At 46.1% G+C, this 243,793-nt stretch overlaps 2 protein-coding genes across 6 annotated transcripts; one reads left to right on the top strand and one right to left on the bottom strand.

Annotated features, from left to right (window-relative positions):
- Positions 1 to 1,343: 1,343 nt before the first annotated feature.
- LOC142584565 (guanine nucleotide-binding protein G(i) subunit alpha-like) lies at positions 1,344 to 147,703 on the bottom strand. Of its 5 annotated transcripts, none has more exons than XM_075694670.1 (8): positions 147,631 to 147,703; positions 126,749 to 126,791; positions 103,640 to 103,781; positions 95,483 to 95,646; positions 40,018 to 40,146; positions 32,444 to 32,573; positions 7,105 to 7,258; positions 1,344 to 3,024 (listed from the first exon to the last, which is right to left on the bottom strand). In XM_075694670.1, the coding sequence occupies exons 2-8, from the start codon at positions 126,751 to 126,753 to the stop codon at positions 2,834 to 2,836; spliced, it is 915 nt and encodes a 304-aa protein (XP_075550785.1). In that variant the 5' UTR covers positions 126,754 to 126,791; positions 147,631 to 147,703; the 3' UTR covers positions 1,344 to 2,833. The 5 variants fall into 5 exon arrangements, with proteins under 5 accessions (XP_075550785.1, XP_075550782.1, XP_075550783.1 ...); XM_075694667.1 differs by lacking the exon at positions 147,631 to 147,703 and adding an exon at positions 145,273 to 145,712; XM_075694668.1 differs by lacking the exons at positions 1,344 to 3,024; positions 7,105 to 7,258; positions 147,631 to 147,703 and adding exons at positions 12,967 to 13,177; positions 18,747 to 18,880; positions 145,273 to 145,733.
- Positions 147,704 to 154,984: 7,281 nt separating this feature from the next.
- LOC142584564 (NADH dehydrogenase [ubiquinone] 1 beta subcomplex subunit 4-like) lies at positions 154,985 to 197,690 on the top strand. The gene is made up of 3 exons (XM_075694666.1): positions 154,985 to 155,215; positions 176,840 to 176,989; positions 197,562 to 197,690. The coding sequence occupies exons 1-3, from the start codon at positions 155,057 to 155,059 to the stop codon at positions 197,628 to 197,630; spliced, it is 378 nt and encodes a 125-aa protein (XP_075550781.1). The 5' UTR covers positions 154,985 to 155,056; the 3' UTR covers positions 197,631 to 197,690.
- Positions 197,691 to 243,793: the final 46,103 nt, after the last annotated feature.

Genomic DNA, 243,793 nt, shown 5'->3' with positions numbered 1-243,793 from the left:
TTTACTACTACAGCCAGTGCAATTATAGTTTGGCACGCAGCTATTCATAGCATAAACAAAAGAGGTGGCTCATATATTGGTGTTGTCATATTAAACATAATCGTGTTCCAATACAACGTAGGGCACAAAGTGGCAAAGGTGAGATGCTTGTTAGCAAAGTTTGGTGCCAAGAAAAATGGCAAGTATAGTCACAAAGTAACAATTGCTTCCTTACTGTTAATGACGAAAAGACTGAACACTTCAAAATTTACAGTAAAGTTTGATGTCACAATAGCCAGATAAAAATGTGCCCAAAGCCCACTGCATACGGAAAACCGACCATGGCCAAAAAACAAGGCCTGTAGGCTCGCAACAACTGGGTTACAACGTCTGCACTTTGTAAAAATTGACCATTACTTTGCAAGTGCAAATGACTAATGTAATTAAAGCAGGGTCTTTGCCCACAAACAATGCCTGGCAAGTAGTGGAGAACATTGTCACACACACACGCACACAAACACACGCACAACCTCTCAAGAAGCTCAGTCAGGAAAGGCACTGTTTGTTTCAAAGGGTTCAACAGACAGATGGAAAGTTACTGTCTTTGCAATCTAATACAACAATACACTGCATACCTGCCAAGTTCCAGACATCAGAATTAGAGAGAGTTGAACAGCGAGTGAGAGGCAATTAAAAGCACGGAAAAAGAAAGCAATACCATTCATCATTTGAACAACCTGATTAATTTAGTTGACCCTTATCACGGTGAACTGTCCCTGTGTACTATAAAAAGTGACAATTACAATCACAAATAATGAGGCAGGTAAGAAAGAACATAGACGGTCATCATTAAATTGTGCTGCTGCCAGTCTTAAAACAGCAGTGAGCCCTAGAGAACAGAAAGCGCTGAGCCGCCTCGAAATGAGGTGCCTCAATGCCAGCACGACAGTTTAAGAGGAAGCAATTAAAAACGGCCAAGCACAGCCACACAATACTCAAGTGACGGAGTGGTGGCACACAGAAGTACAAGGGAACCACACGAACACCTCGTCATGAAAAGCAGCAACAATGAATTTCCACTGTTGCCCAGTTAAATACAATCGTACAGTCGCACAAAATTGCAAACATCCAGTGAAATCAATATTTTAATGTGAGTGCACTAAATCTACTGTAATCTTGCAGTGGAAAAGTGTTCTGCATGACCAACGTTAAATGCTGTCATGCCATCTGCTAGGTAGAAATCAAAGTACTTTCGCTGTTCAGTGCTACCTTAGGCCTAGCAAGGTCAAAACATACAGGAGATATGAAAAATAACATCAAATGATAGCCAATACCTTGTCATCAGCATAGAATTTGACCAAGCATAGGATGATTTTACAATTTATTTTGTGCCGTCACGATAGAGAGCAAGTAGCAAGGACGAATGTGGATAGAAGCAAGCGGTCCGAGCATTGTCATGTAGTTACGCAATCGAGGCAACCAGTGGAGGCCACTGCAAGAACTTCCCGGCGACAGCGAGTAAAATGTTCTTGCAGGTAAAAAGCTGGCGGCACGACAAACAATAGCAACCGACCACGATCTACAATGGTCAAACATGTCGCTTGAAAATCACATACACATAGTTACGCCTTTAAAAGCAGGCCTCCGACATTGTCAACACAGTATGCGCCAGTGCAGACATTGTGCAGTGGCGACAATCCCAGAGTCCACATTCAGTCAAACCTTGATGTACCCAAACCCATGCATAATGATATATCAGGTATTTGAAAGTAAATAGATACTTTTTCAAGCTGGCATCAGAATGTAACAAATATATGCTTGTAGTGAATATTGAATATAGTGAAGGCATTTTCATATTGGACAGAACTTGATTAGAAAGTTCATATAATGTTATATAATAGTTTAACTGAATCAGGCGACCTATCTACAACATTGCATTTGGTGAGGTGTGCTTTGGCAGCAGCAGCAGCAAGGCACACAGAAATTCTCTTTGCCATGTCGCTGAAATAGCAGCGGTACAATCACATTATGATTTGGTGATAGCCATGACAGTTTGGGCAGCTGCACCCTTTCTTGTACGTGGCTATACCAATGGCACTCTTAGTGCACGAGAATCTGAAAGTCTGATTTGGAGGACAAGCTTTCACAAGATGGCCGAAATCTGTATACTGTAAGGCTAATATGGAACTCTTGGCAGGTATGACACTGACTGCCAGCATTACAGGGGACAGGTCATCACACACCACGAGGAATGCACAAAGCAAACGACTTCCTCGTCGTGTGTCATAACAGCACACTTGCAGAGAGGAAGGTAGCGAAACCAATGTGAAGGCTAAGCATTTTCCTCGCAACTAAAAAAAAGAAAAAACCACAGTGTGGCAAAGCACGACCACTTACAAAAAATAACCAAAACAATGGTAAAATAAGTGCCACGCCACAGTGAAATATTGCCACAAGAGAACCAGGTCTTGTATGTTTTTTTTTTTTGCATGGCAAGCTTGAAAGCAAGAAAAAAAGAATGGTCTAGAAGAAAGATGTGTGGCTGTGACTACTGAACATAAGACATAAATGCAAATATCGGCCAAGTGACAGCATTGCACAGGGCCTAGACTCAAGTTACGTGCCAAGCGTGCAACCCTGCCATGGTTACAGTTGGTCTCTCCTCTGGCGGCATTTGCCACCCACCTGTTCTGCCAAACGGCAGTCCACTTTCCTGACGAGAACACCTGGTGCACGACATGTGCAGAGCAGGTCACCATCCAGTTTTGGCAAGGGTACAATAGGCCGGCTCGCGCCTCCTGTCAACGAGGTGCACCACTGACACGATGCTTTTTTTTGTGGAGTTAGAAGGCATTCAAAAGAGACCACAGTCCTTCAGGTTGTTCTTGATGATGACATCTGTCACAGCGTCAAACACAAATTGAATGTTGTTGGTGTCAGTGGCACATGTGAAATGCGTGTAGATCTCCTTGGTATCCCGGCGCTTGTTCAGTGACTCAAATTTCATTTGTATGTAGGCGGCCGCTTCTTCGTAAGTGTTGCTGCCTGCAAGGAGGAAAGCAAAACTGTACACTGCATTCCCACATAAAAGAGCAGTCAAGGTCAAACTTTGCTGCAGCTATGCTCGAGCTCTACAGCAATGGCGGGCACTGCCACCAATGTGAAGGAAAGATACAGTATTTATTTGGATATAAGGAGTGGCCAGAATACTTAGCCTCAATGTTACCCACCGCCTTATCTGTGAGGCTGATAGAATCACTGTTTCGATATGGCAACGGCGGCAGCATATTTCCGGCAATCCCCATTTTACATGGCAGTCCAAATTTTAGCAACTAGAGGTGGGCAAATATCAATTTTTTCAGATACGAATAGAATACGAAGAGTGAAGTGCAGACATACATGTATACATATTTGCAGCAGGAATACTTATTCCGAAATACCTGGGCACCAGGCTAGTTCCAACTAGTGAAAATATATAGTTAATTATCAGGAAAAATTGGGACCAGCTTTAAACACAAGGTCACTAATCGTCATTAAAAAAATTGCATGAAAAGCTCCTCAACATCTTTATAGTGTGGCTACAAACAAGCTTTGCAAACATGCTAAATAAATTGTTGACAAATTATAGTACAAAGTTGTGAAAAAAGAAAAGAAAAAGTAGCTGAAGGACTTGTAGGCTGTAGACACATGAAATAGGGACCGTTAAAAGGAAATTATCACTGGCTGTAGCGTAAACGATTTAACTGCTACATTAGCAGACTACAAAACAATCTCAGTGCCCTTCCACTCGGTGAAGAAGGATGACCAGCGAAGCTGTGTACGTGGGCCCCTTAATGGCAAGCTGGAACTCCCCCGCGGGTCGGCCTGGTCTCGCACTATCTTCGGCATCGGCCCACGTATGGGAAGTGCTTAACGCCTGCTTCACCTCTGCCGCGGGTCAGCTCAGCATTACACTATCTTCAGGATCGGCTCATGTATAGGGAGTGCTTAACGCCTGCTTCACCTCCAGCGGGGGTAGGGCCGGTATTGCACTATCTTCGGGATCGGCCCACGTATGAGAAGTGTTTAACGCCTGCTTCACCTCTGCCGCGGGTCAGCTCAGCATTACACTATCTTCGGGATCGGCCCACATGGTGTTGTCCCGCATGGCTGTGTCGCGAGAAAAGTGTCGTGCTCGAAACTATACTGCACCAGCACTTCAATTTAGTGACGAGGACTCGAGTGATGATTCTGAAGATGACAGCAAAACAAATTCAAGCTCTAACGGCGACAATGTTTTGAGTCGGCATGGGACAGCCGCAGCTGTTCACCGGCGAGTTTCCTTTACAGGCTTGAGCGGTCTCCTTCCTTGTGTGCGCTTATCTATCTATCTTTTTGCATGACCCGAGAGCCCTACTGATTATCTTCAGGGTGCATACTTCGCTTGGTTACGATGTGCTGCCATCGGCAGCAAAGAAACTTCCGTTCACGCCAAGGCTGCCCATAGCAAATCTCGGCCCAGCACTACGGATCAGCGCAAAGCAGTTTACAACGGGATGGGATTTCTTTCTACTCTTTTTCTCTCCAGAGGTGATAGAGACAATATGCGAAAATGCAAACAGGTATGCTTGGATACATAATATTGTAGTTGCCCAACTACGCTGAGAAATCGATCCTGAAAGAGGTGCATGACTCTTAGACGAACTGGTGAAGTACGTTCCTTGGACTTCTCATCGGACCAACCTCAGAGGATGCCAAAAAGGCGGAACTGCAGAATGTGTTACGAGGATGGCAAAGTTGAACAAAAGCCCGACATTTTCTGGTAGAAGTGCCGAGTGCACCTATGCTTCACACAATTCAGGAACTGCTTCACCACATGGCATGAGCGATGAACTGGTCTCTTTATTGTATCCGAAGAACGGCAGTGTACCGAGCATTCATTTTTTCAGACTATTCCTGGGTTATTTATCTTTGAAATGTGTATTATGAATTTCATTCGATATTAATGTTTTTGTAGGTATGTTTTTTATTGTTTTTATGAACTGGAAGAAAAAATGGTGCTTTATAGAATTTTTAACTTTTACCTAATAAATTTTTTCATTTGGCAACGCATGTTTTTGGAAAGAGCATTTTATTATGTACAATATGCTATGTTGCAATATGTCCTGGAATATTATTTGTAGTGGTCAATAATATTTTCCCAGAGACGTATAAAAAACTACCATTTTCTCGCGGTAACGAAAGGGTTAAGGAGCGAAGTGAATAAAGGTAATACAAAACAGGATTGTATCAACGAGGGCGTACTGTGAATGCACAATCCTTTTGCCGTCACATGCTGTATAAGGTCCAAGGGTGATGAGATCCTATTTTGCCCCGTGCGCTGTGTGTGAGGGAAAGTGTGCGAGGTAACCCGAGAAAGATGACAGCTTAATGTGTGCACAAGGTGGGGGGGTTCTGTAATGTGATCATGCCCCACAAGTACGGGGGAAGGTTGCTCAGGCTTTCTCAGTTAATGGTTGCGAGGGCCGATGCAGCAGCATAGTGGACGACCATGCGAGCCGAAGCGAGTGTCAAAAGAGCTGCGGTGTCTTGTTCCCACATGCAGTGCCATGAGATCACAATACAGCAGAAACGGAAATTGGCTGTAAAAGAGCTGCTATACAGGCCTTATCCGCAAAGTAATGAAACTGCCTGCTGCGCGGCACTGCAGTCGCCAATAGCGTGCTCTCCCCGGAGCGTCAGTTGTGGCGGAGGTTCTAAGCTAAGTGACGCACTGGGCAGCAGTTGTGCCTAAGCTCTGACGCAGCGAGGATCTGAAGTGACGCAAAGGCTGTTTTCGAGTTTGTCATCATGGCAGAAAACAGAAAAAATTGAGCGTTCACCGGAGCAGCTGTATGCGATAAAATTTTGCTCTCGGCTGGCCGAAACTGGTTCCGAGATGCTTGCCTTCATTAGGAGGCTTACAAACACAATGCCCTGTCAAGGGCTCAGGTTTTCCGGTGGTTCAGTGAGTTTGGGAATGAACGAGAGACTGTTGAAGACATGGAGCAATCTGGACGCCCCTCAATGAGTGGTTTGGACAAAAAAGTGGCCAAAGTGAAAAATCTCCTGGACTTCGACCATCATTTCAATATCGGATTAATCACCAAAGACCTCAACACATGCAACACAACGGTTCACAAAATTATTTCTGAAAATTTGAACATGCTGAAGGTTTGTTCGAAATTGGCGCCAAAAATGTTGAGTGATAAACAAAAACAAGAACGAGTTGACGTTTGCCATGAACTGTTGGTGCAGTTAGAAAGTGAACAGAATTTTTCTGACGGCATAACAACAGGCGACTAACCACAGGTGTTCCAGTACGAACCCGAAACCGAACGTTAAAGTTCGGAGTGGCACTCTGCGAGCTCCCCGTGCCCCAAGAATGCGAGAATGTCGAAGTCGAAGGTAAAGACAATGTTCGTTGTCTTTTTTGACAAGCTTGGGGTGGTGCACAAAAAATTTGTACATCCGGGACGAACTGTCAATGGTGTGTTACAGTTTTACAAAGAAATCCTCGAGCGCCTTCACAGAGCCGTTAAATGGAAACAACCGGAGATCGCTGGAAGCTCCACCACGACAATGCTCCAGCTTACACCACCTCGGTTGTGGCCGCCTGCCTGGCTAGGACACGGGTTGCAGCCTTGCTGCAGCCACTATACAGCCCCGATGTAAGCCTGTAAGCCTGGCAGACTTTTTCCTGTTCCCAAAGCTGAAGAGAAGCCCGAAAGGTCACCATTTTGACATTGTTCCTGCCGTCCTAGAGCCTCCAACAAAGGTTATAGCAGCTGACTTCCAGAGAACCTTTGTAGCATGGGGATTGTGATGGCAGCAGTGTATCGACACCCAAGGAGACTATTCTGAAGAATTTTAATAATGTGTACCGATCGGATCAATAAATTATTTTTACCAGACCCAGTCTCATTACTTTACGGAGAAACTCTGTATTAAATTATTTAGAACACTTTGAGGCCTGCAACTATTTTTTCTCAGGTTAAGAGGCCTGGGACCTTCACTTAAGGCAAGGCTCGAAAATACTGTGTGTGGGTGCCCCTTGAAAAACTCGCACAGGCGGTTGCATGCCAGGCCCCGTCTGCCAGTGCTCACCTGTGTACTCGGGGAAGCAGATGGTGAGTGGTGAGCGGCTGATCTTCTCCTCAAAGAGGTCTTTCTTGTTGAGGAAGAGGATGATGGAAGTCTCCACAAACCACTTATTGTTGCAGATGGAGTCAAACAACTTCATGCTCTCGATCATCCGGTTCTGAAGAAAGAAAGACCACCAACAATGACTGCCAGAAAGCTACTTGTTTCACTGAAAGAGGCTTCAAGACATAGTATTTGTCACAGTGAGCACTTTCAGGCAGTGTTCGTTGTGTCATTCCATAGACCCATTAACCAGCAGGTGGCTGTACCCACCAATGCAAGCACTGGTGTGGACTCTTCTCTCACACGTGTTGCCCTTCCTGAGGATGTCAGCCCAGCACATGTGTGTCCCAAAGAGTAACAGTGTGCACAACTCGGCGGAAAGTAGAGGAGACTTTCGCACCAGTACCTTTGTGTTAGCAGGGAAAGTCTAATCACCACGAGAATGGGCAAAAAAGTCTGCCATGTGCTTCACAACCTGCAGTGGGCCTCTGACCACACTTGCTGCAGAGGCTAGAGCAACTTTTCCCATTGCCTGCATTGGCAATATACAGTAAAACATAGTTAATTCCAAGTCCTCCGCACTGCGATTCAGTCTGCAATTTAGTCTTTTAATGATGGCACACATATATATATACCCCCCAAAATATTTGCTTTCTATCTAAATGTACAAAAGACATCAAGAATAAGCATAATCACATACAAGAAGATAAACTTTTTCAGGAAAAGGTCAGAAACAGTACACAGAAAACTGCTAGTGGCCTTCACCCCAAGCTACCTATGGCTTTGTTTGGAATTTGTGCAGACAGCTCTTGGCAAATCTTGCCATATGTGAACATATAATTTTAGAAGCAAACAATTTGGGGCCAGTTGGTGATGCACATTTGACTATGACAAAGCAAAATGTATGTGACCAAAGGAAGGAGAGACAGAGGCAACTGTAAATGTTTATAGAGAAATTTTTCACTGCAGCAGGACAAGGCGCTCAACCAGCAACAGGAAGAGCAGATGCAAAAAAAATAAAAATAAAAGAAAGGCAAGAAGACAAAAATTGGATACGTGTGCACAATCTCATCATAAACATGATAATCGGGAAGCATGTGTACATTGTCAACTGCACATAACTGGCACAAGTGGCATAAAAAAACAAAAAAAGATGTGAATGAACCAGCTTATTTGTAGCTACCCATGAAATTTACTTTTGTTTGCAAAAGTGCCACCAAAGCCACGCTAACGCACATATCGAAACCACAATTTTCTTTAACACTACTTACAAAAGCTCCCATTTCAACTTAGTTTTGCCATGGCCGACAACCTACCGTTCTTCAACAGTGGATAGCAAATGCAACTTCTGCAGTAAAGCTCCTGATTTCAAAGACCTGAAGTGCTGTCGCAGCCTGTCGTTAAGGAACTGGCCTGTTTGCTCCAAGTAAACCCGTCCACAGAGCGGCAGACATACGCTGGCCGCTAATTCCTCCGTTTAATTTTCTTGTGCAGTTTCTCCCGCTTGGCACATGGCTTCCTTCGACACCTGGCGCTTTGACGACCGTGCAGTCGCCACTGGACCTGATGTTCTCAGCGCCGATGGTGGATGAGTGGTGTCTTCGTTACAGATGGAGCCAGGGCACCATCTACAGTTTTTCTTTGGGCGAACCAGCGGCATCGACAACGACAGTACCATTACCGGCCTACTTAAGCGACTGGCATCACCCCGCTGCCTTCAGTGGGCACGGGAGAGCGGCAGACATGCGCTGGCCGCTAATTCCTCCATTCAATTTTCTTGTGCAGGTTGGTGAAGCACCATCCCTTTATGCTAAGCGTTCTAGTAATGCATGCTTGCTGCTCCTCCTGTGCCCAAGTGTTCTTTATGCTATGTTACAACAATGCGTTTTTGTGTTTAAACTGTTAATGATGTGTGGTGACGTTGACTTAAACCCTGGGCCTGATGGAAGAGTGCTTGCTGCCATAGCCGCGCTTTCATCAAAATTTGAATCCCGTCATGCAGAGGTAATGCACGCATTTGGTGACTTTAAACGAAGTCAAGACACACTTGCTCTGAAGATTTCAGACCTATAAACCAGACTACAAACTCTTGAAACAATTGTTGAATCTCTTGAGGGTGCACAACCCTCAGAAGATATTAGTAGCATGGGTTCTGCGGCTATTCAATGTGAGAACGCCGCGCCCAAATCAAGGTTAGATAATCTTGAAGATCAGTCACAGAGGCACAACCCGATCTTTTATGGAATCCCCGAAAAGCCGTCCGAGACCTGGGAAGACTCAGACGCTCACATTTGTGACCTTCGCCTATGACCTTTCACGCCATCTTCAATTAAACATTTCTGCCATCTTCAATTAAACATTTCTGAAGATAACATTTCTAGAGCACACCGACTGGGACAGTTTGTGGCTTCCATGACTCGTGCTCTAATTGTCAAGTTCGCTTCATATAAAACATGAGAAAGCATTTTATCACAGAGAAAAAAAATACTAAAAAAATGGTGTTTTTTATAACTGAAGACTTTTGCCGAGAAACACGGCAATCGCAGAAAAAGTTAATCGAGTTTGGCAAGGCTGCAGACCAATCTTTCTGTATGCTCGAATAAGCTTCTAATGAATAAAGAGAGGTACATGTACTGTGCAGCCACTGATACGGTGTGCGAACTTGGGACAGTTCGAGAGTCGCGTGCGCCCGAAAGAACTCTGGCCCGAAGCCCACCAACACCGCCTCTGTAGCTATCTTCAGCTCAACCCCCTTACAGCAATCTATCAGTACTTTTTACAAACAAACGTAGTATCTTGAACAAGTGTGCTCAGCTTTCTTCTATCATTGATTCTTGCAGGGCAGATATTATCATTCTTACTGAAACGTGGTTGTCAGCAAAAACAAATTATGAAATATTTGATTGTGAAAAAGCATACAATATTTATCGGAACAAACGCGACATTCGCTCGGGCGGAGGCATTTTAATTGGCATCGCCGATGTGCTCAACTCTTCAGTTATTAGTGTTGCCTCTTCTTTGGAACCGATTTGTGTACGCGTAAATTTTTCCTCCCGCGGCTTCATTTTTTTTCGCATGCTGTACGTCGCCTACTGCCTCACCCTCTTTTTGTTTCGACCTTCACGATATCCTTAACACATTATGTGTAAGATATCTGAATTCACCTTTTTTCCTTCTGGGTGACTTTTACTTCCCGAACATAAAATGGCAATCCAAACTTGTTTCTTTAGAGCACTACTCGTCTCAGTGTACTCAATTCATAAACCTATTTTCTGATTTCAACCTCACTCAGCTCGTCCACCAACCAACACGCACTACTCCTAATTGTTCTAACCCCCTAGATTTGTTCCTCACTACCTCACCTGACCTTGTTTCTGCAATAAATTATATGCCAGGAATAAGTGATCAGTTAGTGTTGCATTTTGATATCCAAGCTTGTGCTTGTATAAAAAAAAGTGTAAAGCATATCCGTGATTTTTCTAGAGCCGATGTTCTGGCTATGACGGTAGAAATGGAACGCTTTGTTGATGAATTTATGGCTGAGTTTGATCAGCGCTAGGTAAACTAAAACTGGTTGGTGTATAAAAGCAAATTACTGTATCTGATTGATTGTTATGTACCCAAAAGAATTGTTCAATCTAACCAACGTTCCCAGTGGTTCAATACAACATTACGCCACCTACGCAACAAAAAGAGGCGTTTGTTTCGATGCGGGAAACGTTCGAACCTCGTTATAAGTTGGTCAGATTTTTAAGCCACTAACGCTGCTTATGTTCAGGCGGTTGCTGAAGCAAAACACGTTTTCTTTACTGTTACGCTTCCTTCGTACTTGCGCAGTAACCTTCGTAAATTTTGGAGCGTTGTTGGCAGCAAAACTAACAGGCAAATACATTTAGAAGATTCCGACATCCCTGTTCCTGCTAATGAATGCTGCATTATGCTGAATAATGCATTTGCATCAGTTTTTCATAAAGTGTCACCTGTTTATAACCCTCTGATTGCGGTTCGAAATTTCCCACCTACGGATCCCACTGTAATCGATTGGGACGGTGTAACAGATCTAATTAGCGGCTTAAAAATATCTTCATCTGCAGGACCCGATTAAATCACGTCGAAAATTCCAAAATGTACTGGCGTGTATTCATCCATTATTCCCTCTAAAATTTTTGAACAGTCCTTACAGTGCTCAATTCTACCCGACGATTGGAAAGATGGGAAGGTGGTTCCTGTTCACAAGTCAGGTACTGCACATTCACCCAAGAACTATCGCCCTATCTCATTAACCAGTATTCCTTGCAAAATTCTAGAACATATTATTCATTCACAACTAGTTAATTTCCTAGAAACAAATTAATTTTTTAACCCTTGTCAGCATGGCTATAGGAAGCACTTTTCATGCGAAATTCAGCTAATATCATTTACCAATGACCTGTTCTTTAATGCTGACCTAGGTATTGATACTGACTGCATTTTCCTGGATTTTGCTAAGAGATTTGATATGGTCCCACATAATTTGCTGATCCTTAAGCTCAGTAAACTTAATATTGATCCTAATGCCTTATCTTGAATTAAAGACTTCCAGACTAACAGAACACACTATGTAACAGCTAATGAGTACTCTTCTTCCTCTGCTGTAACATGGGGAGTGCCACAAGGATTGGTGCTGGGTCCATTGCTTTTCCTCGTCTATATTAATGACCTCCCTGACTGCATTACTTCCTCTATTAAGCTCTTCACTGACTTCTGTGTACTTTACCATAAAATTACTAATCCAGCTGATGCATGCAAACTGCAGAACGGTCTGAATAATGTGTCACTCTGGTGCAGTAAATGGCAGTAAATGGCTAATGCAACTTTGCATAGCTAAATGTAAAGCTATGCAAATTTCCCGCTGTTCAAAATGCAGTGACACATGCTTATACTTTCTTAACAGTAATCAGCTAACACCTGTTGACTCATACATGTATCTCGGTTTTCATATCACTAACAACCTCTCATGGCACACCCACATTGAGTATGTCGGTAATAATGCTAACCGCATGCTTGCATACCTGCATCATAATTTTGCATCTGCACCTTCATCCCTTAAAATAATTCTTTACCGAACATTGCTACGATCAAAGCTCGAATACGCATGCGCCATATGGGTTCCCGCTCAAACCACTAACTCTTGCCCTCGAATCAATCCAAAACCGTGCAGCTAGATTCATTTTATCAAATTACTCGCGTCATTTTAGCGTTAGAGCAATGAAAAATACCATAGAAATATCATATAATCCTGCAGAAAATGTGCTCACATTTCACTATTTTATAAAAATTTTCCACTTCAACCCTATATTAAAAGAGCAGCTTCTCACACAGCCGTTTTATGTTTCATCTCGTTCAGATCATTGCTATAAAGTGGGTGTGCCGTCATGTAAGACTAATCTTTACAGTGATTCTTTCATTCTTCGAACAAGCACGGAGTGGAACCATCTTCCCACTGCCACCGCTGCCATCACGGCCACTACTAACTTCAAGAACGCCATTCAACATATATCATCATATGCCTGGCCACGCCCACTGCAGGGCAAAGGCCTCTCCCGTACTTCTCCAACTACCCCGGTCATGTCCAGGGATTCTTAGCACCATCTGCTGCGTCGCAGGTCTGACCGCCGCCGTGGTCAGTTGCTTCGCAGCTGCTGGGGACTGAGGGCCGGGGTTTGATTGTTGTACTCATATAGGAGGTTGTGGCCAAGTACTACACTAGGGTGGCCAATCCTGCTCTGGTGAGGGAGTGCGTTACCAGTTCTGGTCAACGGGATCAGGCTGCACTCCACGCCTGTTTATGCAATTTTATCAACACAATGATTTTTTTTTAATTCCATGGAAAATTGCGCAGCACCGGGATTGAAACCACGGTCCTCTTGCACATGAGGCGGATGCTCTACCTCTATGCCACCGCTGCACATTCAACATGCCTTTGCTTAAATCCAATGTTATTTGCACAAATTGTTTATGTTTCCCCCACTCCTTTCTGTAGTGCCTCCGGGCCCTGAAAGTAAGTAAGTAAGTAAGTAAGTAAGTAAATAAATAAATAAATAAATAAATAAATAAATAAAGGAATTCTGTACATGACAAGTAGCGAATGGGACATATTGACAAGTGTTTCATCGTACTTGCATTGTGCGGAAAAAATTATCCACAGCACCCTTCCCAGCAACATTATTTAAGTTGCGAGGAAACTTATGCACATATGGCACAACCTTCAACAAATGCCTCTTACAGAGATTTCACTTTTCAGCAAGTACTTTTGGCACAAGGTACAATGCAAGTGTGCTTACCGTATACAGTAAAACCTCGTTATAACCAAGTTGAAGGGGGGATTCTAATTACTTTGTTGTAACTATTAGTTTGTTATAGCCACTATCCATTTCTATCCATGATTAGCATGCAAGAGAGGATGTATTCACCACCAAACCTCACAGCAGCCCACCACGCGAAAAAAAGAAAAAATGGCCGTCGCACAGAAAAAAAGTGAAAAAAAAAAAAAAAAGAACAGCAAGGAATTGATACTTTATTGACGCCAAACAGCTCATCACTGATCGATGAACCAACCAGTGGCTCACTTACTAGAAAAAGTCCTTGATACATTTTTGCCGTGTCTTCTACAAGTAAATGATAGCTTTGTCAGCTGCAGCCGCTATTTCGAGTCTGTCCTCACCGTTATCGTGAGCGCCAAAGAAGCGGCGCGGCAGGTCTACTGCATTCAGTACTTGTACAGGCGTCAGTACGTCTGGTTCACCAATATTAGGCTGTGGGCTGTCGTCGACACACTCGTCACTGTCGTCATTAAGCACTCCTATCACCGCGCGCAGAAGTTACCGTATTTCCTCGAATTTAGGCCGACCCCGATTCTAAGCCGACCTCCTAAAGTCCGAAGTCAACAAAAAAATATATATATATATATATATTACCTCGAATGTAGGCCGAACAAAAGAAGTGAGGACAGCATTCACAAAATGCAAAGAGCATTTATTGAATCTGAACGTGCAGAGCTCATTGAACGTCGTCGTCGCTGTGTTCCTTGTCACTGTCACCTTCAAACAGTGCACTATCTTCAGTACCGTCAATGCATTAGATATGCTGCACTTTTTAAAGGCGCGCACGATCAAAGTACCTGGGATGTCGTTTCACATCGCAGCTAGCCAGCCTGCCAGCTGCGATAGTGATGCATGTTTCATGTGGCCCATTGCCATTAGCATGTGGTCTTCGTCAGTCAACCAGTCCGTATAATATTTCCGCAGACGATCCTTGAAAGGTTTGTCGATGCAGACATCAAGTGGCTGCAACTGGCCCATCATGCCGCCCGGTATGACAGCGAGGTCCGTGTTCGCTTGGGCAAGCACAGCCTTCGCATAGTCGGTCAAGTGCCCACGGTAAGATTCGACGACAAGGAGAGAGTTCTTTGTCAAAAGCGCTCCTGGACGCTATCGCCACACAATCTTAACCCACTCTTCCCCCATCGCACCCGTCATCCACCCGTTCTCATTTGCCCGCACAATGACATTTCTTGGGAAAGTTTCTCGAGCAGGCAGTGTCTTCCTTTTAACTATCATATAAGGAGTGAGTTTATGTCCATCAGCTGTGCAGCACAGCATCACAGTTGCGCGCTGCTTCTCGTAGCCCGCAGAGCGCACCTTCACGTCAAAATACACAGTCGTCTGGTCGGCATTGCCGATTTGCCCAAGGTTGTGTGACGGCCTGCCGCTTCTCTCTTTCGCAGCACGTAGCGCTGAAAAGCTATCAGCTTTTCTTCGAAATCGCTTGGCAGCTTCTGGGTGATTGAAGTGCGACGTCGGAGGCTGAAGCCGAGGTGCTTCATGAATTTCTGAAGCCCGCCCCGGCTGGCTTTGAAATCATTTGGCGTTAGGCCTCGCTCCCTCGAAAGTTCCCTAGCTTTCACTTGGAGCACTTCTGTTGTCACTGGAAAGGGAGCTGCTCTCTGCGTCCGAACAAAGTCGGCCAAAACTGTCTCCACTTTGTGGTGACGGCCTTTCTTTGGTCCGCTAAATGCCATCCTTGTTGCGGCGCACGCAAAAAGCTGCTGTCGGTGTCCCCTCCAACGAAGGACGTCTTTCTCGTTGATGCCGAAGTCCCGCCTGGCTTGAAGGTCCGACGATGCCTCTGCGACTATCAACTTTTCGCTTGAAAGCGGCACTGTAGTGGCATCTCTTGCTTGGTGCCATCATGATAACACCGTGCCACATACCGATACGGCCGACACGACACAGGTCAAAATGGCGACCTCGCTTGTGTACAGCTGGCTACTGGCACGGCTAGTAGCGGCTGCGATACTGACTTTTCTAGATGGCACTAGCTATGCACCATATTTAGCAGTTTCAATGAAAAACTGGCGCGTTTTTTTAAATCCTCGAACCTAAGCCGACCCTAGAGTTTGGAATACGATTATTTGAAAAAAACTATCGGCCTAGATTCAAATAAATATGGTACGCCTCTGTTAGCTCATCAGTCGTCACCGCATCAGAATCGGCACTGACGTACGTGCAGAGGTGTTGCAGTCGGGCACAACGCCAGCGTCAAGGAGAGCGTCCCACGATGCTAGGGCTAGGTCGCCCATGGCATCCTAACGGGCAGCAGCACCGATATCTTCACTGCAACCGCCGCTGCTGATGTCAAATGAGGCATGCATGAAATAACCGGCGATTGTGCTTGCCGCTACAGCCATCCAAGCAGCCTGAAGCTTCTCGATCGCCATGTACAAGTCGATTGTGGACTCATGCTTCATGCTCATATTGAGCAGAACCCAGTCGATCACACGCTTGCAGTAGCACGACTTAAAGTTCATGATAACTCCTTCGTCGAGGGGTTGTACAACTGCAGTGCAGTTTGGTGGCAAGAAGCATAGCTCTATGTTCTTGAGCACAGCGGCAGTGTGGTGGGCTGTGCAGTTGTCCAGTACGAGGCATATCTTCCGGTTCTACTTGCCCAGCCGCTCGTCCCACTCCCGCAGTCATTGTGCAAAAATTTCTCTCGTCATCCCAGCCTTACGGTTGGACACAACTCACTTGCAGCTTCGTTTGCCTTTAAAGCATCGTGGTGACATACTTTTGCTGACCATGAGGGCCGACACCTTTTGCAGCCCATCCATGTTGGCACAAAGCAACACTGTCACGTGGACCTTGCTTTGCATACCACCCTCGCAGCGTTCAATTCTGAGGGCCAAGGTTTTTTGCGGCAGCACCTGGTAGAACAGGGCGGTCTCATCCGAGTTGAACAAATCCTTGGTACTGTAATTTTCTAGCAGCTGTCCAATGTTTGTCTGCACCGATGCCACTGCAGCGCGGTTGACAGACTGCGCTTCCCCGCCGACAGCCCCGCCGACAATGTCGTGGCACTCCTTGAAACGCTGCAGCAAGCCGACACTCACCACAAAATCATCGTGCCCCATGATGGACGCGAAGTCCCTCGCTTTGCTCTGTAACAGTGCTCCACTCACAGGAGTGCTGTTTGCTCTTGCGTCTAAAAACTATTTGAAGACCGCCTTCTCTACAGCTTCGAAAGCGGGAGCTCACAGCTTCTTTCTGTCGCCTTTTACGCCACGTGCAACAGCACCGGTGACAGCTTCTTTGCTGCTCAAAATCGTCAACAGCGTGCTCAACGTTATGCCGAAATCTTTGGCCACTTTCTTCTTCACGCCGGACTAGATGGCTTTCAGCATAGCCACCTTCTGCTCGATTGATATCGTTTTGTGCTTCTGTTTGCAGTCGTCAATATCCTTTTGGCGGCAGGAACTCGCACGAACGAGCCGCTAGAAACACTGATATGGTTGATGCACACAGAGGCAACGGCAAGCAATAAGGAAACCGCAGTCGGCGCCACCCTACGCACACAGCGGAAGAGCAGGCGGGTCCACCAGTTCCACAGGAAAGGGGAGGTCAGGAGACGCGCATGAGATGCAAACGTCGCACGCTGTAAGACACTGACCTGACAGGCACCAAAATGGTCAGTCTCAGGCTCATTGTGGAATGAAAAATTGACGACGATTATGTTATTTCCTAATACGAAACTTGAGCGCAGCTCTTCAGCTGTTTCTGCTTTTCTATATACTGAGCCAAATAATTCGAGCAAGACACGTATGTACAGTTACAACTTTTTATTTTTCCCTTCTTCAAGAAACACTCCACTCCTAGTTCTTGATTGCCATGAAGGTATATCATATTGACCGCAAAAAAGACTGGGACAGAGGGAGAGAACACATAAACAGCACGGGCGGTAACTTTCAACTGTTTTATTCACAGCAGCCCGTGGGGATATATAGGCAAAAAGAACATGCGCAGATCGCAGCAAACAAGAATACACATCAGCTTAGCGTGGCAACCAATTATCAAAAAAATCTTCTGGAGCCATGAAGGTAGCTTTGTGGTAGGAGAAATAGATGGATATATGCTAGACTTGCTGCACCAATGCCTGATTCGGCATAGCACACCTCTGGATTCTGGTGGTGACGACGCTGGGCCTCTGCTCGGGCAGCTCATTTAGCATCAGAGGCAAACTAAGGAGTTCCACCGGTTGCCTCGGTCATGGCTCAGAAAGAACAGCCGGAGAATAAGCTACTTATATAGGCAGACGGATATTATAATATTGCTACAGAATAGTATTTCCAATGATGAAGAGGCGAGCAGTAAGAAGACGACGAAGATTGGAGGCTAGCGCGGGCTGTTGCCTGTGTATTACGTTGTAAATATACCTGTATATAGTTTTTCATCTGGGTCTTCTTACGTAACAATATAAACCTTATGTGAGCGTCAGACAATCCATCTGGCGTGGAACATTTCGCATCAGCTGCCGCAAACGGAGTGCAGCTTGGTGCAGCTGCCTCGCTTATCGGGAGGTTACGGGAGGCAGCGCGTAGGCACATAGGAACGTTGCACGGAGAAGAGATGGCAGCAACTGATTGATGCCGCTGATGCTGTCACCGAGTCAACTGAAGTTTGTTTGCGTTTCGGCATGGGAAGCGCACACTGTGATCTGCTGATACCGAGCTGGTGCTTTGGCAACCAGAGAGCGGTCGCTGCCATGGAGGAGAGGAGGGGGGGAGGGGGTACACGTAGTGGTGAACGGCAGCGGCTATGCGTTTTGGCTTGGGCAGCAGCGCATCATCGAGATCAGCCGCCACCGAGCCGGCACTCTGATTGCCGCCGCACATGGGGGGGCATTTGGAGGAGGAGTGAAGAGAGCAAGGCTTGCACTGTGCGCGGGAGTGGTGCCAGGAGCGCACGCAGCTAGAGCAGCGTGCTGGCCTCGGCTACGGAGCTGGTTATGCGGCGAGGCACGACGGCACCGTGAAACACAGGAATGGCCGCCAAAGAGCTGCGCTCTAAAAAAAAGTTCGCTACACCCATTGTGAGGAAATTTTAGCTTCGTTAAACGAGGTTTTCAATACATGGGCATCTATTAGAAATTCAAGGGGAATCAAGATTGCTTCCTTTTATCCATTTGTTCGTTATAACCTGTTTCATTATAACAAAGTTTTACTGTACCATGCAATTAATAACTGATATAGTCTACATGTAGTGGAGACTGGCTTGTGTGAGGCTTACCCTGCATGTGCAATCGGGAAAGGACGCAATGCTTCTCCATACCGTGATGCACAATGGGCGCTACGGCTGGGTTCGTTGATATGGTGCAGAGAAGGCATCACAGACAGATCGTCGACAAACAAGGGTTTATTATCCTAGGATGCAACACAATGCTACAGTCATGGCTTGTGGGCAAAAGCTTGCTGCAAGACTGATCGAGTATGTGTGCCTGCACTGAACATGACATTATGCAATATACTCATGACTTAAACATTAGGAAATGTTTCTTCATTTTTTTTTCATTTAATTTTTATTTGGGCAACACAAATACAAGGTTTGCCCGCAAGGCAAGGCAAAAGGAGGGTGTAATCCTACTGACCAAGGCCTTTACCTCGCTGGAGCAGCAGAAGTAGCAGTCTACTGATAAAACAAAGTACACCTAATAAGACACAAAACTTCAAAACTATTTACAGCAAAATTTTAAACACATTGAAAAGCATCAACTGTTTGCCAAATAGCAAGTAACTAAATAAATACAGCACAGCAAAAATAAGAACATTCTGGTATTAACAAAAGTTATACATTCAGAATGTAACGTTAATAACATTACTATTGACATTAAACAAAGAAACTTTATTAACATTCGTTAAACACACTGATCAAGAAATGTGTTTTGTATTGCATGTTTAAATTTGTGAATTGTTCTAGAATTTATAGCTTCAGTCAACAATGTTAGGGTACGTATTACATAAACACATGGTTTCATATTCGATCGTTTGTGTGCCATATTTTGTCCTTTGTTTCGTTATTACTATTGATGTGTGACGTAGGTTGTACCCTGTGTCTCTACTCAGGTAATGAGTTGAAAATAGTTCCCTGTCGCTGAAGATCTCTTTAAATAGCCGCATGCAGATCTTTGCTTTGTAAGAGTCTCTGATATTACGAACGTTGTAGTGCATCATTAGTATAGAGGATCCTATGTGTTGTTTCGAGAAGTACAGCAACCGAACAGCTCGCCGTTGCAGTACTGACAATTTTTCTATATCTGTTTTATTACCGTTTCTCCTTACTAAGAAGCAGTGCCTAAGACGCGAGTGCACAAACGAAAAGTACAATTGCATGAGAAGCCTGATAGGCACAAAGCATCGGATTTGTTGCAACAAGCCAACAGATCGTGCAACCTTAGTGCATACCTTATTTATGTGCTCTGTCCAGCTTAGGTTTTTGCGAAATGTAACACCCAGAAACGAATGGCTTGAGACATGTTCAAGTTGCGATCCAGAATAAAAAAGTTTTACGTCGTAATCTGTTTGCTTATTCTTGTAATAAGAAACTGTAAATTTCGTTTATTTATTATTATTTTTTTTTTTGCATTTAGGCCAAGTTCATTTAAATAGAGCCACTCACTAAGTTCTTGTAACCAATGGGTTGCGGTAACTTCTAGTTCGTGAAGGTCTGCTCCGGAAAAAAAGATAGTGTCATCAGCGTACAGTATGATTTCCTCTTGTCAGTGGAATGTTAGTTAGGTCATTTATATAAATAATAAATAATAACGGCCCTAAAATGGAGCCTTGTGGTACCCCATATTTAATCATGCTCTTTTCAGAACTGTACCCTTTCAAGGAAGTACACTGAAATCTAGATTCAAGGTAGCTATGCATAAGTTTTATGCAATCAAAAGCCTTGCGAAAGTCTAGGAATATACCAATGGTAAAGTTTCTTTCTTTGATGTTATCTGAGATGTTGTATCTGGGACTCTTAATCATGCCATTTCGGTCGATTTATTCTTCTGAAAAACATAATGCTTATCCGAGATAATGCCTTTATCCAGAAAAAAACTATTTAGACGCTTATATATAATATATTCAGCCACTTTGGAAAATACCGGCAATACCGAAATTGGTCTATAATTATTCAAGTCATTGTGTTTTCCACCGTTAAAGATTACAGCAACACGAGCTATTTTCATTGTCTTGGGAAAAATTCCGCTTGATAATATACTGTTACAAATGTGTACCATGGGGCCACAGATTATGTAAGCAACTGCTTTAATAGGCTGGGCTTTAATGTCATCCTCGCCAGCAGCTGATTTGTTACTCAAGGAATTAAGAACAGAAAAAAATCTGTTTCATACGTAGGCATAAGAAATATAGTCTCGTTGACGCGATGTTTTATATAAGTTCGAATATTACGTTCAGCGCAAAAAGCAGATGTAGAAGTTGAAGCACCAGCATTAACAAAATGATTATTAAATAAATTAGCTGCACCGTTACCACAGTATGTGTCTCCCTTTACAACAATTTCATGTGGCACATTCGGTGAAGATGACCCTATTAGTTCGCGGTATATGTTCCCCGTTTTTTTACCATGACTCAGAGAGGCTTCAAATCAATGCGCCTAATATTGCAATTTAGCTTTCTTGAAATCGCTGCTCAGCTTGTTTCTAACTTGTTTAAACTCTTTAAGCATGTCAGGGTCGCGAGCCTTCAAGAAGTTATTGAATAATTTGTCTGTGTTATATGCACTTGTATAGTTGTTGATTTACCCATTCCTTTCTAGCTTTTTTTATGCTTGACCACAGGGACGGAAGGAAATGCTACATTGTATATTTGTTTCACTTTGGACACAAATGCATTGTATGATGCTGCAGGATTTTCTTCAGCATAAAGATTAGACCAATTTACACTGGAAAGTAGAGTTTGAAATACCCCTGTAGTGCGATTATTTATGAACCGCTTGAAGTAATGTTTGTTATCTGTGCGCACACGAAATGGCAATGCGGCAAAAAATGGCAGATGATCACTTATGTCCAACCTGAGCACTCCAGAACATGTCTCATCTTTTGCGATAGAAGTAAAGCATAAATCAATGTTCTTGAGTTCAAAGTTATCTACGTAGGAAGTTCAATAAGGTTTTCACAGCCATTTGCTAGCATAGTTTCAATAAGTTGAATCCTGTCATTTAAAAAAAGAAATAAGTCAACGTTGAAGTCACCAACAATTACCGATTGTAATTTCTTCGTGCTAGCAAGTTCAAGTACCGAATCCATATAATGAAGCAGTTTCGTTAGAGCACCTTGAGGTGGGCGGTAGACAGCAACAATCATAATATTTCGAGAAACTTCTGCAACACATTCGAAATCATCAGTCACACATGTAAATTCAGCCAAGATTTCGCAACAATGACAGTCACGAATATAAAGAGATACGCCACCACCTCGTTTTTTTGATCGATAAATTGGAACGTGCTTGTAGCCTGGGAAATGTATGACGTCATACTCGCTCGCATACCAAGTTTCCGAAAAAGCTAAGAAATCATAACAGCAGTTCAGCTGATGTCTCAATAGGCCTATTCGATTCAGCCAAGTTTCTCTGCACCCCCGTGCTCGATCGAACCAAGGCAAGGTGCCGCTGCGGTGCACTGCATCCTTGAACCTTGCAGCAAGCCGGTGCAGCCCGGCACCCGCTGCACTTTTTCGTTTGAGGTGCCGTGCACCTTTTTCTGATCGAAGAAACCTAATATCAACCTGTTCGTTCCTTAAACTTTGTGCATTTATATGAAACAGCTTAAGCCCATTTTCATGGAAGCAAGTATTTTTAGTTACTAAACTGCTGAAGGACGTAACACTGTGATAAGGTTCCATGTTTGTGGTAGTTTGTGGTCTTTGATCCTTAGACGATTTTGCTTAGATCGCTTTCTATGGCGAGCCTTATCGCTCGAGCATTTGGCTGCTTGCGTACAAAGATAGTTCCCTGTGAACTCCAAACGAATTGATAGTTCAATTCTCTTGCCTTGTTTTTTGCAAGCCAAAGCAACTGCTTGTTTGTTGCAGTCAAGTTATAAAAAAATTTAATGGCCTGCGTTTTGTTCCTGAGGATTTTTTTCTTTTCGAACCAAGTAGTCTTCAGTGTTCTGCTAGCAAAACGAACAAGAACGACAGAGTCCGTTTTCTTTTGCACGTAGACGGTGCATTCCGTCAATATCTTTTTCAGATAGTGGCGGCAGGTGAAGCTGTGTAGCAATCTTATTTCAGTTAACAGATTCTCATCATCTTGTTGAGGCAAGCCATGAATTTCCATGATCTGTTTTCGGCTGTACTGCTCTAGAGAGTTTATTTCTTCCTTTAACTTTGAGAGCATTGTTGCGTCTTGCGACTGCTCAACGGTCTCCATTCGGTGGCACAATTCACTGATACCATGTTCCTGCCGATTTATAGAGTCTTTTAAGTTATTGTACAAGACAAATGTTGTACTGACCTTTCTATGCTCTGCACAGTGTCTTGTAAGCCTATCAACTTATCTCTAGGGTTTGCATGTGCACCAATTTTTTGTTTATTTCAGCAAGATCAGTTTGAAGGCTCGTAGATTGGCCCGCTGTGTCGGTGTTCACTACAGCCAGTTTACATGTAGGGCATCTACCGTATAGTGTGGAATATAGGTCGAGGTTTCTTCCAAAAAATATTACTAAAAGGTCACCCCTCGACTTATATACCGGCCCCTGGCACAACATGAATAGTCGTCTGGCAACATGTAGGAGCGCAGACCTTTCGGCATCCGCATCGTTTTCGCCCCCTTGGTGACTGATGCAGCCCAACGTTAACGCGGCTTACGCAGTTGGACCGACGCCATCTTGCCTTTTTGTGCAGCGATCGTTCCTGGCGTTGCTAATTTCCCGACAACCCGCAAAATGAGTACGAGTACTCAATGTCAGTTCACCGCGGCATTTAAAAAGAAGGTTATCGAATATGCTGAAATGCGTGGGAACATGTCTGCCCAGTGGCAATTTGGCATGTCGGAAAAAAAGTGTCCAGTACTGGCGAACGCAGAAAGTCAAGCTGCCTGCCTGCAACGCGCGGAAGACGTCATTTCGCGGGCGCCGCACGGTGCACCCGGAGCTCAAAGACAAAGTGGCGGATTTTGTCCGCGAGCATCGTGCCAGATCTTTGTCAGTGATAGCAGAACTCATCCGCATCAAAGCTACTGAGATCCGGACTGCCCTACTGATCCGGACTGCCCAAGGATCAATTCAAGGGCTCCATTTATTGAGTTCGTCGCTTCATGCAACGCAAGGGATTCGCACTTCGACGGCGCACGTCAATCTGTCAGAAGCTGCCAGAGGTATACGAGGCCAAGCTGGTCGAATTCCAGTGCTATGTTATCCGTCTCCGGCAGCAGCATGGCTACATGTTGGGACAGATCGGCAACGCTGATGATACGCCAGTGTGGTTCGACATGCCGTCGCCCACCACAGTGTGCGAACACTGGGCAAAAAAAGTCAAGCTTCTTTCTACGGGGAACGAGCATTCGTGCTTTACAGTGATGCTCGCGTGTACTGCAAACGGCAGAAAGTTGCCCCATACGTAATCTTCAAGAGGGTTTCCCGCGAGATGTTGTCGTTCGCGTGAATGAAAATGGCTATATGAACGAGGCCCTCATGCTCAATTGGATTAAGACCGTCTGGAATCGGCGACCTGGTGCACTCCTGCGGTGTCCGAGCATGCTCGTCTTAAAAGCCTTTCGCGGGCATTTGACCGCAGGTGCGAAGCAGGCACTCCGGGACGGGAGGACGGAACTCACCGTCATTCCGGGAGGCATGACGTCAACACTTCAGACACTGGAATTCGTTCTCAACAAGCCCTTTAAAGACAGTGTCCGTGAACAACATAATCAGTGGATGGCCGGCGACAACCCGACGACCCCAACTGGCCGGCTGCGCAGGCCGCCTCTCTCCACTGTGGCCACATGGGTGTCGCAGGCTTGGTGCTCGCTGCCCGACGATATGGTGGTGCAGGCATTCAAGAAGTGTTGCATTAGTAACTCCGTGGACGGCACCGAGGATGACCTGTTGTGGGACGCAGCCAGTGATAAGCAGTCGTCTTCGGACGATAGTTCAGACAGCTCAAATGAATGATCAGGTGATGAGTCTGGCGGCACCACTGAATAAAACGAAGTTTTGTGCCTTATAATTTTTATGTTGAATTCTTTGCTTCAATGTAAGGGGGTCAACCTATACTCCGCCTCGACCTATATTCTGCATTATACGGCAAGTGACTTCTTCGTGGAATCTTATCATCCTAAAGGAATTTTCGAATAAGAGCCACAAAAGTTTTGCAGCCGCGAAAAAAAAAAAAGCACCAGAGCAATTGCATGCGCAAGATACTAATAAGGTTTTGCACTTGCGTTGACGATGCTCGATGCAAAAGTCATGCGTCAACGAACATGGTGGCACCCATCGAAGTGCTGGCTCCCCCTGTGTACCACATTCACTGATCCCCTTCTTAAGTATGCACCACGTGCGATTCTGATTGCAGCGGCTCTTTTGCAAAGCCCCGCTATCACCAATAAACATAGAAAAAGCTTACTTTTAATCCTAGATCATGACATCCTCCTTTGGCAAACTATGTGGCACGACACTGTTTCGATGAGCATCGAAATAAAGTGCCAGCAAAATGTACAGCGGCACTACATTGTAGATCTGTCAGAGAAAAATGCACGAACGACAAACCGGACAACTCCGACAGGGCCATAGAGTTTCCCCCTATTGGTAACTCCAGAATCCGCTACTTGTGTTAGCAACACGTGAACCTGGATGGTGTAGCCGTCTTTGCTTATATGGACCAAATAAAGATGGCTACAACATCCAGGTTCATGGCGGCTCTTTTGCTTGATGCTCTGCTAGCATGTTTCTCGTTCGTGGTGTCGAAATGAGATATTTCAAGGAAGCCAATTATAGTCACCGATCGATAATCCGGACATGCTCGATAATTCGGACAGGTTCCGGCACTACAAATGGCCCCATAGACAATGCGTAAAGATGACCAGTTTCTCAGACAGCCCTTATTAAGTCTCAGACAGACCCTTCTTAAGTGTGCACCACGTGCGATTCTGATTGCAGCGGCTCTTTTGCAAAGCCCCGCTATCACCAATAAACATAGAAAAAGCTTACTTTTAATCCTAGATCGTGACATCCTCCTTTGGCAAACTATGTGGCACGACACGGTTTCGATGAGCATCGAAATAAAGTGCCAGCAAGACGTACAGCGGCACTACATTGTAGATCCGTCAGAGAAAAATGCACGAACGACAAACCGGACAACTCCGACAGGGCCATAGAGTTTCCCCCTATTGGTAACTCCAGAATCCGCTACTTGTGTTAGCAACACGTGAACCTGGATGGTGTAGCCGTCTTTGCTTATATGGACCAAATAAAGATGGCTACAACATCCAGGTTCATGGCGGCTCTTTTGCTTGATGCTCTGCTAGCATGTTTCTCGTTCGTGGTGTCGAAATGAGATATTTCAAGGAAGCCAATTATAGTCACCGATCGATAATCCGGACATGCTCGATAATTCGGACAGGTTCCGGCACTACAAATGGCCCCATAGACAATGCGTAAAGATGACCAGTTTCTCAGACAGCCCTTCTTAAGTCTCAGACAGACCCTTCTTAAGTGTGCACCACGTGCGATTCTGATTGCAGCGGCTCTTTTGCAAAGCCCCGCTATCACCAATAAACATAGAAAAAGCTTACTTTTAATCCTAGATCGTGACATCCTCCTTTGGCAAACTATGTGGCACGACACGGTTTCGATGAGCATCGAAATAAAGTGCCAGCAAGACGTACAGCGGCACTACATTGTAGATCCGTCAGAGAAAAATGCACGAACGACAAACCAGACAACTCCGACAGGGCCATAGAGTTTCTGCCTATTGGCAACTCCAGAATCTGCTACTTGTGTTAGCAACACGTGAACCTGGATGGTGTAGCAGTCTTTGTTTATTTGGACCAAATAAACAAAGATGGCTACAACATCCAGGTTCAGGGCGGCCCTTTCGCTTGATGCTCTGCTAGCACGTTTCTCGTTTGTGGTGTCGAAATGAGATATTTCAAGGAAGCCAATTATAGTCGCCGATCGATAATCCGGACATGCTCGATAATTCGGACAGGTTCCGGCCCTACAAATGGCCCCATAGACAATGCGTAAAGATGACCAGTTTCTCAGACAGCCCTTCTTAAGTCTCAGACAGACCCTTCTTAAGTGTGCACCACGTGCGATTCTGATTGCAGCGGCTCTTTTGCAAAGCCCCGCTATCACCAATAAACATAGAAAAAGCTTACTTTTAATCCTAGATCGTGACATCCTCCTTTGGCAAACTATGTGGCACGACACGGTTTCGATGAGCATCGAAATAAAGTGCCAGCAAGACGTACAGCGGCACTACATTGTAGATCCGTCAGAGAAAAATGCACGAACGACAAACCAGACAACTCCGACAGGGCCATAGAGTTTCTGCCTATTGGCAACTCCAGAATCTGCTACTTGTGTTAGCAACACGTGAACCTGGATGGTGTAGCAGTCTTTGTTTATTTGGACCAAATAAACAAAGATGGCTACAACATCCAGGTTCACGGCGGCTCTTTCGCTTGATGCTCTGCTAGCACGTTTCTCGTTTGTGGTGTCGAAATGAGATATTTCAAGGAAGCCAATTATAGTCGCCGATCGATAATCCGGACATGCTCGATAATTCGGACAGGTTCGCGGCACTACCAATGGCCCCATAGACAATGTGTAAAGATGACCAGTTTCTCAGACAGCCGCCAGCTCTACATTCGATTATCCGGACTCCGTCCATGGTTGTAGCGCACACCGACTCTGCCGACATTACCTCCTCTGGCAACCTCGACAAGACATCAAGCATGGCCTCAGAGATTACACGTTTGACGGTCATCCCCCAGGCCCCGCCTTGATCGCAGCACTACGCCTCAGAGATTTAACTGCTTTGAGTTTCTAAATGATGGAATCACATGGCACAGCTCCTCATTTTCTGGCACCAGCTCCTCATTTTCTGGCATCAGCTATGGCTTCCTTGCAGGGTCCACAAATGTAATTCTCAAAAACTTTATGAAGGGAATGACACATCACATACTGCTTTGGAGGCAGTCTAGCAACATTACGTGCCATTTAGCACACACACTCCTGGCTTGCGTGTAATCTGCTACACGATAGACGGTAGTACGCACCGGGGCTCTTCCAGCGCCCAAGCTTTCCCATTACATGCTGGCAAACACTGCTTTCGAAAATTGACTTTCAGATAAGTGAATGTAACGGTGGCAGAACAATTTTCTACGCGTTGAATTCCAAATGGCGTGCACTCTCGTATCAGCGCAGCAGACGACTGCGAACGCATCGAACAGCAATAGCCACGAAGGACACATGCCTCTAAAATGGGCTGGTTGCCCAGAGCGACAAGTGCTTCAGGGTTCGCGTTTACAGAAATTTTGATTGTACTTGAAACAACACGAATACGGTCGAAAGCTCAACCATTTAACAGCTGCGAATACAGTCACGCCCTGCGACGATTATCCTACTCCGGTGTTCCAAGTAGAACAACACACAGAGGATAGTATCGAAACTTCTAAACAATGAAACCTAACGTACAGCTGATCTTTTAGCAAGAAAAATGGGCAAAGCTCTAATAAGCGTTACAGATTAGCAGCTGGTTTCCTAGTCAGCTTCACCACACGATAGTGTTATGCAGTAAAGCATACGAATGCCATGAAGGGAGGAGGAGGAAAAACGTTTAATCAGCTCTAGAAAACTTGATAAATTTGATGCTAACATGGTGTCTTCCATCTTCTTAGCAATGGCCGTCTGCCCCTAGTCCAGGGCTCCGCTGGATGCCGCTGTCAGCTGGACCCGTCGGATCAGCCCTAGTTGGACGTCCTGACAGTCGCTGGAGAGCATTCCTTCCCTTTGCTCCGCACTCGGGTTTGGTATTATTGGTGCCGCATTTGTTTTCTGGCAGGCCCACATTATATGGTAGAGCGTGGGTGTTTCCTGGCACCACGGGCATTTGTCAGTGTACTGTGTTGGTTGTATTTTACTGAGTGTGTTTAAGTTCGGATATGCACCCGTGTGTAGCAGCCTCCAAGCTACGGAGTCCTCTCTAGTGAGAGAGCTATGTGGCGGGGGGTACCGCTTCCTGCTGCCCATATAGTGGTTTAGTATAGCCTAGTATTCTCTGGGGACTGGCTCGGCTTCCTCGAGGTCATTGGCGGAGGGTGCTCGGTATGCAGTGTATCCTCGAGCTACCCTGTCGACCTCACGGTTGCCTTCCACGTCCGTGTGACCCGGCGTCCACACTATCGTGTGTCCAATTGGTTGTTCTTTTTCTGGGTCTTGTGTGTGGTGATCTTCAGAGCGGAGTATGCGGAACGCTCTGTGGACCTATTCTACTTAACATGTAGTTTCGGCATGCTGTTTGGGAGTCGGTTAGTATTGTTAAGGACCGCCTAGTTCGATAGCCCTCCGCTGCCGCTAGAGCAACGGCCGCTTCTTCAGCCTCGACTACCGTGCAGTCCCATAGAGATGCGCTGACAATTTCTTGCATGTCCGAGTTTATCACCACCGCTACTGCGTTGGGGTTGGTCTGTCTCGCCCTTTTGGTGTATGTGGCTGCGTCCACGTATACCGTTGTTGCCTGGGAAGCTAGTGACTTTTGGGTGTATTCGGCTCTCGCCTTCCTGCATTCTTCGTGTAGGTTGGGGTCCATGTTCTTGGGAATGGGAGCCACCTTGAGTGTGTTTCGTATTTTGTCTGGGATAGTCGCGGTTCTTTAGGTTTCTTGCATCTGTTCGCTGCATCCCAACTTCTGCAGAAGCTCCCTGCCAGATGGAGTCTCTTGTAGTCTGTGCAGCTGAGCAACATGTGCCTCTCTAAGTTCTTCGAAAGTGTTATGAAGTACTAGTGCCAAGAGCTTCTCCGTGGATGTGTGTTGTGGTAGGTGGAGCACGGTTTTGTATGCCTTGCGTGTGATTGCGTCTATCTGCTGAACCTCGCTCTTGATTGGGTTGTAGTACGGGAGACTGTAGGTAACCCGGCTGATCACTAGACTCCTAACCAGCTTTAGTGTGTCTTCCTCTCGCATGCCTGAGCGCCTGTGGGAGATTCGCATTATCATGCGAGCGACTTGTAGAGTTGATGTCTTGAGTAGAGCGAGGATGTGTGAGCAGCGTTGATTCGACTGTATCCACATGCCCAAAATTCTTATGAGTGTTTTCTCCGGTATTAGTTTTCCCTCGAGGTAGACGCCAAGCTTGAGCTCGTCGCTAGTTGGGACCGTGCGATTCTGTTTCCCTCTCCAGACTCTGAGCAGCTCAGATTTCTCGGTGGAGCAGGCTAGCCCTCTTGCCCTCACGTAGTTCTCTACGCAGGTCGCAGCTTCTTGTAGCCTTACTTCTTTTTCTTTGAGTGATCCTGTGTTGGCCCAAATGGTTATGTCATCGGCGTACATGGCATGGTGTATGCCCTCGACCTCTTTGAGTTATTTCGATAGGCCGATCATTGCTATGTAGAATAGCATTGGTGAAATGACCAATTTCTGGGGGGTTCCTTTGTTGGGGGTATGGAACTTCTCTGAGCGCAGTTCTCCTAGCCCTATCGTAGCTGTTCTGTTGGAGAGGAAAGCTTTGACGTAGCCGAAAACCCTCCTGACGCAGTTTAGGTCATCCAGGCCCGCTAGGATGGCTTAGTGGCTCACGTTGTCAAAGGCTCCTTTAATGTCCAATGCCATTATCATGTTCTCTCCGTTCCTGGGAACGTTGCTTAAGACTTCTTCCTTGATCTGTAATAGTATGTCTTGGGTCAACAACTTAGCCCTGAATCCAAACATACTGTGCGGGTATAATTCGTGATCCTCTATGTATTGTTGTAGCCTTATCATGACCACTCTCTCGTACAACTTGCCAAGGCATGATGTGAGGGAGATGGGTCTTAGGTTTCCGATTTGTAGCTTTTTGCCCGGTTATGGTATCATACTACCTCTGCATGTTTCCAATCATTGAGGACGGTCTCCGCTGCCCAGTGCTTATTGAGAAGTCGGTTAGTTCTGCGACTAGCTCGTCACTGAGATTGCGGATGAGTGCGTTGTTAATTTTGTCCGCACCCGCTGCCGTGTTTCTAGTTGTGCTTCTGATTGCTTCATAGACCTCTTTATGAGTGATGGGTCTGTCTAAGCTTGGATTTTCTTTTCCCCGGTAATCCCCTGTATATGCCACCGGGTTCGTGTCCCCGAAGCATTTGACACGCACTTTGTCCAAGAGTTCCTCGTCGGTTCCCTCGAATTGGTGGATTAGCCGGTATATTGCTTTGTTATTCTCTGCCTTGGTTTTAGTCGGATCGATGAGCGCTTTCAGGATGTGCCACGTCCTAGCTGTGCTCAGGGTTCCGTTCAGGGAGTCGCTGAAGTGTTGCGAGTTCGTTCTCGCCAATTGTGCTGCGTACTCCTCTGCTTTTGTTGTAATTTCTGCTATTTTAAGTCTGAGCTTCCTGTCGTGTTTCTGCCTTTTCCACCTCTTGGTTAAGCCGCGTCTGGCTTCCCATAGCCTAAGAAGCCTGGCATCCACCTCGGGTGTCTGCGTTGTTCTTTTGACCTCTTTGGTGTGTTCGCATTGTCTCTGCTTGAGTATGTTTCCCCATTCTTCAATCGATTGGATCCCTCCCTCGCTGAGGTGTCCGTCACATGCTTCTCTATATGCGTTCCGTTCCAATCAGTGATTTTGACTGTTCCTAGCTGCCGTTTAAGTCTGCCTGAAGTCACTTGCGTTTTGAGTATGTAGTGGTCGCTCCCCAGATTTTCCATCGAGGTTTTGCCATTGCGCCTGCCTTGGTCCTTTGATGAAGGTGAGGTCCGGACAAGTGTCGGTACTGACGCTGTTGCCTCTTCTGGTCGGAGTTTCCGGGTCTGTGAGGAGGATGTAGCCTGCATTCTCTGCCGCTTCTGCTAGTGTCTTTCCTTTAACGTTGAAATTCTTGTATCCCCAGCTCTTGTCCCTGGCATTAAAATCGTCTAAGACGACTAGTGTGTTGCCCTTTGCCAGTTTTCTGGTGCCTTGGAAGAGGTCCTGGAATTTGGCTTTCTTTTTTTTCGGCGGGCTGTAGGTATTTACGATGAAGATGCTGCCCCCTTTCTTCTTTTTCTTTGGGATAATTTCTACGATCACGTGCTCTATGTCTGTTTCGGCTATCCTATTTGGACAGGAAATTGTCGATGCACGGTGCAGTCGGATGCAAAACCAAAACTCCCTTCGTGGCTAGGAAAAGGACAGCAATTTTAGTCAACAAAGCGATCAAAGCCACAAAGGGAGTTTTGGTTTTGCATCCGACTGCACCGTGCGCGGACAATTTCCTGTCCAAATAAAAAAATTAATAGAAAGGAGCAGGCGTGCATTAGAATTGAGTGGATACCGTATTCAGACATTGTGAACTACAATTATTGCTTTAAAATCCTCGTAGGACATGCTGAGGAATAGGCATTTTTTGATGGAAGATGATGTGCGTTCATTGTCCCCTAAGCTTCACCGAGACAGACGCTGCCACTAAAGGGGTTACCATAGGGGTCAGGCACATGCGTGCTGACTGATCAAGTTCCAATTATCTGGCGAAGGCCAACTTTAGGATTGAATTAATGAACGTTTGGGAGCATCGAAATGCATGGCCACAGGCCAGGACTTTCGGTCGAGGTTGAATTAACCAAAAAATAAAAATAAAGTCTAACTAACAGAAGGGTACTGTATTATTGTTAGTAAAAAAAAAATACGACAGATACTATCGACAGTCAATTCACTGATAGTTTTGTATCGTTACGGAAACGTTCATCAGCACGAAATAGAAGGCAGCCAGTACCGCAGCACGGGAGCCTGCAATGCACAAACACCCACCATTTCCTCATCCTCAGCGAGTACAAGGTCGTAGCCACTCAGGGCCACACAGAAGATGATGGCTGTCACCCCTTCAAAGCAGTGGATCCACTTCTTTCGTTCAGACCGCTGGCCGCCCACATCAAACATCCTGCAATGTACAAGAAAGACTTGGGACATGCACCTAAGCGGCAATGCCATGCGCAATACTGCCATGTGTACATGAGTACAGCCAAACCTAATTATGCCTAACTGGTTCATGCACTTCTTGTCTGACATATCAAGTAACATCATGCATTCAAACATGAGTATAATGAATGTTTACGAACATATGTGATGAGTCTCGTTATACAAACAGCACATATCTGTGTGTGCCACTGCCTACACACTTTGTGGCAACCTATCACAGCAGCATGTGTGAGGAAAGCAACAACCCAGTAGCATTTGTCTCTGTGCCAATGTGTCTGTCATGTGTCCCACGCTACCCATTTACATCCAAACATGCTATCACGCATGCTTAGCAACATGATGGAGGGGAGAATATAAAAGAAGGTGCAAACACTGCAGCCTGTTGCATGGCACATGTTGTAGGCATTCACAAAGTTCAGTACATCCAATGTCCAGTTAATTTACAAGATTCATTATTACACAATTATCTCTAGATAAGTTTTGCATGTAGAGCATAATTTGCCGTACCCGGGTTTGTTGCACAGTTAAACATTGATACAGTCGATTTCCATTAATTACACCATCACGGGACCGATGAAATTGATTCAATTATCTGGCGGGTTGAATAAAAAAAGATGCAGGAAGAATGTCAAAACACAGAGCTGACTCATGAGGCAGTATTTGCCTAATTGAAAGATGCCCTCGAATCAAATGTATGCACGCTTTCTACAAGTCCAAAATAGAAAATTAGTCTAGAGGTAACATTAAAGCTCCTAAACAAAGAAATCTAACATGAACCTGATTTTCTAGCAAGAAAAATGAGCGAAGGTCTAACATGTGTTGCACCTTGGCAGCTGGTTTCCTGAGAGCTTCACTGCAATATAGGCATCTTATGCAGAAAAGCATACGAATGCCGTGACAGCGGCTTTGTGCCCAACTCTCAGAAAAAAGTTTGTGAGGCAGCAACATTCATATGGGGACGGATTACCAGCAAAGCTGCTTAGGCTGCATACATGCACTTGTAGTACTCTTTCGGCTAGAAATCTTTCTTACTAACCGTTCCCAGTTTGTGTCTGCAAATAACATTAATTCAGAGCATACCGCTGTTCCATCTGGGGTCCCTCAAGGAACAGTACTAGGCCCTTTGCTCTTTCTTATTTACACTAATGACTTGCCTTCCTGTGTTTCCTCGTACATTAATCTATTTGCCGATGATTATGTTGTCTATCGAGAAATAACCTGCGCTGATGATACCAAGACCCTTCAATCTGACCATGACGCTATTAACAAATGGTGCAACATATGGTTGATGGAACTTAAGAAAATTAAAACATTTGCAAATATATACAACATCATTTGTTCCCCAACGATCCCTACACTGCGCGCCACTTTGAACACTTTGAACAGCTATCTGCAACAGTCGGCAAAGTGGCATGGGCACCTTTTATTGCAATAGAAATTATATGGAGACACCAGGCGCATTTCTGCTGTCGGCGTCGCCGTGAGGTTCTGTATGAAGTCCAAGGGCGAGAAAATCGTTGCTATGCACCGTATGCTTTATGTGCGAGTGAAAGCTTGCGAGGGTGAGCTGGCGAAAGCAGCTCTATCTCGTGTGCATGAGCGAGGAAGGCGAGGCAAAAGGGTGCCCTTTCCTGTTGCGCGCAAGGCACAGGAGTGAGAAGAGACGAGATGGGGGGGTGTACGACAATGTTCTTCTCCGACGACTGCTGCTTACAGCGCGGCCATGTGGGCGCCATATCTTGAAAGTGATCTGCTATATTTGCAGAGTTCGCATAGTGCCGGTAGCTTCCTATGCGATGTGCTTTCTACATTCTGTTCGCATTGAAGCAAGAGATGTAGAAAGGTCGCCGCTGCAGCCGCGATTCCTCACTCCAGCGTCTTCACAGCGAGTTTCCGTAGTCATTGAGCGAGATGTGTTCATGTTTACCTGTGCACGCGTGACACCATGATTGTTTGTCTAGTTATTAAGCGAATGAGCTTGTACAGCCGATAAAACTCGCGATGCCCTTCATGGCTTTCGTTATCAACATGCAGACAGGAAACACCACGCGGTAATGGCGGCAGATGCAAACTTGCATAGGTAAACTTTTCGACTGTGGGGATCGAAGTGCCTTCTTGTGCCTCATCCCTCGCTCAATGTGCTAAGCTCAATCTCCCAGAATTGCCACCGTAACGGCAACATGGCGAATACGGCTGGTGCTAATTTCCTACGCAAACCATGCTTGTCCCTTCCAGAGTCAACCCACAGCGTAAGTAAACATGACGTGCCCTGATTGGCCTCCAAGCGCCCTCTTCACCTAAGCTTTTTTCTGCCGACCGCTTCATCGCCGCGGCAGATGCTCACAGGCAAACGAGTTGGTTACGTCCGATCTTTGCTCCTACAACTTTTCATTCTCATACTTGGTGGACCGCTACCCAGTTAGCGCTAGCACAGTGGGCGCGCATACTCAATTGGTCTTGCGGTGAGCCTTTGCCCGTAAGTGCCGTGGCTGTTGCAGTGTGCTGTATCATGGGTGAATAAATCCATGACCGCTGGTGATCTGACTCCGGAGTCTTTTCTTCTTAGGTGATGGCATAAACTCGCTCGCTGGCCTCTGTCCCTGGTGCAGTTCAGTGCCCAAGGTGTCAAAAGAAACACAAAAGCGACACTAGAAAAACAATTTCTCTTTTAGGTGCTGCACAGAGCTAGCTGTCTGAAAGCACTTAGAGCGCAGCAAGATTCGAAGTTGAAATCATCAATAGCAGGTTATCGATGGGTACAGGTGGTGGACAGGAAAGTGTCAATTAAGGCGAGTCAAATAAGGCATTCGAGCCCACAACCCAACATGGAGATATCTCCAAGTTGAATTTCAACTGACATTGTGGAGGATGGGATTTGCACCCGCTACCTTAGGTGTTAAGACGAAGTTAATTATGACACACTCAATTAAGGCACTAGAACCCACGACCTTTAGCGGGAGTAGGACCTGTGACCACTGATGTTAATTAGGGTGAAGTTAACTGGAACACAGTTGATTAAGGTAGAGTTAATTGAGGCCCTTGAAACCACAACCTTTGGTGGGAAAAAACAAGTAATAGGAAGTAACAATGCATTGGGATGAAAATGTGAAGTAATGTAATGAATGTCTCGTGAGCACGCAGGCTTTCACCTTCTTCCTCTTCAGCGCATGCTAAAGCGACTGCGACTTTTTTGGCTCAGGCTTGGTGGAATTTTCCACCAAGATGCCATTTTGGAGCAGGTTGGGGCAAAGAATTGCTTTTGGCACAACATAGTGCAATTGGTGTAGCTGTTCTACCACTGTACACACAGGGCAAATGGCTGGCTGAGAGGGCACAAACCAATATCGGAACAGGCATTGGTCAGTGCACTTGAATTGTGCTTTAGTGAAGCAATGAAAAGGACTAGTTGGTGAACGTTCATGATTATATTGCGCTTAGTGTTACACTGACAATTTTAAGTGAAAGACAGGACGTGGACATACGTAGCACCACGTACGTCCACGTCCTGTCCTTCACTTAAAATCATCAGTGTAACACTAAGTGCAACATAATCAATAATCGTGGTTGTAAATAACTTTTTACGGAATGCATACAAATTTTTACTACGCTTGCCACGGAAGTGCTTTCTCCGAAGGAGCGGCTGTACACAATCCTGTTTCCTGTTTTAAAGTGATCCAGCCACCCGTTCGATGCCTGAAAGTCGTCTATGCCCCGACGCAATGCCACAAAGTCAGCCTTTTCTTTTAGAATGGTGCCGTCAACGTTGATCGCAGAGCTCCGAGCTTGATGCAACCACTTGACAAGAACTTTTTTTTAACTTCTCATGGTGTCCTTTTGCCGCTTTCCGCTTGAGCCCGAACTTGTTGGCATTCTGTAATATCGCCGGGTAGTTTGCCAGGATAGTCTTAAGCAAAGATTCGGGTATCCTTTAAGGTCTCGGGCAATGCTGGCTTTCGTGGCTTCATTGTGCTTTTCCACTTCCTCAATAACATTCAGCTTATCGCGGAGCAACAGAACTGTCTGCTTTCGGGACATCGTGCATCGCGTTGCTCCACACAACTCAAAACCTCCGCTGAACGCTAGTCGCTAGGATTACGACGAAGAACACGTGCGATAAACCTAGGCCTCTTCGCGCTACCTTGTCAGCGATCTGCTTCCCCAATGCGACGAGAGGCGACGCCGTCGAGAAGAGAGGGAGAAAGTGATTGTGGAGAAGAAAAGGCGCTATTTCCGCACAGCGGGCGGCTGCTGGTGTGGGGGGACAGAAACGCTTCTCCAACGCGACGAAGTTGAGAAGAGAGGGAGAAAGTGATTGTGGAGAAGAAAAGGCGCTATTTCCGCACAGCGGGCGGCTGCTGGTGTGGGGGGACAGAAACGCTTCTCCAACGCGACGAAGTTGAGAAGAGAGGGAGAAAGTGATTGTGGAGAAGAAAAGGCGCTATTTCAGCACAGCGGGCGTTGCAGGCAGCTGCTGGTGCGGGGGGAGAGAAACACTTCCCCAATGCGACGAGAGGCGACGAAGTTGAGAAGAGAGGGAGAAAGTGATTGTGGAGAAGACAACGCGCTATTTCAGCACAGCGGGCGGCTGCTGGTGTCGGGGGAAACGCTTCCCCAACGCGACGAAGTTGAGAAGAGAGGGAAAAAGTGATTGTGGAGAAGAAAAGGCGCTATTTCAGCATAGCGGGCGTTGCGGGCAGCTGCTGGTGGGGGGGGGGGGAGAGAAGTGCTTCCCCAACGCGACGAGAGATGACGCTACCGAGAACAGAGGGAGGTAGTGATTGCGGAGAAGAAGAGGCGCTATTTCAGCACAGCAAGCGTCGCAGGCCGCTGCTGGGGGAGAGAGAAAACGAGGGTCGTCGTACAATGCGGGTCAGGCATAAAATTGCGTCGGATAACCGGGGTTTTTAATGCAGTGTTTCTATGGGGACTTCGCCGGGACTGCACTAACCCGTCGTAAAATGCAGGTCGTCACAAAACCGTTGGATGTATAACCGGGGTTCCACTGTATTTTGAACCTGAACATAACGAAGTGTGTTCCATACACACCTTCAATATAACGAAAATTGAGAGGTGCGAGCGCACCTCTCAAATAGTGCATTGTGCAACAGAGAGTGGCTGCTTAAGTGAGGCAGCTCGCTGTTGTATTCTATATAAAGCCCAAGCGTGATAAGACTATTGTGTGCCATATGTTGTGGGTGCAAGGCAAAGCATTAGAGGGTGAGCTGGGAAGGATAGTGCTTGCCTTCCCATGCAAGCGAGGGAAGAGGGCGGGGAAAGTAAGCACACGTCTCATCCTATAGCACAGTCATGGCTGTGCTATAGGATGAGCACAGCTATCACATGCTAAGTCAGGGTGAGCCGATATGGCTATGGTTTCATGCGGAACGTCCTTCCAGGCGTTTAGTGCCTGGAGGTCGCATAATCTCGAGTTTCGAACACCCACCGAAGTGACAGGCAGCTAAAGCAAAGCGTTCACTCTCCTCTGCCTGATAGCATTGCTTTATTGCAGGCAACACTATCAGCCGCGGCCAGCAGAGTGGACACAAAAGCTTCACTTCAGAACACCGGTGTGAAGATACAGTATTGCCAACACAGCATGAAACTATCTTTGGTCGCTGACTCTCAAGTACAACGAAACCACATTTCTTTCTCATTAAAAATCGTATTTTTTTTTATTGCCTATATATTCACAAAAAATTTTTTTATTGTGCAATTGCATGACAAGGTGACATATGTGAAGGCCTTCCTGCTATTAAACAGTTGTGCACTTGCCTGTCTTTTTTTTCTGGCGTGCATTGTCATTGTTGCGCTAATTTTCCTCGTCAGAAATGCAAGACCAACTAGCCCAACAACCCATTCATCTGAAGTCAAACCTCGTTATAACAAAAGGGGATATAACTGAGCAAGCAAAATTCCCTTTGAAATGCTCATGGTGCAGCAGATGCAATAATAGATTTAAAGAAGTAATTATGGCTCTCTATTAAACTTTGTTGCAATGTAATGACTTTTACTGTGTTGGTAAAATAATGAGCATTTCTAATTCTAGAAAAATTGAGCACAAACACCCCTGCAGATGCCTGCCTCTTGGTTTCGGGGATAAAAAAAAGATGATGCCATTGCACACTCTCTCGTTTCCAGGATGTGGTGCTTAGACCGATGCCTCGTGCCCAGCAAAAAATTTAGCAAGGAAATCATTTCCTCAATCAAAGCTCAACTCAAGTTCATGGACAACCCACACATTTCGGCTCTTCTGTGAGCAACTGCAGCATCCACTTTGCCAACGCCGCTTGAAACCAGAGCACACCACAAACAGTTTGACATGCTCATTTGTGCCTATTTGCCCGTCACCAATCAATTGTCCCTTACTACTGCTTCAACAGCTGCAATGAGCTGTGGCACCAGAACTCAATGAGCTTGCCTTGGTCAACGAGCATCTTGCAGGTGTCGCACACATAGTGCGTTTCTTTTGCACTCCCACATCTGCTGTGGCAAAACATGTGTCATCAAGCTTAGCGTTCATTCATCGGTGTGTTAAGAGATCGGGCTAGTTCGTATCTCATGGTCAACCTTCACAGCATGGAAACAAAGGATGTGACCAAACAATATACACTATGTTTCATTCATTGATGAGTAGCAATAAATTTTACTACTTCACTTATCAAAAGTTTAACAGAATGTTGTTCTTTTGTGCATGTCTGAAGTGGAGAGGCAATCTTTACACCAAGACTGACGTCTGATAAGGTGCACATTCCTTCCATGCACTGAACATTTTTTACTCTACTTGCAACAATGCAACAATGCTGTCGACTTAAAGGTCAGCACTAAAAAATGTTTGAATTTCATTATACTAGATTTATCTGACCAACATGCATCTAATTTTCATGGGTTCAACGTAAGAGAATAAAAGAGCATTTAAATGTAATGTGCACCCGATTTATAAAAGAAAAAATATGGCATGCTCTTAATGTTCGTGATCAGGAAAAAAACAAGACGAAGAATTTACCTTTACAGAAGGGAAACTTCTTTTAAAATAAAGTTTCATAATGAAAGCAGTGCATTTTTGTCACCATTTGCACTTCACTTGCCACAGAGAACAAGCCCACATATGGCGGTTGACAACAAAATGAATTCACAGCAACTTTCACAAAAATGTGCTGTCGGCTAGATGCTGCAAATGCCATGAACCCAGTTTTGGTTTTGTATATAACTGTAAGACGCAGACTTGTAACACTTGTTGGGCCCATGTTCTTCAAAAAAAGATGTGTGTTAGATTTGAGTAATTACTGTCAATTTACAGCTTTCACTTAACTGATCAACAATTCTTTCTTGTGTTATCATCACTTCCACCACAAGCAATGCAACAAAAACATTGTGCACCATACAAAGCCACCACAGGTCTCACTCACTTGAAGTGCAACTCTTTGAAGACAAAGTGCGTCTCAACGATGCCCGTTGTTTTGACTCTCGTTCGTAGCACATCTTGCTGTGTTGGTGTGTAGCTTGGCATTGAGATGCGGTCCAAAGCGTTCAGGTAGCTGTAGGTAGGAAGGAGATTGTAGTCAGTCATGCCACACTGCAGATCAAAGGCTTCTCTCCAATCGTGCTGTCTTTGCCATGCCATAGTTACGCAAATGAATCAGTAAATTGACTATCGAGTATCAATACATCTTTTCAAGCTAGTGATAATGTAAAAAAGACAATCAATAGTATTACTACTGACACCATTACAATATTTCGCATTGAAACTATTGGTAGTTTTGCAATTCTTGGCTAGTGATATCGTCAGAAATTTTGCACTGACTGTAGTAAATATGTCGCAGAGTTTGCTATGGTGTTTACATATGGTACATCACATGATTTTACATTATCAATAGTGCACTATCAATAGGCAGTTCAAAGTATTGTTGATATCAACAGAGCACTGTCAATAGTTGTTGCACTGAAGGTACTTCAACAATTATCGATATTACTATAGATAGCTTTGCATCACTAGTCGGCCGACTCTTGGCACTAATTTTGCCAGGCTAATACAGTCAATGTCAAATTTTTAAAAACTGGGCAGTCCGAAAAAGTGAATGCACGCCTTACACTGAACCCAAAGGCTCAAATCAATACAGGCATGTCCAAAATAGTTCCAAAGGCCTACTAGTACACTTATTAGCTGTATCAGCACTCGCACTGTGACAGGAGATGGCGGGTGCACATGCATATGATCAAGGAACACAGTGACTCGTGACAATGGCCCCTTTCCAACCTTGGTATGCATCACCAACGTGTCACGCATGTTTCACTGCATAACATTACTCCGTTGTGGCAAGCTGACTTTTGGGAAGCAGCCTTATGCAACGCTCAACCCTTGCCATACTTTCCATGCTTCAAAGCCATTTGGCGCATTGTGCATTAAGTTACCGCACTAAAAACTGCAAAGCCATGTACTTGAGTGCGTTTGGGCACGACGCCTTTGGAGCACAGCTTATTGACAATTTTAGGCAGCGCAGGAACACCAATGCGCCGCCTGACGAGTGTTATGTCGTATCCACATCTGTCATCACATTTTGCATGACTTGTGAAGATGGCACCGCTGACACACTGCTGCAGTTCCTGATCAATGATGACGAAATCGAGGAACTCGATGCTCGTAGGCAGCAACAGCGATTTATGTTTGTGATGCAAGCTGTTCGTGCTGCTATCGTAACTAGCCCACCAAACCAACTGTTCCTGCTCTGCAGTATGCCGACTGTACTAATCACTGCAGATCGCAGGAGGAAGGAGGGCGTTATGATTCGAGGCATTCTGAATTCAGTGTCAACCCACAGTCGCCAAAAATCAAACTCATTTATAATGAACATGACAGTTCAGTAGTTTGTTATGTGGACTTGCCTTTCAAAACATGAAAAAATTAACAACACTGTAGCTGGCATCTGCAGTTATGATTAGACATCACTTTGATGTGAAAATAGGATTTTCAGTACCTTAATTTTTGTTCCCGGCACTCGGAAGAGTGCCAGGAACTAGAATGGTGAACTCCATGCTAGTGTTCCGCCGTCACTGCCTCCGAGATAGGTGAACACGGGCGGAGTATGCTGTACTGCTTTGCCCTGATGAACGCTGGAGACTTGCCTTAAGAGCATGGCAGTTAGATGCAGAAGCATCTACTGCAAGTTTACATTAAAAGAGTCATCTAAAGAAGGAAATGTGACGACCTAGCCCTTTCGAAACAGAGCCTGGCCAGTCCTTGCCATTTTGAAACTATGACTGCATCCTTCGTAATTTTCTCTTCAAGAGTTTGGGATGCATTTTACTATCAGTGGGACATGAGTGGACTCTGCATACGATAGCAAAGCGTTCTCGCTGACTGGAAGTGCAAAGTACGTGGCATGCTGGCACATTGCAAAGATCTTTGCACAGATCCTCATTATTCCATTATAGCGTTTGGATCAAGACAACGTTAAGTAATCGCAGTGTTTTTACCGGAGGCGTATACAGAGCACCAAATACGACAACAGAGCAAATTCTTCAACTTTATGAATTCATGGATTTCAATTTTAAACAGGGTGACAATATTGTGCTTTTGGGTGATTTCAATCTTCCAGATATTGATTGGAACTCATATTTACCTGGTCAAACAAACGTGGCACCCAGTGAACAATTATTAGAATTAATATTCTGTTACAACGTTGTACAAGTCGTAAATGATTATACGTGGATTTGTGCATCAAGGTCTTCCATTCTAGACCTTTTTGTGTCTGATTGTCTAACTAGCTATATAAATGAATGTGAAGTTGGTGAAGGTTTAGCTGATCATAAAATGGTTATGCTTCCTTTTAACCTGTCTCCGCTCCCTTTGGATAAGGAATCACCGAAGGATATATTGAATTTGCATGCCACGGATGATGTTAGCATACTGGACTACCTTGAACATTCCTTTGATGAGTTCTCCACAATATACGAATCCAAGGCTAGTACGAGCTGCTTGTGGGGACACTTTTCGTCAGTGGTGGCTCATTGCATTGAACATTTTATTCCTAAATCAAACAAAAAAAGAAAGCATAAGAATCCACGGATAAACAGAAAAATAGTTCATTCAAAACGAAGAATCCAGAGGAAAAGGAAAGCATGTTCCAAAAATTCAAGCCCAGAAATGTTGAATACCTTACGACAAATGACGAAAGAACTTAACTGTCTTGTTCGGGATTCGAGGCATAAGTTCTATAACATAACACTGAAAAAGTTTATCTCAGATGAAGTTCTGGCGATATGTCAACCCATCAACTAAATCTTATTTACATGATCAAAATGTCACAAAGGAGTGCACAGAAGCTTCTAATTCTTTTTTTCTCTTCCGTATTCACCCGTGACGACGGATTGGTACCGATTTTGCCTGTTTATCCTGCCCATCCTTCGGCTGACAATGTGGTGAAGCAGGCGTCCTACACCTTCTTTTGCATATTAATGTTAAATAAAGTGTCGGTACAGACGGCATTCCCAATGAGTTTTTATACCGGCACGCTGAGAGGAAGGCTAAATACTAAACAATCATCTTTCAATCATCCATTAACCAAAGTTCGTTCCTAGAGCTTGGAAACACGCCAAAATTGTACCTATTTATAAAGGTGGCATCACGACAGACGTAGGAAACTACAGGCCCATTTCCCTTACAAGCACCAGCTCTCAGTTACTGGAGCACATTACTAGTGAACACCTTTCAAATTATCTGGAAACACATAATTTATTGTCACCAACTCAACATGGATTCCACAAGGGTCCGTCTACAATAACGCAACTTGTTGAATTAGTTCATAACCTCTCTGAAAAAATCAATGACCATGCACACATAATCTTATTTCTTTAGATTTCTCCGAAGCATTTGATAAAGTAACCACCAAAAATTGTTGAAAATTGATGCTTTCTTTAAAAATTCTAATATCACTAGCTGGTTCAAATCTTATCTTCAGTCACGAGAACAATACATCGAAATAGGTGGCTGTAAATCAAGTCTCCTACCAGTACTGTCAGGGGTACCTCAGGGCAGTGCAACTAGGGCCCCTCTTACTCCTAATAGTTATTAATGACCTTGCAAATCGTACAACTGTTCCACCACAATTATTTGTGGACAATTGTATGTTATACAATAGGATAATATCACTAAATGATCAACAGCAATTACAGGCTAGTTTACAAAAATTACGGAATGGTGTGGCCAATGGCAAATGATGCTGAACCGAGATAAACCTGTCTATGACCGTAACGAGAAAAAAGCTTATTCATGCTAACATCTACAAAATTCACAACACAGAAATGAAATTGGTAACTCAACATAAATACTTCGGTGTACTAATTACCGAAGGCCTCAAGTGGAACGCACACATAGATATGGTATGCAATAAAGTCAGTAGAGTGTTAAGGAGTCTCAGACAACTTACGCAGTGGTACACCTGAAATAAAAAAAAAACTGGCATTTAAGACCTTAATAAGGCCCATTATAAAATATGCAAAAATAGTAAGGGACCCACACACAGAAATAAATCGTCACAAATTAGATTGAGTACAGCTACATTCATATTACACAAATATCGCTATTATCACTTTCCTAGCGAATTGTACTGGAACGCAAATCATCCTGCTTTAGAAGTTAGGACAGCAGTGGACGGATTAAAATTTCTCTTCATCGCTCATAATAACCTTAAAATTAACGGGTCCGGCTTCTTCAAATTATCGCCCAACGCACACTTCTGACATAGACATAGCATGTATATCGCACCACCATTAACACGAAATGACACTTTTAAATATAGCTATTTACCTGGAGTAATTAAGGAATGGAACATGCTGCCTGATTCACTGGTTTCCTTTTTTTAAGTACCTTTCTAGACGAGCTGCAGACTTTGTTTGTTCAGGTTAAGAAGTGTTCTGATCCGCTAAATCAATAACACCTTGCTGTGGTCTCGATGAGTGCAATTGTGCTCGGATTATTACTTCTGTGAATATATGTGAAAAAGCAGTGCCTTTATTTGTATTATCATTATCTTCATTGTTGTGCATGTGATTCTTCATTGTATTGTAAATATTGTCTATCTCCATTCCTGGAATAACCCTTCGGGGGTTAACAGTATTGACACGTGTACTTGTCTTTATCAGGCGACACGTTTCACCGCCTAACAAATGTTATCGGACAGCGCAGGACGCGCTTGCATGTGTCGGAAGTTTCTGGAATGTTATCGATGGTTCCATCCGCTGTCTGTTGTCGGCAAACCTTGTGTGATTTGATTGCATGTATGCGCGACACGAATGGTGTAGAATTTTGTGGAAGGCATGCGGGTCCCAGCGATTACTCTGGAACATTCGACGACTGATGTATAAAAGCCGACGCGCTTGACCCGTTGATCAGGTTTTCGACGACCGCCGACCGTGTTCGCCGCTATCGTAGTGCTATCAGTGTAGCCTGTTTTGTGGGCACAGGTTCGCCCAATAAAAGTTAGTTTTGTCGTTCACAAAATTGCTACTGTGTTCTTCAATGTCACCACCACGTGACATCTGGTGGAGGTGCTTTACGTTCATGTACCGGACGCCCCCAGCAAGCCATAATCCAAGCCCGGATCGCAAAGACAACACGAACGTCGTCCCGAACACCGAGAAAGCCGCCGGCTACAGCAGCTGCCCCTAGAACACGGTGTTCTACCAGATACAACCAAGAAGACAGTCCAAGAAGATCGTCCAGAAATGACCAAAAGGACATCACCAATGGCAGCCGCAGCGGCCCCAATAATTCTTCAGCAGCCCAGGGAACCACAGACATTCCGCGGTTCCATATTTGAGGACCCGGAAAGCTGGGAAAGCGACCTCAAGCTGCGACATGTCTATTTCGCATTGGAAGATGCCGCCAGGATGTGGTTCGAGAATCGAGAAGCCACCTTGACAACATGGTACCTGTTCCGAAGCGGCTTCCTGCAAACATTTACAAGCGCCGTGTGAAAAGAGCGAGCCCAAGCTCTACTGGAGACCAGAGCACAACTGCCGAATGAGAGGATCGCGATCTTCACTGAGGAAATGAGCCGTCTGTTTCGCCACGCCGTCCCGCAAATGTCCGAGGAGAAGAAAGACCGCTTACTGCTGCGTGGTGTAAAGGAAGAACTTTTCGCCGGAATGGTAAGAAGCCCACCGAAGACCGTCGATGAGTTTCTTCGTGAGGCGACGAGCATCGAGAAGACACTGGATTTGCAGAACCGGCAATTCGGCCGCCGCACCAAGCCAATAAGCTACGCCGGAGTTCAATCAATGGCCACCGACGACCTGCGCAAGACCATCAGGGCAGTCGTATGAGAGGAGCTTCAAAGAATCTTCCCTTCATCGCCACCTCAAGTGGCCTCAATCGCCGAAATTGTCAAAGAAAAAGGCCAGCGATCGCTCAGAGTTCCCGAGGTGCAACCACAATCATCGCAGCCCCAGCCAGAAGCGATGACCTACGCCGCCGTCGCCCGCCGTCAAGGTCCCCCTCCACGACCGCGCCAGGGCCCTGTAACGTTGCAATTCCGTCGACCACCACGCCGCCGCCGCCAGCACGCCCACCCGTCGCCCAGTGCAGCTACCCGAGGAAGACAGACGTTTGGCGCGCTCCTGACCACCGCCCGCTGTGCTACCACTGCGGCGAAGCCGGCCATGTGTACCGCCAATGCCCATAACCCGACCTGGGATTGCGAGGGTTCGCCGTCAATGCACCGCGCTCTCGGGAAGGTGAACGCCCTCGTGACATCGCCGACTACCTCGCCGCTACTCAGTGGAGCCCTCGACGGCTGTCCCGGTCGCCGTCACCAGGCCGCTACCTGTCGCTGCAGGGCCGTCCATACACTGGCCCAGCACGGAGCCGCTCTGCGAGCCCATATCCGGAAAACTAAAAGCAGCAACCGATGGAGGTGCGGTTGCTGTTCGTCGAACTGACGAAGAGCCTCCGTCGCCGCTGAATACGCTGAAAATCCCGTCTAGACAACACGTCAACGAGACGCCGCTATCCTGACGTAGTCTGGAAGCAAAGAATACGCCGACGAAAGACAACGTCACGTATCAGCCACAGGCCAACGCGACGCAGCAGTGATCCGACGCCAAGACCTAACTGCAACGCAAGACAAAGAACCACCGACCTCGACGTGCTTCTCAACGGCCACGCAGTCACCGCCTCAGTAGGCACAGGAGCCAATTACTCCGTCATGAGTGGACCCATCGCCGACCAGTTGAAGAAAGTTAAGACTGCATGGGAAGGCCCTCAAATTCGGACCGCTGGAGGACACCTCATCACGCCAACTGGAATCTGCACGGCAAGAACTACCATTCATGACCGGACTTACCCTGCCCCCTTCGTTATCCTCCAACAGTCTTCACGAGACGTCATCCTCGGTATGGACTTCCTTAACCAACATGGCACAATCATCGACCTGAAGTCGAAGTCAATAACGCTGTCAGAAGATAAAGTGATACCGCCGGAGAGCCCTCGTAGTCACCACGCCTTGAGTGTGCTCGAAGATCAAGTGAGCATCCCGCCTCGCTCCAGCGTTGTTATTTCGGTCGGCACCGAAACACCCGCTAACGTAGAAGGCGTCATCAAAGGCGACCAACGTCTACTGCTTGATCACAAAATTTGCGTCGCAAGAGGAATCGTTCGACTGCACGGAGGAAACACGAAATTGTTGCTGACAAACTTCAGCCAGGAGTTCAAGCACATCAACAAGGACACGACGATCGCATACATCGAGGAAATTCTGGAAACCAGCAGTGCATTTGTCTTCTCGAATTCTGTTGCATCTACCCCGACGGCCGTAGTTCCCGAGCCACACCTTGACATAAATCCAAGTCTCCCCATGATTGAACAAGAACAGCTCAGAAGTCTACTTCGACGAAACAAAGAGTGCTTTTCGACGTTGTCAAGGATTCGACAACCAGTTTCAAAGCATCGCATAATAACCGAAGAGTGTGCTCAACCACTCCGCCAGAGCCCTTATCGACTCTCTACGCGAGAATGTGAAGCTATAAGGCACCAAGTCGTCGAAATGCTGCGTGACGACATCATTCAGCCGTCAAAAAGCCCGTGGGCATGTGCTGTAGTCTTTGTGAAGAAAAATGAGGGAACCTTACGTTTCTGCATCGATTAGCGTCGTCTGAATAAGATCACGAAGAAGGACGTATAACCCCTCCCACAGATATAGGACGCATTGGATCGACTGCAACGCTAAATACTTCTCGTCGATGGACCTCTGTGATGTGTGGTGCGCGACGTGGTGCGGGGCTCGGGACGGTCGAGAGCAGACGACGCGGAGTGCACGCGCGCCGAGCTGGAAGGAGGAAGAACGACGACGCCGAAGAGCGCCCGGCACGTGAACGCGCGGCGCAGGAAAGACAACAAAAGGGAAAAAGCAACCAATTAGAAAAGACCACGGGGCGTCGGGCAGCCAATCAGGAAATGCCAAATCGGCCAGACCACGACCAAAAGCGTGGTGCGCTGGCAGAACGGGGGCGACACGCAAGAGGACACGCAGGGAGACGCCGGGGAGACGCCAGGAGAGTCCCAGGAAACGACGGCAGGAGGAGGCCAACCACCGGAGCGGGTGTTGAAGACTGGCCGTCCGGTTCCGGACCCGAGCCCACCAGGACTTCACCCGCCCGGGGCCTCCTGCCAACCTGTTCCTGTGCGTCGCCCGTCTACCTGAGCGTGCCGTCGGCTCCTCAAGGCCGGTGAGCTTTTGCGCCAGTGGGCAGGACGGGAACAGTCTGGCTTCGGGCCCGAGTTCTACGCCAGCTGCCCGGCCAGAACGCCACCCCCGTCTGCCGTGCCGCCTGCTGCCCGAGGCCGGCGTTCGAGCTTCGGTGCCCGTGGGCGAGAGGGGAGCAGTCGGGCTACGGGCCCGAGCTCTCTGCCCGGCCAGAACGCCGCCGCCGTCCACTCCTGCCACAAGCCGCCAGCGTTACCTCGCCTCGCCAGAGCTGGCGCGCTCCCGGAGCCCGGTCGGTCAACCTACGCCGCGACCTTTGGTGAGACCGGCGCCACTCCTTCTGCCAGCTTGTCGCCGCGTTGCTGCGTCGAGACTGCGACGCGTCCCCGCCCTCGTGGCAAGCCCGGACTCGCGCCCTCGTTAACCTCGTGCAAGCCCTATCTATGTGTTCTTTACCGCAATGTCCGCTTGAGTGTGTATTTTGAAGCATGCTTTCTATTTTCTTTCTGTTTGCTTTATTCTTTTTTGTTTGATTAAAAGTCTGTGTGTGCGTCCAAACCAACGGCTTTGTCCTCAATTGGGTTCTCGGAGGCTCCGCCTAAGAGAACCAACCGAACCATTGAGAACACGAACCTTTGCCCATAAGTGGGTCATCACAACCTCAAGTCTGGCTATTGGCAAATAGAAGTCGACGAAAGAGACCGCGAAAAGACCGCCTTCATCACTCCAGATGGCTTCTACAAGTTCAAGGTTATGCCATTTCGACTGTGCTCGGCGCCTGCAACGTTCCAGCGCGTGATGGACACGGTTTCAGCAGGATTGAAGTGGCAGACCTGTGTTGTTTACTTGGATGACGACGTTGTCTTCGCCGGTAATTTCGACAATCTGCTTAGGCAGCTTGCAACAGTACCAGAGGCCATCAGGTCTTACTCTGAAGCCGGAAAAGTGCCGCTTCACTTACGGCGAGCTTCTGTTTCTAGGCCACGTCATCAGCAAATCTGGAGTCCGCACAGACCCGCAGAAGACAGCTGCCATCGCAAAGTTCCCGCAGCCCACCGACAAGAAGGCAGTGCGTAGATTCCTTGGCATGCATGCCTACTACAGGCGTTTTGTCAAGGACTTCTCACGCATCGTGGAGCTGCTAACGCATCTAACCAAATGTGATGTCGATTTCAAGTGGGAAACGCTGCAGGCCGATGCATTTCAAGAATTCAAAGGACGCATGCAGTCGCCGCCGGTACTTGCACACTTCAACGAGAACGCCGATACCAAAATATACACTGACGCCAGTAGCCTAGGCCTAGGTGCAGTCCTAGTCCTGAGGAAAGACGGACTTGAACAGGTGATATCTTATGCTAGCCGGTCGCTGTCAAAAGTGGAAGGCAATTATTCTATGATTGAAAAGGAATGCCTCGCCATCATTTGGACTACAGCAAAATTCCGCCCTTACCTATATGGGAGGCCATTCAAAGTGGTCAGTGATTACTTTGAATGGCCTCGAAGTCTTCCGCCTGGTTCGGCGGAAGACTTCGCCGAACAGCAATGAGGAGACCCGGAGCTAAAATCCCTAGTCGAGCATTTGGAAGGGCACACTGACGTTGTCCCTAGGGCATTTAAGCGTGGATTGTCTTCGTTCACGCTTCAAAACCACCTACTCGTGAAGAAGAACTTCTTACCAGTCCGCGCCAACTACCTTCTTGTTGTTCCATCGGCGCTGCGTCCAGAAGTACTGCATGCCCTACATGACGATCCGACCGCTGGGCACCTTGGTTTCTCCCGGACACTATCGTGGATACAAGAAAGGTATTACTGGCCTCGTCTGACCGCCGACGTCAGCCGTTACGTCAAGACATGCCGAGACTGTCAGCGACGCAAGATTACCCAGCGGGATTACTATAGCCGATCAAGCCTCCTTACCGACCTTTTCAGCAGATCGGGATGGACTTGTTAGGACCGTTTCCGACATCAACTTTCGGCAATAAGTGGATCATCGTGGCGACGGACTATCTCACCCACTTCACTGAAACTAAAGCTCTACCAAGAGGCAGCGCAGCCGAAGTGGCGAAATTTTTCGTCGAGAACATCCTGCTGCGACATGGTGCTCTAAATGTCCTCATCACAGACAGAGGAACGGCTTTTAAAGCAGAGCTCACCCAAGCCATTCTGCAATACAGCCAGACAAGCCACAGGAGGACAACTGCCTACCATCCGCAGACAAATGGTCTCACGGAGCGCCTGAGCAAGACCCTCGCCGACATGCTAGCAATGTACGTTGACGTCGAGCACAAGACATGGGATGTGGTCCTGCCGTACGTAACATTCACTTTCAACACAGCAGTGCAAGAAACAACACAGATCATGCCATTTAAGCTGGTTTACGGCAGGAACCCAACTACGATGCTCGACACCATGCTGCCGCACATCACTGACAAGGAAAATCTTGACGTCGCTACCTATCTCCAGCGCGCTGAAGAAGCTCGACAGCTCGCCCGCCTACGGATCAAGAACCAGCAGCGTATCGACAGCCAACACTACAACTTCCGACGACGCTTCGTCGAGTACCAGCCCGGCAACCATGTTTGGGTATGGACCCCGATACGAGGACTGAGTGAGAAACTATTGCGATGCTATTTCAGACCTTACAAAGCAATGTCATCTGACGTATTGGCGCACTGAATTATGAGGTCATGCCAGACGGCATTTCGCATTCACAGCGGCGCCGCGCACGATCTGAAGTGGTCCACGTGGTGCACCTTAAACCCTTTTACGGATGCTGACAAACTTCCTTATTTTGTTGTTTTCTTTCCTATGAGTGCTTTCCTTTATTACTTTCGTTTGTTTGCAGCATCGGGTCGATGCTTTTTAAGAGGGGGGCATTGACACGTGTACTTGTCTTTATCGGGCGACACGTTTTACCGCCTAACAAATGTTAGCGGACAGCGCGGACGCGCTTGCATGTAGCGGAAGTTTCTGGAATGTTATCGATGGTTCCGTCCGGTCTGTTGTCGCTGAACCTTGTGTAATTTGATTGCATGCATGCACAACGCGAATGGCGTAGAACTTTGTGGAAGGCATGCGGGTCCCAGCGATTACTCTGGAACATTCGACGACTGATGTATAAAAGCTGACGCGCTTGACCCGTTGATCAGGTTTTCGACGATCGCCAACCGTGTTCACCGCTTTCGTTGTGCTATAAGTGTCGCCTGTTTTGTGGGCACAGGTTCGCCCAATAAAAGTTAGTTTTGTCGTTCACAGTATTGCTACTGTGTTCTTCAACGTCACCACCACGTGACAGTATCAACAAACAAACAAACAAATCTTGCTGTTGTGGCTGCAGCATCGGCCAGACGCGCGCTGAGAGCTAGTTTCTTTTACCTTGTTTCAGCCGAAAAAGTGTGAATTATGAAAGGTAGAATGCCATTGTGAACTATTATCAGCAACAAGGCAAGCAAAGGTTGATGAATCGTAACTGCCGACTCTGTAACTTTGCAGGGCAGTGGCATGTCACGGGACATTCCAGTCAACTCGGACCCTGTGAATAGCGACAGCAACGCTTGAGCGGCAGTTGGTTCAAATTTGACCAAAGTGTACAAATAGCGCAGGTAACATAATGAGCGCGGTGCTGCATGGAGAACAGTGCAAGAATGAGAGTGCTGCCTCTGTAGCTGCCGAGATTGTGTGCATGCATAATGAACTCCATGCTATTATGCCGCCGTCATTGCCTCCAAGATTGGAGGCCACAGCCGCAGTATGCTGTACTGCTTCGCCCTGAAGCACACTGGAGACATGCCTTAAGAGAACGGTTACCCTAGCATGGTTTCAAGCGAGCAACTTCCCTCTCCGCTTCTGGAACCCACACACAGCCCTCGCTCATCCCGAACCTTCGTTGCGATCAGACTGAAGTGGGGGAGGGTGTGTGTGTGCCCAGTTCCGTTGCGCTTCTGTCGTGCTTCGAAACTGTTTGTGCACCCTCCTTTTACAAGACTGTTTGAAGTGTTTGTTGTAACAGTATGGCATTTTTGAAAATGTTTGTCATATCTGGACACAGTTTCAATAGGCAGGGTCGAAAAATCGTACATGCCGTCAAATTGTGTCATCACCGATACGCAGTTAGAACTGGGATCATTATAAGCGGGTTCGACTATATATTTGTTTACACACTAGTGCCTCTGACAACCAGAGATTGCGCAGCCATGCCACGTTTCATGCTAAGGAGTGCGAATGCGAAATCAAACGGCACACACAATGCGTCAACTGTGTGCCTTGAAAGTGCAAGGAAACACGTTACCTTGCCAGTAGCCATAGCCCATATGAGCTCCCGCACATCATCTCCTAGGCTGAAGCGTGCAGAGCGCACTCTCTCATTGTGTACACGAAGTCCCTTTTGGTTATTAAGGTGCTGCTTCTTGTGCATTGGAACTGTGCCAGTCTTGCATGTCATTTACTTGAGCTGTCGCCTTTGTTATGCAATGTGTCCGGGCCAAATTGGCCCTGTCAGAGGCTAGCTTTCCAAGTTCCAGTTCAATTACTAGTTATGCCGCACATGGAAACTAAAGTATTCCGACATTTCCAAACAAAAGCACCATGCTATATATCGCACACGAAATACCATCGTTCGTGCTGCCAGTTCAAGACCTTCACAGCAGTGCATTGGAGGCCACTGCTGTACAAATGTGGTTGGGAAACCGAAGCCTCTGCAGGGAATCCGTATATGTGAGCTTTGTAGGAAGGTCTCGATGGGAGGAATTGTAAGAGACCTCTGCAGCCACTGCCCCACTCTGAAGACTCGAGGCCTTCATTTGCAAGCTTTGTGCCTTCCGAATAACATGATCAAACTAACTCATAGCTCAAACTAGCTCATAGCTACGACAATCATGGAACAGTTCTCGAACAAGTTCATCATCATCATCAGCCTGGTTACGCCCACTGCAGGGCAAAGGCCTCTCCCATACTTCTCCAACAACCCCGGTCATGTACTAATTGTGGCCATGCCATGCCTGCAAACTTCTTAATCTCATCCGCCCGCCTAACTTTCTGTCGCCCCCTGCTACGCTTCCCTTCCCTTGGGATCCAGTCCGTAACCCTTAATGACTATCGGTTATCTTCTCTCCTCATTACATGTCCTGCCCATGTCCATTTCTTTTTCTTGATTTCAACTAAGATGTAATTAACTCGCGTTTGTTCCCTCACCCAATCTGCTCTTTTCTTATGTTGACGAGCGTACTTAGGTGTCATGATAACCTCACGACGAATGGTCAAAACATGTCTGCTCAAATGGCAAAAAAAAAAAAAAAAAAAAACTGGGACACTTAAAACACACGTTACGCAGTTCCTTCACTACATTACATTTAAAGGCCTACAAATTTATAGTTAGAGCTTCTTTGGAATATACCAGTACTGTATGGGACTGGCACACAGTAGTCAATGTAGATGAAATTCAAGTGAAAGGACAGGCTGCTCAGTTTAGTTATAACCATTTTAAATGACGAGATTCCCCAACCTCTATGTTGGCATTGCCAAATCTTGAGTTCTTGTTGGAGCTTAGAAATGCTGCCAGGGTAAAATTATTTCATTCCCTTTATTTTTCAAAATTAGATATTCATCTAGAGGATTTGATGGTTAAAGACTCGAATAGGCTGCGCAGTCATGACTTGTTTGGATGCCCAAACATGCACAAATTCTCCCTTTTTCCACGGACATAGCCGATTGGAATTCCTTGCTTCCCAATTCACTCTCACTCAGATCTGATGTTTAAGTTGTTTGGCCTAACTTAATTCCATTTATTGCGTATTACCTGCCATTGTTAACCCCCATTAATTTGTGTTTTACTATCCTCTTACTGTATGCATTAATGCCATATACAATTTTTTTTACTGTATTTGTGTATTCCTCAACGCTCTGTAATCCCTCCTGCTCGTGGAAAGCAAATTGTTAGTCCTTTAAACAATACAGGAGTCAGTGACTTGACACAACACTCAGTGGGCAACCTAGTGTCATCAATGACAAGTAATGATAGAATGGGCACCGACCATCCTCCCGTCTTTGTCAACATTGCTGGATTTCGAACCACTGGATGAGGATCCTGGCAAGTGTCGCATTAGGATATGTACAGGGACAGTCCAAGCGAATCTACGACACCCATTTCCGGATATGCTGCATAGCAAAATAATGGCCAAGCTGTCCTACTTCCCCACCCTGAACGCAAAACTTAAATATATGTGCTGCCCGCAGAAAAGTAGAATGAAGGCTGATAAGGACGAAGGGCGACACACCAATGAAGGCTATATACAGTTTACTTTTGTTAATTCAACCTTGACAGGATTAGTCAGTATTTGTCCAATTCTAACACCCCGAAATCAAATATGTGCCATCTTACAATTTGTTCAAGGTAGAAAGCTAGTGTAGAGATAACATTGATGCAGAAATACCAGGAATTTCAGAGAACACTTTCATAACTGCTTGAAGGTTGCCTGTGGCAGATAGCACAATTCTATTTCATGAGGTGGTCTGCTCGAAGCGGCGGACACACTTGAAAAAAAATTCATAATTGACTCATTAACAAAGATTCACTAATTAACTTTTTAATTACCTCATGGCCCACATTGTAGATTACAAATTCTAGCTATATAGTCCTCAAGGCGGATCTACTTGGAACAAATTCTCAGGATGACACTAGTTTCGAGATGCTAATTCCCATGCATTTCTCTGCAAAGTTTGGGAATTAGCTCGGAACTGGTGTCATCTTGAAAATTAATTCCAAGTGGATCCACCTTGAGAACTCCACAGCTAGTATTTGTAAACTGCAATATGGGCCATAAGGTAATTAGTTAAAAAGTTTGTAGGAACAGAAGGCCCACAAAGAATTGCCGTTTATTAAATAGATGACTGCGCAAATGTTGCGGCTGCCATCGCCGAGCCTATATGCTAGTCCAGTCTCTTCTTTCACCGCTGGGCTCTGTGAGTACTGTCTACTCTATGGCTCCCCCCTAGCGATGAAGGCACTGCCATTGAGTGGTTTAAGTTGTGGAGATGGCACTGCCAGAGTGTAGATAAGCTGGCTTCAAGCGGTCGATGGAAACTGTCTCTTCGCGTCTGTTGACAAGAAGTGTGAAAAACTTGGAGTCACACTTGAGGACTTTGAAGGGACCATTGTAAGGAGCTTGTAAAGGAGCGCAAGTAGCGTTGTGATGGATAAATACGTGACTGCTATGAAGTAAAGATGGGCTCGTGTAAACATTTCTGCGGTGGTTACGAAGCGGCGGTGGAATAACAGAGGCCACTGCAATGCGAAGGCGGTCGGCGTAGGACTGTAAGTCAGCAGATGACGGTTCCGAGGCAAAGGACTCACTACGTATGCAAAGTGCCGTGCCAAAAACAGGTTCTGTTGAGGAACACTTTGCATATGCTTTCAGAGCTGTGCAAAGACCTAGTAGAACCAAAGGCAGGCGCGTTCTGTCCATGGAATCATGGAGTCATGGGCACGAAGTGCTGCTTTTAGTTGATTATGGGAGCATTCTACCATGTCACTGGAACTTGGGTGATAAGCTGTCATTCGTATGTGCGTTACACCCAGAAGATGGGAGAGAGCTTGAAAGAGGGACGAGTCAGCTTGTCTTCCTCAGTCTGTCGTTATGGTGTGTGGCACGCGGCAACAAGAAATCCAGGTACTTAAGTTGGCCTTGGCTACAAACTCTGCAGTAATGTGAAAGAGTGGCATTACTTCAGGCCAGTGTGTGAAGCCGTCGATGCAAGTGAGTATGTATCATTGGTTTGAGGACGGTGGCAGCGGACAGCGGCGTAGCCAGAAATGTCGTTTGGGGACACCGTTCGGGGGGGGGGGGGCTCACATTGCAGCTCGGCCTCCTCCTCATAGAATTTGTCAAAGGATCAAATGCATGAATAATAGCTGCATTGCCACTGCGAAAGATGCTGCAAATGAACTCTTGAACGCTACGCACTGTGAAGACAAGTAAAATACATATTTTTTTTTTTCATAAAACAATACACTCATGTGTCTGAAAAATTGTGTCTAAAATAACTAGTATAACTGCTTCCATGTTTTTTGCCATTTTAATAAGTAAAGAAAATATCACACGAACTTTAGAAATATATCAGCTCGAAAGCAGCAAAGCAGTGCATGCCACTGATATGAAAAACATAAAGGCCCTGAAATGAACAAATGGAGGACAAATATTTTAATGAAACTTTGTAAGTCAAGAACCCTGTTTATATTTTTGTACATATGCAAGGGGCCAGGGGAAATCTCAATGACGCCGTTCTTTGTTCCACTGTATTGCGCAGGAGCAGCTCTCACCGCGTACTGTAACTGCACCGAAATTATAGTCGCAAAACAGCACATATAAAAAGCAGGAGTTTTTCAAAACATACGAGGGCGAGTCAAATGAAAGTGAGCCAATATGAATATATGACAAACGGGGTACTTTATTTAAAAGTAGTCTCCACGACCATTTAGACATTTGTCGCACTGACTAGAGTTGCGTCATTGCAGTCTCATAAAACTCCTTGGGCTGCTGCTTCAAAAAGTCTGTAACTGACTCTTTTACGTCAATGTCCAAAACTAATCTGGTTCCCTTGAGATGTTTTTTTCAATTGTCCCAAAATGAGGAAGTCGCAAGGCGACAGGTCTGGGCTATATGGCGGAGTTGCAGCATTTCCAACTTGAACTTCGCCAGTTTTGTATTAACCACATCGGCAACACAGGCACGGGCGTTGTCGTGGAGCAAGGTGACTCCATTCGTCAATTTTCCATGTAGTTTGTTCTTGACTGCAATGTGCAACCGATAGCCGATCCGGTGTTTCACAATATCGGAAACAATTGATCGTCTCTCCAGGTTTAGCAAATTCTATCAGTAATGGCCCTTGACGATAGGAAAAAAAAATCAACACCTTTCCGGCGAAAATGACGGCCTTTGCTTTTTTAGGGGGTGGGGGGGGGGGTGAATTCAAATGTTTCTATTGTAAGCTTTCCCGTCGTGTAGTAGTGCCACCATGATTCATTCCCGGTCACAAGTGAAGACAAGAAGTCACCCTAATTGTGATACCGGATAAGATGAGTCAAATTTAACAGGGATAAGCGGGCTAGTTGGTGGTCGTTATTGGAATGCATCATGTAACCGCACAAAAACAAGGGACAAAGAAGGAACACACAAGACAGGCGCATGTCTTGTGTGTTCCTTCTTTGTCCCTTGTTTTTGTGCGGTAACATGATGCATTCCAAGATGAGCCAAAGCAGTCCCGAAATTCTCCGTTTTCTGACGGAGGTTCAAAATCTTGGACGTCCATTGCACACACAAGAGCCGATAACTGAGATGTTAATGAATTATGGTGTGAAGCAAACCGTGACTGATGTTCACATGCTATGCCAGTTCATCGATGCTTGTCCTCCGTTCTTGTCCAATCAGCTTATCAACCTTTGCAATTGTGTTGGAGGTGATTGCATGATTGGAGGCTTTGGTCCAGTCTTGGATCGTCTTCGCAACTTCCACGTCCTCCTTTGAATAATTTGCTCCAACGCTTCGCCGTGGCCAGTGAAATGTAATATTCAACGTACACGGCAGCCATACGGCGGTGACCAATTTCTTTTTGGGAAACACATTCAGCTGTCAAGAACCTCATGACACCGCATTGTTCAACTTTTGGAGCATCCATAATGTCACGCAATCATGTTCAACCTAGTGTATGAGAGCATTAAAGAACCTTTATCCTCACACTTGTGTGTCACTTTTGTAAATGAGAGATGCCTGTGTTCTATGCGCATGATTCACAGATAATGAACAGAACCATTAGTTCGCGGGGTTGGTTGGCTCACTTTCATTTGACTCGCCCTCGTACATTAGAAATGCGAAGATACAATGGAATATACAAATCCAAAGATACAGCTTGATAAAGGGCAAAAAAGTGTCACTGGAAACAAAGTTCACTGCACGCACAAACAAAACCTTGCAATAAGGTATTGGAAGTAAGGTATCACTGCCAAAGTGACGCCATTGCCGTCACTTTGGCAGTGACGGAGACGGCGTGCAGACGCTGAATACTCAAGCGCATTTATTTTTGCAGTTGGCAGCCTGGCTTCTTTCTGGAGTGCTGGAAAAGGCCTTCTGTCACGCCAACGACACATCCTCGATTTCCTGGCCTGTGAGGCAACACTGCATTCGCACCACTTCCAGCATCGTCAGTGACGCCATCTGATACAAGAGTTAAGAAACTTGGGATTTCCGCGAGGAGTGGGCGTTGTTTTCGTGCAGCGAGCATCACTTCGGCAGTGACGGCGATGGCGTGTGGACGCTGAATACTCAAGCGCATTTATTTTTGCAGGTTAGTAGTTATTTCTTTGTCTCTTGTAAACGGCGTCATCGCATTGCTGTCGCTGTTGCTGCCGAGTGAGTTGTGGTTTGTTGGTTGTAGTTGGAATCAGGCTGTCGTTCGATTGTCCTGGCTGAGTTACTAAGCACTAAAATGGGGGACCGTAACACAGGACCACTAAATGAGGTCACTAGGGCTCTTGCAGAGAAACCTTCGAGTAGCATCAAAGAAGTTGTGAAAGTATTAAATGAACAAGTAGCTAAGCTGGATGTGTTTGCCTCTGGTATGATGACTAATGTAGAAAAAATGGGGAGCTCCAATACAGAAATTTGCGCTGATCTCACGGGCATAAGGCAATCAATCGATTTCATGAATGAATATAATAATAATAATAATATTTGGGGTTTTACGTGCCAAAACCACTTTCTGATTATGAGGCACGCCGTAGTGGAGGACTCCGGAAATTTTGACCACCTGGGGTTCTTTAACGTGCACCTAAATCTAAGCACACGGGTGTTTTCGCATTTCGCCCCCATCGAAATGCGGCCGCCGTGGCCGGGATTCGATCCCGCGACCTCGTGCTCAGCAGCCCAATTGCATGAATGAAGGGTACGAGTGTTTTCAGGTTGATGTTGAAACCTTTCGTCGTGAGCTCGCCGAGGTGAAACCGCAAAATGTTCAGTGTCAAAACACAAATGAACTGCTCCGTACAGAACTGCAGGAAGCTAAGAAAGAGATCCTGGAATTAAAACAGTTCAGTCGGAACTCAAACCTCGAGATAAGGGGGCTCCCAGTTGTTCAGGGTGAGAACTTTTTAAATGTTGTACAGAAAGTGGCTACTTCCCTGGGCGTTGAGATTGCCAAATCCGATACTGACATTGTGCATAGAGAATTTGTTTGGGTGACGCGACGCAAGGGAAGGTTTTGATGCGCAGAACAGAAAATTCCACTATATTATACGTCACATGTGAGGATGATCTGATGATTGTTGTGTGCGTCTGCTTTTCCGATTTTGTGCGATATCGAATTTGCTTGTCCTTCACCATGGCTTTTTCATTTTCTGAAGTTGAAGATTGATGCGCGATAAAGTTTTTTTTCAGTTTTTCATTGCAACGTATGCAGTGTTAGAAAAAAGCAGAAATGATTTGGTTGTGCATTTGTCAAGGTACGAATCCTCTTTTGATGTCGTTGCAATGAGTGAAACGTGGCTCAAGGATGACGAATCAATCTGTCTTCCGGATTATAAATTCTTGTCTCGACCTCGTGAATCACATACGAGAGGAGGCGGGGTTGGACTCTTTGTGAAAGATAACCTTGCCTACCAAGCGTTGACTGTGGCATCTCCTTGTGATAATTGCACTGAAACACTTTTTATAAAGCTTTCCAGTGGACTTATAGTTGGGGTATTATACCGGCAACCTAACCCATCAAAACGGTCTTTCTTGAAAAAGTTGAAACTATCCTTGTAGAAATATGTGGTGCGAAATGCAATGTAATCATTGTGGGAGATGTTAATATTGATCTATCATCTGGCACACAGAATAAATATACCCTTCCCCTCGAACCGTTCGCATTGTGTAATCTCATCTCAGAACCAACCCATATAACGAGTACCTCATGCACTTTAATAGATCACGTCCTATGCAATATTGACACAGGTGTGAAAGCTGATACTTGGGCTGATATGATTGCTGACCACCTGCCGCTTTTTGTCTTATTTGAAACAGAGCTACATAAGCAAAAACAGACATCACTCAGCAAAATGCGTACTAAAATCAATTACGTTTTACTGTGCAAAATGCTTAAACAAACCACTTTTACTTCTGCCTATGACAAGGATGTTAATGTTGAGTACGCACAATTCATAGCTCTTCTGAAAACTGCTATTACCCGGAGCTCTAAAGTGGCCACTAAAAAATACAGCCAGCCAACATGTCCCTGGATTACAACTGAGATCTTAAACATACTGAAGGAAAAGGACAAATGGTACCATAAATGGAAGCAACTAATAACTAACGACTATTATCTAAGCCAGTTTAAACGCTACTGCAACCTATCTGTGTCTCTCATGAGGAAGAGGAAAAAAGAATATTTTTCGTCACTTGTAGAGGAGACTCGGGGTAATACGAAAAAAATGTGCGACATAGTTAATGATGCAATTAGCCTTCGTTCAAGAGTGGATGTTGTGCCTGAATCAGCTAACGAAGACACGGCTGAATTATTTAATGCCCATTTTGCCTCCATAGGACCTTCGCTGGCCTCGCGGATAAATATTGATGTAGCCTCGTTAAGAATGCCTGAGCATGTTGACAATACTTTCGCATTGCCTGACTTATCAATAGAGGAAGTGACAGTGGCAGTCAACAGACTCTCGATAGGCAAAGCAGCAGGCCTAGACGCAATACCTGTGAGACTTATAAAAAACAATATTGATATTCTAGGTAGCTATTTGTTGCATCTTTTTAATAATTCCCTGAGTAGTGGAGTGTATCCTCATGAGCTCAAAGCCGCTAAGGTCACGCCTGTCTTTAAAGGTGGTGAACGGTCCATTCTATCAAACTACAGGCCAATTTCGGTATTAAGTGTAAGCAAGACCTTCAACAAATCAATAACTGGTGCAATAAATGGCTAATGAGTTTAAATACCACAAAATGCAAAGTAATGTCTTTTACCCGAAAGTCGGCAACCTCACAGTGTCCCTACCATATTAACAATTACACTATTACAACAGCTACACGATATAAGTATCTAGGGGTTCTATTCACATAGAATCTTTCTTGGACAGAGCATATCACGTCCATTTCAGCTAATGCCTCCCAATCGTTGGGGTACTTGCGACGCAACTTGAGAGTGGGCACGTGAGCAGCGTCGCAGCGAAAATGACTAACAGACCGCCTATGTTTGCCATCCAGGTGCTGCTTCCACTTGTGGCGCACAGCATCTACAGTATCTGCCATCCTGCCCGTAACAGTGCTTCTTTACACCAAGTGACGCAGTTTGCCTCCTGTCAATTGCCTCCGTTCGTTCATCAGGCGGCGCCCTCAAGATTTGTGAACAGTCCTTACCACTCCAAAGATGCGGCATGGTCATTGACAGCAAGTTCAATGCCAGTATTTAAGCGCTGGTATCCGTGGGACCGCTTCAGTGGGCACGTGAGCAGCGTCGCAGCGACAATGACTAACAGACCGCCTTTGTTTGCCATCCAGGTGCTGCTTCCACTTGTGGCGCACAGCATCTACAGTATCTGCCATTCTGCCCGTGACAGTGCTTCTTTGCACCAAGTGACGCAGTTTGCCTCCTGTCAATTGCCTCCGTTCGTTCATCAGGCGGCGCCCTCAAGATTTGTGAACAGTCCTTTCCACTCCAGAGATGCGGCATGGTCATCGACAGCAAGTTCAACGCCAGTATTTAAGCGCTGGTATCCGTGGGACCGCTTCAGTGGGCACGTGAGCAGCGTCGCAGCGACAATGACTAACAGACCGCCTTTGTTTGCCATCCAGGTGCGTAACCACATTCCTTTGAATGCTAAGAAAAGTGACAATCGATGCTTACTGCTGCTCCCGTGCCCACGGGTGTTTTTGAGCGTGTTGACTGAATGCTTCAACAGCTGTCTTCTTTTGCTGTTGTCAGGAGATGTGGAAGTAAATCCAGGTCCTTCTCACACGCGTACCAAAATTATCGGCGGTGCTTCGAGCACAGACACCTCGAGCGAGGAAAGCAACAGTGCTGCTAATGTCATATTAAAACAATCGGAGCAAAACATGGAAATACTTCGTATCTTGAAGGAATTGCAGGCACAGTCAGTCACGCTTTCAGCAAGTAACGGAGATATAAAGAAAACCATGGAAGAACTACGGAGCGGACAGCAGAGTATTAATTCAGCTCTCGCAAATATGAATTCCAGGCTTACGACAGTTGAACACTCACTTGAAGCAATTGACGAAGTAAAGCAGCACCTCGAATGCACTGCTCTTCATATTTGCAAACAAAATCAACTGCTGCAGGCACGAATTCATGAACTGGAAGACCAGAGTCGTAGAAATAATTTAATTTTTCATGGTATCGCTGATAAGAATGCCCATGAAACATGGGATGAAACGGAACAAAAACTTCCAAATGTCCTGTCAAAATACGTTGACCCCAAACTCTCGCCGAATGACATAGATAGGGCTCATCGATTAGGACGGTACAGTCAAGCCCACTTATAACAATACCGCTTTTAACAATATATCGGATATAGCAATGGACAGCCGCGGCACTGTCACCTTTGCAATGTGTTCTATGGAAAAATAAACCGCTTATAACAATGCTATCATACTAGATTGTCGGTTATAACAATTAATTGTAGTCATTTGGAGCCAACCCTCACAGAAAAAAAACGCGCAAACGCAGCGACCACGCCGGCCAAACTACTCCGCCAAAAGCGCATGCGTGTATGCGGAGCCGCCCGCACAGGGGCGGCGTAAAAAAATGCGTTTCAAAATAACTTCAAAACCAGAGAAAGAATTCTGAAGTGTAAAAAAGACATAAAAGAAAAAGACATTCAAGTGACAGAAGATTACTCGTTTGCCACACGCCAAGCATGCAAAAAACTTATTGGCTTCGCCAAATCACATCCCGGCTCCCCATCTTTTAAACTAAGATACAATAAGTTGGTCGTAAACGACAGATCCTACATGTATGACCCTGTAAACGGTAAAACATTTGAGATTACCGCAGAACGCACCAAGCCGGTAACCCAGCGCACGCCTTCGCCTCTCCCCGCTGCATCTAGCTCTTGTAAATCTGCCTAACGGTTACCGAGGGGCAGTGACCGTTGTTTAAGCGCAGCTCAAACATCAGTTTTATTTACTAATATCCGAAGTGTCATCAAAAGACGTACTGAACTCTCCTCTGCCATAAGTGCGTGTTCCGCTGACATCGTCGTCCTAACTGAAACTTGGCTCCACGAATACATACGTGATTCTGAGATATTCGATTCATCAAATCAGTTCCACTTCTATCGTTGTGACAGGAAAGAACGGCAAGGTGGTGGCGTACTAATAGCATTCAGTAAAAAAATAGAGTCATATTCTCTTCACATAACGTCAAGCATCGAAATTATAAGGGTATCTCTTTAACTAGGCTACCGCAGAATAATCCTAGGCGCATGCTACCGACCGCTAATACCTCTGCTACATTTGTTGCAGATCTTCATGATAGCATTAATGTCATAGTAACGCGTTACCCCTCGTCATCTATCTTTCTATTGGGTGGTTTTAACTTCCCGGGCATCAATTTGTCCTTGGTGCAACCATTCTCCTCTTCGGCGCTATGCAAGGAATTCACTAATTTATGTTCACTGTTCAATCTTACCCAAATTGTTACTCAGCCTACAAGAATTACTGAAGTTACAACAAGTACATTAGACCTCGTACTATCAACATGCCCAGAACTGTGTTCGGAAATAACCTACATGCCCCAGTTAAGCGACCATTCTTTGCTAAATTTTTCTGTAAACATTCCCATACAAAAATCTGCTAGTCATACTAAAATAATACGCATGTATCATCGTGCCGACTTCAACAAAGTTAATAATGAACTAGGCTCTTTCCTGGCCACCTTTTTCGACGAATTCGACTCACGATCGGTGAACGCAAACTGGCTCTTATTCAAGAACAAAATCTTAGATCTCACCAGCCGCTTCATACCCACTCGCGTAATATCTTATCACCTACATGCGCCATGGTATAACGCGCATCTTAAGTGCTTGTCTAACCGTAAGAAACGCTTCTTCCGTTCAGCTAAAGAATCACGCACTGAGCATCATTGGTCCCGTTATCGGTCTGCAGCTTACACTTACAATTCTGCGGTCATGAACGCTAAAGCAAATTACCAGAATAGCACTCTACCAGGTATGTTGCTCAATAACCCAAGAAAATTTTGGAGAGTCATTAACCCTTCTGAAACGTCTAGAATAATACTAACGAATTCAAGTGACGAACCTATATCCGATACTGCCTGTGCAAATGTACTGAACGATGTTTTTTCGAGCTTTTTTTCAAATGGTGAAACTACGGATTTCCCTCAATTGGATCGTAACAACTTCCTCCCAATGTACCCTGTAGTCATCCATCCTGATGGTATAGCTAAAATAATTGACAATCTTAGGATATCTTCCAGTGCTGGTGTCGATTGCATTACTACAAAGTTCCTGAAAAGTACTAAATTGTATTCATCACTTGCCTTAACTAAAATATTTCAGCAATCATTGGAAAACGGTGAACTACCGGCCGATTGGAAGAAAGGTAAGGTGGTTCCTGTACATAAATCTGGTAATAAACACTCGCCTTTTAACTACCGGCCCATATCTATTACCAGCATTCCATGCAAAATCTTAGAGCACATACTCTTTTCACATATTGTCACTTTCCTTGAATCAAACTCGTTTTTTCATTCTTGTCAGCACGGTTTTAGGAAGTCCTATTCATGCGAAACACAGCTACTCTTATTCACGCACAAACTTCACGCAATTTTAGACTGCCGCTCTATCGCAGACTGCATCTTTCTAGATTTTGCGAAGGCATTCGATAAGATTTCCCATCATCTTTTGTTGCTAAAGCTTCGCATGGTAGGATTAGACACTAATATTCTAAAATGGCTTGAAGTGTTCCTTACCCATCGTCAGCAATTTGTTTTCGTCAACAATGTTAATTCCACCGTTCACCCTGTTCTTACCGGTGTGCCCCAAGGCACCGTCTTGGGGCCCCTGCTTTTTCTTATATTTATCAACGACTTACCCAGTAACCTTTCTTCTTCTGTGCATCTTTTCGCCGATGACTGCATCCTTTTTCAGCAAATAACAAATGATAGTGATAAGCACATCATTCAGTCTGACCTTAACGCTATCTCAACATGGTGCAAAACATGGAATATGACTTTAAATGCTGAAAAGTGCAAACTTATGCGCATCTCTCATGTTAATAATGAATTGCCAGTATATACTCTTAATGGTGTGTTACTTGATCCTGTTACAAGATACAAGTACCTCGGAATTCATATTACGTCTAACCTTAGCTGGCATGCGCACATTGAGCACATCACTAACAAAGCTAATCGCATGCTTGGATATCTGAAACGCAACTTTCACGCAGCCCCAACTAACATCAAACTTCTACTCTATACCACACTCGTACGTTCACAACTGGAATATGCTTCATCAATCTGGGACCCTGGTGTTAAGAGTTTGATCGACCTACTGGAGATGGTACAACACAAATCAGCGCGGTTTATTCTTTCTAACTTTCGGCGTACATCAAGCGTAACCACTATGAAGACTACCCTGGGCCTAACTTCACTTGCATCACGACGCAAAATTGCACGCCTGTGCCTTATTCACAATATATTTCATCATGAGTCTATTGGCTACGAGTTACTTCTTCGCCCTTCATATGTTTCACACCGCACAGATCACATACATAAGGTAGGCATTTCTACATGCAAAACTAAAACATTCTCGGATTCTTTTATTCCTCGCACGTCATATGACTGGAACCACCTTCCTTCCTCAATTGCCACAATTCCTGACCCTGTATTGTTTCGGCCTGCTGTTACCGCTTCTATTGAATGATATATTGTGTTGATCACTTATTCTAACTTATCTATGTCTTGGTATTTGTTCTCTGCTGTTGCTTGTATTTTCAGTGTTATGCATTACCCACTCCCCTCTGTAATGCTTTGCCCTGAGGGTAAAATAAATAAATAAATAAAATGTTCCTTCAAATGTTCGCAAGCTAGCTTACCTAACTCTCGTTTGTCCCAAGCTCGAGTATGCATCTCCCATTTGGTCCCCTCGCCAGAAATACCTCATTGAAACGCTAGAACGGATCCAGAATAGAGCAAGCCACTTCATCATAAACGATTACAGCTACCAGTCTAGTGTTACACAAATAAAACTTCAGCTTTCATTACAATCCTTAAGCACTCCCCGAGACATTGCCCTTTTATCACTATTCCACAAATTCCTTCACTCCACTCGAACACACGCATGCTTGAAACGACCCTACTCCACGTCACATAGGCTTCACAATCATTTCAGCTATGCCCGCCTTTACGGGTCTACAAAAGCATTCCATTACTCTGCTCTTCCTCGTGCTATCAGAATATGGAATTCGCTCCCAGACAGCATTGCAAGCCAGTCCAACTACGATTCATTCCGTGATGCCTTGACTGAATGCATGACTAAAGAAAAGTGAAGTTTTACATTTGTCGCACAATGCTTTCTATACTTGCACTGTCTTTTACGGCTTATTGTCGCATTATTACCGTTATGTCGCTGTGTTTACCGTTTCGTTGGAATGTCGCATCCGTAATTTTTCTGTCAATGTTTTTCATTATTACTGTTTAACACTCTGATTTTATTAATTACACGACTTCACTGAAAACAATCTGTGTGATTTATTCCTTGTTATTATGTTATGTTTTTATGTTTCTTCTTTTCCCTAGTGAATCGTGAACTAAATAATTCTTTTTTTCATCTCAGTTGTACTTGCGGTTGTAGGTTGTAAACAGATATAGATGTCTTGTATTCTATGTATTTTCTATGTACTGCCCCCCCGTACTCAATGCCTCACTTTGAGGCCTGTAAGGTATTTTTAAATAAATAAATAAAAATACAGTGTTCGAAAAGGTGCTTTGCAAGCGAATACAGAGCTTTTTAACTACGCACAATGTCCTCTGTCCAAATCAGCACGGTTTCCGACCCCAAAGATCCACTTCCTCGGCAGTTCCGGTCCTTACACAGCTGAATAGCAACAAACTGGCCGTAGTTGTTTACTTAGACATATCAAAAGCCGCCTTTGACACGGTTGACCATTCGATATTACTACAGAAAATAGAGACTTATGGTTTAAGGGGGAAAATTTATGATTTAATTAAGAGTTACTTTTCTGGTCGAGAGCACTGCATTGTTACCAGAGACTATATCTCCGCTCCTCAAAAAATCACACTTGGTGTGCCGCAGGGCTCTGTACTCGGGCCCCTCCTTTTTTCTATATACATCAATGACTTTCCATTGTTTCTGAACTACTCTGAAGCTGTTATATACGCTGATGACACTGCGCTATTTTTTTATAGGAGATACATTGGAGGATCTGGAGGGCAATATTAAAGAGGAACTTAGTAAAATTTCACAGTGGTTCGTAAACAATCGGCTCACATTTAACACCGAGAAAACAAAGTATACTTTATTTCACTCAAGAAAAAAGAATATTAGCTGTGGTAATTTATTTTAACCTTAAACGGTATGTATTTGCTTAATGTCTCCCCCACCAAGTACTTGGGTGTAGTCTTTGAATCGGACATGCATTGGAAGCAACAAATTAAAAATGTTTGCTCTAAATTAGCTTATGGCTGTCATATTTTATTAAGGGCGAGGGAATGTTTTCGTGCACTGATTTTATGCATATTATACTTCGCATTTGTCCATAGTCACTTATGTTACTGCCTAGAGACATGGGGGAATACTTATAAAATGTATTTAGAATAAATTTTATGCTTGCAGAAACGTGCTGTTCATACCATAACCTTCGCAAAGACAACCGACCCTAGTCGACCACTCTGTCAAGAACTGCGAATATTACCGGTATCAGTTGCATACAAACTAAAGACAGCTCAAATAATAAACACAGTAATAAGAACTAATGATCCATTTCCTCTTACACTGTTTAGATCGCCGCTAAGACAAACAAGAGCCGCCACTAATAATAGATTTCACCTACCGCCTTGTTATAACACTTACGGTCAAAGGCTATTTATTAGAGTGCAATGGTGCTCAGATATGGAATGAGATTCCTGATGACATCAAACTCAAACATAATTTTTCGGCCTTGCTGAAAAAAATTTTTCTTGTCTGTCCAGGACTATGGGACCTTCAGCTTGGTTTCGTATATTTATAAACCTATTTTTTTTTTTTCAGAATATGTGTGCACTTTACATATTTGCAATACTGCTATTGTAGTATCACATGTCTTTTTGTACATGTAGTTTTCCCCACATTTACATGTACTTTCCCCCACATGACTTGTGGATCCAAGCACCATCTGGTGGTAGTACAAGGAACCTAGTAGCGATAACGTCGCCTGCATCCTTCATGTGATTAGTTGGCCTATTCGGCATGAGAACAGCCACGCAGCACCAACGGTCACGAAAACCTGGCGAGGTTCACAAAGAAAAGCTTCGCTTTTCAAAGTGCTCTATGAAGCTGAATCACTCCCCCTGCAGCTGTAAGCGTCCAAAACTCTTCTGGCCCAGATACTACATTTAAGCAAGTCTTCGCCTGGCAATGCCCTCTTAGATGTATAGGTAACAAGCAACTACAGTAAAACCTCGTCAAACCGTACCCGCTTAAACAGTAGTTTCGTTTTAAAAGTAGTAAAGTCAAATCCCCGACTCAGCTGCCATTGAACGTAATGTGTTTTGTATCCGCATAAACCGTACCAGCTTATTGCGTACGCATCGGTTAAAACATAGCGTTTCCACTTTTCATCGCTCAAACACGGCGGTGCGTCATCTCCATCGGGCGGCGCGGCAGAACAAGCTACATAGATCGAAACAACGGCCTCCAAGCACCCTGTGCGTTTGTGTGTGAAGCCACATCAACATCATTTCGACGCCGTGCCAGAGACCGTTGTGGCATCGTGCTAGCGAGGACTCGCGTCATGCCGAAGCTCGGATAAAGAAAGATGCCGGGTACTCAGCATAGAAGAAAAATTAGACATCGTCCGTGCTATCGAACATGACACGAAGAAGTCGGCACTGGCACGCAACAGAGATCTGCTATTGACTACGGTGTGTGGCATTTGGAATGCGAAGAAGTTGCTCAGCAGCACTGCTGCGACCGCGAAGAGATGTCGGCTACGAGGTTCAACTTTTCCCCATCGTTGCCTCTGTTGTTGCCGAAGTGTTGACTAGCGACAGTGATGAGGACAACACGGAAAGCGACAGCACGGACGATTCAGGCCTGACAGTGGCAGAAACTGCACGTTACATCAGCTTCATGAATGCAATCGTCGCGAGGAGTACAGTGACGCGATAACGTAACTATATATTTAACGAAAAGTATTCCAAACTCCGGCACCCAACAATAAAAAAGGCACTCCGGGACTTCTGCAGCACTACTGCGCGCATGCACGGAGAATACATAACGCCAACGAGGAATCTACCATGCGAGTGTTTGCCAAGAAGAGGGGGCTGGCTGAAAAGCTGACACGCAGCTTCAGTAAGTTTGAGGCCGCTGTCTTTGTGCTGGGCCGCCGCGGCATCAAACGAAAATAACACTTTTGTTGCGCGAAGTGAAGAAATACTGCATGCTTTTTTCCCCTTTCATCACACTCTCTCCGAGTTCTGTTTTCAACATGTAAGTGGGCAATCTCATGCTATTTCGGTTAAGCAGTCCTAACGTTTAGTACATACTTTTTCCGAGCTCCGGCCAACTATGGTTTAACGAGGTTTCACTGTATCACATTTTTATGCAGCCCTAAACACGGTTTGAGTCTTAGGATTGCACTGCTCAAGACAGAGAGAAAAGGTATTTATAATAACCAGACAATAACCCCCTTTGAAGTACCATTTTCATCATGCCACACAGACACACGAGGACACAATTGAACAGAAATTTCCATAAACCACTTCTTAGCAACTTGTACGGTAGGCACAGGTTAACATACATTGAAACGAAAATATGGAATAACCTTGCAGTGTCACTGAGCAGAAATACGGGTTGGTAGAAACAAAGTGGAGAGGACAGACGCTTTTTGAGCGTCCGTCCTGTCCACCCGGTTTCTTTCCGCCCGTATTTCCGCTCAACGACACTACATAATGCACTAACTAGCCAAACAGTATATGCTTCTGGAATAGCCTTTCATAAGAGATTCCAAGATTTTCTTATGTTCTGTGGGGATGCGCGACTCATGCGTCCCCTAATATGTTGTTTTCTCGCATAGCTCCAGTCTCCTGTAATCTGGCTTCGCCGCGTGGCTTTACTGTGCAGTCGGTATGATTGCAGGGTAGTACGAGAGATGGCGAGAATGTTGCTCTGCCAATGCCACCTAACGGCAAGGTTACTTGGGCGCAAAAAGGAGAAGGCTCTTCCTCTTTGGCTCAGGGTTGGCAAGCAGCTTGGACATTCTGCGCATGTGCCGATCCATGCTTCTGCGAGACCATCTCACGAGGCTTACCCCGGAATGGATGAACACAATCGTTCAAACGCACCACCATTCGCGTGACCGTACGCGCGAACGACCAGGCGTTGGTGTCCAGCATGGGGGCGAACATATTCGCTTGTTAACCGGTCACGGTGAGTTGGACTTCCACGATTTGTCGTGCGCCTATCGGCATGTTTTGTGGATAGCAACTCGGCTAGCACGCATAGATCTGTGAAAGGTGCAATAAATGCTCGTGTGATTGTTTGCCCTACTGTGTTGTCGTTCCTTTGTTCTAAGAGCACGGGTGAGGACCCCACAGTTCTTAAGCTATAATTCATAATGAGTATGTTTCAACAGGGTAACATTAGCTGATTTTGCTATTGTTGGTTTTACTTTCATGCTATAACAAATTTATTAATATTATGTGAACAACAATGTTAGAACCTGCACTTACAAATCATTTACCTGAGTTGCAATGGTGTTTTGTATTTATTTGCATGGGCTCAGAACTAGCAGAATTGCTAATGGCGCAGATGATTTTCAGCAACATTTTTAACCACGTATACAAATAAACTAATGATGCAGACCCACCCTCAACATTCAAAGTTCTTTCATGCAACTTAAGTGTACCGCGATTGCAGTAAAGGGCTTACTTAATGAAAAAAGAGAGCGCTACGAAAACAAGGACGAAAGAACAACGTGTACGACAGACAAGGCGCTGCATTCCGTCCCCAGAAGCCAAGTCACTAGTTCTGGAACATTTGACCATGACTCACCTGAATCACCTACAAATATACACAGATGGGTCTGTCAAAGTAGACGAAGACCACTGTGCACCTGCGTTCTATATTCCCTCTCTGAGATACAGGTGGTCTGGCCACCTGGACTGTATGCCTCATCGGCAGTTGTGGAAGGCATGGCAATAGCTGCTGCTCCACACAAACTAAAGACTGCCTGCACAGAATGTGGTTCTTCTTATGGACTCAAAGACTGCGCTGCAACAACTGTGTCGTGGTCTAGCATCCATTAAGTTTGCATGCAAATCACTAGCCCTCGTGAAAGAATGTTGCAACAAAAGCTTAACGGTAAAGTTTCAGAGGATTCCTTCCCACCCTCACACTCCTGGTAATGAAAAAGCTGATGCTCTCGCATACATAGCGCCCTATAATTTTCCGAAAGGCAAGGCCCCAAAGAGTAATGAAGTTAACGGGGGAAGCGGGTCTTTGAAGCTGAAAATAAAAAAAAATGTCTTTAGATGCCTTTTTTGGATTCTGCCACTGCTGATGCATAACCTCGCCAATTTTGATGCGTCCCAGATCATTATTTTAGCCCTAGCAGCATGTTATATCACATCAGAAAGCTGAATTTTTACTAATGGAAGCGAAAAAATATGGGCTTTCTCAGTGTCGCACTGCTGCCGTTCTATATTCAATGCAGCCGTTCTGCTCTCATTCAAAAGAGCTGCACTTTTTCTCAATACGTAGCAGCACTTGCGTCCACCCACTACGAATTCACATAGAAAATCAACACCGAAAGAAGGTCCAACGCCGTGTGCACCTATTTGCGGAGTGAGCGCACATGCACATGGCTGAATTATGCCTTCCAATTCATGGAGCCTCCCACGTTGCCTGCTGAGCATGCTAAACGGCAAGTTGACATCGCCATCTTCTTAGTTCATTTCTTTTCCGTCGGATTATGCTCGGAAGATCGCAATGCCGGATACTAGTTCGGCAAAAACTGAAGGAGCAGATTTTGAACATCCAAAACAAGGTCTGCACACTGCGGCAGCATATTGGCACAGTGCCAGGCTAGCTAGACGGAAGTGTGCTGCAGCTACCGGGAGCGAATTGGGCCTGGGCACTCGGCGCCACTTTGAAACTGATCGTGGCGAGGCTATATAAAAAATTCCGCAGTGTACATAAATTCGGGAAGAAGTGCAAAGAAACTAGCGGAAAACGAGATCATGGCTCGGGTTCATCACAAGTGATCCCGGCACAGGACAGCGTGGCGGCGAAACGCAATTCATTGGTCAAAATGCCGATTTCTGCACTTCTTTTGGCGGCCGCCTCGATGATCGGCCACGTGGCACAACCGACCCAACATTCTTGACTGAAGATAACACCTGCAGCTTTTCATCAACTTCCGCAAGCGAGAGCAAAATGCGGACACTTGTAACGGCGTGTGAGGGCTCTGACCCGCAGTTTTTTTTATTTTTAGCTATTTTCTCAGTTTCGTTTTTTCATAACCTTACAATCTTCTGACAAGCTTTTACTCTGCTTTTTTTTTTACACTCAATTTTGATCATTTTTGTTTTGCTGGCTGGCTTCAGAGGCAACCATTGAAGTGGGAGGCAAGACACCAAGGCAACCAGTAGGCAAGCTCTTCCAAGTAACAAAGGACCTAATAAAGAAATGACAAAGAATGACAGTGTCCAACTCAAGAGATAAGATAGAACTCGCGGAACTGTCAAAACTTATCAACAAGGTGAAAAGAAGTGATATTCGAAACTATAACGTGAGACAGACTGAAGAAGCCGTAAGAAATGGATGCAGCCAGAAATCAGTGAGAAGGAAACTTGGCATAAAACAAATTAAGATGTATGCACTGAAAGATAAGCAGAGTAATATCGTCAGCAATCTCGAAGGTATAGTAGAAACAGCGGAAGAATTCTATACTGACCTGTACAGTGCCCAGAGGAGCCACAATACCTCCATTCGAAGCAGTAATGAACAGGTTGAAGAGACTCTTCCTATAACTAGCGATGAGGTCAGAAGGGCCTTGCAAGACATGAAACTGGGAAAATCAGCACAAGAAGATGGAACAACAGTATATTTAATAAAAGATGGAGGAGGCATAATGCTTCGAAAACTGGCGGCTCTTTATACCAAGTGTCTATCGACTACAAGGGTCATATAAATCTGGAAGAATGCAAGCATTATACTAATCCACAAAAAAAGGAGATGTTAAAGACTGGAAAAATTATAGGCCCATTAGCCTACTCCCTGTATCATATAAAATATTCACCAAAATAATCTCAAATAGAGTAAGGGCAACACTGGATTTTAGTGAACCAATGGAACAGGCTGGCTTCAGGAAGGAATACCCTACAGTGGATTACATCCATGTCATTAATAAGGTTATCGAGAAATCCGCAGAGTACAATAAGCTGAGTATACGGAGTACAATATATGGCTTTCATGAATTACGAAAAGGCATTTGATCCAGTAGAGAAACCAGCAGTCATAGAGGCATTACGTAACCAAGAAATACAAACCATTTACGTAAATACCTTGGAAAATATCTACAGATTCCACAGCTACGTTAATTCTACACAAGTAGGAAGATACCTATAAAGAAAGTGGTCAGACAGGGAGACACAATCTCTCCAATGCTATTCACTGCGTGCTTGGAAGAAGTATTCAAGCTATTACACTGGGAAGGCTTAGGAGTAAGGATTGACAGCAAATATCTCAGCAACCTTCGGTTTTCCGATGACATTGTTCTCTTCAGCAACACTGCCGACGAGTTGAAACAAATGATTGAGGAACTTAACAGAGAGAGTGTACAAACGGGGTCGAAGATTAGTATACAAGACAAAGATAATTATGAATAACCAGGCAAAGGAACAAGAGTTCAGGTTTGCCAGTCAGCTTCTAGAGTCTGTGAAGGAGTACGTTTACCTAGGTCAATTAATCACAGGGAACCCTGATCATGAGAAGGCAATTCATAGAAGAATAAAATGGGTTAGATCACATACTGCAGACACTGTCCGCTCCTGACCGGAAGCTTACCATTATCATCGAAAAGGAAGGTGTACAATCAGTGCATTTTACTGGTGCTGACATATGGAGTACAGACTTGGTGACACAAAAGCTTGAGAACAAGTTAAGGACCACGCACAGAGCAATGGAACGAAGAATGCTAGGCATAACTTTAGGAGACAGAAAGAGAGCGGTTTGGATCAGAGAGCAAATGGCTATAGCCGATATTCTAATTGACATTAAGAGAAAAAAATGGCGCTGGGCCGGTCATGTAATGCACAGGTTAGATAACTGTCAGACCATTAGGGTTACAGAATGGGTACCAAGAGAAGGGAAGCGCAGTAGACAACGGCAGAAGACTAGGTGGTGCGAAGAAATTAGGAAATTCGCGGGTACTAGTTGAAATTGGTTGGCGCTGGACAAGGATAATGGGAGATTGCAGAAAGAGGCCTTCGTCCTGCAGTGGAGATAAAATAGGCTGATGATGATGATGATGAATGTTTTGCTGAAAAGTTTAACGTTAAGTGAGTGCAAAAGGGTGACAAACGTTAATTTGGCAAGTTTTAAAGTTTTAGAAAGGGTGAAATAAGTATTTCTTATCAGTCATTCAAATGAGAATTTTGAAGCTTCATAACTTTTTTTTCAGGATAGCTAGAACCATAAAATTACTCTTGTACTCTTTGATATCTGTAGAATGCAATGACATTTAAGAACTTGACAGTCATAACCACTACGGGTCACTTTGGGTTCCATCACAGATGCCCAGCATAAACTAGGGATTTCAGGAAGCATCACTTCTATATTGAATAAATGCAGGACCTGTATGTATGCCAGCATGGTTATTTCAGACGGGACATACAGATTCTTCAAACTGGACGGAATATGACGAGAGACGAGACATTAAGCACTTTTTGTCATAGTGTCCAAAATACCGAGGGGATAGAAACGGGCTTTTGGAGAACCTGCAAAAGAAGGACCTTCAGCATGCGTGCCTGCAACATGTGTTCCAATAAGGATCAGTCATAGCCTGGAAAGAAGCTTCGCATCTTCTTATTACATTCTAAAGAGCTCGGTTTGATGGACACGTGGTGAAATGCCGCAGTGATATAGATGTTCAAGTGAAACAACTGCCGGCCTTGATCCCCAGGCTAGACCGACCTGTTGCCACAACGAACACTTGAAAACCAGTCGCCGTAAAAGGAAGGTGCACACAAAGTTCTGACACACACAAAGTTCAGAAGCACAGAAGCACAACCAAACTGATCAATCCTATTTTCAGACCAAAGTGGTGCCAAATTATAACTGCCGACTCCAACTACACACACACGTATGTATAGTGCAACTGATGGTTGGCTGCTCCAAATCGTCAGTTGCACTTCACTCCTCCAAGAGGCAGGACATGTGTCGAGTGAGCTTATGAACAACACTTTGCAAGGTGGTGAGCGCAATTTAAATCATGGAATCGGGATCTCAAAGCAGTGTGACAATGATAAAACATTTCTCTAGCATTTAACATTAAATAATGTTTTTTTTAACTGGACATACAATATTTCCTCATTTTCAAACAAACTGGACTTTCAAGGTTGTGTGAAATCTGCTTGAAATTGAGAAAATTCTAAGCTTATTTACGTCATACAATACATGCAATGGAATTCAGAACTGAGCACCTGTTCTTCACTGAGGAAAGTGGGTAACAAATGAAGAGTGACCATATCTGGTGCACCTTTACAAAGAAAGTAATTAATCATGGGAACAGCACATCACCAGATGCATGTAGAGTGCAGTGTTTGTCGTAGGAGCAAAGCACAACAATACTGCACTGCGCATAATTTTAAAGGTAAGCAAACATGGTGAGAACGTCCACATAACAAAGTGGTTTGAATAAATCAAGGAAACAAATTCATCAGCCACCTAAAGGTGAAGCCTCCTTCCTGAATGGCTAGGAATTAAAGAGAAAATGCTAACAACCCAGTGTACTCGTTTAGCAACTGCCACTGCACGGCAAGCGTGGCTCTCGTACAGCAGAAATATTCAGAATACCAGTCACCACTTGCGTCAGTATTGCTCTTAAGGACACTCATCAAGTATTGTTGTAACATATGTTCGAGTAGAAAAAAAAATTCAACAACTTTGAACAGTAAATTCTTAACACTTTCGTGACTGTGGGAAAATTGGTAGTTTTCAGCTGGGCTAGGAAATACTTTTTTTTCTACCACAGGAAATGCTTGATGTTAAAATGTATGTACAGTCCAGCCTACTTATAACAGCCGCAGATATAACGAACGCTCGCTTAGTACGAACGAGGGCGGTGCTACCGTCAAAATATATATTGGGGCAATGGCACAGTGTCTCACATAGAACGAACTGTTGTGGCCTCAACACTCGGTTAGAGCGAACGCGAAGCTGTCGGGCCACTGTAGTTGACCGAGCCGGCGGTGTCTGGTGCGGTTTCGCTGGACTGCGAACCCGCGGCAGGCGAATTTCACGCACTTTGTTCCCCTGACACGATGCGAACACAGAGCGCACAAAGCGTCCCCCGGCGCTCCTTTGCGGGTAAAATAAAGTAAAAAAAGAAAAAGCGCGCGTTGAAAAATGAAAACGAAAAAGTGCGCGCGCGCGCGGTGACGAAAGAGAAAGTGGCGCCGCCCGCGTCGCTGTGATGCATCCACGTGATCTGCGTCGGCCAATCCGAAAAGTCAGGCGTCTGCTCTACCGGCTCAAACCGGTTCTCCATTTGTTGCTCCGTTGCCACCCCGCGCTGAGGGAATTGCGCCGTCGATCCTTTCTGTGCGATGGCACTGCATTGACATCGTTGCCGCATCCGTGCCTTTCCCAGATCGGGGAGTTGAAGGCTGCCTCAGCGCGCGAGCCCAAGGGCTTGACTTACGCCTGGTGCGATGGAGGACTGTATGCCGACCTCTTCAGGTGCTAAAAGGAAAGCTGTCGACATCGCAACGAAGATGGCCATTGTTAATGAACTTGCTCAAGGTGCAAAAAACTGCGAACTGGTCGAGAAGTACGGACTGTCGAAATCGACCATTTCAACCATTGCTAAGGGCAAGGAAAAGATTCTTGGTGCTACCCTGAATGCCGACCCAACGACTAGAAAGCGCCTTCGGAAGGCGACTTACGCGGACGTTGAGGACGCACTGCTGAAGTGGTTCGCTGACGCGCGGTATCGTAACGTTCCGATCAGTGGACCGCTGATGCTCTCCAAGGCTAAAGACTTCGCCTTCCTTTTGGACTTTCTCGATTTCAGCCCAGGCAATGGATGGCTCCACCGGTTTAAGGCTCGCCACGGAATTGTTTTCAAGGCGGTCGTCGGCGAGGCCACGTCTGTGAACAACGAGGACGTCGCTGCGTGGCTTTCCGACAACCTCCCAACAATCACGAGCTATGCTCCACGGGACGTTTACAATGCCGACGAGACTGCATTGTTTTATCAGATGTTGCCATCTAAAACGCATGCCTTGAAAGGCGACAAGTGCGCAGGAGGGAAGAACAGCAAGTTGCGCATAACCGTTCTTCTGTGTGTCAATATGGACGGCGGTGACCGGCGGCTGCCTTTTGTCATTGGCAAGTCACGTAAGCCGCGATGCTTTGGAAGCTACGTGCCCGTACGCTACAGGAGCAATACAAAAGCCTGGATGAGTCGTGACTTATTTGCCGAGTGGCTTGTTGAGTTCGACCACGACATGGCACGAAAAAACAGGAAGGTCCTGCTCGTGCTGGATAACTGTGCAGCGCACCATGTGCAGCCTTCCTTGAGTGCGGTGACAGTGCTCTTCTTGCTTCCCAATGCAACCTGCAAAATTCAGCCGCTGGATATGGGCATCATTCATGCGTTCAAGGTGTGCTACTGGCGGCGCGTCATCCAACGCTTGTTGATCGCGATTGATGCTGCCATGCCAGTTCGCATCAGCTTGCTTGCCGCCGTGGACATGTTGAAAGCGGCGTGGATGGAACTCACCGCGGAGTGCATAGAAAATTGCTTCCGCAAGGCGGGTTTTGTGGGACCAGGCACCGAGGACGCCATAGATCACCCACCGGAAGGTCGGTCGCACGAGGACTTGTGGCAGCGCGTCGTTGACACGCAGCTGGCCGGACCTGACGTTGCCTGGGACGATTTCGTTTCTGCTGATGACGACGCCGACATTGCGGAGCCATGCATTGACGAAGCTATTGTGCGTGAAGTGCGAGCCCTTCCTGACTGCCCAGAGACCGACGAGGACGATGACGAGGATACTGCTCTACCGCCGGTTGCTGTGAACGCTTCAACCGCGATCGGTTACATCACGTCGCTTAAGGAACTCGTGTGCAGCAGAGGCCTTGGCGATGAACATATTACCGCGCTGGAAAAATTAGAAACGGCAGTAATGCGATCAGCTTTGAAGAAGCAGACATGCATCACGGACTTTTTTCAAAAATAAAGTGAACTTTCGTCTCGCTTGCTTTTTTTTCCCGTATTATAGGTGGTCCGCTTAGTACGAACTTTGGATACAACGAACAAATGCCACGTGACGATCAAGTTCGTTATATGTGGGCTGGACTGTAAATATCAAATTGGGAAGGAAGGAATTACTTTCCAAGGGTTTTAACTTCAAACAATATATTTTATTAAGAATAGTATGAAAAAACTATGAAAACAAGAACATTTTAACAAAAATGGAAAAGATTGATAAAAGCATCAATGCTGTTTTGCACAAAATAAAGATAATTCAAAATATACTTTTTGAATATAAGGGCCCTATGAAATAATCCTGAAAATATAAGCTCTGTATGTGCAAAATTTCTTCATACAAGTTGGACATTAGCCCTAGTGAACCGCCGAGCGGCACTCCAGAGTGCGAGTCCAAGGTGCGCTCCCGGCTGTCTTTATGCACAAAACTACTCTGCGCAGCTGCCAGTCATTAGTTCCATTCTGCCCCGAACGATGTTGACACCCTGCAGATAAGAACTGCGACCTTTATAGCATGTCGGATATATTTGACCAAGGAGCAGCAGTGATGAAATGGTGCGACAAGAAAGCAAATATCACCGGCGGATGCTCGTTGACATTCTGGGGCGGCTTTTTACACTTTCACCGTTCATACTAAAAAGTGACAAATCGAGGACTTCTTCCAAGTCTGTACTGCTACCACCATCTGGAAATTCAAGCCCACACGCATCGGAATCGACCGAAATTCATCCTTTCCATAGAGCAGCGGCGCGCCAACGTCCGCACCATCTTCAAAACTATGAACGCTCGTCACTCCGACTACTACAGCACTTTAAATATCCCCACGCAGTGGAAAAGATAAAAAAAACTAATAAATTAGTTTTTCTTTAACCTGTTATATGGCGTTAGCTGCACAGAAGAACTCGGAGAGTGTAAAATTTGCATTTGTCACCATCGATAACATGCTATCGATGGGAATTGGCGCGGTCACGGAAGTGACAATTAGGAACTACGGACTCTTCAATTCACACTAATTAGTTGGATATCGCACACCCCTAATAATTTTTCGTTACAATTTGGTTACTACAAACACCCCCACAGTGCCTGCACCAAGTTTGATGTGGGCACTTTCATTTACACTAGGGTGTTTCAGAGAATGTCAACAGGATTAAATTTGAAGTTCTGGAAGCAGACCGCCACAGCCAAATAAGGCAGTGTTCTTCTGATCAACCTTTGTCGCCAACAAGTGAGTGGAATTTTAAACGGACGGCCGGCACGTTTCTGCATGATATGCAATTTATGCACCCTGGAACAGCAGAGTTTCCACGAGGGTTCATTTTCACAAAGCACCCGTTTGCACCTTGACAGCAATAAAATCCAGTGAGGTGCACCGAAGCAGTGTAATGTAAGGTTTTAGGGTTCCAGTAATCTTTTGGCCTTCAAAGGCACAAAACAAGGGCACTTACAAAGATGTTCTTGATGCACAGTAGCTGTACGGTTGGTGCAAAACTTTCATTGCGACATGTTGCACTCGCACCCACTTCTTTTTCTGGGCACTACAGTAAAATGTCGTTAATTTGTATTTGACGGGACCAAAAAAAAAGATATCCTAATTAATCGAATTATAAGGGTATCCAGAAAGCAAACAAATGCTTCCTACGTCAACATTTCTTTATTCACTGGACTGAATTAATCAGCAAATCCTGTTTATATAATGACCAAAAGTAGGGCGGAAGCTGCAATTCTCGTCATTTCATTACTTATTAGCACTCACAGCCACGAAGTCCTCGCGACTTCGTACACAGCATAACAGGGGCGCGCATCTTCATCAGAGGCAAGCTCTTTAACCATGCATACATCGCAATTATTTTTTTTACCAGTGAGCCAGTCGCCAATAGATCACCCATCCATTGCAACCACTGGTCTTCATTCTTGACTGATTGGCCGTTTCAATTAACCAAACGAAACTGCCATTTGCAGCAAGAGCTGCAGTCGAAACCGTTATCGCTAGACGCGATGACGGACGGCGACCACGCAGTTCGGAAGGCACATGGGCAACGCATGCACAGAGATAAAACTTAACTACCGTTTGTCGCAAAAGCTGCAGTCGAAACCGACATTGCTACGGATGCAATCATGGCCAGTGACTATGCGGTGGGCCTCTTAAGGGGGAACACGGGTTTTAGGGACCAAAACATCGCGAAAAAAATCAATATGTTGAAAACGGCATTTTTGAAATTTCCAACTACTTTTCTACCACGCTATGTCGGACTGTATTCAGCCTGCCCGCTCCCACAGTCGAGCGATGCCAGAGATCCCGATGGCGTATCAGGACTAGTCCCCCGAAGGGCTCCTGACAACGGCCGCATTTCATCAACGTTTCAGCACGACGCTACTATTCTGTAGCCTGAACTTTTGTGGCGTATACAGTGAAGTTCGCAGTGAATTTTAAGGAAAGCTTTAAGCATTAGCGCCGACTCCTGCTACTGACCGAAAATCGGAACTACTAGATCGCGTTGACACTGTTGCCGGGACAAACAAGATAGTTCAGCACAATGCGTTGGCAGGCTAGTTGGTGTGAATCCATGAATACTTTGTTAAGCGCAAAAAGACAGACACAAGAAAGACGACAGGACAAGCGCCTTGTCCTGTCGTCTTTCTTGTGTCTGTCTTTTTGCGCTTAACAAAGTATTCATGGACAAACAAGATGCTGGCTACATCTGCTGAGCATGCATATGCTGAAAACTTGCAGCGGTTGCTCAGAGGGCATCACCGTAGTGACACTAGCCTAACAGACTACCTTCCTGGAGGCTACTAATGCAATAGCACTTCTATATATTCAAAAATTTTGTGGTGTTTTTTTATAAAAATAAGCTCACTTTGTTTTTCAAGTTCTCTCATAATCTCATTTTTGGCGTTTTTTAAACTTGCCGAAGCACTACCTCGGTCTTCAGGGCTCGTAGAACCATATTTTTAACGACGCCATGTAGCCACATGTTTCACTACATGTTTAGCTACAATTTTGCTTTTGTAAATTTTAAAATCCGGCTACTAATTGGACCACATCGCTGCCATGTATGGAGATCCAACTTCAAATTGCTGTAAAATTGGTAATACCTGCAATATAAAAAAGTTGTCCTACAGTTGTGTTGGTTACACTTTGTAGTTTATAAACATTCTGGCTGATACACTTCTTACAACTGTTCAGATAAACAATAGATGATTAATTTTAATTATATCTGGAGCCACTCAGTCAACTTAAAAAGTAATTATACTTTTGAAATCAACTTGAAAAACTGAGGGTGATAATTTTTTTAAATTTATTCAAAAAAATTTTTTTTTAAACCCCTCTTCCCCCCTTGGGAGACACGGCTCTGAGGCAAAAAAAATCGAGGAAAGATCGACTTTTTTAAAATGACATTTTCAATGCCTACAGCTACTACTCCTTTAATTCACCAAGTTTCCCATCTCGCGGAATATTATTCTGCCTGCAAAATCAATTTATAACATCACTGTGAGCTGAATCCTGTGCAAAAACAACCCCTTTTATCAACTCACACGCGCCACGCGCATGAGGTATCACGCAAGAAGAAAGAAGACGATGGTTCGAGGTCAGTTTTAGAACGCGACTGCCAGGGATTTCTTCACGCCCGCAATGAATTTTAGTTGTGGGCACAGGTTTGCCCTTAATAAATACCGTTGTTTTGTTAACCTGTATTCCTCAACATCATTACATTTCTAGTGGAGGTGCGGTGTATGAGTCGAAGCCCCACGAACGAAAGTCAACGAAGCCCAAACCACCAGCAAGTTCATCCCATGGAAGTGACACCTGTGCACCAGCGGCCCAGCTGCAGTCTTCGAGATGACTAGCCCGAATTCGGCCCTCTCGTCTTCACGCCAAGGGAAACTCTGACAATGGACACCGCCACAATGACTAGCCAGCTAACACCGGCACAGCTGGTCGTAAGCCAACCTCGCAAGCCGCCAACATTCCACGGCGATTAGTTCGAAAACGTGGAAAACTGGTTGGAACTGTTCGAGAGAGTGGCGAGCTTTAATGAATGGAATGAGAGACAGAAGCTCCATAACGTATATTTCGCTTTGGAGGACTCGCAAAAGCGTGGTATGAAAACCACGAACCCTCTTTGTCCTATTGGGAGGAATTTCGACGACAACTGCTAGCAACATACGCCAGCACGGATCGTAAGGAAAAGGCGGAAATTGCGATTCAAGCTAGGAACCAGCTCAAACGAGAACGCGGCGATGTACATCGAGGACATGTCCCGCCTGTTCAAGCGTGCTGATCCAAACATGAGTGAAGATAAGAAGCTGCACCATCTGATGCGTAAAGCAAAGTAAAGCAAGAACTCTTCGTAGTTCTCGTCCGCAACCCACCGCACACGGTCGCCGAGTTCAGTTCAGATACGAAGCAATGACCATCGAAAAGAAGCTGGAACAGCGGGCTCGGCAATACAACTGCGAGGCAAGCTGTGCACTTGCCCATGTCTTCTTGACAGGCATGCCGAACTATCTTGAAGCCCTGCAGGAGCTCATCAGTGATCAGGGAAGAGCTTAAGTTGCAGACACCTCAGACTCCAACAGCACTATCTATCATCGACGTTGTCCGGGACGAACTGGGGCAGGTCATACAGGATCCAGAGCGGCGCACCCCAAGAAACGCCGACGTACTCAAGCAACCTGCAGTACACAATAGTGAAGCAGTTGCGACGACCGTTCCTTGACGACTGTTCCCTAGCCGCTGACTGTAGACAGTGCACCTTGTCTGCTGGAACCACCAGCTGCCTATCTGCCTCCAGCACATAGTGCACCTCGTTTTGTGGAACAAAGGCCCCGGAAAAGTTATGCCTGGCGTGACCACAAGCGCAGGCCCCTGTTTTCATTGTGGAGAAGCGGGTCACCTGTATAGGTTCTGCCCGTACCGTCACGCTGGATTAAGGGGTTTTTCCCTTAAGGTGGGAGGTGGGGCTCAGAGCTAACTTTTTTGTTCTTTGATCTAGAGCCACGAAATTAGGCAGCCACACTTAAAAGTGTCTGAAATAAAGAAATATGCAGTTTCATTAGGATACCTTAACTAGTTTTCAAGTTACAGAATGTTACATGTGTTTTGCTTGTGGAAAACCTGGCACTGTAACGAAACATGCCAGGGAGCTGCCTCTAGCTTTAATGTTTGCCCAAAAGAGCACTACAGGGTACAACAGTCCCAAAAATTCTTAAACTGCTTGACGTGTCAGAAGCGTCAAAGGCACAAGGCTCCATCCGTAAAACCGGCAGGCCTCCTCCAGCCAATAGAGCCACCAAAAGCTGCATTCCAACAAGTCGGTATGGACCTCCTTGGAACCTTCCCAACATCATCTTTGACTATCTGACCCATTATGCAGAAACTGATTCCCTGTACAGTGAAACGGCTGTAGAAGTTGTAAAATTCTTTGTCAACAATATCGTGCTCAGGCATGGTTCTCCCACAGTTGTTATTACTGATCATGGAACAGCCTTTAATGTGGACCTAATGAAATGCTCGTTGCAAATGACCCATACTGATCACAGGAGAACTACGGCTTACCACCCTGAGACAAACGGTTTAAGGGGAGACGCGGGTCTTGAAAAAGTGCATTTTCGCTACGTTTATACATACAAGAATCCCTCCGCGAAATCTAGAACCTAAATTTAATCAGAAAATAATTTTTCAAAAACACTTATACAGGCCAGGGTGGCCGCGGAATTAGCAAAAAATTGCTTAAAATGTTCGAACTTCGCACCGTCGTCATTTGCGAACGCAGTGGCTGGTGGGCGCCATTTTGAGCTTGTTTGGAAGCTGCTTTCATTGTGCGTATTTTGTGCCGGTTCAAAATGGCTTAGGTGAGGAGGAACCGACACTATCGCGTCATTTCTGAAGGATGCGCCCGTGTAGCTGATTGGCCAAAGCACGTACGCCCCCCGCGCGCTTCGCTCCTATTGGTGTGGCACCATTTGGGTGTCGATTCTCATGTGCCCGACAAGGCTGGTCGCTCTCGTGTGCGCCTGTGCGCTGCGTGTTTCTCTCTGTGGTTTTATTGCGCCGCTGTGAACGTTTGTTCAGCAGTTCGCTTCTCGACAACATTCGATAAGGTGTCTTTTTCGCCGCCCGAATGGCTGGAGGAAATCGTCGTCTGAAGACTACTATGCGTCAAGTGTTTGGCAAGGCACGAAGGTGGCTGTGGAATGCGTGACATAATAAGGATAGGCCTGTCATGCACCCGGAGTTGCCGGTTGCTGGTCTGCCTGAAGATTCTGCCAGATCGAGTTCCAAGCTGCAACTCGGTACATCTAGCACCCACACTTTATCCACCCACGCCTCGCGCGTTGGCCCGACCGTGTAGATACCATTTTCTTCACGACCGAAGAAAGTAGCAAACGCTCAGCGATCGCCGATAAGGCGAAAACGCGCCTGGCGTTGGAGTCCACTACGGAGCGAAAGTTTGAGCTGGGGGGTGTTGACACGAAAGAGGACGTCAATGACAGTTGAATGGAATTTGCGATCGCGGTTTCATCCGTGGTACAAGACTTTTTTGGACTTATGCCGTGTCTCGTGTGCGGCAAGAAAACGCTGATGCTTTCGAAGGACCCCGCCAAGGAGTACGGGCTCTGTGCCAAGCTTGTGCTGGAGTGCTCCACATGTGGCATGCACGAAAGGATCGCCGGAGGCTTCACATGTCCAACAAGGATCACAGAAACAGAAATGCTTTGACAAACAAGCTTGCAAAGAGGCACAAGCCAGCAACAAACTCTGCCTGCAGTCCTGGGCTTCTATAGGTCTAAGTGTGAACTGTGCTGAATGCACAATTGTGTGAGCATGCAAGAGATATAAGATTTTCTAATTTGAATTCTGGGATCTGATGTTCCAAAACCATGATACGATTCTGGATAAATTTTGACCATTTGGAAAGCACAACAACACAAGCACATGAACTTTTTTGGATTTCGGCTCCACTGAAATGTGACGACCACCACTGGGATTTGATCCAGATTTTTTGTTGTAGCCATAAACTTTGTGGAAAGGACATATTTTGTTGTGGCCATGAACTCTGTGCAATTTTATTTGCATAGGGATGCCATTGGTGTGCCTTCTGCTCAACAAAGAACTAAAATAGAATTGTGACGCTCATGGTGCTAGCTTTTTGGCATTGCTTTCAATGAGCATGCATGATGTCGCAACCAATATCTCAGTGTTATTTTTGCACAATGGCCATATATATGTCATGAGCTTGTTGCTGAAAGACAGGGCTACATAGTGACGCAATCTATATTGCCATATTGTTAGGACATTCAAAGTTACAGTGAAACGAAAGTTCAAATTTGTTTTTCTCGGCGTAATTTTTTTGGAAACCACACTGCCTTACGGGGGTCTTCATATGTTCTTTCCAAGTACCAGCAAAATGTTTGGTATTAATACATTTGTGTCGAATGGGTCTAGCTGGTGATGCCATTTTATTTCTAAAGTTGTCGGCTAAATTTTAATTGACACTAAATACAAATGAAAATTAGCAAAAATATTGCAATTATGTTTACATCAGTTTTTTTTTTTGCATTATAAGTGCACTGAGAACAATAAAAATAGCATCACCGGCTAGAGCTACTCTCTGGCGTTCTGGCTGTATACTTTGTTTTTGATTTTGACAAAGGGGGGAGGCTACACTTGAAACACTACTTTTTTATTTGTGGACAGATCTGAACAAAATTTTCACACTTGGTGTATTTCAATAGGCAGATTCTAAAAATATAATTAATTTTGCCATAGGATAAGTAGTTTCTGATGTACTCTAAAAGCATTGTATAAGCTGGGTCCTTTGTTCGGAGGAAAATTAGCATCTAAATGGAAAACCCTAACACAGTAATTGAGTATAAAGGCTATCTAGAATGTTCAAGGAGTGTCATAAGGTATTAATCAATGTTCTAGGCTAATCTGAGCAAGAGTTAGAGCTCATCAAGGTTGTGAGAAAAATGCCATCTTGACTTGTCAAGCAGGTGACCCATTTCAAAAACTTTTTGAGAAGAGTACTGCTTTGAAAAGGTGCATATTGCTTACTGCATACATTTCTCTTTCTGGCAAAAAAAAAAAATATGCCGATAGCTGAAATAGGACAGAAGCTATTTTACCTCCAAATTGGAAGTCTGTCAGAATTGTTGTTTTGAGAAATCAAGGAAAAACATTCTGCAACATCTTTATTCAGAACATACCAATAAAATCTCAAGGAAATTCACCAGGGGCATAAACTGGATGCATCCTACCTTTATGCCGCTTTTTGGCCAGCTTCCTTGCGCTCATAGAGGCTTCTTGCTGGAGTTAGCAATTCGATGGCCGTCTTTCTACTTTGCTCGCTGAGATGCAGTGCCAGGAATATTGATGTGAAGCTGCTGTAGAATTGCAGTGGATGCAAGCAGGTTCCCAGTGTTGAAGTGTAGGACAGCTTCCCCAACAGCAGCTTGCACGGCAAAGAGAGATGCATGCTGTTCCTTTGAGACTCCAAATCACCGAGTGAAGGCTCTCATTCGAATTCTGTGTCTTACCTCGCTGTTATCTCTGAAGCAGGGTTTTTTCAGTTAGCCGCGTATATACAGGCAGCATTGCTTCTGCCACATGTTCTGGCAAGTTGTAGTGGTGCCTAGGTTCAGGCTCTATACCCGCCGTGGTTGCTCAGTGGCTATGGTGTTGGGCTGCTGAGCACGAGGTCGCGGGATCGAATCCCGGCCACGGCGGCCGCATTTCGATGGGGGCGAAATGCGAAAACACCCGTGTGCTTAGATTTAGGTGCACGTTAAAGAACCCCAGGTGGTCAAAATTTCCGGAGTCCTCCACTACGGCGTGCATCATAATCAGAAAGTGGTTTGGGCACGGAAAACCCCAAATATTATTATTATTAGGTTCAGGCTCTCCCTTTGCTCTCGCAGCATTGTGACGACAGAACATTGTCAGAACATTGCTGAGAGCCCGTACTCCTTGGCGGGGTCCTTGAAAGCATCACTTTCTAGTCACACCCGGGACAGAGCATGAGTCCAAGGAACTCTTGTACAACGGATAAATCCACGATTGCAAATTCAGTTCCGCTGTCGTTGACGTCCTCTCTCGTGTCGACACCCAGCAGCTTGAACTTCATTCCATTGCAGACTGCGAAGCCAGGCACGTTTTCCGGCGATCACTGCACGCTCGCTACTTTCTTCAGTCGTGAAGGAAACGGTGCCTGCATGATCTGTGCCAACACGCGTGGCATGGGCGACAAAGTGTTGATGCTAGACGTGCCGGTTTGCAGCTCAGAACTCGATCCGGTAGAATGTCCAGGCAGACCAGCAACTCCGCGAGTATGACAGGCCTAGCCGCCTTCCGTCGCGCAATCCACAGCCACTTGACGTGTATTAGCCTTGAGACGACGATATTTTCCAGCCATCCGCGCAGCGAAATGAGCACCTTATCAAACGTCGCGAAACGTAGACAGTGGCGCGATGAAACCAGAGATAAACAAGCGTAGCGAAACACGAGAGCGGTCGAGCGCGCATCAAAGAGCGCCAGACCAATAGGAGCGAGGCGCGCTTTGGCCAATTGGCGGCACGGACGCATCCTTCAAAAATGACGCGATAGCGTCCGTTTCCCTTCACCGACGCCATTTTGAACTGGCGCAATATGTGCACAAAAAAAAAAAAGATCTTCAAAACAAGCGCAAAGGAGGCGGCCATCGGCCGCCGCATTCGCAAATGGCGACGGCGAAGTTTGAACATTTTTGACCAAATTTTGCTGATTTCACGTTCACCCTGGCCCCTTTAAGCGCGATTTTTTATGATTTTCCAATTAAATTTCGCTTCTAGATTTCACGGAGGGATTCTTGAATGTAGAAACATAGCGAAAATGCACTTTTCCGAAAATCGACCTTGCGATTTCTTGCTGTTTCAAGACCCGCGTCCCCCCTTAAGTTTTTGAAAAGTCCCGTAGGAAATTGACTGAATTTCTGTATTAAAGGGCCCTTGAAACGGTTCGGACAAATTTTGTAGACGCGTAGGGTACAGCTTAAGTAGAACATTCGCACCATAATTTAAGTGAAGCGTTACATATTAATGGAGCTACAAGCGATTACAAGTTACCCTCCTCCCTAGCCATGCTTTTCTTCAACTCGTTCACCGAGCGATCGGCGCTAAGCTACGCCTTCACTGGTTTTGCGTCACGGTGCGACGTCACATCGTCCACTTCTGGTTGTTTTGGAGCCCGCCCGCGAGAAACGTCTCCGCTAGCGGCTTGGCCGTCAACCCCAAGCGAGAGCTATCAAAGCAGCGTGCGTTGCAAGCATTCTGTCGTAGCACCAAACGTGTCTGGTATTTCGGTAATCACACACTAGCAGAACGTTTCGACGGAACGGTGGAGGCATAAACTCAAGCTGATGAAGGAACTTTAGCATAGATGTACGTGAGCTGCCTGATCGGTCTCCACGGTCCAGCCACCCGTTGGCGCAGAGCTTAAGGGGGGACGTGGTGATTAGAAGTTATCATTACTTATTTATGAACCAAACTTGATAAAAATTGGCATGCTTATATAGTTGCTTATCCTGATTCTAAAAACGCAGTTATTTTTTCTGTAGGTTCATTATTTTGTTACATAACTAAGAAAACAATGTCTTTTACAATGTCTTTTGTTCTTACTACAATAGACAAATAACCGCTGCACAAAAATAGACAAATGACACATGGACCAACAGCAGAAAGCACAAGCTTCCCAACATAGGAAGAACTTTTATGATTGGGTCAATATTTCTTACTTTATAGTGCACTGAACTCCATTGTTTTGAACATAGCCATGCATTAGTCACACAAAAGACAAATTTAAAAAACTTTAAACAAAGGAACTTGAAAAACTGCTTCCTATGTTGGGTGCTCCAAACATCTAGCTTCATACTACAAAAAAAATTAATATTATATCTATGATAGTTACGGATATGTCACAGTAAATGTCTTGCTGGGCGTGCAAAATTAGTATTTTAAGAAAATCAAAAAAACAAACAAATGTCACATTTAATTGTGAAGAGTCACAAATGTGTGCACATACACATTCCCAAAACATTAGTAGGCTCCTGGGGCATAGTCAGTTTGGGCATTAGTACCTCTGTGGCGCTTTTTGAATAAGTACTGCACATTTTCTGCCAATGCACGCTTGTGTTCAGATGCAACTGATCGGCGCCGGTCTTTTTCCTCCATGCGCTGCATACACTTTTGGCCAGAGTTCATCGAGAGTTCTTGCAAAATGCTTGCCGAGGTTCTTCTGCAGCCAGCATTGAATTTCATTACTGCTTCCGCCACTGCAGCCTCAATGCTGAAAAGTGATGTGTGCCGCTCCTTCGGTGCGAGCGCCCGAATGTGCTTAGTCACGCAGTTCAAGGTGCCAACGCGTGAAGTACCTAGCCGCGCAGTCCGAGGTGCCGACGCACGAAATACCTAGTTGTGGGCTCGAGGAGTCGACACTCGAAGCGCTTATTCAGGCAGTCCGACGTGCCGACATGTGAAATTCCTAGCCGCGGGTTTGAGGAGTCGACACTCAATGCGCTTATTCATGCAGTCGGCGCCGATGCACGAAATGCTTAGGTGAGGGTACGAGAAGTCCGCGCGCGATGTGCATGGTCTCCAAGTCGGAGACTCCCTATGAGCGAAATGTTTAGCCGCGTGCCCGAGGAATGCGTGTGCGATGTGCTATGTGACGAATTCCGAAACACCAAGTGCTTACAAGGCCTAGCCGCATGTCCGAGGATTCCGTGCGTGAATTTTGGTTGCGAAGTCTGCGTCGCCGATGCTCGGAATGCTTAGCCGCGAGTCTGAAACGTGCACAAGCGTAGGGATTGGCCACGGTACTGCGATGTCTGCGTAGCGCCCGTTTTGACACGTCGAGACTACGGCGAGTGAAGATGTCCAGACTCGCGAGGTGCAAAGAGCCGAGCAGCGATGCGAGTGCCGGGCCAATGGCGAACCGCGCTGGAGTCACGTGGCGGGCGCGGCCAATCTCAGGCTCCGGCACGACCTTCAATCATTTGCTTTTTGTGAGCTTATATTTCTGTATGGAGAAGATTGCTGAACCGCAAATTTGAAGAGGGAGAAATGCGCTTTCCAACGAGACCAAGATGGTGGCGCTCGGTAGCGCCATTCAGGAGATACTGCGGCTTGAAAAACACTGTTCTTTCTTTATTTCCGTGACATTTTTCGCCACCTTGGCTGATAAAACGAATTTTTTTAGAGCACTTCTAAGTGGTTTACAGTGATGATAATTGGATAACAGATAGAAAAAGGGTTATAGAAACTGAAAATGTGATTTTCTAAAAATCGATTTTTTGGCAATTTTTCGCGATGCGAAAGCCGTGTCCCCCCTTAACCAGCCAAAGAAGGAGCTAATATCACTCTAACCAAGTGTAAAACGTTTTAAACATTTACAAAAATGTGTTAACAATCACACTCCTGCGAAAAATTTACACCAGCAGCAAAGAAGAATATATTTTGTTACTGCTACTGTGTGGTTCAGCTCTATGCCACCAGGTGGCTGCACCGTGCAGACCATTTACATTTGCGCTTCTGTTCATCCCCTGAAATGACAGGCAAGGGGACACGGCCAGGCCCTGTGCCCTTGTGCTTGCGGTTACCCTAATACCGGACTCGCGAAACGCTATTGCATTAGTGACGACTGCAATCGCGCAAATCCTGGCGCCCATCGGATAGCGGCGGTCCAATGCGCTGCAGCCAGTCCACTTGTCTACTGGCTTGCAGAGGGACACAATGTCGCAGCTTGACATATTGCCAGTCGCTACCTTTGCAGTCCACAAGGCAACAAAGTCGAATCATAGTGCTCGCGAAAGGACTGAGACAGACTCTGACCGCGGAGCTCTAGTCAAAATGGAGTACGTTGTAACACAAGCAGACACTAGCTGTGTGCCGGAAGTGCTTAATTGTACTGAAAAATTGTTCTTGTGCATTCTCTTTATGTTACTTTCTTTTTATAAAAACAAATGAACATTACAACTATTATGAAGATCATTTGTTTACCATAAAGTTGGAAAAATTATCGATCACGTGCTCTGGTCAGCCAATCGGATAGCTCACCCCACTGACGTCATATGGGTGATTTCTGCCATATGGGTAGGGGCGGCTTAAAATTCCGACGAGCAGTGTGCTGCGATCGGCAGTGATGTGAATTTTTAAAACCTTCTAATAAATTACGCACTTTACGTGGAGCACTTAGATGTGTCAATTAATGATCAGAAGGACCTAGTCTAACGACTCAGTACGTTTGTAGGAAATCGTAAAAATCATTTCAGGGTCCCTTTAAAAACTTTGCATCATTTGTTCTAATGCAGATGTACAAAATCTAATTAGATATTTGCAATCAGCAGAAAAATACTGAATGCTATTAACTATCATCCAGTTCAGACTAAAATTAACAAAGTTGGTTTTGGAACCCACGTCTCCCCTTAACTGAACACCTCAACAGAACACTGGCTGACGTGCTTTCAATGTAAGTCGATGTTCAGCATAGGCTGTGGGACAAAATTTTTCCACACATCACCTTCACATATAATATGGCCGTTTAAGAAACAACACGAGTCCCCGTTTGAACTTATATTCGGCCAAGCAGTAACCACAACTTCGGATGCTGTGTTGCCGTTAACAATAACTCATCTTACCTAGATGATTTCTTGCAAAGAGCCGAAAAGGCACGACAGATGACAAGGTACCGAATACGCCACCAACAATGCATCGACTCCAGCTGGTACAACCAGCGATGTAGTGAAGCTCATTATCAGCCCGGTGACAAGGTGTGGGTATAGACCCCGGTGCGACGCCGTGGACTGACTGAAAAGTTTCTCTGCCAATACTTCGGCCCTTGCAAAATACTTCGCTGTAGAAGCAACATCACTTACGAAGTACATGAGAGCTCAAGACAGCACAACTCCACGGAAGCTGCACATGTTGTCCGCATGAAGCCCTACCACGAGAGGTCATGAAAAAAAAAGCACAAAAAAAAGTGAGAGCCCACAGGAACCCCTACTTCCTGTTCACGCATCAGGCCAATGAGGTAAGGAGGGGGATAATGCTGCAACAACTTGTGTGCCCTACGTATTGGACACTGTGCACGCCGCACCGTGGCGTTGTTCAGCAACAACAGGCAGTGATCTTCGTGGCACGGGTAGCCGGTTGGACCCGGCTCGCATGCGCCACGCGCACGAGGTATCACGCGAGAAGAAAGAAGACTCGAGGCCAGTTTTAGAATGCAACTGCCAGGGATTTCTAGTTGTGGGCACAGGTTCGCCCTTAATAAATATCGTTTTGTTAACCTGTGTTCCTCAACATTGTTACAATATCAACTAGCACTAGGAGAGAGCAAAGTAAGGCTACCCTGCATTAAAGCGCCTACATCCACGCGCCACCGCCGCTTTCTTAAGTAGCGACAACCTTTGTTGTGCGCCGCCTTTTTCCCTCACACCAAATCCAGTTCCGGTATTTCCGGTTCCGGCATTTCCGGTTCCGGTGTTTCCGCTTCCTGGAGTTGCGCTGCGGGAATTTCTGCGTTGACTGCTGTTGGACGATGGTGAGACGCCCGCGCGTGCTTAGCAGAGCTGTGGCAGTCACCGTAAGAAGAATGCAAAGGGGACAAGCTGTGTATTCCGCTGAAGTAGTAGTTCGCGGTCGCTGTTTTCCAAATGCACGAAAAATGGCAGTGGTCTCCAAGCGCCTAGGCACTACATTCCTCTGTATGTTGTCGCTCGTGCCACAAACCGTCGCAGGTTGACGCGAAGCAGTGAACACGAGCAGATCGCTGGTTACAGTAGGCGGTGGTTCTTGGATGGAATCGCATTCACAGTTTCAACCGCAGCTCGTGCAATTAAAGCCTTTCAGCGACGCAAAAGTAAACAACGCTAAAGAACAAAGCGTTACTTCCACTCCGAACAGGGAGCTGCAGCTACGTAAGTTCCGCTTGCCACCGGAAGCTAAGGGGGCGAGTGGGAGAGGGCGTGGAGGAGGAGGGCAGGTTGGCGGTACTTAAAGGGACACTAAAGGTTACTATTAAGTCAACGTGGACTGTTGAAATGCCATCACAGAAACGTCGAAACGCTTGTTTCGTGCCAAGGAGAGACTTATTTTAAGAGAAAATGCGTTCTGAAGCGTCCGCGTACCTCTAGCGCAGTTCAAATCGCCCGCCCTCCGATCGAGGAGTACTGACATCATGGTCTCATAGTGACGTTGCGCCATCGGTGAGTAGAACGGCGTCCGCAGACGGCGTTACGGCTTTTCTGCGCAAAACGCGAACGCGTGGCCAGAAACAGAGCCAAGACAGAGCCGACAGCAGAGCGAAAGCGAGAGTATGGTGGCTAGCGGAAGGAGAAACGAATTACGTCCCACATTACGTCCCACGGCACACAGAGAGTCCGTTTTCGTTAAACTATAGGCTGCGGCGAGCTCGCAGCGTGGTCGGCGTGGTCTATGAGAAGCGACGAGCCTTTTCGCACTCGCAACAGGGCATAAAAATGTGCGAATCGACGCAAAACTCGGCCTAGAAACGTGCTTCGCCACAGCCAGGGCTCCATACGACCCAAGCTGGCACGACCCAGATGTCGTTTCCCGCACCGCCACCAGGCGCCGCTACTATACCTCAAACTCCAGCGCAAGACGCCCATAAGCTGGTACTTCATTCTATGACACTAACTTCGACGCTCGTCGCAATGGACCCTGACACCGACAGATTGGCTCGCGATGGTGGGCTCAACTTCAGCGATTTGAGCACCGACGAGCGCGACCTGCTGCTGAGGGCTCGCACTGCCGGCGTCGTTGCGTACTACGACGGCGGCCTCGACACCGGCTCTTCGGAGCGGGAAAGCAACGAGGGCTTCCCACGACATCACATGGACGTGGCATTCTCGCTGCTTGTTCCAAATGAAAGTTTCGCGAGCCAGCAGAACCCTCACAGCACGACGCGATAACGAAACTACTGAAACTCCAAAGCGTGCGCGGCGCAGAGTCGAGCGCGCAGACTCGAGCGAAAACGAAACCTTTCGAACACCCATATTACTGAAGGGCAACGTCAAAATGTTATTTTTTCTTAGAATCGAATAGACGTAGACAAATAGCATTTTTTTCCGTCTTATAATCGAATGAAATGATATTTTTAATACGAGTAGTTGAGTATTAGTAACACAAATTATGAGGAGTCCTTTCGTCATCGGGTTAGTACCGGAATGTCGCTGGGGGGTCTCAAATCGTGTTATGCATTTACCTCAATTTCTCGGTTACTAAAGCTCTGTTCGCGATTATATTGACGTCTTAGACGTTCTAGAACATTGCTCTACCACTTTAACTTGAGTTTCTGGCAACCTTTAGTGTCCCTTTAACCTGGTCGGCGGAAATGTGTAAGCAGGGGCTTTACCCTGCATGAGAGAGGAAAGAAGTGCCACACTCACTATGAGGCCGAGTCATTGAGCTGGTACTCGCGCGAGCGGGCAAAACAGTGCTGGACCCCTGGGTCCTGCCAGAGGCGCTTCATCAGAGAGGCCAGCTCGGTTGTAATCTCGCACTCCTGCGACGATGTCGCTCCTGCCACCGTGAAGAACTGGCGGGCATCATCCTGCAGCCACACATATTGGTCGTGTTTTCAGTCACATTCCATCCTTCATGTGATAAGTGTGTGTCAGGACAAGGGTGCACATTTTCTAATTCCCTCTTTCTCTTCAAAACATATTGAGGTGAAATATGCACATTATGTTAAGTTAACCCAACACTCTAAACAATGCCAAGTTGGCACAATGATCAGCTAACCTGTAATGATACATCAAGAAAGTAAAAATATTGGTCTTGAGGGCACTTCTGGCATCCTCAGTGTTAAAAAAAAAATTCATCTTTAGAACTTAACGCAGAATTCAGACGAAGCTTAAATTATTTATACACATGTACAGTGTGCAGCAAGAAATTAATCTGCTGGCTCAACAGTGACAATGTATGTATATATATATATATCCTTGCTTGCATACTGTTCCACTGAATTATTATGTACAAATAGTTTATAAAATTGACTGATCGCGTTAAGTATGAAAGCAGGCACCAACAAGAAGAATGCATTGCCCCCGGCTAGATTATGTGATGTATATGCAACTGAAATGATGATTGACTTGACTGGAATGTGACATATACGCTACTTAGGTGATAACAGATTTGGTTGATTGGTTGTGTACCTTCACTGGCACTCTGTAATAATGAGGTAAGTTAGTAATGAGTTATCTGATTGAAAGAGTATCTGTTTAAGGATGTGCTTCTGTAATGAAGGTTATGCATTGGTGGCATCTTTGGCAGTTGCCAGCTTTTTTTCAAGCATGTCGCTTAACAGAGACAGGGAAGTTGCTAAATTGTGCTAAATTGTGCTGCAATGCTGCTAAAATTATCAGTAAGACTGTCTGGAGAATTAAACATAGGCAGTTCGGAACCCTAAAATACGCAAACATGGCGTAATGCACCTACCAAAATGTTTTACATTTGGTAGGTGTTCGTGCAGGTGAGGAATAAACATTAAAATAACAAGCAGGATGCAGAGGGATCCAGCTTTACTAATACATTTACAAAGCAATAAATGATGGCAGGGGAACTTTCTTGTTTACCTTCAGACTTTAAGGTTGCAAATAAAGGACAGTTCATGCAGCATGGATAAATCAATTTTCTTAGCACTACAGCGCACTTGGTCCAGTGTTGGCCACAAATTTTCAAGTGTTCAGTGCACTTGTGACAGGAACAAAATTCTGCGGCGCATGCTTGTTCATGTTGCCATCAACGCGATGACAATTATGTGACCTCATGGGGTCTCACCCGTGCTGCTGTTAGGTGGGCGTTGGCAGCGCAACACTTGCACCATCTCTCGCAATATACTGCTTAGCTATGCAGAGAAGCCGGATTACAGGAGACGCGAGAGCCATGCAAGGACAAAATCAGGGGACACGTGCGAGTCCCCGCAACCTTTGTACTGTTAAACACTGCTGGACTACCGTCCCTTGTTGCACTACTCGTACTACTATTCAGCTGCTGCAATCCATATGGCATCCCAAAATTCATTACAAATGATAAGTTACTTTACTGCTACACTTGCTAACGTCCAGCGTTCGAACAAATCTAGGGAAACTACAGCAACCACTTGAAAGAGTTGTTCGAATGGGTTTCGCAATTAAAAAACATTCATTTTGCAAGCACAATGTCGAAACTCTTGCGAACTGTCACATACGGCCTCCATCGAGTGCAGAGCACATTTGCTTCAGCAGGATTACACAGCCCAGGCGCCATAACATCTCGGCCGTCCACTTGCAGCTCTAGAATAACCAAGCGAGACCTATAAAGCAAACCCTTTAACTTTGAAATCAATAAAAAGGCCATAGCCTTTAACAATGGGCATGCAAATTTAATGCTGCTGTAATAGAGCCTCGATCCTTCCATCAGTGATCCCCTCACAACATCACACATGCCAATCTGTGAACCATAAAATTTTTAAAATTCTACTATAGCACAACGAATGGAAATAGGATGGGGGGGTGGCCTGAAGGAATAGGACGTGTATCTTTTGCTTACCACGAGCACACATCTTGAGAATTACAGTACAATCTCGGCAAATGCCACTTAAACAAAATTGCCACCTGGACGGAAAATCAGCTTCTAATTGCTAGGTTAAGTAGCTTTTCTAACGCAATAAATCTTTTGTTAACTGGAACAAAGGCTTTTGCAGCCCCCTGTAAATGGAAACAATGAGGCTGTTACCCTTCAAGAAGCAGAACTGGCAGTGCAAGTGCTAAAGGTCCTAATGGGATTGGCATTCTCAGGGTATTTGGTGCACTTTCCGGGGGCTGCCCGTCTGTCTCTAACCACTTTCTTGCCAACCTGGAATACTGGGCAGTCCGTGGTTGAACGAGTGTCACATCAGATTGCTGTGCCGAGGGGACAGGGTTCGAAACCAACTGTTGGACAAACCTGAGTCACCGAATGTGTGTACGCCTCAGTGGACCTCTCCCGAGGCCGACTTGGGACACTGGGTGTGTGCCACTGAATGCGGGCCGCTCTACCGTGACAACAGTGAATGTCTCCAATGCTTGGCGAAATCCAACCCGTGCCACGCAAAGGCAGCGTATCTAAGCGGTGCAGCACGTGCAGAGGAGCTCGGCTGCCCACGTGTTGCAGCGGGGGCCACACAGCGTGTGGTGCTGCACTGCTTCACTGCTAATTGCATTAACGTCGGCATCCATTGCAAGACTGGTTCTGCTGGATTTTTTTCGTCCAGAGAAGTAGAACGTGAAACTCTTGCAATGCCTGTCCTCTATGAAAAAAGTCATCCGAAAAACTGTTGCAAAGACTTGTTCCCAAAATAATTTACCCCCAGTTACTAATCAATATTTCAAGCATACGCGATTATTTGTGGATCTTGGAGCGTGACCAAGTTTAGCAAATAGAGCTACATTCTTGCTTTATAAGTCACCAACGCCTCCTCAAAGCCAAGAGTAGCAAGCCTAGTCAACTTAATCGTTGCTGATCACTTAACAACCACGACACAGGCAAGCCAAACCACTAAGCTGCCAAAGGTGCATTAGCGGTTTGCTGTGTGGCTGCACATCAAGCATTTCCCTCTGCGTGTTAAAAAGTGACATCGTCTTGGGTGACTTTTCTGGCTGCTGTTACGAATTTTAGACACTCAGATTCATCAAGAAGCTCCACAGAACTCCAGGCTTGGATGCAGCACAGATAAAGCCCCGGAAACTACTTGAAAAATGACTGCTGCAAAGAAATCCGATTATGATTTCGTTATTGGAACACGATTGGCATTAGTTGAGGTTGACAGGGGATGCAGATTTGGTGTGCACACTGACCAATCTAGTGACAGCATAAAGATGCTTGAAATACAGACGCACTGGATCACGTGCATGTGTAATAGCATGCACGTGCCACAACGCACTTGCCGAGTCTCTCTCTCTCTGTTCTGGCGAAGCTACCAATTATTCGAACTTTCAGGCAGTCTTTGTGGAGTGCAACTACATTCACTACATTATGCTTACAAGTGTTAAGAGGGTGATGACATGCCCACAGTGCAGCATTGCTACACATTTTTCTCAGTAAAGAAAAGTGCTGTTCAGTAGAAATTATTTCTCCAGTACCTTGAGGTATTGGTTAATTGACATTCTACTGTACACATGCCTTTTACTAAAGATGATTTAACTTTATACAAGGCACGCAACAGCACCAAACTCGGAAGAGCAGAGATTTACAAGCAACACATTGTTTTTAGACCACAGTCACTTTTTCAGCAGCATAGCAGTTGTAATTTCAAGTGCTTCAGCAATTTGGTTGCAAAACATTCGTTAAGCAAGAACCCCTCTGGCAACCTTTCACCACCAGACTTCCAACTGATGGTTTGGAGAACAAACTTTTTTGCAAACAGGAATTCAAATTTGCAAACAGGAAAGAATCCCAAATTTGTTAACTCCACAGAATAATCAGGAGAGCTGCCAAGTACGCAAAAACTTTTTTTTTAATGTTGTTTCGTAATGTGATTGGCCTAAGCCATTTTGAAGCACCTTTTGGAGCAGCTATAACCTCACTCTGAAGCAGGAAATCAACTTTTTGGAGCTGTTACTAGGCGCATTTTCACAAGCAAAAATTTAATGTAGCTAGAGCCACTGATGGAATCAAAGGACGGAGGCCTGCCACTCCAGCGAGTGGAATTCTTGAGGAAGACTTCCACACCGTAATGATTAAACCAAACTAGCGTTGTGGGCACTACTTGGAAAAAATACTGACACGGATTTGTAGTGGGGTGAAAAAAGCGGTATGCATATGAACATGTACACACCTTACTGCTAGCTCTCAACGTACTGTAATCAAATCTCAAGTTAAAGGGCCCCTCACCTGGCCACATAGAAGACTTATGTTATACGATGGATCGATCATTGGAAGTTATGAGCGTCCCCTTTGGAACGGGGCAGTGGGTTGCGCCACCAAGCTCTTGCTATTACACTGCCTAGGTTAAACAATTAAAAAAAAAAAAGCCCTATGAACTCCCACAACCAAATTTTCTGATCCCCTATTGCGAACTTTACTTTTGTACGTCTCCATCTTTTGTCGTTTCCCTACTTTTCTTCCATCAATCTTCCAATCGTGTCTTACTAATCTCTATTGTGGACATGTTTACTTTTCCACTGCTCTCGCTGAACCCAAGGGCCTCAAAGAGACCACCGGTGCCTAAATCGACCGCTGGGCTGACGTCGTCACATTCTAATAAAACATACTCCATCGTTTCCCAAGCTTTACCGCAGCAAGCACATGCTTCTTCCTTCTTATATCTCGCTTATAGGTGCGTGTTCTAAGGTATCCCGATCTCACTTCGAAAAGTAATGAGCTTCTCTTTGAGTTATCACAAATTGTTTCTCTCCCGATTCAGTTTTTTCCTCCATTGCCGCCACCCATGAGATTATTTCAGCCTCTCCGACTTTCCGCGTGACGTTCCTTGTTGTTGTGTTGCCCGCCCTACAGGCCGCATACTTGCTGGTAACCTTCCTGGTTCTTTTCCTCCACTGGGAATCAATGTTTTTCGTGTAAGATACCTCAACACTTTCACAGCCCATTTACTTTCTTCCATATTCCTCAGTCGTTCTTCATAATCAATTTTACTGCGAGCTTCCCGCACTTCAAAACTAGTCCAGCACATATCACCCTGCACAGCTTCATTTGTAGTTTTCCCGTGAGCACCCAATGCGAGACGTCCCACTGAACTTTGGTTCCCATCGAGTCCTGATTGTACCCCTGATTTCAAGCAAACAACCGCATTTCCAAGAGTAAGTCCTGGAACCATTACACCTTTCAACATACCCCATAGCACCTCGTACCTATTGTATCCCCATAACGCTCTGTGCTTCATTATGGCTCCATTTCTCTTCCCCTTCACTGTTAGTTTTTTTCCTGTGTTTCCACATATCTATTGCCTTCATTTATCCATATACCAAGGTATTTATATTCTTTTACCCGAGGCATTTCCTGGCCCTGTACTGCCACTGTTTTCATTGAATACCATAACACCTGATTTTCTAACACTAAATTTCAAACCTAAATTGTTGCCTTCCTGTCCACAAATATTAGCCAGACGTTGCAAATCACTTTGCTTGTGAGCTAGCAATGCAATGTCGTCCCCATAAAATGAACCTGGAAGCTGCTGCTCTACTACTGTACCCGCCTGTTTGTATGAGAGATTAAACCCAATATTACTTCGTTCTAGCGCCCTCTCCATCCTCACCATGTACATCATAAACAGCAATGGGGATAAAGGGCACACCTGCCTAGTCCCTTGTTGATATTAACTTTCTCCTCACTACTCATCCCTTTCCATTCACTACAAATGGTATTTTCTAGGTAAATCTCTCTCAAAAGCTGTTGACGATCGTCACCTAAGCCTTCCCCTTCCAGAGTAATCCACAATATGTTGCGGTCTATGTTGTCATAGGCTCCCGTAATGTCTAAAAAGGCCACATATAGCGGTCTGCTTTCTACTTTTGATATTTCAATACACTGAGTAAGGACAAATAAGTTATCATCCAAACGCCTACCTATTCTGAAGCCATTCTGAAGTTCTCCCAAAATGCCATAATTCTCTGCCCATGCTTGCAGCTTCAACTCGACTGCCTGCATTGCTAGCCTGTATAATACAGATGTAATGGTCAACGGTTTATACAAGTGAATTCTATCTTTCTCCCCCTTGCCTTTATAAATTAAATTAATTCTACTTTGTCGCCAACTGTCTGGCATTCGTCTATCTTTTAAAGTTTTTTCCACTGCTTTCACCACAGCTTTCTTACTTTTTGGCCCAGTTCATTATTCAGCCTAACAGGAACCTCATCTAGCCCTGTGGCTGTGTGCTTAGGAATTTTCTCTTCGGCTTTCTTCTAGTTGAAATTTGTCAGCACCAGCTCCTTTTCCCACCTGGGTCTCTTTCATGCTCTTTTTTTCTTCAAGTACCGCCTCGTCATTGCCTGGGAAAGATTCGGCTGTTATTTTTCGGATGCAATTCATTGCCGCTTCCCCTTCCAGTTTGTTTCCATCTTCGTCTAGGATATGTTGTTGTATTGTTGACTTCCTGCCTAATAATTTTATGTGGTTCCAAAATATTCTAGGTGCAGCCTTCTTTTTCTTGCGTATTTCTGACAACATTCGTTCACTTTCACCTTTTATCTTTGCTTGCACCAGTATTTGAACCATAGACCTTTTGTCCCACTATATTTCCCATTTACTGGCTACTTCATTCTGCAGCAACTTGCCTGCCTGTGCTCTTGGGATGCTTTCTGTCGTTCGGCGATCGCTTCTCGTATCTCCCTGTTCCACCTGCTTTTCACGCTTTTTTCTTTCCAACGAACATGTTGTTTCTCTTTCCGTATTTCTGTCGTTATTACACTGAGAAGCTTAATGTATTCTCACTCTTGGTCATTTGCCAAGTTCTTCCTGGACTCTAGTGACTACATTTGTTATTTGTTCAGCGTTCAAATTTGGACAGGCCATTTTGCACTCCTTGCTCTTTTTCCCAACTACATATCGTATTTTCACATGATGCACTGGAACACAGTAAAAAATGACAGTTTCGTTGTCTGCACGCACGCACAAGGAACAAGCAGAGAAAATGGAACTACATCTCTTGCGCTGTGGTGCGAAGTAAAACAAATGTACGGAGACATTTGGCTTGTGTGTTTTATTATTTCTCTAAACTTTTATTGTCTATTGAAGCAACTGATTACGCAAATAACAGGTGTTGCCTTGAATAATTCTCGACATCATTCACCACTATGAGCAGCGTCACAGCACTGCCATGTACGTAGGCGCACTTGTGCGATATGTACTGACTCTCCGGCTGGGAGCGCAGGCGTGGGCGGCCACAAGGATAAGGGCAAAGGGCGTTCGGTTTGAAATTTAGGCTCTTTCTACAGCGCGCAGCGATGCAATACTTATCAGACACGACCGTTAGCGTGCATTGCATGCACGGAGCGCTCAAGATGGCCAAACCTGGTGAGAGGCCCTTTAATGAACTTCTGTCTTACAAAACCTTTATTTTACCAGGTATTCTTATTTTCCATACTTCCATATCATTTAAAAATCTACTCTTTCCTCGACTTGTTAAAATCTCGCAGCACATTTGCCACATTTTAATAAAAAAAAAGAAGCAATTTCCCAGATGCATATTATTCACAGCGTACACAAGCTGCAAAACTAACACAGTGGAGTAGCCATTTGCACTCCCCGTATTTTCCTGCCTCCGGTGAGTTCTCCATGGAATGAGCATTTGTTGATTTTGAGGTATTTTGCCGTACACCTAATCAGGTTGAGCCCTGCGGGATCAGGGATCTCCACCAATTGTAAAGGTGCAACTCAAGAACACACTTATTATGTAGTCAACACAACTTATTTAAAAATAATAACAATAAACTCTGCTATGGGCACTGTGGGTCCTTTTCTATTTATTGAAGTCTCATTTAGCAGCCTGCAAGGGACCCACAAATGCTAACCCCGATTAGGTTTCTTTGACCAAGACAAACAGTCGTTGTGAGCCAGTGTTTGCTCACCGCTCGACTGGGGTCCTTGAAGTCGATCTTGAGCTGCCCCATGGCGCGGATGATGGCCAGCAGGCTCTGGATGGTGTTGCTGTGAACTACGGGCCGGTAGAGCTTGCACTCGTCCGCCGTGTAGCCAGACTCATGGATTATCCTGCGAGGAGGAGGCCACCAATCTGAGCCACTTGGCCAAGGTCACTGACCCCCTTTTGAACTCATTATGCTCGGGAACAACAGGCAGCAGAAAGCGCACTGTGAAAACAAATGCGCAGTATTTGGCAAAACTTCCTGTATTCCCAAGGCTCTTGTATGGTGCACAGTTTTTCAGTTGCCGTCACACTGTCGTTGATCAGTACAGAAACAACTAACTAGGGTCCTCATTGTCACTTTCTCCTTCTGGACTCTTGTCCAAGAATATTTGGCGGTTGTCCAAAAGTGGGCCAGCGATCGTTAGCACTAAGATAAGATCGTCTTCACATTCGCTAAACTCACACGAGTTCTTTCCATAAAATGCCCAGAAAAAAAAACACTGCCATTTCTTCAGTGCTTTGCACCACAAAATGCGTGCACCAATTTCTCTATGTACGTTGATAAAATGCAGCCCTCAATCGTATGCTTGAAAGGTGCTGCCAGAAAATAAAAAAGTACATGCACACACGCTGAGCCCTTCCCAACATCTGACGAACAAATATTTTCGTGTGTCGGCAGGGGCCCAGCACATGACTGCAAGGATTAAGGCCGACTGATTTATCTAACTGCAGTGGCAGCCAGGCAAACAGCCGGGTTGCTGCTGCCAGTGGGGCTTGCCGTGCCCACATCACACCAACCACAGCAACTTCTCATCTTATAGGGCGAACATTCAAAACTTTCATTGAAAATTTCATTCAAAAAGAAAACAGAAGGACGGGGCATCTCGGCGTAAGCCAACACTGTTTTTTGAGCTCAAGCTCCTTCAAAGAAGCCGTGGCACACTTCCTTTCCCGTTCTTTCCTCAATGCATAGGTCGTTTCTGTTCCCGTCCTCCTTCCACCGCGCATTCGCCCCAAGGACCATTTGAAGCATCCTCTTGGTTAGTTGTACAGTAAACGTCCGAAAAATCGGGCAGTTCAAAAAAATTAATGCATGTCTTTTGCTGCCCTTAAAGGGCCCCTCACCAGGCCACATAGCAAATTTTGGTTATACTTTGGAAGTTGTTACGTGCCCTCTAGGGATGTGCTGCAAGAATTTTTCAAATTGGTCCATGAAAAGCCGAGATAGAAATATTTCAGTGCCGAAAACCCATAATTCCAGGAGGCAAGGGCCACTGCCAAGAGAGACTCCTTTCCACTCTTTCCCTGCGTTCTCCCGTACTGGAGCTCGAGGATCGCATGATGCATACATCACGGGCCCACCTTCATATTTTTCCCTTGCTTTTTTTGGTGTGTGGTGCACTTCTGATGGCGTTGCGTGTGAGCTGTTGCATTTGTCTCGTTTTGTGCAGCACACGATTTTGCGTGCTGTGCACAAGAACGCCTGATTAGCGAAGCCAGTGCTACACATATACTGAGGAAGACACAAGTAGATCATAGAGCATGATCGCATGCTCAAACATTGTAGAAAATGACATACTTTCGTTGTCTGCACACATGATGTGGGAACATGCAGACAAAACGAAAGTACATCTCTCTTGCAGCAGTGCAAAATAAAACAAGTCTTATTTTGTTATAGCGCAAGCTTGACATGGACAACTGAAGGCACATCTGACACACACAGCACTGTGTGTGTCAGATGTGCCTTCCGTTGTCCGTGTCAAGCTTGCGCTATAACAAAATATGATATGCCGTACCAACAAGCCCCTATTGCTATCCTCAAGTAAAACAAGAACCCACAGACATTCGGTTTGCGTTTTATTATTTCTCTTCGTCTACTGAAGCAACAGATTACACAAATAACACATGTTGCCTTGAATAATCCTCAAAGTCACATGTCACTAAGAGCGACGTCACAACAGTGCAGCGTGCACCCGTGAGCAAAAGTAAATGGACGTCGTGCAGGAATTTGCGCGATAAAGCAGATTTCTTCTTCAGCCTGTGAATGCAACTTGAAACTGAGGACTGCAGTGTGAACTTAGTATTGGGAACTCTCCAGTATACTCGTCAATTTCAGTTTATGCATGCTAATTGCAAAGAAATTTAGTTTGTTCGGAGACCCTGTAGTCTGTATACTTTTGCTCATGTGTGTACGTAGGTGTACCTGTGCTTTCCGAATGGAAGCACGGTGCCCGCGAGGAGAAGGGCAGAGGGCATTTGGTTTGAAATTTCAGCTTTCTGCGGGACGTAGCGATGTCATACTTAACAGACACAATCATACACGATCATTAGTAAGCCTAGTATGCACGGCGCTTGTAAGCTCAAAATGGCCAGACCTGGTGAGGGGCCCTTTAAGGGCTCAAATCGCCGCAGGCACATCCGAAAAAGCTTGGAAGGCCTTCCAGTAAACTAAGTAGGCATATCGATGCTCATACTGTGACAGATGGTGGGTGCACATAATACACATGGAATACATTCATAAGGAATACATACATTCCAAGGGAAGGGAAGCGTAGCAGGGGGCGGCTGAAAGTTAGGTGGGCAGATGAGATTAAGAAGTTTGCAGGGACAGCATGGCCACAATTAGTACATGACTGGGGTAGTTGAATAAATACGGGAGAGGCCTTCGCCCTGCAGTGGGCGTAACCAGGCTGATGATGATGATGACTTTAAAGGGCCCCTCACCAGGCCCCACAGCAAATTTTGGTAATACGCTGGAGGTTATGTGTCCTCTAGAGAGTGGTCTGCGACAAAAATTTTTCAATTTTTCAAATCTGCTCATTAATAGCAGAAATAGAAATATTTCAGTGCCGCGAACCCATGATTTCAGGAGGTGAGCTCCACTGCATAGCGAGACTCTCCACTCGCCCAATCTAGCCTCCACAAGCGAAATTCCTTCCCTGCGTTCTTCCATACCAATCCTCGAGGATTGCATGTCGCATACGTCACAGGCCTTGCCTTCACTTTCTTTTTTTTTGTCATTTTTTGAGGCGCTGCGCACTTTTGCTTATGGCGTTGCGCACGAGCTGTTGAGATTGTCTGGTTTCGCGCAGCACACAATTTTGTGTGCTGTGCACAAGGACACATGATCAGCGGTATAATTCAGTGCTGCACGAATACTGAGGCAGAACAAGCGGATCACAGGGCATGATCACGCACTGGAACAGGGTTGAAAATGGCATAGTTTCGGTACCTGCACATGTGACTGCACGACCGTAGGAACAAGCAGACGATGTGGAAGTACATCTCTCTTGCTTCGGTGCAAAGGAAAACAAAGAACACGCAGACATTCCGCTTGTGTGTTCTATTATTTCTCTAAACTTAAATTCGTCAGTTCAAGCAACAGATCAAACAAACAACAGATGTTGCCTTGAATTATTCTCGAAGTCGTGTGTCACTACGAGCAATGTCACACTGCGGACACAAGTAGGTAGGCGCAGGGACCCGAATACTACGTCACCATCCGGCTTGGAGCACGGTCGCCGCAAGAAAAAGGGAAAACTGCATTCGTGTTGAAATTTCAGACCCTTCTGCGGCACACATCAAAGTAATTCTTTGCAAACACAATTGCTAGCACGCATTGTATGCTCTGCGCTTGTCAGCTCAAAATGGCCAGACCTGGCGAGGGGCTTCCTTTAAGGAATGCATTAAGGAATACTTACTATGTTTCATGACAATTGGCCCCTTACCATGCTTATGCTTCACCACATAACATAGCTGTATTGATGCGAAGCTGACTTTCGGGAATCAACATTATGCAATGCACTGTGCTTTCCAAGTTTCGAAACAAATTGCGAGGACCACAAAGGCGGAGTAAGTGCTGTTGCTGATAGCGGCGAATTCTTTCAATGAAAAACACGGCACAGAAAGGCAAGAAGCTAAATAGCGAATGTCAAAGCAGCTAGGCCTAGTGTTGCCGCGGTGGTGGGTACAGCTGCCAGCAGATCTGCATGCAAGAGCGCCGGTTCGAGGCGGCAAGGTAATCAAAATGTTGGCGGTAGTGGTGGCTTTGATTAATGCTTTTTCAGACTGGCGGTCACGGCAAAATGTCCAAAAACTCGGACGGCGAAGGGTTCTCACGTCCGAAACTCCCGACCTTCTGATACATTGACTATCGGGGGATGTGGCACCGCCGCGAAGCCGTCCGAAATATCAGGCGTCCAGAAAGTTGGTCGTTGACAGCACACTGGCAACTCCTCCAGCAGACAACAAGGTGTCAAATAGGATTCATTACGATTTTTCTCTGTTACTCGAGCCAGCACTAGCGCAACTTTCGTTCCCTTTCAACAAAATTGCTGCTCATTTTCCCTGATAGAAGCACAAATTCCCTGAGTATTTCCAAACTATTCAACATCCTTGAGAATTCCTGATTTTCCCAATTAGTAGACACCCTGGTATTTGTGTGTCTGTACTTAAATGTGCTCATCCAAGGATTGACAAATAAAAAATTCTGAAAAAGTCAGTGTGTATCCTTTCCAACATTTCTTACAACATTACTTAGAAGAAAACAGTTGCTGTGCTGCCACAAAAATGTAGGGATGAGAGTCTGCAAGGGTTGTCTCAAACATGGTTTGGCTTAAAACAATGATTTCCACATAGTAATTGCACAAGTAAATATTTTTTTAAACGATATCATATGAAATCTTTGTCCTTAGTACATATTACATTATTGCTAACTCATATTTAATACAATTAATAGCTGAAGGAAGCAAAATTTGATGTGAACGTAGACCTTGTGTTTCTCTGAGAGTACCACCTCTGCTTCTACTAATAAACTCATTAACTGCCTACTTAAGCTGACAGTGTCCTACTTAGGAATTGAGGCACAGCATGGCTATTCTGTTTATTAAACTCAAGGATGCTTTGAGGAGAAGTTCAGCAAAAGCTTGGATGATTTTTGACAGTACTGAAAATGGGTGCTGTTGCGATTACGCAATTAGTGAGTGCACCTGTAACACTTGCAACCGAAAGCAAAGTAATCGTCCACCTGGTGAAGGATCTCGAGGACATGATTATCAACGGAGCAGTATGAACCACAATCAACCTTGCTTAAGTATCTGCCTTTCTTTCTTTCTTAAGGAGAGGGGCCACCACAGAATCAATACGAGTTCTTGATTTGTGTATAAACATCCTGTGTTTCTCTCTCACTAGCATAAACTTTAAATATGTGGACATTTCCAGGATAAGCCCCTGCAGGCGCACACTTGTCAATGAAAACTGGTTCCTGAACTTATGATAGACTCTTTGACAACACTGCAGCAGCAGTCTGTCACAAGGCAGGGAGCATGTGCCATTCTCTTGTGCCATATTTTGCACACCTGCTTCTTCTAACCAGGGATAATGTAAAGGAACACTAAAGATAACGAATCAGTTCAGATTGCTAGAGTATCCTTGATGAACTTCAGCTACATTGACTTCGTGGTAACAGGTTTATTACTGGCAGAAAAAATTTTAGGCAAGGTTTCATTTTTCAATTTCACGCTAACTTCATGCCAGCATGTCAGTGCGACGTCACGGATGACAAAGTATATTCTCATGTTTCGGCCGTTGTCGTTCTGCTAAAGCTTTTGAAACTTTCTAGGTTTCATCTTTGGCTGTTTTAGAATACAATGCAAGTAATTTTTACTGATAGAAGTTCCGCTAGGCGCAAGGAAACAGCATCAAAAACAATGACATCATGGTTGGCTGGTGCAGGAAGTTCAAGACTGTGTCACCACTTAACTTTCATTTTTGCGCCTTTTATGGCTTACCAAAGGTCGTCTCACAGTAACAGTGGCTGTTTTCATATCGTGGAAGGTTAAAGACAGCTCAGATCATTTTTCCCTTTAGTGTCCCTTGAACCAAGGGTGTCACAGTTGTTTGCCAATAGTACAGCAGTTCACCAAGTGGCGTCTTAGGAGACAGTATTTGTTGGATCAGTGCACAGTTTCCACTGTGCCTGTGTCACAGTCATCACTGATCTTATGATAGCCACAGGTCAGCCCAAAGAGTGCAGAAGAAGTGAAGGTGAGTGAGCGGTAGTGTGAGTGAACACGACTTATGAGCAAGTGCATTGTGAGACATGCGAGTGAGTGTGCACAAATTGTTGACCTATGGTGATAGCAGGCACGAGAGGTCAACATGTGTGCAGCTAGTTCTTCTCAATTCAGGAAGTATAGCAGCAGAAACAACCAGAGTGCTCTTTCAGGCTTCAACTCAGCCAAACATTTTTACATGGTTTTCTCTACTAAAACACGTTAACATGTCAACTGGCAACCAACTGCAAGTTAACTATTGTTACACTAGTTAACACTCACAAAAATTTCAAAGTTAGGCTTTCGCTGCGAACCCTTGCACTTCCCTTGCACTTCCCTTTTCTGCGAACCCTTCCAGACCGTGGCTGCTATATGCCACTGCATGCTGTCTTGCCGAAAAGTGGACACGTCATTGCATGCACGCTAGTGGTATTGAAACTCTGTCCCCCAAAGCCTTAAGCGTACAGCCACAATCACACGCGCCAACCCCAACTGGCTCTTCGGGATGATCGCCCTGTGTGTCCGCATGGATGCACATGCGACAGTTGCATTTACGTCAAAGATGCAGAAATTAAATGTGTAAATGTATAGCATTTGATTAACCATAGTCAATCATTGTGTAACAATAAATGAGCAGGAAGCAATGATGAATTTCTGGTGCTCATGTCAACAGAAGAACATTTGATGAAATAAATCATTAATGCTGGCGTTCTCCAAGAGAAGCGCAGGAAACAAGCATTTTTTAATCCAAAAATGTCACCACATTTGGTGTCTGATAACACTAGTGGCCAGATTTACTAACATGACTAGCTTCTTCCAAATCAAGCATGAATGTCTGCTTTTCTTCCGAAGAAGAAAACAGCAATAAACAGCTCCCGGAAGATGCTGCAGATAGAACGGAACCAAGATACATTTCAAGTAAACATACTTACCCTACAACACAAAGCACTTCTGCATTAATTATGACCACATTCGCAGTGCAATATCCTTCTGCCTTTCTATTACGCCCAAAACATGTCATGCCTTTAGAATGAGGGAAATCATAGCATAGATCAAAATAAGCTTAAAAAGCAAATTTTATAGCAGAATGGTCAGTCAACAGGTTCAGGAGCATGGTCAGCAGATTAAAGTGATAGTGAAACCTGTACAAAATGAATGCTTGTGACCGTAAACTCTCTATGTAATGCTTTGTAACAATGCTCACAGAAGAGACAGCTGGTAAAAAATATGTTTGAACATGCGATATCACACATGGCAAAAAGTACATTCTGATTTTATACACAATTGTTGAGCAAATGATGCGTGAAGCTTTGCAATTTTACTTGGATCAACATTTCCCCTTCAAGGTCACTGCGTCGTTAAGGAGACTTGCATTCCTACAGCAGCTGCTTCAGGTGAGAAGCACTCCTATAGATGGCAAGAACTTCTGCCTTGCCGTTGGATTCTGTGAAGTGTGCTTTCAAAGCACCACTTTTCAACATACCAAACTGAAGGCGTCTATCCTCTCTGCAGCACCTACACTGCGTGCAATGCTGCAAAGCACGCGGCCCTGCTTCGTGTTGGCAAACACACTCTTCATCGTCCTCCTCAAAGGAATCAACAATCGACATTTACAGCACCTGGTTTTCATTTTCTTTTGCACAGTTTAAGAATGACCACAACATATCCTTTATAAAAATGCTTGTTTGTAGTCACAATCACGTTCATATATTGCTCCGCCCGGGAAAAAAGAAAAGAAGAAACTGACAAGTGGGCACAATAGTCTTTGTATATATATAGGGTTTTGATAAGTGCAGCTCCAGCTGTGCGAAAATTATGATCTTTTGGTTAAGCGAATCCTCATGCGACTCACGCTTTTTGAAGCAGTATATGAAGATTCTGCCAATCTTAAAATTTGAACAGTACGACAGCCATAGCCCAAAAATACAAAAATTTGGTGAAATACAGTAAAAACTGATTACACAAGATGTCAACTATTCATGAAAGATTCACAGGCTTTGTTCTGTAGCGACGCTGTTAACAGGCATTCTGCCCCCTGTATTCACACAGCAGCAATGATATGTATTTATTATTTATACGTATCTTGCTTCTTGTGCAGTTTATCGCTCGGTCTGGCACATGTGGCTACAACCTGCAGATCCAACAACTACCGGCTGTCCATCACCAGCGTTGCTGACGGCCCCAATCTTCAATAATGCGTCTTCATGTCATCAGTCCTGCTTTAATGGGGACATCCCTTCCATGGTCAGCAGGTCGACAACACTGCTGGCGACTGCAGCGACACAGGAGGATATAAGAGCACTGGAAATCCTATGCCCCTTCAGTGGGCACGGTGGAGCGGCAGCCATGCAGTCGCTTAAAAACCCGATCTTGCTTTTTGCGCAGGTTAGTAAAACCCCCTCGCTCTATTGTAAGTGGACTAGCAACGTCTGCCTGCTGCTTCTACCATGCCCAAGTGTGCTCTTTCAGTGCTTGTGTGAATGCGTATTTGTTACAAAGCTCTTAATGTGTTGCAGTGACGTTGAACTAAACCATGGTCCTACTAACAAAGAAATACTTGATGCTATCACTAAACTTTTTGAGAACGTGGACTACGGTCACGTTGAACTCATAGAAGCGCTCTATGACCTAAAGACAAAGCAGGAAGCCTTAGTACAGACCGTCACTAACCTAACAGTAAGATTATCCGCGGTTGAATCCTTTGTTGAATCATTCGACGGTTCTGCAGCTCTTAATGATGCACCATGTCTAATCACCGAAGCTGTCAGAATGGAAGGCCAGGCACTCAATTCTCGACTGGACGATCTTGAAGACAGGTCGAGACGAGATAACCTATTGTTCTTTGGAATATCGGACTGCCCGACTGAGACAAGGGCCCAATCAGAAGGCCATGTTCAAGATGTTTTGTCTCGTCGCCTTAAAATGCAAATTTCAGACTCAGAATTTTCTCAAGGGTTAGGATCCTACACCGATAAAAAAACTTGACCAATTATCATCAAGTTTTCGTTGTCTAAAGTAGGGGAAGCAGTCTGAAGAAAGAAATATAAGCTCAAGGGGACTGATGTATCAGCTAGCGAAGATTATTGCAGAGCTACGCGAAACTCAAGGAGGAAACAAACAGAATTTGAAAAGGTAGGCGGGAAGCCGCACTCACTTTACATGAATAAACTGATCATGGATAAAAACATGTACGTTTACTGCTAAGTAAGTGACAGCGTACGCGAAATCGCTTCAGCACGATCAGTAGATGCACACGATAGCGTTGACACTGTAACTGCACGTGCCGGCACTTCCAGTGCATCATAGCTGTGTCCGCCCAGATCCTGGCCAAAAGACGCCTCTATTTTTCTTTCCAATATACGGAGTATTCTGAATAAACGCGTGGAATTGTCTGTCGCTATTGATTCTTGCTTTGCTGATATTGTTGGTCTGACTGAGACTTGGCTTTCTGCAAAAGTTAAAAATTAAGAAATTTTGGACTGTGAAAAGTGCTGCAAAGTTTATCGATGTGATCGTGATTACCGGTCTGGTGGTGGTGTTCTGTTGGCGGTTGCCGATAGTCTTGCTTCCCATGCGATTCCAATTGTATCCTCGCTTGAGCTTGTGTGTGTGTGTGCGCGTGCTCATTGATTCTCGTGAAATAATTTTTTGTGTCTGTTATCGGGCAACTGCATCGTTGTCCTTCTGTAATGAACTGCACGATGTTGTCAATCAGCTGTTCGTCAGACAGATACCCAAAATCGCCCCTCTTCTTACTTGGCAACTTCAATTTTCCTGACATCAGATGGGAATGAGACTCGGTTTCCTTAATATCAAGTCAGCTGAAAGCAAAGAATTTTTAACTTTTTGTCACGACTTCAACTTAACTCAGCTCATTCACCTTTCCACTCGCATAACTCCCACTTCCGCTAATATTCTAGACTTAATACTTACCACTACACCAAACCTAGCTACCTGCTTAACTCATTCATCGGGAATTAGCGATCACTCCATAATTCACTTCACTCTACGGGCAAAGATTTCTAACAAGAAAAAAACTAGGGTCATCCAAGACTACGGTAAAGCAGATGTAACTGGAATGAATAGGGAATTTCAGGTGTTTGCTGATCGGTATTTTGCCAGTTTTGAGCAGCGATCGGTTGAGGTCAACTGGTTGCTTTATAAAAACAAACTCTTGTCTCTTATTGATCCTCTTGTACCTAAAAGGAAAGTTTCATCAAGTAATCGCTCTCCATGGTTTAATAACACATTAAAGTGAATGCGCAACAAAAAGAAGCAGATGTTTAGAAGCGCAAAATTCACAGCCAGAGTAGATCACTGGTCTTGCTATCAAAAATTTAACAGAATTCTGTACTACACTTGCAAAAGCCAAGAAGGGATTCTTTGATAAAACTCTTCCTTTGCTACTTCATTCTAATCCCGGTAAATTTTGGAGCATTATTAACGGTACTAAAAAGGACACACATTCAGTTACTCCTATCTAATGTTCCAGTAGTTCAAAACGAATGCTGCAACATTCTGAACAATGTGTTTGATACTCATTTTCATAAGAGCATCCCCACAGTATTTTCGCATATACCAAAAACCAACTTCTCACCAATAGATTCTATCGCTACTGATGCAGTTGGCGTCGAAAGGCTGTGTCAACTTAAAAGTGTCTTCGTTGGCCGGTCCAGATTGTATTTCATCAAAAATGCTGAAGTGTACACAAGTTTATTCTTCACTGATATTGTCAAAGCTTTTTCAAGAGTCAATACAGATGTCTACACTGCCCTCCAATTGGAAGATAGGGAAGGTGGTCCCTGTGCATAAATCTGGTCATGTAAATTCCCCCAATAATTACCGCCCCATATCATTAACATCCATTCCAGTAAAAATCCTAGAGCATGAAATATACTCGCACCTCATTGAATTCCTTGAGTCCAATTCCTACTTCAGCATTTATCAGCATGGATTCCGTAAAGCTCTTTCGTGCGAAACACAATTATTATGTTTAACTAACGACTTGTTTATTAACGCGGATCATGACTTTGACACTGATTGCATATATATTTAGATTTTGCTAAAGCATTTGACTCTCTCACACGATCTACTTATCTTCAAGCTTAATCAACATACACCCCAATGTACTTGTATTAAGGAATTTCTTTTTAACCGTAGTCAGTATGTGACGGCTAACAACTTCTCTTCACCTAATTCTGCCGTAACATCAGCTGTCCCACAAGGGTTTGTTTTGGGCCATCTGCTCTTCTTGATTTATATTAATGATCTTTTTACCTGCCTTTCTTCCTCAACTGTCCGACTGTTTGCAGATGACTGCGTGGTTTACCAGATATTTACTAACCATGTTGATTATCTCAACCTGCGACGTGATCTAGATAGGGTATTTGAATGGTGCAGTCAATGGCTCATGACATATAATACAACTAAATGTAAAAGTATGCAAGTTTCTTGCCACAGCAATAATCATTGTCCGCGTACTTACTGCCTCAATAATATTCCATTACCATCTGTTGACAGCTATAAATACCTTGGTGTTCATATTTCTTCTAATCTTTTCATAGAATACGCATGTCGAATATGTAAAGAACAAAGCCAATCGCATGCTTGGTTATCTGCATCGAAACTTTTTTTGAGCCCCATTGTCCCTGAAGTTTAGAACGACAGAAAGCTGAGCTAGTTGGTAAGGATTCATTATGCAAAATAGAAGTGAGGCGTGTTGTCCACTTCTCTACTCTTATGTCCTGTCTGCACGCCTCACTTCTATTTTCCCTGAAGTTAATACTTTACAAAACCTTCGTACGTTCTAAATTAGAGTACACATGCGCCATATGGGATCCTACTCAGACTACACTCACTCAAACTCTTGAAGCCATGCAGAATCGCAAAGCACGTTTCATCTTATCAAATTATTCACGTCATTCCAGTGTCACATCTATAAAGAAAACCCTAAACTTGCCTGACTTTTTTCTTGCTTCGAAAGTCATCTCGCCTTAACCTTTTTTTCATAAAAATCTATTATTATAACGAGCTGAAGGACGTTGTTTCATCCACGTCATTATATTGACGCGTGTACTTATCTTTATCGGGCGACCACGTTTGGCCGCCTAACAAATGTTATCGCGCAGCGCAGGATGCGCCTGCATGTAAAAGAAGTTTTCTGGAATGTTATCGACGGTTCCGTCCACTGCCTTGCACTGCAACTTGTGTAATCTGATTGCATGCAAGCGCGACGCGAATAGTGTAGAACTTTGTGGAGGACACGCGGGTCCCACTGGTTAATCTGGAACATTCGACGACTGATCTATAAAAGCCGACGCGCTTGACCCGTTGATCAGATTTTCGACGATCGCCAACTGTGTTCGCCGCTTTTCGTTGTGCTACAAGTGTAGCCTGTTTTTGTGGGCACAGGTTCGCCCAATAAAATCTAGTTTTTGCGTTTCACAGTATTGCTACTGTGCTCTTAACGTCACCACCACGTGACATCTGGTGGAGGTGCGGGGTAGACCCGTCGCCGAGCGCAGCTACGCGAGGAAGACAGACGTTTTTACGCGCTCCTGACCACCGCCCACACTCTGCTACCACTGCGGGGAAGCCGGCCATGTGTACCGCCGATGCCCATACCGCGACCTGGGATTGCGGGGGTTCGCCGTCAACGCACCACGCCCCTCGGGTAGGTGAACGCCCTCGTGACATCGCCGACTACCTCGCCGCTACTCAGTGGAGCTCGCTACGACCGTCGCGTTCACCATCACCAGGCCGCTACCTGTCGCCGCAGCGCCGACCATACACTGGCCCATCCCGGGGCCGGTCAGCGAGCCCATATCCGGAAAACTAAAAGCAGCAACCGATGGAGGTGCGGTTGCTGTTCGTCGAACTGACGAAGATCCTCTGCCGCCGACGAAGACGACAAAGAAACCATCTCGACGACCTAATGACGACACGCCGCCGTCCCGACGAAATCAGGAAGCCAAGACTACACCGACGAAAGACGACTTGACGTTCCAACTTCAGTTCAACACGACGCAGCCGTTATCCGACGCCAAGACCTAACTGTAACCCAAGACAAAGAACCATCGACCTCGACGTGCTTCTCGACGGCCACGGAGTCACCGCCTTAGTAGACACAGGAGCCGATTACTCCGTCATGAGTGGACCCATCGCCGCCCAGTTGAGGAAAGTTAAGACTGCATGGGAAGGCCCTCTACATCGGAACGCTGGAGGACACCTGATTACGCTGACTGGGATCTGCACGGCAAGAATTACCATTCATGACCGGACTTACCCTGCCACCTTCGTTATCCTCCAACAGTGTTCACGAGACGTCATTCTCGGCATGGACTTCCTGAATCAATATGGCGCAGTCATCGACCTTAAGTCGAAATCGATAACGCTGTCACAAGATCAAGCGATACCGCCGGAGAGCTGTCGTAGTCACCACGTCTTGAGTGTACTCGAAGATCAAGTGAGCATCCCGCCGCGCTCCAGCATTATTATTTCCGTCGGCGCCGAAACACCCGCTGACGTAGAAGGCATCATCGAGGGCGACCAACATCTACTGCTCGACCGTGAAATTTGCATCGCAAGAGGGATCGCTCGACTCCACGGAGGGCAAGTGGAAGTTATGCTAACCAACTTCAGCAAAGAATTCAAGCATATCAACAAGGGCACGACAATCGCATATATCGAGGAAATTGTGGAAACCAGCAATGCCTTTGTCCTCTCGGATTCAGCCGCATCTACCCCGATGAGCATAGTCCCCGAACCAGACTTCGACGTGAATCCAAGTCTTCCTATGAATAAGCAGCAACTGATCAGAAGTCTTCTCCGACGATACATAGACTGCTTTTCGACGTCATCGAGGATTCGACAAACACCAGCTGCAAAACATCGCATAATAACCGAAGAGAGCGCTCGACCACTCCGCCAGAGCCCTTACCGAGTTTCGACGCGAGAATGTGAAGCTATTAGGCAACAAGTTGACGAAATGCTGCGCGACGACATCATCCAGCCGTCGAATAGCACGTGGGCCTCCCCTGTAGTCCTGGTGAAGAAAAAGGACGGAACCCTACGCTTCTGCGTCGATTATCGTCGACTGAACAAGATCACGAAGAAGGATGTGTACCCCCTTCCACGGATAGACGACGCATCGGATCGGCTCTGCAACGCTAAATACTTCTCGTCGATGGACCTCAAGTCTGGCTACTGGCAAATAGAAGTCGGCGAGAGAGATCGTGAAAAGACTGCCTTCATCACGCCAGACGGCCTCTACGAGTTCAAGGTCATGCCGTTCGGACTGTGCTCGGTGCCTGCAACGTTTCAGCGCGTCATGGACACGGTGTTAGCCAGACTGAAGTGGCAGACGTGCCTTGTTTACTTGGATGACGTCGTCGTCTTCGCCGGAAATTTCAATGATCACCTTAAGTGCCTTGCGACAGTGTTAGAGGCCATTAAGTCATCAGGGCTCACTCTGAAGCCGGAAAAGTGCCGCTTCGCTTACGATGAGCTTTTGTTCCTAGGCCACGTCATCAGCAAATCAGGAGTACGCCCCGACCCACAGAAGACAGCTGCCATCGCAAAATTCCCGCAGCCAACCGACAAGAAGGCAGTGCGCAGATTCCTTTGGCATGTGTGCCTACTATAGGCGCTTTGTCAAGGACTTTTCACGCATCGCGGAGCCGCTCACACATCTAACCAAATGTGATGTCGAGTTCAAGTGGGAAACGCCGCAGGCCAAGGCATTTCAAGAACTCAAACGGCGCATGCAGTCGCCGCCGGTACTTGCACACTTCGACGAGGACGCCGATACCGAAATCCACACTGACGCCAGTAGCCTAGGCCTCGGTGCCGTCCTAGTCCAGAGGAAAGAAGGACTTGAACGGGTGATATCGTATGCTAGCCGATCACTGTCAAAAGCAGAAAGCAATTATTCTACGACTGAAAAGGAATGCCTCGCCATCATTTGGGCTACAGCTAAATTTCCACCCTTACCTCTATGGGAGGCCATTCAAAGTCGTCAGTGACCATCATGCGTTGTGTTGGCTAGCTAACTTAAAGGACCCTTCAGGACGGCTGGCACGGTGGAGCCTCAGACTGCAAGAATATGACGTCACGGTAATATACAAGTCCGGCAGAAAACACTCCGATGCCGACTGCTTATCGCGCGCCCCCATCGATCCCCCGCCGCAAGACGACGACAATGACGACGCCTTCCTTGGGATAATAAGCACGGAAGACTTCACTAAACAACAACGAGCAGACCCGGAGCTAAAAGGCCTCGTCAAGTATTTGGAAGGGAACACAGACGTTGTCCCTAGGGCATTTAAGCGCGGTTTGTCTTCGTTTCATGCTACAAAACAACCTGCTCGTGAAGAAGAACTTCTCACCAGTCCGCACCAGCTACCTTCTTGTTGTACCGTCAGCGCTGCGTCCAGAAATACTGCACGCCCTACACGACAATCCAACCGCTGGGCACCTCGGATTCTCCCGGACACTGTCGAGAATACAGGAAAAGTATTACTGGCCGCGTCTGACCGCCAACGTCGCCCGTTACGTCAAGACATGCCGAGACTGTCAACTACGCAAGACACCACTGACAAGGCCAGCAGGATTACTACAGCCGATCGAACCTCCTCACCGACCATTCAAGCAGATTGGGATGGATTTGTTGGCGCCGTTTCCGATGTCTACATCCGGGAATAAGTGGATCGTCGTGGCGACGGACTATCTCACCCGCTTCGCTGAAACTAAAGCTCTACCAAAAGGCAGCGCAGCTGAAGTGGCGAAATTTTTCGTCGAGAACATCCTGCTGCGACATGGTGCCCCAGAAGTCCTCATCACCGACAGAGGAACGGCTTTTACAGCAGAGCTCACCCAAGCCATTCTGCCGTACAGCCAGACAAGTCACAGGAGGACAACTGCCTACCATCCCCAGACGAATGGTCTCACGGAGCGCCTGAACAAGACCCTTGCCGACATGCTAGCAATGTACGTCGACGTCCAGCACAAGACGTGGGATGTGGTCCTGCCGTGCGTAACCTTCGCTTACAACACGGCGGTGCAAGAAACAACACAGGTCACGCCGTTTAAGCTGGTTTACGGCAGGAACCCGACGACGACGCTCGACGCCATGCTGCCCCACGTCACTGACGAAGAGAATGCTGACGTCGCTAGCTATCTCCAGCGCGCCGAAGAAGCCCGACAGCTCGCCCGCCTACGGATCAAGAACCAACAGAGGACCGACAGCCGACACTACAACCTCCGACGATGCTTCGTCAAGTACCAGCCCGGCGATCGTGTTTGGGTATGGACCCCAATACGCCGACGAGGACTCAGTGAGAAACTATTGCGACGCTATTTCGGACCCTACAAGGTCATCAGACGTATTGGCGCACTGGACTATGAGGTCGTGCCAGACGGCATTTCGCATTCACAGTGGCGCCGCGCACGATATGAAGTGGTCCACGTGGTGCGCCTTAAACCCTTTTATGGACGCTGACGAACTTCCTTATTTTGTTGTTTTCTTTGCTACGAGTGCTTCTCTTTTATTTATTACTTTCGTTTGTTTGCAGCATCGGATCGATGCTTTTTAAGAGGGGGGTAATGACGCATGTACTTATCTTTATCGGGCGACCACGTTTGGCCGCCTAACAAATGTTATCGCACAGCGCAGGACGCGCCAGTGTGTAAAAGAAGTTTCTGGAACGTTATCGATGGTTCCGTCCACTGTCTTGCGCCGCAACTTGTGTAATCTGATTGCATGCATGCGCGACGCGAATAGTGTAGAACTTTGTGGAAGACACGCGGGTCCCATTGGTTAATCTGGAACATTCGACGACTGATCTATGAAAGCCGACGTGCTTGACCCGCTGATCAGATTTTCGACAATCGCCGACTGTGTTCGCCGCTTTCGTTGTGCTATAAGTGTAGCCTGTTTTGTGGGCACAGGTTCGCCCAATAAAATCTAGTTTTGCGTTTCACAGAATTGCTACTGTGTTCTTAACGTCACCACCACATGACAATATATTTTCAAGGACTGATCATCGCTTCAAGGTGGGTCTACCTTCTTGTCACACAAAATTGTGTAATGAATCGTTTGTTCCTAGAACAAGTGTCGCATGGAACCACCTTCCCTCTACAATCGGCAGCATAACTGATGACCACACGTTCAAGATCGCTTCACAAGATGCCTTGTAATATATATATATATATTTTTTTTCCTGCATGCCTGGCCATGTTCCCCCCCCCCTTCCTGTAGTGCCTTTGTGCCCTGAAAGTATTTTAAATAAATAAATAAATAAATAAATGATCTGTGCCACAAATATTTTATCAAAGTGCTCATGAATTATTCACAACAGTGGCCTAAATTGCAGTTGCCTTTATACGTTGGCTCTATAAGCTAACATCGCAGCTGCACGGGTAGGTTGATATTAATTGATGGTTGCAAGAAATCAGGCCTGCGACTGCATTGTATTCTGCTGGAACTGGTTTTGTCCTAACCTAGGCGTTAATGAGGAGTGGTAGAAATATTGTTTGCAAAACAAGTCATAATAAGCAACCTCTAAAAACTGGGCATTTTAGGATATAATTGCAAACGTTGGCAGGTGAATATATGTCTCTTAACTATTTCCTATTTAACTGCCTTTTATGAGCGAAGCCAAACTACACCTGTACTATAGTTCTCTTCTGCTGATAAGACAACATGAGATGGCAGACGTATTTGCGATAGCAATTATATGGACACCCCAGACACATTTCTGCCATCGCTGTAAGCGTCACCGTGAGGTTCCGTAAAAAGTCCAAGAGCGATAAAATCCTCGCCACGCACTGTGTCTGCGAGTAAACGTGTGAAGGTGAGCCAGCGATTGCGGCTCAATTGCACACAAGCGAGAAAAGCAGGGAGAAAGCGCGCCATCTTCCATCGAACGCAGCGCTCCAGGGGAAGGGCAGGGAGGGGGGAAGGGGCATTCTACTCTGGGCAGCTGTATCTTGAAATCCATCTGCGATGGGTACAGAATCCGCCTAGCGCTGTCTTTTCGCGGCTTAGTTCGCGTTGATGCGAGGGAGAGCATGAAGGCCAATTCGCTCACTGCTGCTACCGCGCTTCCTCGCTTCAGCGTTTTCATAGCGAGTTTCCATGGTCATCGAGTCAGATATGCTCATGTTTGATTGTGCATGTGTGACACCATGCTTGTTAACTTAGTATGTCCATGTTTACAAGCGTATATGGCCGATAAAGCTACTGTGCTTACTACGCATACAACCGCAGTCTTATTTTCTGGACCTTGCGAGGACCGAAAAATAGCCTCAAAAATCAAACAGTGCGAAGAACTCATTCCCTCCAAAAAATTAAGTTTATTAGGCTTAGAGTGCACTTAAAAATTTTGTAATAATGCCCTGCCTCATATTGAAGCTATCAGATTTGCTTGGATTTCTGCAAGAGTGACGTCAACCGAGAGCGTAACTTTGTCGGCGATCTATGTTACCAGAGATCGCCATGGAGAGCGAAGAAACAAGCCACATTGCACCACATCGCTTTCACAAAACACAGGAGGTAGCACCAATCACACAAATGCAAAGCCACACAAACACACACAAAGATGCTGCATCATCTCTGAGGCACACCTGCTGTAGACACGCCACACACAAAATAGCAATTGAAATTAAAAAAAAAAAAAGAAACTGATCCCACATTAAAGGGCCCTTCACCTGGTTAGGCCATATTGAGCTGACAGGCACCATGCACACAATACACGCTAACGATCGTGTCTGCTAAGTATTACATTGCTACGGGCCACAGAGAGAGCTGAAATTTCAAAACTGAATACAGTTTGCCCTTCTCGCAGGCGCCACAATCCCAGCCGGAGAGTTGACGCATATCGCACAAGTGCACCTGCATACATGGGAGTGCTGTGACGTCGCTCATAGTAGCACGTCATTTTGAGAATTATTCAAGGCAACAACAGACATTTGTTTGATCTGTTGGTTCAATAGGCAAATGAAAGTTTAGAGAAATAATAAAAAACACACAAACTGAATGGCTGCATGTTTTTGCTTTACTTTGCACTGCAGCAAGAGAGATGTACTTGTGTTTTGTTTGCTTGTTCCCATGTCGTGCCGTCACCTGTGCAGACAACGAAACTGTCATTTTCCACTGTGGTCCAGCGTGCGATCATGCTCTGCGATTTACTTGTGCCTGCCTCAGTGTTTGTGTAGCACTGAGTTATCCACTAGTCAGGTGTTCTTGTTCACAGTGCACAATATCTTGCACTGTGCGCACTGATACAAACGCAAACAGCTCGCACACAATAACGTCAGTGGAAGTGTGCCACAGTGCAAAATAGTGAGGGAAAACAAATGAAGGCGGGGCACGTGACATATGTGTCATGCGATCCTCGAGCTCCAGTATGGAAGGACGCAGGGAAGGAATTTTGCTTGCAGAGGTTAGACAGGACAAATGGAGAGTCCCTTGGCAGTGGCGCTCGTCTCCTTAAATCATGGGTTCGCAGCACTGAAATATTTGTATCTTTGCTATTGTTGAACCAATTAGAAAAATTATTGCACCATAAGGCTCACTAGAGGACACGTAACAACTTCCAGTGCATAACCTAAATCTGCTATGTGGCCTGGTGAGGGGCCCTTTAAGCGATTATGACAATAGTGCAGACCGAAAAACGGAAGAAATAGTACCATCCTACGGAGCTTTTATCAGCTAAGGAAGAGCGGGCATCGCCTCCGAGATGAGAGCATGGCGCATGCTCTTCATTAGGTTTATTCATTTCAGCCAAGTTCCTCGGCACCTAAGCCTTCAGTTCCCCGAGGTAAAGCAGTGCACCCTGCATTCCCGTGCTTGATTGTACGGGGTGCAAGGCAAGGTGCCACCATGGTGCAATGCACCCTTGAACCTTGCAGTGAGTGGGTGCAGCCTAGCACCACCTGCACCTTCTCATTTGTGGCGGTGGGCACCTTTTCTGAACCAAGCAAACATATTGATAGCGTGCACCTCCCTATCTTGGAGGCTATAGAGTGGGCCACTGGAAGCCAAGCCTGGCCAAGCCAGTGGAAAATCCAACATGGCAGCTTCCAAGATCGGACAGCGTGGCTCAGAATCAGCAATTTTGTATGGAAAATTTAACCCTGGGGCCACACTTTGTCCAAAAAATCATTCGCAAAAATGTATTAGCTCTATGGCAACCCTGACAGTGCATTTATGAAGTACAGAATATTAATCAAGTTCGAATTTTTGGAGTCCGAAAACTGTCAGCTACTGTAGCTGTCCACTTATTTGCTATTGCAATCGATGCTTTGCCTTTCGGAAACTGCGGCTGTTTCTCACATAAGCATTTATGTCAATGTGGGGTTTAATGTCCCGAGTCGGCACAGTAGGTTCTGAGGGACACCTTAGTGGAGGACTCCAGATTGGCTCACAACCCGAGTTTCTTTAAGGTGCACCTAGTTCTTACATTAAATTCCCTCTTTAAATGCGGCCAGCATCACACCCACCGCCTCATGCTCAGCAGAGCACTCACAATGCCTCACCAAGCAATGAGCACTGCCCAGCCGTTCCACTCATCGCCACACAGGCAGCAGATCTCGTAGAAATCAACATTCTTTACACAGTAATGTGCATTGAAAAGTATGAAAATGCACACCAAATATATCAAAAGATTTTCTAAATGAGAACATACTCAACAAAGTTTCCCAAGAGCTTTGTGACATAGAGTATTGCATAACTTTCTGTGCCGATTTAGTCTCCAACTACTAAGCCCTTGTTTGATTCATTTGATGCAGTCGACTTCCGTTACCTTGATAAAACCGACTTCCGCGACCTTGATAAAACCGACAAAATTGGTTGAATAATCAGGCAGGTCTAATTATACGCGACTCTCGGAAGGATTGCCAGAATACACTGCTCATTCATTTGGAAGTATTTTCCCAATTTTTAACAAGCCCCTTAATGAAACGTGCAACCATTTTCTTTGTTTTACAGCGAAGATGTTTATGCAGACCCTCTGCAGTGGTTGTCGGACGTCACTAACAAGGCGCGACGTGACCTAGCAAGAGAGGAAAAAGAGAGCTCAACATGGGAAAAGGGGTTATAGTGACCCCTTTCCCCCTGTGAGAACGGTGTCTCATAGGCGAATCTTATACAGTTGCCACAAGGTGCGCTTTCAACGATCAAGTCAGATCGGCATCAAATTTATCGACGATTGCTTCCACCCTGCCGCAAAAGAAACAAATGTTGGCAGTTTGTGGTGCGCCAAGAGTTTTGTGACATGCAGTATTGCATAACTTTCTGTGCTGATTTAGTCTCCAACTACTAAACCCTTGTTTGATTCATTTGATGCAGTCGCACGAGAATGCACGAGAACGCCTCACGTTCCCGTGACACCTGCGATCACGTTCGCGATCACGTTCTCGTGATGCCTGCGGCAAAAAGGACGTTTCACGTCCGCCGCCAAGGTCTGCAAGTGGTGGCGCTGGCTAACACTCCCAGGGTTCTACTAGGACACATAAACACCCAAGAAAGTGGATGGGGAAATGACGTCGCGGTAGCTCAATTGGTAGAGCATCGCACGCGAAATGCGAAGGTTATGGGTTCGGTTCCCACCTGCGGCAAGTTGTTTTTTCATCCATTTTAATTTGCATTAATTTATCATTTCTTCATTTCATTTATTAAGCACAAGTAATTTCCCCTATGTTGTCCTTGGTGTCAGTGTTTGTTGGCTTCTTATGATATGACTAATAAAAATCAGGCCCCTCGGTTAACCCCCTTTCTTCTCGTTCATTTTACGGAAGGGCACAAACAGATACAAACACGAAACCTTAGAAGTTTTTCACATTGGAAATGAGAAAGAAAATTGTGCCAGTGATACATCTGTGTTTAACAAACAAGGAACGTGCTTACCTATTGGGTAGGTAAAAGATGATTAATAAAAAACTGACATTGATGCATGGGTACTGGGAGGAGTAGAAGTGGCATATGCGTCGGCTGTTTTCGCACGGTAATGTGCTTTCGAGGTGTTATCCATGCACATGTCTTGGGAGGAGTTAAAGATGCGCATGCGTCGGAGTTTATGTGCGGCAATGTGAATTTCAATAAAGTACAGTTGAAAGCCCAGTGTCCATCCATGTCTAACGCCTTTTCCTTGTGTGCGCGTCCTTTGTGTTTCGCTGGTACCCCCTTTTTCCAAGTTCATCATGCACCAACTGGCCCAAGAGCTTGCGCTAATGCAGAGAATGGGTAGCACTGCCACAGCCACGAAACGGGTGAATAACAGCTTTGGACCTCTTTGCTTGCAATTCGCATACACCAGGAAGGGCGAGAGAGGGAAAACAGAAAAACGTTGGTGTACTTAGATTTAGGTGCACATTAAAGAAAACCAAGGGGTAAAATTTAATCCGTAGTCTACCACTATGGCGCACCTCAAATTCCAATTTCGGTTTTGGCATGTACAGCCCCATAATTAAAATAAAGCTTAACATTTCTGCCACAATGCAATGTGCCATGTGAGGCCATGGCTCCTAACAACGCCTCAAGCAAAGACAGCTCTGTGTGTACTGAGCAGACGAACAGCTGTTGTGCACGCAAGGCAACATTTACTGTCAGCTCACCACTCTTGTATTGCACTAAGCACTGAAGAAATTAAACATTCTCTGTCAACATCACCGCTAATTATTGTCAAGTCAGTGCAAAGTCACAAATTGCCAAGTACATTCTTCTTGTATTTTATTCACTGCAGCACAGCAAGTGTTCTCTCAAGGCTGTCGCTCCTTCAGAATACAAGGAAGTCCATGTTTGCCATTAAATGATGAACTAGGCCTGAGCAGACACCATCAATATCCACAACTTCACGGCAAGCTGGTGCAGGAACCACAAGACGTCCCTGCCACCAATCTTTTTTTTTTCACCTTTTTTCAAGAGGGCCTTTTTTTGTATTGTAGAAGCGCAATTTACCCACAATACAGCTCCATGCATTTTCCTCTTTAGTGACCCTCTAAAGATGCAATGCACATACAATCAAGGAAATGCCACTCACTTCATTTGTTTAACGATGGTGCTCTTCCCAGACTCCCCAGCACCTGCAAAGCAAAGGAGGCACAGCACAAGTCAGTGAGCAACCACAGCAACAAGAGTTGGGGAGCACAGGCTTTGCACACTAGCTCAGCACCTGCAACAGTATCCACTGCCACAGCAAGCGCTTTCCTGCATTGTACACTCCATGGGTGCCACAACTGATCCTATTTAAGATGAGTGGAGACATTCACACCAGCTAAACTGCGTTGCACAACTCTCATTGTGGCACCAGAGCTGCTCAGAAGGGCTACCTTTTCATACAAATTCAAGTCATCCACACAAGTCATCACACAGTCATCCACACAAGTTGGCCATCGTTGGATCCCTGAAAGCCAAAAGCCCATTGCAAGAAATCCTCTCTCTCGTGTTCATGCACACTGCTTCCCTCTTTTGCGTAGTACTCAGTGTCACTTATTTCTTGCCGATATTCCACTACACTGGAAACATGGAAGAATCCACTGAATATTCCTCCGATTCTGCTAACTATTCACACATTAAGTAATGAAAAGAAATAAAATAGAAAACAGCAAGCGCACATTTCTAAGAAGCAAAAACATTTCTTGTGATAGTGAAACAGTAAATGCCAGAAGACTCTTGCAAGGCCAACCAAACACTTGCAACACAAAAAGTGACCAAAAGTGGTCCTACAATGTCTAGAGTCAATGTTCCACCAAGGGAACTTGGCAGTTATGCACAAAGAAAAAGCAAGAAAGAAAATATGAAACTCTGTGTGCCAGCACTTTGAAGATAAAATCCCAGATTTCGTCTGGCGGAAAAAATTATGGCGGCAAAATTTGCTTTGCTTGCAACTAATTTGATGCATTCAATGACACGGAAATAACCGTGGTCCTGTAACACTTCTGTTTGGCTATTGCTACGATTTCTTTAGATATCACAACCAGGGTCGGTGGCAAGTGCAAAACTATTCTCAGCTATACAACTGTGTCCATCACTTCGAAAAGTGAATTGGACGAGCTTTCCATTTTAAGTGATATCAGCTGCTTTGCATGGACATTTCGCGAGCTGTCACCACCTAAATTTTCTTTTTAGACTCTCCTACAGCACTTGCATGTTCTGGTGCCATTTGTAGCTAAGGGGTCTGTGCAAAGGGCTCATCCCACATAAGCCGTCGTCTAGTTCCAAAATGTGTCATTCTTTATCGGTGGGACGTTTTTCTTGCTCTTGGTTAAAGGGGCCCTGAGCCACTTTTTATCGAAGAGGAGAAATGAATGTGAAGTTAAAATAGTCTTACTTCAATGCATTCAGACGAAGCGGAATTATGGGCAATAAAATGTGGCCTTCGCGGTGCTTTCAATCCTTTAATGCATCGCAGTGCTGCAAAGGCTACCGCGGAGCGGGGCATGCCCACTATACTCAACCTTCTAAATGTCACCCTGGCACAGTTAAAATTTGATTTTGAGTGTTAACGTAGAGGTCACTACTTCCGATTATGGCACCTACAATGCGTCAGTCATATGGCAAATGCAGTTGATCTCAGCGAGCCGCAGCGCACTTGGCCATTGGAGTCATCGCAGCACCCCACGGCAGCCACAGTATCTCTGCTAGGTAGCAGGCCACAGCTACATGCAACTGTAGTACATATGCGCAGCATTTGCTTTGTGCACGACAGGGCTTGAGCGCATGCTCATATGCTACAGTCCGACTATGCTATGTGGTGCGGACCGGCTTTGTTCTTCACCAGTTTGACCGCGGGATAGTAGCCACATCCAACTCGTGCATTTTTGAAGCACTATCAATTAGTCAGCCACGGCCTTCTCTAACCAGGAGCAGCCAGGAGTGACTGCACGCTGGCAAGCGTGCATGTGGTCAGATTTTAAGGTTTGTATGGTTCGAGCCTGGTTGAGCATTCCAACCTGGTCGAAATTAGCAAGACCTGCTGGCTACTGATAAGCAGGGTGGCTAAAGTGTAATTCCTACGAAGGCAGCCGCAGCCGAGCGTGAGGAGACGATAGTCGGCTTCTTTCGGAAGTATGCAATTATTAGCGAAATCCGAAAGCACATTTTGGCTAACTTCAGCCTGCTTATTAACTTCGTCTATACATATACACAGTAAGAGTAGGAAGAAGCGCACTGCTCCAAACACCTTGCTTGATTGACGTCAGCTATTGGCCAATAGCAGCTGCATATGGGAATCCGCTTTTTACAAAATAAAGCATTCAAAAGAGTGAGGAGCAGGCTTCTGTTGAAAAGAGTAAGAGACAGGTGATAGCACGCACGACAGCAAAACTTGGTTGAGGTGTTCACTGCAGCGTATGCTATCTGCGGACAATGTTTTTTTCACCAAGCCCAAGCGGTGGTTCAGGACCCCTTTAAAGGGACACTAAAGGTTACCAGAAACTCAAGTTAAAGTGGTAGAGCAATGTTCTAGAACGTCTAAGGCGTCAATATAATCGCGAACAGAGCTTTAGTAACCGAGAAATTGAGGTAAATGCATGACACGATTTGAGACCCCCCAGCGACATTCCGGTACTAGCCCGATGACGAAAGGACTCCTCATAATTTGTGTTACTAATACTCAACTACTCGTATTAAAAATATCATTTCATTCGATTATAAGACGGAAAAAAATGCTACTTGTCTACGTCTATTCGATTCTAAGAAAAAATAACATTTTGACGTTACCCTGCAGTAATATGAGTGTTCGAAAGGTTTCGTTTTCGCTCGACTCTGCGCGCTCGACTCTGCGCCGCGCACGCTTTGGAGTTTCAGTAGTTTCGTTATCGCGTCGTGCTGTGAGGGTTCTGCTGGCTCGCGAAACTTTCATTTGGAACAAGCAGCGAGAATGCCACGTCCATGTGATGTCGTGGGAAGCCCTCGTTGCTTTCCCACTCCGAAGAGCCGGTGTCGAGGCCGCCGTCGTAGTACGCAACAACGCCGGCAGTGCGAGCCCTCAGCAGCAGGTCGCGCTCGTCGGTGCTCAAATCGCTGAAGTTGAGCCCACCATCGCGAGCCAATCTGTCGGTGTCAGGGTCCATTGCGACGAGCGTCGAAGTTAGCGTCATAGAATGAAGTACCAGCTTATGGGCGTCTTGCGCTGGAGTTTGAGGTATAGTAGCGGCGCCTGGTGGCGGTGCGGGAAACGACATCTGGGTCGTGCCAGCTTGGGTCGTATTGAGCCCTGGCTGTGGCGAAGCACGTTTCTAGGCCGAGTATTGCGTCGATTCGCACATTTTTATGCCCTGTTGCGAGTGCGAAAAGGCTCGTCGCTTCTCATAGACCACGCCGACCACGCTGCGAGCTCGCCGCAGCCTATATTTTAACGAAAACGGACTCTCCGTGTGCCATGGGACGTAATGTGGGACATAATTCGTTTCTCCTTCCGCTAGCCACCATACTCCCGCTTTCGCTCTGCTGTCGGCTCTGTCTTGGCTCTGTTTCTGGCCGCGCGTTCGCGTTTTGCGCAGAAAAGCCGTAGCGCCGTCTGCGGACGCCGTTCTACTCACCGATGGCGCAACGTCACTATGAGACCATGATGTCAGTACTCCTCGATCGGAGGGCGGGCGATTTGAACTGCGCTAGAGGTACGCGGACGCTTCAGAACGCATTTTCTCTTAAAATAAGTCTCTCGTTGGCACGAAACAAGCGTTTCGAGGTTTCTGTGATGATATTTCAACAGTCCACGTTGACTTAATAGTAACCTTTAGTGTCCCTTTAAGCTATAGCAGAAGGATGCACGGGGCACGCATAAAAAGTCACGGACAGTGTGTCAGTCAAAATACAGCTGCTGCCATGAAACTACAGCAAGCAACACTATGAGACAAAAGTGAGGTGGTACAGGATAATTACCATAATGTAATGTCTGTTTTTCATCCTGCCAGAGGTGTGACGTTTAAAAGAAACATGGAAAAGGTGCATTTGTGCCTCCCAAGCTTGCAGAATTCTCTCGGCTTTAAAGTGAAGGAAAAGCCAACAGTTGTTTAAGAGAAACTGTAGGCTTCTTTCTACAGGAATAGTTTGATGTACTGAAAGAGCATTGTCCAGCAACACCCCCCCCCCCCCAATGCAAACTCATTTACCGTATTCAAAAAGTGTTGCCAGGGCCCTCTAAACGAGTATTGACAGAACATCTTAATGTGATTAGAATTCTTTGCCTACTTAGTGTTTTGAGCCTATCAATTTATCTATCTATCTAGCCTCTTCTGCAGGCCCAGTCCCCATGTTGTCCGACAGCTTGGGTGATTAGGTAAGTGCTCGTGGCCATGAGGCAGTCGTGGTCCTTCCATCGTCACCATTCAAGCTTCGTCATTCGACTCTCATCCCGCCGTCATCCTCACTCCTACCCCGACCCAATGATCAAAGCTTGGGCCACTAAGTGTGTGCTTGTGACAGTGATGTCGATGTGGTTGTTGCATTGTAGTCTTTCCAGCTTTGTCATCCAACTCATCATGCTGTCATCATGCCATCGTCGTCAAGCATTCATTGTCACACCATCGTGATGGCAGTGTGATCATTCCATCACTGTCCCTCGAACATCATCCAACTCATGCCTTGCCATCGTCATCATGCCAGCATTGTTAAGCCATTGTCGCTATACAGACTTCACGATACAGTTGTCATCGCATTGTCTACATACAATTGTCCCGGCATCATCATCGTGTCATCATCGTAGTCGTCACCATGCGTTTGTTGTCATGCAGTCACTATGATGCCATCGTCATGCCGTTGTCACACAGTCGTTTTACCACTGAGATCACTTCAGAAGCACCATTCAATTATCGACATGCCCTCATCTTCATACCACTTTCGTCTTTTTGTTATTCATAATTCTATCTTAATCATAGTCTCGTCATTGCACCACGATTGTGATCCCATTGTCATGCCATCATCATCAGGGCACGTTCATACGGTCGCTGTTATGCATCTGTTGTCATACCGTCGTCGTCGTGATGCCACCATCGCTACTCCAGCTGTGTCATCTAGCCGTCGTCGTCATCCCATTGTCTCCATGCCACTGTCGTCGTTATACCATGGTCATCATTTAAGAATGGCAATCTCAATGTGGTCATGCCACTAACGTCACTCTATCATCATACAGTCGTCATGCCACTATGCTCACACGCGACCTAGACAAGCGACTGTCATGGCAAAGTTGGCCGATACTGGAGACTGTATTCCGCATATAGCCGAAGCAATGAAAATCGTTTAAAGAAAAAAAACATTAAGAAAATTCGACAAACATTACTTCAGCAATATGGTGTGTCGCAGCATTGCTTACTTTTTTTTTTTGCGTGCATTACCGGCAACGGTCATCGCGAGATGCGTTCTGTCGCAATTTCTTTTCTCATGTCTAATTTTTTGGACAGCTGCCGAAACAGTAATTTCACTATGGAGCCTCCAGTTTCGCAAAAGCACAACAAATAATTACATTACCTTTTTATCTAACCAGCTCAAAACTTGCACACAGGGCAGCCCAGCTGTGGACATAAAGAAAGGACGCTATGCCATTGAAACCTTCTGGTGGTCTCCTAGAGCCAGACACCCCCGACACACACTATGGCCATGCTTCTGAATGCTGTCCATTCAGCATTCAATGAGGCTGGAGGGGAGAGCAGCTTCCCTCTGTTTGCCCACGTGGTAGCTTTCGTATGGCATTGTCTAGTGTAAACCACCATGCAGAGCTGACAAGAAAGCTCTTAAAGGGGTCCTGAAACACTTTTCTATGTGTAGTGTCAAGCAGAAATACGGACGGGAAGAAACTAAGTGGACAGGACAAATGCTCACTTACAACTGAAGTTTAATGAAAGGTTTTCCAGGAAGCAGAGAGGCGCAGTCAGAAGGCAGATACAAAGCTCATACATATGGTAAGTAAGTAAGTAAGTAAGTGCTTTATTTCCCATATACAACATACATTTGGATATGGATAGGTCTTGAGGAAAAAAGCTGCGTCGGCAGTTTGACTAAGTCCTAAAACCTATTTTATGGCAGCAGCAGGGGGAACAACAGTGCATGTGGAAACTATAACAATAAAGCAGAATAAGACAAATAAAATAATGCAAAAGAAACAAACACAAAAATTTATAAACCAAAGTAAGTTACTTAGCTTGCAAATTAAGAAATCAGCAGCATGGAGAAAAAAAAATACGACACTCAGATCAGTCATGCATACTAACAGCAGATGATGTTGCAAAAGTAACATTGTGATCTACAAGCACGAAGTATTAAGCATAAAACCAGCTCTAGCAGCAGTAATAATTATACAGACTAGTTAACGAAGACTGTAAAACATCGATATCATCTGCGATCAGTGTGGTAAGCAGGACAGGCAGCGTATAAGCAATCATTTGCTTTCCATAATTAGTGCGCAGGTGCATTACGTACCAATATTCTGGAGATCATGTTTGATAATGGTGTATGTTCTGTTTAAGGTTAGCTATGGAACGGATACAACAATTATTCGATTTAAACTTACTAACGTATGCACGGACTAACCTGTAAGTGTATAAATTATGCGTTTTGTGTATTTTCAGTTCTTGGAAGAGGTTCACTTGGCGAGTCCCATGGTACATCACATAACACAGAGAATATTTTTCTGAATTATGAATAATCTACCTATATTGTGACAGATGTGGCACCCCAGACAAGGCAGCAATAATTCAGATGATTGATGAAAAGGGAGTTATATATAAGCATTTTTACATGGCGTGGAAGATACCTAAGGGAGAAAACCAGTCCAACTATCTGTGAAAGTTTAGTGACAAGTGATAATATGTGGATAATAATAATATTGGATAACAATATATGATAATATGTTAATAATATATTCACGTGCAAAATCTGTAAAAATGATAACGCCCAAGGAGATAACTAATTTCTTTATCCGTCTGTGCAACTAACAGGACACTGACGCACGTGGCAGATTGTGCATAAATCTGGTGGGCCTCCACAGTTTCACTCACCAGTTTATCATTAGGTCTCACTAGACTTGTGTCGTTAGCAAGTCTAATAACAGACTGGTGAGGGCCAGATATATGTACAATCTGCCATGTGTGTCAGTTCACTGTTGCGCTGATGGATAAACCGCTTATCTCCTTCGGCATTAGCATTTTTACAACTTTTGCATGTGAATATGTATGAGCTTTGTATCTACCTTTTGACTTCGCCTCTCCACTTCCTGGAAAACTTTTCATTAAACTTCAGCTGTACGTGAGCGACTGTCCTGTCCACTTTGTTTCTTCCCGCCCGTATGTCCGCTCAATGACACTGCATCGTGCACCAACTGGATGAACAGCCTACGCTTCTGAACTTTTCTAACTATCATGGAATGGCCTCACTATTAAATATGTCGTCTCGTGAATCTCATGCCACAATTATTTTTCTAATAGAAGTAAAAGTGGAGTCATCACACCAATAAGCAGCCTTCTCTCTCTTTTTGTCTCCCCTAGTGCACTGTAAACTACACAGGGGAGAGGGGCCAAGGGGGGGCCAAAGCCCCGTTCGAAATTTGAGTGTCTCGGCAGAGAAATACGGTGAAATACAGGGGCCATGCACAGCACATGTGCAACTGTCGTGCGCAGATCAAATATATAGTCTCTGAGATCACAAGCATATACATGTTTCATTTATATAATCTGAAATTAGAGACTTATTTCTGAGAATGTTCAGAACGATCATAAGATCAGCCAATAACTATAGGTGGGTCAGCTGCTTGTGATGACATTGCATAAGCGAGAGCAAACAACTCTTTGCCGTTTTTAACATGCCTGCTGCATGCAGTACAATATTATTTGGCTCACATGTTCCCAGGGGCCTCTTGCACAGTGTGGCAATGTTTTCTTTCTACGTACAAAAACTGATTCAGGGCTCCTTTAAGCTGTCTGTAATACCATGTGAACCTCAACTCCACTTTCAATGATATGGCGAGTCTCTCCACATACAAAGCCACACTAAACTTGAGGTGTGCTTTGAATAAGTGGTATAATATGGATAAAATGCAGGGTCACATGCAGATACTTTATTTTAATGCTCAGAAATACAATTTTTTTATGTGTCAAGAAGTCCTTTGTTGGTGTACTGTCTATAATTTATAAGAACTATGAATTTAAATATAACACATACCTGCCAACCTGAAGATTTGGAAATTCATAAAGCTATCACGGAGGGGGGTGGGGGGGGGGGGTGCATGGAAGCACTTTCATTTTTTAAGGGATTTACTTTTTGCAACAAGCTTACGTTTTAGCTTTTAGCAGCCGCAAGTGAAATCCATGTCTTGGACAGTAAAGAGCGAAAACTTCATGGGGGCACAATTTATTTTTGCAATGATTTTACTGTTGCCGATTTTGCCTGCTTCAGAAACCTTTCCGTGTAGGTTTACTCAAAGCAAGTACCACTCTGGTGCCCCTTGACCATCAGCAGACTTTTCTCACACACAGATGAGCGAAACTCCCGAGTTTTGTTCACAGTGCTGAATATTCTTTCATATTCAGCATTGCTGTGGTGAATGGAGAGAATACCCAGCATAACCATTGAAATTCTGTGGAACCTGAGCAATCCGGCGACACTTCGAACGCTTCTTAACTGCAACCACTACACGCCGCACCTTGCCTCATTCAATATGTCGGCTGGAACCTGATAGGCATGCCAGCTCGCAAACTCGACTTCACAAGCGTGAATTGTTTCTTTTGATTCTCCACTCTGGTGGGGTAGGATAGCCGGGAACGCCATAATAAAATGATGTATGCTGTTGAATGAAGCAGTTTCCAGAGCTTGTACTTGAGCAACTTCAGCCATCTTGAGATTGAAGTCTTCTAGCGGGAATTGGTGGCAAATGTAATCGCATGCTGCTGTTAAGTACAGACGTACAGCAGGGAACTGCTCTCTCTCAATGCAGCTCAGTGTCACAACCACAGAGTAGGTTGTGCTGCCAATGACTGTCTTCATCAACTTTCTGGATCTTTGCAGCTCCAGAGTCAACTTCCAGCAATGAATGACATGCCTTGACAACACCTCGGCGCACAAATCCAGTCAAGAGATCCTCAAAAAGGTAGTTCAAGAGGCCCCTCAGTTCATGAATCTGAGGTACCTGTGCCTGAAGAAGGCAGTTTGCCTTCTCAAAAAGCGGTATAACATTTTGGAGAAAAAGACAGCATGCCCTGTTTAGCTCCAATGACAAAAAATAAGAGGCGCTCGTCACGGGTGACGTAGCTGGCTTCCCCAGAATCCTTGGCATGAAGTTTCAGTTTTTTTGCATGAGGTCCAGAATGAGCTCCTTTCCTCTTCATCAAGAGTTCATCACAATCGGTGCCTTTTCCCAAGGCCTGCAGCAGTCTTGTTAAGATGTCTAGCAGAATTTGGGATCAGTGCAGGGTTCTTGGGGGTTTGTGAGGAAGTCTTCAAAATTTGGTAAGACTCCAAAAACAAGCTCTGCTTGTTGCACTGCTTTGTTTCAGATAAAAAAAGCTAAGCAGTGGTTTCCCCTGGGTGCACAGCCTTTTCAAACATTTTCCCAATGACAGCCAATGCGTCAGCGAATGCTTCAACATCTTTCTGACCTTGGCGTCATGCATATTTTGGAACTCTTTAAGTCGATCTTTCCGTTTCGAGCTTTTCTCTGGGTAAAAAAGAAAGAAGTCAACCAAAGCCTCATCAAGCTTTACAGGAAGACATGAAGCTTCTTTTTGGGTGGCCAAGTTGACGAGATGGCACAGGCAACCAACCTCTATCAAACCTAGTTGAGCCTCTCTCAATAAAGTAAAAACACTGTTTTCTTTGCCGATCATCACATTGGTATTGTCCGAACACATAGCCAACAAGTTTCCAACAGGCAAATTCCGAGACTTCACCTCGTCCGGAACCAGATTTGCAATCTTGTGACCCGTTGCTTCCCCTTGGATTGTCCAGAGGCAAAGAAGGCAGCTTTCAACTCTACTCTTTACTTTAACGAAATATGTCGCAACAATAGGGTAAAGCTGTATATCCCTACTGTTACTGCCATTAAAAGCAATTGAAAATACTTGCTGTTTTAGGGCATCCAGCAAAGGTGTCTTCGCGTTGGCGGCCATTCCCCAAACAATTGCTGTCTTTGTTCTGCCACAGGTGTAGCATTTCGCTTCTTCGCACTTGGGGAACATCTTCCGGAAAAGCGGCCCGGCACGATCGCTGACACTGATCGGGATCTTGTGTTCAACTAAAAACGCCGCTAAGAGGCATTCTGCACGAATCACACCGAGGTCGTCATCACTGCATAACTTGCTAGGCTGGGCTGGCTGTCCACAGCTCGCAGGTATCCTTGATGCTTTTTCGAAGCGATGTGGACCTTGATGTCAGACTTGCCTCCATGCGAGATGTTCAAATCACATGCGCACATGGTGCAGAATGCGAACTTCTCCCCTTTCTTCGATGGCAGGAAGCATGGAAATTCTGCCGCGTACGATTTTAAAAACACTTGGAAGTACTGTCGGGGCTTCGAGGTCGCCATTGCACTGCGAAGCCGCTACAGTCCGGAGTCGCACTGCGTCCGAGTCCGGAGTCGCACTGCGTCCGACGTGGCAGCTAGTCACACAAAAGGCGAGGCCAACACTGCAGTGAATGAAGCTGACTAAAGTCCAAACCCGCGCGCCCGCATGAAAAAGGCAACAGCATGGCAACAGGTTTGCAGAGGCGCTATCGAGCTTTGGATATGGATTTGTGACCCCCCTAGTAGAAGACAGAAGTCGCTACAATCTTTCAGCTGCGCGTGATGATACCACGTATACGTATTGCCCTCTCGTGGCAGCACAAGGTACCAGGGTGTAGTTTTATTACATTTTCACTTTTTTTCTCGCAAATAAAATGTTTTCCGTAAAATTTCAAGCAAGATTTGTAAAATCGCAAGACTGCTCGAAATTCGTACATATTACAGGAAATTCGAAAGAGTTGGCAGGTATGCATAACACAATTCATACACCACACCACAGAAAAGAGTTGCAATTTCCAAAACAGACTTCTTATGTCCTCCAACAAGAATAAACAGCCAAATGTGAGAAAGCTCGGACCAAGTGTTCATAAAATGTGTTGGTGCAACATACATAATGTCAAAGTTCCCAGGGGCACGAGTGTCTTCCTGCTATAAGCTGCAAATGAGAGGTGCCATTTTGACAATGTATGCTCAGGATACAATTGAAAGTACCGAGACATCACTGATAAATAATAACAGCATGGTCCCACCAGAAAAGCAGACTATCAGAAGGAGCTATGCCATGACAGTAAGGAGCTCCACACTACAAGTGTCAAAGGCATTCTCTTTACATTCCAATCAAGAGAACACCTTCACGAACACACCATCAATAAAGTAGGCGGTGATGACTCAAATGGTTGAAAGGCACTACTTAAACACAGGAATACGTAACCATACGTAGTCACTTCCGCTAGATTTAAAGGGCCCCTGAAACGGTTCAGACAAATTTTGTAGACGCGTAGGGTACAGCTTAAGTAGAACATTCGCATCACAATTTAAGTGAAGTGTTACGTATTAATGGAGCTACAAGCGATTACGAGTTAGCCTCCTCCCTAGCCATGCTTTTCCTCCTCAACTCGTTCACCGAGCGATCGCGGCTAAGCTCCGCATTCACTGGTTCTGCGTCACGATGCGGCGTCACATCGTCCACTTCCGGTTGTTTTGGAGCCCGCCAGCACTGAACCTCTCCGCTAGCCGCTTGGCCGTCGACCCCAAGCGAGAGCTATCAAAGGAGCGTGCGTTGCGAGCATTCTGTCGTAGCGCCGAACGTGTCTGGTAGTCCGGTAACCACAGGCAAGCTGGTCATTTCGGCAAATGACTGGAGGCATAAACTCAAGCTGATGAAGGAACTTTAGCATAGACGTACGTGAGCGGCCTGATCGGTCTGCACAGTCCAGCCACTTGACGGCGCAGCACTTAACCAGCCAAACAAAGCGCTAATATTGCTCTAACCAATACAAAACATTTTAAACATTCATAAAAACAACATGTTGATTACAATCCTGCGAAAAATGAACACCAGCAGCAAAGAAGAATACACTTCATTACTGCTACTGTGCGTGGTTGAGCTCTGTGCCACCAGGTGGCTGCACCGTGCAAACCATTCACATTTGCGCTGCTTCTCATCTCATGGCTCATCGCGTTACGGCACAGTCAAGCTGTCAGACCCTGTCCCATTGCGCTTGCGCTTGCCCTAAAACCGGACTCGTGAAACGCCATTGTGTTAGTAATCTTCCAGTGTAAAGTGACGACCACAAACGCAAATCCTGGTGTCGATCGGATAGTGGCACCGATGCGCAGCAGCCAGTTCGCTCGTATGCTGCCTTGCAGAGGGACACGATGTCGCAGCTCGACATATTGCCAGTCGCTACGTTTGCAGTCGACAAGGCAACACAGTCGAATCATAGTGCTCGCGAAAGGACTGAGACAGACTCTGACCGCGGAGCTCTAGTCAAAATGGAGTATGTTGTAACACAAGCAGACGACACTTGCTGTGTGCCGGAAGTGCTTAAGTGTACTGAAAAATTGTTCTTGTGCATTCTCTTTATGTTACTTTCTTTTTATAAAAACAAATGAACATTACAACTATTATGAAGATCATTTGTTTACCATAAAGTTGGAAAAATTATCGATCACGCGCTCTGGTCAGCCAATCGGATAGCTCACCCCACTGAAGTCATATGGGTGATTTCCATCATATGGGTAGGGGCGGCTTAAAATTCCGACGGGCAGTGTGCTGCGATCGGCAGCGATGTGCATTTTTAAAACCTTCTAATAAATTACACGCTTTACGTGGAGCACTTAGATGTGTCAATTAATGATCACAAGGATCTACTCTAACGACTCAGCACATTTGTAGAAAATCATCAAAATCATTTCTGGGTCCCTTTAAGCTGGCAAAGCAGCATTGCATGAAAGTTATTTCACACAATTACTGGAACGCTTAGTCATTTTAACATTGCTGCAAGAATGTTCGAAGTGATGATGCCAGGTAAACTCAATCTGGCATTTTATGTTTCAAGCCAGATCTTTCTCTCACGCTGCCACATTACTATCCAAAAGCCATCCACATGCCGGACCATAAATTACGCTGTCATATTGTGCTTGCCAAACTGTATGCACCAACATTCTTAACTGAAAAGCTTCGATGGACTGTTTATTCCTGAAATTACTTTTAACGTGATAGCTTAAAGGCCCCGCGTCGCAGAAAATCTGCTATCGGCATGCCACATCGACCGTCGTTTCAGCGAAAATCATTCCAAACCACACATGCTCAACCACGCAGGGCCTCCATGTAGCACAATGAAGTTACTGAACTAATGGAATTTGTCAAAGCAAAATATGTCAGAAAAATCGTAAAGTATGACTTACATACAACCTACAGACATGACAGTGTCAGACTGTAATGTGAATATATGAGAAAACGTAATTCTGTTATGTGGAAACTGAAACACAAGCCCATTTTCCAGCATTCATTACTTTCATAGTGCGGCCATGGCCTCCGAGATCGGTGCACAGAAATCTCAAAGGCTGTAAAGAGGCGCGCCTGCTTCCTTGCAACACTTCCAGATGGCGCTCCTTTCCGCTGCCTCGTGATGATTCGGCGGGGGCTTAGGCAGGGGTGCCCATTGTCACCTCTGATGTTTATGCTGTACCTACAAAGTCTAGAGGCCAAAATACAGCAAAGCGGACTCGGCTTCAACCTATCATTTCTCAAGCAAGGAAAATTGATTGAACAGTCATTACCAGGACTGATGTACGCGGATGATACTGTATTAATGGCTGACAATGCAGAAGATCTGCAGGAATTAATGGACATATGTGGTACAGAAGGAGACAGGTTAGGCTTGAAGTTTAGCAAAGAAAAATCAGCAGTCATGATTTTTAATGATAACAGTTGCGGCGAGCATAAGATACAGGAGGCCACGCTGGAGATAGTCGATAAATACAAGTACCTTGGGGTGTGGATAAATAATGGCATTGAGTATCTGACAGAGTACGAAAAATATCTAACGACTAAAGGTTACAGAAATGCAGCGATTATGAATAGTAGGGCACTGTGGAACTACAATAGGTACGAGGTAGTACGAGGGATATGGAAGGGGGTAATGGTACCAGGCCTGACTTTTGCCAATGCAGTTCTATGTATTAGAACAGAGACCCGGCAACAGTTGGAAATTGGGCAACGTGGTGTGGGTAGGCTCGCTCTGGGAGCACATGGCAAGACACCAAATCTTGGAGTGCAGGGGGATCTGGGATGGTCTTCTTTCGAGGGCAGAGAGGCTAGTAGCAAGATAGCATTTGAGGAGCGATTGAGAAAAATGGGGGAAATTCGGTGGGCTAGGAAGGTTTTCAGTTACTTATACAAGAGGAATGTTGACACGAGGTGGAGGAAGCGAACTAGAAAATTGACAAGCAAATACTTGGGCAGTAGCGGGGGAACAAGTAAGGAATCATCTGTCAAGAAAAAGGTTAAGGAGGCAGAGAGGGGTATGTGGAGAACAGAGATGCAAACCAAATCGGCATTGGAGACATACAGGACGTTTAAGCAAGAAATAGCCAAAGAAAATATTTACGATAACTCTAAGGGAAGCTCATTGTTGTTCGAAGCCAGGACAGGTGTACTGAGGACTAAAACGTACCGAGCCAGATACCAGGAGATAGATTTGGTGTGCGAGGCGTGTAGAGAGGAGGAGGAAACGGCGGAACACGTGATACTTGCTTGTAAACAACTTCACCCTGCAGTTGAATCTAACGGGGAACTATTCAAAGCGTTGGGTTTTAAAGACAGTGAAAGTAGAATAGACTTTGAACAGGTAGAAATAACTAAACGGAGGCTATCTGATTGGTGGACAATAGCAACGCAAAAGTAAAGGAGTAAATACATAGGTATGCATGCATATAGAACCATTAAAGGCTAGGTGGCGCGCGCCGCCGCCGCCAGATTCAAAGGGTTGAGCCACAATCATCTATCCATCATCCATCCATCCATCCATCGTGGCCCACTGAAGAGCTTGCATTTCTACCAGAAGGCTTGCCTTCATGCAGAGCGTTCCCCACCAGCGTTTCCTGGTAAACATTACGGTTCCGTAAGCTGTAATTGTCGGGAAGCGTGAGAAGCACTCGGGGATGTTTGAATGCTACCATGTTCCACTATTAAAAGGCGAAACAAGCGTCCTCCAAATTGTTTAACGTAGACAGACATGGTGCAACTGAATTTTAATGTTGGTCTGTTTAACCCTTTACAGGACAATGGGATATATACATCAAGCTTTAATATATGTGCATACAGGCTTCTCAGCAGCAAAGGGGAAATTTATCATTTGTTTTGGTGCTGGGGCCCTATAACGTAAAATTATTCCAATCTATTTTTATTCCAAATCGGCCAAATCTGACCTGATAGGTCAGAATGGTTTGGGTCCAGGCTATATGGGCGGGCGCCATGCCCATGTGGGCAGAGCTCGAGCCATTCTTACCCATCAGTGAGGGCTAATGACCAATTTGGAATAAAATCAGATTGGAATAGTTTTACATTATGTTGGCACCGACTTCTAACCAAAAGTTTTCAACGTTTAATGTGAGAATAGGTTTGGGAACAAGTGCTGTCTAAAAGTCTGCAAAATCCAGCAACATTTCTTTTTTCACTGTTGAAAGGCTTACCGAGTTTGGCCCACATTTACTTGAAAGGAGAAGTTTTCAAGATGCCCTACAAGTTATTCCTCTTTCCTGCATTTAGATTTGCATCTTTTGTAACTTGAGGTGAGAGCTAATCCACAAAACTTGCTATTGTGAGTGCGCATGCAAAAAGGCGCTGATGCACGAAGATATTGTTTATGGCCTCTGCTTTGCCACTCTGTCCGCTGTGCTTCGGCCATTTTAGGAGGGAAGTGGTTACATATAATTTTTCTTTGAGACACTTGAAGGTAAGTGGGACAACTGAGTCACTTTTTAAAGCTAAATGGCATGTTGTACATAAGCGTAATTAGTTGCAAACTACTTCTAAGTACCTCCTTTACATGCATGAAAAAAAATTTCCAGAGCTTTGGTTCACGAGGGAAGTGATCAGAAATAATTTGCATCGAGGCCCTAGAGGGTCAATGGGACATAGACATCCCACATTTTCAAGTAAACGGCTTGGTGTAGAGATGTGAAATTTCATGTAAACTATTTCTAAGCACATTTGTTCAAACCACGCAAAATATGTTGAAGTGTCAAGCAATGAAATGACACCGACCAAAAGAAGTATTAAAAATAAATAAATATGAATAATCTTGCAACGACAATGCATGACATTGCACAAGCGCGAGCAAACAATTTCTTGCTTTTTTTCAACGTGCCCTGCTGCATGTAGTACAATATTACAAGATTGACTGGAAGCACATTTGTTCAAACCATGCAAAATATGCTGAAGTGTGAAGCAATGAAATGACACCGACCAAAAGAAGTATTAAAAATAAATAAGTATGAATAATGTTGCGACGACGCTGCAGGACATTGACAAGTGCGAGCAAACAATTTCTTGCTTTTTTCAACGTGCCCTGCTGCATGCAGTACAATATTACGAGATTGACTGGGAAAGCTCAAAAATTATCGGCCAAGAAAGATACCTGAAATCGCGGCTGTATCTGGAATCGCTGGAGATACAGAAAACACGTCACACGCTCAATCGAAGTGCGGGAACCCTCCCCCCGTCATACATGTGTTGCTTATGTCACGTGCTGAAGAATACATAAGCTTGCATGAACTTTCCTTCAACCCATTGTGAACAAGGCTTCTGTAGCGAGGCCTAAGAGTCTTGAAGTTTTATTCATTTTTAGTACTTCTTTTAGTCAAGTGTCTGTCGTTTTATTGCTTCATGTTTCATCCCGACCAAACAGGCTTTTGTCGAATCCCCGACTTAAAAAAAGTTGAAGTGTTTTGTATACACTGTCCTGCAAAGGGTTAAAGTGCAAGTGTTACACGATCTCCTCTACATATCCCAAGGTAATAACCACTAAGCTACGAGATGCTTTCGAGTAAGTTTGCCTGCTGTAGAGAGTTGATCTCGCAACGTTGTGTTCAGGAGCAGAACACCAGTGATGCAACAAGGCTAACATAAAACTGTGCAACGAGGGACTACTTCGGTAGATGACGAGCCAACACCATGCCCCAAATACATGGGAAACAACACAACTTTTCACTCGTGGCCAGGGGGTAATGCCAGGCCAAGCCACTAAGTTGTTGACAGCAAAGAGGCAACTGCGATGTTATGTTTCCTTGCGAAAGGCAGTGCATGCGAGTAAATCGAGTACTGTTGCATAAAACCCCGGTGGAGGGCGAGATTTATGGCAAAAGCCGGGAAAGGTTGCGGCGAGAATTCAGCAATGGCGTCTGACCACTGCACGGGCGGATGCTACAGTGAAATCGCTTTCACTTGCGCCAAGCCCGCCACGTAGAATTCGGCAGAGGAGTTCACGATCGGCACACATGGCCTCATTAATTACGCAACGACACGGAAGGCAGGGCAGGGCTGCCGCACGGGTCGTGACGCGCGCAGAGAAAGAACGGCGACGACCACGCAGTCGGGGGCGCCGGTGCGTTACGGCGACGACGAGCGCGTAGGCGTAGCTGCGCGACAAGAACGCGTCGCCTGCTCCCTCGGCGCGCATGCACTGGTTCGTGCACGAGTCTTGAGCGCGGGGTAGGAAAACACGGCGGGCGGTCACAACCCGCCCACAAATTGCGCCTTTCCCAAAGCGATTCCGCAAGGAAGGCTCCACATTAAGCGTGTGACTTCGAAATCTTGGCAAGTTGAAGGGCATCCTTGTTGAGGTGATCGATGGGCACAGCTTGCAAGCGACTACTTACGCGAAGTGGCTGCGACCAGCACCGGGCTCGTAATCGGCAACTGTTTCAATATACCGGTCGATTTCTGCGCCGAGTGCGAAAGGTGTTGCGGCAGCAACTCGGAGCGGATGCGACCGAGACTGAGTTTATTATGCGGCGCCGACCAGCCCGTCCGGACTTCGCACCGTGCTCTGCCCATAACACATCCGTTTCACGAACTGCGCCTTGAGACAGATGCACGGCCAGCGTGATCACGCAGGCGATTCGCGCCGCCGAATCGGGGGGACACGCGGCCACCGTTCCTAACGCGTGCGAAAGGAAGGCGAAAGTTCCAGCTTTGTTGACACTAGAACTATAAGACATGGTTGGTCGCTTTGCCTATCAGCGTCGCGGACGTGCTTATCGCTAGCGCTAAAGATCAAAAATCCCTGAAACTCCCGCCGGCGTACGGCCGGCCGGCCGGTTCACCTGAGGCGGTCGCTGCGGTGGGAGTGGTTGATTAGGGCTAAGCGCGAGCTAGCGACATCGCTTCGTGAGGCACGCGCACTGGTCGCACACGCGTTGGAGAGCCTCGTGCGGAGACTCAGGGCGCACGACATCGGTGCTGCAATGACAACACTCAAATGCACGAGCGCGCTTACGAGCGCGTCAAATGAGAGCGCGCAAACTTGACAGGTAGGGCGAGCGCCGGTAGTGCGATCACCTACCCAGCAGCAGGAGCTTGACTTCCCTCGCTTGTCTTTCGCCATCAGCACGAAGGTCCCTGTCGATCTTTTTGGAGCGCTCGGCAGCCTCCTTGTCGGCGGCGGTACTCACAGCACAACCCATGTCGACTGAACCGGCGGCTGCAGCAGCGCTTGCTAGGCCTAACCGGTCGACGCTGTTTCGCACCACCAATTTATCCCCCACGATCGTTTCCCTTTCCGGTGCGGCTTCGGCGGTCGTCGTTCGTCGTCACTTCGTCGGACCAGTCGGTTAACGCACATCTGGAGACATCACAGCCAGCGTTTAATACCTGTGCCGGGGAAGCGCTTCGGTACACCGTGCCCTAACTGGCAACAACCAACCGACAAGTCCGGCGAATGCACAAGTTTTCAAACCTGTTGCCGGATATTGCCGGATTTCAAAGCGGTGCGACGCGCACCGGAAGTGCGCGTGTTCATCCGCACCTGCGATCCGTACCGCGCGCTTGTTGATCTTCGGCAAAAAACCCACACGCGCAATGTGTGAACGCAATCACGTGCCCCAAAACTCCTCTCCATACGTGTGCTAATCAATAATTCTGGTGCCACGCGGGACAATTTCGATCGCGATCAGGCCCGACCCTGATCGAATTTTGCTATCGCGATTGGCACCCTTCGTCAGCCTGCGCGAATGAACCAATCGCGATGGAGAAATTCAATCCCGATCGGACTCTATCCCCATGGAAATTTCCAATAGAAATCTGTAGTGGTCTTATACGAAATATATAGGTCCAATAGGAAAAAGTACAGGTCCCATAGCAAAGAGTACAGGTCCCGTAAAGATTTTTTGCCAGTCCTGTATCAAGGTAATACAATGTTGTATGAGACAAATAAAATGATTTATGGGTCCCACTTGAAGCAATAGAACTGGGGATATAAACTTGCCATGGACAAATGGAATGCGTTATAGCTGTCAATGAATTCAATAGAAGTAGTCATCATCATATGAACTTGTATTTGCAGTCTTCCTCCACAGGAAGCCAACTATATATAAGCAGGTTGAAGACACAGAAGGCGTCGCTTTAATAAAGCAAATATGCGTCCCAAAATATGCATGTTGCATAGAGGATATTCAGGTAATGTTTGTTGTTTCACTGCATTATTTCGTAGAGATTCAGAGCTCGCCACCAGCACATCTGTATGTATACTACATGATGCCACGATTCCTTATATATGCACTGTACTGTGTGCGAGCTATTTGGCAAGGCAGCAACTCCGATAAGCGAAGTACGGGAGGGTACCGCAAGAAAGCTTTGCTTTAAGATGAACAATCATTTCACCTTTGTACAACGAAGCAAGAAAACGTGTGATGTACAAGATAGTTACACTAACGTGGTGGGTTCTCTTGCTTACAGCAAAATAATCGGTGCGCGAGAAAAAAAATATTTTTGCATACCCCTTGTACACACTGATTTAAGGAAAATGAGCTGGAGCTGTCCACATGATCTACTTATTTTACCTGCGAGTATGGTCAACAAAAATGTGTCCCAGCTGCTTAGTGGTATTTAATTGAGATTATATATGTTAGTATTGCATATGTGCCTGTTGTCTAAAATAATTGAATTTTGAAAATGCTCGCAGGGATCTGATGTGAATATCTGCAGTTTATGGATACATGTAAAAGACTCAGCATCAAGTGCAAGTGAACGGTCCCACAGGCGCGGAGTCGATCATGCAAATAGATTCGCTGCACAAATTTGTGACCAGAAAAGATATGCCAACATGAAATGGCATGCAAGGAAGTGTTGAAAATATTGCACAGTTAATAAAACGCCTACGTTATTAATATGTGGGTTGCTGCACTCGTTATGCAAAACGGAGGTGAGGCGTGCAGACAGGACACAAGAGTAGAGTCTTGTGTCCAACACGAGCGCCGTCAACTTCTCTACTCTTGTGTCCTACCTGCACGCCTCACCTCTGTTTTGCATAATGAATCCTTACCAAGTAGCTGAGCTTTCTGCCGTTCTAAGTCTCGATGCACTCGATTTCGTCCGCATTAGGCACTCGCCTCTTGATTACTTCGTGGCAGAGAAATACTCGGCATCAGACTGTTTGTCTGCTGTGGCCTTTGTAGAAGCATGATTGTTCAAAGTGCAACAATTAAACAGATTCTTTGAGTTGCTTGCGGCTTCGCCAGTACAATTCCGGTGCGCTGGTCCGCCTGTCCAGCAATTTCCTACTGAAGGGAAACCTGCAAATAAAAACACCGCTCCGCATGCAGAAAAATGCTCTACTGTGACGCTTCTCAAACGATTGTGATTCACCACAAGAGCTGCATACTCGCGTGATAGTCTCAACAAGGAGATACATTCGTTTACTTACATGTGACGGTATATGCCAGAGCACTTCGGGGCTTCGGTGGCACATAAGGCACGAGTGTGCCATACCGTCCGCTGTCGACGCGCGATCGCATGTCAAACCTAAACTGTGCGAAACTACTACGCATCCAAAAAACATATTCGAAACCGAAATTCGCGTCATCTTTTATTGCATGAATGCGTACATCGTAATTTACATAAGTTACGGACTTAGCGATCGCTTTCTGTAAACTTAATATTGACGTACCACCTTCATAAAGCCATCAGGTATGCGTTTTTAGATGACAAAGCATAAGGTGACCTGTACTTGTTTTCAGCTCTTTCAATAGTAATTGCGCTGGCCACATTGATAAGTAGCAACAGGGCGGCGCCCTAGAGGTATAGTATGGTTATAGAGGCTAGAAGGTTATCCTAGTGTCGTGAAGGCGCGTGCCGACGTGAAATACTTTGCTATGCTCCGGCAGATGGCGCCAGCGCTCGCTGGCGGGTTGCTCTTGCGGGCTCCGGCGCGCTTTGCAGCGGGCGCTCGCAAGTGACCGGCGCTTCCCGCCGATTTGCAAGTTCAGAAAACAGGCACGCAATAATCTATGAAGGCTAGTCAACCTTACAATATTGGCCAGTACGCTTATCGTGACGAGCGGTGAAATAAAACTTCGTTTTGGGCTAGTTCGCCCATAGCTGGTTATGATGGCAGCGTAAGAGATGAAGACACACAGAAACTAGACGGTGCACTTGTCATGTGTTTCTATGTGCCTTGTCTTCGTCCCTGTTGTGCTGCCATTTTAACCAGAGTGACGGAAGCTACGCAAGCGGCCGTAATAAAATGGGGTTGGTATATATTTTTTTCTACGGGATAAGCGACACTAATCAGCCCACAAGGGTGGAGAGAAAATGGAATGCATTCCGTTTTTCTCGTGCATATAGTTTATTGCAGCTTTACAAAATTGCACACTATGGTCCGCAAAAACGCTGTATGGGGAGCGCTTTCAAAACCTATGTTACAAGCTTTTTTTTTATTGCACAACGAAGGTAGGTATGTACAAAAGCAGGGAGCATTTTCGTGACTGTCATTCTACTGGCATCGCCGCATTTTCAGGAGCTTCTGTTTTTCTCTTTGAGTGCTCCGCTCCATGTTCTTTGCTTTTGCAAAGAAGTGCAGCCTCGTCAGTACATAGAACTTTATTATGTTTGTTGTCAAACACCGCCCATGCTCACTGCAACCCACTTCTTTAAGCTTCGCTCCCTGAAGGAAATGCAAAAAGCAGACCATGCTTTCAGCATGAAGCTGATTCCTGCTGAAATACACAGTAAATGTGTCCTCAACTTTACAAACAAGCTCCTCAACAGCTTTGGAAGGGTAGATCAAGCCCCCATGATCAAACTGCCTGGTTAGTATAGAATTTACATCAGAATCTGCTTGTAGGGGCAAAATACAAAGGCAAGAGGCACACTCTGGGCATGGAAATTTTTTTAAAGACTTTCTGACAACATAGCCGGCTATATAATATACTAATCTACTGTCACTGTCCTTTCGACACAGTTGTCATGATCAAACTGCTTGCCTTGTGTTTTCAACACAGATTCTGCACACTCCAAATTGCCATCATCCAATAGCTCATCAATAATTTCTGTTAGGTGGTCAGCCTTTCGTTTTCCAACATCACTCTTTCGTTTTCCAACGTCTCTCTTGATGTTCCTTGCCCATGCCTTCAAGCGAACAGGGTCGGATGGAGCGCGGAACAACGACACCTTTTCTATCGACGACTTGTGACCGCCCTTACAAAGAGGAACAAAACATGTCCTCTCTTTTTTTGAAGGCATTATCACAGAAGTTCAACGTCGCATCGCACCAAGCCGTGGCACTACGGTCTCAACGAAAATAAAGGCTGCAACAAAGTGAACTACTCGGTACACGTGCTACCCAAAACTGACGACGACTTGTGTCTGCATTCCTTCGGCTGGCGTCGGTAACCCGCCACAGGAGCGCAGCGCCCTCTTCGAACTACCCCGCCAAGCATCCAAACTGGTTTCTCCGGCGCTTCGGGAAAGGGCGCCCGCTCTCAAGTTCAACAAATGGCCACAGAGGGCGAAAAATCAATCGAGGCGCGTTTCAGCGTAAGCGCGCAAGTGGAGCTACTGTAATTTGGTCGAAGACTTTAATTTGTGCTTTCTCTGTTAGGGGCGCTAAACATGCTGAATTTTTTACTTTACACAAACCATTGACATAAACAATCGAGGTGTCTAAGGATGCTTTTTTACCTCAGGCAAATAGGCAGTTAATTTTTTTTAAATTTGATTGTTGAAGCTGCTTTTTAGTCATAGCGTCAAGGTTTTTGTACTTGATTAACCACCGACAGCCGACAGCCTATTGGTATCGATGTGTTTCCCTGGCCGTTGGCGTTCGAATACTACGGCGGTAAAACATTTTCGAAAGCATGCTGGTTTCGTCTGCGAGTCACTACATAGACTTGCTGTAAAGAGGTCTACTCTTGGCAAAAAATAGTGCCTCATTTTGTTTAGGCGTTGATTATCATAATGAATGCGGCGGAGGTTGAGGGAGTACGCTTGAAGGTACGTTTTTATGCCGTTGATCTCCATAACACCGTAAGTACGCAAACCGATGTCACAGAACACTCGATGCATCATTGTGTGTTCTCCGTCATCGCTTGTTTGCTGTACGCCTTCTAATTCTTCGTTTTTTCTTCAAGTGTTGTATCCTCCTTTTGTCCTTGTTCTCTTGTGCTTCACTTACAGTATGTCGTTCCGTCAGCTGTAATGCGCATTTGCAAAACCAATACGTTTGATAAGACGCAGTGGTTATCATAATTTCACTACACATGTATTAAGCTGGCACATATGGTTCAGATACAGATACCTGTATGCGGACTTGCTCGACGTTGATGCGGAGATTAGGATAATTATGACACCCGTAAGGAAGAGGCAGCTGACGGCCGTAAGCTGTTGCGTTCTTTCCGCCAAACTACCCGGCCTGGTAGTGCTGTAAAGATGCTGTATAAAAGTGACACGCGGTGGCAGGGAAATTATTATACCTAGCAACCGACCATACGTTTTCTAGCTTAGGTCTTCTTTCTTGTGCGTTTGTGCTACCCTTATTAATGAGCCATTTCTTGACTATGTTCTTGACTATGTAACCGCGTTTGTGTGAATGCGTAGACGTGTGCTTTTTGTTGTACTTGTAAACTGCAAATAAAATATTTTCAGGCTTACTCAATCTTTGGTGTCGTGTGCGTTTATTCCAGTCGAGGCCATCGTGCCACCTGGAAACCGCATTCTGTCAGTAGCCCTACATGAAATGCAACAGCTGGAGCGCGGTGGCACAACTCGGGGTAACGGCGGCGTAATAAACGAAAAAGCGCTCGGGATGCCCTTAAAAGTCAGTTGAGAGTGTGCCTTAACTCGATATGACTCAGCGCTACATGTATTCTGCTGCGCCTCGATCGTGCTCCCGCCAGTTTGGTTGCTGTGTGGCAAACGTAGCGCCTACATACACATGTAGGCGCTACGTTTGCCACACAGCAACTAAACTCGCGGGAGCACGATCAAGGCGCAGCAGCCAGAAACCAAGTAAAGCCACAGAACACCTGGTAAACTGTGCAAAACCCCGTTTCCGTTTCCTGTTGTACAGCGCCACCCGTGGTCGCATACTTTAGTTCACGACGCCACCGCTACGCTTATTTCCGTAGCACTGTGGAAGGTACAGTTTCCCTTCTCTAAGTTTGTATAGGTGTTCTGTGGCCCGCTCCCGACACTAGGATAACCTTCTAGCCTCTATAGTATGGTGGCTAGAAGGGGGAGGTGACGCCGCCATATACGGCGAGAAAGCGCGATACTCTCGTTCATGCGCTGCCGCAAAGGCCGCGGGGGCGCTGCGGTCAGCTTGGCGATGCAGTCACGCGGTTGCGCGCGTGTGCAGCTTGCCGCGGTGTCTGGCAGACGCGACAGCGTTCCTGTTTCATCGCGGCTGCCAAAGTGTTCTCTCGTTTAAGGCAATATGTGTTTCGCTGCTGACATGTTGATGCGAGTGCCGGACTTCGCCGAACAGATGAATTCCAACGCAAAAAACGCGAGGCAGCGTCACTGCTTCGCCCTGGCTGAACGTCCGGCTAGTGTCGTCGAGGCAGCAGGGAGGGTGCTCTAAACTTAGGAGGGTGCGCTAAGTTGCATATTTCTTCAAGGTCGAACGTCTGAATTTTTTATTTAGTGGAAAGGGATATCCCTGCCTCCCCGTTTCTTAGTGGGTGTTCAATGTTTAATGTTTTTCTTTCAAATATACACAGAAGCATGTGTAAATGTGATATCTTGTATTTTGAATTACCCTGAATGCATGATGTGCAGTGCTTTGCTATTACTACGATGTGCAATAAATTTTTGGTATGCTTTGTATTACCTGTTCTGAACCTCATCCACATTTTTGAGGAGTAATCTGACGCGCTTCATATTACTGAAACTTAAGGAGTGGAAGACACCGGCCAAAGAGCAGCCAACCTTTTTTTCTCTCATTTAATACCCCTTTTAATTTCCTTTTTACATATTCCTTTATGCCCTGAGGCAATAAACAACGTTATTAAAAAAATGCAATCGCACGGACCCAAAACATATTTCCATCCTAATTCTTTTGGTCTGTGTCTCCTACTGTCATATCATGCACTATCTTGACCACACAGGACGCATTCGGGCCCTTCAATTCCTGAAACTGAAAGGATTCGCGAATAACGCTTTAGATACGCCGATGTGTTACGCAGCAGATGTATTTCAGAGGCAACCACTCGATTTTAATGGTTTTGTTTGTGGGGTTTCACGTGCCAAAGTGACTCAGGCTATGAGAGATGCCGTAGTGGAGGCACGAAGGACTCTGTAAATTTCGACCACCTGGGGTTCTTTGACGTGTACTAAATCGCACAGCAAACGGGCGCCTTGTTTTTCGCCTCCATCGAAAAGCGGCCACCGCGGCCGGGATGCCATCCCTCATCCTTGGGCACAGCAATCGGGCGCCCTAACCACTGCACCACCACGGCTAAAAATTGCATTCTGTCAGCCGTAGTAACGTTCGACGAGCGTTTAATGAGCTAAACCATTGCTTGCAACAACATCACTGAAAGAACGACGCGTTGCGTGCACGGCAGGCGTCCTTGCGTGTGCTCAGCCAGCGGCGCGTACCATGCATCGACGGATGGATGGATGGAAGGTAGGAGCGTCCCCTTTGCAACGGGGCGATGGCAGTTGCCACCATGCTCAGATTTTTATTTTGCCTTTTATTTTTATCTGTGCTGTGTGTTATTGAATTTCTCGATTTTCTTTAAATACGTCTTCCTACCCTTTTAACCTTATGTCACCTCTCTGCCTTTGAGCCACCAATCCTCCAATCGCCTTTTGCTAATTTCCACCGCATATTTATTTACATGACTATCATCTCTGAACCCTAGGGCCTCAGGAAGGGTGACTGTGGCCGCATCGACATCGGGATTGCTACCATCACATAATCTAGTATGAGGTGTTCCATCGTTTCTACATATCTACCACACACAGTACATGTGTCTTCGTTAAATTTCTTTTTATAGCTCCGCGTTCTAAGACATCCTTCAAAGAGTAGGGCACCGCCTCTTGAGTTATCATAAAACGCTTCCTTCCTGATCTGCTGTTTCCAGTATCGATATAGTTCTACACTATGCTTCTTTTCCATTGTATTTATCCAATTTTTACCTTCCGCATCTTTAACCTGTCCTTTAATGCTCTGTCCTTTTTCGTCCTCGTGTCTGGCATACTTACTGGTTAGCTCCCTAGTTCTTTTCCGCCATTGCGAGTCAACGCTCTTTCTGTATAGGTATTTAAACACCTTAGCTGCCCACCTGTTATCATCCAATTTCCTCAAACGTTTTTCGTATAGGATTTTACTCCGAGCTTCCCGTGCTTCGAATGCATGATGCCCAGCCCATATCTCCCAGTACTGCTTCGTTTGTGGTTTTCCCGTGGGCACCTAGTGCTAACCTTCCCACAGCTCTCTGATTTACTTCTAGTCTCGACTGAACCTCTGCCCTTCAACACAGGACCGCGCATTCCCGAAAGTAAGCCCCGGCACCATTACTCCCTTCCAAATGCCTCTCAGTACCTCATACCTGTTGTAACCCCACAATGCCTTATGTTTCATTATCCCGGCATCTCTTCGCCCTTTTGCTATTAGAGACTGTTCGTGCTTTTCCGTGTACATCTGCCCTTTGTTTATCCATACCCCGAGATACTTGTATTCGGCCACTCGGGGTATTTCGTGGCCTTGTATTGTAAGCTCCTGATCAGTTGTATCGTTGAAAAACATCCCACCGGACTTAGCTGCACTAAAACTGAAACCTAAACTGTCTCCTTCGTCCCCACAGTAATTAACCAGAGTTTGCAAACCTTCCTGGCTATCTGCTAACAGTACAATATCGTCCGCATACATTAAACCCGGTAGTCGTTGCTCAACAACCTTTTCGCCTAATCTGTACGACAGATTATACCCTAGATTGCTTCGTTGTAACCTTCTTTCCATGCTTATCATATAAAGCATGAACAGCAGCGGTGATAGAGGACAACCTTGCCTTAATCCTTTGTGAACCTCGACAGTTGTCGTACTCTTGATTCCTTCCCATGTTATTTCAACATTATTTTCTTGATATAGTTCCTGTAGAAAATCAATTACCTCATTACCGATACCTTCAGCTTTTAATATGTTCCACAGGAGTTCCGTGTTCACATTGTCGTATGCACCACTTATGTCCAGGAAGGCTAAATACAGAGGTCTATTTTCCGCCTTAGCTATTTCTATGCACTGGGTAAGCACGAACAGGCAATCATCTAAGCGCTTACCACTTCTGAACCCGTTCTGAAGTTCTCCAAGTATTCTATTACTTTCTAACCACGACTGCATTTTTAATTTCACCGCCTGCATCGCCAGCCTATATATATATATAACTGATGTTATCGTAATTGGTCGGAAAGATTTTATGTTCTTCTTATCACCTTTCCCTTTATAAATCAAATTCATTTTACTCTGTTTCCAACTGTGCGGAATTTGCTTATTTGTTATGACTGCCTCCAATGCTTTTATCAGCGTTTCCTTGCTTCTTGGGCCAAGTTCATTAATTAACTTGATTGGAATTTTGTTAAAACAGGTTATTAATAGCGTCACCTACGGCCGTCGGTTGAACGAAAGTGGGCGCAAGCTGTTCCCATAGAAGCCGGATGTCTGTGCAGGTCCGGAGTTTCAGTAGGTCGTGCTTTTCACATTGTAGCGCCACCTTATATACACAGGTGACGACCTCTACACGCGTTGCCTTTTCGCGGAGACGAGAAAAGGGAGAGGGCACGGAACCAAGTTTACCGGACAACGCGGCAGGCATCTAGTAAAGGAGACCTGGTCCGGCTGGTCATTCAACATGGCGTACAGACAGCCGTCGTCGATCCGCGTTGAGACGGAACTCTCGCACGAGGAGAAGCGTCTGATTCAAGAGCGAGCCAAACTCAAAGCACAGCTGAGGCAAGAGTACGTTCGCCAACTCACAGATCCGCACAAACATGGCTCGGGAGGCACTTTGGTGAGCTCTCTACGGTCGGTTGGGTGAATCAAGGTCGACTTGAATACTCTCTGTGACGAGTGCTGCGAGGTTCTCACTGGTGTTGTACCAGTTGGGGGCTGCTTTTTCGTCGCGACGATAGATATGATTTTTTACAAGCAGTGCTCCAGGAGGGCACATGTAACCGGCAAACGGGGGCCTCAGAAGAGCACCTGAGATTATAACAAAGGAGGCGGCGCAGGATCTTTAGGGCACCCAAGGGGTGCGGGGGGATCAAAGCTGGGCGGGGGGGCACGGAGGCCGAAGCGTTCCAGGGGGTGTTCGCATAAAAAAATTGGCTGTCCGCGATAGCGGAAAGCCGATCTTATACAGCCCAGGCCTCGGCGCGCCCCAACCCACGGACCAGGGTAACAATAAAATTCAAACAGCGCTAGACGACAGAACCAGAAAGCGAAAGAAATGGCATTGCTGCATGAAGGGTAGATTGCGAGGCAGGTACAGCGCGTGCGTATGTTGGCTGTCCAGAGTTTGTATCTGAACATAGATGTAGGACCGGGCGCATGCGTCCCCAGTTTTGTACGTATAAGCTTACTTCAAATAAATCAGTTGTAAGTTCAGCGCCGTGTTTGTCTCCTCCTCTTTCTGGTCCTGTCGTCTAGCGCTGTTTGAATTTTATTGTTACCATGGAACACCAACTCGCCCAATCCGCTACCCCACGGACCAGTCCGGGTTCCAGCTTTGGTGTCCTGGAGGCGCCGCCAATAATGCGAAATAATGGCACGTTGTTACAATTAGTGAAAAGCTCGACTGAATTAATATAATTATGTCCAGCCGCCAACTTCTGACATTAAGTTCAGCAGTACCGCAACCCGCAATTCTGCAACACTAGTCAGAAATTTGCCACGAGTGCTTCGCTAAAGTTGTTTATATTGCGCTACCAACCCCATGGCTGTAGTCATTGTCTGGCACGGGCTGGACTCACTTGATGTTTACGTGAAGCATACCTGAGAACATGTGTGGTTTACATTGCTGGGTGAGCAGGCTTTTCTGCTGGTCAACCAAACCTTGCACTAGAAAGGCAGCTAACGAAATGGAGGCTTTAGCACCAAAGCCTTCACTTGATCGTGTGCGGTTTCACTAAGGGAGCAGCAATGCAATTAGGAGAACGCAAAAAAAAAGAAGTCTAATGGGAATTCAATGAAGGGTAAGTAAAATGGAAAGAAATACAGCGAAACATGTTGCTCACTGCTTATCGCACGAGGCCGGACGTGTGCGCACTTGATGCGAGCACCATGCAAAACTCGTTAACCGACATGTGCACAAGCAATCAACAGTTACGTGTTTGTGCTGGTGTGTCGAAGATCCAGAATGCAATGGGCTATGCTGCACAGGCAAAGGAAAGATTGCTCAGGCTTACGATGACTGGACGTGTAGTGTAGGAGGCACATTAACCTTCGAGACCTCGTACTACATTATATTGCACATTGTCTTGGTTCCATCTCATAATTAGCCAGGAAGCAATAACACATTCACCTCGAATATTGTTACGTTGTCGATGGCGTCTTGTGCGCCACCGTAGAAGGGGTATCGTGCTACGGTCCGACGACATGGAAGGAAGAACAAAAGAACAGTCAAAGAACCCTCGTGTGATCCTTATTTTAATCATGGTAACACCTGTACAAATAGGCATGCCAGCAGTTGACGACAACGAAAAATCGGCAGTCATGATTTTAATGATAATCAGGGTGGCGAGCGTAGGATATAGGAGGTTACGCTGAGTACCTAACGGAACATGAAACATATGTAATGACTAAAAGTAGTAGGAATGCAGCTTTGATGAAAAATAGGGCACTGTGCAATTACAATAGGTACAAGGTGATGAGAGGGATTTGGAAAGGGCTTATAGTACCTGGTCTGACTTTTGGCAATGCAGTCCTGTGCTTGAGGTGAGAGGTTTGAGCAAGGTTGGAAATTAAGCAACGAAGGGTAGGTAGGCTTGCTTTGGGAGCACACGGTGTTACGTTTCGCCTACGACGCGCGGTAAAGCCGGCGCGGATGCAACGGACGCCGGGGCTTCGTTCAAAGCGGCAGACATTTTGGCCCGTTCGGCGGCGCCGCTACGCCTCCCCACCAAGCGCGTCCAGGCCTGTTCTAATGCCACGTGTCTTCATGTGCGTGTGTGTGTGTATGTGCATGTTGGTGCCCACGCTTGTCGAAGCGCGGCAGCCGGGGAGAGGAGCTCCCCCAACTGTGAAGCGAGGGGGTCTGACCGGCGCCGACACGACGTATGCGCCACCTTCTCTTCCCATTGTGCCCGAACGGCGCCGGCACGACGGCTGCGCCACCTTCTCATCCCATTGTGCCCGAGCGGCACAGTCACGTGCTCGTCTATAGAGGGGTTCCTTCTTGCGCTCAACTGCGAGAGTATAAAAGCAGCTGCCCCCGGACGCCAAGGGAGGCTCCGATGTCTTCTGTTGAGTAACGTGCTCTCCCGTCTCTCTACTTCGGTCGACCTGACCGCCAACTCTTTGCGATGTTAGAATAAACAAGTTGTTTTGTTGTTACCAGTCGACTCATGCTTTGCCGGGACCTTCGGATGCTTCCAGTTGTGCCCCAGGCCGCCAGGCCAACGCTACCCTTGGGGCTTGCGACCCAGGTGCAACAACGGGCGTCAGCGCAGAGTTCCCAACAACTCGTGCCAGCGGTGCGATTCCAACAACTGTCTGCCAGCGGTGAGATCGTGACAACGGAGGCCAGCAGCAAAGATATGCAGTTGACTGTATGCTGAGCAGCTCAACGACCATCCGGGAGCAGTGCAACGAGCACTGCTCCCGGATGTGATGACTGGTTGTGTGATGACTGGTTGCCTGCAGCGGAACGACTGCGCTGAATTCTTGGCTGCGAGGTTTGGTGAGTGCGGGACTTTCTTCTTCTGAGCTTTGCCAGGCTTTTGTTAGTGTCAGAAACAGAGCTGGTAATTGTGGTTGTCGTTGCTGCCGGGTTAGATTGCGGCAAGACAATAATAGGCAGTAGAGAAAGCAGCATTCAGAGCAGCCATGGATTTGAAGTCGTTGCGCGAACCGAAATTGCTGGAGCTTGCAAGAGAGTTGGGTCTGGATGTCTCAGACAAACTCAGAAAACCTGAACTGCTAAGGGCTATTCTTGAGTTAGAAGCTGAGGATGACGAGCTGTCGGAATGCCTTGAGACCATTGAGGAGAGGGAGACGGCAAAAAGACAGGAGCGCGAAATTAAAGAACAGAAAGAGAAAGATGAGCGTGAACGAAAAGAACAGAAAGAAAAAGAAGAGCGTGAACGTAAAGAACAGAAAGAGCGAGAGCAACAAGAGCGCGACCGTCAACACGCTTTGGAAATGAAGCGTCTCGAGATAGAGATCGAACGCGCTCGTAATGGAAGTCAGGCACACGGTGAAGGAGAACGCGTATTGTTCAAAATGACTGACCTGATGCGGCCGTTTAAGCTTGGAGAGGACATTGGTTTGTTCCTGGTTAACTTTGAGCGAACGTGCGAGAAGCAGGGGTTCTCTCGGGAAACGTGGCCACAGCGCTTGCTCACTTTGTTACCCGGCGAGGCGGCCGACGTAGTCGCTCGCTTGAATAGAGAGGAGGCAGAGGATTTCGACAAAGTGAAATCGAGTCTGCTAAAAAAGTACAGGCTGTCAGCGGAGGCGTTCCGTCGGAAGTTTCGGGAAAATGAGAAAGGCAGAAGTGAGTCATATACGGAGTTTGCGTACAGGCTTATGTCAAACATGCAGGAGTGGCTCAAAGAAGAGAAAGCGTTTGGTGACCACGATAAAGTTCTGCAGTGTTTCGGGCTAGAACAGTTTTATAGTCGGTTACCGGAGAACGTGCGGTACTGGGTCTTGGATAGGCCAGACGTTTGTACGGTGGCTAAAGCCGCTGAGCTAGCCGAGGAGTTTGTGACGCGTCGGGCTTGCGGAGCTAAGGACGGTCAAAAGGGTGAATTTGGCTCGAAGTTTGAGAGGCCGAAGTTCACACCCATGAGAGCAAAGGGGAACACACGTAGTGCGGATGCGAGTGAAAGCAGTGCGACCGAACCTAAGGAGACGGCGGCAGCCGAAGCCGAACGCAGAAAGCGGTTCGAGACGAGGCAAGCGCGCGTGTGTTATACGTGCCAGAAGCCGGGTCACTTTTCGGCGCAGTGTCCGGAAACAAAACCAAAAGTTGTGTTTTTGTCAATATGCAGCACTGACGAGAACATGAAGCTTCTCGAGCCTTACATGCGAGACCTCCTCGTGAACGGGAAAGAGTGCCGAGTGCTTCGCGATTCCGCAGCTACGATGGATGTAGTTCACCCGTCTTACGTAGAACCCGATAGGTTCACGGGCGAGTGTGCATGGATCAAGCAAGCCGTGGAAGCTCATAGTGTGTGTCTGCCCGTAGCAAAAGTGCTTATTGAAGGACCTTTCGGAGCACTTGAGACTGAGGCCGCAGTGTCATCTATGCTGCCCCCCCAGTACCCGTACCTATTTTCGAACAGGTCCGATCACCTCCTGCGCGAGAAGGGGCTTTTGTTTGGTGAGGCTAGCGTTCAGGCCTTAACCAGATCGAAGGTTCGGGAGCTCGCTGCAAAGGCGGTAGTTGCGGGGCCGACGTTATCGAACAATGAGAAAGGGTCAGAGGCGCAGCAAGCCGATATTCAGAGCACGCCCGAACTGAATAAAATTGAGCCTGTAGCGTTGAAGGCGCCAGATACTGGAGAGGAAATGCCCGACACGGGAAAGTTAGAAGAGCTATCTACAGATTTGCTCATCGCGCCTACGTCAGACGGACTTAATAGGTTGCTAAAAGTCAGCCGGTCGGCTTTGATAGCCGAGCAAAAGAAGGATGGCAGCCTAGAAAACATACGCTGCATTGTCAATGAAGGTATCGCCAAGAAAAATGCTCGCTTTGTGGAAAGAGGTGGGGTCCTGTACCGGAAGTATCTAGACCGCAGGGGAGTGGAGTTCGATCAGCTGATCGTGCCTCAATGCTATCGTGAGGATCTGTTGCGCTTGTCGCACGGGGGTTCGTGGTCCGGACACCTAGGAGTTAAGAAAACTAAGGACCGTCTCTTGCAAGAGTACTATTGGCCAGGGTGTTTTCGGGACGCAGACCATTTCGTGAGGACATGTGACACCTGTCAGCGGGTGGGCAAACCAGGGGACAAATCGAGGGCGCCGTTGAGATTGGTACCTATCATTACGGAGCCTTTTAGACGGCTCGTTATTGATACAGTGGGACCTCTGCCGGTAACAGCCACGGGGTACAGACACATTTTGACTGTGATCTGCCCAGCGACAAAGTTCCCTGAAGCAGTGCCGCTTAAAGAACTCAGCTCAGTTGAGATAGTCAATGCACTACTGTCCATATTTGCGCGAGTTGGTTTTCCTGCGGAAATCCAATCAGATCAGGGCACAGTGTTTACTAGCGCTTTGACGACAACTTTTCTCGAAAGGTGTGGGGTAAAGCTGTTACACAGCTCAGTGTACCACCCACAGTCGAATTCCGTTGAGAAGCTCCACTCCGTCATGAAGCGCGTGTTGAGAGCCTTGTGTTTTGAACATCAAACTGACTGGGAGCTGTGTCTGCCTGGGGTGATGTTTGCATTACGGACCGCGCCGCATGCGGCTACGGGGTTTTCGCCAGCTGAGCTGGTGTACGGTCGCTCGCTTCGGTCTCCGCTTCGCATGCTTCGAGAATCGTGGGAAGGCAGGGGCGACGACCCAGTCGTGGTGGAGTACGTGCTTAAGCTCCTCGAACACTTAAGAAGGGCACAGGAGTTGTCAGGTGAAGCAATGGCAAAGGCCCAGCAGAGGGCCAAGGTTTATTATGATCGGACAGCCAGGGCCCGTCGTTTTGAGGTGGGCGATGAGGTCATGATATTGTGCACATCGCTAAACAACAAACTAGACGTGCAGTGGGAGGGCCCAGCACGAATTGTTCAGAAACTGTCGGACGTTAACTACGTCGTGAGTCTGCCAGGAAAGCGGAAAGCACAGCAAGTTTACCACTGTAATCTGCTCAAACCTTATAGACAAAGGGAAGCAGTGGTGTGCATGATGGTAAACGTTCCTGAAGAGTTTCCGGTCGAGCTTCCGGGACTAGGCTCAGTGACGAACAGGGAAGACACCGGTCAAGTCATTAGTGACCTTATCAGTAAAGCACCGCTGTCGCCTGAGCAGAAAACCGAACTACACCAGCTCTTACAAGAGTTTCAAGGTCTGTTCTCTGAGAGGCCTGGTAGGACTTCTGTCCTTACTCATGACATAGAACTTACCTCCCCAGAGCCAGTACGATCCAAGGCGTACCGGGTGTCACCCCGCCAGAGCGATATTATGGAGGCTGAGGTAAAGAAAATGCTACAGCTCGGTGTTATTGAGGCAGGTGAGAGTGATTATACCTCCCCTTTGATTTTAGTTGAGGTACCGGGCAAGGAACCTCGTCCTTGCGTCGACTACCGCAGGCTTAATTCCATCACTAAGGATCAAATTTATCCGATCCCTAACATCGAGGAGCGCCTTGAGAAAGTTAGTAGCGCTCAGTTTATTTCCACCCTAGATCTTGTCAGGGGTTATTGGCAGGTTCCACTTACAGAAGAGGCTAGTAGGTATGCGGCGTTCATTTCACCAATGGGAACATTCCGTCCTAAAGTGTTGAGTTTTGGTTTGAAGAACGCGCCATACTGTTTTTCAAGCCTCATGGATAAAGTGTTGCGGGGACAGCAAGAATTCGCTTTACCGTATCTAGACGATGTAGCGATATTCTCCGCATCCTGGTCTGAGCATATGGTCCACTTGCGGGCAGTGCTAACCCGCCTGCGCGATGCGGGCTTGACAGTCAAGGCTCCCAAGTGCCAGTTAGCACAGGCCGAGGTTATCTACCTCGGTCACGTGATTGGTCAGGGTCGTCGCCGCCCCTCTGAAATAAAGGTGGCCGCTGTGCGAGACTTCCCGCAACCGCGCACGAAGACCGATATTCGGTCGTTCTTAGGTGTCGCCGGCTACTATCAGAGGTACATCCCCAGGTACTCTGATATCGCGGCTCCCCTGACGGATGCTCTAAGAAAGACAGAGCCGCAAACAGTCGTCTGGGACGAGACAAAGGAAAGAGCTTTTAGCGCCCTAAAGAGCGCCCTAACAAGCCAGCCTGTGCTACGATCGCCAGACTACACAAAAGGGTTCGTAGTTCAGTGCGATGCTAGTGAGCGAGGCATGGGCGTTGTACTGTGCCAACAGGAAAATGGAGAAGTAGAACACCCCGTCCTGTATGCTAGTCGTAAGCTGACCAGTCGTGAGCAGGCGTATAGCGCCACCGAGAAAGAGTGTGCGTGTCTCGTGTGGGCCGTTCAGAAATTGTCATGCTATCTAGCCGGCTCGAGGTTTATCATTGAGACGGATCACTGCCCTCTCCAATGGCTGCAGTCCATCTCTCCCAAAAATGGCCGCCTCCTGCGCTGGAGCCTCGCTTTGCAACAATATTCCTTTGAGGTGCGTTACAAAAAGGGGAGTCTCAACGGTAACGCCGATGGCTTAAGTCGAAGCCCCTAACGTAGGAATCAGCCTCAAAATTGTTTGTTACTGATGTTTTTCTTCCTGAGGCAGGATTTTTAACATATTGCTTTTGTTTAGTGTTTCAAAGTGATGATGTGCTTTCTAGTGCAATTTTCCAATTTGTGGACGCGTTCTGAGTGCTGCTAGACTACTGTAAGGAACTAGGCAGTGGTATAAAAGGGGAAAGAGCCTGGCAGGGCTTAGTGAGGGTTGTGCCGTGCTTGCTGACTAAGCGGTTGAGTTTCAGCGTAGTTCTAACGCTTGCCGGGAACGAGAACAAAAATGTGAACTCTCCCGAAGTCACTTTGCAGTGTCCTGTGCGAACCTGAACGAGAGAACGAGGCCTTCTCTGTGCGCTGCGCTCAAGAAACGTCGAGGGACGCCCGACTTCGGTTATGAGCATCATCGAGCGACATCCCTCCGGACAGCGGATGCAGTCCCCTGACCATCGGGATCTCCTTCCCCCGGCGGGGCGGTCTGTTACGTTTCGCCTACGACGCGCGGTAAAGCCGGCGCGGATGCAACGGACGCCGGGGCTTCGTTCAAAGCGGCAGACATTTTGGCCCGTTCGGCGGCGCCGCTACGCCTCCCCGCCAAGCGCGTCCAGGCCTGTTCTAATGCCACGTGTCTTCATGTGCGTGTGTGTGTGTATGTGCATGTTGGTGCCCACGCTTGTCGAAGCGCGGCAGCCGGGGAGAGGAGCTCCCCCAACTGTGAAGCGAGGGGGTCTGACCGGCGCCGACACGACGTATGCGCCACCTTCTCTTCCCATTGTGCCCGAACGGCGCCGGCACGACGGCTGCGCCACCTTCTCATCCCATTGTGCCCGAGCGTCACAGTCACGTGCTCGTCTATAGAGGGGTTCCTTCTTGCCCTCAACTGCGAGAGTATAAAAGCAGCTGCCCCCGGACGCCAAGGGAGGCTCCGATGTCTTCTGTTGAGTAACGTGCTCTCCCGTCTCTCTACTTCGGTCGACCTGACCGCCAACTCTTTGCGATGTTAGAATAAACAAGTTGTTTTGTTGTTACCAGTCGACTCATGCTTTGCCGGGACCTTCGGATGCTTCCAGTTGTGCCCCAGGCCGCCAGGCCAACGCTACCCTTGGGGCTTGCGACCCAGGTGCAACAACGGGCGTCAGCGCCGAGTTCCCAACAACACGTGCCAGCGGTGCGATTCCAACAACGGTAATTAATACACCAAATCAGGGGGCACAGGGTGACATGGGATGGACATCATTCGAGGGCAGCATGGAGGAAGGAAGAAACTGAGGAGGAGCCCTGATGTCACTCTTTGTGAAGCTATGTGAAGCTGGAAATTAGCATTGCTCTGCCATCTTGTCGGGCCAATTCTCTCTTGTTTACACTTCTCGGGAAATCGTGCCGCGCTACGCGCAATCAGGCTGTTATGATGCGTGCGCTCTGCAGCAATCCTAAACCAAAGGACATTTGTGATGTCGCGTCATGTTGAAAGAAGTTCATAATTAACTTTGCAAATTGGTCTGTGAAATTGAATCCGCTGCTTTCACTGGCTTTTATCAACATAAACATGCTTTATCAGCCCAGCCAACTGAACTGTACTCGTCAACCGCAGGTAAAGGCCTCTGCCCAGTTCTTGAGCATTTTTAAAAAAGATCACCTTTATTGCTCCCTTCTACTTCCTTTTCTCTGCTTGGACTTCCTGGGGCTCTCAGACAAACTTGCGAGCTAGACACCTGACGATACAAAAAAAGTGTACGCATTCTCGCACTGCACTGCAAGAATGCACTGGAGACACATAAGGCACATCAACCCATTTGCAATCCATCTGGAGTTTATGAGCACAAACACGTATTCTCGCTGTGGCTTGAGAAATCGTCGTGCTTTATTGAACAAATTTTGGGTGGCTGCGCATCACTACCACAGCGCGCCGGCGAGGAGGCAGAATGTCATTTCTGACTGCGCAATTAGATACAATGAATGTGGCCTGAGGTGCCTTCTCACGGTAAGTGATAGCCGGCGCACAGTGCAGAACAGCACATGCGACCGTGGAACAGCCGCTTGATGTGTTCGCAGTGTAATGGGGTGTACTAAACAGTTCAGATGGTAGCGTCTGTTCGTAACCGAGAAGGCAGGTGGCGCAGAGCAGGAACAGCTGGTTGCCCGAATGGCTCACAGTTGTGCTAAGCACTGGCGATCCGGCTGGCCCACTGGTTGCACTGCAGGCATTATACAGACGATCTGGCTGGCCTTGTTCTTGTGCTCTTCTTCTTCATTACAGCAGGCATACATTCTGCGGAGCCTTGCTCACTCTTTCAGCACATTCGCAAACCTTCACTTCCTTGCGCGCACAGATAAGATACACCTGCGGTAGGGTGGATTCGTTCCTTAAGTCAAAGCAGCCATTTCTTTCCCATCTTCCTGGATGAAGCGTCGACTGGCCGGCGCATGGTGCCGAGGGCAGCAAAATGCACATATTCTGTGTAACACTCTATCAGCATGTGTATTGTGGTACACCTGTGGAGGTGTGTATGGCCGTCGAACGCGCTCTGCTTAAAAGAGTTCATGCTGTCGCGAGTACTGCGAGAAACAAGCAACAGTTGAGCAACATTTCTTTAAATATGCACAAAATCAAGTTGTTACTGAACACAAAATTCTAAAAACAGTATTATGCATTCTTGAATAATGCACCATGCGCTGTCAAAAGCAGGAATCATTGACCTGTAAGGTGTTCATTGTACAGATTCCAAAATGCATCGGTTTCAGCGTGTGATGGCACGTTAGCATGATTCCGTCATAGAGGGCAAAATTTTTAATGAATATTCCCTCATACATTGCCATTGCATTGGCACGGTGCATTGTGTACTGCATTACATGTGCATTCATTTCACGAGTTTTAGTTCATCCTGTCCCACCTTGCCACAGCAACATCCGAGTGAGCACGGTCCAGATAACACAGTGCAACAAAACACGGAGTCTAATGCAGCGAGTTTGCCATGGTACGAAACCTATGGAGCAACACGTGTAAGCGCGCACAACCATAACAAAGCTGCCATTGTGGCCCGAGAACATAGCCGCTACAGCAAAAGAAAAAAGAAGGCAAAGAAAGGAGAAACTACCACGTCATTTCCTCCACAGTTTTCTCTTAGCGCACTGAGTGGGCAGGGCTTCTCCTCAGTTTTTTCCTTCCTCCGTGGAGGGCAGGGAAGCTAGCAGCGAGATAGAATTTGAGGAGCGATTAATAGAAATGGCCGAGCAGCGGTGGGCAAGGAAAGTTTTCAGTTACTTGTACATAAGGAGTGTTGACAGAAAATGGAGGAAGCATTTTTATCACACGGAACACCAAGGAGATTGACCACGCTCATGAAAGTGCTGCCAGTGGTGTGTGTCACTTAAAGAAGAAAGAACAAAATGCTTCTTAACGTTAGTAGCATGCCATAAGAACCGACTTGAAATGCAATTTATGACCTTGAGCTCTTTTTGTACTCTCGGGAGGTTAGACAAAGTTGATAGCTATTACTTAGCCCATTGTCTCTATGAGTGCTAGTATCTCTACTGAATCAAATGCTTTCTTGTAATCTATGAAAGCCATGTAGAAAGGCTGATTGTACTCTGCAGATTTCTAGATTACCTGACTGGTTACATGGATGTTATCCATCACACAGGCTCCCTTCCTGAAGGGAGCCATCCCTTCCTGAATGAAGCCAGCCTGTTCCCTTGTTTGACTAAAGTCAAGTGTTGCCCTTATTCTACCGGAAATTATCTTGGTGAATATTTCATACAGTACTGAAAGTAAGCTAATGGGCCTATAATTTTTCAAATCTTTAACATTTCCCTTTTTGTGGATTAGTATAATGTTGGCATTCTTCCAGTTCTCTGGGACCCTATAAGTCGTGAGACATTTCGTTTAAAGGGCCGCAAGCTTTTCAAGCATGATGTCTCCTCCATCTTTTATTAAATTGACTGTTATTCCATTTTCTCGTGCCGCCTTTCGTCATTTCATGTCTTCTACGGTCATTCTAACTTCATCGCAAGTTATAGAAGCCTCTGTAACCTGTTCATTACTACTTTCAATGGAGGTATCCTGGCTACTCTGGGTATTGTACAGGTCAGTATAGAATTATTCCACTGCTTTTACTATATATTCGAAACTGCTGATGATAGTGCCCTGCTTATCTTTCAGTGCACACATCTCGGCTTGTCCTATGCCAAGTTTTCTTCTCACTGATTTCATGCTGCGTCTATTTATTACTGCTTCCTTAGTCTTTCTTGCATTATAATTTCGAATATCCTTTGTTTTCTCCTTGTTGATCAATTTTGACAATTCCGCAAGTTCTACCTGATCTCATGAGTTGGACTATTTCATTCTTTGTCGTTTCTTTATTAGGTCCTTTGTTGCTTGGGAGAGCTTACCTGCTGGTTGCCTTGGTGCGTTGCCTCCCACTTCAATTGCTGCTTCTGAACCCAGCCTAGTTACGGTTTCATTCATTAGTTCTATGTCATCTACATCGCACTGTTCTAATGCTGCATATTCGTTTGCAAGTACCAGCCTGAATTGGTCTGCTTTTATCCTTACTGCATCTAGGTTAGCCTGCTTCTTCTTGACCAATTTTACTCTTTCTTTCTTCAAAGTCAGGTGAATCTTGATCACTGCACTTTACCCTAAGTAACACTTCTACATCCTGCACTATGCTGGGATCCGCAGAAAGTATAAAATTGGTTTCATTCTTTGTTTCACCATTAGGGCTTTTCCAGGTACACTTTATATTGCTACGCTTTCGGAAGAAAGTGTTGATTATTCGTAGCTTATTCCTTTCTGCAAATTCTACCAACACTTCTCCTCTAGTGTTTCTAGAACCGACGCCGTAGTTGCCAATTGCATGTTCAACAGCCTGCTTTTTTCCCACTTTTGTATGGAAGTCGCCCATTACTACAGTATACTGAGTTTGCATTTTTCTCATGGCTAATTCTACATCTTCATAAAACTTCGTCATCGTGACTGGAGGTTGGAGCATATTAAGCTTTATTACAACTATTTATAGACCTTTTCATCGGGCGAGGAGGACGGGGCGCGCGGAGAGCCTTTCCTCCTCTCTGGCTTGGGCGATCCGGCGCGGCGCTGCTTGGAAGTATTGTTGTCGCATGCTGCGGAACGACTTTGAGATGTTTTAGCTGGTACTTTGTGAAATTTACGCCATGTCTGTTCATATAAGGTCGTCGGGGAAGCCTTTCGGTGCATCGGTAACTACAGTAGGCGGAAATATCTCTTGGGGGAGCAAAAATGTGACGCGCTTTATCAGCCGTGGCGTACGCACATTATCAGTCACGGTGTGTTTATGTGTTGTGAACTATTTTGCTTATATCGGTTTTAATTCAACAAAGAAAACCGGTGTCTCTGTATTAGCAGCATGAAATGGTAAATCTGCTCACTATCTGATCGCTTGGCGTAGGGAGTAAAACATAAAGCATAAGAGCGCATGCTCGTGCACGGCCAACCTAAGGCAACCACGAAACATCTAAGCGGCAGGCGCTGTCAAATATTTGTGATGCACCGGCATCGTTCTCGCGCATTTCAAGTCTAGTAGGCTTCAAATTACCATATGTCTACGCTAGCCTTCCTGCATGAGGCTGATGGCGTTGCTCAACACAGAGATCACTGCGGTTGGTGAACCAGCATGATATATATGTGACCTGTGCGCTTTGGCATTGCCTTTTTGGCCTGTATACAGCCATAATATATGAGAGGGATCGCATAAAAAGAATGCGATGCCTATTTTTGAGGACAAAATTTCCGTAATACGTGTGAGTGCGTCGTAGAGAACGGAACAAACACAACCGAAAAAAAAATTTGGCTATCAGCCTCTTTCTTGAAAAAGCAAGAGAAAACGGGCTAACGCCGCAATACGACCTCGCATAGTCACGCCGCACAACATTTATAATTATATAACCACTGAAGCCGTATGCTTGGACCATGCGGTATATAGAGCAAAGATATCTGTAATCCAGCACCTACCACTGCTTAGGACGCTCGCGCAGTTCGTAAACAGTCCCTTTGCTGGACAAGCTTAATTCAGACTGTAAGGTATGCTGCTATTACTTGCCAAAAATATTTTATTGAGGGGCGGAAACCTCATCCATCGAACCAAGTAGTCACGCAATGTAACCTGCAGCGAACAGTTTGAACGCTTGTACCCACGGTACCCACGGTTGTAGAACGGTACCCACGCTGTTACGATCGTCGCGTATGTTTCATGGCTCCTAAACCGCAGCTTAGAAATAGAGGATAATACTGCAATAAGGTCACATTAGTGATTGGAACATTCAGAAATACGCAATTGATCTCCGAGGCTGATTGTAGGCTCAAATATGCACGCACACATCGCGCTGCGTGTTCCGTCCACCTCAATGCCAACAGAAATTCCGGCCATGACGCCTTAAACCACTTCAGCACGTCTCACAGAAACGTTTACCACGTAGACGATGCACGGCATACTAAACAGACCGCACGACCGCGAAAACATATGGCAGAACCTACCGCCGAGCGTATACCTGCCATGCAAAAGACCGCTTTCACCCAAGCCAGTATGGCGCTGCTCATAGGCGGCGCCACTGCGTTCACAATATGGCGGCGCCTACGAAAAAACTGTCTATACCCTCACATTAATGCTGTAGAATTCGTCAATGTTGCCCGCTATGTGTTTATATATTAGGAATCCTACCCCGTATAACTTTTTATGTGGGAGTCCTCTATAGCAGAGAATGTGGCCATTAGTCAGCACTGTATAAGCCTCACCAGTTCTAGCCTCACTAAGGCCACTGATATCCCAAACAATGCCTGGTAGTTCCGGAAAGAGTCCTGCTAAGCTAGCCTCACTCGGAAAAGTTCGGGTGTTAAAGCTTGTAAGGGTCTGTTTCCGTTGGCAGCCTGTCGGGGTCCAGAGATTCTTAGCACCCTCTGCTGCATTGCAGGTCTGACCGCCGCCTTGGTCAGGTGCTTCGCAACTGCTGGAGTCTGAGGGCCACGGGTTAATTGTAGGAATCATGAGGGAGGTAGTAGCTGAATACTGCACCAGGGAGGCCAGTTCCTGTTTTGGTGAGGGAGTGTCGTTGTTGAACTTAGTGGGCCTTTCTAATTGGATTAGTATAGCCCCACTGGTTCTCAGCGTTTTAGCCGGTGTCAGGTGCCACTCTAAGCTTACATAAATATCTAGGAAAACGTTTGCAAAGATTCCACAGCTACCCTAATTCTCCATAAGAAAAGTAGGAAGATACCTATAAAGAAAGGGGTTAGACAAGGAGACACAATCTCTCCAATGCTATTCACTGCTTGCTTAGAAGTATTCAAGCTACTAAATTGAGACAGCTTAGGAGTAAGGATCAACAGCGAATGTCTCAGCAACCTTCTGTTTGCAGATGACATTGTCCTGTTCAGCAACACTGGGAACGAGTTAAATGATTGAGGATCTTAACAGAGAGAACGTAATAGTGGGGTTGAAGATTAATATGCAGCAAACAAAGATTATGATCAATAGCCTGACAAGGGAACAAGAGTTCAGGATTGCCAGTCAGCCTCTAGAGTCTGCAAAGGAATACTTTTCCCTAGGTCGGTTACTCTCAGGGGACCCTGATCATGAGAAGAAAATTCACAGAATAATAAAATTGGGTTGGAGTGCATACAGCAGACATACTCAGATCCTTACTAGAAACTTGTCATTATCACTAAAACGAAAGGTGTACCTCAGTGCATTCTATTGGTGCTAACATCTTGGAGAGTGACAAGGAAGCCCGAAAACAAGTTAAGGACTGCACAAGGAGTGATGGAACGAAAAATGATAGGCGTAACGTTCTGCGACAGGAAGGGAGCAGTGTGGATCAGAGAGCAAACGGGCATAGCCGATATTCTAATTGACATTAAGAGAATGAAATAGAACTGGGCAGGTCACGTAATGCGTAGGTTAGATAACCGGTGGACCATTAGGGTGGCAGAATGGGTGCCAAGAGAAGGGAAACGAAGTCAAGGACAGCAAAAGACTAGGTGGGGTGATGAAACTAAGAAATTCACAGGCGCAAGTTGGAATCGGTTGGCACAGCACAGGGGCAATTGTAGATCGGAGATAGAGGCCTTCGTCCTGCAGTGGACTTAAAATAGGGTGATGATGATGATGACTAACTCCATTATTAAGTGAACTTAAAGTAATTCATCACAACTGCCATTGGCGCAAATGGCAGGACTATGAGCAGCTGGCAGTGGTGCCTATGATCCAGGGCTGCCAACTCAGTGGAAATTTCCCCTATTAAGGCACTTTTCAGGTCTGTGGGGGATAAGGGAATTCTCCCTACTATGAGGGAAATTTCGGGCTCCGTATGTAGCTGGAGTTTTAGTTTCTTTTTTTCTGATCACCCCCCCCCCCCCCAACATAACACAGATTATCAGCGGCTTTGGCTTGTTTGGGTTATTTCCTCCAGCCGTTTGGCGGTTCGTTGCACGATTGTCTGGGAACACTGGAGCACTTGAACATTCTTTATGGCAAAAATTGCAAAATCAATGTAGCGGCGCACCTCCCACTTATAGCACTGACAGCTCGGTGCACCAGGTGTGCGAAATAAACACTTGACTCTTGGCTTGTGAGAGTTTGGATCTCTCAGTTACATTTCATCTCGCCAGGTTAGCTTTTGCCACAGTTTTAGCCCGTAGAACTAATTCTTGTGAAATTTATGCTAGGTGTAAATGCTATATAATACTGACGAAGAAGACAACGAATATTTAGTGTTACATAATTTTTGGGGTAAGTGAAGGAAATGTTTGTAAATATAGGGAAATTTCAGGTGTTCGGTAGGAAAATTCTGACTTTCCATGTTGGCAGCCCTGCTGTGATCATCAAAGGCCATGCTCCGTGTAAATGTATTAGTATTTGGTCTGCACCCTTTCTTATGTGTACATTGTAGAATGTGATTCACTTGGGCCAGCAATTATCAGATTAGCTTCCCATGCTGTGTCATTAGGAATACTCGAAGCATGCTGTTCTGCTGAGCTTCTTTTTAATGGTTTGTGTATGCAATATAATTTCTGTACCTGGACGTCTGCCTGAGAAGATAGATCACCTGCTGCAGCTGTACATGTGCACTTGTGTGCGCATGGGAGGAAAGGGATGAAACACAGTTTCTTTCAAGAAGTTGGCCTTTGTGGTAGACCTCTGAGGCTGTGTAAGAGAAGGGGGGCCACAAAGGTTAGCAGTAGTGCACTGAGGGGTCGCCTCACGTGAACATAATTTACTAGCGACCTACCATGGTGGCTTAGTCATACCTGCCAACCCTCCCGATTTGCCTGGGCGATTCCTGATTTTTGACTGAACTTTCCGATTGTACAATCACAGTCTTATATCTCCTGAAAAGTGGTCTCTGCACAATAATGGTTTTTGCGAAACCGGTACTGTGAAATCTAAAGCCACATTGTAATCGTCAGCATCACCAACAATGGCCGCACTAGCGCCAACGGTATCATCGACTAAGCAGCCGACTAAGAGCCTAGTAAGCGGACCAAAGCCAGAGCCAATGTAGCTCTAGCATTTCTTGCAGGCTTTCCTCCATGGTGCATCTTGTTGCTGTTGCTTGTGTGTATGATTAGTGTTGGCTAGGCCGTGTGTATGTGCTTCACCGTGTAAAGTTACAATCCTCGTGTGCTGGATGCCATGTGCTATCAAAGCCCAAGAAAAGGTATTTGCAGAAATTTTTGCTATATTATACTTCTGAATTTTCATGCTTTTTGACATCAAGAAAAGGAGAACCTTATGCATTTTGTACAACGTGTGGATGCGATGTCAGCACTTGGTGGTGAAGGCGACTTGAAACTGCACGTTTCCATGGCGCACTGCTGAGCAGCAAGACAACATAGTGGACTTTCTCCGGAACAACTGTGACAATAGTGTCATACGGGTGGAGTGCCTGTTTACGGGATTCCTTGTCGAACACAACCTACCCCTTAGTGTCAGCGACTACATTGGGCCTCTTCTACGGAAAATGTTTCCGAAATGCGACGAGGCAAAGCGTTATGGATGTCGGCGCAACTCTGAAATGCAACTCAGAAGAAAGCTTAGGTGGCCAACCTGAAATTTATTTCACAGGCATCGCTCTCGAGTCTTTGTTTTTTTATTCAGAGTATCCCTCAGCAGCTGCCCCGAGGTTCCAATGAATCTGCTGAAGATGCTTTAGATGTTCTCAAAGCTGAGCTTTCCCACACTACAGGCGTACAATCTCCAAGAGCACATTCTGAATGAAGAAAGGTGGGACGAGCAGTGGTCTATGGTTGGAAAAATGAAAAACACTGATGGAAAACATGTTTCACCGAGTTGCTTAGGTGATGCTCAATTTACTCGTGATACCGCATAGCAAGGCAGAGTGTGAGAAGATTTTAGCATGGCGCGAAAAACTACGACTGAATTCCGCTCATCAATGTGCAGCACAACCCTCCAACACTTGCTGCTAGTGAAGGGTCGTCAGTCTGGACCATGTTTTGAGCAAAGCTACGCGGACAATTTTTGAAGTGAGCAAAGCCGGCTACTGCAAGGTCCCTGCTAAACACTGCCTGAAAGTTTCAACCCCCGGTCCCACCAGAAGTTGAAACAACAGTGAATGCAACCACCCCCCACCCGCTGGCGCGAATAAAAAGTCTCCCGATTTTTTATCTCGCTAGGGCGTCAGGTATGCTTAGTGGTTATAGTGTTGCGCTGCTAAGCACGAGCTCATGGGATCATTCCAATGGAGGTGAAATGCAACAATGTGTACCATGCATTGGGTGCCCGTTGAAGAATTTAAAGTGGCCAAAATTATTCTGGAGTTCCCCATTATGTCATGACCCATAATCATTCATGATTTTAGCATGTAAAACCCCAGAATGTATTTTAAATTTTTATCTTGTGGCAGAAACTTCAAAATCTCTCTGTGCTATTTTCCACATGCTGCAGATGATAAACCTTTCTTGGGACAGCAGCACGCATGATATTTGTGTTTATGTTGAGTCTACGTGTCATATGCGAGATGTGTCAGGCCTTTGTTAGCAGAAAATAATGCTCCTGTTCAGTTACATTTTGCCACATCACCATACAGGTCTCCTGGCTTTGTGCTCCATTTCATTCATTGACACAGTGCTTATGCTGGTTTGGCAAAGTTCACCAGTATCTTTTGTAGCAATCTCTATTGCAGGTGCGTTCAACTTATAGCAACAACGTTAACAATGAAGGCTGAAACTTTGAAACGTCGGGTCTGGGTTGCTTTTGCTGTACACGATCCTGCCACTTGTCACAGCAACAGGATTCTTGACAGACGCAGCTTCTGAATGTGCCTCAGGCAGGGTTCGTACACCTCCACGAAATCCTTCAAAACCCTTAAACTTTGAAAAATAGATCAAAGGGTGGCGCTTTTCAAGCCACCGTTTATTGGTCTTAGGTTTTGTAGGTGTGCCTGCAGAGATAAATGCAACAAGAACGGTAGCGATAGGGGTATGCAGTCCAAAGTTATTCAGCCAAGCGATTTAATTTCAAAATTGAAGAAAAAAAATGCATGCCCTCAACTCGAATTTTCTGCAGTCCTCTTTCCCCATTTCTCTCACCCACTGACGTAACCTTTCACTGCCATGGTAAGAGCCCAAAACGCCTATGTAGCGGAAGTTCGCATTCCATGATTGCCTCCATGTTCTATGTTCATGGACTGTGGTTACTCCGGTGTGCTGAAAACACCGTAACCATGGTAAAAAAGCACCTTCGCGCATTCTAGCACATGCTTTTGTGCTCAGAGGCCACAGGTACCTATGCCACCATAGCAGAAGTGAAAGAACAGCCAGTGCCTTACATATTTTGTCATCGTAGTGATCTTTTTCTTTTCTGTTTCATGACTGTGTCTGTTTGCTTTAATAGAAAATGTAGAGCAAACAAAAATAAAATATTAATTTATCATGTTTTTACTGCGTGCAGTGGTTATCTTCAGCTTTGTTTTTAACCAATCATGGAGAATCAAGTGGCAATGTCAATCATTCTTCTGGTGTGCACCTCTGGGTGACAATGTGGTTGGCAGCAATGTAGAGATTTGTTTGCACAATCAAAATATTAAATATTTCGATATTGACGCCTTGACCTATGCTAAAAACATTTTCAACAGTCAGTCTGCGCAACTTGCAACATAAGGACGGTGGCTTGAAAAGTGTTTAAGGGCTCCAGGGGGGTATTCTGTAAGAGTCCACCTAGTAGACTGTCCATTTTGGCCGCTGCTGATTGGATGCAGCTGTACGAGAGAGAAGACGAGCGGCCCTAGCCAATCAGCAGCAGCCAAAATGGACAGTCCACTAGGTGGACTCTTACAGAATACCCCCCCTGTTAAACTCCTTGAAAATAAACTGAGGTTGGGGGCAACCTTTGAACATTCAAAGTAACGAACTCTGCATAGCAACTATGCCATGGACTCAATCTCAATCTTCCTTTCTCAGTTCAATCTTCCTTTGGGAGTGTCAGTAAATGATTGCAATGTGACATGTCCACAGCTACCAACAACAGGATCGGTTAAATCACCATTGCTATTGTAGAGCTAGACAAAGCCTGATTAAGTGACCAAGGCATGCCACTATTTTGTTGTTTTGCTGGTTGGTTCACACCATCGCCATCATGGCTCCATTTTCAAGCCCCGGGTTCTCGAAATGAGTGACGGAAAGCAAGTTTCAGCTATTTGGCTTTAACACGACTGTTTCCTTAGCTGGAGCGATCCTGCAATAGGTGATTCACATGATTACAATGGGAAAGCCAACTTAGAAAAGTGTGTGTCCAACTCAGCAGCGGCTTAGCTCCAACTAAGAAGGTTGTTTCACTCTTTTTCAGTGCATGTTTTCCCTCTCCTTGAATTTTGAGTCAAATATTGTCCGAACCCTGGCCTCAGGGTGAAAATATTTTTAAGGCATCAACAGTTGGATGCTGGCCAGCTTATGTAGGCACACTAGCCAACGAAAACACGAGGTCGCGGGATCTAATCCCGGCCCCGGCGGCCGCATTTCAGTGGGGGCGAAATGTGAAAACACCCGTGTACTTAGATTTAGGTGCACGTTAAGGAACCCCAGGTGGTCAAAATTTCCGGAGTCCTCCACTGCGGCATGCCTCATAATCAGAAAGTGGTTTTGGCACGTAGAACCCCATAATTTTTTTTTTAGCCAACGAAAAGATCCAGCATATACTGCATAAAGTGTGCTTGTACAAATTTGTTGCGCCCCTTTGTTACGCAGAAAGGTATACGCGGTGAATGTATCACCAGGAAGAACACACTGTTCACTTTTCAAGACTCAGTGCAGCCGCACACCAGTGTTTGAAAGTTGCAGCATTTTGGGCCATAGAGGCTTTTTGTATCATTAGTTACTTGTATGAGCGCAGTGTCCTTGAGTTATAGATGGTAGACTTTATGGCAATTTTTTTTTAGCTGGGTGGAAGCATTTGGGGGGGCTGCGATGGTTTTTGCGGATATGCCCGAAGACTGCTGGAGGCCATATATTTGTAATTTCCCCGTGGTTAGTTCCAGCCTCATCCTATCATCTTATCTTTCAGTCATTGCCTTGAGGATCTTATCGAGCACCAAAGGTAACAGTTGCTCGGAAATTTCTTGGCTGGAATTAGCTCGTACCGTGCCACGTAGTTGCCCTCATTGCCATCTGTTACAATTAAAAGTGTGACAGTCAGTTCTGCCTTGGCACCTCTTCCCACTGGTCTCTTTCATATGGCACCAGCAAACTGTTACAAGTGTCAAGCAGAGGTGCATTCTCAATTGTCATGCTCGTATCAAATGCAGCATAGTATTTTTTAAATCACATGGCCCTGTCCTGTCACTTCAGTGAGGCCAACTTGTAGCACTTGTAATTATTGCAGCTTTGCACATTTCTAGACTGATTATCTTAGGAGTGTGAGAAAAGTTCAGGGACGGCCCAGCTGCTTCTCGCCCTAATCTCTTGCATCCCTGGAGAGGACGTTTGATTGAGAGGCCCATTTGTAGTGTTGGGTCACTCGTGTGATCTCATGGTTGTTGACCTTGCCCTGTACTCATTGCTGTCATTGTCTTCCTTCCTGTGTGACCAGTTTGACTCCCAGATGATGCGATATCAAGCGGCTCGTTCCAACAGCATGATATACGAGCATTTTCGTCCGACCCCCAAGGGAGGCCTGCACTGGTTTGCTGCATCCATCTTGCCCATGCTTGTCCTTGGATATGTTGTTCATAAGGACAGGGTATGTATGGCGACTCCCATCAGCAATGACTTTGACCCTTTCATGTTGCATCATCATTGCAAGGACTAACTTATTCTTTTGCAAAGAACCAGGTAGCAGGGCTTGCCACAACTTCTAAATGTTTTCCCTAAGCTGCGGTATTGCTTTGGATTTGTATGCATGTTTATTTGCCATGCTGGAAGTTTTATGATAATGTATGTCGAGCATATCTTTTTATTTCTTGAGCAGGTGTTCTGTACTGAAGTACTAAAGCGCCAAACAGACGACACGAGAAGATACACGGACGAGCGCTCGTCCGTGTTTCTTCTTGTGTCGTCTGTTTGGCGCTTTAGTACTTCAGTAACATGCACCAACTAGCCCAACAAAAGTTCTGCAGGTGTTCTGTACTTTAATATATTCTTCCTTCATATTCTAAAATTCTATTGTGTGGTAGCCACGTCCCTATTTGTTGAATTTTATATAAATATTTACATGGTTTTTATGAGGACGTTTGAAAGTATAGCCGCAGGCCAGTTCTGCGTGCAATTAAAAAGGCACATTGGGCAATTATCACCACACAATATGAAAACAAGTCATAAAAGAAGAAATGCTTACATCATTACATATAAATTCTACACAAATTCATGCTACAATAACCTAGTTAACACTAGCATTCTTTCACAATGCAGTACTGGAGCGAGTAGATGTAATTATATGCATTCATTCAAATGGGAGTTTGTGTAACTCCTTTAGACCCACGAACGGCAGCAATCACTGACAGCAAAATTTTTTGTTATGGGGAAGTTTGAAGTTTCGAAAAGCAAATTTTCGAGCATTGCGGTTTGATGTATTATGTCGCTGCCAGATGACCACAGTCTGAGCAATTAAAAAATGCAGAATGGACAAAATGTCAAAAGGCCAAACTTTCAGCTTGCTAAACGATGGTTTACTGTTTCCGGTATACCTTGAGTAAGATGTCACTCTTGAAGTGCGCTTTTGTAAACATTTAATAGGATTAAGATGTTCACCAACTGATGATTCAGACTTGACGGGGACCTCCAAAACGTCCGAACAATTGGGAGTCCAAAATACTGGATTTGCCCAAACAAAAGTGGCTTTATTCCATTAGTGGCCAAAATAGATGTGCCGTATTTTAGTATTGTCACTTCAGAAGATGCCTTCAATTTTGCAAAAGTCATTGCTCATGAATGTGGCCAAATTTTTGACAACACATGCTGCTGCGTGCACATGTGCTTGCCCCTCAAAAGGGTGTTGCATACGGGGATGGGGGGAAACACAAAGATGAAGTGAACTATGTTATGCAAAATTAGACGATAGAATGAAATCCCCAAATGAAACAGATAAACAAGTGAGGGTGAAAACGGTACAGGTGGGCAGGACTGCAACATACAAAAGCAAACCAAGTACAAAATTGAAAATAAAAATAGCAATATGCTGATCATCAGAGACATTAAATAGATAATAATGGCACAAAAAAAGAAAGTACAGAAAAAGTGGTAGAAAATGCGGTCTTGTAATTTAGACAGTTGTTTCAACATAACAGTAAACAATTAATTTATACACCACTAAATATGTGGACAAGCCGCGAAGGTGTACGTAATGAGCAGTTCAACTAATTCTGGGTGTAGGAGTTCCTGGAAACATGGGAAATCTCTTTTGATTAACAATGTGTGATGGCAGGTTATTCCATTCAGTTATTGTTCGGAAGATTTAAGAATTGGCTCAAAGTTATGAAAGGGCAAGTTAAACCTTTTGTTCTAAAAGAATTATCTGTGCGGGAAAACGAGGTTGCGGGTGGTTTGACGATCCGGTTAAGGTACGGATGATGATAAAGCTTATGGAGCAGCGAAAGGTGATCGATGCCGCTCGGTGATGCGTTAAGCCATCAAGCTGAGCACAATCTTTTAATGCAGAAATCCTAGTGTATGGTGAATCATCTGAATAAATGAAGTGAAACATACAGTTTTGTAGCGATTAAATTTCTTGAATGAGATAACATTAAGAAGCATCTCAGATAGACGAGGTGTACTCAATTTTAGGACATGCTACAGTAAAACCTTGTTAAACCGTACCTGCTTAAACAGTAGTTTTGTTTCAAAAGTAGTAAAGTCAAATCTCCAACTCAGCGGCCATTGAACATAATGCGTTTTGTATCTGCACCGTACCAGATTATTGCGTGCGTATCGGTTAACATGTAGTGTTTCCGTTTTTTGTCGCAAAATCACAGCGGTACGTCAGCCCACAGAACAATGAGCCTCAGACATCAGAACGGCCTCTAAGTACAAATGCAGAGAGCGCTTGGAAGGGTGAAGCCACATCAATATCAACATCATTTTGGCACCGTACCAGAGTTGGAGAGCATAGTGGCATGGTAGTGGCCCGCGTTATGGCGTCGTGCAAGCTAGGACAAAAATCAGGTGCGCAGCATAGAAGAAAAATTGGACATCGTTCATGCTATCGAACGTGGCATGAAGAAGTCGATGCTGCCACGTGAGAGGGATCTACCATTGGCTATGGTGTGTGGCACTTGGAAGGCGAAGGTGCTCAGCAGTGCTGCTGCGACCACGAAAATATGTTGGCTACAAGGTTCGACTTTTCGTTATCGTTGCCTCTGTTATGGCCGAAGTGTCACCTAATGAAGTGATAAGCCCGAAACGGAAAGCAAAAGTACGGGCGATTCAGGCCAGACAGTGGCAGATGCTGAGTGTTACGTCAGCCTCATGCGGGTGTTTGCCAAGAAGAGGGTGCTGTTCATGTTCAGCTGTATAGTAGTCCATAATAAGCAACAGGATCAAAAGCCTTTGAAAAATTCAAAAAGACAGCATCAACTTGGAATTCATGGTCTATAGATGAGTGCAAGTCTTCTAAAAAACCATCTAACTTTCGCATGAAAAGCCCCGATGAAAGTCATGCTGGCATTCAGAAATAATTTTGTGGTCTTCCAAGTAGTTTGAAATCAAGATGTGTTCAAATAGTTTGCAAATAGTATTAGTCAGTGAGACGGAGCAATAGTTTAATGGTTGTGTGTGGTCACCAGACTTAAAGATGGGAATGACTTTTGCCACCTTCCAGTCTTGTGGAATAGAGTTAGTTGATAGAGACTGAGAAAAGCAGGCACACAATATAGGTGAAAAGCTTCGGGAAAGATTTTTTACATCTTATTATTCCTGTATGATCAGATGCTGAGTAAGCTTTCAGCTTATTTAGTACTGAAGGAATTCCTGTCTCACTAACAATTATGTCTGCCATTCATATGTTAAATAGATAATGCAGAGACAGTGACATGGTATGTTCATGTTTAAATACAGATGAAAGTGCATTATTCAACAGCTCAGCACATTCCAAGTTGTGAACTATTTCACCGTGCTCATTAACTACAAGACTTTATTACGCATCAGAATCGAAGTTTGTTAGTGTGCATAGAAGATAAGTCATGAGCAAAGACGTGACATTTACATGATTTTAGCAATGATTTGTATTTATCGCAGACCTTATAACGGTGCCAGGAATCCGAGAGACCATCCTTGTCAGCTTCCCTATGCAAACACGTATTAGAGCACAGCTCTTGGGCACCCATTCCTGCGTTGACTGTCGGCATGCCTCACCTTAACCAAGCAAACAAGCATAGTGAAGGGTGAAAGAGTGAGCACGGAGCACAGCGGCGGATGACAGGCAGCGAAGGGGTAGATGGTGGTCATGTCCACGCATCCGTGGCACTGGGTGTACGGGGGAAAGAAAAGAACCACGAAGTTCACCTTCACGCCTATCGTTCGCTGCAAGCATTTCCCAGTAAAGATTACGGTTGCATAAGCTGCAGTTGCTGGGAAGTGGCAATTGTGTGGCCAGTCTATATATAGCGCCGCACGTCACGACTCTGCTAGCCTCAATATATCGTGGAATGAAAACGCATATAGAGCTGCGCTCAAATTTTGCATTAGCGAGTATCATGATCACCAGTGAACTTTCTTTTATCATTATTAAGGGGTTGAAGCTTTGGTGTACCATGGCAGTGTTGGAGTGCACATTATATTTATCAAAGAGACGAAACAACCAATTTATTTATTTAATCTTAAGGTCAAGACATTACATGGAGGAGTGGGTAAAACATGCAAAAAGTAGAACAGGATAATACAGTCGTAACCCACAATAACAAAATCCCACGACAACAAAATATTTTCATATCCCTGGCGATTGCCCATAGGATTCAATGCATTTTGTACTTTTAGACAGCGAAATGTTGCTGTACTACAGTCACCGACCGTTTATTCGGACTTCACGGGGACTGCGGAAATGTCCGAATAAACAGCTGTCCGGAAAAGCAGATTAAGAAAAAAAAAATGAAATCCTTTATTTCTACGCGCTTATTCGGGCTTGGCAGTAGGCTTGAAGAAATCGTGAATGCGCCGTTGCACGCTGTTCCGTTTACGCGCAGTCAGATAAGCCTAAATCTCGGAGAGGGTCGTACGGTCACTATAGGTGGCTTAAAGCACAGTCACTGTTTGTGCACGCTCCGCATGCGACGGCAGCGTAGCACATCGTGCGTCATCTTACGACTCAGAGTCATCGTTCGGCGGTGCAGCAGAAACCTGACGAATGATCTCGCTGTCGTCAAGTTCTGCGCATGTCAGTGCAGCAGTGTCAGCACCTGTGAAACTGTCAAATGAGATGGTGTCCGGAATCGCAATGCAACCACTGCGCAGGTCTCACCAGAACATTTTCCGCGTCAGTAGGGTGCACATCGGAAGGCGACAAACCTTAGGCCTCCCGGCACCCGCTTGCCGGCATTCCCCAGCGAAGTCTGCGCGGGCACTGTCAGCGCCATTAGACACTTGACGCGTTGGATCACCGAAACCTCGACACAGCACACAAAGCAAACACCACCGTGCCGATACCAGTCGCACAAATGACAAACGTAGCCTGCTCGCACTGTCGTGCGCGAAGAAACTAATCAGCTGCTGGATTGTCTTGACATGGCTTACTAAGCTAAAACTGGAACTGCTGTAGAGCCACTCTATCGAACCAGGCGGAAACGATGATGATGAGCGGAGATTTCCAGTAGCGCCACTTCGTGGGGCAGCAAGGAGGCTCTGTTCAAAACAAAAATGGCGTTCAGCAAGTCGAACTATGCGCCGGTCATAGTCGGTGCATGATGCTCTCGATCGAGTTGGCTCAAGGAGTGTCCGAAAAATCAGACGAGAGGTTGCAACGTGTCCGAACTTTTGGCAGTTATACATTATGGTCTATGGGGGGAGTGGCGGTGCCGTGAAGCTGACCGAATAATCGGGCATGTCCGAATTTTTGGAGTCCGGAAAATCGGTCGGCGACTTTACTATCCCACATCAGCTAAATTTACTGGAATGTAATCCCGCATATGACCTACTCGCACAAGGCTAGCAGGCTCCAAAATGTGCTCAAATGCGATTGCTTTGCACTAAAATTGCATAAAATACCACTACATTACACTCGTGTGGGTGCCACCATGTTTTATTGCAAGAACAACCAAGAACCGGAAACACGTCATGGCCACCATCTTGTTTGTTGATCGCCAATTTGAAGTGGCACACATGTTGCTACCGACATGTGCTGATGGTTTTTGCACACCTAGGGCAGTGCGCAATGCATGCCTCGATGAGAAAAATGCAGCAAAAACAAGGAAATCTGTTTCTCCGACGTAGAACCATTTATGGCGCTTGAGGTGGCGGTCACAACAGGGCGTGCCAATTGAGCGATCGTCCAGGATTACGCATTCCTTGCTTCAATAGCGCTGGTTTTGGTGCCACCTGACAGGCAGTGTGTGCGGATTTGGCGCCGGACATAGATTTGCGTGAAGGAGCCATAATCTCGGTCGACTGTCTTCGGGCATATGAGATACAATGACTCACGCTCGACACCGGACGTGTCGGCGCCTACGGGCAACAGCTTGCGCCGGAGAAATGCTGCTGCATGCGTGGAGCACTGTTGCTCTGCATCTGATGCCACATTGTGCAAAATCTCATAAAAGTGATCGTATCTCCGAAAATAATAGACCGAGATACTGGGGAGTTATTCTGTAAAGTCCACCTAGTGGACTGTCCATTTCGAGCGTTGCTAATTGGCTAGGGCCACTTGTCTCCTCCTCGCTCGTACAGCTGCATCCTAGTTGGCAGCGGCCGAAATGGACAGTCCACTAGGTGGACTCTTGCAGAATACCCCCCTGCTCCACGGCAGTGCTACCACTGCGACGCATACGGTGCACTTTGCATTGGCAGCAATGTGGTTCTATGCCCTTGAGAAAGCTTGCCAAAGTAGGCTAACAGAATTTTGACTGTAAAGTTTCGTTCTGCAACACATTACCTATCTAAAATGACAGAAAGCTGAGCTAGTTGATGAGGATTCAATATGCAAAAAAGGTGAGACGTGCAGACAGGACACGAGTAAAGAAGTGGACAACACGAACACCGAATATCAAGTAAAGGGAGCACTGAGGCGAAAAAAAGAAAGAAGACACAAAACTCATCTACACAAGCTCTGGAATGGTATCACAACGTGTCAGTCGGGTACACATGCCGGTCTACGTGAGAGATAACTGTTAAGACACTTAATCTTTTCCTTACGTAAAGTAATTGAAGCCTGACTCATGCACGCACTTCCACCATTATAGATATGCCATGCCTCTACCATAAGATGCGTATCTTCATTCTTATGCCTGCACAATATCGCGCATTCATCTAACTCTGGCGTGCAGTTACAACCTTGGCAATGTAGGTCCGCAGGTCCGGCAGGTCCGCAGGTCCGGCACCTATTAGAAGCAGGTTATCCTAGCGTAGCAGTGGCCACTGTGGCTGAATGCCTCAAAACGTGTTCAGAGTTTCTGTCTTTATTGTCACGCAGTCTGTCGTAGTATATTATCCCGTTTTCTTTATATCATTTGGCTGGCATTGCACTTCATGCGATTGTGTACCCTTTCCATTTCTGTCTTGCAAATTTGCACCGCATTTCACAAGACCGTTTTGCCGTCGAGATGACTCATCTATGTTACGTATTTTGTTACTTTTACCACCTGTGCTCTGCTGTATCAAGTTTTTGTCACATGTTCACTTTTCTTCAATTTGTCCCCCCCTGCAATAATGCCCTTGTGGCGCTGCAGGTACTTGTATAAATAAATAAATAAATAAGTCGGTTTCGAGGGGGACGGATGTCATTACAGAAAGCAGTAATAGCAAAAAAGTGTAGTGGCTATTCCGTATATTCGTTCAGTATTGCACAGGCTTTAAAAAGTTGCAAGTAGATATGATGTTAATGTTGCTTTCACTGCTCCCAATAAGCTAGGTAAGATATGCGCTGTCCCCCGCAGGGGCGTCTGCGTCAGCAGGCGTTTGGTGTGTTGCGACACCACGTACCCGAGCACACAAGGGTTGGACCCTCTCGCCTTCCCTCTTCCCTCGACCCTCTTCGTCTTTCTCTTCTACTTTTAATCTTTCCTGTCCTCTCATCTTTTCCATTCACTTCGACTTTTCCTGGCGGCAAGGGTTAACCTGGTGTGGCTGTCCTACCTTGGGTATACCATATTGGGTTATAGTAACGGCATACTGCTGGCGCTGTGCAGACTTGTTTACATGTTCTGCCACGTCCCCTTGTTGGGCTCCTTGGTGGTTGGCAGACGCCGTTGCCGAACAAATCACTTATTTCTACGGGATCCTCGAACCTGTTTCCACCTGATCGTGCCTTGAAAAGAGTGCGCACCGACGCAACCTCGCTCTTCTTGCCCAAAAACAAAGAAACGTTCCCGAAATTCCACGTCCTTCACTGTGAACAAACATCCACAAAAGCTAGAGCAATTTCACCATTCCTTGTGGCCAAGTGCCTAAAAGAGACCGTTGGAGCTGGTTATAAGGTAACAAAGATGGCAAGTGGGGACTTGCTCCTCGAACTAAAAGACAAAGAACAATACAACAGACTTGCACACCTCGTAGCCTTTGGTAACATTCCTGTTTCTGTGAGCGCACACCTAACTATGAACACAGTCAAAGGCGTAGTATCAAATAAAGATTTATTGGCATTGAATGAAGAACTCCTGGATGGATGGAAGGACCAAGGCGTAATCCATGTGCAGCGCATCAAAGTTAGACGGAATGGCAACGAAATCCCACAAAGCATTTAATACTCACTTTCAGTTCAACTACTTTACCCGAGTCTCTTGAAACCGGCTATGTAAAACTTCATGTTCGACCCTACATTCCTAACCCGCGACATTGTTTCAAATGTCAGCGATTTGGTCACGCATCCCAGAGCTGCCGAGGGCAGCTTATGTGCGCGAAGTGCGGCACAACCGGTCACTCTGCTGATGACTTCAATAATGATGAGAGGTACATTGTGCGAACTGCGACGGCAGTCACCCTGCATACTCCAGAGCTTGTCCAGCCTAGAAGAAATAAAAGGAAATAATTACTGTAAAATTTAAGGAGAACATAACCTTCTGTAAAGCACGACAAAGGGTCTCCTCGTTATTTTCATTAAAAACATCTTTCACTGAAGTGATGCAACTGGGGGCTGCACCACAATGACTTCTGGTGGCAGCCCGGACCACGCCTAGCGTGCCGAGGCTAATGCCACCCACCCCTACGGTGGGAGCAGCCAACGCTGCCCTGCCATCTCTCAAAGTGTCCACACCAGTTGCCTCTTCAAGCTCCGGCAGCAGCCAGGGCACCGCAGAGGCCACAGGGGTCTTGTCGACCTCCAGCCCGGTGGGGACGAAGACTTTGTCGCTTGAGATGAAGTCTACATGACGCACACATTGCTCTCTGGAGCGAGTGTCGAGTGCCTTGCAAGAGGCTATGGACACCAGTCCAAGCCAAACTGCGCAGGCAGCGTCGAAGGAGCGGCGAGGTTCTCTTGACCGCTCCAGAAAAGACAAAACACCAATTACAGGGCCTAACAAAGGCTCTGTAAAGTAACGTCATTCTCCTGTCTCTCGAGACACACAGCACAATCTTCTTTTCAATATGCATAACATTATGCAGTGGCAAGTTAGAGGACTACTAAGAAACCTAGATGATGTCCAAGAAATTCTCTCTAAGTTTAAACCTAAAGTGCTGTGTGTGCAAGAAACCCATCTAACTTCCAAGCACACTAACTTTCTCCGACAGTACAGGACTTTCCGGAGAGACTGCGAGGATGCTGTCGCAAGATCTGGCGGTGTAGCCAGCATTGCTGATAGAAGTATAGCATGTCAGCATTTCAAGCTCCAAACGGCCCTTGAGGCAGTGGCCATTCGAGCCGTACTTTTAAATAAACTCATAACCATCTGCTCCTTGTATATACCACCACATTATCACCTTCACAGACGCGACATAGAATCATTAATAGATGAGCTCCCGGAGCCCTATCTGATTCTTGGGGATTTTAATGCACATAGTAGTTTGTGGGGCGATTCACGCTGTGATTCGCGAGGGCGTGTTATTGAACAGCTGCTTTTTTCTTCTGCAGCATATCTATTGAATACAAAGGAGCCCACATATTTTAACCTGGCTAACAAGTCATATTCTGCCATAAATCTTAGCATTTTATCGCCGACGCTTTTACCTTATTTTAAATGGAGTGTGCTTAATAACCCGTATGGGAGCGACCACTTCCCAGTAATCTTAAGTACGACGGAACAAGATCAACTTCTCCCGCAGCTCCCTCGGTGGAAGGTTGACTCAGCCGATTGGGAACGGTAACGAACTCTTACTCACATGACGTGGACTGAGATGTCCGGTATAACCATAGATGATGCTGTCACATATTTTACATACTTGATGCCGCCTCTAAGTGTATTACTCAAGTGAGTGGCACTGGTTCCAAGCGGCGTGTTCCCTGGTGGAACGATGCATGTAGGCAAGCACGGAGGAACCAGAACAAAGCGTGGGCGCTGCTTCGCGATTCACCAACAGCAGAAAACCTGGAAAACTTTAAGCATGTCAAATCACAGGCGAGAACGCGCCCACAAGCAAGACAAGAGAGTTGGGCAAAGTTTATATCAAGCATTAACTCTTACGCAGATGAGAGAAAAGTGGAATAGAGTGAAGAAAGTTAATGGGCAACAAACGTATTCCTTACCTCTAATAAATAGCCATGGAGAAAGCGTGGAAGATCAAGCCAACTTTCTTGGTGCACATTTTGAATGCATATTGAGCTCCTCGCACTACTCCGAAACCTTCCTAAAATACAAAACACGAATAGAACAGCAAAAGTTACAAAGAAAATGTGCTAAAAGTATGGCGTACAATGAACCCGTCTGCATAGCAGAACTGCAGGCAGCACTGAACTGTTGTAATACATCCGCCCCAGGTTCAGACCGCATAATATATGAGATGTTGAAACAACTACCCCCCGAAACACAAAACACTCTCCTTTACCTTTACAACATTATATGGTTTTCCGGCGAGATTCTTTCTGTTTGGAAGGAGGCTATTATAATTCCAATTCTAAAGCACGAAAGGATCCTTCCTCTGTATCAAGTTACAGACCTATAGCATTAACAAGTTGCCTCTGCAAAGTTTTCGAAAAAATGATCAACTGTCGCCTACTACACTTCCTTGAATCAAACAAATTGCTCGACCCATACCGGTGCGGGTTTCGGGAGGGCCAATCCACCAATGACCATCTCATACGTATCGAGGCACGTATCCGTGAAGTTTTTGTTCATAAGCAGTTTTTCGTATCAGTATTTCTAGATATGGAGAAAGCCTATGATACTGCGTGGCGGTTTGGCATATTGAGAGACCTCTCACAGTTAGGTATACATGGTAATATGTTCAATGTTATCGAAAGTTATCTGTCTAATCGCACATTCCATGTTTGAGTGGGCAACATTCTGTCACGGAAATTTGTACAGGAAACTGGTTTGCCGCAGGGCGGGGTGCTCAGCTGCACACTCTTTATAGTAAAGATGAATTCTCTTCGTCTACACATACCACGTAACATTTTTTATTCAACATATGTTGACGATGTGCAGATAGGATTTCAATCAAGTTCTCTCGCAATCTGTGAGTGACAGGTCCAGCTTGGTCTTAACAATGTCTCCAAATGGGTTGATGAGAACGGGTTCAGACTGAACCCACAAAAAAGCACATGTGTCGTTTTCTCTAGAAAAAGAAACCTGCACCCTGATCCTGAAATTGTCTTGCATGGTGAGCATCTGCCTGCAAATAGGGAACATAAATTTTTAGGCATAATCCTAGACGCGAAATTAATCTTTATACAGCACATAAAGTATCTTAAAAACAAATGTATGAAAACAATGAATATCTTAAAGGTGCTGTCACGCACAACCTGGGGCAGTGATAGAACATGTCTCATGAACTTGTATAAAAGCCTCATACGCACACGACTAGATTATGGAGCCATAGTTTACCAGTCGGCTACTCCAACTGCGTGCTAGATCCTGTCCACCACTTAGGAATTCGCCTATCAACAGGGGCTTTTAGAACAAGCCCAGTGGAAAGCCTTTACGTTGAATCGGATGAGTGGTCACTTCATCTGAAAAGAACATATTCGTCTTTCATGTACTTTCTGAGAGTGAACACAAACAGTGAGCACCCCGCATATTCCACTATAAATGATTTGTTCAGTTCTCAACTTTTTCGCAACTGGCCCACAGTGGCAAAGCCTTTCTCACTGCGTGTTAGACACATAGCTGAAGAAACAAGGGTTCCACTGCTTGAATACCACCTTATGTCCCCTGTTATACGGCCCCCGCCCTGGCAGTGGCAACCTATACACTGTGATACATCTTTCGTAGCTGTTACAAAGCGTGCGCCTGTCACGCATATCTGAATGCACTTCCTCGAATTACAGCACAAATACTCCTCTCCTGAATTTTTTACAGACGCATCGAAGTGTTATTCTGGCATGTCTTATGCAGCGGTTGGTCCATCCTTTTCGGATTCCGGTGTTATGCACCCTAGCACAAGTATTTTCACGGCAGAGGCCTATGCGATATTGGCCGCTGTTAAACACATTAAAGAATTTAATATCCAAAAGGCAGTTATATACACAGATTCTTTGAGCGTTGTCAACGCTTTGAAAACTGTCAGAAAATATCAAAGCCCTATCATTGTATCTCTTTACTCAGCATTACTAACCACCTATGCGTCCAAGCAGCATATCGTGGTATGCTGGGTGCCGGGGCACCGAGAGAGAGAGGGAAACGTGTTGGCTGACCAGCTAGCCACATCCGTCCACACGAACGCTTCCAACACTTCCATGATTGTCCCTGTAATGGACCTCAAGCCCTCAATAAGGAAAAAGCTGAGGGTTTTCTGGCAGCACTTGTGGCACAAAGAAACGGAAAATAAACTACATGTTATCAAGCCATATCTTGGCAACTGGCCGCCGGTATCAAAGAACCGCCATACAGAAGTAACACTTTGCAGACTTCGGATAGGACACACATGCAGCACACACGCATACCTCTTGTCCGGTGGTGATCCACCCATGTGCGATAAATGTGGTGAGCCACTTGCCGTGCTTCACATCCTGAATGCAATGCAGGGAATTAGACGCAAATAGGAAAAAAAAAAAGAATTTTCCATTACCACACCGGCAGCGAATTCCACTCCATCCTCAAATGTTCATAGGCATAGAACCTCTCTTTAAATACCAATCCCTGCTTCAATTTTTAAAAGATATACATAGTTTTCGTGTTATAGCCCCAGGAAATCCGTAGCACAGCCTCCTAACAGAGGGTTCTGCTGCGGTAACTGCAATAAAAGAAGCACCTGCCTCCCAGTCTTTGGGCTCAAAGGCCTCCTGGAAGCATAGGTGCTATTTACATATTCTTGCATTTTAGCTTCATGATCACTTATCACGCATACAATATCCACAGACCACTACGTGTATCACTATCATAATTTTATACTATATATTATTTTACGCTTCCATGACACTGATTGATTTTAGGCCACTTTACAGCCATGTTACATTCCACCATCGCAACTCAAAAGATCAGCGCTTAACACAACATTATCAGTCATGGCACTCTTTGGCCATACCTGGCCCTTGCGCCACTAAACAACACACATCCATCCATCCATCCAAGATATGCGCTGTTGTGCAGAGGAAAAAGGAGCAGGTGAAAGGCAAAAAAAAAAAAAAAGAAAGAACAGAATTTTGTCCAGTGAAGCACAATGAGAACAACAGTTTTGCTGACTGTCGTATGGGTGTGGTTTATAAAATTTCCTTTAGCTGTGGCCAGTTCTACGTAGGGCAAACGGGACGGTGTATCAATCGGAGGCTAATGGAACATAAAAGGTCGTTAACTGGTGGATCGCCTTCTAATGTTTCCCTACATTGCCAAGGTTGTAACTGTATGCCAGAGTTAGATGAATGCGCGATATTGTACAGGCATAAGAATAAAGGTACGCGTCTTATGGTAGAGGCATGGCATATCTATAACGGTGGAAGTGCATGCATGAGTCAGCCTTCGATTAGTTTACATAAGGAAGAGATTAAGTGTCTTAACAGTTATCTCTCACATAGACTGGCATGTGTATCCGACTGACACGTAGTGATACCATTCCAGAACTTGCGCAGATGAGTTTTGTGCCTTTCTTTTTTTCGCCTCAGTGCTCCCTTCAGTTGATAGTCGGCGTTCGTGTTGTCCACTTCTCTACTGTTGTGTCCTGTCTGCAAGGCTCACCATTTTGACCTATCTATGCTGTCTCATTTCGCAACAAAATTCTCATGAAAGTTAATTTTTTTTGCATTCCCTGTCGATTTCGTTATTGTGAGGTTCAGCTGTACAATTATGCAATGATTTGCATGATGGCAGTTTTGAAGGCATTTGTACCTGTGATTGAAGCAATGGCAGCATAAATGTTCCAGTTGGAGCTTGTGTCGGGAACAAATGAGTTAAAGTGGAAATTACGCCAACTTTGTAACAGTGGTCCATGCGTTCAGAAATAGGTACTGGTTCATATATATGTACATATGGGAAATATATATTTGGGTTGTAATAGAAGGGACAGGTAGGACAGGGTTAAGATGATAAATTTTATGGAAAAGACAGATGGGAAATTTTGTGGCGAAGTGACAGGTCAGGCAAACAGAGGGATTTCATTAGGATGACGCTAGCTGTTTGTGAATAGTTCGATAGAATAAATTGTATGGAGGGAGTTGGGATTGCTTCGATAGAAAGGACAGGGGAATTAACATGGGGATCTCAAATAGAAGACTCATATTCCAATTTAGGACGCACTAATGTTTCATAAAGTAGTAGTTTTAAACTGCTACGGGCAAGTGAGAAATTATGCGCGAAAGGTACTGACGACCAATTTTTATGGTACCTATATTTTTTTTTGTGCAATGGAAAGCTTACTGATCAGTGTGTCTAATCATGAACTAGTAATGCAGAAAAATCCTTGGAACATCAAAATTTTTGATGGTTTTGATGGTTTTTACATGGTTTATGAAAATTTTTCGATCTGCAGTGAGGATGTAGTCGTTCACTGAAAGCATACTGAAAATGGTGATAGGTGAGCACGATAGTGATTATGCGCCGGCATTAGTGGGAGGCAGACGACTAGTGCAACCATAACTATGAAAAAGTGTTTTGTTTATCAAGTCGATGTTCCTGCGTTTCATGTTTTCCGAAGTGTCAAAGTATTTCTGCAATAATACCTACGTGCTTTTGTGATTTCCTGTCCAACTGCTTTCATATTTAACCCCTCAAAATGAAAGCAAAGGGATAGAAATCGAAATGACGCTTTTACACGTGATAGGCAGTTTAGCGTGTTGCCATGTGTGCACTTTTGATTTCCGAAGCGTAGAATAAAGTACAACTGTCTAATAATATAGCAACTGCAATATTAAGCAACAATTATGTTGTACTTAATAACAGCCGACTTACGTGCAGTAATCTCATAGACTACATCCGAAGTATAAAGATTTCAGTGCCAGGCCTCGGCACTTACTAGTTTTTAGACTATATTTTATAGTTTCAAATTGTCTTATTTGTTTTATTAGTTTATTTTTATTGATAATTTTAGACTAAGTTTTAGACTATAAATCATGGTCGTTTCATTTCTATCGATGTCTCACAACACATTATGGCCACTTGTCAGTGACCAAGTGATCGATTTGCGCTATTGATGATATGTTCCATGTGTACTTGCCATGAAAAGTTCTCAGTAATGTGGATTCCTAGGTATTTGTACAAGGAGCCTTGAGACAGCAGAACATTGCTAAGAGAATAATTACAAGGCGGAAAACTACTAACGTGCTGGGAAATTCGCATTACTTTACCTTTAGCTTCATTCAGTTTGATCCACCAAGTATCGCACCATGCAGAAACGCTGTTTAGGTTTGACTGAAGGATAACACTATCAGTGGTTGTTAACATTTCATGGTAAATTATGCAATCATCAGCAAACTACTCTTTAGAGGAGGAAATGTTATTGGGTAGGTCATTTATGTGTGTAAGGAAGAGTGAGCCCTGAACTGACCCTTGAGGGAGGCCGGATGTTACAGGAGAGCTGTTAAAACTTATAGCCATTAACTGGCACGAACTGCTTGTGAAAAGGCAAGAAGCATTCGATCCATTGTAAGATATTAGCATCCAGATTGAGTATGCCGAGTTTAATAGTAAGAGCTTATGGCAAACAGAATCGGTAAGCTTTTTCAATATCGATGAAGACTCAGTCGATGACAGAGCAATGGTTAAGTCCAGAAAATAGGTTGTGGGTAAAGGAGAGGAGTTGTGTTTCGCACGAATAAGTTTTCCTGAAGCTGTGTTGATGCATATGAAAGAAGGAGCTTTCTTCGTGAAAAGTGATTAAGATGACGTGGCTCCAATAATTTACAAGGTATGCTTGTCAAGGAAATTGGCCTATGGTAGCCAGGAGAGTGTACATTACCTACCTTATGCAAGGGAACCACTTTCCCTACTTTCCAATCACTCGGAAGTTCACAAATATCTAGTGACTGCGGAAAAAATTATCTACAACATTAGGGAATAATAAGTTTTAGTATTTTTCAAGAAATTTGGATTGATAGCATCTTTGCCTGGTGAAGAAAGTTTTATTTTTGTATTGACATGTGAATTCCAATAGAGTCAGTAATGAAATCCATTAGAGAAAAATCATATTGAGCAAGTATGGGAAGTGAGGTCAGTTCAGTATCATTAAACGAAGATGAAAATATGTCGTTTAACAGAGAAGAGCAGTTTGGTCTTGAAACGGTTGCACCGTCTTCACCAATGAGCTCAGCTGCTGTGTTGCTATGGCCCTTCACCACCTTCCAGAATTTGTGTAGATTTCTAACAAGAAAAAAGTGTTGTTTTAAAGACTAAACCTAAGTAAATAAAGTTACTGAGTGCTTTTTAACTTTGTCCAGTTGTCAATGGTGCACAAGTGGTAGCTGTTTGAACAATAATAGAAAAAGCTGATAACTGAGAGTTAATGCTGTCAAAATCTACTGTATTGCAGCAGCAGATGTACTTATAAGAGCAGACTACCTGTTATATCGTGATCAGATAGCCCGGCTTGATGAATTATGTCGTAGCACACATCAGGGTTATTGGTAAGGGGTGTGCAAATATTACATTTTTTAATATTCGTATTTGATTTGCAAAAACACATATTCGAAAATGTGGGATTTTTCAGTTGGATACGAATATTCGAATCAAATCGAATATATTGCTGGCAGCGCGGGAGCAAACACTGTTCTTAGCATTTGTTTCTAATTTAAAAATGTTGGGGCGATTTTGTGCCACTTTTTCGATTTTGTGCTGTTAGCAATATTTCACCTGTAAAGCACACTTAGCCACTAAACGTCTTAACTTTGCGGGAAAGCCAGCCTCCCAGTATGAATGGGCACCGATTTGCAGACACGGACAGCGAGGGTGCACATTCTTTCATTTTTGCAGCACCACCACCAGTTCTGAGCTTACTGCTTGACAGCAAGTGCGATGAGTGACGACTGGCACAAAGTCAAAGGCCTCCTATTTTACGTGCCTTCGATGTAGTATAATAAAGCACAGGCTGGCAAGGACAACCAGTGGGAATTACTAAATTCTCCAAGTTAACATAAGCCAAATGCACAATGCTTTATTATAATGGCTTACGAGTTTAGTTTTTTAACATTGACAATGTAATTGTAATGTTCCAAAATAACAAATAAGTGCATGTGCATATCATTATTCGCTATTCAATTCGATATTTGAAGCTAAGTATTCATATTCAAAACTGCTGCTACAGATTGATGAAAGTGTAGTCAATGTATGCACTGAATTCTCATCGACTACTGGATCAACTAGGCTTCGCTAGTTTCGGTTTCGCAAAGTGCTTGCAACATGGTGGATGACCATACTGGCAGTGTCTCAAAACAAATACAGTAAACTTTCAGTTGTACGAACGTCGGTTTATCGAATATTTCAGAATAACGAACTTTTTAAAAATCCCCGGCAGTTTTCTTATAGATTCTATGCAAAAATGTTTCACTTAAACGAATTTCGGAACAGTCAATATTTCAGTTTAACGAACTCGCTCAGAGGACCAAGGCTTGCACTGCAGTGCACTGCAGGCACAACCGATGCCCGCCCCCATCAAACCGCCACTCCAGCGGCAATGTAACTTCGCTGGCGCTAGAGCGCCCCTGGGGCAAAGTGGCAGCGCCGAAAACGAACGGCAACGAGATCGCCCGCACAATACGAGCAAGCACGTAATCTCGAAGGCCATGAACAAAGTAACATCGCTGACGCTTACAACGCTGCCAGAGCAAAGCGGCGATCTGTCACACCACAAACCACGTGGTGTGTGTTTTTTTCTGACCGGCTAGTCGTGGCATGGTTGTCGTCTCTTTCTTTCCAGTCTCATCGGTTCTGCGTGTGCACACAAACGACCCACGTGGTGTGTTTTTCATTGATATGTACAATTTCCATTTCACACATTTCTAACACTATGGATGCCATGTCTTTTGCTCCATGAATTGCACTTCAAACTTTTGACTCTGTATTCCATGTCTTATGTTAGTCTAGTGAATATTCTTTAGTGAACTTTCAGTTAAGTGAACTATTTCCTTCGGTCCCTTGAAATTCACTCAAGTGAGAGTTCACTGTATAGCTATTTCTGCTTGATTTGGTAGCCGTATTAGCACACAGTCGCGCAGCCGTTGTCTGAATTATCACACGACACACTGTAAGGTTTCTGAGATTTCGGTCATCCTTATGCATTCATTCCATGTGGCTAGTGGCAGTGCTGCAAGGCTGTGTTAATAATCAGGCTTGTCCGAATTATCGGTCGTTGACTGTAGTATGTTGCATAAGTTGTACACCAGGATTCTACAGTGTGACAAATGACTGTGTATAAACCTGAAGTGTAAAATGCGAAGTGCGGGTAAGTGGAAGCATTCACAAGCCTGAAGAAATGTGTAACACGCAGGAGCTAACATGATACAAACAGTGTGAATGTGTTTTTGCCAATGCAAGTGTTCATATATACTAAAATGTAAACATTAATGATAACTGGCCACAGACAAATATAGAAACACTGGTATGGGTTGTGCTTTTGAAGACAAGGACACAGCAAGGCACACAGATAAATGCATAGGCATGTAAAAGAGCTGTGTTTGTCTGCATGTGCCCGTATTTGTTTGTGTCTGGTTATAGTGCATTTCAGAAAAATGGTTTGTTGTCAGAAACTATTGCTCTATGTTACAAAATACTTTAGCTTGTGCATTGTGGTGCTAAATTCTTGTTTCCCATGCACTGAGAGGTGGTGTCAGTGACAGGGCATCCCTCAAACTTCTTCTGTAGCAGTGCACGCAAAATTTGTATTTTCTCAGTTGCAGGCAGTTGTTGCTCTTTGTGCACACTAGGCAGCACAGCGGCGGTAATATTGAATGCTTGACAATTTGTTGTTTGCTACGGAATGCCACATACTAAAAATAAACAATAAAACATTTTTTAAAAAGTGGAAGAGCACAGCTGCTGCAGGGCATGAGCGAGTGCTCCCTGCTGAGTGTCCAAATGTTGTCGAATATGCTTAAGCTTTCTATACAGACAGCAATACCACATCAGAGCTTAGAGAGCGATGGAATCATTATCTAAGACTCGTGCATTCCTCTAGCCATCGCTAACCTCGAGGCAAGCAGTGCCACGCCCTATGCATTCAAATGCTGCTGTGTATCAGGCAAGACTACTTGTCAAGTGCGAACAAGTGCGCTTCTCTTGCTGTTTGGAATGGTGTGTCACCTCCATCATAGTTCAAGCAACCGACCGCGAGCAACCAACTGGCATTTCTTGTAAAAGGCCACCGTTTGTGCCATGGAGTCAATGGGAAAACAAGTGCAATAGAGTGACTACGAATATGTGATAAAGACAATGAAGCCAGTTGGTGAAATGAAGTGGGTGTGGACATGTGCTGCGTAAAGCGTGAGAGAAGAAAAAAGAGGCAAAAGCAGATGAGCTGGCATACTGATGAGGACGAGGAGCAGGGCTGACGCATGCCCAGCTGTGCTCTGGAGACGGGAAGCAGCAGCTTCGGGGACCACGGACTGGAGAGGGGATGTCTGAGAGTTGTCTGGGGACACATCCAGCTCCTGAGCCCCAGCTACGGTGCTGAGGCAGTTCTCCACAGCCCCGCCCCGCTCCAGCCCCATACTTCTGTCACTGGCCACTGCTCGGTGGCACAGAGGCAACCGCTTGGCCAAGAGCGAGTCCTTTGCTGCGCTGGTCGCGACACAGAACAACAACCTCGTCACTTGCAACGTAGGTCGACGCCTATAATGCTGCGAAACCACACAGGCCAACATCGTATGTGGTCCACGTTGGGCCAACATCCGCCAGCCACTTCTGGTGATGGTCGGAACATTCAAGTCCTAGGAACTACTTGTTACTTGGCTGGTCGAACTAGGAGCAGTATATAGCCAATATCTATTTTGGTTTTTATGTAGATAGTTACCTTCAGGAGTTCCTTGTGTGTATAGGGTTTATGGTGTGTCAGGTTGCTTTGACATAATAAATGAGTTCTGCGCCAAAACCACACACACAAGAAAGGAGACAACGCTGGTGCTTATTTTACTTTAGGTGACTTTGCTGTTCGTTCTTCTTCATTGGAATCGTTTCTTGGGATAAATGTTTTTTGATGTCTTCGCATCATGTCTCTGTCTATTTATGTAATGCTGCAATGCCTGGCAGGCTCGCCTATGGAGCTGTGCCAGCCAACTCTCGGACGTCCCCTCTAGTCCGTGGCCCCCGAAGCTGCTGCCTTCCATCTCCAGAGCACAGCTGGACATGCGTCTGCCCTGCTCCTCTTCCACGTCAGCAGTGCCAACTCAGCTGCCTTCCCCTCCTTTTCCTTCATCTTTTCTCACTTCACGTGCTTTACACATCATATGTCCACTCCCCCTTCATCATCTTCACATATTCATAGTCACTCTTTTGCACATGTTTTACCTGTGACAGTGTAGCTAGCGCTTATAGTAGAGTAGCAAGTCCCCTATTACAGCAGGTTTGGTTTTGTCTACATGTTATCACATCAGAGTTGGTTAATAGAAATTCATTTTGACTTGCCCAAGTGAGCTGTCCTTCCTTGCCTCTCTTTTTTTGTTGCAGCAAGAGTTTGAGCGGAGGTGCCGAACTGGTGAGATTGCATACAAGGACAGAATGTTCAAGATGGTCTAGCGGCGGTGTGCTGGACGTGAGGTGATTGTAGCGCAATAAAGCATTTGTTGAGTTGTGGAACTTCATTGCGCACAGTGAAGAGGGTTCCCAGCAGCAAACCTTTTGTCAAAAGGTGTACATATAATGGGCAGTAATTACAGTGAGCCTGAGCCTGAAAAAAAAAACGCCGATCGCAAAGTAGCATTTGGTCAGAATTGAACTGAAACCAATACTCTTGGCCACTGAGCATGTGCTGGTGGGCTAGTTGGTTAAGCATGATTACAAAGACAGCGCAGAATAAAACAGCACACGAAGAAGGGAGACACAAGACAAGCACGTAGGCGCACTAACAACTGAGTGTTTTATTTCTTGACAGTAATATGCATCGCACAAGGAAGGCAATATACAGAATAACTTCTAAGTGTCGCTCTCAAGATAGGCCAGTTCCTTTGTTGAAAGAGAAATTGAGGCTTCACTGATACAATCAACACCATTCTTCTTGATCTCAAGCGCTTCCAATATGTCCCTTGTCAGTTGATCATCAGCTCTGTTCAAAACACTGGTTCTATCAAAATCTGGGATGCACTTGTGAGCCTTACAATGCGCATTTATATGACCGGAGAGCTGGTTTTCCATCTTATATCGATGCTCATGCAATCTGTCATTCAGACATCCGCCCGTTCGGCCTACATATGATGAACCACACGACAAGGGAACTGAATAAACTACTTTCTTTACACATCCGAAATGTTTCTGCCCATGTTTTTTTGCGCACAGCTGTTTGTTTTCCCGATTTCCTGTGTTCACTTTGGCACACATCAAACCAAGACGTTTCGGAGCGGAAAATATAACATGAACACCAGCTCGTTTACCTACTTTTTTGAGATTGTGAGATATGCCGTGAACATATGGAATGATGGCACTCCTGGTTTCAGAAGGGCCTGCTCGATCCTGCCCCTTCCGCGTCATAGTCTCAGAAAATGGGTCATGGCAAAAACAGGTCTCCTTGTTTCTCCAGCAAAATTTGAATAGACTGCCCATTGACGACCCGTTTCGCGTGAAGAATTCTGAAAGCGTCGTAAAATACATCGCACAGAATGAAAACAAATGCTATCCGCCTTCTCTGTTGACATAAAAGACTTGTATTACTTGATACCACAAAATGATTTGATGGAAAGCGTCAATGACTGCATTGATAAATTTGGAGCAGTTGCTTTCCAGAACGCCTCTGGCATAGCAGTAGGTTCCTTTTTTGGAACTGCTGTCCGTACACCTAAAGTCCACGCACATAATATGGAATGATGACGTCTTTCTACAGAAAGAGGGAGTCTGTGTAGGTTCGTGTATAGCCCCTGTTTTAAGTGACATCTTTTTAGCTTCAAAAGACAACCTGTTAAAGCAGTGCATATCGGGGACAAATGTTATGCAGATCTTTAGATTTGTCGATGATTTTTTAGTGTTCTTAGATTGTGACAGTCCAGAATTGGAGACCCAGTCATCATTAGTATCGCCAGAGTTTAAAACAGCCTTGCATCTTCTAACCCTGACCCACGAGCTTCCGGCTGATAACTGTTTAAGATTTTTAGATTTAGAGTTAATTTTTTCATCGTGTCTTGTGTGCTGGCAGTTCAAGCCAAGGGCTAGCAAACCCATCCTATCCTACCATTCAGCTCATTCAAAAGTAATAAAACGAGGCATCATTCAATCATGTTTAACCAATGCACTTAACAAGTCATGTGTGCATCAGCTGCAAAGCAGTTTTCATTGTCAGGTCAGCCGCCTCAATAGGGCAAGTTATCCTCACCATGTGATCGTATCTGTTGCGGAAAAAATGCTCAAACAGCTCAAGCAACCTAGCATTGTAAACCAGGGTCGAGCAGGCCCTTCTGAAACCAGGTGTGCCATCATTCCATATGTTCACGGCATATCTCACAATCTCAAAAAAGTAGGTAAACGAGCTGGTGTTCGTGTTATATTTCCCGCTGCGAAACGTCTTGGCTTGATGTGTGCCAAAGTGAACGCAGGAAATCGGGAAAACAAACAGGTGTGTGCAAAAAAACATGGGCAGAAACATGTCGGATGTGTAAAGAAAGTAGTTCATTCGGTTCCCTTGTCGTGTGGTTCATCATATGTAGGCCAAACGGGCAGATGTCTGAATGACAGATTGCATGAGCATCGATATAAGATGGAAAACCAGCTCTCCGGTCACATAAGTGCGCATTGTAAGGCTCACAAGTGCATCCCAGATTTTGATAGAACCAGTGTTCTGAACAGAGCTGATGATCAACTGACAAGGGATATATTGGAAGCGCTTGAGATCAAGAAGCGTGGTGTTGACTGTATCCGTGAAGCCTCAGTTTCTCTTTCGACAAAGGAACTGGCGCATTTTGAGAGCGACACTTAGAAGTTATTTTGTATCTTGGCTTCCTTGTGCGATGCAGATGACTGCCCTGTTTATTCTTGTTGTTTTGATCCTTGACAGTAGCTATATATTACTATGTCAAGAAATAAAACACTCGGTTGTTAGTGCGCCTACGTGCTTGTCTCGTGTCTCCCTTCTTCGTGTGTTGTTTTATTCGGCGCCGTCTTTGTAATAATACTCTTGGAATGTGTCTGCATGCACATTGAACCTAGAAGATTATCTGTTAACCAATTCAAAAAAAAACAATTCAAGCATATTGTAACGTAGTAGTGATCGTAAAGAACACAGTAGCAATAATGTGAATGACAAAACTAACTTTTATTGGGCGAACCTGTTCCCACAACAACAGGCTACACTTAAAGCACAATGTTAGCGACGAACACAGTTGGCGATCGTCGAAAAGTGACGTGCCGGTGAAGTGCATCGGCTTTTATACACCAGCCATCGAACATTTCAGAAAAAGTTATGCACCATTCGCGTCACGCATACATGTAGTCCAGGTTACGCAATGTTTGGTGACAACAAACGGCAGATGGAACCATCGATAACACTCCAGAAACTTGCAATACATGCAGGCGCTTCCTGCGCTGAGCAATAACATTTGTTAAACGGTGAAAAGTGCTCACCCGAAAAAGGTAAACAAGTCCAAGTGCCAATGCCCCCCTCTCAAAAAGCATCGTCTCGATGCTACAAACATAACAGGCGAGCGAAACAAAAAATACACTTATCAAAGAAACAAAGTCCAAAGCAGCGCAGTCCAAAAAAAAAAGAAAGTCCAAAGGTCAGCTACGCAAAGTCCCAAAGTTCATTAGCGCTGGTAGAACGGCTTAAGCCGCACAACATGGACTATTTCAGGTTGTGAGCGGCGCCGCTGTGATAGCGACGTGCCGGCTGGTACGACCTCATAGTCGAGTGCGCTAATGCGGCGGATGATCTTGTAAGGTCCGAAATAGCGACATAAAAGCCTCTCGCAAAGTCCTCGTCGGCGTATTGGGGCCCAAACACGGTCGCCAGGCTGGTACTCAACGTAGCATCCTCGAAAGTTGTAGTGTCGGCTGTCTGCCCTCTGCTGGTTCTTGATCTGCATGCGGGCGAGTTGTCAGGCGTCTTCGGCATGCTGGAGATAGTGCTGTAATGCGGTTAACAACAACCGACGCAGTTGGTGCAAGCACTAGAATGGTTTATTGAAGATAGCGTGGCTGCTTTTATCCTGTACAAATCAGCAAGTGCATGCGCACTTCGTGGTGCAATAGACGGGCTTGCGTTGACGTGATACGGCACTTCTTCTCCCTTGGAAGCCTAGCCTGTCCGGTGGTCTCTTTGTGCGTGTAGAGCACCTAGGAAGTCATAAGCCCGCTGTTACACTTGAGGTTGCTTCACTGGAAGCCTGGGATGTACAAAGTGCCTGCCGTGGTTGCTCAGTGGCTATGGTGTTGGGCTGCTGAGCACGAGGTCACGGGATCGAATCCCGGCCACGGCGTCCGCATTTCGATGGGGGCGAAATGCGAGAACACCCGTGTGCTTAGATTTAGGTGCACGTTAAAGAACCCCAGGTGGTCAAAATTTCCGGAGTCCTCCACTACGGCGTGCCTCATAATCAGAAAGTGGTTTTGGCACTTAAAACCCCCCTTTTTTTTTTATGTACACGTCTAACGATGGTTCAGCGTCTTCCACTGCAGAGGGTTGATTACTCTCTGTGACTTGGTTGTCTCTGGGCTGAGTTGCATAGAATTCTTGCTTTACTTTATCCGCTGCGAGTCGTGGCCGCACTTGGTCCACGTGACGGCGCTGCACCCCTCCTGTGGTGTCCACCGTGACCATACGCCTACCTCTTGTTGACGTCACCGTGCCGGGTAACCATCTCTGGCAAGCGTGATTGTACTGCCGCGACCAAGCAGGCACTCCCGGTGAAAAGACGTAACAACGGTGCCGGAGGTCTGCTCACCGTGGGATACCGTGCCACCTCTTCATCTGGAAAATGTGCACTTAGGCGGGTCCTGGGTTGAAAACCCAGCAACATCTCGGCTTGCGACTTGCCATCTCGAGTCGGTGTTGCCCTGTAGCATAGCAAGAACTTGGAAATACGATTGAGCAGACTTCCATCCTTATTTTTCTTGATGCCTTTCTTAATAGTGCGCACTGCATGCTCTGCCAATCCATTTGACTGTGGATAGTATGGAGCGGAGGTAACATGACACACATGGTTAGCTTTGAAAAATCTTTCAGTCACTGAACTGCTAAATTGTGGCCCATTGTCGGGAACGACTGTATGGGGCAAACCAAAACGTGCGAAGATCCCTCGCAGTACTTCGACTGTAGTTTCTGCACTTGCTGTCTTAAGGGGTACTGCCTCTATCCATTTCATTTCCGCATCTACCACCACCAAGATCATGTGACCTTCCACTGGCCCTGCATAGTCAGTATGCAGGTGAGACCAACGTTTGTTGGTTTTCGGCCAGCTTGAAGGGACCGGTACCGCTGGCATGGCCCAACATTGCACGCATTGCTGGCATCTTTGTACCAGCTTGTCTATGTCGTGGTCCAATCCGGGGTACAAAAACATCGTATGGGCCAGGCGCTTCATTGCAGTCATGCCTGGGTGGGTGTTGTGAAGTTCTCTCAGAATAAGTGCCCACACGGTCTCGGGCAGAACTACGCAATGACCCCAGTATATTAGTCCTTTACCCACAGTGAGCTCGTATCTGCGGGTGAAGTACAGCTGAAAACACTGTTGCTCCGGCCCCAGCTGGTTTGGCCAACCACGAAGGATCCACATCTTCACCTGTCGGAGAAGCGTGTCCTCGCTCGTGCTGTCTGCCAACTGCTGTGCGCTAAGAGAAAAATCTGTCAAAACTTGCACATGTAGCACATATTTGACGGGATCATCTTCACCAGGGTGCCCTTGCTCCTGCAGCGGCAAACGGCTCAAAGCATCGGCATTCGCATGCAATGGTCCTTTCCAGAATTCTATGTCATACTGATACGCTGATAAAAGGAGCGCCCAACGCTGTATCCTGGCCGCCACCATCTGCGGAATTGGTTTCTCGGGATGGAACAGCCCTATGAACGGCTTGTGATCCGTTATCAAACAAAATTTATTACCGAAAAGATAGTCTCTGAACCTTGTCAGACCGAAAACTAGGGCGAGCGCTTCCTTTTCCAGTTGCAAGTAATTTCGCTCCGCCGGCGTCAAGGTTCTAGAGCGAAAAGCTATCGGATAGTCTTCGCCCTTGATGCGGTGGGACAGCACTGCGCCCAAGCCGACCGATCAGGCATCGCATTCCAGTCGAAGGGGTTTTCACGGGTCATAGTGGACCAGAAATTTAGCCTTGCCTAAGGCACTCTTTGCTTCTCTAAATACACTGACCCATTGCCACAACATCCCCTTTGCCAGCAAGCGATATAAGGGAGCCAGCGTCGTTGACAAGTTGGGCAAGAAATTAGCATAAGAAGTAACCAAGCCCAAGAAAGATTTCAGCTGGCTTACCGATGTTGGCTTCGGCGTGGCCAGTACTGCCTCGAGGTTATCTTGCAGAGGATGAAGACCTTTGGCATAGATTCGGTGCCCCAGAAACAACACTTCATCATCATCAGCAGCAGCCTGGTTACGCCCACTGCAGGGCAAAGGCCTCTCCCATACTTCTCCAACTACCCCGGTCATGTACTAATTGTGGCCATGTTGTTCCTGTGAATTTCTTAATCTCATCCGCCCACCTAACTTTCTGCCACCCTCTGCTACGCTTCCCTTCCCTTGGAATCCAGTCCGTAACTCTTAATGACCATCGGTTATCTTCCCTCCTCATTACGTGTCCTGCCCATGCCCATTTCTTTTTCTTGATTTCAACTAAGATATCATTAACTCGCGTTTGTTCCCTCACCCAATCTGCTCTTTTTTTACCCCTTAATGTTACACCTACCATTCTTCTTTCCATAGCTTGTTGCGTTGTCCTCAATTTAAGTAGAACCCTTTTCGTAAGCCCCGTACGTGAGTACTGGTATGACACAGCTGTTATAAACTTTTCTCTTGAGGGATAATGGCAACTTGCTGTTCATGATCTGAGAATGCCTGCCAAACGCACCCCAGCCCATTCTTATTCTTCTCATTATTTCAGTCTCATGATCTGGATCCGCAGTCACTACCTGTCCTAAGTAGATGTACTGCCTTACCACTTCCAGTGCCTCACTACCTATCGTAGATTGCTGTTCTCTTCCGAGACAGTTAAACATTACTTGAGTTTTCTGCAGTTTAATTTTTAGACCCACCCTTCGGCTTTGCCTCTCAAGGTCAGTGAGCATGCATTGAAATTGGTCCCCTGAGTTACTAAGCAAGGCAATATCATCAGCGAATCACAAGTTACTAAGGTATTCTCCATTAACTCTTATCCCCAATTCTTCCCAATCCAAGTCTCTGAATACCTCCTGTAAACACGCTGTGAATAGCATTGGAGAGATTGTATCTCCCTGCCTGACGCCTTTCTTTATTAGGATTTTGTTGCTTTCTTTATAGAGGACTACGGTGGCTGTGGAGCCGCTATAGATATCTTTCAGTATTTTTACATATGGCTCGTCTACACCCTGATTCCGCAATGCCTCCATGACTGCTGAGGTTTCGACTGAATCAAACGCTTTCTCGTAATCAGTGAAAGCTATATACAAAGGTTGGTTATATTCCGCACATTTTTCTATCCCCTGATTGATAGTGTGAATATGGTCTATTGTTGAGTAGCCTTTACGGAATCCTGCCTGGTCCTTTGATTGACGGAAGTCTAAGGTGTTCCTGATTCTATTTGCAATTACCTTAGTAAATACTGTGTAGGCAACGGACAGTAAGCTGATCGGTCTATAATTTTTCAAGTCTTTGGCGTCCCCTTTCTTATGGATTAGGATTATATTAGCGTTTTTCCAAGATTCCGGTACGCTCGAAGTCATGAGGCATTGCGTATACAGGGTGGCCAGTTTCTCTAGAACAATCTGCCCACCATCCTTCAACAAATCTGTTGTTACCTGATCCTCCCCAGCTGCCTTCCCCCTTTGCATAGCTCCCAAGGCTTTCTTTACTTCTTCCGGCGTTACCTGTGGGATTTCGAATTCCTCTAGACTATTCTCTCTTCCATTATCGTCGTGGGTGCCACTGGTACTGTATAAATCTCTATAGAACTCCTCAGCCACTTGAACTATCTCATCCATATTAGTAATGATATTGCCGGCTTTGTCTCTTAACGCATACATCTGATTCTTGCGAATTCCTAGTTTCTTCTTCACTGCTTTTAGGCTTCCTCCGTTTCTGAGAGCATGTTCAATTCTATCCATATTATACTTTCTTATGTCAGCGGTCTTACGCTTGTTGATTAACTTCGAAAGTTCTGCCAGTTCTGTTCTAGCTGTAGGGTTAGAGGCTTTCATACATTGGTGTTTCTTGAGATCTTTCGTCTCCTGCGATAGCTTACTGGTATCCTGTGCATCCCTAAACCTGCACTTGGCTTTGTTCAACTTCAAGTTGTGTTCACGAAGCCGCTGAAACACCTGCCGCAGTACCAATGTGTCGTTTTCGTTCTCGGCCATAATGATGTCGTTGAGGTACACTTGAACATTCGGCAAACCTTGCAAAATCGATTCCATGCGTCGCTGGAACAAGGCGGGGGCTGAAGCAATTTCGAATGCTAGGCGATTGTAGCAGTAAAGGACCTGGTGTGTGTTGAGTACCGCCGTTTTTCTAGCTTCGTCGTCCAGCGGCAGCTGACTGTGCGTGTTGCGTAGGCCTAGAGTGCTGAAGACTTCGCCTCCAGAAAGCGCCGCAAATATGTCTTCAACTTTGGGCAGGGGATACTGTTCCAAGTGTGATGCCGGGTTAACTGTTAACTCGAAGTCGCCGCACAATCGTATATCGCCATTCTTTTGTGCTATCGGAACCACCAGTGTCGCTCAATCTGAAGCACTCCCCGTCTTGTACAAGATGGTCGATCTCGGCTGAAACTTTGGAGCGCATGGCATAAGGCACTGTACATGCCTTACAGAAGTGTGGGCGGGCTCCTTCTTTGAGGTGTAATTGCACAGGGGGCCCTTGCAACAGCCAAGCTTGTTGTCGAAAAGATCCAAAAATTCATCGAGCAGAGGCATCATCTTATCACTAACAACATTTACACCTGAGTTGGTTCTAGTGTCTCAGAAGGACACACCCACCTTACGGAAGGCCTCTATTGTGTTCCGGCCGCAGAGCAGCGGTCCGTTACATGCCACCACGATTAGCGTGCTGGTCACAACAGTCTATCCAGACTGAACCCTCATGGTTGTCTCGCCGACAGCTGGCAATGGCCCGAGGAAGCATGTTAAGCGGAGCGACGTTTTTTCCAGTGCCGGCCACCATTTGCGATGTTTTTTAAATATGTTCTTCGGTATGAGGCTGACCGTAGAACACGTGTCTAGAATCATTCGCAATTTCCGGCCCTGCCATGTCAACTGTTCCTCGAGAGGCTTCAACGTAGCTCTGTCGGCAAAGCTGTGAGCGACAAGAGCAAGCAACATTTCTTCGCTCTCTCCTTCCATTTCCTCAACGGCAAAGGCACCACGTTCCCGAGGGCGGCCACTGCTGCAAACCTTCGCCAGATGATCTTTCCTGCCGCAATGGTGGCACTTGGTGTTTCGATGACGGCACATGCGTGTTGCGTGGGGGCCGTCACAACGCTCACATGAATGGTTGTTCTTTGCAGTGTTCCACTTCATCCATGGGGGCCGTCGCAACGCTCACATGAATGGTTGTTCTTTGCAGTGTTCCACTTCATCCAGACTTCATAACAGATATAACACCGTCCTTGGACATCTCGTTGACGAGAATGGAGTCCAACCGGACCCAGGCAAGATCCATGCTGTTACACACTTCCCTGTTCCGAAGTGTGCCAAGGATGTGCGCAGCTTCATTGGCCTTTGTTCGTACTTCCGCCGTTTCGGGAAAAATTTCGCGGCCATAACACAACCACTAACCGAGATCTTGAAAAAAGACGCCCCTTATGGGTGGGGCGATAACGAGGCCTCTGCATTTTCACATCTAATTGACCTTCTCACAACGCCTCTCGTTCTGGCCCATTTCGATCCTTCTGCACCTTCCGAAGTCCGTACTGATGCCAGTGGTCACGGAATTGTCGCAGTACTGGCACAACACTAGGGCGGCAACGACCGTGTTATCGCTTACGGCAGCACGCTCCTCTCACCCTCGGAGCGCAACTATTCCATCACTGAGCCTGAGTCTCTGGCCCTAGTTAGGGTGGTTGCGAAGTTCCGCCGACCCTTTTCCGTTGTCACAGACCATCACGCGCTTTGTTGGTTATGCTCACTGAAAGATCCTACAGGAAGACTTGACTTGCACCTCCAAGGATATTCGTATTCTCTCACCTACAAATCTGGCCGACTGCACAAGGACGCTGACTGCCTGTCATGCTACCCAGTAGACGAGCCTGACGACGCCTATAGTAGTACCGTCAACGGCATTTTCTCTGTGTCTGCCTTCGCTACCATCGCCGATGAGCAGTATCGAGACCTATCGCTGCGAGCACTCTTCGAGCATCTGCGCTCTACACCTACCGACGCATCTGTTTGCCGATAAGTCCTCCAGGGCGGCATTCTGTACTGAAGGAACTTCCTCCCTGGCAAATCTGATCTTGTTGTGCCAAAACATCTACGACAGACTGCTCTTCGGAATGCATAATTTACCCATTGCAGGACATCTTGAGTAACTTGCACGTATGAACACGTTCGCCGCCGCTTCTATTGGCCTGGTCTCGCTCGCTCCGTCCGACGCTATGTTGGTGCCTGTGATCCCTGCCAGCATTGGAAAACACCTCAAGTGCTTCCTGCCAGTCATCTTCAGCCGATCACTGTGGAACCGTTCTTTCGTGCTGGATTAGACCTCCTCGGTCTCCTTCCCACGTCATCCTATGGGAACAAATGAGTAGCCGTCGCAACTGATTACGCCACCCGATACAATATCATGCGGGCTCTCCGTACCAGTTGCGCCACTGATGTTGCGGACTTTCTCTTGCCTGACATTATCTTGCTTCATGGGGCCCCGCGACAGCTGCTTACTGACCGTGGTCGTAACTTCCTCTCGAAAGTTATCGCCGACATTGTGCGTTCCTGCTCTACTCAACACAAGCTGACTACCTCATACCATCCTCAAACCAATGGCCTGACAGAGTGGTTAAACCGTACTCTTACTGATATGCTGTCCAAGTACGTTTCCAAGGACCACCACGACTGGGACATTGCCCTTCCTTATGTCACATTTGCATGTAATTCTTCTTGGCACGACACCGCCGGATTTTCTCCATTTTATCTACTGTACGGTCACCTTGCCCCTTGTTGACACGGCACTTCCTCCTGCTGCGATCTCAACAAGCAAGTTCGCGCGCGACGCCATCGCCCTTGCCGACCATGCGCACCAGCTTGCCCGTACTCGACTAACGGCCTCGCAAACCACTCAGCAGCATCAGTACAACGCTTGCCACCGTGACACACAGTTTTCGCCTGGTGTGCTCCTGCGTGCCCTCTCATCACGTCGGACTTTTAGAAAAGCTCCTTTCGCGATACGCAGGGCCCTACCGCGTGCTGCGCCAGGTGATGCCTGTGATGTACGAAATTGCTGCTGTAAGCTCAACCTTGTCCTCTGCTCTGGCATCTAGTGATGTTGTGCACGTCAGTAGGCTAAGGCCTACGGCACTGCTTCTGAGTCCGGACTTTAGTCACTCCGGGACGGCGCTTTTGCCACCGGGGGTAGTGCTACGGAACAGTATTTGCGATGACGAAGAGGCGAGCAGTGTGAAGACGACAACGATTAGAGGCTAGCGCGGGCTGTTGCCTCTTGGCCAATGCGGTGTATTTCCTTGTAAATATACTTGTATATAGCTTTTTGTCTGCGTCTTCCTACGTAACAATATGACAGCCCTTTAGCCCCCATAAGAGAGCCGACTTCAATGCCAGGGTAGGCAAGAAGCAGGCTGGAGACAAGGCAGTGGGGGAATATGGCATAGGGTCGAAGAATAGCAGGGGAGAGTTATTACTAGAGTTTGCAGAACAGAATAATATGCGGATAATGAATACCTTCTTCTGCAAGCGGGATAGCCGAAAGTGGACGTGGAGGAGCCCGAATGGTGAGACTAGAAATGAAATCGACTTCATACTCTGCGCGAACCCTGGCATCATACAAGATGTAGACGTGCTCGGCAAGGTGCACTGCAGTGACCATAGGATGATAAGAACTCGAATTAGAATATCATTACTAATATGGATGAGATAGTTCAAGTGGCTGAGGAGTTCTATAGAGATTTATACAATACCAGTGGCACCCACGATGATAATGGAAGAGAGAAAAAGGAATTTGAAATCCCACAAGTAACGCTAGAAGAAGTAAGGAAAGCCTTGGGGGCTATGCAAAGGGGGAAGGCAGCTGGGGAGGATCAGGTAACAGCAGATTTGTTATAGGATGGTGGGCTGATTGTTCTAGAGATACTGGCGACCCTGTATGCGCAATGTCTCATGACCTCGAGCGTACCGGAATCTTGGAAGAACGCTAACATAATCCTAATCCATAAGAATGGGGACGCCAAAGACTTGAAAAATTGTAGACAGATCAGCTTACTGTCCGTTGCCTACGAAATATTTACTAAGGTAATTGCAAATAGAATCGGGAAGACCTTAGACTTCTGTCAACAAAAGGACCAGGCAGGATTCCGTAAAGGCTACTCAACAATAGACCATATTCACACTATCAATCAGGTGATAGAAAAATGTTCGTAATATAACCAACCTTTGTATATAGCTTTCACTGATTACGAGAAAGCGTTTGATTCAGTCGAAACCTCAGCAGTCATGGAGGCATTGCGGAATCAAGGTGTAGACGAGCCGTATGTAAAAATACTGAAAGATATCTGTAGCGGCTCCACAGTCACCGTAGTCCTCCATAAAGAAAGCAACAAAATTAAACAAGAGCATCACGCAGGGAGATACGATCTCTCCAATGCTATTCACAGCATGTTTACAGGAGGTATTGAGAGACCAGAATTGAGGATAAGAATTAATGGAGAATACCTTAGTAACTTGCGATTTGCTGATATTGCCTTGCTTAGTAACCCAGCAGACCAATTGCAATGCATGCTCACTGACCTGGAGGGGCAAAGCAGAAGGGTGGTTCTAAAAATTTATCTGCAGAAAACTAATGTTTAACGGTCTCGGAAGAGAGCAGCAGTTTGCGATAGGTAGCAAGGCACTGGAGGTGGTAAGGGAAATACATCTACTTATGGCAGGTAGTGACGGCTTATCCGGATCATGAGACTGAAATAATCAGAAGAATAAGAATGGGCTGGGGTGCGTTTGGCAGGCATTCTCAGTTCATGAACAGCAGGTCGCCATTATACCTCAAGAGAAAGGTGTATATTAGCTGTGTCTTATACCAGTACTTGATACCAGTACTCACCTACGGGGCAGAAACCTGGAGGCTTACGAAAAGGGTTCTACTTAAATTGAGGACGATGCAACGAGCTATGGAAACAAGAATGATGGGTGTAATGTTAAGGAATAAGAAAAGATCAGATTGGGTGAGGGAACAAACGCGAGTTAATGACACCTTAGTTGAAATCAAGAAAAAGAAATGGGCAAGGGCAGGTGATCTAATGGGGAGGGAAGATAAGCGATGGTCATTAAGGTTTACGGACTGGATTCCAAGGGAAGGGAAGCGTAGCAGGGGACGGCAGAAGGTTAGGTGGGCGGATGAGATTAAGAAGTTTGCAGGGACAACATGGCCACAATTAGTACATGACCGGGGTAGTTGGAGAAGGGAGAGGCCGTTGTCCAGCAGTGGGCGTAACCAGGCTGATGATGACGTCATTTCTTTAATTCATTTAGTAAGTACATTTCTCCTATGTTTTGCTTAGTGTGTTGACTTCTTATGATTAATAAAAATCAAACCTATCGGTTTCCTTTCTTCTCGTTGTAAAATAATGGTCACTTTAACATGCATATCACGTTTTCATTACTCGTGCAAGGTGTAATTTTTTAGTTACACCTGGCACAAGTTATAGTAACATGCTCATATTGTAAATTCCTGAAGCTCTTGCTTACAAGGTGACATCGAAAAGCAGGATGAGCGGTCAACCTGGATGTTAATGCGGCAAACATTTTCCTAGTTCAACTAAGGGCATCTTGCAATCGACCATTGTCATTCTGCCAGTTTCATTGGGAACACTGACAAAGAGCCTTCTATCTTGATGTCTTATAGTCTTCCGGAGTCTTTCATTAGTACGCAAATGTGTAAAAGCACTAAAAAAAGAGGCAGGAGTCATGAACATTCTGATAGCTTGGACGGTATCCAATAACATGCCGCACGACGCGCCTTAAGCATGCATGACTAGGCTTGTTTCATCCTACTTATCCAAGCCCTTGGGAACTAGTGCCATCATTATGTCACTGTGGTTAGTATCCTTCGCCGAAACGCTTGCCTCACTGCACCGGGCAGCCATGATCCGGAGGAGTCCTTGTATTGGGCAAGATGTCATAGTAACGCTAAACATTCATACAAGCAACAGGACAGAAAACTACCCAATGTGGACGCACATTACAAAGTAAAGCAAAGTAAAACGTAGTTCTCTGACCATTTGCTTGTATGGTTTTCGGCATTCCTGCGTGCAGGGTACATACAGGGTAAGGCCGTGGCAAACCACTTCTGCGCTAGCTGACTCTGTAAAAATGTGTATGTCTTGTGCTGTTGGCATTGCAATTAGCTGTGTATGGTTACTTTCCAGATAAGATTATCCGCAGAAAACTTCTTATTGACGGTGATGGAATGGGCGACGACACCTATCTGTGTTTACACGGTAGGCGCGCGGCAAAAAACACTGCTGCGCTAGTCGACGCCTTTTAGCACGAGCAGAGCTGTTGAAAGCATAGAGTTGCCTACAAAAATTTTTGTAGGAAACTCTATGGTTGAAAGCTCAGTGCAAAAAGCAGCGCACACCGATCTATGCTCGGAAATACGAGAGCGAGCACATAGCGAGTTATCAATCCAATGCAGAAGACGGAGGAGGAGGTGGGAGACATAGAGTTTCCTACAAAATTTTGTAGGAAACTCTATGGTGGGAGACACCTAAATGGAATTTAACCACTCTTTCTGCGCATGCGCGAGGAATAGTAGTTTCGAGGGGGAAATGTGGGGACTTTCGGGTCTATCGGTATTTGAGATTTGTCTTCGCCTAGGTGCTAGGGGGGGGGGGGGGGGGAATGTTTGCTCCGTTCGTCCCTAGCCGAGCGAGCATCGACAGGATGCGTGGCTGGCGCGGCGAAGACGCCGTGTTCGAGGCGCGTTTGCTGCGATGTTTAGGATATTGAATTCGGATAGTCGCACTTAGGGATACATTTGTAAGTGAAATGTCTTCTCGGATGACTTTAATGCAAAGTATTACATCGTGCCAATTAGTGGCGTTGGAAGTACCGCACACTTCAGGAGATTCGTGCGGGAACGGAAACAACTTGAGTTCAACTGTTTGTATGTGAAAATAAGAAAACCAAATGCCGCTAAGCACTTTATTAGCCATAGATCATTGTGAGCAGCACTGGTAAAGCATTCCCCCACACAGCCAGACACATCCATTAGATGTGCATAATATGGTACACCTCGAACATTCAATATGTCTATTAAATAGACAGATTTATCCGGAAAACGTATGGATGTACTATGGGTTATCGCAAATGCATCCAGAACATGCAAGTGGTACGTTGTGGGGATGTCAGCTGGATGTAACATCTAATAGACGTCCACAACATCCTGTAGATATATTACATTTAATTGATACCCACAACATCCAATATATATTTATTACATTTAATGGATATCCGTATTAACCACACTTGCGTCCATAGGACATCCGTTGTACTACGTATGGATGTATCCGCTACATCTAATAGATATCCACATTGACATCCATTGGATGTACCTTGTACTATTTTTGGCTGTGTCTTTTATTTGTCATGCATGCATGCACTGGGCCTCTTAAATTTGTTGTCCCAGACCACCCAGACTACTTGAGACGCTATTACAGCGACTGATAGTGGCGTACGCAGCTTCTCGGACAGTCCTGGACTGTTTGAGACAGCAAATCAAAGTGCCACTATTACTAAGCGAAGAAAAACTCAAGTTTCACCGCCAGCATTTTTATTGTGAAATCTTTACTGGTATGAATCGTTTGACATGTACGTAATGATGTAGACAATATTTGCAGTGAAATACAATGGCAGACTGCAGCTGCCTCATCAAAATAAAGTGAATACTAAAAATACAACATAATGCCGTCTCCTGGCTTCTGAAAGGCACAATGAGGACTTAACGCACGAACCAATACAAAAATATCACTTTTGCATAACAACTAAGCATAAATATACTAAGGGATAAATAAGACAGCAAAAGCAACGTTTGAAAAGGAACACTTCTCATAAAAAAAGTTCTTTTTAGGTGAGCAACAGTGCAGTGTTAGCAGCATTCCCTCCAGTAAAATAAAACATTGAGAGCATATTATGAGACTTAATTCTCATGAACAAGAACAATAGCAGAATTCACATATAAAAACAACAAAGCACTATTTGACTAGCCTTGTATTCAGCGAAAGAAAGAATAGAAACGAAGTGAAACATAAAGGAGAGCAACAACTGAAGGGTCAAAACAGCAATATATCTTGTAGGAAAAACAATCTGAAAACGATCAATATGTTAGCACAATGATCAATTGTGTAAGAGAAGCAGGCAACCCCCTGCAGCAGAAGGGTGGCAAATTAGCTTCTCCATAAAGGAGAACTCTTCTGAACACAGCTGCTGCATAAGAAAAAAATAGCTTTAGCATATTGTTCTCATCCTTAAAAATGAAGACTGCTATAACGAGGAAGTACCTTAATTTTTGCCTCATTTTCATACCTGCCAAGCCTCCCAATTTGCACGGGAGACTCCCGATTTTTTACTGAACTTTCCGATCGTACGATCACTGTCATATCTCCCGAAAAGTTGTCTCTGTTCACGCAATAATGGTTTTTGCGAAACCGGCACCGCGGAATCTGCAGCCACATCGTAAGCGTCAGCATCACCAACAACGGCTGCGCTAGCGCCATCGGTATCATCGACTAAGCAGCCGACTACGGTGCCTAGTAAGCCGACCAAAGCCGGAGCCAATGTAGCTTTTGTATTTCATGCATGCATGCCTTCCTCCATGGTGCATTGTTACTGGGCTTCTTCGATTTTCCACTTCTGGCTACCCGCGGGCTGCCAGAGCCAGCCAGAGCGTCTTCGTTTTTCTCGGGTTGCTCCGCCCACCGCGCTACGCACTTCCGCCGGGCGTTCGTTTTGCTCGCGCTGGACGGTTCTGGCTACCCGCGGGCTGCCAGAACCTGCCAGGACGATTTTGGTCTGGCTGCTCTCTGGAAGTTCTCTGGCTAGCAGACGACTAAAACAAGCGATGGGCGCTCGCCGCCATCTTTGCTGGGACTTCACGGATTGCAACGCGGGCGCTTGAGGACTTACATTTACCTCGCTCAGCGAACTGTATACGGTCATCTTCGGATTTCCTTACTTCTAGCGTTATCTCTTTAGGTGCTAACGCTCCGTTCCGCATCGCGAAGCGGTGTGATACGAGCCGTGGTGAACCGTTTGAAGCTTTTGTGTGTGTGCATATGTGTGTGGGGGGTTGTCCCCTGATTGCTTCTTCGCGGAGGTAAACAGAGCGCCGCGCTCTCATGCGTGCATGTTAACTGCATCGTGTTCCACGCAAGTTGTTGGCGCTCATTCACACATTGCGGTACATTTTGGGTTCGTCTTTCACTGGTGGTGTTCCTTTTCACATATCTCGCGTATGTATGCGGAGGTATCACCTTTTTCTGCAGTTAGCGAAGGCTTTGCAGCTAGCCCGTGTTCGCTCCGTCTCTCCGTCGTATGCTTGGGTGGCAGCTCGAAACCGATATGTGTTCGAAGAATTGCAGGCCGTTTATATAAGAATACACTGATTGCACTCGGTACATTAGACACGTACACGTACATTGGCTTATTGCTCTCATGATTGCGACCAATGTTATTTTTTGTGTGAAACGTTTCGCTGGTCACAGGCGAAGTGCATTTTCGCGCGCCAGCCGCGTCCTCAGCTCCATAAATGAGAAGCACCATCAGCGACAACAAACTTTCTGAAATCGAAGCCCAAGCAGGTCGGCGCGAAATTTTATGCGTGTGAGACGTACCCGATAACCTGCTTTCTCATGTCTTGTGATGACACAACGCCAACTCATCAATGTCGCCGGTGGTCGACGTGATCGCTGCGAGCAGGGATCCTCCAGCTATCGCTTTCGAGTATACGATCACGATTTCGCGTCTTGTCATCCGCCTCGTCGGAGGCCATCTGTTGCGCTGCGCAAGGCGAGGTTGGCCGAGTACGCGTCCTGCGCCGAGTCGCGCGAAATCGCGCGAAAGTGATCGTATTCCTGAATGCAACAATATATCTTCAAGCTGGCAACGCATAAATGGGCCGACTACGCCGAGCGCGCGTCGGCCTCGACGGGCGCTGCCATGCTGGTAGCATGTTTACATTTGGCCAGCTGTACCGGCGTTCGATTTTGCAAACTTCGGGCAGGTTCGGGTTGTCTTGGGATCCCAGCCCACGTGACTTCCTGTCAGAACCGGAACTAGCTGGCTGCCGTCTGGCTCCCAGCGGGCTGCCAGAACTCTGAAAATCGAAGAGGCCCACTGTTGTTTGTGTGTATGATTAGTGTTGGCTAGGCCTTGTGTGCAGTTAGAGTGTACTAGAATTTTTTATATTCTAGTACACTCTAGTGCAGTACACCATGTAAAGTTAGAAACCTCGTGTGCTTGATGCCATGGCGCTATCAAAGCCCAAGAAAAGGTATTCGCAGAAGTTTTTGCGATCTTGCACTTCTGAATTTCCCTGCTTTTTGACATCAAGGAACATTTTGCATTTTGTACAACGTGTGGATGCGACGTCAGCATGCCTCACGATGGCAAAGGCGATTTAAAACTGCATGTTTCTTCGACGAAGCATCAAAGCTATGTTCGCACCGCTGAGCAGCAAGACAACATAGTGAACTTTCTCCGGAACAACTGCGACGACAGTGTCGTACGTGTGGAGTGCCTGTTTACAGGATTCCTCGCCGAACACAGCCTACCCCTTAGTGTCAGCGGCCACGTTGGGCCTTTTCTACGGGAAATGTTTCCGAAATGCGACAAGGCGAAGCGTTATGGATGTGGACGCAACTCTGAAGAATGCGGAGGTGGCCAACTTGAAATTTATTTCACTGGTGTCACTTTCAAGTCTTCGTTTCTTTATTCAGTGTTTCCCCCAGCTGCTGCCCCGAGATTCCAATGAATCTCCTGAAGACGCTTTAGAGGCTCTCGAAGCTGAGTTTGATACTGTACAGGCGTACAATCTTCCAGAGGACATTCTGAATGAAGAAAGGTGGGATGTGCAGTGGTCTGTGGTTGGAAAAATGAAAAACCCTGATGAAAAATATTACGATATTAGACAGTTTTAGTATAGCGTAAAATGCTTGCGTTAGCGTGCGACGCAACGCTAACGCAAAGAAAGACTGCACTGCGCGGCACAATGTAGTGTTTTAGAATAGCGGAACGGAGAAAAGCGTTAACGTTAACGCGAACAAATACAGCGCCATCTAGATGTAAAAACACAAAGTACTGGAAAGCCAAATCCACACGAAATGCCAAGCTTATCCAATGCCGAATCCGCAAGTGTGTCCCTAAGTCAAGCTTATCGAAAGCCACAGTCGATGCGTTAATTACGCATGTAGGTGTTTGGTTTGAGTGTTGTTTTGTCGAGAGTCGCGAAACGCACCGATTATTCTTAGCATGCCGCGATCGAGTGTTCTGTGGGACCCATATTACGTGTCCTTTTTAAGTTGGGATGACATCGACGCCCTCATGCTTCGGGAACGAGAGCGACCGCGCAGGTTCTACGTGTCCTCAAGTTCCACTCAACATCGAAACTATTCCGGAGGGGACGTTTCGCCGGCAATTTCGCTTCCAGAAATCCGATTTCCCACGTCTTTCCACTTTTTTGCAACGGACGCCCATCTTGACGTCCGTCCGCATGAGTTCAAGGCGAAAGCCTCTTTCAGGAGGTTCATGTCGTCGTCGGTAAAACGCACACGCACTGTGACCACAGCACCGACCACACTACTGTGTTTTGCCGCGGAAAACGTGACAGGCATCGGCTTGACACGCGGCTTTACACCAAGCGAACGAGCGAAATCCACTTGGGTCGAGGCGGATACAGCAAACATGAGCAAACATTAGCAACCCTTCTCGTTAAGCCTACTGCGCCGCTAATCGAGAACGTATATCGTAACAACGCCCATTTGTCACCTGTGCACCACTCTCGAAGCATCATCACACAAATCTAAAGCAAACACGAGCATTAATGGGGAACGAATGAGCCGAGCAGTGCAGGCCGACGACTCGATAGATCCGAAGCGGGCTGCTCTCACTTCGACTGGCGCCGCCATCTTGCCGCACGTAAGGCTCCCCTTGCGTGCGTTAGCGTTCAACGCTAAATCCTGAAAATAGCGTACGTACTTAAGAGCTCCAGCAGCGTTTACGTATAGCGCATGCGCAGTGTGGTGCACGCAACGCTAACGCTAACGCTAACTCTTTGCGTTTGCTGCTTTACGCTATACTAAAACTGTCTATTATCGCTGATACCCGAGAGACGAGCCGCCGCGAGAACGACGTCGAAGTGGGTTTGTGCCCTTGGCGCGAGAAAATGTCGGCCTGGCGCTCTGGCTCCAGTCCAGTGAAAATAGCTTGTAAATAGCCTCTTCCGTCTTTATCTTTGTACACGTAACATTCTGGCGGAGGTGAGCGATCCTCGTGCTCGCCACGGAACTCCGGAGTGGTCGTTACATCGAGCTTGTCACCATGCCTCCCGGTGACGAGACCACCTCTGCAACGGCTTCGGCTTGTCCGACTGCTCCCGTCGTCACGGTTGCCCAACATCGCGACCCTGGTGTGTTCTCTGGCCTGGAGGGACAGGACGTTGATGAATGGATCAAGCTATATGAACATGCCAGCGCTAATAACAGGTGGGACCCAACGATCATGCTCGCCAGTGTCATCTTTTATCTCGGCGGAACGCCACGCGTGTGGCACCAGACGCATGACGACGAGATAACCAGTTGGGACAATTTCAAAGAAAAACTCGGGGAACTGTTCGGCGACCCCATTGGCCGCAAGGTTGCCGCGAGAAAGGCTCTTGCGTCTCGTGTTCAGACATCTACAGATCCGTACGTTTCATACATCCTCGACGTCTTGGCTCTATGCCGAAAAGCTGACGACGCTATGTCTGAAGCTGATAAAGTGTCACATGTCCTAAAAGGCATCGCCGACGACGCTTTCAATTTGCTTGTCTTCGGCAACGTCTCGACAATCGACGCCATCATTAAAGAATGCCGTCGCCTTGAACAGGCTAAGAGCCGCGGTATCACACACCACATCACGCGGCTACCCAACACTGCTGCTACGTCGACATGTGAGGGTCGACCACGTCAGGCTACCACCTGTGACGACGTCACCCATATTGTTCGCCGCGAGCTCGAAGCCGCCTGTCCGCCAGCTTTCGCCGCGACGCCTCCCGATCCGCCAGCAACCACGATTGCGATGATTCAGGCCGTAGTCAGACAGGAATTTGAGAACATGGGCCTGAACTCCGTGTGTACAACGTCTCAACCCAACGTTCCCTCTACCGGCCCTCCTCGTCCCCGACAGTCCTTTTCTGCCATATCTCGCCGCAACCCGTCCGAATGGCGTACCCCTGATGACAGGCCGATCTGCTTCCACTGCTGTCGCATCGGCCACGTCGCTCGTCACTGCTGCAACCGATGGCAACCACCTCCTCGCACATACGCCGCCACTTATTCCCGCACTTTTGGACCTGTTCCCTATGCCACCCGCCATGAACCCACTGTTGCTGATGACCCCGCTCCGAATCTTCGCTACAGCCGCTCGCCCTCACCTCGACGCCATCAGTCTCGTTCGCCCCAACCCCGCCGCTTCTCTTCGCCGCCTATCCCCACCCGGACCCAGCTGGAAAACGAGGCACTGCAGCTTCTGGAGGTGAAGCTGCGTTGCCGACCCTGCCCTCAAATCCTCTGCTCACGTTACCAACGAACCAAAACCTTCTTGACGTTGACGGCTATCCTGTCACTGCACTCATCGATACAGGCGCACATCTTTCTACTATGAGTGCTGCCTTCCGACGACGACTCAAAAAGCTCCTCACCCCAGCGTCGGCACGCGTCGTCCGCGTTGCGGATGGCGGTACTGTGCCTATTATCGGCATGTGTACGGCACGAGTCAGCATTGTCAGCCGCCACACCCCTGTCCTCTTCACCGTGATTGCTCATTGCCCCCACGACCTGATTCTCGGCCTCGACTTTCTCTCCGCGCATTCCGCCCTCATTGACTGCTCTGCCAGTACCCTTCGCCTTGAGTAGCCGATTCTCGCAGAACCTTCTGACGCACCCCAGTGCCGCCTACGCCCCATCGGCTTTATTCGCCTGCCGCCAAAATCAATAGCCTATATTGAACTCTTGTCTTCCCCACCAGTCCCTGATGGCGAGTACGTCGTCACTCCTCTGCCCGACATTCCACTACAGTATGACGTTACCGTGCCTCACAGTATACTTACTATTACTGCGAACCGCACTCGCATACCTATCTTTAACTTTGGATTGGCAAAGCAAATTCTACCTCAAGGTATTTGCCTTGCCAACGTTGATTGTCTCGGCGACCATCGCGTGGCAGCGTTATCAACCGATGCTTCTTGCGAGCTTAGTAGGCCAATCGTGCCAGCCTCGGCCGCCGATCTCAAGATACAGAAAATGGTTGCGACGGACCTGTCTTCTGCGCAGGCTGAACACGTTCACCAAGTATTATCGTCCTAGAGAGATATTTTCGACTTCGACGATCGCCCTTTAGGCCAGACGCTCGCGGTCAAGCATCGGATTCTTACTGGCGATGCTACTCCTATTCACCGACGACCGTATCGAGTTTCTGCGTCGGAATGCCGAGTAATTCAAAGCGAAGTCAACAAAATGCTAGACAAAAACATCATTGAGCCTTCTTCGAGTCCCTGGGCGTCACCTGTAGTGTTGGCTAAAAAGAAGGATGGCTCGTGGCGCTTCTGTGTAGACTACCGCCATCTGAACAACATTACTAAGAAGGACGTCTACTCGCTCCCACGTACAGACGACGCCCTTGACTGCCTCCACGGTTCCAGCTATTTCTCTTCTATCGATCTTCGTTCTGGATACTGGCAGATTGCTGTTGACGATATGGACAGAAAAAACCGCGTTCATCATATCTGATGGCCTATACCAATTTAAAGTAATGCCGTTTGGCTTATGCAACGCCCCTGCCTTCTTTGAGCGTATGATGGACTCCTTGCTCCGTGGTTTCAAATGGTCCACATATCTCTGCTACCTCGACGACGTCATCGTCTTCTCGCCCACGTTCGACACTCACCTTGAGCGTCTAGCAGCTATACTTGATGTATTTCGAAAGGCGAAGCTGCAACTTAACTCGTCGAAATGTCGTTTCGGCCACCGCCAAATTACTGTTCTAGGCCACCTCGTTGATGCTTCCGGAGTACAGCCTGATCCCGACAAAACTCGCGCTGTCCGAGACTTTCCGGTTCCGAAGACAGCCGCAGACGTTCGAAGTTTTGTCGGGCTATATGCTCGTACTTTCGTCGTTTTGTTCAAGATTTTGCGGCAATTGCTAGACCCCTCACTAATCTTTTGAAGAAAGGCGTACAATTCTCGTGGGGTACTGCAGAAGCCGCCGCCTTCTCTCGTCTCGTCACTCTTCTCTCCTCACCACCCATTCTCGCCCACTTCGACCCTGATGCCCCTACAGAATTGCGTACAGATGCCAGCGGTCATGGCGTAGGGGCCGTCTTAGCTCAGCGTCAGCGTGGCCAGGATCGCGTTATTGCTTATGCAAGCCGCCTCCTCACACGATCGGAGCGCAACTATTCCATTACGGAACGAGAATGCCTTGCTGTAGCCTGGGCGGTTGCGAAGTTCCGTCCTTACCTCTACGGTCGCCCTTTTTCCGTAGTCACTGACCATCATGCTCATCCTGGCTCTCATCCCTAAAAGATCCTACAGGCCGGCTTGGTCGATGGGCTTTGAGAGTACAAGAATTCTTGTATTCTGTGGTTCACAAGTCTGGCCACCTGCACCAAGACGCTGACAGCCTGTCGCGTTACGCTTTTGACGACCCTGACTCCTCCAATATTACCAGTGCTGCTTGTGTATTCTCTGTGTCGCAGCTACTTCATTTCGCCGACGAGCAACGTCGGGACGCCAACATCAGAGGACTCATCGACCGTTTTGAACACTCTCCGGCCGACGCCACTCTACGCCTCTTCGTCCTTCGCGACGGTACTCTGTACCGTCGTAACCTTCATCCGGACGGCTCTGAGTTCCTACTTGTCATACATAAACACCTCCGTTCAACCGTTCTCGAAGAGCTCCACGACGCACCAATGGCAGGACACCTCGGCGTATCTCGAACCTATGACCGTGTACGTCGCCGTTTTTTCTGGCCGGGCCTTGCCCATTCCGTACGACGTTACGTCGCCGCTTGTGAACTTTGCCAACGACGCAAGAAGCTTTCCCAGCCCCCCGCTAGTTACCTGCAGCCGCTCGACATCCCTGCCGAGCCCTTCCATCGTGTTGGCTTAGACCTTCTTGGCCAGTGGCGCAGCGAGGTCGTCTGGCACCCGGGGCCCATAGGTCTTCTGTCACCCGCCCGCCCCCGCGTGTAGTCGAGGAAGGCGAGGATATCGACAATTTCCGGGTTTCAGCACCAGTATACACCAGAACACCGTGAATTCAAAGCGCGCCGCCATATTGATGAGCGCTCGTCGCGCCATCTATCCCAAGCGCCGCGAAGTAGCAGGTCTGGGCTGCCACGCCGGGAGATGCGACCCGGCGCATAAGCGAAACTTGGGCTTTTCAGCTGGGCGGAAGGCGTGTGTCGCGTTTTTTCTAACCTGTAATTTTCGCTGTCTCGATCCAATCAAACTTCAAGACATCATGCAAGTCCGCAATGGCCACACTGAGTGCTGTGCAGGCTGCAGAAGCAAATACATCGGGCAAGTACGCTATTACGTTTGTAAAATCCGCGCGCTATATGCTAGAACACGTGTGAGCTGTAATATCTCCGCATTTTTGGCACGTAACCTGTGAAGAAATATACAGCACTGTGTTGGTGCCATATATTAATAAAGCACGCAGAACATTGTCCTCTGCACTTTCAGTTTGGTCTTGTTTGTCATGGTCACTACAGGGTTGGCCGCGTTTGGCAACCAACTGGCGAGGTCGTATGACTGGGCTTATAGACTGCCTGATTAGCGGACGCCTGCCCTTCACCACCTGCACATTGAAAACAAAATATATGTTATAGTAAGAACGGCTGTAGTTCTTTCCCATGCCATCACTATTGCGAAGATATAAAGTCCTCTCAATATGAAAAATACACCAGGCAAATTGTATCGTGCAACCACTTAAGAGTACAACATTCAGAACACAAGCCTACCGCACTCGAACAAGCAGCATACGAAGCTAAACCTGCACTCAATGGAAAATGAGGAACTACAGTAGTTATAATGCTCAACTACATGTGCAGTCAAAGCCCGTATAGCAGGGTGAGCATGACAGATGCAGGTGTTGTACAGCTGCTGCAAAAACCATGACAGGGCACATAAAATTACCATCCCTACTTTAAGCTGCATCATCAGGGACCCCTTTGTACAATACAACAACCGCACCTGCATTAAATTAGCCCCACCAACTGCAGCTACCTGGTATCAGACCTGTTTCGCCTGTGCGAGGCCATATCGGATTGTTGGCGCTCCCTTAGAAAAGAAAACAGTAAAATAAAAAAACTGGCGAGAACGAGCAAAATTTTGTTACAAAATACAACAATAACTAACCACCTTATTTTCCTCGCTATATGAACGGAAAAATCTTGCGCTTTACCCTGCATAACAGCCCGCGCGCAGCTTAGAGCTCAGGAAGCTCAAATGATTTCGTCACGAATGACACCTGCAACACCAGCTCGTAAAGACAGGCGCGCTGCACGAGCACCTTCGGCGACAAGCAGTCATCGTTTACGTTTTTGTGGAGGCATGCTACGTGACGAGCAGACTTCGGTTTACTTTCATAGCAATAACGCTCACCAGCAGGGCAACATTCTATTGCCTACAACTTGTGGTTCACGCTTAGTGGTCATGCCGTGCACCAGCTGCAAGTATCGCTAACCGCAAACTCAACTGTTCCGCTTAACCGTCGAGGGCTCTGCATGACTAAAAACACGAAAAGGCTTGTCTTCTTGTTATAGCCAAGGCGAAGCACCGGCACGGGATTCTGCTCTGTAGGCTTGTTGCCCAGAAAGTGCTCGGAGCAAACCTGCGTGTTACACATATTACGTTCGTAGGGCGCAAAGTTGAACGTGGCACCAAAATATACAGAGATCGAATACTCACTCGTGCATTTTCACTGGGTTGGTAGTTCTTCCTATTCACAGCAGCTATCCACCGGTGGCGCAGCTTGGCATTCTTCGTTGCGGGCGGAAATCTGTGCAGGCTGAAAACACCGCACCGGCACGATTCCCTACGTGTGTTGTGCTCTTCGCAAACAGCGCTAAGCAACCTGCTCCTTTTGCGCTGGTTGTTTTGGCATCCAAACACGACGCAATGATGCCCAGATGACTTCTTGTACTTTGGATCCGCGTGAACGGGCACATTTCCGCACTTTGGAGTCCTAGAGCTGACGCTCGCCATGTGTGCCGGTCGCCGGCGAACACGCTTTGGCAGCCCAGTACAAGATGGCGCCGGTCGATCGGGCAACCCGGGTGCGAGAGTATGCGTTCGGTTAGTCTGGGTGCGAGGCTGTCGTGTTCTGGTCTATAGCCGCCTTGGATACCGCGCACGTCCCCCGGGTCCCCCTCTCCTTCGCTTTCTTTCCCAGGGATCGCGAATGCAGCAGGTATTGGCGGCGAGGAGTTAGGGAGTCGCCATCTATCGGAAGCTCCTCGCTGGCGTAGTGTGAGGGATCTCGCGGCGCGTTCCTCATAGGTTTTGCTGTCAGTGCCCACTGAAAACACCACGCGGGAGCTCTCCCGGATATTTCTGTAAGTACTTTCGAAACGAGAGAAGGTTTTTACTGTCTAAATTATAATCTTGGACAAACTGAATGCACAGAATCGTTTACAGAGGCTATCTCTTTACCGAATACGTACTGTGAACGCCACTGTGCGCGGTCGCCGCGATGAAGTCTCCCGAACCGGCTTCTTGCGTGAAAGGTAGCTAAACGCTGAGAGCAAACTATGTGCAATATGTTCTTACAGTGTTTGTATAACTAAACGGAGCGTAATACAATGAAGCCTCAATGCAGCGATCGCACAGCTTCGCAGCGATCGACTGCGCGTCTGCATGCTGTTCCGCGCACTGTTTCGCTTTCGCCGCGTGCGCGTTTTCGCGCCGTGCCATGAGCTTTAGGCCGCAGAATATGAGCATTTGACAGTATACAAGCAACCATTGTTGCGTGGGCGCTATCAGAGCTGTTCAAAAATAATTTCATTGTATAGACTTCGACGCCTACGGGGACTGTGATGGGCCGACGCGACGATTCAATCTTTTTTTTTTCTAAATTCTTGGACGTTTCAATATTATTTCTCGAGTTGCGTCGCACTATATGTTTATCGGTGTTCTCAGCGTGCGATTTCCCGCTGCTTCTTTTTTTGTAATCCAGTGCATTATTTCATAACACAAACATGTCCATATGCCATGCTTTTCTTTAATGTGCTTCTTACCGCTCCCTTTCCACTCCAGCGAACTTGCCAGTATCTGTAGCATCGACAAGTTCATAGACCAAACGGTCATGACATTAGTCGGGCAGCGGACTCGGGCGAGCGTCTTAGTGCGCGTTTTTCGAACATCGCAGACCCGGCGCCGCAGCAGAAATCTTCCTCCCGTCTGTGCTTGCTGCATACCCGAGTTCTAGCCGATGACTGTTTATCGGTTTTGTTTCATGAGCCAAGCTTCACGCAGAGAGAGAGTAAACGTTTATTGTAATAGAGATTGTGTGGTTATGGTGGGTGGAGCCCCTCCTCCAGGGCCCCACTGGTTACAGCGGCTCGCCGGGCCTGGTCAAGACGCTGTAACCAGGCCCGGCGAGCCGCTGTAACCAGTGGGCCCCGCAGCTTCTTATCCTGCGGCTACGTAAGGCTGACACCGGGCTCCGTTGCGTACGTCCGGCACTGCGGCATCGAGCAGTAGCCTACCATGTTGCGCGCCTTCAAAGCCAGCCACTACCTATTGTAGTGCTTTCAAGCGTTGTATAGGAGACACTCGAAGCGGGAAAATCTCGCCACTAAATGAGGACCGCAGCGTACGAGGGAATTTAAACTCTTGTTTTCAGCTCGCTTCGGCGCTCTCGAAGCAGCCGACGCGGCCGCTATGTCTACGTGATCCCCAATAGCACGTCACGCCGACGGAAGCGCCAGATTTTCAGTGGTGGAGCTCCAAGCCTATACATGCAGTTTTTTCTGCGCCAAATAACACAGGGTGCTGCACTGATAACTTGTGATAAGCGCATGTGAACGTCTTATGTCAGACTGTAAGGCTTGGCAACCAATACAAATGCGGCATCGTGGCAAGAACGGCTCACGTCACAAGTAAAAAAAAATTTATAAAGTTTTAATGACCAATTTTAGCGGCAACATTGCATTTGTAAAATTGAAAGCCGACATTCATATCTTGCCCAACAACAACTTCACAAAAATCGTCGTAGGTACTATGGCCCGCAGTATTTTGGCTGTGGACAGCCCCGAAAGAAAACGAAAATTAAATTGTGTCTCAGTGACGCTGATCTCCCCACCATATTAGAACAATGGAAAGCGCCACCTGCCTCCCTGCTGCGCGGGCGCCAATGCTATGACAATTACGGGTTCTCTTCATTCTAATCAATAAAGCCTTGTTTTTATTTGCTGCTATACGGACAAACGTGATTATCCGAGCTGCGGTACCACCAAAAGATTGGGAACAGAATAGAGCACGCTTCGCGTCGATTCTTGGCGTCACCATAAAAAAAAAAAAAAAGAAGACCGCGATGAAGCCCGTGCCAGCGAAACCTGTTGGTCTGCACTCGCAAAGGAGAGGATTGAGGGATCAACGTCACTGGTCCACTATTTCATGTTTATTTCGCTGCTGCCATACTGGGCGCCGCTCGCAGTGCCAAAGTACTGTAGGTTGCAGCACCCAAAATGATTTCGTTTAAGAAGTTTTTGTTGAGTTAATAATATGACTTTGAGCCCTCAACTCTTGGAATTGAAGTGCTTCCTCTATAAGTACTAACTAAGGAATTATTAAGCATATGGTTATTACTTATCTACCATATTTTTCACGCTACCGAGGTCCTATAGTAATCACAAAGACACATAACTTCATAGAATATCGGGAAATATCCTTACAAAATCCACGTTTTCTTTTGTAAAATTCTGTGCAGCTGACACAGACACTGTACTTGTGACAGGAAGTCACACAACAACAACAGCTTTCTGAAACTTTCGAGGGTAGGAAGGAAAGCGTGAAACATAACGGCAGGTTTCGCAGCGGCTTCATCGGAGTGAGCGGGAGAGGGGAAGTAAAAACGAGCTGAACATCGCGGCGCCCGCGACTATATACAGCCTGTCGAGTCACTCTTCGGCCGCACCGAGTCTGAAGACGATCCAGAGAATCCCATTCGCGACTTTTGACGGCCGCACTTATGCAACGTCACTCTCAACGAACGCTTCGCCATAAACGCGAGCGCCGGGCGCGCTGGTTCAACGCCCTCTTGCTGCTGTCTTTGTTCGCTGCGCGTTCTGAACGGAAGAGGGACCCAAGAGCCTCAACGCCTTACAACGCCCGACTGTATGTTTAGCGACGCCTGCTCCCAGCATGAACACACGGCACGAGCGCACCCCACATGAAACGTTCCGCTAAGGCGAGTAGTTTAGCGACCTTTTCGAGAATTAAATTTTTTAGCCCGCAAATTCGTGCAATTATTTCGTGGGGTGTTGATAGAGCTGCAGCCGACAATTCTTCGGCGCAACGCATCGGGTACATGAGCTCGGGCTACTGGATATCTTGAGCATTCTTTGCCATTTGCGCCCAGTCAAGCCTGCGGAAAGAGGGCTGTCTTCAGGCGTATGACACCCCCCCCCCCCACTGGCCCCTTGCACCCGGGGCCCATAGCCCCCCGGCCCCCCCTGTTGCTACGCCACTGTTCTTGGCCCATTTCCGGAATCTACATCAGGAAACAAGTGGGTTGCAGTCGCGGCTGACTACGCCGTAACCCGCGCTCTTCCGACCGGTTGCGCAACTGACGTTGCGGACTTCCTTCTACATGATATCATTTTGATGCATGGTGCTCCGCGTCAATTGCTAACAGACCGTGGCCGTACGTTTTTGGCTAAAGTCATTGACGGCATCATGCAGGCCTGCTCCATTCAGCATAAATTTACTACCTCCTACCACCCTCAAACGGACGGCCTCACTGAGCGTTTGAACCGCACCCTTACAGACATGCTATCCAAATACGTTTCAGACGACCACCGGGACTGGGACCTGGCTCTACCCTACACTACCTTTGCATACAACTCTTCCCGTCTCGAAACTGCCGGCTTTTCCTCGTTTCACCTCTTGTATGGCCGCGAACCAACGCTACTACTAGACACCGTGCTTCCGTCCACCACAGCTTCAACGAACGCTTATGCCCGTGATGCAATCGCCCGTGCTGACCATGCTCGTCAACTTGCGCGCGTTCGTCTACAAGTCTCTCAAGACAAACAAAAGTGACGCTACGACCTCCGTCACCGTGATGTCCATTTTGCGCCCGGCACCCTCGTGTTGCTTTGGTCACCATCGCGTTAAGTTGGCCTTTGTGAGAAACTGCTTTCCTGTTATACCGGCCCATATCGCGTGCTCCGCCAAGTGACCGATGTCACCTATGAAATTGTTCTAGCCACGTCCACTACGTCCTCCGGTGTGACAACCAGTGACATTGTCCACGTCACCCGACTCAAGCCCTACAACTCTCCACGTGCCTTGGATATTTAAAAGCACCGTGACGGCGCTTTTGCCGCCGAGTGGTAGTATTACGATATTATCGGTAGATACCCGAGAGACGAGCCGCCGCGAGAACGACGACGAAGTGGGTCTGTGCCCTTGGCGCGAGAAAATGTCGGCCTGGCGCTCTGGCTCCAGTCCAGTGTAAATAGCTTGTAAATAGCCTCTTCCGTCTGTATCTTTCTACACGTAACAATATGCTTTACTGAGTTGCTAAGGTGATGCTAAATTTACTCGTCATACCGCATAGCTACGCAGTGTGTGAGTATATTTAGCACGGCGCGAAAAACTAGGACTGAATTCCACTCATCGACGGCAACACAACCCTCCAGCACCTGCTGCTAGTGAAGCGCCGTCAGTCTGGACCATGTTGTGAGCAAAGCTACTCCGACAAATTTTTGAACTGAGCAAAGTCTGCCACTGCAAGGTCCCTGCAAAAGGACTCGCCGAACACTGCCTGAAAGTTTGAACGAACCTCCCCCAACCCCCCGGTCCCACCGGAAGTTGAAACGGTTGGCGCGAATAAAACATTTCCCGATTATTGATCTCGCCAGATTGCCAGGTATGCAGTTTCCTCAAATAAGTAAGCATGCAGTTCAAGTACAACCGTGGTATGCTCTATAATTTATCTGATTAGAATAATTATACCATATTTCCATGCGAGTGAGACTACACCCAATTCGTGCGTAAATTCATGGATCTTAAAGAATGTGAATGTAATTGCAGTTAGTGGTTACCTGGTACCACAGCACACTTGGCATGTACTTGTCAGCCAAGTGCAGTGGCACCGGGCTGCACCATGCTGCTGACCCACTCGTAGCCGTGTCAAATCAGCCATTTCCTTCTAAACAGTCTCAATGCTTTCCATGCACTCAGCCTGACATCAGGTAACAGGATTCTACATTTGTCACATTTTTGAAAACGTACAGCACTACTTATAATGCAGTCAGGTGCCACGAAAGGCCAAAGTATTGATTCAGCTGATGCTGGAGATGAGCTGATGCGCCTACATCTCCGCAGCGTTATGCGGTTGGTGTTTATACACGGGTGCTCAACATAGCAGTGGTTAATTGCATTGGCCGCCGAAGCAGTACTGCCAAGGAAGCATGTTGCAGTGAGTGCTCATCTTAAGGTTCCCACTTCCTAGGGAACATTATTTTTATGCGCTGAAGATAATGAGGTTTAGCCTTGTATTCGCTCCCGTGATTACAAGTTAGACTGCTACTAATTTCAACAGAAAATTTGTCAGCACTCCTAAAGGCACACGGTACGATGCTATGTGGGGCTGGAGGGCGAATTGTACTTGGAAGACCACTCTCTTGCTGGCTAGTTTTAGCATCTTCAACATGAAATACTGGTCAAAATCTTTACAACTATGCAAACACATCACTTATTACTTGCCCTGCATATTCACCCTTACTTGAAGCCCATGCTTGACTTTGTCACTATAACGACAGGCGTGAAAGTGTCAAAGACACTCATGGCCCTTCCTTGGGCGTGTTCGCGTCGGCCTTTAGCTTGACCAAATCAGGCATGTGCTTCAAGTTATGGCATATTTCTGAATGAGGATGTAAGACATACTGTAACAAGCATGTGACGCCCCCTCGGGCATAATCTTCATTGGCCCGCCAGGCTCAGTAAGCAACATTGGCCACCACACCCAATAAAAACCGACGAGCACAGCTGCTCGGTTGTCAGTCATCGTTCATCACCACCACGCTGCGGAGCATCTCTCTAACGGAGGGTGCCTCGAGCCCTCCCTCGTTCACGAACCCGGATGTTTCCTGACACAGGCGACGAGTACCCACGGATAGTCCCACAGATGGCTGATCAGTCAGCCATCTGTCCATCTAAGCCATGGTGAGGTTGCGTTTTTGGAAGTACACTAAAAAGAAGAGAAAAGAAAATGTGTAATAAAAATGGTTGTTAGGGTTGCAACAAATTACGATAGGATTGCACACCATGATAGATAAGTGCAATGCCTTTGACGCCCGAGTATGAGCGGGCAAACGATATATATATATATATATATATATATATATATATATATATATATAAAAGCCTCTAATCTTGCCATGATTTGCGTTGACGCCTGAGGGTGCGCAGGTATATAAACTTGAAGTATGTGTTCTGAAATAAAATAGTTGCGAGTGCAGCGAGTGTCGTCTATTCCTGCTTGTCTCCACTGTGTCCGTGTTTGTGCGCTGCTTCACCAGCAAGGTACTATGATCACTCACCAACTAGCCCAACTTTCCACGTTACTGAATGTACAGTGGGGTTTAACCTTAAAAGGAAAGCATAAAAGCAAAGACATAGGGGCAAAAAGTTGCTACGTGCACTGCTACGAACCTTTGCAACAAACATGAAAACAAAGCATGAAGAAAGATGCAAACTAAAAATAAGCCAGCAAGCCAGTGGTAAAAAAACAGCTATTTACGGAGTGGTGTAAGATTTAAAGCAAGGTACTCTACGGCAAGTTCACGCCAGCCACAGTCTTGCTGCCATAACCGTCGTCTGAATGAGCAGGCTCGTTCAGCCAGCGGAGGCAGATACGCAGTCGCATGACAACAAAACGGCAGATCAATTTTCTCATAACGCTTCGGTGGTCAGTGCATTCACTAGGTGGCAGAGAAACTGATCGCTTAATAACGCTCGTCAATGTATTGATTGGGTGATCCAAATGACAAATATAATTTTCCTGTGAAAATTTCATAAACACACATTCACAGGAAGAAACAAAGCGCAGTACCGTATGGCTTACATACACCAAATTTCTAGAACCTTGATTGTATTCCTTGAGCTGCACATGAGCATGCTCATCGGAAGCCTCATCAGCAATCAGGGTCTCAGTACAGGTGGAGCATGGTTTGTTAGTAGATATAAAAGACTTCACCAAATACCCTGCCAAGTGAGCAATGATGTCATTTTCTACAAGAGACAATGGCTCGCCCTCTGCATTCATCATCGTACGAGGATTCTTGAAATTCTTTCTGCACTTCTTGAATCTCTGCAGAGAAGAAATCCGCTAAGTAGTTGGTGCCGTCAGCTTCATAACCAGAGTTATTAGGTACCTTGAGGAACTGGCTAGCTGACACAATTCTGAGCGCATTTTTGACATCATATGCACTGGGCTCGGGAGAAATCATCCGGATGACCGAAAACAAGTTCTCCAGGTAATCTTGGGCCAATCGTCCTTTCAAGAAGAATGCGTAGCCACATTTCTTTAGCAGAAATTCATGCAGTTGAAGCACTACAGCAGTGGACATTAGCACCCCTGCCTGGCATGGCTTCCAGACCTTTTTGATGCCAATGCCTAAGCTCTCAATGACTTGAACAGCGAGTTTCAGCGTTGCAATAGCCTCTTCATATTTGCTTTCATTTGATAAGCTCAGAGCAACAACAGGGTGCCGTACAGTCATGATTGTGTACCACTTGAAAATTACTTCACAAAACCAGGTAGTTGTTTGAAAATATAAAACCTGTGAAAATATAAAACAGGTGTGTGACGTCACCATTTTTTGCTATTGTTAAATAATCCGCGAATAAAAATCACCCTCGTCCGACTCTATAATCAGGGCACTACTCGCGTAGAAAAGCTAAGTTCAAAACGAAAAACACGCTCGCGCCCGCACGTATGCGCGTACCTATAACGCTGCCTATGCAGCAGCGGCGCACACGAGTTTGCTTTAATTGCAAAATACGGATCGATAAGACTTAACTGTTTTGCAACTCACCTCGCATATATATGAGCTGTCAGTTGCGTTCCACCGATCCCGCTTTACTTGAGCTTCCCATTTCTTTCTTCACTCCGAGTCCCGGGGGATGCGAAAACAACGCAGGCCTATACGTGTTGACCCGGAGCACATTGGCACACAACAGCCCGTCATGATGGCTCAGTGGACTTGACACGCTTGTCAGTCATGCAGTCGAACACTGTCAAACAAGTTGAACCACCAGCGAGTGCCTCGAACAACGCAAGCTCAGCTGTTAGCACCAATCAACTGCGACCACTCTGACCGTCCGCCGTGATTCAAAATGGCGTCGCAGCGAGAAAGAACCGGCGCGAGCCGGCGTGTGGGTGGTCAAAGGATGGCACCACCCTGAACGGCGGCGCTGGCATCGAGGCACCCTACGCAATAAGCGCAGCTGTCGCCTCTGCAGAGCAGACGCGACAACTCGAATTTTCTTGTTTGGATTTTGTGGCGAATGGAAGTGCTTTTCGGGGCTCCGTGGCGGCGACGAAATCATAAGTTTTTGTGCATGCTTTGAGCTTGCTTCTGTTTCTTATTTGCTGATTTTTTGCCTTTAAATAGTAATTGGGTGGTTTTCTTTTTTTTTCCTTTTTTGTCTCGTATTTCGGGTGCACGGGCGTGCTTCGTGTACATTTGTTTTGCGGGATAGTCAGAGCGTCCTTTCGTGCCACGTGCTCCAACACGTGCAGCCGGGTGGGGCGTTGAGTGTTTGTTGTCTATGAATAGTAGCTTGGAAGTGGCAAGACAAATAGCTATTAGTGGTTCTACTGTGCGTGTTTTGGTAGGAGATTGAGAGCGTGGCCACGTGGTTGAGCGCCTGCGAGAGCGTGTCATACCTTCGGTTTCCTCCGCATTGATTGTTTTTGAAACAGTGGTGAGAGTTGCTTTGCGACATTTTGAGGATTTGGATCCTGTGCGTATCGGTCTTTGCTAAAAGGCACGCGCTCTGCATTGATATAGTATTATAGTATTTGCATCAGTGGTAGCATTATTATAGTATTGTAGTATTTGCAAAAAGCCGTGCAATACATGGCAAGAAATACGGGAAAGCAAGCAGTGCGCGGGGGTTCCCTCAAGGCAGATGAGGAGACGGATGAGAATGGAGAGAACATCGAATCAACCGGCACACAATGTGATGTCGATACTAGGCTGCAGAAAATGGAGGCTTTCCAGGAAGAGCTTCTCAAACAGGTGCAAGAGCTCAGAAATGAGCTAAACAGGGAGCGTGATGCACGGAAGGTAGTTGAAAAGAGACTTGAAGCAGCCGAGGAAAAGCTGTACAGGGCCGCCATTGTGAACGAGAATGTGTGTGACAATGGAACGCAGACCCCTGACGCGACAGGCGAGGGAGGGTCAGCGAAATGCGTGGAACGCATGCAGGGCGATGAAGGGTTAGCTGGAAAGAGCTGCACCTACCTTGGGGCCGCCAGGCGGAAAAAGCAGGAGCCCAGGGGACAATGCCCCTTGTCGAGTCCGAATCACACAGAAAAGCACAAAGGGAAGCAGGGTGAGGTAGGAGAGAGTGAAAGGGTGATTATCGCTGGTGACTCAAACCTGGCTGGGTGCTCAAAAGCAATTGTGGAGAGGGTGAAAGGCGAAAAAAGCGTGCCGGTAGGGACATTTCCAGGGCGGACACTGGGCTTTGTCATGGAGCAAGCAAAAGAAAAGCTCGCGGAAAATGCCCACGTGCGCAACCTTGTCCTAGTAGCAGGTGGGCTAAATGACGTCCTAAACAAGAAAGGGCCAGGACTAGACCAGCGCTTGGCGAAGGGGGTGGACGACTTGCGCGAGCTGTCCTCTCAGGTGCAGATCGTGGTGTGCACGGTGCCGGAGGTGCCTGTACGTGACAGTCACGTACAAAGAGCCGTAATGAGGCAATATGAAAAATGAGCCGAGAGAAAGGCTTCGAGGTTGTCGAAATAAACAGGGAAGTGAGAAGTTGTGGTGGTTTTAAGCGAGACGGGATCCACTGCAATTAGAGGCTGGCACGAGAAGTCGGCTGGCGACTTGGCGGTCGCACTGTAGCTTTTTTTAGGGGCCCGCGGGTGCTCAGGAGGCCAGAATAGGTAGTAATAAAGAAGGTCCCCTAGGGGAACCTCAGAAGAGCATCACCTTCGATAACAAGAAAAGGACGAAAGCAATAAAGAGAGCTCGCCATGCAATAGGCTACATAAACATGCAGGGCGGCAGAAGAAAGGAAAAGTGGGCAGAGATTGAGGAGCAGTTACATAGAGAACAAATAGGGGTGTATGTGGTTACAGAAACGCACCTTAGAGACTCAGAAGAGCCGCCAGTTATTGAGAATTATGTGTGGGAAGGGTGCAACAGAACTAAGTCGGACAAAAAGGGAGGGGGAGTCGGAATGCTCATCCATCAGGGAGCCAAATGGAAAAGAGTAAATTCACAATGTCAAAAGCATCTTTGGTTATCAGGTACAATTAGTGGGAAAGAAACTTGGCTGGGAGTTACGTATTTGTGGACCGGAAAAAATTGCACAGAGAAGAATAAAGACTTAGTGGAATGCATAAGCGCTGATATTAAGGGTTTCGGGAATGGTGCTGAAATTGTCCTATTAGGTGATATTGATGCCCACATACAGGATTTAGATGGCTATACCGACAATAACGGGAAGTCAATACTAGACCTTTGTGAGCAACATAACCTCGTTATCGTGAATACAGGGCCTAAGTGTGAAGGGCAGATAACGTGGGAAGTGGGAAACCGGCAATCGACCATTGATTACTGTCTGATGACAGAAGGAAATCATGATAAGTTGAGAGAAATGGTCATTGATGAGGAAGGGTTTAGCAGCATAGGGAGTGACCATAAATGCATCATATTGAAGATGGGATATGTTGTTGTGAAAGAGAGCAAGGAGTGCAAAATGGGCAGCCCAAATTTGAGCGCTGAATGAATTACAAATATAGTCACTAGAGTTGAGGAAGGACTTGGCAAATGGCCAAGTAAAGAGTGGGAATATGGTGAGCTTCTAAGTGTGATAACGACAGAAATACGGAAAGAGAAACAACATGTTCGTTAGAAAGGAAAAAAAGAAACCGAAAAGCTGGTGGAACAAGGAGATACGAGAAGCGATCGCCGAACGACAGAAAGCATCTCGAGAGCACAGGCAGGCAAAGAAGGCGCAGTTTCCGCAGGATGAAGTAACCAGTAAACCAGGGAGAAAAAGTCTATGGTTCAAATACTCGTGCAAGCAAAATTAAAAGGTGAAAGTGAACGTTGGTTGTAAGAAATACGTGAGAAAAAGAAGGCCGCACCTAGAATATTTTGGAACCACATAAAATTATTAGGCAGGAAGTCAACAACAATACAACAACATATCCTAGAGGAAGATGAAAACAGACTGGAAGGAGAAGCGGCAATAAATTACATCCGAAGAGTAACAGCCGGATCTTTCCAAGGCAATGACGAGGTTGTATTTGAAGAAAAAAAGTGCATGAAAGAGACCCAAGTGGGAAAGGAGCTGGTGCTGACAAATTTCAACTGGAAGAAAGCGGAAGAGAAAATTCGTGAGCGCACAGTCACAGGGCTAGACGAGGTTCCCGTCAGGCTGATAAATGAACTAGGACCAAATAGTAAGGAAGCTCTGGTGAAAGCAGTGGAAGAAATTTTAAAATATAGACGAATACCAGACAGTTGGCGACAAAGTAGAACTAATTTAATTTACAAAGGTAAGGGGGAGAAAAACAGAATTCACTCGTATAGACCGTTGACCATTACATCCGTAATATACAGGCTAGCAATGCAGGCAATCAAATTAAAGCTTCAAGCATGGGCAGATAATAATGGCATTTTGGGAGAGCTTCAGAATGGGTAGGCGTTTGGATGATAACTTGTTTGTTCTTACTCAGTGTATTGAAATATCAAAAGCAGAAAGCAGACCGTTGTATGTGGCCTTTTTGGACATTACAGGAGCCTACGACAACGCAGACCGCAACATTTTGTGGGATATTCTGGAAGGGGAAGGCTTAGGTAACGATTGTCTACAGCTTTTGAGAGAGATTTACCTCGAAAATAGCGTGTGCGTTAAATGGGAAGCTAACGAGCAAAATGACTTGCAACGTCTGGCTAATATCTGTGGACAGGAAGGAAACAATTTAGGTTTAAAATTTAGTGTTAGAAAATCAGGTGTTATGGTATTCAATGAAAACAGTGAACAGACAGTGGAGGTACAGGGCCAAGAAATACCTCGGGTAACAGAATATAAATACCTTGGTATATGAATAAACGAAGGCAATGGATATATGGAAACACAGAAAAAAACCATAACAGTAAAGGGGAAGATAAATGGAGCCATAATGAAGGACAGTGCGTTATGGGGATACAAATGGTACGAGATCCTCCGAGGTACGTGGAAATGTGTAATGGTTCCAGGACTTACTTTTGGAAATGCGCTTGTTTGGTTTAAATCAGGCGTACAAGCAGGACTCGACGGGAACCAAAGGTCAGTGGGTCGCCTCGCATTGGGCGCTCACGGGAAGACTACAAAGGAAGCTGTGCAGGGTGATATGGGCTGGACTAGTCTTGAAGTGAGGGAAGCTCGCAGTAAAATTGAGTATGAAGAACGGTTGAGGAATATGGAAGAAAGTAAATGGCTGGGAGAGTGTTCAGGTATCTGTAGAGGAAAAACATTGATTCAGAGTGGAGGAAAAGAACTAGGAAGTTTACCAGCAAGTATGCGGCCTGTAGGGTGGGCAACACAGCAACAAAGATGGTCAAGCGAAAAGTCAGAGAGGCTGAAATAATCTCATGGGTGGCGGCAATGGAAAAGAAACCTGCGATGAGTAACTACTTAAGAGGAAAAAACGAAATCAGTAAGGAAACCATTTATGATAACTCAAAGGGAAGCTCATTACTTTTCGAAGCGAGATCGGGATGCCTTAGAACACGCACCTATAAAGTGAGATATGAGAAGGAAGAAGAAGCATGTGCTTGCTGCGGTAAAGCTAGGGAAACGATGGAGCATGTTTTATTAGAATGTGAAGACGTCTTCCCAGTGGTCGATTTAGACACCACTGGCCTCCTTGAAGCCCTTGGGTTCAGCTGGAGCAGTGGTGAAGCAAACATGTCATGTGCTTGCTGTGGTAAAGCTTGGGAAACGACGGAGCATGTTTTATTAGAATGTGAAGACGTCTACCCAGTGGCCGATTTAGGCACCACTGGCCTCCTTGAAGCCCTTGGGTTCAGCGGGAGCAGTGGTACAGCAAAGATGTCCGCAATAGACATTAAAAAGAGGCGATTGGAGGATTGGTGGAAGAAAAGTAGGGAAACGACAAATGACGAAGACGTACAAAAGCACAGTTCGCAATAGGGAATCAGAAAATTTCGACGTGGTAGTTCATAATGTTTTTTTTTCATTGTTTAACCTAGGTAGGACATTAGGCAGTATAGTAGCAAGAGCTTGGTGGCGCAACCCACCGCCCCGTTCCAAAGGGGACACTCATAACATCCATCCATCCATCCATCCATCCATCCATCCATGCGTGCGTCTAATTGTCGTAGAAAAATCCCTCACGTGACCTGATCCTAGGTGCCTAGGGACAGCATTGTTTAGGGATTTTTGAGAAGGCGCGATGCTGGCGGCGAGCGGCGCCGTGGCGCGTTCGTCCTCGGCTTATCGTTCTCTGGACCGCGCGTTGTTCAACATTGGCTCATGTGATTGTACGTGCGTTGCTTGTGTGTTGGTTGTAGGTTCTGTGTTACTTGGCGGAAAGACGTGAGTAGTGGTGGTGCGGCAGTGCGGCTTTGGCCTCGATGAACTCTGGCAGTACAGAATCTGCGTTGTGTGACCCGTGCTTTCTAGAGAACCCGGCGGTGGTGACGATTGAAATATCGAAGTGGCCTAGCGCCTCGGCAGCGAAGTTCAGCGAACCACGATGTGGCGTCGCCGTGTCCGACTTTGCTTAACGGACATCGAGGGATGTGCTGCTCGCTGCAAGTCATGTAAATGCAACTGCGTCGACAGCCCACTGTTCAGCGCTGAATGTGTGTTTGGTGTGCTGTGCTTGAAACGAGTGGTGCAGCCGTGCAGCGGGGGTGGCTGAGGAGCAGAGTGGCTTAGGGGCTCCGTTTGCGCGTTCACAGACATATGCTTACGTCTTGGTATCATTAGCGGCTGTCGCGAGACTGTGGTGTGCTAGCTCCTTGCCTAGTATCAAGTTTACGACGCTAACACACAGCATGTTCACGTTTTTCCGCGCTATATGTCATTTGCATGACGGCCGAGTTGAAAACGAGACATATGTCTGTGTTCTTTGCATTTGTGTGCTGTAAATTACTTTCTATTGTGGAAGTTCTGGGAGTCTTATTACGCAAGGAGTGCGAACGTAAAGATAAACACATGTGTGTCTGAAATTTTGAATTACCCATAATACCCTTTACGACTGATAAGTGGGCTACACGGTCTGTGTGAATCGGCTACCGTATGTTGCGACGCTCTTCCGTGTGGTAGACTGATGCATGGTGCGCGTTTATTTCTGTACTGTTGTAAAAACCATTTGTTTATTCACTCAATACAAATGTACGGCTTCTTTGCCGCAGTACATTTTAGTTACGCGGTGAAGCATACTAAAAGTGGGAGGGGGCCGCTATCAGCCAGCATAGTATGTCCACTTAGGCGACCTGAGAGGCGGAGGGTTCGCGAGTGTATGATTAAAGAACTCTTGCCCCTTTTCACTTTTAGTATGCTTCAGCGCGAAATATTAGTGTATTGTGAGAAAGATAATCCTAAAAAGCCTAATTATGCAAAGTTTCTTTTGTAGCTTGCTACACCGCAATACAGGGGTGTAAATAAGCATCGTGCAGTAAAGCATACTAAGAGTGGTAAGGGCACATAGGTTTGCTCATTATCTTCAATTGTGATATAATTTGCAAGTGCATCTGTGCTCGTGGTAAGCTTCATTGACAATTCTTTGTACATTACAAATTCATATTGCAGGGAAGCTTACTAAAGCACATTCGCCATTATGGTACGTGTTATTCACCTTCAATATAGGAGGAGCGCAATGCGCATTCTTGCCCCTGCTTTTGGCTGGACTGCACATGCTCTTTGAGAATTGATTCATTGTTCATAAGTGCACTGGTACTTTAAACTGGAGGGCTCAAGTTAATATGGAAGCACAATTTTTATTAAAGGGACAACATGTTGCCGAGATGGTTGCAGCACAGCTTTTTTTTTTCTTCCTGGCACCTTTTCTACTTGAAGCTTCCATTGCAGTGTTTCAAACCTCTTTGAACCAGCACATAGTGTATATAAAAATTGGACACTGATTGGGAACATCACCTAAGTACATGCCTATCTATAGTAAAAGATGTAGCACGACCAGACAAAATAAAAGAAGGGCGTGGGCTGTAGCAATACTAAGTGTTAAATGGTGCTTTATCCTTTCCCTTGAGTTTTCTGTTTTTGTGCTTTTTATGGATCCTCCGCAGTAACCATGCGAGTGGAGAACTTGAGCTTGTTGGTTTCAAGTCTCGTGGTTGTTGCTAACAGAACAGTGTGATAAATGAACAAGGGTTTGGAGGCATCAGTTCACCTTGCTTGCATCATGGTGCTGCTTCATAAGCACGGTGAGCATCCAGGCCAACTAGGAAGGGAGGTTTGTTGCAATTGCTTCTGAACGTTATTGCCACCAAACCAACAGTGCTCTCAGTGACAGCTTTTGGACAGTAGAATGCTTGCACCCAGCAAAGTCTTAAGAAGGAAGCATTCAAAGGAAGCATGCAAAATGTGCTTTTGAAGCTGGCAGCATTACTGAAGGGGCTTTGCCCATCTGCCCTCTTTATGGATAAACAAAGATGATTTCCTCATTAAGAGGGATTGTTTCAGAGGTCGTTACATGGCAACAGTGTTGGGTGTTTAGTAGCTTGTCTTTGCCCACTGTTAATAACCTGTTCCTTCTCCAGTGCCCTTGTGAAGTGCCTACTTTTTGGATACAATGTGCTTTCCATGCATGCATGCATTTTTGGCTTGTAAAGACGTCTATTACCCCTTGCCTCAAGCTGGTCCTTGCTGATGTCACCCAAGAAGGCATTGGGGAGTATGGCGATGTACACTTACACAACACTGTTGATACCAGTGCAACCAAATTAATGGAGCTGCTGTTCTTTTCTTGTGCACTCCATCCTTGTTAGTTACAATGAGCAATGTCCGAACAGAAGGCACATGTAGTTGGTCGTGCATAGCCTGTGCACTAGGACTTGTTGGCATGTTATGACCTTAGCACAGTGTTTATATGTAAACACCTTCTGATGTGTTGATGACTTCCTTTTCTTTATCATACTTTGCCTGATGGAGCCAGCAAGTAGTGGGTCAACCAGATGTTCAACAGGCTTCGCACTAGTTTTCCCAGAGTCTCCTTTACCAGGGTGCTGCTCATAGATATGTTTTCTTGACCTTGCACTGCACTTCAACCATGGCCACACCTGCTAAACCTATAGCATGCGATCAAAAAAGTGCTATACATCATGTTGCTCCAAACTCCTGACATGTGCTACAAGGCCTTGAGGAACACCCTCATTTATTTACGCCCTCATCATACTGTACGAAGCTTCGCATGATAAGTGCGAGAAGTAACATCTGCTGGTTTTTCAGTGTTATTCCTGTCCAGCTTGCTGAAAGCTATCCTGAGTGTTTCAAAAGCAAACGACCGCTGCTGGACAAGAAGTGCTTAAAACAAGGGTCGCTATAACCACATGTCACACGAAATGAAAAAGGCCACTGAGTATACAGGCGGTTTACTTCATATCCAACAAGCTTGGTTCTCCCTTTGCTAGTGAATGAACTCAACTTGCCCCGAATACATGGCCTGTGACAAACTATGTGCCAGATGCTGTGTCCCCTGCAAAGCTGAAGATGTGTACGAGATCCCGACACCCTGCAGCGGCTTCTACACTGGGCAAACAGGCTACTATAAAAACGACTGCCTTTACTAGTAACATGAAAACGGGCAGAAATTTGGCTATTCATTGGGTCCAACTGCAGGTGCAAGCCACTCTTCCACCAGATGTGTGTTGTTCGTAGAAACTGGAGCTATACAGATGCAGATAAAAACAATGATGTTTGAAAGCAGTAGAGTTGAACTATATTCTGCACAAGCAGTGCTATCTGCAGCGCTGGTACCTTATAGCCACAATTTATGGCTGCACCACCATGCAAAGGCACTATTCTTGAATTATTAACTTTTATTTGTTTATGGTGGCCATATATTGCAATTACATATCATCCACATTGTGTGCAGTATGGTTAAATGTCAATTATGATAGCCATTCCTAATCTGAAATGCAACAAAAGAGCAAATATAGGTAACAAATTGCAATTCAAAGAGACAAAAGACAACCAGTGCACAGAATAAGTGACAGACTTCCTTTTATTGAAAAAGAAATGTCACATGTGTCATAGTGGGTAGCAATCTTTCAAGCTTGGGTGACAGAGGCAAAACTTGGCAAAATGCTACAATCGCGCTGTAAAACGGCCTTGGACACAAAAAACCGACATCAAATTGTACAGAATGAAAGGGCAAGACTCCGTCTAAGAACAGTCTATGGCACCACATACTTGAAATGGTGTAAAAAATGTTGACATGCCCTACCCATAAAGAAAAAGCAACAAACACAGAAAACACGCCTTAAAATGCAATGTGCAGAGTCTGAAACCAGGAAAAAACAACCCGAAAAAGGTTTCGCTAAGTCTTCCAACGATTAAAATTGTCAAACTGTATCATCACTTCTTAATGAACATGCACAGCTGAAAAGGAAGGAAGGAAAGCCCAATAGCAGGGCTGCAGAAAATGTCACCGAACAAGTATACTTTGCTTACCAACGATACCTGTGGTTTAGTTGTGGTCTGTGTATAAACTAATTGTGTATAAACTTTTCTTGTTTAGGATGGTTTAGCGGATAGGGAAAAAATGACCATAAGAGCACCAGGTGTATGCATAGTCTACGCACAAAAAGCCACTGCTTTCTTACTTTTTTTTTTCTCTCCACTACAATTCATGAATTTTAAGTGCCTTAATAGCACTGCTAACATCCTACTGCAAAACACAAAATTGGGCAACTTGTAGCATAAAGAAAATTGCAGTTTCACTCATAATGGGAAACAATGATGCAGTAGCTGGTGAAATATGCACAGGAGGCTTACTTCATGCAGTGTTTGTTGAAGTGAACACTTGCCAATGCAAGTCGGTAATATCCTTAGAAAAGTAAAATAAGAGTCGTATTTATTTGTGGGAGTTGTGCCTCACAGTGTTAACGTGGAAAGACTAGGCTTTTCTTCCTCCTCTTTCATATCCGGACTTAGCCACTGATCTACACCAAAACAACCCTTCAGCTTCTTACTGGTGAATTCGTTTTGGTTTTCTCAAATCTATATTTGGGCTAGCCATTGCTAGGTCTTGCGCTTTGCTTGAGGAAAACAAGACACCAACACCTCTATCCAGTAAATCTGAGAAGCCAAGCACTAGAAGAAGATTAATGAAGCAGGTGCACCCAATCATTGTCATTGCAAGTAAGAAGAAAATTTAACATAGGACTGCCTTCACAAGTGGGAAGGTGATGTGCAAGAGCTTGAAGGTGTGGATGCCAGCTCTATATACAGTACGCAGACATTGAGCAGGTGTTAGCCAATCATGGCACCTGTTGGCTAGATCATGCTCTCCGGGATCAGTATTCACCGCGACTGAATCTTCAGCAGAGTGGCTGAAATGTAGAATTGTGGACTGCTACTCTTTTAATCATATGTTTGAATCCTCGCAGCACAATGAGAACTTTATTTGCAATATTCTAGCAAGAAATTCGGGAATTCCAGTGACAACACCAGTAACATCAGAACAACCAGGGGAGTTCGCCCATAGCAGCTATTGCTGTAAAAAAGAAGACTGGCATAAGCACAAGAATTGAGATGGGCATACTACATGCCTTTCTGGTAGTGGTCCACTACTTTGGTGCTACAGTTAATGATCTACACTGTCACTGGACATAATAAGAGTTCTTTAATTATACACTCGCGCACCCGCCGCCTCTCAGATCGCCTAAGTGGACATACTATGCTGGCTGACAGCGGCTCCCTCCCACATATAGTATGCTTCACCGCGTAACTAAAATGTACTCCGGCGAATAAGCCGTACATTTGTATTGAGTGAATAAACAAATGGTTTTTACAACAGTACGGAAATAAACGCGCACCATGCATCATTCTACCACACGAAAGAGCGTCGCAACATACGGTAGCTGATTCACACAGGCGGTGTAGGCCACTTATCAGTCGTAAAAGGTATTATGGGTAATTCAAAATTTCATCACACATATGTGTTTATGTTTACGTTCGCACTCCTTGCGTAATAAAACTCCCAGAACTTCCACAATAGAAAGTAATTTACAACACACAAACGCAAAGAACACTATATGTCTCGTTTTCAACTCGGCCGTCATGCAAATGACATATAGCGCGGAAAAACGTGAACATGCTGTGTGTTAGCGTCGTAAACTTCATACTAGGCAAGGAGCTAGCACACCACAGTCCCGCGACAGCCGCTAATGAGACCAAGACGGGTGCACATGTCTGTGAACGCGCAAACCCTAGCCACTCTGCTCCTCCGCCACCCCCGCTGCCAGGCTGCACCACTCGTTTCAAGCACAGCGCACCAAACACACATTCAGCGCTGAACAGTGGGCGGTCGACGCAGTTGCATTTACATGACTTGCAACGAGCAGCACATCCCTCGATGTCCGTTAAGCAAAGTCGGACACGGCGACGCCACATCGCGGTTCGCAGAAC

This window comes from Dermacentor variabilis, chromosome 6, assembly GCF_050947875.1.
Source record: "Dermacentor variabilis isolate Ectoservices chromosome 6, ASM5094787v1, whole genome shotgun sequence".
NCBI classification, from domain to species: Eukaryota; Metazoa; Arthropoda; class Arachnida; order Ixodida; family Ixodidae; genus Dermacentor; species Dermacentor variabilis.
The sequence above is the reverse complement of the archived record's forward strand: the minus strand, read 5'-3'. Positions and strand labels throughout refer to the sequence as shown.

Bases quoted from the DNA above. Each gene is read 5' to 3' on its own strand.
- LOC142584565 (XM_075694667.1), bottom strand. From the start codon at position 145,393: ATGGGTTGTGCTGTGAGTACCGCCGCCGACAAGGAGGCTGCCGAGCGC. The intron at 7,259-32,443 runs GTGGGTGTTTGT...TTCTTTCTTCAG, and splicing joins TCGCTGAGGATGAGGAAATG to AACCGGATGATCGAGAGCAT. The intron at 3,025-7,104 runs GTGAGCACTGGC...TCCTCCTTGCAG, and splicing joins CTGCTTCCCCGAGTACACAG to GCAGCAACACTTACGAAGAA.
- LOC142584564 (XM_075694666.1), top strand. From the start codon at position 155,057: ATGGCGTACAGACAGCCGTCGTCGATCCGCGTTGAGACGGAACTCTCG. The intron at 155,216-176,839 runs GTGAGCTCTCTA...CTGTGTGACCAG, and splicing joins ATGGCTCGGGAGGCACTTTG to TTTGACTCCCAGATGATGCG. The intron at 176,990-197,561 runs GTATGTATGGCG...TTTTTGTTGCAG, and splicing joins ATGTTGTTCATAAGGACAGG to CAAGAGTTTGAGCGGAGGTG.